At 37.7% G+C, this 246,779-nt stretch overlaps 3 protein-coding genes across 4 annotated transcripts in view; all 3 read left to right on the forward strand.

The window, feature by feature from the left end:
* The first annotated feature begins 10,588 nt into the window (after positions 1–10,588).
* On the forward strand, positions 10,589–204,837 carry PTPRA (protein tyrosine phosphatase receptor type A). 2 transcript variants are annotated; one of them, XM_031941764.1, is made up of 24 exons: positions 10,589–10,964; positions 83,753–83,903; positions 126,913–126,982; positions 160,205–160,283; positions 160,588–160,965; positions 171,936–171,959; positions 174,162–174,246; positions 175,944–176,017; positions 176,271–176,407; positions 179,114–179,204; positions 180,169–180,245; positions 189,610–189,646; positions 190,698–190,795; positions 192,757–192,876; positions 193,292–193,458; positions 193,760–193,895; positions 194,219–194,368; positions 195,123–195,216; positions 195,478–195,554; positions 196,047–196,181; positions 200,967–201,092; positions 201,180–201,331; positions 202,584–202,719; positions 203,766–204,837. In XM_031941764.1, the coding sequence occupies exons 3-24, from the start codon at positions 126,935–126,937 to the stop codon at positions 203,838–203,840; spliced, it is 2,496 nt and encodes an 831-aa protein (XP_031797624.1). In that variant the 5' UTR covers positions 10,589–10,964; positions 83,753–83,903; positions 126,913–126,934; the 3' UTR covers positions 203,841–204,837. The 2 variants fall into 2 exon arrangements, with proteins under 2 accessions (XP_031797624.1, XP_031797625.1); XM_031941765.1 differs by lacking the exon at positions 171,936–171,959.
* A 12,248-nt stretch (positions 204,838–217,085) lies between these two features.
* LOC100916503 (progonadoliberin-2) lies at positions 217,086–222,737 on the forward strand. Its single transcript, XM_003774501.3, has 4 exons — positions 217,086–217,169; positions 220,062–220,216; positions 220,543–220,602; positions 222,491–222,737. Exons 2-4 carry the CDS (start codon positions 220,085–220,087, stop codon positions 222,524–222,526), a joined length of 228 nt encoding a protein of 75 aa, XP_003774549.1. The 5' UTR covers positions 217,086–217,169; positions 220,062–220,084; the 3' UTR covers positions 222,527–222,737.
* Positions 222,738–227,565: 4,828 nt separating this feature from the next.
* Positions 227,566–246,779, forward strand: part of MRPS26 (mitochondrial ribosomal protein S26) — a 19,621-nt gene continuing 407 nt past the window's right edge. The window contains exons 1-2 of the mRNA XM_031943547.1: positions 227,566–227,891; positions 246,752–246,775. Of these exons, the coding sequence (XP_031799407.1) occupies positions 227,593–227,891; positions 246,752–246,775 (323 nt within the window). The 5' untranslated portion in view covers positions 227,566–227,592. The remainder of the gene's footprint in view (positions 227,892–246,751; positions 246,776–246,779) is intronic.

Below are 246,779 nucleotides of genomic sequence, written 5' to 3' on the forward strand. Positions count from 1 at the left end.
GTGTAAATGCATGGAGATGTGTGAGGAAGAAAGAAGGTCATTGGGGTTGCATTGTAGAATAGATGAAAGGAAGTAAGGTACATTGGGGCCAGGTTGTGAAGTAGTTTAAATGCCAAATAGAGATGTTAATATTTGAGATGTAAAGTTATAGGGAACCACTGGTATTTTATTCAGTAGGGGAATGATATAATCAGCCATGAGCTTTAGAAAAATCACTTTTACAGTAGCTAGCTGACGCAGTGGATAAAGCTCCAGCCCTAAAGTCAGGAGGACCTGAGTTCAAATCTCAGACACTTAACACTTCCTAGCTGTGTGACCCTGAGCAAGTAAGTCACTTGATCCCAATTGCCTTAGCAAAAAAAGAACAAAGAAAAATCACTTTGGTATAGCTATGTGAAGAATGGATTGAAGAGGAGAAAAATTCAAGGCAGTGAAACTAAAAAGGAGTTTATTGCAATAAATTGAGCAAGAGACAGATTGACTAGAGTGAGGAAATAGATGTAAGAAGTATCATGGTGATTTGATAAATGATTGGATTCAAAAAATGAATCAGGGTGAGGAGTTAAGGATGATACCAAGATTACGCATCTGGGTGACTGGAAAGTGATTGTACCCTTGACAGAACTAAAGAAATTTGGAAGAAGGGAAAGATAGTTATTATTGGTCATAATGCCAACAATAATTATAAGTAGCATTTATATAGTACTTTAAGGTTTACAAAGCAGATCATATAAACATTATCTCGTTTTACCCTTATAACCCTTGAAGTAGATGCTATTATTATAACTTCATTTTAAGGAGGAAATTCAGGTAGATAGAGATAAGTTACTTGCTGAGAGTCATACAGTTTATGTGTCTGAGGATGAATTTGAATTCAGGTGTTCCTGACATCTGGTGCATTTATTTTGCATGCATTTAGTGATTTAGGGCTAGAGCTCATGAAAAAGATTAATCTATTAATAAGGAAATATTGCTAGCTGTAGAGGTCTGAGTTACTATTATCATTCCATTTTCCTAAGGGGCCTCTCTGCTCTGGGCCTTGTATATTCCTACACTGGGAATCCTAACCTCTCATGTGAGAGGTTAAGCCCTTTTTCCCCCAACATGCTTTAACTTTTCAATCTTCCTGCCAACCCCCACTCCTCTGCACTGTGGGGATAAATTCTTTAAATCTTAGATTGTAGCTCATTCCTGAAGTCTTCTCAAAGTAGAAAATAAAAAATTACTCAGTGTACAATATAAATCAGATATAGGGATAGGTATTTATTTTATGCATACAGAAGAAATACTAAAAGTCACAAAAGGCAGAGAACATTGCAGAGCAAGTAAAAAAGAGTTCACTAACTTAATTTATAACTACTCTTATACTTCTTGGGAAGCTAATAGTTAAACCCCAACCCTAAAAAATCAGATCTCCTAAGGCAATCTTTGGGGTTGCTAATTAGACAGTTTACATTTTATCTCTACATTTAAACAACCCTCTCATTGGTGATCATCTTCTTTAGAGAGCATTTAGAAGAATAGTAGCCAGGTAATCTTTTCTAGGTTATAATCAGCTTTCCCCAGCCAGGTTTGACCCAAAGCATCTATGACCTCTGAACCTCTTGAGTTTACAGTCAGCTTCAAGTCTGGACACATCTATCTCCAGACAGATCTATAAATATACATATTACTTACATGTGGAAAAAAAAAATACAAATACAAAAAGCAGTATCCTACAACAGACTCAGACTTGTGGTAAGATGTGCTTTAGCTGCCATGTACTCGGGGCCACATGGTAGCTGGAGTAGGCAAAAGGGCAAGGACTCCCATCTGCCTATACTTGTAGGACAGCAACTCAAAACAATCCTGACAAGATACAAAACAGGGAGGAAAGAGCACCAAAGTTAAGGTCATTCCCCTTTGGTCATCTACTGAGTCATCAGCTTTTCCTATTCAGTGGCCAACAAAGGGACTGCCTTGTCAATTGAAAGTTCCAAGCTCCCTCAGTACCCAATCAGGCACATAGAAGCAAAAAGGGCACTTTTATACGTGCCTGTTCATTCCTAGCCACACCAGGACTGGATATATAGATATGACATTTACCTATATAAGGACAACAAGTTAACCCTGGAGAGTCAATGAGATTAAGTGAGAAAGTGTACAAAGAGAGCCTAGGACAGTTTTGGTGAATTCTGTCAATTATGGGACAGGATAACTAAGCAAAGAAGGTTTTTTTTTTTATTTTTTATTTTTTTTTATTTAATAGCCTTTTATTTACAGGATATATACATGGGTAACTTTACAGCATTAACAATTGCCAAACCTCTTGTTCCAATTTTTCACCTCTTACTCCCCCACCCCCTCCCCTAGATGGCAGGATGACCAGTAGATGTTAAATATATTAAAATATAAATTAGATACACAATAAGTATACATGACCAAAACGTTATTTTGCTGTCCAAAAAGAATCAGACTCTGAAATATTGTACAATTATAAGCAAAGAAGGTTAGGGAGAAACGATTAGGATTATAAGGAAGGGAACAAAAAGGAACTGTGTTACAGACTCCCAGAGAAGCAGGAAGGAGTATTACCTTGTTTATTTTAGGTATCAAGTTTCTATTTGTATATTTATTTTTTCTATCTTTTCCAATCCCCATGTTATTCTTCTTGGTAGAGTTTACTGTTATTTATTCATGTAGGACTCTCTATGACCTCATTTGGGGTTTTCTTGGCAAAAATACTGGAATGGTTTACCATTTCCTTCTCCAGCTCATTTTACAGATGTTGAAACTGAGGCAGGGTGAAGTGACTTGCCCAGGATCATACAGCTAAGTGTCTGAAACTACTCAAGATAAGTCTTCCTGATTCCGAGCCCACTCTGTCACCAATCTACCTGAGAATTTTTTTTAAAGGTCAGGAACTAAAAAATGGAATCTTTGCATCAGAAAAAATATATATGTGAACAATGATTCCTAAGACTCCTTTCAGAGGGCATTATTTGGGGAACCCTTTTCAAGTCTCCTTCCAGAAAAGCACCTATATTTACAAAAGAAATTACTATCTCTCCTAACTCTAAGTCAGAATTCTTAAGTACAAAATATAAAGAAGCATCTAATTATTCCTGATAATTAAATTCTAAGGATAATTTAACTTGAAAGCTATCTAATGGTCTTCTTTCACTGGGGTGAGGTGAGGAGTGAGGAGGGGAGAGACGGCTTTCCCTAGCTTTAATATTTTGTTATCTCTGTCTTCTCCCATAGAATGGGTATCTATCCCTCCCACCACCCCAACTGAAGTTGCTTTTGATGTCATGTGTCTTTGGTATGGTCTCATGCTTGTTTCAGATACAAAAATTCCCAGTTATGACTCTTTTCACCCAGGCAATGAGTTTCTCCATGCTGGCAAGAATCAGATCCTGAATAGACTAACCATCATTTTTTTTTTTTTTTAAATTAAAGCTTTTTATTTTCAAAAGATATAACACATGGATAATTTTCAATATTCACCCTTATAAAACCTTGTATTCTAATTATTTTCTCTCCTTGATGGCAAGCTATCCAATATATGTTAAACATGTGCAGTTCTTCTATACATATTCCACAATCTTGCTGTACAAGAAAAATCAGATCAAAAAGGAAAAACGATGAGAAAGAAAACAAAAATGCAAGCAAACTACAACAAAAAGAGTGAAAATGCTATGTTGTGATCCATACTCAGTTCCCACAATTCTCTTTTTGGGTGCAGATGGCTCTCTCCACAAAATCATTGGAACTGGCCTGAATCATCTCATTGTTGATGAGAACCATGACCATCAGAACTGCCCATCATTGTTTTCCTGACTTCTTGAAGGAAGAAACAACCGTCAAGTCAAGAAATTATTAGCTGCTCTGCTTTTTGGCAAGGAAGGGGCTCCAGCAGATTTTTTTCCAGAAAATCATGAACCTTCTTTTTCAAGAACAATTTCAAATTTCTTAGCTATGAATACTCAGTAGTCTTTTCCTTTTGCCTTTGTGGAAGTTGATTCTATACAACAATCACCTGTTTCTTTAGTTTCTTTTCTTGGTTTTCACAAAGAAGTTCTTCAGATTGTAAGGATGATATTGGTCTCTGACTACCCCAAGAGAGGAAAGACATAATCCCATGGTTTTAATTAACATCTCTAGCAAGATGAATCAAAAATCTACATCCATCTCTATTCTCTCTTTTAAGTTCCAGTCTTAAATATCTAACTGCCTGTGAGACATCTTCATCCGGCTACTCTGGAGACCTCTAATCTTAACATCCAGAACAGAATTCATCAGCTTCCTTTCCAAATTTGCCTCTATTCCCAACTTTCCCAATTCTGTTAATAGTGCTACCTACCATTTACACAGGTATCTTGGCTCAAAACTTGACATGACCTTTCACTGTTTCCTTTCCCCTCAATCAAATGCCAAATCTTATTCTATTTTCACAGTATCTCTTCTCTCTTCTCTACTTCAGCCTAGTTCAGGTCCTTATCACCTCTTGCTTATTCTATTCTAATAATCTTTGAACTGATTTCCCTGTCTCTTGTCCTGGTCCTTTCCAATCCACCTTTTTAATACCTGCCAAAATGATCTTTTCAATGCTCAGGTCAGAACATGTCATCCCCCTGTTCAAAAACAACACTTTATTGGCTCACTGCTATTTATAGGATAAACTACAAACCCTTGGGGCTGGCATCCACGGTCCTCCCTAACTTGGCTTTAACCTACCTTGCCAACATTATTTCATACTACATTCTTTTACCCACTGTATTTTCCAGTCAAACTGGACTGATCTTGTCCTACATGTTCCCGTCTCAATGTATGCATGTAGGCCATCCCCTCGACCATATATGGAGAGCATCTTTCATGCTATATATATTTATCTAGGGATTATCTTCTCTATTAAAATGTCAGCTCCTTGTGAGTAGTATTGTTTCATTCTTTGGATTTTTATCTTTAGTACTTAGCACGGTACTTAATAAAGGAGGCACTTTTAGGAATTAGGTAGCACTTAAATGTTTTTTAATTGACTGGTTGATTTATTCATCTTTACGCATAAAAATTCTCTTCTTGAAGGTCTAGTGACCAATCAATCAATAAACATTTAGTAAGTACCTACAATGTACCAGGCATTCTGAGTGTTGGGATGCAGAAAAATAGGCAAAATATAGTCCCTGCCCTCAAGGAGTTTACATGTAAAAAGCAAATACAAAGCAAGTTATGTACAGAATAAGTAGGAAATAATTAACAGAGAAAAGGCATCAGAAGGGATGGGAAAGGCTTCCTTTAGAAAGTGGGACTTAAAAGTAGCTAGTGGGGTCAGTAGTCAGAGTAGAAGAGGGAAAGTATTATAGGCATGGGGAGCAGCCAGAGAAAGTGCCCTGGAATTGAGAGATGGAGGGTCTTGTTCATGAGACAGCCTGGAGGCCAGTGTCCCTGAGTGGAAGAATGTTTGTCAGGAAGTAAGGTGAAAGAAGGCTGAAAAAGGAGGAAGGTCACCTTTTCCCCAAAATCTTCTCCAATTAGCAGCAAGGGCTAAGTCATCATTTTTAAAATTTTCTTGGAGCCCTTGGTCTATGTATCTCCTTTGCCTAGATTTTTTAAAACCCTTTGGCCTGATTTCTCATATTCTACCTTGTATCATAGTTATTCACATATACATTGTATCTTCTCTATTAAAATTTTGTTTTTCATTTTTGTACTGTGTGTTCTGTGCAAAAAGCACAGTGCTTTGAGGAATCAGCTGATTGACAATATGGAATGAATACACTAGCTGTAGCACACAAATATCACATGCTCTATGTACAATTTAAATCCATTTATCCATTCATTCATTCATTTAGTAGATACTGAGCACTCCAGGACACACAAAGAGAAATAATAATAATACAATCATGTGGAATTTGAAGGGTTACAAAACAGTTTCCTAAGATAATTTCCTCAGCTGAGGAAGCTCGCAGTCTTGTAAGGGGATAATACTATTATCTATCAGTCCCTGGTGATTTTTCCTCCTCAAGGAATTTAGTACCTGACCCACTTTCTGTTTTCCTTTCTACTTCAAACCCAGGCCTTCTATTTGGGAATCTCAATTTACACATTGAAGTCTTCTCAAAGACCTTTGCTTCCTGATTTAGTCACCTTTTTAACTCTTGTATTTTGCACCTTCACTTCAAATTGGCTATACACAAGGAAGGTCATATCTTTTATTGTGTCATCATCCCACAAGGTTTCCACTTCCACAATGCATAATTCTGTATCTGACCTTTGTGATCTTCCTGCTCTCTCTTGTGCTTCAGCTCTTCTAAACCCATTTTGTAGTCACTGCACTCCTCCCTACATTGCCCTGGGAATGGCAGGGACTACCTCTGCTCTGGCATTGCCTTCTTCCCAGGAAAATCTCAACTCTTTAGTTAACAGTTCAACTTAAAATCATTTATGATCTTTGAATTACTTGCCCTGTTGTTCTTCTCCCTTTCTAGACTCCAATCCTGGATTATTCACTTTTACCATCTGTTTTCTTAAAGAATCTCACAATTTGGCTTTGGTCTATTTTTCCAGGCCAGTTCCACATTTATTTCCCATTATGTAGTCTGGGCTATAGAAAAACTTGCCTACTTAACTTTTCTCCATATACAACATTCCATCTTTCACCTTGAGGCTTTTGCATAGGCTGCCTGGAATGCTCTCTCCCCGCCCTTACCTTTGCCTTTTGGAATCCCTAGTACCTTTCAGACATCTCAAACTAGATACCAGTAGACATATTAAACTCAAATGTTTAAAACAGAACTCATTATTTTTATTCCTAAACCTTCTTCATCTTAGACTTTCTGGACGTCTCCATCCTTCCCTCTCCCAGGCTTGAAACCTATAGGTCCTGCTGGGCTCCTCACTATCTCTCATCCAGAGATGTTTGCACAGCCTGCCAATCTCTCCAATACAATGGGAACATCCTGGTACAAGCCCTCATCATCTCACACTTGGATTATTGCAACAGCTTGCTTATGGATCTGCCTTTCCACAAGTTTCTCTCTCTACCGCAAACCCATTTTCTATTCGGCCCCATGAAATTCCTAAAATGCTACTTAAAAGAGTCCTATTTAATAAACTCTAGTGTTTATTGCCTCCAGGGAGCAAATACAAAATGCTTGCTTTGGCGTTCAAAGCCCTTCATTTCCTAGATCTCTCCTACCTTTTCAATCTTCTTATTTTATTCCTTAGCAAATATTCTTCCAATTAGTGATACTGGCCTCCAGCTTGTCTAATGAACAAGATAGCCCATCTCTTGGCTTCATAAATTTTCTCTGTCTCCCATGCCTGGAACACTTTCTCTCTTCTACTCTAATTAGTAATGTCCCTTGTTTTCTTCAAGTTCCAACTAAAATCCAACCTTTTATAAAAGTATTCCCTACTCCCTCTAGGTGCTTTCCCTTTTAAAATTATTTCCTATTTATCCTGTACATTTATCTTTGTTTCGTATATATTTGCATGTTGTCTCCCCCATTAGATTACAAGCTTCTTTGTCCCTTTTGTATCTCCAGCCCTTGAGATAGTGCCTGGTATATAGTAGATACATAATAAATGTTTATTGTTTGAGCTGAAGTGAAATTTCCTTTAAGATTTCTTTATTTATCTTCCCACTTATGTGTTCTCTGCCAACCCCCATTATATTTTATATATAATCTATAGTTACCCATGAATGTGTAATAGCCCTGTGGAATAATGTAAGCTCTTTGAGGACAAGAACTATTTCATTTTTGTTTTGGGAAATATTTTTGGTCTCCGCACCTAGCATTGTGATCAGGGGAATGGTATCAATCAATGAATCATTCAAGCAAGCAAGCATTTATTAAGTGCCAAGCATCGTAGATGTGTATTGGATTGCATGGATTGGATACAAATACAAAAGTGAGATATTTCCTCTCCTTAAGGAGCTCATATTCTATTAGTTCACAGAGAAATGAAATAGCACAGGGCCTTATATGTAATAGGCTTGTTGAGTTGGATTGAATTGAATAAGGGATTAAATTTTTTTGTATTAGATTATAGAATAAAACTAAAAACATAAAGTCTAGAGGGATAGATAGATTTTAGCTAATTCCAGGAAGTGGGTGGAGTATAGGAAGAAAAGATGGAAGATCAAGAGGGCTTTGTTAATAATGAAGCAGTTAAAATTGAAGTGGATAGGGACTGGTAAGAGTAGAAGCTGAGGTGAATTGAGGATCAGAGTATAGTGGGAAAAAATTGGAAGGAATTTGTGACTAAGGTGAGCGTGGAATATAGTGGACTGAATATTTGAAGGCAGCATGATTCAGGTTTAAATGCTTTCCCAGAAACACAATTGTGTGATCTTAGGCAAGGAACTAAAATTCAATATATTCAACTATAAAATGGAAAACACTATTACATCTACATCAAAACATTGTTGTGAGGATCAAGGGTATGTATTTATGCAAAAAACCTTAAAGCCTTTTATAAATGTCCATTGTTTTATTTTGCATATTCTTACACATGCTGTCTCCTCCAGGAGAATGCTCTTTGAGGGCAGAGATTATTTTATTTTTTATTTAAAGTATTCTCAGTGCTTGAATAAATACCAGTTGATACAGTGGAATGGGAGGCTGGGAGGTATTCTAGAGGGGAAGAGAAGTGTTGATTAGTTAGAGAAGGTTCATGGAAAGGCTCCCAGTTCCCTCTAAAATGTTGGTGCGGCAGCTTTTTTCAGAGCGCACACACTCTGTGTGTACATCACATACTCATGGCATATGCCATTATTTAGAGAGTAACGCACACTTGCAATTTGTAATCTTGGAGGGTTGTTGCCTAGATCTTGGAGAGGAAATGTGATCGCACCGTCAGTATGTCAGAGGTGGGATTTGTACTTAGGCCTTCCTGGCTGCCATTCCTCTTGGACAGAGAACATCCTGCATTTCTAGCGCATACCAGGCGCTGTTCAGAATAGACATGCTCCACATGTAACACAGACACCACACTCCCATTATTGTATACCACACATATAAGACCATCTTCCATGACGAGTACAGTTTCTGAGCTTTTTATTTTTTGCTCCCGTTTCTCTTATCTCGCATTTCTGAGTCTAATAGCTTGGGAGCCACAGACGCTAGACATGGGAGCCTGTGGGGGTGGTGTCAGTCCTCCCCCACTGTCTCCCTTCTGGGACCTGGGAACCACCTGCCTGATTATTACCCAGCGCGAATTTAGCATTATCAGACTCGCCTCAGGCCCTGGCCTCCGGCACTGCAACAACAGTTTTTGTTTCAGTAATTCTGGCCCCGGGAGAGAGCCTGATCCATGCTTGCTTTTACACCTCCCGTCGCTGGGAGCTTGAGGCCTGGGCTCTGCAGCCAACTCCAGAGACACACAGATCCTGCCCGTTCTAATTGGGGAACTTTCTTCCGCGTAAGGAGAAGCAGGACCGGGGCTGTTTGCCCTCTGCGGGATCGCGTCAGTAAGTGGCCTCCCCTCAGCCCGCCGTCTCACCCACAGGGTGACTCCATCTGCGGAGGAGAGGAGATTGCGGTGGCGGGCAGTACCACAGAGTTGTTCTTTCTCATGTCTCGGGTCCCGGCTTCCTCCTCCTTGCCTCCCCCTGCGAAAATGAGGTTACCGTCCCTGACCACTTCCCTCCTGGCCCCAGCTCGGCGGTATGTGGTCGGAGCCGGGCCCTGGGAGCGTCAGAGGAGAGGTGCCGGCCAAACTGCCGGGGATGCGGCTTGCTGGGACACCCCCCGTCTGTCAATAAGCGGGCTGCGGCAAACAGAACAGGGGGGGACTACGAGCAAGGGAGGCTGCCCCAGAAAGCACCGATTGATGTTTTTTCAGGGCCCGCGGGGCAGGACTTATCCATCACTTAGAACGTACTATTCAAGGGAACAAACATGAATCACGCTGTGTACGCTGGCGTGTGATGGGCTCTGAGCCCGCGGAGAATTTCCTTCTGTAACCCCCCCCCCCCCCCCCCCCCGTGCGGCGAGGCGGCCCGGGGCGGGCTTTCTGAGGGTCTCTGACACCGCGCCCAGAAAACCCGGCCGGGCGGCTGCTTGCGGAGCAGGTGCCGGTCCGCGTTAGCGGAGGAGCTTTCCTAGCTGGGCGTTCGTAAGCGCCAGGGAAGTCAGAGGTTGGGGAGAAGAGAAAGACGCTGTGGTCTTCGATTACTGCGATAGGAGTGTTTCTGTCTGGGGGCCGCTCCGCTTTGCGGGGGTCCCTCTGCAAAGCCCTAGCAGCCCCCCGATCTTTATGCAGACCCTTAAGCGCTTTACAAAGCGCTTTCGGATTGGGACCTTTTGAAGCGCTGTTTTATCCTCATTTGACGACTGCGGGACAGAGGCTCAGAGAGAGTCAGTGACTTGCCCCGGGACGCACGGCTGGAATGTGCCAGAGATGGGATTAGAACCAGATTTTTGTTTTTCCGACGCTTCAACTTGCGCCCGCGCCTAAACCCCTCCCATCAATGTCTGGGGCTTCGAGCGCCCCCCAGCGGCGGGGCCTGGGTTCTCCGGCGGTTCCCCCCAGGAACCTGGCGGGCGCCCCGGCCAACCAGCATCGGGCTCACAATGGGCCAATGAGGAGGCTCCTTACAGCTCCGGCGGCTGACGGAGCTTGGCGGCCCTGGCTGCGAGCGGCGCTGACTGACAGCCCAGAGCCCGGAGCAGGGAGCCTGAGTCGTGGCTGTGGCCGCCGCCGCCGCCGCCGCCGCCGCCTGCTTTTCTTTCTCTCCCTCAGATCCCCGGCCCCGGCCCCTTCCCCGGTCCCTTCCTGTCAGGGCCATGGCTGCGAGGCCGCTTCAGCGGGGCCGGGAGTCGCGGGAGGGGCGGCGGCACTGAGTGGCGGCCGGGCGGGCGGAGGGGAGGGAAGCCGCCCCCGGGAGCCCCGCCGAACCCCGCCGCCTCCCTCCGGGCCGGACCGGAGCAGAAGCGGGAGCACGAGCGCAAGTGGCCGCCCCGCCGCCCGACCCGGTGAGTCTGCTCGCAGCGCGCGGCGCCCCTTCTCCCCTAGCCTGAACGGCCCGGTGCGCCGAGGGTCGCCGGGGGCGGGAGGGGGGCAGCGGCCCAGGTGCGCGCGGGCCCGTCCGGGGGCGTGGCCTCGCTTCGGAGCCCACCCCCGGGGTGTCTGGGTCTCGGGGGCCGCATTGTGGCTTGGCCTCCTCACCCTCTTCTCTCGGGGGTGGGTGGAAGGAAGGCCTGCTCTGAGTCCCCCTAAAAGGGGGGCTCTCGCTGGAGGCTTAGCCTCGGGACCCCTCCTCCTCCCTCTCGTGGCTCTAGGGTGGGGGTCCCCCACGCGGGGAGGGGGGCAGGACTTCCTCTCCCCCGAAGACCCCAGCTGGGCGAGGGCGCGGGGCAGGGAGGCTCACCCCGGACCCCGGGGACGTTTCCTCTGAGCCCCCCCACCCCCCGCGGATTGGAGCTCATCTGATGGATTGTGTGTGATCACATCGGAGTCTGGGCGGGGGCTGCAGCAGCTGGATCCCTGAGGAAGTGGGAAGAGACGCCCTTTTTCCATCCTCCCAGCCCCCCCCCCACGCCCACGCCGTCCCCCCGCGAATCCCGTGGGTGCGCCCGCCAAGCCTGTGTGCGGGAGGCGCTCCCGGAGCCCTCTGGCCCCGAAACCGGGCCGCGCCTCCCAGGCCGCGCCGGCTTCCCCGAGAAAGGCAACGGTGCCGTGCCCGGGCCCTTTTGGCAGCGCTTCTCTTCCCCGAGATGGGAGTGAGCTTGTGCCGGGGGAAATGATCCGTCATCATCCGAAGCCGGAATGGGAGGGAGCCTCTGCCGCTTGCGGGCAGCGCCAGGCGGGCGAGCTGGGCCGAGAGATCGGCGGGGGGCTACAGGGCCCCGAGCCCACCCCGGAGAAAGCCGTTCTCACTCCGGCCGGGGCCCGACCATTTTGTGTCCGCTCTGAGTCCTGTGCTCGCAAGCCCAGAGGACGGATTCCTGGGCTCCTGCCAGGGGGGGAGATCTGGTGCCTCCCTTGGAAGTTTGTCTCAGGCAGGGTCGCTTCTGATTGAGTGTTCGCTCTGTAAGGTGACACTAGGCTCCTAGCTGAAAGGAAAAGAAAGAAAGCAAATTGGAGGGAAAAAAAAAGTGGTTTTTAGTTAGATTAGAACTTTGTATGTTCTACTTGAAATTCTCCCTGTCTTGCTCCATGTGAAATCCTTCTAGTTTTTTTTTTTTTTTTTTTTTTACTAAACTGTCCGGTTATTCTTAAACCAGAACCAGAGAACCAAACTCTTTCAAATAGGAGTTCAGTGATCGGGAGAAACCCACTCTAGTGGGGTGGAGACTGGTAGTAAAAGAACAAAACACTCGAGAATATAGTAACTTAATTTTCATTTGTCTCTAAATAAAGTAAATATCTCGGGGTGGAGGTTGATCTCTCCACTTTGGAGATTCTGAACTCAAAATTTACATTTAGAAGGAACCATAGAGGTCCTAATCTTCTGATTGATATAATAGACATTCCATATATAAGACCATCCTTTGGCCATTGTTCATTAAACTTCTCCAATTACTTAACCATTTATTGGTCACTTTGGTTGGGAAATTCCTGTGATTACCCGAAATTACAACCTGTAACATCTACATTTTAATCCTTGTTCTGCAGCGTAATCACACACTTTTTTTTTAAAAAAATCAGAACTTTGTCATACACGTTGAGGTGATATATTTAGTATGTTCCTATTTGTGTGTGTGTGTATAGATATAGATTAAACTGCACTGAGTTATTTTCAACCTTTTTTTTTTCCTGAGGCAATTGGGGTTAAGTGACTTGCCTTCGGTCCCACAGCAAGGAAGTGTTAAGTGTCTGAGGGCACATTTGAACTCAGATCTTCTTGACTTTAGGTCTGGTGCTCTATCCACTGCCATCTAGCTGCCCTATTTTCAACTTTCTCTAAAGCACTTTGTCAACTTCAAAATGCCACATAAATGCCAATTCTTTGTAGTGTTAGCAGTATGTCCTTTTGAATATCCTGGCCTTCCAGTTTATCAATATCTTCAATTTCTTTAGCATACCTTCACTATCTCTCAGCCAAAGAGTTGGTCATACATTAGATTTCATCTTTGTCCATGTTTTAACATCCAGAATCTTGAAATACTTCTATCTGATGATAACCTTTCATCCTTTAATTTCTTTTTCTCACTTCTGTACCTATTCTTTGACTTCACCATGGCCTTTACAAAGGTCCTTTGTTCTCTGAGTCTTATCACTCAAGTTCTGACTTTACTTCCTTTATGGCTTTAATTCTATTAATCAATTTTTTTTATTATTTCTTCTAACTGTATAATTATAACTTCTAATCTGGAATTCTTGATCTCTTTTCTTAACCCCATCCAAATGTCCAGTTTTCAACCTTTAATCACCTTCCTTTTAACTTTCTGCATTCCCCAATATACTTGCTCCCTGATGGTGTGGATTGCAAATTCATATTACCTAATCCAAACCCCTTCTTCATTTGATCCCTTAGCAAAATTCAGCAGAATATTACCTTATCTCTTAAGGTACTGAGAAAAATCATGGTTATCAGTGCCTTCTCTATATCCTATACCTCAAATACCTTCCTCACCCATTCTTTCTTTTCTCTAGACTCCATTCCTCTGATGAAGATGTGGGTCTTCTTGCCAAGGTCTAACTCCTCACCTGGTTTTTGTTTTTTTTTTTAATCTCTTCTCTCTAGCAGCTTGCCTCACTATTCATTCTTTTTCATCTTTATTTGCTCCTATCATCATCATTGGCTTTTGACTCTTTTCCCTTTCATTGTTCTGGAGCAACTGGAAGGAAAGTTATCTGCTATCATTCAGTGCTTCTACTTCCCCACTATCCATTTATTTCAACTCCTTGCAGTTAGCATCTATTAAATTCCTACCATATGAAAGGCATTGGTGATAAAAAGACAAAATTGAAAGTTCCTGTTATTAAGGAATTTTTCTTTTATTTTCAACTTAGCTTTTGATATTGTTGTCAGTTTACTAAGAACTTTTCTTTCCAGAATTATCAAAGATTTCTTAAATATTAGAAGATGACCTTGCCTTTTTTTTTTTTTTTTTAATTTTCATTCCCCTTAATTTTTTACTACTTATGGCACTATGGAACCATCTTCTCCTGGATATCTTGATTTCCCTTGACTTCTTTGGCTTGGCTCTGTTTTTGTTTAAATTTTCTTAAAAAGCTTTTTATTTTTTAAAACATATGCATGGACATTTCTTTAACATTAGCCCTTGCAAAATCTTGTGTCCCAATTTTCCCTCCCTTAGATGGCAAGTAGTCCAATATGTGTTAAACATGGTAGAAATATATGTTAAATCCAATATATGCATATATATTTATACAATTATTGTGCTGCACAAGAAAAACAAACCAGTAAAACAAACAAACAAAAAAAAGAAGCAGACTAAAATGCAAGCAAGCAACAACGAAAAGAGTGAAAATGCTGTGTTGTGAACCACATTCAGTTCCCATAGTCCTCTCTCTGGGTGTAGATGGCTTTCTTCATCACTGAACAATTGGAACTGGTTTGAATCATCTCATTGTTGAAGAGAGCCACATCCTTCAGAATTAATCATTGTGTAGTCTTGTTGTGGCCATGTATAATGATCTCCTGGTTCTGCTCATTTCACTTGGCATCAGTTTATGTAAATCTCTCCAGGCCTCTCTGAAATCATCCTGCTGGTTGTTTCTTTTTTTCTTTTTCTTTTTTTATTATAGCTTTTTATTTACAAATATATGCATAGGTAACTTTGCAGCATTGACAGTTGCAAATCCTTTGTGCCAACTTTTTCCCTCCTTCCCCCCCCCCCACCCTTTCCCTCAGATGGCAAGTTGATCAATACATGTTAAATATGTTAAAGTATAAGTTAAATAAAATATATGTATGCATGTCCAAACAGTTATTTTGCTGTACAAAAAGAATTGGACTTTAAAATAGTGTACAAGTAGCCTGTGATGGAAATCAAAAATGCAGGCGGACAAAAATATAGGGATTAGGAATTCTATGTAGTGGTTCATAGCCATCTCCCAGAATTCTTTCCCCTATGTAGTAGTTCATAGTCATCTCCCACAGTTCTTTCCCTGGGTGTAGCTGGTTCAGTTCGTTACTGCTGTATTGGAACTGATTTGGTTCATCTCATTGTTGAAGAGAGCCACGTCCATCAGAATTGATCATCGTATAGTATTGCTGTTGAAGTAAATAATGATCTTCTGGTCCTGCTAATTTCATTCACTCAGCACTTCTGGTCATTTCTTACAGAACAATAATATTCCATAACATTCATATACCATAATTTAATCAGCCATTCTCCAATTGATGGGCATCCATTCGGTTTCTAGTTTCTGGCCACTATAAGAAAGGTTGCTACAAATATTTTTATACACATGGGTCCCTTTCCCTCTTTTAAGATCTCTTTGGGATATAAGCCCAGTAGAAACACTGCTGGATCAAAGGGTATGCACAGTTTGATAACTTTTTGAGCATAGTTCTAAATTGCTCTTCAGAATGGTTGGATCCATTCACAGTTCCACCAATAATGTATTTTCCCACATCCTCTCCAATATTCATCATTATTTTTTCCTGTCATCTTAATAGCTCTGTCTTGATTCTTCTACTTATATGACCATTCCTCGGATTCTTGTTGCAGCCTAATCTACCATCCATATTGTAAACATATGTATTATCCAAGATTTGGTTCTAGATTTTCTTTTCTTTTTGTATAATTTCTTTAGTGATTCTCAAATATCAGATTAAATCTGAATTTTTCTCTTGAATATCAGTTTTGCATGGTTATCTGGATGTTTCATCAGTTTTTCCTAAAATAAATCTCATTATCTTCCATTATTAATCCTTCTAACTTTCTTATTATTCTTATTATTGAGGACACTACACTCCTCCCAGTCATTCAAGATCCTACCCTTGGTGTCATTTTTGACTTCTTTATTTTTCATGCAGTTTTAATCAGTTGCCAAGTTCTGTTGATCCTATCTTCATGGCATTGAATCTCCTCTTGGCCACAACACAGTATAGACCTACATTATCTCTCTAGGACTACTGTGACATCCTAATTATGATTTTTACTTCCAAGCTTTTTCTCTTCAGCTACAAAGCTGCTAAAGTAATCTTCCTAACGTTCTTATCCGAACCTATCATTCCAACATGCCCCAAAACTTTTGGTGTGACTCCCTGTTGCTTCTAAATTAGAATGCAAACTTCTTAATTTAGTTTTTAAGGCTTTCTACCGTGTGACTTTTACCTACCTTTTCAAACTTATTTCATATCACTTTACATCATTCACTTTATATTTCAGTCAAACCAGTCTATTCTTCAAACTTTCTCTTTTTTCTCTTGCTGGTCCTTTGTGCCTACAATTCATGCTTCATTCACACCTTCATTATCTTGCCAAGTCATATATACTACCAACTTTTGCTCTGAGCTTTGCCTTATCCTAACCCCCCTTAATATTCTCTTGTCCTCAAACTGCATTGAATTTGTTTGAATTTGTGTTTTAATCCTTTTATATAATAATATAGATTATTTTTTAGTTTGTATCCTATATTTTATATTTAGTACACACTTAATGACTGTTTGAATTGAATTGTCAGTGCTAAGTAGAGTAAGTCTAAATTCTTTTTCTATAGATAGGGTCCGAATTTTTGATTTCATTAGTAGGTTTATGCCTTTTCTGTCATTGATACAAACCTCCTTAAAACTGGAGGGTAAGTAGTTGCCCATTTTTATATATTCCCTTGCAGCTAAGAATGATTTTTACGTGTTTATTTTATTTTAAAGTGTAAAGACTTTTCTGAGCTCTGTGGGCTTCTACAAAAATACTGTAGGTTTACATGACCTTTGAGTCTTAAATCTTGATTTTCTAATCCCTAGGCTAGAACATTGATATGTTAGGTGACTTGTTCAGGATCACATAGCCAGTATATGTCAGAGGAGAGACTTGAACCTAAGTTCCTGGATAAAGAGTAGATCTTTATTCACTGACATGCTTCTTCTCTTCCACATGGTATCTCTTTAGATATATAAAAGCAGCTCTGATGTCTCTATAGCATCCTTTCTCCAGACCAAACAGTTTCTTTAATCTTCACTTATAACATGGTTTCTACATCCTTTAAAATTCTGGTTGACTTTTCTTTGGACATACTGTTGTTTGTTAATGTTCATCTTAAAATGTGATGACCAGAATCAGATTCTGTATTTCAGATGTGATCTACCCAAGGTGGACTAAATTGGAATTATTGTTTTTCTTGATATGGGAAGTTTAGTTCTATTAACACAGCTTCAGGTACCATTAGCTGTTCTTAATAAATGCTTGTTGACATCTCACTATTGATTCATGAATGAGTTAAATGTCAACAAAAATGTCTTTTAAAAATGAGTGTAAGCCGTGTCTCCACCATTCTGTATTCAGAATTGATTTTTAAAACCTGAGGCTAGGATTTTATACATATTTGTATTACATTTTATCTTGTTAGATTGAATTCACTGTTCTATCTTGGTTTAAGTTGACTCAGTTTATCTCCTGGTTTTTACCTTTGGGTATCTCTCTTTTTTTTCTTAATATACTCTCTTCCTTTGGTCCCTATGACTTCAATAATCTCCACATAGATGATTTCCAACTCTATATCTTTAATCCTTGATCTAACATTACTGGATATGCCATAAAAAATCTCAAACTAAAAAAAAATTCTCAAACTTAGCATGTCCAAAAATAGAACTCATAATAATTATCCAAACAGAATATGGTGACTGATTTTAAAGGGAAGACGGAAAAGTCAAAGATAATTTTAATGCTGTAAATCTGAGTTCTTGCAAGCTCCAGGGTTTCTTAAATGTGTCTATTTTAGAATGCTTTCCCCTTTTTCTGCAGAGAACCACCATTGTTGGAGTCACCCAGACTTTTAACTTTACAGTTACTTTTGATTCTCCTTTCTTACCTTCCATAATTATTTGCCAAGTTTTAACCCTTCCTACCTCAACAATATCTCATATACATATATATCTATATATCTATCTATAGTTATATCTGAATTTATCTGTCTCTTTCCTTCTATTCTGTCACATGACTTGGTAGTCATCCTAGTTCAGGTATTCATCATCTGTACTATTACATTACTCTTTAATTAATCTAACTGCTTGCTTTCAGTCTCTCCCTTTTCCAATCCATGGTTGACACAGCTGCCAAATAATCTTTTTAAAGCACATGTCTGACCATGGTACTTCTCTGCTCAAGAATTATCAATGATTCCCTATTGCCTCTAAGATAAAATATATAACCCTCAGTTTAGCATTTAAAGAGCTTTATTACTGGTTTCTAGGCTGTTTCTAGACATATCATAATTAATCTTCTTCTTGGACTCTGTTTCTGGCAAACTGAACAACACAAATTATTTTCTAAATATGGCACTGTCAACACCATGCTTTAGCACAGACTGACTTCTGGACCTGTAATGTGGTCTGAGACTAAGCTCAGGTGCCTTTCTACCCAGTCCTTCTCTGACCTTTGCTCTCTATTATATCTTGTTAGCTTGCATTTTCTTGTCTGTTCTATGTGTTGTGTGCTCTAGAGATCACAAATTCCTTGAGGATAGGGGCTTTTTTTTTTTTTTTTTTTGGTATTTGTATGGGTGGCCCCAGTGCTAGTCCATCAAGTATGCCCCTAGTGCTAGTCCCAGTGCCTTGTCCATAGGAAGCACTTTTGTTTGTTGAATTGAATTCCAGCTTATTGAGAATTTTTTTGTTTTTGTTTTTGAGTCTGACATGGTAGGTCATCCCTTCAGGATATGGATTCGTCTATTAATCCCACTCTTTGGTTAACAATTTCATCAGTTACAAGTTTACTGCATTATTTAGCTCGTATTTTCACATTTCATTCACAATGATGTCATGACAGATTTTGTGTGATTCACTAAAATCCAGGTTTTTCAAATTCATGAGTGTAATAACTGTCTAAAAAGAAACGATAGATCTGGTATAAAATGTTGTTAGTGAAGTCATTGATTATCACTTCTTTAAGTCATTCTCATAAAGTCCATTATAAACTTGTTCTAGATTTCTGCTGTGTTAACATTAAATCCATTGGTTTGAGGTTTCTACTTTTTAGAAAAGCAGAATATTGTTCATCATGCTCTGTTATAACATTTCCTGGTCTACTGATAGTCCTTGTCAGGTGACCATGAGCAATTCATTAATAGCATTTATTCTTAAAAATTTTTTTGTACTTGTCTAGAGTAATACGTACTTGAATTAGGCCCTTTTGGGGGGTTCGGAGGGATTCATTCAGCTTGGGCTTCAATTTCCTTTTTACCATGTATGTTTGTGTTTGAGGAATACTCCTTGGTAGTATTTGAGAATCGTATCATCTTTTACCATTATACCATCTGTCTTGCACAGTGGTTAGGTCATTCTGTGTTCTTGCCCTAAACATAACTAAAATTCTATTTGCTTTCCTAATCATTTTCCTCAATCCTTAGTTTACTCTAGACTTAAAGCCTTTTTGACAATATTCTTATAGGCTCATAACCCTCTTTATTCTTCCTGGATTATGTGTCCTTGATTGCACATTTTATAAATATCCTTTTAAAATATGAGTGCATGGGAGAGCTCTCTCTGCAGCTACATTGCCATCACTCTCTCTTTCTTACTCATTATTATTCAGTTTTATTGCAAAAATTTAGCATTTTATCCTTTGTATCTTTAGTTTTGCTTTGATAACTTCAAGCCATGAATCAGTAATTTCTCTGATTTTTTTAAATTTTCCTATGCTTTTCTAACGTAAAGGGTATCCATCTGAGCTAATCAATAATAATTATATCTCTAACTCACATTTCTATACCTCTATGTAGTTTACAAAATGGTTTCCTCCCAGAACACTTTATGAGATAGAAGGTACAAGTACTATAATATTAGCATTATTTTGCAGATGGAGAATCAGGCTCAGAGATACTGAATGATTTGCCTTCAGCAGATCAGAGATGAGACTTGAATCCAGTATTCCCAAATCCAGTATTCACGCCCCTTTTTCTAATATTTGTTGATCAGGGGATACACTATTTTTCTAAATCTCTCTCACCCATAATGAATAGTTAGAAGCCTTTGTCTCCTTGTCTGAACTTCCTGATAGGATCCTAGGATTTGGGGCGGAAGGGCCTTTAGAGATCATCTGGTCCAACTACCTTATTCTACACATGAGTAAACTGAGATCCATAGGAGTTAAATAATTTGCTCAAGGTCACACATATAGTCTCTAATAGATCCAAACATTTGAACTGAAGTTTTTAGACTTTGTCTACTGCTGTTTCCATTTTATCACACTCCTCTTTAACAGTAATGAAAGCTTGAGTTTTTCAGGAATTCTCTTCATTGATTATTTAATGATAAAATCTCAGGATGAAAGTTCTGTGTAGCCTAAACAAGGTTTGAAACTTAATCTTTCTCTTTTACTGTCCCCTGAGGCTTAGTGCCTTCATTGTAATTCAATAATTCAATTCAGTAAGTTAGACATCATGCTAGATGCTTTGGATTGAGAAAATGAAGCTAGTTCCTGTCCTAAAGGAGCTTACATATGTGATTTGACTTATCACAAAATAAAATCCTTATCTGCCATGGAAAGCAAATTTGCAAATAGGAACATTAAAGTTATATTAAAGAGTCTCCCTCATTGCTCCCATTATTCTCCTTACTGTTCCCCACACCAGACCTAAAGTTTTGGGAATGGAGGAGTAAAGATACAAAAAAAAGTAAAGGCCAACATTTTTTGTCTGCCTTTTGTCTACTCCCCACTATGCCTCCATTTATTTTATTCCTATCCAAGCTTCTCACCCAAGCCAAGAGGGCTGTAGTGCTCCCCTCCTCTGTCTTCTCCTATCCTACCTGCAAACTAAACCTCACACTAAGTGTAATGAGAGGAAAAGAGCAGTTCAGCAAAGCTTAATTAGTCAGTAAGCCTTTATTTTTTTTCCTGACCTTAACAAACACCAACTAAAATGAACATTTCCTTATAGTCAAAAAACTAGAAAGAATTGCATTTGAAAGAGTGAATCTCTATTATGTACAGCTTGCCTTTTTAAAAAATATATGGTAAATTCATCATGTAACTTTTAAAGCTGTCTTATTTGTCTGTGATTCCTTCTGGCCTTCCTTCTGTTCTCTTTTGTGTGTTAAATTGATTCAATGATGCTCTTTTCTTTATTTCCTTATTTTTTTGGTGAGGGAGATCCTATTCTTAGTGCATTCTTTCACTCTCCTCACTTCCCCCCCTCCCTTTTTATTCCCCTTTCTCTCTCTCAGTTCTATCTCCCCTCCCCACATAGTGAAAGCTTCATAACAAATATGCATAGCCAAGCAAAACAAATTCCCACATTGGCATCCAAAAATGTATTTTATTCCAGCAAGTCTTTTTAAAATACCTATTATTATGTACCGGGCATTGTACTAGACAATAGGGACAAAAGTAAGATAGTTTTTATAGTTCCCTTATATTTTGTGGGGAGGAAGACTATATATAAAAAAATACATCAAAGGTGATTTTTTTGGTGAGCACACTAGATATTAGGAAAGGCTTCATGAAAAAGATGTCACAAGCTGAGTCTTTTTTTTTTTTTTTTGGTTATTTTTTTATATTTTATTTTAAAAATATTTTATAAATTTAACAATTTTTTATTATTATTAATGCTTTTTATTTTCAAAATATATGCATGGGTAATTTTTCAACATTGATCCTTGAATAGCCAGCCTTGTGTTCTAAATTTTTCCTTCTTTTTCCCCCACCCTTCCCCTAGATGGCAAATAATCCAATATATGTTATATATGTTAAATCCAATATATGTAAACATATTTGTACAATTATCTTGATGTACAAGAAAGTTCAGATCAAAAAGGAAAGAAAATGAATAAGAAAACAAAATGTAAAGGAACAACAAAAAGAGAATATTAAGTTATGATCCACACTAAGTTCCTGCAGTCCTCTCTCTGTGTGATAGCTCTCTTCATTACAAGATCACTGAAACTGGCCTCAATCATCTCATTGTTGGAAAGAGTCACATTCCCCAGGACTGATGGTTGTTGAATATGGTTGTTGCCATGTACAATGATTTCCTGGTTCAGTTCATGTAAGTCTCTCCAGGCCTCTGTAAAATTATTTTGCTGATCATTTCTTATAGATATTTCATTTATATTCGTATACTATAACTTATTTAGCCATTCTCCAAATGATGGACATCTACTTGGTTTCCATTTTCTTGTCACTGTGAGAAGGGCTGCTACAAACATTTTTTCACATGTGGGTCCTTTTCCTTCCTTGAAGATCTCATTGGTACACAGACCCAGTAGAAACACTGCTGGATTGAAGGATATGCAGTCATGAGCTGAGTCTTAAAGCAAACTCAGGATTCCAGGTGGTAAAATTGAATTCGGGCATCACGGGCATGGGGAGCAATCAGTGCAAAGGCATGGAAATAGGAAATAGAATGCTATGTGTGAGGAATCAGTTTGGCTGGCCCATAGGGAGAGGGAAAAGGAGTAATAAGGCTGGAAAAGTAAATTAGTGCCAAGTTGGATTTCAAATATCATACAGAAGAGTTTATATTTGCTTCTAGGATAAGGATTATGTGTGTGTGTGTGTGTATCTTTTTATTTTAAAAATACATACATAGATAGCTTTCAACATTCCCTTGCAAAACTTTGTGTTCCAAAATTTTTTTTCTCCTTTCTTTCCTCCACCCCTTCCCCTTGATGGCAAGTTTTACAATATATGGCAAGATACAATATATATTAAACATGTGCAATTCTTCAAATAATTTCCCCAATTATTATGATGCACAAGGAATAAAAGATCAAAAAGGGGAAAAAATGAGAAAGAAAACAAAATGCAAGCAAACAACAACAGAAAAGTGAAAATACTGTATTGTGATCCACATTCAGTCCCTACATTCCTTTTTCTAGGTGCACATGGCTCTCTTTATCACATGGCCTGAATCACCTCGCTGTTGAAAAGAGCCATGTCCATAAGAACTGATCATCTTGTTGTTGATGTGCACAATGTTCCCTTGGTTCTTCTCACTTCATTAAGCATTAGTTCATGTGAGTCTTTCCAGGCCTTTCTGAAATCATCCTGCTGATCGTTTCTTATAGAACAGTAATGTTCCATAACGTTAATGTATTATAACTTGTTCAGCCATTCTCCAACTGATGGGTATCCATGCAGTTTCCAGGGCTGCTATAAACATTTTTGCACTTGTGGGTGCTTTTCTCTTTTTTATGATCTCTTTGGGATACCAGTCCAGTAAAGGCTAGGGTAAGGATTCTTAACTAAGGTCTACAGACAATATCATAGGTTCATAGATAAATATCAGGGTATCTCTGAACCCAGGGGGAAAATTACATCTTTATTTTCACTAACTCCTAAAAATTGACATTTTCTTGAATTGTGAATATGGGCAACAAATAATATTCTTAGAAAGAGTCCATAGATTTCACCACATTACCAAAGGGCACAATGATACAAAAAAGGCTAAGAATCCCTCTCCTTGAAATTATAAAGTCTGAGGGTTTGGTGAGTAGGGAACTAACATAGTCAAATCCATGCTTTAGGAAAATCTCTTTGGCAGATGTGGTGGATTGATTGGTGGGACAGTTAAATGGTCATTGGTTACTTTGCAGAGGGCAATTTCAGTTTGTTCAGAAGCCATATTTTACAGGATTAAGAAATAATGAGAAGAGATGGAAGTATTAGCAATAAGAATTGAAAACTTTTTCTAGGAGTTTGTGCAAGAAAAGAGAGAGAATGAATCCCCAAGGGGATTATAGGGTCCAGTAATGATTTTTTTAAGGATGGAGGAGACTTAGGCTTGTTTGCAGATTGTAGGAAATTAATTTTTAAAAAGAAAGATTGAAAATTTGAAAGGGATTGAATATTTGAGGAAATATCAGCTAGAGCAGATGGAAGGGGATAGGATTAACAATCTCTGTAGTAAGATTAACTTTGCTGAGGAGAGGGACTGCCTCAACATACTGGCTGGAATAAAGGAGGAGAAAATGAGGGATAATGAATGCCAGGGGATTGTGTGGTGTATAAAAGGGGGAAAAGAAGGCCTCTGTTTCCTCAGTAAATTAGGAGGGTGAGGTTTTTATCTGAGAGAGTGAGTTGGAGAATAGATGCTGGAATGAATGACTGATAGATTTAGAAGCAGAAGGAATTTGGGGTACTATCTAGTCCAGTGTGCTCATTTGTATATGAGGAACCTGGGGCCCAAAGAGGTAAAGTATCTTGTTCATGTTTTCATGGGTAGCAATGGTAGAGCTAGGATTCACAGCTAACTTTGATGAGGGCAAGGGTACCAAAGAAGAAGTTAGGCAGGAATGGGTGAGGTTTCCTTGTTCTCCAAGGAATTTTGCTAAACTCAAAGACTATGGTAAAAAGCTTTTATTGTTAAAGAGAACACCAAGAGATACTTCCTTGGTGGGCACATCATTCTCAAGAGAGAAGTGATCTGCAAAGAGACATTTTCTGAAAATCCATTTTATTTATGCGTCTGAGAATTAACATCCTGTCAGACTTTCTCCAAGTGCTTATGCAGGACCATTTGGGTTTGTATATCAAAGGAGACATTTTCTGAAAACTCATTTTATGCATGAGTCTAAGAGAATCCTGTCCCCAGAGAATGCAAGACTATTTGGGTTTGTATATACATTTTGTTGGTGATTTTACATAACTACAGGGCTGTCTCTGGTCAAACAGTTTTACTCTCTCATCAACTTCACTGACTTAAATCCTGTGCTTTTTCCACTGTGCCACATTTGTTGCTTTGGCGGTTTGGAGCAGTCATTGTGAGTAAAATGAGAGAAAATCAATTAAACCAATTAGAGGGCTACAAAATTTTCCTGTAGAGAAAGCCCATTCGAGATTAGATAACAAAAATTTATAGTGGACCTAGTCCATCCTGTTGTGTGTCTTCATCTTGCTCTGTTAAGCAGCTTTTGAATACGAGCGGAGGAAGCAGGTGTTTGGGATTTGGCCAGGCTTGGGCAGGGATAGGAGAAAGGATTCAAGGGTAATGTAGAGTTGAACTGGTTAAACTAAAGCGTCAAAGTTGCCAATGGAGAAAGGGGAGGTCAGAGCAAGAGTGATTATCTGAAAAAGTACTGAGGAGTCAAAGAAGTAGAGTCCACAAGAGAAAAAAATGGCTTTATAGGAGGCTATGACCGAAAGGAATTTCAGAATTGTTGATGGTGGAAATAGAACACTTGTGAGTGCTGGCAAGAAATGGGGTGTGGCTATCTCTTTGTGTAACAGGTTGTAGAGGAGGAGGTCATAGGAGTTGAATAAGATTGAGTAACTGGGAAGTTCAGGTATTTATAGGAACATAAACATGTTATAATGTCTCATAAAGTAAGAATAGTAAGTTTGGAAAGGAAAGTGAGCTAGGTATGAACCCTTGAGAAAAGAGAAAAATGACCTGGGACTTAATAGATAATAGCCATCAGCATCTGAATTGTTCAATATATTGGTTAGGAAGAACTTCAAAGGAAGAAAGGTTATTGAGTGATGGCAGTAGAGTGAAAAGCTAGGAATGGTAATGGGGTGTGAAAAGTATTCTAAGTGCTCCAAGACTTAGAATTTAATAATCACTTAACCTATGTTTGCCTCAGTTTCCACACAAAAGGAAGCTGAAAAATGTTGGGAGGAACCATCTGAAGGTAACCATTGTGAGATGACATAATGTTTTATGGAGTGTAAACTAAGCAGAGCTTCTGATGGAACATGGAGAATTACTTGGACAATTCTTAGTTCTCGGTAAAGGTAAGCATTGGGAAGAATTTATTGTTCTGTTCTCTGTATCTCTAAACTGAGAGCAGATAGCTGAGGGAGCTGAAAGAGTGTTTATAGTGTTTTTAAATTTTACTAACATATTTTGTTATATTCTTTTATTTCTTTTTACAGTTTTAATTTTTCAATTAACAAGCCTTTATTTTCTTTTATTCTCAACCCTCCCCCCCATATACACACAATTGAACAGAAAAAGAAAATCCCTGTAATAAATTCCTATAATTTAGCACATAAGCTCCTAGTTTATACATGTCCAAAGATGTGTGTCTCTTTTCTATAATTTGAACCCACCATTTTTCTATTAAGGGGAAAGTAGCATAACTAATAATCAGACTTCTAGAATCAGTGCTGGTCATTGCATTGATCAGAGTTCCTAAGTCTTTCAGAGTTATTTATCTTTACAGTATTGTTATGTATAAATTGTTCTCCTGATTTTGCTCATTTCACACTCTTTCCATTTATAAAAGTTTTCCAGATTTCTCTGACACCTCTTCCCCACTCCTTCATCATCCTCCCCCAAATCTTCTTACAGCATGATACTATTTTTTTTAGTCATTCCCCAGTTTATGGCCATCCCATCAGTTTTCAGGTCTTGCCATAACAAAAAGAACTGCTATAATTATTCTTGTACACATAATTCCTTTTTCTCTTCCTTTGAGCTCTTTGGAGATATTGGAAATTCTCAGCTCAGTGACTTTTGGAGATTTGTTTCAAATTACTTTCTAAAATGGTGGTACTAACACATAACAACAATGTATTAATATTTGTCTTTTCTTGCAGCTCCTCTTGTATTTGTTATGTGTAAGGTAGAACCTCAGTTACTTTAATTTACATTTCTCATAATTATTAGTGAATCAGATAATTTTTTCATATGGATTTTGATAACTTGGATGCCTTTCTTTGAGAACTGACCTATTAATATTCTTTGGTCGTTTATCAGTTGGGGAACGGCCCATATTTTTGGATCAATTATATCAATGTATATATTGGATTACTTGGCATCTAGGGGAGGGAGTGAGGGGAAGGGAGGAAATTGGAATATAATGTTTTGCAAGGGTTAATGTTGAAAAATTATCCATGCATATGTTTTGAAGACAAAAAGCTTTAATAAAAATATTGAGAATACAATACCAATCCCCCCAAAACATATCAATGTATCTTCCAAATGAGACCTTTACCAGAGAAACTTGCTGCAAAAGTTTTTCCAGTTAACAATTTCTCTCTTAATTTTTGCTGCATTTATTTTGTTTGTGTAGTACACTTCCATCCCCCCCTCCCCTTTCTGCTTCTCTAGGAAGTTATGCTTTATAACAAAAAATTATAAAGAAGAAAAATTCAGCAAAACGAATCAGTTTATCAGCTGAATTTGACTATCATGGTTCTACATTTGTAGCCCATCAGCCTTTGCAAAGGAGGGAGGGAGACACATTTTCTCTTTTCTTTGGAGCTATGCATAATTATTATAATTACCAGTGTTCAATTTCATTTTTCTGTTCCTTCCATTTACATTGTAGGCATTGTCTATATTTCTTTCCTGGTTCTGCTTTCTTGGCATCAGTTTTATATCATCTACTTCAATGTGTTTTTTATTTTCACCATTCTCTACAGTGAATGCCATTACGTTCATGGCCAACAGTTTATTTGGCTATTCTCCAATTGAAGGGCATATATTTTGTCTCCAGTTCTTTGCTATTATAAAAAGTGTTGCCTTGAATATTTTAGTATGTATGGAATTTTGAGGGGCATATTCTTAGTAGTCAGCCTAGTAGGGATCTTTGTGTCAAAGGATATGGACATGTTAATTACATTCTTTTTAAATTCCAAATTGTTTTTCAGAATGTTTGAAGTAATTCACAGGTCTACCAACCATATATTAATATAGTCACTAGGTTCTTGTATACAAGTTCTCAATAAATGAGAGAGGTTATGTAATTTTTTTTCTTGTAATGCATTGATAATACTTTGTATTTATCTAGTAACATTCATTAAACTGTCTCAAAATCAATTAGTAAACATTGTTGCAATCATTTCCAGCCAACTGCAGAGGAAAACTAGACAGATGAAGTAACTTCTTTGAGGACTGAATAATACATTTTAGAAAAAACCACATTTTTTAAAGTAACATTTTATTATCCAAGTAATCATCAATAAATACCTTCACATTGAAAAACTGATGGGATACTTTGATAGCATCTGATGATTGCCCTTATTACTTGGATAGCAAAAAAAAAAAAAAAAAATTGAAAACACTAAAACTGGATATATAATTCAGATGAAAAGCTATAAACAATCTAATAACAAACGTATACATAAAAACAAAACCAGTTTTGTGTTATTTCCATGTATCAGTTTAGCTAAAATTATATAGATTACAATCTGTGGCTTAAGTAGAGCAAATTGGTGAGTTAGAAATGTAATTGTGGCAATTTATTGTGATAAGAAATTATTTCAAGTACATAAGAAGGGGAAACCTAATGAAAAATAGCTAAAGAAGTTGCATGGTAAACATTACTATTAGGAGAATCGAACAGTTAATGGAAAAATGCCCCATTTTGACAGTGGTGAGTTTAATGAATGAGTAGACAGCATTGTGAGGTGGAGAGTGTAGTGAATTTATTGGCTACATGCCTTTGAGCAAGTCAGTTTGTTTACCTCTTGGAAGCACAGGTCGTTATCTATAAAACAGACATAACATATTTTCTCATAGTTATTAACATTTATTCAAGAATGATTTGTTAAGTACATACTATGTGTAAAAATCAACATAGTAATTTAACATTTGTAAATTGCTTTACATGTTATGTCACTGGGACCTCAAAATAATTCTGTGAAATAGGTGATATTATAATCCTTGTTTTACAGATTAGGAAACTGAGACAGAGACCAGATTAAGTGACTTGTTTAGGACCATTCAGCTAGTACTTATTCTGGGACAGGATTTAAATACAGGTCTTTCTGATTCCAAATCCATTACTCTTGTCTTTCAAGATACAGTTTTTGCCATCATGATGCTTACAATCTAGTAGAGTAGGTGAAGTGTTGCTAAAATCATATACTATCAGTTAACTTTCAAATGTTAACTGATAAAGGAATGGACAAAATAACAAATACATATATAGGTGCAGCTAGATTGTGCAACGGATAGAGCTGGGGTTAGGGGGACCTGAATTATAATCTGGCCTCAGATTTCCTAGCTGTGTGACCCTGGGCAAGTCATTTAACCCCAATTGCCTCACAAACAAACAAACAAAAACATATATAAAAACTTCATAATTAAGAGAATATATGCCAACTTTGTTGTCAAAAACATCTTTCTCAGAACCAATTTAAGGGCATGGAAATTGGTCTTAGAATATGAATTCTTTCATATCCTTATAGGACACAGTACAGTCAAGCTGTGACTACTCTGGTAGTAGTACCTTTTTCTTTTTGAATGCAGAGATGGAATTAGATTGGCGGGGCATGATTGGGAGTGAATGTGGGATTGGGAAAGAGGGTAGAAATATTGATTAGAAACCTGATGCAAGAGTCTAGTTAATCAGTAAAGTGGACCTGTACTAGGGTCGTTAAGAATGGGAATGGCGAAGAGCTTGCGGATATAAAAGATAAAGTGAGTTAATAGAACTCAGGGACTGATTAAATGTGACTGGTGTGAAGGAGAACACATTCCAGGATATGAGTTTAAGAGAATGGTGGTGACATTAATGCAAATAATAAGGAAGTTGGGAAGAAAGGGGTTGAGGTGATGAGTTTTTTTTTTTTTTTTTTTGATCATGTAGACATTTTTGGAAGAAAAGTAATGAATTCTGTTTTAGTCAGGTGGAGATTAAGGAGTCAATAGGACATTCAATTGGAAATGTCCAGTAGGCAGGTAGGAATTCCAGTTTAGAGCTCAGAAGAATTGGATTTGGAGATACACATCTGGGATCATCTGCATAGAGATTGTGAATGAACTCATCAAAGTGAAAATAAAGAGAGAAAAGAAGAGAGAATGGAGCACAGATCTTTGGGGACTCTTCCTTTATGTTAAAAGTTTGAAAGAAGTGGAGCCAGTGAACATAACCTAGTTAAAGCAGCCCATTATGGATGAAATGCTGAGAGATCTTAGAGATCATATAGCATGGACGCCTCCTGTTACACATCTGTGCAGTGAGGCTTAGTGACTTGATAAGTTGGAGGCTTAAATACAGATCTCTTACTCATAGGACAGTATTCTTTTTACTTGCTTCAGCTTAAAAAGATAACGATATTGAGTGACTGGACTTGGAATCAGGATGATCTAGGTTGAGATCTTGTCTCTAACATAATAAATATATAAATAATAACAATAACAAATAATAATAATAAACCAATATATAAATAATAACAATAATAAACCATGAGCAAATCATTTAAGCTCTCATTGATAATCTGTTCCACTGATAAAATCATAAGTCCTTATTGGGGGGTGGTGGGGAGAAGAGAGAGAGAGAGAGAAGAAAAAGGGAAGAGAGTAGAATAGAGGGGACTTAGAGGGAGGAAGAGAGGAGGGAGAAGAGGAAAAAAGGGTGAGAAGAGAAAGAATAATAATGTCACCTTGCATTTACATTATCCAGTAGAATTTGACTTCTTTGAGGGCAGTGACTGTCTAATTTTTTGTCTGTTTTCCTATCCTTGGGAGAGTACCTGGTACCTAGTAGGCACTTAGTATGTACTTGGTTGAATTGAGTTAAATTACTCAGTTTCAAATTTTTAAGTCTTTAAGTCTTTTAAGTCTCATGTTATGCTAAGAATGAACCTGAGTACCACATCATATTGTTTCCTTTAATATTTAACACTTAACTTTTAAACTTTATTGTGTAGTTATTGGTGGAAAGTTTTACCTTAGGTGAAAATCTGATTATTTATGATCATTTAGAGGGTACTCTCAAGAATAGACAAAGTATAAGAAATCTGATGTTTTCTCTCCTTTTTCTTTGATTAAATATGGAATTCAATACCTTAAGTAGGAGAATAGTTAATAGCATTGGGCAGATAGATATAGGTATGTTTCTACCTTTTTGGGGCCCACTTGATATTCTTAAAATGGGTTTCAGTAGGAACATGGATAAAAAAAGTAGAAACATTGTAGTTTGACTTGTGTACTATGAAGTAGTTGGAAAAGAATTTAGAAATTCACTTTTGCTTTGGAAAGGCTTTTATCCACACTTGAACAATTTTTCCACGTGTAGCATGATATATCTTTCCAACTTCTGCTTTTTTTGTGGGGGGGGGGGCAAGAATTTGCTAGGAGGTTTTCTAATAATCAAAATTTCTTAAAATGAAATTTGATAGGTTTTATTTGATTAAATGTGGTATCGTAAGCCCCAAAATAATAGTGTGGAAAACGTACTTATTAAATGAAAATTTGAAGAACTCTACCTTTTTTTGAAATGTTTACTATGTTAATAGAGACTTTAATAAATCCTTCTTGCTTGTTTGTAATAGTATATGTTTGAATTTGATCGTACTAATTTACCCCACCATTAATCACTGAAATAAAAGGAAAAGAGAGTTAGTGATGAAAGGTTAATATGACCTTTAATACTTCCTTGTTTTTGTTTGAAAGTTATCATGTAATTATATAAGGTAAGCAATTGTATTTGTACCATAGGTGAATATGTGAACAAAAAGCCCTGCTTGTACTATTGGTCAATCAGCAAAACATTTATTAAATACTTATTCTGTGTGAAGGTAGGCATTGGGAATACAAATACAAAAATAATACAGGCATACTACTTGTACTTTTATAAATGGCCAATGGCAATAACTATTCATGTAGGGTCAAAAAGATCCTGTTAGAAGTGTTTTATGGTAGTAGTTATTATTTTCTTTTAAGGTTTTGTATAAATCAAATTTTAAAAAATCTATGCATATGACAAGGGAGTTAAGTATTTTAAAGTATTGAATAGGGAAGAAAAGTTTGTAATGTAAACTAAAATGAACTTGTTTTGTGAAATAAGACAACTTATTTTTGTTTTTTTCCAGTGTTTTAAGTCAAATAGTTGTTAGGATTGGTTGTTTGGCATTTTATTTTTAAAGAGACATAATGAAGATAGGGGATATAAAAAGGGTGAACTGAATAACTGATATAAAATTAAAAAAACATTATTATAACAGCTCCATTATTATCACTGATTCTCTGTAGATTGTTTTTTGTTACCTGCATCTTAAAAAAATTCTTTCACAATCTAATTAACCTTAAATACTATAGTTATAAGGAGAAGGCTTCACCTTATTTGGTATATGTCTCCCGATATATTTCACTACATGTAGACTTGAATTGTTACTAGGCAACAGACATAGTTTTTGAATAGAACTAGTTTAGAAACTTATAATTCCCTGAAATTCATTAAATTTTTAAAAAAATTGTTTTATTTTTTCCTGGTTATACATGTATATTAACTTTTAAAAATATACATTTCTTTATGAATCATGTTGGGAGAAAAAAATCAGAACAAAAGGGAAAAACCATGAGAGAAGGGGGGAAAAAATGAACATAGTCTGTGTTGATTTACATTCAATCTCTACAGTTCTTTTTCTGGATGCAGATGGTTTTTTCTATCCAAAGTTTATTGGGATTGCCTTGGATCACTGAACCATTAAGAAGAAACAACTCTTTCATAGCTAGCTGATCATCAAACAAACTTGCTGTTACTGTGCACAATGTATTCCTGATATAATTGCTTGTTTAACTCAATATCAATTTGTATAAATTTTTCCAGGCCTTTCTATAATTATCTAGATCATTTTTTATAGAACAATAATGTTCCTTTACTTTCATATACCATACTTTATTCATCTATTCCCCAGTTGATGGACATCTACTCATTTTCCAATTCTTTGCCACCACAAAAAGAGCTGCTACAAACATTTTTGCACATATGAGTCTTTTCCCCTCCTTTATGATTTTCTTGGGATACAGACCCAGTAGTGACACTGCTGGGTCAAAGGGTGTGCACTCACTGTGGTATTCATATTATTATGGATATTATATGGCTGATCTAAAGTTGATATTTTCTGTTTGACAACAGAAAAATGGAAAAAATTTTCACAAAAAACATCTTAAACTTTTCTTTATTTTTTTATTAAAGCTTTATTTTTCAAAATATATGCATGGACAATTCTTCAACATTAGCCCATGCAAAACCCTGAGTTCCAATTTTCCCTCCTTTCCCCCATACTCTCCCCTAAATGGCAAGTAGTCTAATATATGTTAAACATGGTAGAAATATATGTTAAATATAATATGTGTATACATATTTATACAATTATTGTGCTGTACCAGAAAAAAAGAGAAAATAAAATGCAAGCAAGCAAGAAGAAAAGTGAAAATGCTTTATTGTGAACCACACTCAGTTCTCACTGTCCTCTCTCTGGGTATAGATGGCTCTCTTCATCACTGAACAATTGGAACTGGTTTGAATCATCTCATTGTTGAAGAGAGCTACATCCATCAGAATTGATTGTCGTATAGTCTTGTGGTCATGTATAATGATCTCCTGGTTCTGCTCATTTCACTTAGCATCAATTCATGTAGGTCTCTCCAGGTCTCTCTGAAATCATCCTGTTGGTCATTTCATACAGAACAATAATATTCCATAATATTCACATACCATAATTTACTCAGCCATTCTCTAATTGATGGGCATCCATTCAGTTTCCAGTTTCTTGCAATTACAAAAAGGGCTGCTACAAACATTTTTGCACATGTGGCTCCCTTTCCCTCCTTTAAGATCTCTTTGGGCTAGAATCCCAGTAGAAACACTGCTGGATCTCAAAGGGTATGTACAGTTGGATAACTTTTTGAGCATAGTTCTAAATTGCTCTCCAGAATGGTTGGATCCGTTCACACTTCCACCAACAATGTATTAGTGTCCCAGTTTTCCCATATCCCTTCCAACATTCATCATTATCTTTTTTTTTAACTTAATATAATCAAAATTATTTATTTGGTGATCAATAATGATCTCCAGTTCTTCTTTGGTTACAAATTTCTTCCTCCTGCACATCATATGTCCTATATTCTTCTAATCTTAAACTTTTCTTGATTGAAATAACAAACCATTGTACTTGGACCCTAACATCAGTGAATCCAGAGGAAGTTGAGATAGAATTAAAGATATAGAAAATAGGAAAAGTAGCTTAATCTGACTGAATATATGTATAGGAAATCTGGGCTAGGAGTGATATAATTGTGAAGGCATTGATGGACTGATCTGTAAGATGTCTAAAGGGAAAGGGAGATACCAAAGTTGTGAAAAATTGTTAATTATTAATACTTTAAAAAGTAGCAATATAAATAACTACTGAACCTTATGCCTACTTGCCCAGTCAAAATTATTGTTGGTCATCTGTATACAAACTGAAAGGTCAGTAAGGGTATTAGTAAAGAAAAAGGAAACTTTCACAAGTGTTATTTAGTAATGTACCACATCTTTACCATGTTATAATTAAACATGCTCTTTCACAATGAGTTCTCTTATCTATACATCAATATCATTCAAGATTCCTTGGAATATATAGCAACAGAAATAACATGTTCATTGATTCTGATAATAAATATCGTGTGAGACATAAAAAAGGGAGATTCAATCTTGAATTCCCAACTGTTGGAGTAGACCTAGTGTAGAGTCCAGGTCAAAGAGGAATTCTCTGGGGTTATTGAGGTCCTCCAGATGCTCTAGTTTACTGATGAAGTATTGATAGTATCGAGTTTTGTAATATTACGGAAGCTCCAGGAAGTGATCTGTAAAGACTCAAAGGAATTTATTTGGCCTGTATATTCACACAGGAAAGACCAAATGGATAAAGACTGTCTATTACCCAGATTTCAACATGTGTTTGGTTGTGTATCTTATAGAATTGTCTAACACAATGTGTATCTGGAACAGACTATTTAGTGGGACAGGGGGCTGGGTTCAAAATTGAACTGGAAGGAAAGTGTCCTCTGGTTGTTTCTTTTTTCTTTAATTGTTTTTTAACATTTGTTTTGTTGATTGTCTAAACTTAAGAAAGAAAAAATATTAATGATGCAAATTAAACTAATGTGTCTTACATTTTCAGAGAGCTGTAAAATATTTACCTGCATTCCACTACATTTATGGGACATATAGTTTGAGATGTACAATACACCATTAGAAATAAAAAAAAAAAAAGAGAGATACAGATGGAATGAGATATTCAAGAAGAAGGGAGCATCACTTCTAGTTGGATGCTTAGGAAAGAATGTTAACATGTGCAAATAAGAGATGATAAGACTATATCAGGGAACAATGAGATACAGTTTGGTTGCTATGTAAAGAGTATGAAGGAAATATTATCTGATAAGGCTAGAAAGGCAAATTGGAATAATATTATAATGCAAATAACTGTGATAAAAATAGATAATGTGAAGGTAAAATTAGTAAAACTGATTGCCTATGGGAGTAAGGAAGAAGGAAGAAACAAGGATAATTCTATTGTTTTGGATCTAGGTAATTGGGGCATTCAGCATGGTTCAGTGAAAAGAGAAATGGTTCTGGGACCAAATCTGTGATGAAATCCTGCCTCCTACATTTGCTATTTGTATAACTTTGGGAAATCACCAAACATTCCTGGACTAAAGTTTCTTCATTTGTAAAAACAGGAGTGATGAAGCGGATAGCTTTTGAGATCTCATTTGGTTTTAGATGGAAGATTAATGAGGAAGTTTGAAGGAAAAAGTCTTAGGGAGGAAGAGAAATGAATTCTGTTTTGTACATGTTGAATTTGAGATGCTGGACTAGGGTAGGGGTGTTTTGGGCCAGAGGGTCATTGGTGATGTACGACTAGAATTCAAGAGAAAATTTAGGGTTGGATATATAAATTTGGGAGTTATCTGTGCATGAAGATAATTGAACCTATAGGAACAGAAGATATTACTAAATGAGAGAATATAGAGAGATGAGATAAGGCTCAGAACAGAGGCTTTAGGAGATTTATTCATTTAGATCTGAGAATTAGATGGTAAGTTGGCAAAGCAAAAAATTAGTTTTACAAGTATAATAGGGGAGAAACAGCAATTCATCTGAAAAAAAAAGATTTAGGGATTTTTAATGAACTGCAATATATGTCAACTATGTATTATGACAATCAAAAAAGCTTAATGTGTTCTTAGGTTTCCTTAGGAAAATATATAGAACATAGAATTGCTAGAGATGTCAGAACTTCTGTTTCCTTCATAGGTCATTCTGCTTGACCAGTGGAGTTGGAGGATTTAAAGGAGGCTTTGGTGGAAATTGTGGAGATAGCTTCCTAATTGCAGAATCTGAAAGACTACTTGGCTTCTTAAAGGATATACACTCTCTGGGTGCATCTGATATAAAACGCAGAACTTACATCATGGAGTAGCATAAGAAGAATGAGCCTGACAAGAAGCAAGATTATTCTCAATATGAACAAAATTTCAGCAACCTGCAATTATAGGTTATGGATGCCAATTTGCCAATGTTAAGATAGTACTACATTTTGACAATAAGTAGATATAATATATACTTCACTGTCAAGTTTGAAAATGAACTATCAATAAAGAGGTGTATACTGAAGTGGAGGTGAAAGATATCAGATGTTTGGCAGTTGTCATGTCTCATTGGGAATGGAGTTGGAGGGCCTGAGGGAAGGACCTTATAAAGAAGCACTACAAAGAAAAAATGGGCTACTAATGGGCTACTAAACTACTAATGGAAGTGTTCCACATACAAATTAGAATTATTAATGTATTAATTTTTAAAATCTTTTTTCTCAGTAACATGCTTAATCTCTCACTGTATGTATCAAATTAATGTGTGAATTAATGAGAGTTAAAATAGCTGCCTCCTTAATGTTCCTTGTCATTTTGACTCTCCTGATTAGTTGCACACGCACACACACATACTATACAGCAGATATAGTATAAGTGAGGTGAATGATAGCCTTTCTGCATACCGGTTTGGGTTTTGACATGAGATTGGCAACCGATGATATCTGGCAACATTCAGCTATTTCCCTTCTGATTTGCTTTCCTTGAAAATGGAAAATACTGCTGGCTCTTAAACTTGGGGGCTCTGTTTGGGTTTCAAAGTAAATTTGTTGCACTTTACTTTGCTTAGCAAAGTTCTTAAAATATGAGGAGATTTAAATGTTATTGGATTCTTTTTAAACCTTATTTTTATTGATGGCTCTGGTTTTCATAGCACCTTCATTTGCATATATGTATATATCCCTGACCTGGTGAAATATCCTTTGGTTAAAAAAAAAAAAGCAGTTTAGCAAAATAAACCAGCTAATCAAATCTGACAATATACACAGTATTTCACCGCCATATTCTTCTTCCTTTAAAAGAGAGAAGAAAGGTGTGTTTTCTCATCTTTTCCCTAATGTTCAAGCTTGATCATTTGACATATTATCCTGTTTTGTTTTTATCATTCTTTCCATTTACATTGTTGTAGATGTTGTGTATGTTGTCTTACTGGTTCTGCTTCTTTCACTCTCCGGGAATTCTTCCCATTTATTTATTTTTTCTTGGTCTTGACCTGTAATTTCAACAGAATGTAAGAGTAAGGAAACCTTACTCTTTTAAATGCAGATCATAGTTGTGTTTTACTCTGAAGCTAAATGACTTGTCCAAGATCACACAACCCCATATGTTTTAGTTGTGAGATTTGAGTACAGGGGTCTTCCTGACTCTGAGACCAGCACTCTCCATCTTCTTCTTCTCTCCTCATCATTTCTTATGACAAAATAATAGGTATTCTTACATTTTTGTTTCGTTATTGTGCAATTGATAGATATGTACTTTTTTAGTTTTTTTTGATGCACCAGTGATTTCTTCAATGTAGGAAGGTGGAGGTGAGGAACTTGGTCTAATGTGTAAATGAATCCTCTCTGCAATTTACAGTCTTTAAGAGTTGCCTGAGGGTACTGAAAGATTAGGTGAGTTGCAAGAGTTATACAGCCAATATGTTTGAGATAGAATTTGACCCCAGGTCCTGGCTTTGAGACCAGTTTTTTATGCATTGTACTATATTACTTCTCTTCCAGAAAAGTGCTGTTTTGAATATTTTGGTGTACGTGAGACCTTTTGTCTTTGCTCTTCTTGGGTTTTACCTAGTGGTGGGATCTCTTGGTCAAAGGGGATGGGCATTTTAGTTTAATTTTTTCATAATTCTAAATTGCCTTTCAGAATTCACACCAATTCACAACTCTGGTGTTCTTGTTCTTTTCTGAGCCAGAGTTTGATGACCAATACCTAAATATCCAGTTGATTTATCACCCATCTTGAAACCTCTCAAATATATATGTATGTGTATATGTATATGTCTATATACATTCATTTTATTTAATATTTTTTCCCTGTTGCATTCAAAATTTTTGTTTTACATTTGTTTTTAAATTTTTTGAGTTCTAGGTTCTCTCCCTTATCCCCACTCACAATTAAGAAATCACATGTGTAGTTATGCAAAACATTTTCATAAAAGTTGTGAAAGAAAACACAAATCTCCTACCCTAATGAAAATAAAAACCCTCAAGAAAAATTAAATTAAAAAAAAAGAGAGACCAATAAAGAAATAGAGTATGCTTCAATCTGTATTCAGACATAATCAGTTCCTTCTCTGGGTATAGATTGAATTTTTCATTGCAGTTAGAGTAGTCATGGATGATTGCACCAAGAATTGCTGGTCATCCTAGAACATTGCTATTGTTTTGTATACAGTACATTTTACTTTGCTTGAGTTATGGAAGACTTTGTAGGTGTTGGTTTGTTTTTGTTTTTTTCTGAGAGCATCCTGCTCATGACTTCCCATACAATAATAATATTCCATCACAAACACATTCCACACTTGATTGAAAACATTCTCCAATTGATGGGTATTCCCTCAATTTCCAACTTTTTTCCTCAAATATATTTTATCAATCATTATCCTTAAATGAAAAGCTATTTGGCAGTGGCCACTATCTAATACTTTTCCATAGACAGGTTTAATTTAAACTCAATATGTCATTTGATTTAAGGGTAAAAGCTTGAAAGTAAGAAGAATTAGGGAAGGCCTCCTATAGAAGGTAGGATTTTAGTTGGGTATTAAAGGAAAGGTGGGGACTGAGGAAGAAGGGAGTCAATAGTCAGGGCAGTGAAGGGAGATTATTTCAGACATGAGGGATAACTGAAGAATATTCCCACTTGTTTGTGAAATAGTCAGGAGGCTATCATCACTGGATGGAAGAGTATCTGTGGGGAATTAAAGTGTAAAAAAGATAAGAAAAGCAGGAGGGGGCTTGAATGTTACATAGAACATTTTGTATTTGCTACTGCAGTGAATAAGAAGCCACTGGAGTTTATTAAGTAGAAGAGTTACATGACCAGATCTTCACTTTCAGAAAATCATTTAGTGGCACAATGGAGGATGAATTGGAGTGGGGAGAGATATGAGGCAGGCAGACCCACAAGCAAATTATTGCAACATTGGAGGAGTGAAATAATGAGAGCTTGCACTACAATGGTATCAGTGTCTGAGGAGAAAAGGGGACATATTTGAAAGATGTTGAAATGCTGAATTTGACTGGCCTTGTCAATACCTTGGATAAGAGAAGTGAGAGAGGTAGTGGGGACTCTAGGATAACTTCTAGATTATGAGCCTGAAAAGCTGGGAAGATGATATTGTCCTCTGTTCTAATAGGGAAGGTGTGGGTGAGTGGGTGGTAGGGAGGAGAGCTTATGGGGGAAAACAGAGTTCTGTTTTAGGCATAGTGATTTTATTATGTCTACTGGACAACAAATTTGAGGTGTCTGAAAAGTAGTTGGACACTCAAGATTAGAGGTCAGCAGAGAAATTGGGGCAGGATAGATAGATTTGAGAATCCTCAATATGGAGATAATATATAAATACATAGGAGATGATGAGACCACCAAATGAAGTAGTATAGAGGGAGAAAAATAGAAGGTCCAAGACACAATCCTGATGGACACCTTTGGTTAGAGAGTGTGATCTTGAGGATGATCCGCAAAGGAGACAGGAGTGATCAAATAGGAAGATGAGGAGAGAGGTGTCTTGAAAACCTAAAAAGAATCTTTGAAGGAGAGAGATATCAAGGAAGAGAGAGTGACCAACAGTGTCCAAGGTTGTAGAAAGATCAAGGAGAATGAACAATCAGAAAAGACCTTTGGATTTAGCAACTAAAAAATTACTAGTAATTTTGAAGAGAGCAGTTTCCAAGTTATTCACCTCTTTAGGTCTCACCTTCCTTTTGTAAAAGAGACCCTTGGACTAGATGATCTCCAATGTTCTTTCTTTCTATTAATGTTTTATAATTTTATGAATGGTAAGATTGCATAAGAAAATTCTGTTCTCATTAGGTGGCATAGGGCTTTACTTTGTTGTTTAATTACCTTTCCTATTTCTTGCCCATAGGACTAATCATCTCTTTAACTCTTCAAGCCTGAAGCAAGCCAGAGATGTGCTGGTTATGGGTATTTTCTTAGTGCTATAGTAGTAAGAAAATAAACAAATTGATACTTCCCTTGCAGTTATTTTTTTCTGATTGCCTCTTCCTTCTCCAGGTGCAGTCCCTTCATTGTAGTACTAACCCAATTTTTTAATGGAGTTCAATGGAACGGTCCATCCTTCTACTTCTGCAGTTACTGTGGCAGAATAGCAGAAAAGGCAGCAGTGCATGTTAAGACTCCAAGTATAATAGTAATTATACTATTCAAATAAGTATCATTCAGATAGTCCTCTAAAGATGAGATCTTTGTCAGTGTCTAATGTATTGACATTGGAGAAAGTAGACTACAATGATGCTGACAATTTTATAAAGTACAATTAAATGGAAAGATGGCTCACACAGGTTCTCTTTGATGAGGCAAATAAGGAAGTTAGTGGAATTGTTTTTGTTATGTGGAATTTTTCCTTGAAACTAACATGCTTAGAAGTATAGTATAAGAGAATTCTACCTTTAAGGAAATCAGATTTCCCCCTAAGGAGCAATGCTTTACTTACTGTAACTTACTCAAGATTTCATATAAAACTGTAAGCATAGCTGTAGTCTGGTTCCTCCAATGTCAATCAATACATTAGTCACTGGACAAAAATCTCACATTTAGAAGATCTACTTAAATGATTATTTATATACTATTGAGTCTTAATATTCGTTGCTGGCTTTTCTGTTATTCTGCCACAGTAACTGCAGAAGTAGAAGAATAAACAGGATCCAGCACTATCTTTAATTTTTCTTGGTTTGGTGGCTTGCCTTGTTAGTGGCCAGTTTACTGGGCAGTGAGATTATATGTACTTTAAGGCTGACAAAATATTTTCCTTATAGCAGATACCTTAAGGAAAGCTTCTTAAAACTTTTTTACTCGTGACCCCTTTTTGCATGAGGAACTTTTATATGACCTCAGATATATGGGTATATAAAATAGGTATACAAGTGAAACATTTACTGATAATAAGTCATAATTTCACAACTCCCACAGTTACGAGACCCCATATGGAGTACAAACCACAGTTTAAAAAGGTAGGTCTTAAGGAATTCAGAGTCATGCTCATGTCAGAGTTCCCCCATTAGAACTCAGCCTGCTTGAATATAGTGCTTCTTTCCTTTCTATCCTGTACCTCCAGAACTCAGCAAAGTGTCTTGCCTCTTGTAGGCATTTAACTATGTTTATTGAATTGAATGCCACTTTGACAAAATGCATCACAGTTGTGATTAGCTTCATGTATATTACTAATGATGCTTTGTATTTCAGAACATGTCATCAAAGATATATATATATATGGAAAAGAAGATGGGCCAGTCATGTAACTAGATGATTAGTGCCCCCAAGATACTAGAAGAACCAGAGGAAGGCTGCTAGTATGTTCAATGAATTTTCTATAGAGAATTTATAGAAAGATATTGATTTAAAATTGCATATAAGTTGTGGCTATGCTAAACCGTGGAGCTAGTGCCCACATTTAGGAGCTCTTGAATGCATTCTAATAATAATGCAGTGGATCTGTGATCTCACCAATGTGGGGATTCTCTTTAATTGTGCGTTTTAGCTTTCTCATCTTATGAATTCCTTGTTTATATCCTTTCATAAATTTCATCACTGATGTACAGGACTCTGCCCTACACACTGAGGTGGAAGAATATCTTCCAGTAGGTTTCCAGGAGTATGTTGAGTTATTCATAAGGCATATACCTCACATTTTGGAGTGGAAATAGTGAAATTAATATTTATGGGATTGTCTAAAAACTATAAGAGTGTTAGCGGGCTCTGCCCTCATTTTTACCAGTGCCATTATTTCTGTGGAAGCAGCATGCATAAGAGTGAGAGCCATTCGTATTTTTTGTTTGTTTATTGGGTTGTTCTAGCCAAATAATTCATTACTGTCTGGCCAGGCTGCTGTTGGTAGTGAACCTTCAGTACTGATCTACTATGGTCCTGGGATAGAAGCCAGGATTCAACTTGAAGCCTTTGATAGCACTTGCCAAAGCTTGTGGCCTGTTCTCCTGGCCTTTCAGAACTCATCTTCACCTCTACGCTACAAAGAAGCAGCAGAGAAGAATTTTTGTAATGAATCTACTTCAGTTTTGGAGCAAAAACCACCTTCCTTTCCTAATCTTTAAAAGAAGTGATAATGGATTCCCCAGAGGTGCTGCCAGGAATACTGAAGCCTTTAAAAAACCACAAAAGCTTGAAGTATGCTAAATAATAATAATCAAATACTCTCTTTGCAGAGAATTAGGAGAAATTGTTGATTCATTCTTAAGCATTATTACTAAATACTTTAAAACACTACCCTCTTCATCTCTCTCTGAATGGTCCTGAGGTTTCTAGGCAGGGAGTGGCTGGATTCTTTGTTCTTTGTTAGAGTTGGTGACATTTTGATGTCTGCAATACCTAGTTTATTTGCCAAACACATTTTCCCTTTCCAAGTTGGTCAGAACAGTGTTGGTCATTAGACATGCAATGGCTCCCTTTCTCTTATTTGGAGTTGGTACTTTGTTAAAGTATTTTCCTTAGTCAGTTTAAGGACCAGAATGAGATTTCATTCTACAATTTTCCCCAGGTTTTTGTCTACTTTTAAGATCTTTATATAGAAAAGTTTTTTGTTTTTTTTTAAATGGAAAAGCATTTATTCAATGCATACTATGGGTTAAGCATTTTGCTCAGTGCTGGGAATAGAAATAAAAAAGCAAGAAAACCTCACAGTGAAGTTAGTTCCTTAGGTAACTTTATCTGGTTATCACCATGCATATTAATTTTTTTGTGATTATACTCATTACCAGCTTCTGTTTTTTTTTTTTTTTTTTAATCACAAAAGTAAAAATTAAAAAAACATTCCTTGACTTCAAGAAATAAGAATTCTACTTCGTTGGAGTAATTGTGGCTGCCAAACTACACACTCTTCTTCCCCATATTCTTCTCCTTCTATGGTATACAGACAGGATAGTTTCTGATTTCACAGCTAACCCTTCAGGCTTTACAAATGTACTATCCCATCTTACAATAATTAATATACATCTATATCTTGCTAATTGTTAGTAGTATGTGTGTGTAGTCAAGCTTCAAAACCTTATCCAGGGATTCTACGGACTCAATACTGCCATTGGGGTTGCCAAATATGTTTTTGATCCCTGCAGTTGCCACACAGCACAGTGTAGTTTGGATATGTTGCACTCTTGTATAGTGCTTTCCCCTTCAAACTGGTGCCTCTTGGAGTTAACAGGGAAAACAGCAAATGTAGTATCTGTTATAAATGTCTCAAAGCCCTGCCATTGTGTCCCAGTCCACCCCAATTCTTTAGACTTTAGGGGTTCCAGGTTGTTCATGGATTGAGAGCTAGAAGAAGGATTTGACTCCCACTCTGTCTTCTTCTCAGCTGCCCCCAACAATGATGTTACTATGGGGTAGGAGGATGGGTTTGTACCAGGAGAGGTCTGGTAGAACTGCCAGTGATTGGGAAGGACTCCTTTGGCTAGTTCTTGATCGAAGTGAACTCTAAAACTGTGTCCCCTTTGATCTGTAAAAGAAGGGAGATTTGAGGTTTCAGACTCTAGCAGGGGTCCTCAAATTTTTTAAATAGGGGGCCAGTTCACTGTTCCTCAGACTGTTGGAGGGCCCGACTGTAGTTAAAAACAAAAACTTTGTTTTGTGGGCCTTTAAATAAAGAAACTTCATAGCCCTGGGTGAGGGGGATAATCGTCCTCAGCTGCTGCATTTGCCCCGTGGACCATAGTTTGAGGACCCCTGTGTCTAGAGAGTCTGGAAAGGGGCATATTTTCCAGATGGGCCTTTTTTTTTTTTTTAAAGGCCAATCACCCCCCATTGATCTTTTGGGGCAGGCAGATCCCCATTCAGGAAATTCCAAATTCTGGAAAAAAGCCTTCAAAGTGATTTCATTCCTTTGGAAGATCTTGATCTGATAATCAGCCCAAACTGTCCCAGCCTCCAAGATTTGGTCATAAAATAGGTTTCTCTTAACACATTCTTCGAAATTCTCCTCATTGTTGTGAACGAATCCAACCATTTTGGAGAGTAGTTTGGAACTATGCTCAAAAAGTTATCAAACTGTGCATACCCTTTGATCCAGCAGTGTTACTACTGGGATTATATCCCAAAGAGATAATAAAGAAGGGAAAGGGATCTGTATGTGCACGAATGTTTGTGGCAGCCCTTTTTGTAGTGGCTAAAAACTGGAAACTGAATGAATGTCCATCAGTTGGAGAATGGCTGAATAAATTGTGGTATATGAATATTATGGAATATTACTGTTCTGTAAGAAATGACCAACAGGATGATTTCAGAAAGGCCTGGAGAGACTTACACGAACTGATGCTGAGTGAAATGAGCAGGACCAGGAGATCATTATATACTTTAACAACAATACTATATGATAACCAATTCTGATGGACCAGGCCATCCTCAGCAACGAGATCAACCAAATCATTTCCAATGGAGCAGTAATGAACTGAACCAGCTATGCCCAGAAAAAGAACTCTGGGAGATGACTAAAAACCATTACATTGAATTCCCAATCCCTATATTTATGCACACATGCATTTTTGATTTCCTTCACAAGCTAATTGTACAATATTTCAGTCTGATTCTTTTTGTACAGCAAAATAACGTTTTGGTCATGTATACTTATTGTGTATCTAATTTATATTTTAATGTATTTAACATCTACTGGTCATCCTGTCATCTGGGGGAGGGGGTGGGGGGGTAAGAGGTGAAAAATTGGAACAAGAGGTTTGGCAATTGTTAATGCTGTAAAGTTACCCATGCATATAACCTGTAAATAAAAGGCTATTAAATAAAAACAAAAAAAAAATAAAAAAAATAAATTCTCCTCATTAAGAGATTGTTAAGAGAGAGCTTCTTAGTGAAAAATAAAACTTCATTTTTTCCCATTAAGATATTGGGTTCTTCATATTGGACCTGCACCTCTGGCCAAAGAGGGGATTCTCACATCAATTCTCTACCACTAGAACCACATCATTCTCAGTTGTTCTTCAGAGAGTGGGACTAGGTGGCCTGGTTCACTCTACCTTTGAATTTGTACTCTTCTCAGATAACAAACTTGCCCCATGACAGAATTTTTCTTCCCATCTACTACTATATTTGCCTGTTACCTCTGACTGATGATTGAATGGAGGAGAAGAGCTTATGAATTGAAGTTGAAAGGACTGGGTTTGTTCAGCCCTGAAAAAGAATACTTAATTCATTTGCTTGTTTGTTTTTAATGTCTAAAGGGCTGTGACTTAGAATATGAATTAGATTTCTTCTGCTTGGTGAGGAGGTGGAAGGGATGATTTAGGCCTAAGAGAAATGTTTTAATGTTTTGCTTCAGTGGGTAATAGTTCTTATTCACCAGAGATCTAGTAAAAGCTAAAATGGCTACTCTTAGACATGCTGTGCATAGGAAGCTCTTTTAAAGATATCATTTGGGCTAGATGACCTCTAAAGTCTTTCCAAAACTAAAATTTTGTGGTGTTGTAAAAGTAATTTGAAAAAATAAATAGTGCTGACAACAAATAGCTCTGAAAGGGCTTTCTTCAATAGCAATCCATGAGCTGAAAGAAACTGGGCATTCTAAGAGGTGGAAATTAGGAGATACATTTTAGACTTGGGGCAACTTGTATAAAAATGTGGAGGTAGGGAAGGATGACTGCAGAGTTTGGATGCAGCTGTCCTCTAATTTCAAAGTTTTTCTTGCTTTGTTTTGTTGCTCGTTCCTTGCTACACTTCAGCCTTGGATTGATTCCACTATTTTTACCTCAACTCCTACTTAATGTTTTGCTAAATGAAAGTGGAGGAAGTTATACAATCTTACTGATTGGGTACATTACAGATTGTCGCGCTATCCCACTTGAATTGGATCCTTGCTACAGCAATGCAATCTTCCTTGTTCCTGATCTCATTCCCAACAGATACTATCCCAGACCTAGTTTTTGATCTTATAAATCTTCCAGAGCTCCCTCTGTCTTCCTCTTTCAACTGAGGACTTCACTTTTTATTTTATTGAGAAAATTCAGGCCATATAAAGTGAATTAATTCTTTTCCTCTTGCCTTTTTTCCATGTGTTGGAAAATGATGTCCCTCTTTCTTCTTTCTACTGGTCTCTGACAATGAAATTTCCCTTCTTTCTAAAATGAACTCCTCAAAATGTATGCTTGATCCTTCTATCTCCTCTAAAAGATTGTAATCTCAGTCACTCTGACCAGGGAAGCCCTGAAACTCTTTCTCTTTCTCTCTCTCTGACTTCTGAGTGAATCATGAGGTGAAGCACTTGGGAAGCTCCTTGAAGAAGAGATTCTCCTTGAACCCTGCCTCTGTAAAAGACCCTACCCGAGAGAAACAGGATAAACAGCTTCATTCTGTTATCCTGAGAGACAGGCACCACCCCCATTGATAACACTCATGACTGATTAAGCTTCCCATTTAATTAAAGATCAGCCTAGAGACACTCATTCAATTCTAAGACTCTATTCTAATTCCAGCTCAAGCTGCACCCAGCTCTCAAGAGCAATCCTCAGCTTGTAGCCAAGGCCTCAATTATAAAATGAGCCAACTTGGGGCTCAATCCTTGCAGAGGACCTAACATGCCAAGGAACTTCTCTCTCCCTGGCATAGCAGCAACCTCTGCCCACTGAAATGATATTCTCTTTCAGTGTTACCCTCTCTTTATCTTTCTCACCTATTTCCTAACAAGACTTTATACTGTAAGGCTGGAGAAACTGAGCAAGATAAAAATTTAGAGTATTTTAAAAATAAAATAATAATAATATTATTATAATATTATAATATAATATAATATAATAATAATAAATAATGGATCCATGTTTGGTCCCAGGGCTGAATGAGACTATCATCTCCAAGAATCCAAGAAACAATCAGAGTTCTCAATGACATATATACATGTGGCTCAGACACAGAGGGTAGACTGAGGCAGGGGCAGAGTCAGGATACTGAGAGCAGAGAGCAGGACGGGATTCTGACACGGTGGGGTGAGCCTCTGGAGAGGGGATGACAATCAGGGGGAGGCATCTTGATAAGACATTATCTGATATTCTAATAGTCTGGGATGGGGAGAGGCATTCTGATGTTCTATATTTCTTTTTCCTTTCCCAACCAAATTCCTAGAGAAAAAAAAAGCTTCATTTCTTCCCCACAACTCAGCCCTTTGCAATCTAGCTTCTTATCTTATTTTTCAGCAAAATTCCTGGAAAAAGTGGTCTATATTCTTTGCCTCTACTTTCTCTTGTCTCATTCTTTAGTTCTTTGCAATCTCACTTTTGATGTTATTATTCAACTGGAACTACCTATTTCAGATTTACTGGTGATCTCTTTTATTGACAAATTGATATATATATATTTTTTCCCCTAAGTCCTCATTCTTCTAGATCTCTCTAATGTATTTGACACTGCTGACCACCCTCCACCTGGACCCTCCATGGATTTTATGATACTTCCTCTCTTAGTTTTCCTTTCATCTGCTTTCAAGAAACTTCTGGTCTCCTGCTAAAGTTATAATAATGAGGTTTAGGTTTTGGGATTCCCTCTTGTAGGGAACCAAATAATAAGGTCTAGATTTAGGGAACCAAAATGAGATTAGGAATTCTGGTGGTCAGGGAGTTAAATGATAAGGTCTAGTGGCAGGTTTGGGGTTCCGGGAACTAAATTGAGAGGTTTGGCTCCCCTACACCCTCTTGGGATTTGGCGCAAGGATAGGGAATTTTGGGTGTAATGCCAGAAAAACTGAGCAAGATAGAGATTTGAGAACAATTTAATAATTTATTTAATGGAGAGATTTACTGGGACCAAATGGATCCATAATTGGTCCCAGGGCTGAATGAGACTTCTTCTCAAAGAATCCAGCCGTGAATGTCAGCTACAAGATTCTTTTATAGGGTAACAAGAACAATGACATAATAGGGGAAGTACCTGGATGGGGATGACCTAATTGGGGGAGGCACCTAGGATGACATAATGGGAGGTACTTGAAAGGCTCCTGATATTTTAATGACGTCTAAAATGGATAAAAACCTTTATTCCATCAAACATTAAGAGGGAATAAGTATAGCCTAAGGTCTAAGATATAAGACCTTTATCCTATCAAACATTGAGAGGGAATGGTTATAACCTGAGGCAGAGTAAGTAAATAGGACAATTTGGGAAACTGGGTCAGGACATTAAAAGAGAACTGTGACACAACATGGGGAACTCCCTCCTGGTGGTGCAGAGATTCTCTGTAAAGGAATTTACAGACCTGAAGACCTAGATTGATAAAAGGTTTATTATAGGGATTGGGAAATAAGGTTAGAAATCCTGACAGAGAGGCATAAGGCCTCGTTAGGGAAATAGGTGAGTGTAAAGAGAGGATAACACTGGAAGAGAATATTATTCCAGTGGACAGAGGTTTCCTTGGCATAGCATGGCGTAGCATAGCATGGTTTTGTTTATTTTTCAAAATTTTATTTTCAGTTTCAATTATTTCCACACTAGCCAGCTTGTGGGCCAGAAAGCAAGAAAAATAAAGAGAATACACACCTACATACACACTCACACTTGATTCTACTTTGTGTCCATTAGTTCTTTATAGCATTTTTCATCACCAGTTTGTTAAAATTGTGGATCATTGTGTTGATCAAAGTAGCTAAGTGTTTCACAGTAGATTATCATTATATTACCTTTATTATGCACAATGTTCAGATTCTATTTACTTTGCATTGGTTCATATAAGTTTCCCAGGTTTTGTTGAAACTGTCTCCATCATTTCTTAAAACACAATACTATTCCATAATAATCATATATCATGATTTGTTCATCTGTGTGCTCATCCATTCAGTTTCTGATTCTTTGTCACTACAAAAAGAGCTGATATAAAAGTTTTTATATATATGGATCCTCTTCCTTTTTCTTTGATCTCTTTAGGGTACAGACTTGGCATGGTTGTGATAAAAGGGGGACAGTTTTATAACCCTTTGGGCATAATTCAAATTGTTGTAATGCATTAGTATACTTTTTTCTTACATTTCCTCCAGTATTTGTCATTTTTCTTTTCTGTCATATTAGCCAACCTGATAGGTGTTAGGTGGTACTTCAGAGTTGTTTTAGTTTGTATTTCTGTAATGATTAAAGATTTAGAACATTTTTTCATATGACTCAATGGCTTTGATTTATCTGAAAATTATCCATATCCTTTGACCATTTACCAATTTGGGAAATGGTTCTTATTTTTGTAAATTTGGCTCATTTCTTCATTTATTTTTTATAAAACTTTTAATTTTCAAAACACACGTATAGTTTTCAACATTCACCCTTGCAAAGCCTTGTATTCCGATTTTTTTTTCTCCCTTACTTTCCCCCAACCTTCCCCTAGATGGCAAGTTAATAATCCAATATATTTGAAATATGTGCAATTCTTCTATACATATTTTCACAATTATCATGCTGCACAAGAAAAATCACATCAAAAAAGAAACACTTGAGAGAGAAAAAAGAATACAAGCAAATAACAAAAAGGTGAAAAAAATTATGTTGTGATCCACACTCTGTCCCCACATGTAATGTTCATTTTGGTTTTCTGGAGGTCTTGGAGTAGCGTTCTTTTCAACAGAGTAATAACCACAAGAATAACCAAGTGTTAAAGTCCAAATCCTTTATTATCTCCTTACTTGGGGCTGAGTAGCTTTCTGGTGAGCTTTTCAGACCAACTTTGGTCTCAGTGGGGGAAGTAAAGAAGGAGAGCCTGCCACCAGGAGACTGAAGATGGAATGAATCTCTCTTCTTGGCTCTGAGTCCCAGCTTATATGCTCTACACTGATCACTTATATCACTAGGGACTCATTATTTGTTGTAAGATTAAATCAATCATACTGAATTTAGAGAACTATTAATCACTATGTTAAACTAGATAACCACTATATTATCTATCAATTCTACTGACTTAACATCTTGTAAGAATCCTTGTTTTAAGTACAGCATTCTGGCCATAACACCTATAGTCCTCTCTCTGGATGCAGATGGCTTTCTCCATCACAAGACCATTGGAACTGGTCTGAATCACTTTACTATGAAAAAGAGCTTCAGAATTGATCATCATATAATCTTTTTTGTTTGTTTAAAATTATTTATTTATTTTAATCTTTTTATTATTATTGTAGCTTTTTATTTACAAGATATATGCATGGGTAATTTTTCAGCATTGACCCTTGCAAAACCTTGTGTTCCAACTTTTCCTCCTCTCCCACCCCCTCCCCTAGGTGACAGGTAGACCAATACATTTTAAATATGTTAAAGTATATGTTAAATACAGTATATTTCATCATATAATATTGTTATGGTGTACAATGTTCTCCTGGTTCTATCTGTTCATGTAAGTTTCTCTAGGCATTTCTAAAATCATCCTTCTGATCCTTTCTTATAGAACAGTAGTGTTCCATAACATTCATATACCATAACTTATTCAGCCATTCTCCAACTGATGGGCATCTACTCACTTTCCAGTTTCTTGTCACTACAAAAAGGGCTGCCATAATCATTTTTGCACATGTGGATGCTTTTCTCTTTTTTATGATCTCTTTAGGCTAAAGGCCCAGTAGAGATACTGCTGGATCAAATGGTAAGCAGTTTGATAGCCCTTGGGGTATAGTTCCAAACTTCTCTCCAGAATGGTTGGATCAGTTCACAACTCCATCAACAATGTATTAGTGTCCCACTTTTCCTACATCCCCTCCAATAGTCATTATCTTTTCCGTCATCTTAGCCAATCTGAGAGGTGTGTAGTGGTATCTAAGAGTTATTTTAATTTGCATATCTCTGATGAATAGTAATTTAGAGCATTTTTTCATATGATTAAAAATGGTTTTAATTTATCTGAAAATTATCCATATTCTTTATCGATTTTTCAGTTGGGGAATGATTCTAATTTTTGCAGATTTGGTTCATTTCTTCATATATTTGAAAAATGAGACCCTTATCAGAGAAACTTCTTATAATAATCTTCTCCACTCCCCCCCACCCCCCCAGTTTTCTGCTTTACTTCAGTAAATGCTTGTTGACTAAATAAGTGTTATATGGAGTTTGGCTTTGGTTATTTGTATCCTTCAAATATTTTTGACTGCTTGTGTTACTACCCCTTTTCTGCTGTCATTCATCCAAGATTCTATCATAGACATTACAAATTTTATAATACCACTGGTTTATATAGAACACATTCATGAAACACTGCACTTTTGAATTTGGGTGTTTGTTATTTTCTTTGCCAGAGAAAACAGTACCATTAGTGTTAATAAGGAGATAAGGATGATTCTACAGTTTTTGCTGTAGTAAGCCTTGAGCCTATTTTCCCCCATTTGCTTTGTTTATTCTTACTAATTAGTCATTTTGAAAACCTTTAAATTGAATCTAGGAGAGTAATTCTAGGCCTCTGTTGGCAATTTTTATAAGCTTCCTGTGTTTAGAAATTATATGGCATCTGGAAACTTCTTCAGTTCAGTTTAAGAAATTATACTGTTTTACTTTTCTGTAACTATGGTGACAAGGAAAATGTATATATTTTTAATGTTGTAGATATGGTTGTAGATACTTAAAGGTGGAAGGAAATCTAGAGATCATTTATTGTAATTCTTTTATTTTATAGTTGAGGAAGTTGAGACCTAAAGAGAGCAAGTGATATGCCTAAAGCCTCCCAGTGAGTGACTTTCAGGACCAAGACTAGCCCATAGGTCTCCTGGCTTTAGGCCAGAACTTTGAAAGAGAGCCTTATATAGTAGAAATGTGTATTATGTATCTCTTTCCCTCTCTGTCTTTATCTCTATCCATCTGTCTGTCTCATACTTATTTAAAACTTGAATACAAAATAAGAAAATAACAAAATAGAAAAGGACAGAAAAAAGAAAAATACATTGTCATGTGTCCAGCAGAATATCTGAGAGGATTTGAAATATGTAACCAATTTCCATTTCAAGAAAGCAGACATAATAATAGAAGATATTATATTCATGAGTGTCCATCTTTTCTTTGCTTCCTTATAGGTTATTCTTTTGTTCTCTGCTGCACACTTTTTTTTTTTTTTTCCACCCTTTCACCTCTTTCCTCCCCCCAGAAAGGTTTATGGAGTTATAGAATTTGGGAGTTGGGAAGGACCTCAACAGAGTCTAGTCTAGTCTAACCCCAATCCAAAAAAGAATATTCATAGCAATATACTAGACAAAATTACACAGATAATTTGTATGGTAGTATGGTAGTACTACTGGTGTATGGTAGAACTGGAATTCAAACCCATGCCTTCTCAATTGAGATACACTTTGTCTTTAACAAAATGGGTGTGTGCACGTACATATATATATATATATATATATATATATATATACACAACACATTCACATACATACACACACACACACACACATATATATATACACACACACATACACATACATAGAAATGTATTTAAAACAATATTGTTTATGTCTCTATTAAGGCAGTTAGGATGTGCAGTAGATAGGTCTTCCTGACCACAGATCCTATGCTCTAAGTTCAAATTCTGTCCTAGATATTTACTAAATATATGACTTGGCCTTTTAATACTTATCTCATAAAGTTGTTATGAGGATCAAATGAGTTAACATAATGTAAAGAACTTTGCACAACTTAAAAGGCTATATACATGCCAGATATTATTAGCATATGTATCCTTTCTAGATTATCTGGATGTGCCTCTTATTGGAGGTTGAGTAATAGGAATAGGGGCTAATGATGCTGAGATCTGAACTAGGGTACCAGTTGTGGTAGGATTGGGATGATATAGGGAATGAAAAAGCAGTGCTAGTGAGGACTTACCTTTTATCCCCCTCTACATCCAGTCTTGCCATTTCTATTCAATATTCAGGAATTAAGAAAGGGTAGAGAGGGTCAATTTCAGGAAATAGTCTTTAGAATGGGAAAGAGTGGGAAGAAAATCCTAAGCTATGGCCCAGACTGGCTACTGTCAGTCTGCCACTGTATATTGTAAGGGAAGCAAATGCCTTTATAAAGAGGGAAAGGGAAAACAATGAGGAAAAGCCTAGGAAGAAATTTTTTTACTCTGTATCTTTGTAAACATCTGTTAAGTGCATGTGGTGCCAAGCACTGTAATAAACATTGGAGATACAAAGAAAAACAAGATACAATACTTGCCCTTAAAGAGCATGCAGTCTAGAGGGACAGCCTCTATTAATACAGAGGGGTTGGGCAGGACCTGGAAGTGTTGGTGACTGAAAGGGAGGAAGAAATCTGATCAGGAAAAGCCCAGTGTAGAAGGCGAGGCTCGAACTAAGTCTGTCAGGGAAACTAAAGATTCTGAGAGACTGAGGTAAGGGGAATTGGGTGGGGGGAGGGGAGGTGTATTCCAGACATGGAGGACAACTAGTGTAAAGGTGCTGCCATTTTTGAGGGATAGCCAAAAAACTAGCTCTCCTCCTTTGGGTGGAGTGAAATAGTGTATAATAGTACTGGAAAGTTAGCTTGGGATCAGGTTATAAAGGTATTTAAATTCCAAACAGTGGAATTTATAATTTATCCTTGAGATTATAGCTACTGGGAGGTGCAGTAGATAGAGCACTGGGCTTCCTGATTTTAATTAACTTTTTGATTTCAAATCTGGCCTCAGATACTAGCTGTATAGTCCTGGGCAAATCACTTAATTCTATTTGCCTCAGTTTCCTCTTCTGTAAAAAGAGCTAGAGAAAGAAATGGCAAACCACTTTAGTATCTTTGCCAAGAAAACCTCAAATGGGATCATGAAGAGGTGGACAACAATTAGGAAGATTGAAATATATTCAGATGGGGAATGGCTTGTTGGTTGTATATAGTTTGTATATGAACTTTAGGTAAATTAATTTTGGCAGCTGTGTGAAGGATGAAATGGAGAAGAGAAAGATTTTCAGCAGGAAGGCCAATTAATTAAGGCTATTATAATAGTCCCAGTGAGAAGGGATAAGGGCTCAATTAGGGTTGGTTTTGTGAGTAAAAAGAAGGGAGCAGTTGTGAGAAATATTGTGAAGGTAGAAATGATGAGATTTGGTAAGATAGTAAATTTTGGTTTTAAAGATGAAACAGAAGTTTAGAAAGGTTTATGGAGTCATAGAATTTGGGAATTGGGAAGGACCTCAACAGTCTAGTCTAGTCTAACCCCAACCCAAAAAAGAATATTCATAGCAATATACTAGACAAAATTACACAAATGGTAGAACTGGAATTCAGACCCATGGCTTCTCAATTGAGATACACTTTGTCTTTAACAAAGCTGCTAAGTTGAAGCTCCCCTTGCCCTAGTGGTGTCAAACTTAGATCCCTATGGGCTGCATATTGATTTAGATAATTACAAATTAATATTATCTATGTTTTGTTATGTTTATAATTTTTGTTGTTAAACATTTCCTAGTTACATTTTAGTCTCATTCTAGCTGCATTTACTCATGAGTTTTGTGGATGACTTCCAGTTGCTTATATGATAGTATACAAAATTCTTAGCCAGGTAGTTAATGTCCTCCACAACCTAGTTTCTGTCTTCTTTGCCAGTTTTGTTTCCTAATATTGCCTTTCATGTATTCTCCTTTATAGTCAATCTGGCTTATCGGTATTCTTAGTATATGACATTCAGTCTTTTACCTTTATGCTTCACACAAGTGGTTCTCCATGTCTGAAATGCACTTCTTCTTCACCTTCTTCTTGTGTAATCTACAGCTAAGATATTACTTCCTACAGGAAGATTTTCTTGATTCTCTCAGTTTTAGCACTCTCTCCATCTTGAATGTATCTTGTATTGTTTATCTAAGGAGAGAATTATATGTGTGTGTATATATTTGTATGTATGTGTACATATATTATTTACTTATGTGATTGTTCTAGTTAGTATCTATCCCCATTTTAAATTCTTCAAGAGCAACTGTTTTGCTTTTTATCTTTGTATCCCTAGTCAGCAATATTTGTTAAGAGTTTACTATGTGTCAGGAACTATGCTAGGTGTTGGGGATACAAAGCCAAGAACCAACCCCTGCTCTCAAGGAGCTCACGAACTAATGACAGAATTATGTATAAATATGTATATACTATGTACAAAGAAAAATTGAAGTTAATCAAAAAAGGGAAAGCACTAGCACTAAAGGGGAGATTTGGAGAGGCTCCTTATTGAAGATGGGATTTTATCTGGTTCTTGAAAGAAGTCAACAAGACCAGGAGTCAAATGGAGAGGGAAAAAATTTTAGGCATGGGGGCCAACTTGTCAGAATGCAGGCAGTTGGGAACTGGAATGTCTTTTAGGAGGAACTGGAAGGAGGCCAGTGTCACCTAATCTCAAAGTATGTAGGGGTGAGGAATAAGGTCTAAGAAGACATAAAAGGTGGGAGAGTGACAGATTATGAAGGGCTCTCTATGTTTTATCCTGATAGGGAGCCAGTGGAGTTTATCAACTAGGAGATGATATGATCAGACTTCATGTGAAAAATATCATTTTGACAGCTGAGTACATATTGAAGTGGAGTAGAATAATATGTAAGGCAGGAAGACCAATGAGCAGACTATTGCAATAATCTAGACAGGAGGAAATAGAAGTTACACCAAATGTCAGAGGAGAGGTATGTGGGAGTGATATTACAAGGTGGAATCAAAACAATAGTCCTTACAGATTAGATATGAAGAATTTTGATAAAGTGAGGAGTTGAGAATGAAACCTAGGAAGATGCTGCTATCCTCCATTATAACAGGAAAATTAAGAAGAAAGGGAGACTTAAGGGAAAAAGAGAAGATGAGTTAAATTTTGAACATCCTGAGTTTAAGATGTTTATAGGTGAGTCAGTTCAAGATGTCTAATAAAAAGCTGAAGATAAGACTGGAGGTCAGGAAAGGGTTGGATAAGTAGATCTGGAAATCATCTACAAAGATAATAATTGAATAATCAGGAGCTGTTGAGATCACTAAGGGAAATACTATAGTGGGGGGCATTTAGGTGGTGCAGTGGATAGCACCAGTCCTGAAGTTGGGAGGATCTGAGTTCAAATATAGTCTCAGACACTTAACACTTCCTAGCTGTGTGAGCCTGGGCAAGTCGCTTAACCACAATTGCCTCACCAAAAAGAAAAGAAATACTGTAATGGATATTGATTAGAAAAATGCCTCACACCTCTCAGATTGGCTAAGATGACAGGAAAAAATAATGATGAATGTTGGAGGGGATGTGGGAAAACTGGGACACTAATATGTTGTTGTTGGAGTTGTGAAATTATCTAACTAGTCTGGAGAACAATTTGGAAATATGCTCAAAGAGCTATCATCAAACTGCATACCCTTGGATCTAACAGTGTCTCTACTGGGTCTGTATCCCAAAGAAATCATAAAAAAGGGGAAAAGGACCCAAATGTGCAAAAATGTTTATAGCAGCCCTTTTTGTAGTGTCAAGGAGCTGGAAACTGAGTGGAGGGTAAACATCAGTTGGGGAATGGCTAAGTTATGGTATATGAATGTAATATATTATAGTTCTATAATAAATGTAATAGACGCTATGTAGAATGTTAATATAATCCATAAGAAATGATCTGCAGAATAATTTCAGAAAAGGCCTGGGGAGACTTGCATTAACTGATGCTAAGTGAAATGAGAAGAATCAGGAGAACATTGTACACAGCTCAAACAAGATCATGCGATGATCAACTGTGCTGGAGGTAGCTCTTTTCAACAATGAGGTGATTCAGGGCAATTCTAATAGACTTGTGACGGAGAGGGCCATCTGCATCCAGAAAGGACTATGGGGACTGAATATAGATGGCAACATAGTATTTTCACCTTTGTTGTTTTTGTTTCATTGCTTGTTTTGTTTTTTGTTTTTTTTCTCATTTTTCCCCCTTTGATTTGATATTTCTTGTGCAGAATGATAAATGTGTAGAAGAATTGCACATGTTTAAACTTCATTGAATTACTTGATTATTAAAAGAGGGAGGAGGCAAGTAGGGAGAGAAGGAGAAAAATTTGCCACACAAGATTTTGAAAGGATGAATGCTGAAAACTCTTTGCATGTATGTAGAAAAATAAAAAGCTATTATTATTTTAAAAATAAACAAACAAAGAAGAAATAGTATTGTAAGAAAAGAGAAGAGGACAAAAGACAGAGTCTAGGATAGGCTTGACCCCCGGTTGAAGTTCAAACAAAGAAGTTTTTAGACAAATAGGAGGAAAACTAGGAATGCAGTCAGGAAAATATAGAGAGAAGAAAGTATCAAAGAGAAAAAGGTGATCAATAATGTCAAAAGCTGAAAAAAGAGAAAAGGCTACCAGATTTGTTGAATAACTTTGGAGAGAGAAGTTTTGATTGAAAGCCAGAATGCCACCTTGTACATAAATGCTTAGTAAATGTTGAACTGAGATAGACTATTTCACTGTAACACCCCACCTCCCAGGCATAGTCTCCCCATAGACAACCAAAGGGGAACTTATGTAATATATCTTGATAATATAAGCATCCATTGTTCATTAATTTACTAGTTTCTTTTCTCTGCTATGAATGTCACCTAGCATTAGCCTATGAATGCAATATATGTTTGCAAATCACATAAAATCAAATCTATTTTGATCAGAAAGAGAATTTAAAGGCAATCTAATTCAACTGCTTTATTTTATTGATAAGGAAAGCAGTTAAAAAATATATAGCTTATTAAATTTCTGAGGCATGATTTGAATCCAAGTCCTTCTGACTTCAAGTTCAGCCTTCTATCCACCTCACTAAGCCTATTTAGGGGGGGGAAATATTATGTAGAAAATAATTATTTCCATATCGATAATAGCAGGATATACTATATGCCATAAAGTAAGAATATATTGATTATAAATATAGTAATTTCAACTTTGTCTTCAAGAGCCCAGTACTTAATTCTGTAAATTTTATTTCAAATAATTTTCAATTGGAATGCAGGAAGAAGTGGTTTCTGGCAATTTCTTTTCATTCTGTCATAGATTAGTAGAGCCTAAAATACATATATTATAGATTCTGAGGCTTGCTGTTGAAAAGATTTTAATAATGTACTTTGACAACTCCAAGCTGTAGGATTGCTTGTGTTTCCCTTGACTTGGCAATACTACAGTCAGTGTAGTAGGTCTTGTACTTTATAGTGATCTGGAAGGAATCTTCTAATATGTAAGGCTTCAGTGACATTCGGACAGCTCCTTCTGGATGACTGGGCAGTAGGAGAGCGGAAATGAATGATAATGTATTTTTAGTTCTGCTGAGTTAAGAGGGGATACTGCTACCTAAGAAGCAATGCCAGGAAGTATATTTTTATCCCTGGTAAGGGATTGCCATAGTGTGGGGAGTCCAGGGAAGTCAAACTGATTATATTTTATTAAAGTATATTTACAGAAAATTTTTCCATCAAAAATGGAGGTGTGACATCTCTGAAATAGACTTGTTGATTTTCCATCATGAATGAATGCTGAATTCATTCCCTAACTAAAAAATATTTTTTAGATTTGGAAGATTTTGGGAGGGTTATATGCATATAAAAATGAGGAATATATCTGGAGAATTTAGGGAGGCCAAATGTAATTGCAAAGATAACACAGACAGGATATAAATTTTTAAAAATTTGTACTTATTTAAAGAATTTAAATATCCTTCTTAGATTGAATCTTTAAAATTCCTGGTACAACTCTACATCTTTTTCAAAAGAAAGAATCAAAGTATTCTCTGAGGACCCAGTGGTTTTTACTTAAAGGATTTGTGAAAATTTCCATTGAGTACCAGGCAGTTAGAGATTGTATTTGAGCAAATTTGGCTCATTCAAACTTCTTGCCCATGCCACAAATGTCACGTGTAACTGGACCCATTCAAATAGATGTTTAGTATTCTGAAGCTGCTCTTTTTTCTTTTATTTGCCTCCCTCCTTTCCTGAAATAGATGAGAACAAAGAATTTGTTTCCAGGAGATCCATCTCCTTTTAACCTTCCCCTCATGCTTTAGGCAGATTGAGGCAGTCATTGGAACAAGGCTGTGAGCCCACACCTGGCAGCTGCCAGGGCCTGGGTATTTTTCTCTTTGAAAAGTGAGGGCTTTTTTAGTAGCTTAATGACTGGTGCTAGGCCAGTTAGGGTCATCTTGGAGAGGAATGGAAATGTTGTTGAAAAGGCTCAAGTAATTCCATTTTAAAGTCTCAACAGGTTGCTCAACAACGTTTCAGTGCCCTAATAACTTTTCATATTGAATTAGCAGAAAAAACCTTGTCTTTAATATTGATATAGTATAGTTGTTGAGACTTTTTCACAATCTTAACAAGTTTACTCATTAAAATCTAAGAATTTTTCCCATGTTAAATTTTTGTGTAAATCCAGAATTTTTGAGGCACAAATTGCTCTTATTTGATACATAGGATAATTTAGTTTGATTACTGAATTCACTAAACAAACATTGTTTTAATTGCATTATTTTTTCAATTAACAAAAAATCCAACAATCCATTTTTCTTTCTTCTACATTGACCCAATGGTGGTGGTGGTGGTGGTGGTGGTGGTGGTGGTGGTGGTGGTGGTGGGGAACAAAATATAGCAAATAGACTTAGTTAAGGAAAGCAACTTACCATATTGGCCATGTCTAAAAGTATGTCCTATTTCTGCACTTTGAATAATTTCTCCATTAGGAAAGCATTCTTTATCATTGATCCTCTGGAATCATGGTTGGTCATTTTGATTAGAGTTTTAAAGCCTTTCAAACTTTATATGTGTGTGTGTGTGTGTGTGTACATACACAAATATCTTTTATCATGCTAAATTGTTCTACTTTTATTCACTTTCCTCTGCATCATTTCATAGAAGCCTTCCTAGATTTCTTTCCCTTTCATTATTTCTTATGTACAATAGTATTTCATTATATTCACATACTATAATTTGTTTAGTCATTTCCCAATTGACATATACTTCCATAGTTTGCAGTTCTTCACCAACCACAATAGGATTGCTACAAGTATTTTTGTACATATTGATCCTTCTTCTCTTCTTTTGATATCTTGGGGTTAGCAAACATTTATTAAAGAATTTCTAATTCCTAATAACCCATGCTAGACACTGTGGCAAATGCTGAGATACAAATAAAGGAAAACAAAACATTGTCTCTACCCTCAAGAAGCTAACATTCTAATGGCTGAAACAACATGTAAAAACTATGTTCCAAATATATACAGATGGAAGGCAATCTCAGAGGGAAGACACTGAAGGGTAAGAGGAAGGACTAGCAAAGGCTTCCTGGAGAAAGTAGGATTTGAACTGAGAATTGAAAGAAACCAGACAAGGTAGGAAACAGAAGTGAGGAGAGTATTCCAGGCATGGAGAACAGCCAACAAAAGCCAGAGTTTGGAGATAGACCTGTGCAGCTGGGAAGGGAGTAAAATTTAACCTGGAAAGGGAGGAAGAGGCAAAGTTGTAAAAGGGTTTAATTGCTAAATTGAGTACTTGATATTTGATCCTAGAAGTGATAGGGAATGGCTGAAATTTATTGAGGAAAGTGTTTGGAGGTGGGGTGAGGAGTGATGTGATTGAGCTATACTTTAAGAAAGCTACTTTGGTAGCCAATTGGAAGATAAACTAAAGAGAGGCTTGGAACTTGAATTCATATCATCATTGAAATAAAAATAAATGAAATATCCCTTCAGATATATTTCTAATTTCTTATAAATTTGCATGTTGAGTTAAAACAATGCAGACATCAGAAAGGCAACAGAACTTTCACATATGATTGGATCATAGATCCATGATGAGGGATTAAAGAGAAGCTAGAAATTTTGGGGATGAATATTTAGTCTTTTGAAGTTATTTTCATATGAGCAAACATATTCTTCCACAACTGTGAACTGATAAGGCTGAATTTGGGGTGATTATAGTCTGATTTAATATATTTCATATGTTAATAAAGAAAGTGATACTTTATAAGGGAAGGAGTATTTAATGTTCAAAGACTTAATTACCTCCATCGTTCCTTTCCCCCCCTCTGTAGCTAGAAGAATCCTTTCCTATCTTTTAATTAACCCCTAAAATTGGTAATAAAATGGACAAATTCTTTTTTTTTTTTTTTGTAATTTAAATTTTGGAATTTAGGCACTTTCTTCCCAGTGTTTTTTAAGATTTGGAAATATAAATGCAAACAAACGGACAGTACCTACCCTCATGAACTTAGATTCTAAGGGGGAAGACAATATTCAAAAGGAAAAGTGCAGAAGGAAGGTATCTGATGGAACCATAATGGAGACGTCCAGAGGAATAGTCTAGTAGGAAATAAAGGGATGCTTGACTTGGATGTCCTCCTTAAATGAAGGCTCTGGGAGAGCCCTCCACCCTCCATCAGTGAGGTGCCCCTTGGGCAGAGGGTGCTTCCATTTTATGAGTTTGTGAGTTGGCAGGGCTAAAATGATTTTTGAGGGAGAAGAGGTTTCTGAGGCATGATGATGAAGTCCAGAGAAGTTAACTGATTGACTAATTAATTAGTATATTTCCAGTAATGGAAGGTAAAGGAAGAGAAGAAAGGATAGGAAATTTGTGTTAAATACATCTGGAAACATCACTATAGTTCCATTTGGATATATGGAGCAATTGAGAATTATTTAAAAAAAAAAAAAAACAACTTTTGAAATTAGAACTGATCTTCACCCTAACTCCTCTCCCGGCCTCCATCTTCCATAGGAATAGGTATCTCTCTCTTTTCTCTCTCTCTCTCTCTCTCTCTCTTTCTCTTTTCATTAAAACTTTTTATTTACAAAATATATATGCATGTGTAATTGTTCAACATTGACCCTTACAAAACTTTCTGTTCCCAAATTTTTCTCTCCTTTCCCCCACACCCTCCCCTAGATAGCAGATAGCCCAATACATGTTAAATATGTTAAAATATATATTAAATCCAATGCTGCACAAGAAAAATTGGATCAAGAAGGGAAAAAAAATCTGAGAAAGAAAACAAAATGCAAGCATCAACAACAAAAAGGGTGAAAATGCTATGTTGTGTTCCACACTCGGTTCCCACAACCCTTTCTCTGGGTGTAGATGGCTCTCTTCATCACTGAACAATTGGAACTGGTTTGAATCATCTCATTGTTGAAGAGAGACACGTCCATCAGAATTGATCATGATATAGTCTTGTTGCTGTGTACAATGATCTGGTTCTGCTCATTTCACTTAACATAAGTTCATGTTAGTCTCTCCAGACTTCTCTGAAATCATCCTTTTATTTTATAAGAAAAATAATATTCTATAACATTCATATACCATAATTTATTCAGCCATTCTCCGATTGATTGTTATCCACTCGGTTTCCAGTTTCTGGAAAGCCACTATAAAAAGGGCTGCCACAAACATTTTTGCCCATGTGGATCCCTTTCCCTCCTTTAAGATCTCCTTGGGATATAATCCCAGTAGTAACACTGCTGGATCAAAGGGTATGCACAGTGTGATAACTTTTTGAGTATAGTTCCATATTGCTCTCCAGAATGGTTGGATCCATTCACAGTTCCATTAAGAATGTGTCAGTGTCCTAGTTTTCCCACATCCCCTGCAACATTTGTCATTATCTTTTCCTGTCATTTTAGCCAATCTGAGAGATGTGTAGGTGTGTAATGATATCTCAAAGTAGTCTTAATTCACTGATCAATAGTGATTTAGAGCACCTTTTCATATGACTAGAAATAGTTTCAATTTCTTTTTTTGAAAATTGTCTGTTTCTATCCTTTGACCATTTATCAATTGGAGAATGGCTTGATTTCTTATAAATGAGCCAGTTTTCTATATATTTTAGAAATGAGGCCTTGGAATAGGTATCTCTTTCTTTTTTTTTTTTTTTTTTTTCCCCCTGAAGCAACTGGGATTAAGTGATTTGCCTGGGGTCACACAGCTAAGGAAGTGTTAAGCATCTGAGTGCAGATTTGAACTCGGGTCCTCTTGACTTCAGGGCTGGTACTCTATCCACCTCACCACCTAGCTGCCCCTGGAATAAGTATATCTCAAGGAGTTAATGGGTGAAACCAAAGAACTGGTTTATATTAGTTCATTTTCAGCTTTGGTTTGGTTAAAGCCTTAAGGAGACTTCAAAATTGGTCCTTCATCGATTTAGAGATATTAGTGGAGGATTTATAATCTCAAACAGCTGCAGAAGCTCATCTGTGGGAAAATCTTGGCAAATGACTTTCTCCATATGGTCTGTGGGTGTAAGGGATTTGTGGAAGGAAAAAAACCCACTTTTGTTCTATATGTAAATTCACATCTGAATTGCATAATCCTTTTGTTAATTAATAAAGAATCATCGAATTTTAAGGTTGAGAAAAATCTCAGAGATCATCTAAGCAAATTTCCTCTTTTTACGAGTTGGATCCTGAAGTCCAGACAGAAAATCACTTGAGTTGGTCAGTAACAGAGCAAGGGCTAGAATCCCATTTTTCTGACTTTTTTCTATTATATCACATTGCTCTATCTAAGGCCACAGAATGCATTACTAGATCCATTATGAATAGTTTTTAGTTGGAATTATACTACCTCTCCTCTCCACAAATAATCTAGAGCTAAGTGTGGATACATATGTTAATCATTTAGGGAATGCTGAGTAATAGCTGAGTAAGGATTGTGATGGAGTTTATTAGCCCATTTGGGAATTCTTCATAGAAGCTTTTGAATTCAATAAACTTTTATTAAGTATCTAATATATGCAAGGTACTGTGTTAGATGCCAAAGAATATTAAAAAAAAAAAAAAAAGGTGACATAGTCTCTTCTATCAAGGCATTTATATTCTTGGGGAGAAAAACATAGGTCTAATTAGAACACAGAGCCCAGAAATCTTATTAAAATGACATCATTCTGGACACAGGTTGACTTATCTTGTAGTTTTAATTGGGCCTTTCCTCTTTTTGTTCCTTACCTCAACTTTAATGATGTAGAGAAAGGAGGAAGAGCAAAGAACAGACTAACTTCTTCTAGTCCTAGTATTGCGGGTATTCTAGTATTCTAGTCTAGTATTGCGGGTCCTGAAAGAGGAAGCAATTAGTATTGGACTGCACAGTAGGGGAGCTTGATTTTCCCACCTCCCCCCGCCCCGCCCTCGGGAAAAAAAAAAAAAAAAGGTTTTTGTGAATACCAGAAGGGATCTAAGATGAAAAAGAATTTGTTAAGGGGTTAGGTGGAGGACCTGCTTTCTGGGAGTAGAACTGTGTTGGGAGATGGGACTGCAAGGGCTGAAAGGAGTTCAATGAGAGGGAGAGGAGAGGTATCATGGGAAAAGAGTTTTTACTTAATCAGACTGCAGTGCTAAATGATAGGCAGGGAGGTAGGAATTTGCTAATCATAGGCCTGGGGAACTACCTTTTGTGGGAAGTTAGTAGACACAATTTGCCCTAAAATTTAGATTAGAAATCCTGTATGAATATGCATTTGCTGATATTGTTTATTGGGTGGAACTGCTTGAGTAAATTAAAAGTACTATGAATGAATGTTAAATAACAGGCAGGTCTTCCTGGTGAAGAAAGCAGCTGTAATTCTGGGCAGTGTGTGATAGGGTTAACCACTACATTCACTACTTTGACTAAGGTTGAGCTGAGATGGCAAAAGCTAGTTGCTATACCTCCTAGCATTTATATGCTGTTTTAAAGTTTGCAAAAAAAAATTTTATAGATGTTATCCTATTGGATCCTCATTCCAATCCTGTGAGGTAAGTGCTCTTATTATTTCCATTTCACAGATAAAGAAACTGAGGCCAAGACAAATTGCCCAGGGTCACACATCTAGGAAGGGTCTGAGGTCAAATATGAACCCAGGTCTTCACTATATCCAATCTGTCACTTAGCAGCTGCCTGTATTGATGTTATGGAACATTTAGTTCCACTATCCTGGGGATGGTGGAAGGGAATTATAGAAAAAACTAAGCAAGTTCTTGCCTTCTTGAAAGTTAAGTAGTTGGGGTTGTCAGTCAGTAATCCTTTATTAAGTATTTACTATGTGCCAATCACAGATTATTGTACTAGATGAAGTGAAGAGTAATATGAACCTGAATTAGGGTTCAGAGAAAAGAAGAGGATGGATATATATGTATGCATGTAAAAATGGACATATACACATATGCATTTAGAATAGTCTTTAAAATTATTTTTATTACTGATTTAAGCATTACCTTCAATTTTTAAAAGAACAAAGGATTATATAGGAATTCACAATCTTCTGTATAAAAATGTTGTTTTTAAAAAGTGCATGTTAATTTTAACATAATAAAGTTGTCCTGCTCATTTGTACCTCCCTTCTGAACTTTTTCGCCTCCTTGGCAAAAGGAAGGAAGAATGTTTCATTATCAGTTTTCTGAAGTCAATGTTTATCACTGCATTGATCAGAATTCTGATGTTATCGGATATATTTTTTCCTTGCTTCAGCTCATTTCACTTTGCATTAGTTTATACAAGTTTTTTCTATTACTAACAAAATCCAGTGGGAGGAGGTTTAAAAAAAAAAAGGGTTCCATTCAAAACAACTAGAAAATGTGTAAAATTCTGGGATTTAACTGATGGAGACATGACGAGGATTTAAACAAATACAACTACAAACACTTTGTAGAGATAAATAAGACTTAAGTAATTGTAAAGATAAAAATTGTGCATTGTTCGACTAGATTAATAGAAGAAAAATGATGGTACCTAAATGAATTTATAGATTAAATTGAACTTCTTAAAGGCTACTTTATGTAATGAGTCTAAGTAATAAAGAAGTTTATCCAAGGGAACAAAAATATCGAGAACCTCAAAGGAATTTTTAAAAAAATAGGAATAAAGGGAAAAATATAGCATTACCAGATCCCAAACTATACCATAAAGCAATGATTACCAATGTTATTTACATTGGTTAAAAATTAGAAAAGTTAATTGATGGGACAGCAGTTAGGTAAAAACAAAGATCCAGAAACAATTCAATTTAATAGCATAAAGTACAGTGAACTCAAGGACCAATTATTAGAATAAGTACTCCTTTTTTGAGAATAATCACTGGGCACATTGGAAAGTAGCCTGATAAAAATTAGATTCATACTAGCATATTACATTATATACCACAATAAATTCAAAAGAGATACACAATCTAAATATAAAATGTCCTTTATGTAGTTAAAATATTAGAGGAAAATGGAAGAAAAATATTTTTTGCAACTATGGTTAGGATTATACCCATATATTTTCCTAAAGATGATCATAAAAGGGTAAAATTACAATTTTGTTTAGATTAAATTGAAAAAAAATTTGCACAATTAATGAAGGTAGAATTAGGCTAGCAATTAATTGGGGAAAAAATAATATCTCTGATAAAGATCTGATGTTCAGATATATGGGAAATTGATAGGTATGTTTCCAAAGAATATGAACAGTCAGTTAAAAAAAAAGATATTGAGAACTCTGGGAAAACATGCTCTAATTCAATTGTAAGGAAAACGCAAATCTCAGAATATAATCTTTGAGATTTTCACCTATGGCATTCAGATTGGCATAAAATGGATAAAAATAGGATAAAAATGTCAAATATTGGAGTGGTTATGGAAAGACAACTATATTCTTGGTAGAACTAAATTGTTCTAACCGTTGTGTGGAAAATAATTTGGAATTATCAAAAAGTCACTGAACTGAATAATACAACTTGTAGGAATATGCCCCACAAAGGTAGAGGGAAAGAAGCCATATATATGAAAGCATGATAAAAATTTTTGTGGTAGCAAAGACCTGGGAATGGGCATAGGGTGGAATACTTATCAATTGGAAAATAGAACAGATTTTGGCACATGAGAATAGAGTGTTATTTTTATGTAAGAAATTATAACTATGAAGACTTCACAGAAACTTGGAAAGATTTATATGAGTTGTTGCAGGGCAAAATAAACAGAACCCTAAGATATAAAATGGAGGAAAAATAGAGAAGAACTTGTAACTGATATAAATGAAAAATGTGGGAGAGGGAAGAATTGTGGATAACTTCAATGTGGCAAATTTAAATAATTGGAAATGATATCTTCAAAAGTTATAGATATTGTAGAAGGAAGGGTTTCAGAAGGAAGATATTGAGTTCAATTTTCAATATATGAGTTTGAGATATGTATTAGGCAGTTGGTGAAGCAAGATTGGAAATCAGGAAGAAAATTAGAGCTGAATAAATAGATCTCTGGGAATCATCTTCATAGAAGTGATACTTAAATCATTAGGAGCTAATGACTTTGCAGAGAGAGAAAGAGTGAGCTGTGTTCAGCTATGGTATATTAAGTAAGGATGGTGGAGGGAAAAAGAGTGGGGGGAGAATGATGGTGCTGCAAAGGCAATTGAGAAAGAGCAGCTGTACAGAAAAGAGAACCATGATAGAGCAGTATCAGGAAAATAAAGTGTCAAATTCTACAGAAGTCAAGAAAGATAAAAATTGAGAAAGAAGTGTTGGATTTGGCAATTAATACAACAACCTTGGAGGGAGTGGTTTGAGTTGTGAAGTCAAAAGACTGATTGTAAATATTTGAGAAATTGAGTATGAGGTAAGGAATGAAGGCAAATAGGTAAACAGCCTTTTCTAGAACTTTGGCTATAAAAAGGAGAGCTATAGGTTTATAGCTTGAGAAGATGGTAGAATCAAGTGATGATTTTTTAAAGATGGAAAGTACTGGAAATGTAAACAAATGAATAAGGTTCCATGAACTGCTGAAAAGAAGGTGTACTCCTTTCTGTTTCTATTCAATTTTCTCCAAAGATTTATATATTCTAGTATTCTATTTACCTCTTTAACTTCTTTCTTATTTATTTTGTGGTTTAATTTATCTAGTTCTGAGAGAGCAAGGTTGAGATCTCCCTCTATTATAGTTTTGCTGTCTATTTCTTCTTGCAACTCTTCTAACTTCTGCAAGAGTATGGGATTCTGTTGAAAGGGAGTACCGAGACCACCTTAACCTTTGATGCACAATAAGTTTTCTGTCATGTGTCAGAAACGCCCTTGTTGAGCAAGGAGCGTTGATTTGTGATCATGGGAACGAGTCTGAGTGCATAGTCACAGTCAGTGGCGACATGAACAGGGATGCCTGAACAGGGCCTCTTGCCTGTGAGTGAGCTGTTGACTTGCTGGATTGGCTCTCCTTCCATTTATAGATACCGTGCATGCACAATGCCTATGAACTGCTTCTCTGAATGGTGATTGGGTATTGCTTACTGTCCACCCACTGATCACACTTGCAAAAATGTATATCAGCAAGGCTTATGGCATAATAAACTGAAGATCTTTTCACACTTTATGAGTCTCCCACCTCATTCATCTCACCTCTGAAATGAAAAGGCTCATATCATGAGCTCTTAAAAGACAGCCGCAATAAACTTCTCCTTTAGGAATTTAGATGCTTGGTGCATCTTGTGTGCATATATGCTTAATACTGATATTACTTAATTATCTATGGTACCCTTTAGCAAGATATAGTTTCCCTCCCTTATCTCTCTTAGATTTTTGCTTTTGCTTGATCTGAGATCAGGATGACTACTCCTGCTTTTTTTTTTTTTTTTTTTTGCACCTGAAGCATAATAGATTCTGCTCTGCCTTTTACCTTTACTCTATATATATTGCTTTGCTTTAAATGTGTTTCTTGTAAACAACATATTGTAGGATTCTGGGTTTTAATATAGTCTGCTATCCGCTAATGTTTTATGGTAGTGTTCATCCCATTCACATTTACAGTTAAAACTACTAATTCTGTATTTCCTGCCATCTTATTAACCCCAAATTATACTTTTCTTTTTCCTTTTCCCCTTTCCCTCCTCCCCAGTATTATGGAGGCGGTAGCTTGTGTAAGGAAGTACTTTGTGGCTGCTTCTTATGAGCACTACTTGCCTCAAGCTATCCTCCCCCTTTCTTATACCTTTCCCCTACTATTTCTGTTTTCCTTTCTATTTAGCCTGCCTCTTTTTTTTTTCCCCTTTTCCCTCCCACTTTTCTATAAGATGAGAGAAGTTTCTCAGTGAAACCAAATATATCTAATATTCTTTCTTTGAGCCAAATCTGATGAGAGTAAGATTCACACAATATTCATCACCCTCTCTTCTTTTCCTCAATAATAATAGGTTTTCTTTGCTTCTTCCTGAGATGTAATTTCCCTTATTTTACTTCCACTATCCCCCTTTTTTTCTGTTACAATCCGCTTTCCATCTCTAGTTTTTTTTTTTAATATTATAACAGTAAAATCAGATTATACATGTATTCTCTATGTATACCCATTATAGAAATAGTTCTCAAGATTTTTTTTTCTTTTTACCTTTTTATGTTTCTCTTGAGTTCTATATTTGGAGATCAATTTTTTTTTTTTTTTTTTTGTTTAGTTCTGGTCTTTTCATCAAGAATAAATGGAATTCACCAGTTTTGTTGAATGTCTATCTTCTTCCCTGAAAGAATATGCTGAGTCTAGCAGGGTAATTTATTCTTGGCTGCATTCCAAGTTCCTGTACCTTTCTGAATATCAGATTCCAGGCCCTTTGATCCTTTAAAATGGAAGCTGGTAGGTCCTGAGTAATCCTTATTGTGGCTCCTCGGTATTTGAATTGTTTCTTTCTGGCTGCTTGTAATATATTTTCCTTGGTGATAATTCTGAAATTTAGCCACAATATTCCTTGAGATTTTAATTTTGGGGTCTCTTTCAGTGGTCATTTTACCTTCTGATTCTGTGACATCCAGACAGTTCTCTTTGATGATTTCCTGAAAAATAGTGTCTATTTTTTTCATCATGGATTTCAAGGAGTCCAACAATTCTTAGATTGTTTCTCCTAGATCTGTTTTCCTGGTTGGTTGTTTTCCCAATTAGGTATTTTACTTTTTTTGTTTCATTTTTTTCATTTTTTTGATTTTCTTGACTGATTCTTGTTATCTCATTGAGTCATTGATTTCTATTTATTCAGTTCAGAATTTTAGTGAAACTATTTTCTTTATTTACTTTTTTTTAAACTTCTTTTTGTATTTGTCCAATTGAATTTTAAAATGAGTTGTTTTGTTCGGTGGAATTTTTTTCCATTTCACAAATTCTGATTTTTACGGAGTTATTTTCTTTTTCTGTTTTTCTGGGAGTTGTTTTCTTTTTGTATTTTATCAAATTTATCTTTTAATGAGTTATATGCTTTTTCCTAACCCTCTTGCAAAAGTTTTCATTTCCTTTCCCCATTTTTCTTCTAGCTCTCTTTTAAGATCCTTTTTAATTTCTTCCTGGAGAGTCTTGTGTGGGGACCAGGTTCTATCACTTTTTGGGACTTCATCTGGAGACAATCTGCCTTTAGTCTCCTCAGGGTTTGAAATCTGTTCCTCTCTTTCATCATAAAAACTGTCTATGGTCAGAGTTCTCTTTACTTTTTTACTCATTAAAAAATAAAGTTAAGGTCTGCTTTTAGGGCAAGCTTCCTCTGCAAGCAGCAGCTTCCTCTATAAGTGGCCATGGCTACACTGGATCAGTGCTTATTCACTGCTGGTTCAAGGTGAGTGTGATCAAGTCCCATAAGATTCTGGCATTTTGGGGTTTACTTTTTGTGTTTGTGTTGGATGTTTTATAACTTCTCTGCTGATCTGTTGGTTTGCAACCAGGGCAGAGTGGCCAACACTGCTGTAGATTCCTTCCCATAAATTCTCTGCCACACAGAGTCCACACTGCCACAGACTCTGTGGTGTATGTGCTGGCATCTGTGCTCAGCTGCTTGTGCTTGCCTGCCTCCCTCCCACCATCAATTGAAATAGACCTTTTCTGGCAATCTTCAAAATTATTTTCTGTTGGTAATTTGTTGCACTCCCAATATTTGTAGGTTCTGCCAGTCCAGAGCTAATTTAGAGGCCGAATTTGCCAATTAATCTGAGGGTTGTAGGAGAGGGTCAGAAAGAAATGTGTGGTATCTCTGCCATCTTGGCTCCACCTCCGGAAGTCCCATTATTCATTTGTCTATCACAAACAAAATCCAGTAATAACAGATACAAAGAGAAATGCCATTTAAAATAACTGTCAATAATATAAAATGTTTGGGAATCTGTCTGCCAAGTCAGGAACTATATGAGCAAAACTACAAAACACTTTCCACACAAATAAAGTCAGATCTAAGCAACTGGGAAAATGTCAAATGCTTTTGGATAGGTTGAACGAATATAATAAAGATTACAATACTCCCTAAACTAACCAATTTATTTAGTGCTATACCAATCAAACTCCCAAGAAACTATTTTACTGACCTAGAAAAAATAACAAAATTCATCTGGAAGAACAAAAGATCAAGAATTTCAAAGGAATTAATAAAGAGAAAAGCAAATGAAGGTAGCCTAGGTGTACCAGATCTAAAACTATATTATAAAGCAGCAGTCATCAAAACCATTTAGTACTGGCTAAGAAATAGACTAGTTGAATTGGACTAGTGGAATTGGTTAGATTCACAGAATAAAATCGTCAATGACTATAGCAATCTAGTATTTGACAAACCCTAAGGCCCCAGCTTTTGGGATAAGAATTCACTATTTGACAAGAACTGCTGGGAAAATTGGAAACTAGTAGGCATAGAGCCACACCTAACACCTTATACCAAGATAGGTTGAAATGAGTTCATGATTTAGACATAAAGTGTGAAGTCTGAGTTTGCTCCCTGTTGACCTCAGGATCAGCCAGGGTCAGGATCAGCAAAAGTCCTTGGTCTGTAGGGGGAGAAATAAAGGAGACAGACAAATCTCCACGAGGCTCACCACCAACCTCCTCTCTCTTCCTGGGACTCATCCAAAGTGACTCTGGCTGGTCTTACTCCGCCCACTAATCCCTCCTACAATTATCTGTATACACCAAAAGATGAAGCCAACACAGAATGGTGAGAAGGGCCATTTTGCAAACATATGCTAATAGAGTACTGTCCAATAGATAATTAGCCTTAAGTGCTTGGTTGTCTGATTCCAGTGCATCTGTTCAGAGTTTCAGCCCTTTATATCTCCTGCTTTCTTTTGTTTTAGAACACAAGTGGTCATACCATCCCTGACTTCTCAGGGAGGTGAGAACCCCAAAAAGAAAGTGATCATGCCCTCCCTGACTTCTCGGGAAAGGAGGTGGAAACACCGAAAAGGAGGTGATTCCTCCTTCCCCCCAATTTCTCAGGAAGGGAGGTGAAAGCACTAAAAAGGAGATGATCACGCCCTCCCTGACTTCTCAGGAAAAGAGATGAAAAACACCAAAGGGAAGTGGGGAGTCAAGCGAGATATTGCTATCGGGTTTCTGGGCTGAAGGGTCTTAGTAGAAACAGGTATGCACAAACCCATCAGCATGGGAGGTATTACACAAGCACATAGCAATAAAGTACAGGATATTAGTGTACTCCCCACAGTCAGTGCAGGCTCAGTGTGGTGCAACAAACATGAATTGTATATACAAGTAGTGATATAACAAATAATATAAATCAACTTGGTGTTGTAAAAGATTTCCAGAAGTCCTAGAAGGAGAGTATATAAACAACAATCATACATACGCCTCCTTCAGCAGCCAAGAGATAGTCCAAAACCAATCTATTGTCCATTGCTTCATGTGTCAGGGAATCCAATGATCCCTGGAAGTTTTTGAAGTTCTGCAACAGTCTTTTTATGTGTTAGGGTATCCAATGATTCCTGCAGATTTTGAAGTCCTGCAACAGTCTTGAAAACCTTACAATAGTCTTATTATGTCTCAGAGAATCCAATGATTCCTGAGAGTTTTGAAGTCTTACAACAATCTTTTAATTTCTCAGGGACTCCAATGATTCCTGAGGGTTTTGAAGTCCAACTATTTTTAATGTCCATGAGTCAAATGCCATAACTGCCATGTTCTTTCAGTAGTGGGCACAGTCAGCAGTGGAACCATCTAATGTTTCTTGGTTCTTCTCCTTCGTTTCAAGGGTCTGCTCCATCTCTCTCTGATGGACAAGGCAAATATAGCTCATCGGCACCCATCTGATTCCTTCTCTATCTGTAGAGATACAAGCAAATCCTCTCCCCCAAGCAGTTAACCTTTCTGGTCCCTTCCATTCACCACTTTCTGAGTCTCTCCACATCACCTGGCAATTATCTAAAGATAGTGGAGTTGCTCACACTGGACACTGCACTTCTGATAGGTTATAAAACCTGTCTGCCGGAGCCAGTGCATCTTTGTCAAAAATCAAGAAGTTAATAGTATAAAGAGCTAGATTTAGAAGTTCTCTAGGGTTACCTGTGGTTCCCCCTTTCTTTTGTTTTTGGAGGAGCGTCTTAATGTCTCTGTTTCTCCTCTGTACTATTGCTTGCCCTTGAGGATTAAAGGGTATGCCAGTGGTGTGCAAAATCTTATACTGTGCTCAGAAGTGTGCAAAATGTTTAGAAATATATGCAGGTCCATTATCTGTTTTTATTGCTTGTAGCATACTCATGATTGCAAAAGCTTGTATAAGGAATTCAGTAATCCCTCGGGCTGTCTCTTTTGCTGCTGATATTGTAAAAGTGAATCCTGAAAAGGTGGCTACCACAACATGTATAAAAGACAGACGACCAAAAGATTTATAATGGGTCACATCCATTTGCCAAATTTCATTGGGTCTCAAACCATGAGGGTTCTTCGCTGGAGAGAATGTAGGAGCATGGAAAGGAAGGCAAACTGTACAGGCTTTTACTATGCTTCTTGCTTCCTCTTGTTATTCCAAATTGTAAATGTAAAGTTTGAGCAGTCTGATGATATTTAGAATGAGATTCTTGGGCTTCTTGAAATGAAGGAGTATTGGCTAACATAGTTAGAAGGCTATCTGCCTTTGAATTGCCATCAAAAATAGGACCTGGAAGTCCACTATGAGAGTGGACCTGCAAGATATAAATCTTACCTGGATGCTTTTCCATTTGCTCTTGAAGTTCCTTAAAGAGCTGATATATATTAGAGGCTACAAGTTTTATTTGGTCTGTGGCAATTCTTTGCACCACACCTACTGAATATGCCGAATCAGATATTATATTTATATCTCCTGGATAATAAGTAAGAGCTAGAATGATTGCATACAATTCATTCTGCTGAGTGGACTGAAAAGGAGTTCTGACTACTCTCTTTATAATTAAGTCACAAGAGTATACAGCACAAATATTATGTTTGGATGCATTTGTAAAGATAGTTGGTCTTTTAAGAGGAACTTTAGAAACCTTTTCTTCAAGAATCCATCACCAATCATGTAATAATCTGGTTATCTTTAATGGAGACCCATGTGTAAAATTTGGAGCCATGGCTAATAAAATTTGCCACTCTGTGATGGTTTCACAGCATACATTAATTTGTGCATTAGTATAAAAGGTGTATATCTTGTCAGGTCTTATTATCCCAGATAATTGTACTGCTTGCTTAATGGCCTTTAATAAAATTTTAGCCACAAGCACTGGGTAAGGAATAAGTCTTTGTTCTGGTTGTGCTGGGAGGTTCACCCACTCTATCACACTGTCTCCTTGATGAAGGACTGCTGTGGGTGCCTCTTATTGTGGCAAAAACTGATATTTCCAAGGGTTTTTGAGTGACTCTTTTAACCACATTGGATAACGTCTATTCAACTTCTCTCAAAGTCTCTTGAGCTTGTTTTGTAAACTGGTGTGGTGAGTTTAAAGCACTGTCTCCCCTTAAAATGTCATATAATGGTTGAGATTGATAGGTAGTCAAGCCTAACACTGGACACATCCATTGGATATCTTCTATCAATTTCTGAAAGTCATTTAAGGTGTTTAGTTCTCTGTTCTTAAGGAAAGTTTTTGTACTGTAAGCACCTTAGGGTATACTTCATATCCTAAATATTGAAATTTTGGATTATCTTTGAATCTATTATAATTTTTTGTAGCTCAAATCTAATGTTTACTCACTACTTTACCCTTAGTTTCTAATTTGGGGTTTTGTCTTCATAGTCTAGTTCTCCTTTTGCTATACTTTTGAGTGAAGTGACTGGCTTTATCTATTTTTGGTCTGGGTTTCTATACTGACTTCTACCTCCTGTGGGTAGGCCTCCTGGAGCTTAGAGGTTCAGAGTGCTAGATCTTTAGGGGCCTCTATAGAGTCTTATTTCACAGTGCTAGATACCTCAGGATCCATGACATTACTTTGTCCCAGTATAAGCACAACCAGCCCTGACTTGTTACTGCATCCCTTTAAAGGTTACCTTATAGGTTTCTAGGACAGCTAAATGGCTCAGTGGATAGCTCATCAGTCCTGGAGTTAGGAAGACCTGAGTTCAAATGTAACCTCAGGTATTTACTATGTGACCCCAGGCAAGTCACTTTACCCTTTTTGCCTCAGGTTCCCCACTTGTAAAATGAGCTGAAGAAGGAAGACCTGGGTTCAGATGTAATCTCAGGTATTTACTATGTGACCCCGGGCAAGTCACTTTACTCTACCCTTTTTGCCTCAGATTCCCCACTTGTAAAATGAGCTGAAGAAGGAAGAGACAAATCACTCCAATATCTTTGCCAATAAAGCTCCAAATGGAGGTTGCCCAGAGTGGTCCTTGCCTTTAGTTGCCACCAAGTACAGTGATCTGCTGGCTACATTGTCTCTTAACTGTTTCTGGTCTTGCTGGGAAGTTACCACCTTATTTGCCTAAGTTGGTCTTGTCTCCTCTGGTATTTTTCCTTCTTTTTCCTGTGGCCTTCTGGCTTATATTTCATTGAGTTCTAGGTTGGATGAAGTCATTATAGTTTTCCATTGGATTTTAAAAAAAATTTATTGACATCTTTTGTTGTCTCCACCAAAATTTTACCCAGTATTCCTCTTTTTTCCCCTTTCCAGAGAGGTATCTAACAATAATAGTATTAAAAATACTTTTTAAAAAGTAAAACAAGAAAATAACATTAAAAAATTAGCAAAATTTATTAATATATTAAAAAATGTACAATATTAATTTAATTTCTTGATTATTATTTGGTTTGGCATGAATTTTAGGTTTTTGCTGATTTGGTACAAGGAGCTGGGCCATCTATTACTGTTTAGGCAGTTGTCTTGGCTTCAACTTTAGGAATAGGGTTTCATTAGGCAAAGAGCACTGGACTTGGAAACACATTGGGGTTTGCCTCTCAGGTTCAATGCCTCATGATTATGGTCAAGTCATTTATTGAGTCTCAATTTTTTTCTTAGTGTAATGGGGGTAACAAGCGATATTTTTGTTACCTAATTCTTGAGTTTTTGTTGAGGTCAGTATTTGCAGACCTTTAAGTGTTATAGAAATGGGGACTGTTCTCAGTAGTCTTAATTGTGTACAGATGTGGGAAGAGTCTGTTATGATTCCTGACATATTGTTTCCATAACTGAGTCAAGAGAAGCGTAGTGGACAGAGGGGCTGACCTTAGAGTCTGGAAGATATGCTTTCCCATCCTCTGACACACACTAGCAATGTGACCATTCAACCTTTCACCATCACAGACAATTCTCCAATGCAGTAAATTGCATGAGTGCCTAATCAGTGAAGAGAGTTTTCATGATGAACCTTGTCCACACTGAAGCAATTACAGATTCTGATCTTAAAAAAATCAAAAAACCCAAACCTTCCAAACCCAAGAAGTCACAATATGACCTCTGAAATCATTCACAGAGTACACTTAGCCTTTGGGTGACTGTACTAAAATTAAATTGTTTTGGTGTTTCTGATCACCACAGAACATACTGACTGTATGGGAGAAATCCAGTCTGTCTCCCTCCTCCTTTCCCCCCTCCAATTCTCTTAATGACATCACAGAAGAAGCAGAGATAAGGAATGTGTTAAACTAAGTAGAAACAATGTTTTTTCCTTAGAAAGTGTGAACTTTTTCGTTTAGAGTTAAAGAGGCAGATTGCCTTTGGTTGAGAAAAAAACAAGAATCAGTTTTGTGGAGGCTGATCCCAGTACTTCTAGAAGTACAATATTTGGTTGGGGGTTTTTTGCTTCCTCTCACCATCTCTCCTTCCCTCCTCCCTCCTTCCTCCAAGAAGTGCAATTCCTGGCTACAGAGAGGAGAGGTAGCCATGCAAGAAGAGGAGAATTATATCTGGTAATTGTGAATTGAGGTTCTGAGAAGACTGATCAAGGAAGCCCAGTGGATCAACCTGGCCATTTGAGAACACCAAGGAGTATGTGGGGGGCAGGGTAGCAGAGGGAAGCAGAGGGGAGACAGCTGGAGAAAAGTCCTGTATTATTTGAAGCATTAGTTATTGCCCTAAATGTTCTTTATGGTATATTTCACTTCTAGCATATGGTAGTGGTGTCCTACTCTTCTCATTGATACCATGTGTACAGGAAAATAAATCCCTCAGGTTTTGCAGCTATCGTTTTTACTATGCCATATTGGTAAATGTCTTTGTTTTGGGCTGTATCTGCTGCTAACAAGTAAGCTTACCGTAAGTGCTTGTAAGACTATGAACCTATAGAGTTCTTGGAATCCAAGAGTAGTTTATAGTCCATTAGTGTGAATGTGAGCTAGAAGGAGTAGTCCTAACAAAATGTATGATCATAATGAATAAAAGATTAAACTAATAAATGAAGCTACATTTTACTAGATCTTAGTTTTTCATCTATAAAATTATAGAAGTAGGCAAAATATCTAGTATTTTAAAAATATTTAGTATCTCATTAAATTTTAAATCCCACTGTTCTATTTGAGTTATTTCACTTAAGGAACATATTGGTGATTCCATTTAAATTCAGGTTCATTTGACAAATATTTACTGAGGGTCAAGGCATTTTAGGATTGGGGATTAAAAAAAGACCGTCTTTGCCCTTCAGGAATTTGTAGTCTATATTTTGGACTATTGGTCTATTGTTTTCCTCACAAAGGTCACTTTTTGAAAACTGTGTAGAACTTGCCAGCTAGATTCACTATTCAGTCATACACCTAAATTTTGAATGCAATTTAATTTAACCTTATTGAATTTTAACTATTTTTTTTTTTTTACCCTTAAGAGATACTGTTGGAATTACATTGAATTACACATTCAGAATTGTTCCTGAAGCAGTAAGTGGAAATCTTTCTAAAAATGGAACTTTTTAAAAGAAGGGATTTTGATGTTCCAGCTGCAATCCAAATATTTCCCATTTCCCAGTAAATGATTGTTGTTAATTACCTGAACACATTTCCCTCGCAAATTAGCAGTAGTTATATCTGATGGTGAATTAGAAGTGTAGCACAACTGCTTTTTAATTTCTTTAAGAGTTGAATCAGAGATTACTTTTTGGTAAAGTAATAGCTAGACATCTTAGGTCTGGCTTGATATGCAAGTTGTATATACTTGTGACATTTTGCTTGCAGGGCTAAGGACTTTTTGTAGTTCAAATAAAATAGAAAACAAGAATATATCAGTTAAAACTCATGGAAAAAAAATAACAAAACTTTGCTTGTTTCCTCCCATAAGTAATCTCTTTGTGCTGTTGATTTGGTGTCATTAACCAATAGGAAGCATACTTTGTAAGAATAAGCTTTTAAAGATATCAGTGTTGTTTTCACAAGAAAAGTCTAATCATTGAACTATGTTCACATGTGGTTTGCTAAAGCACTTTAACTAGTTAAGCAGAACTGGTTTAGGAGGAAACTCCCTGACTGAAACCAGAAAGACCAGAGTGACAGTAAATTACTTCTGAGTTACGAAAGAAAATGTATTTGATGTCATCTTTTATCCATAATTAGATATAGTTTTTGTTAGGTTGTCAATACTTAATATTAAAAAGCTATAACTTTACTGAGAAATTCTAATCGTATGTTCTTTCAAAATATTTGCAGTTGTTAAATATAGTTGTCAACTTAGAATGGGACATAAGTGTGATTAGATAGAACCTGAAAATAATTTATTCATCACAACTTTCAAAACCCATTTCAAAATGATCCTGAGGAAGCCTTTGTTGACTCAGCTGAATAATGGTTCCTCTACTTGTGGCTCTATAGTGCTTTGGGCTCCTCAGAAACAAATAATTGAGTCTTTTGAGTGCTTATTTTTGTGGTATTCTTGCTCTGTGTGTACAAATTTTCTTCCCAATTAAAAAGTCCTTTAAGCTAGGATCAGTATTGCAAGTTTTCTCCCAGTTCAGTGCCCAGATACAGAGTATGATGATAAAGGAATAAATGAAAGAGGAAACCAACTGATACAAAAAGTGCTACGATGATGTTCCAGAAAATAAAACCTGTCAAAAAAGAAGAGAAAAGAAAACTTCACTGTGCTCAGAAATAAGACCAATGTCAGATGACTATTGCAAGAAAGATGCTTGCAGGATATTGGCAATCTGTCCAAGGATTCTTATAGAGGTGTTTAGTTGACAAAATATGTAGGTATTAATTTATTAGAACTGGTCTCTAGACTATAGATTGTTAGCGCTCGGAGCAAGAATCTAATCCAATCTCCTTTGCTGTTGAGATTTTGAGGCTTTGAAAGATAATATGACATCCCAAGTCACATGGCAGATTAGTAATTGAGCTAGGATTCAGATCTAGGCTCCCTGACTTCTAGTTCAATGATCTTATTATATTCTGGAATAATTTGATGATTTAAATGTAGCACTGCCTCTTTAAAGAAGGCCCCCTTTCACTTTCTTAAATAGTATGCTTTCCCTCTCTTCAATAGTATTTTTTCTAAATACATGTAAAGATAATTTTCAACATTTATTTTTGTAAGATTTTGTGTTCCAAATTTTTCCTCCCTTATCTTTCCCTTACCTCCTCCCTCTCCAAGTCAGTAAGCAATCTGATGATACATGAAAAATACATGAAAAGTCCTTTTAAATATTTCCATATTTGTCATATTGTGCAAGAAAAATCAGACCAAAAAGGAAAAAAACCACAAGAAAGAAAAGGCAAATGAACAAATAAACAGAGAAACAAACAGGTGAAAACACTATACTTTGGTCTATATTCAGTTGCTATTGTTCTCTTTCTAGATGGAGATAGCATTTTCTATCCCAAGTCTATTGGAAGTGTCTTGGACAAGGTGCTTTTAAAAAGAATTTGATACTTTAGGCTTTTAGATTCAGGAAGTGAATTGACTATGCCAGGACTTGGTTTTCTGTTTTATTTTGTTACAGAGGCAATTGTGGAGGGAGAAGGCGAGACTATTGGAAAGTAATACTATTGAAAAAACACAAAGTCAATAATACATTTTTGAAAGGAAAGAAAAGTGATGTGAAATGCAGACCTAGTTATGATTGACAGTACTAACCTATTATGATTACATGATCATTACTGTACCTGTACATTATTGCACATCCAACTAGATATATGACTCTGGGAAAGTAGTAATGTTACTTGGTAAAGAAAATGGTTTTTGATCCAATATTTAGTCATAAACTATTTCAAATAGGAAAGGAAAATGCCCTTTAGTTCTAATGTATATGAGCAGTTGTCATTTGATTTTTTTTTTTTTTTTGAAATACTGTATTCAGGCCTTTGGGGGGGCAGGGGAGAGAGAAAATCATGAATTTCTTATGGAGTCTACTAATTCTTTTTTTTATAGGTAGCTTTTTTTTTTATTATAGCTTTTTATTTACAAGATAAATACATGGGTGATTTTTCAGTATTGATCGTTGCAAAACCTTTTGTTCCAACTTTTCCCCTCTTTTCCCCACCCCCTCTCCTAGATGGCAGACAGACCTATACATGTTAAATATGTTAAAGTATATGTTAAATACAATATATGTTTACATATCCATATAGTTATTTTGCTGCACAAGAAAAATTGGACTAAGACATAAGGTAAAAATAACCTGAGAAGGAAATAAAAAATGTAAGTGGACAAAAACAGGGAGTAGAAATGCTATGTTGTGGTTCATACTTATTTCCCATAGTTCTTTCACTGGGTATAGCTGGTTCTCTTCATTGTTGAACAAATGGAACTCATTTGGTTCATCTCATTGTTGAAGAGGGCCACATCCATCAGAATTGATCATCATATAGTATTGTTGTTGAAGTATATAATGATCTCCTGGTCCTGCTCATTTCACTTAGCATCAGTTCATGTAAGTCTCTCCAGGCCTTTCTGAAATCATCCTGCTGGTCATTTCTTATAGAGAAATAATATTCCACAACATTCATATACCACAATTTATTCAGCCATTCTCCAATTGATGGGCATCCACTCAGTTTCCAGCTTCTGGCCACTACAAAGAGGGCTGCCACAAACATTCTTGCACATATAGGTTCCTTTTCATTCTTTAAGATCTCTTTGGGATATAAGTGAGTCTACTAATTCTTAAATTGTATTTCCTTATCCAGTTTTCCAGATCAGTTTTTTTTTTTTAATATCAGCTATTTTATACTTTCTTCTATGCCTCAGGTGTATTAATATTGTTGCCTAATTGAATTCTGATCACTCTATCCTAGTGTTCAGGGACGCCGTTTCTTCTTCTTTTTTTTCTTTCTTTTTTTTTTTTAAATAACTTTTTATTGACAGAACCCATGCCTGGGTAATTTTTTTGCAACATTATCCCTTGCACTCACTTCTGTTTCGATTTTTCCCCCCCCTCCCTCCACCCCCTCCCCCAGATGGCAAGCAGTCCTATACACGTTGACTATGTCACTGTATAGCCTAGTTACAATATTGCAGAACCAAACAGTTCTCTTGTTGCACAGAAAGAATTGGATTCAGAAGGCAAAAAATAACCTGGAAAGAAAAATAAAAATGCAAACAGTTTACACTCATTTCCCAGTGTTCTTTCTTTGGGTGTAGCTGCTTCTGTCCATTCTTGATCAATTGAAACTGAGTTAGATTTCTTTGTCGAAGAAATCCACTTCCATCAGAATACATCCTCATACAGTATCATTGAGGTATATAATGATCTCCTGGTTCTGCTCATTTCATTTAGCATCAGTTCATGTAAGTCTCGCCAATCTTCTCTGTATTCATCCTGCTAGTCATTTCTTACAGAACAATAATATTCCATAACATTCATATACCACAATTTACCCAACCATTCTCCAGTTGATGGGCATCCATTCATTTTCCAGTTTCTAGCCACTACAAACAGGGCTGCCACAAACATTTTGGTACATACAGGAAGGGATGCCATTTCTTCAGTGATGTTTACTACTTTCTTTTCTAAGCTACTTGTTCTCTTTATAACTTATCTATTTCTTCTTTATATTCATAGTCTTTGTGGAAGAATCTGTTGTTTTTTTTTCTCCCTTTGAATCTCCACTTACAGTTGTTGTGGAGTTTTGTAATAATTTTTAATATCAGATAACATTTTCTTTGACTTACTGATCTTACCAATTTTAATTTTTAAGTTAGATTTGTGTCAGGACTAAGCTTCCCTTCTGCTTTTTCAGAAGGTGGTCAGCCTTGATTGGTTTCTCTTATTCTCCCAAGTTCTTGCACTGACTTCCACATCTTTGAGTTTCAGAGTAATAGGTCTTCAGGGCTTTCTCTGGTATTTTAGGACTGAGTGTTAAGGCCCTCGGAGACCCTGAGCCTGGGCTGTCTTGTGGTACACAGTGGTTCACATTGCACTGCCTGCTGCTATTTCTTGATTTTCCATGGTCCCTACTCTTTAGCATTCTGACACTCTGATCTTGTCTCTAGCTAGAGCTTTGCAGCTACATTTGTCTTCTCTGTGAGTGTGCTGGTGCTATCTTCTTGATGTTTTTGTGCAGTTCTGGAATTAATGTTGTCATTCACTGTAGTTTCTCATTGGATTTCTCGAACATTATTCAGTTTGATATGAACTTCTGAACTGATAGAATAGATGTCGGGGATCTAGGCATCTTCCTTCTCTTTCAGCTAATTATCTAGTCATGAAGAGGGTTCTGAGATTAAGAGATTATACTCTTAATCCCTGAGCTGTTTTTTATTCTTGAGTGGAGCTATTTAGCTTTGATTACTATGATCTCTGAGATCCCTGCCACAGGTTATGACTAGAATGATGAGCAACAGGGAAGACCTGGAAAAGGGTTCAGAAAAGAGACCTTCTGTTCTAGAATGGAGTTGCAGAGAAGAGGATTAGCACCAGCTTTGATTTAGACTCAGAGGTGTAGAATCGTCCTTTGTTGGTGTGTGCTTTTTTCTTCCTTTGGTGCAGATCAACTCATTAAAGTTTCTGTTTGCCCATCTTGTTCATCTCCTGCTTATTGATCATATGCTTCATTTTGGTATTATTTTCCACTGGGATATTACTCCCACAGGAGTTTTTGAGGGACTTGGTCTTGGTTGGATCATTAAAGTTGTGTTGCTTTCCTTTTTGGGTAGGAGAAAGGAAAGGGGGAGGGAGGAAGGGAGAAATGACTTATTTCTGTCACTTGTATAACTGTATATTTATGTAAAAGAGGGAGAAGGGCTTATTGATAATCTCATCTCCCAGAGTTTGAGGAAGGTGCTTTGCATTTTATGACACTTATCATTTTCTCAGTTTTATTTACTATGTAAAGTGCTCATAAACAGAATATTTCTTATTTTTTGTTTGAATTCTTCATTTCACAGAATCACAGAAATCTCCAAATTTGAAGAGTCATCAGACAAGATCTAGGCCAACTCCTACCTGAACAAGAAACACTCTATAGTAGACCTGAAAAATAATTATCCAGACTTTGCTTGAAGAAGTCTCTCAAGAGGGAACCTACTTCCTTCCCAGGTAGCCCATCCTCCTTTGGGGTAACTCAGTTGTTAGGAAGTTTTTCTTTATGTGAATACTAAATATATCTCTTTGTAGCTCCTACCTATTGCTGTTAGTTCTTCCCTTAAGATGCAAGTAAAATAGATCTGATCTTTCTTCCACATGAAGTCCCTCATATGACTTGAAGACAACTATCTTCTGATTACTTTTTTTCTAGTCTAAACTTCAACTAATTCTCATGACATGCATTCTCAGCTCTTCTCTAGATGCTATCATCAGTGTTTTTCTTTAAATGTGACTGCTAGAGCTAAAATAAATAATGATACTCCAAATGTAGTCCAAGGAGAACAGAGTACAATGGGACTATCACTTTCCTAATCCTACAGCTATACTACGTTATTTTAAATTTGTACAAAGCTTTGCAGGTTATGTCATTGTACAAGACAAATATCACTGTCTATTTTTTAAGTAGATATCTTCTGCTTTTTACATCATCATTGTTATCTCTAGTATCCTTCTCCTTTCCAGAGAGTCAACTCATATAATATAGTATTTTTTAAATGCAAGGAAAAAAAAAAACCCAACACAACTGATCAGTACATTGAAAAAGTCTAAAAACATGTGCAATGTGTAACCCTCTGAACCACTTACTTTCACAAACAAATGGGTCATGGGTACCCTTTTTGAGCTCTTCATTTGAGTCATGTTTGAAGATCTTTATAATTTTATTTTACTTTTGATTTTTATATATGTGATTATTATTGCTATTTCTAATATTCTTGTTATTATTGTGTTTTTTTTTTTTTCCCTTGGCTGTGCTTACTTCATTTTGTATCAGTTCAAATAGATCTTTCCAGGCTTCTCTTCCATTTATCACACCCATCATTTCTTATAACACAGTAATATTCCATTACATTCATGTACCATAGTATGCCTTTTAAAAAAGATAGATGAATAAAAAGAGGCCAGGCTTCATTACTAATTTGCTTTGCTTCTCTTTAGACCCAATCATCTTCATGTATTAAAATAAGGTAGTTAGACTAGATCATTTGAAGCTTCTTAAAAACTCTGACATTCTGCAATTGATTTTGCCAAACTGAATACCTAAAGAATTGAGTATAAACTACACATTCTTTAAATAGTGTTCCTCAATCACCCTTGAAACATTTACCATTCCATCTTAAATTAATACTTTGTTCTTTAGTTTTTTCAGTCATATCTAGGTCTGTGACACATTTGAGATGTTCTTGGCAAAGTTATTTTGAGTTCCCATTAACTTCTCCAGCTCATTTTGCAGATGAGGAAACTGAGACAAGCAGGGATAAGTGACCTACCCAGCATCACACAGAGGCCAGTTTTGAGCTCAGGTCTTTCTGACTGTAGGCCTATAGCTTTATCCACTGTCCCACCTAGCCACTATGAAGTGGCTCATCTATATTTTATAACCAATTATTTCAGGACGGTGTTTTTAAAAATTATTTTATGTGTCTATGTGATGAACCAATCAACCAAGTCTCAGATTCTAATTCTAAAATGCCAAAGCAATTTACACAAGAGACTTGAGGGTTATATAGCTAAGGTCAGGTGGAAAATAGCAGTCCAATGATACATTTTCACTAACCCTGAAATTGTAGCCAAATTTAACTAGTTGTAAGCCTCACATTTCTTAACTTTTGAGGTATGCTGTGGGAAGCATTGATAAAAATTTCACATTGGAAATATGAAGGAAGGAAAAAAAAGCTTTTACCTACTGTGTGCCAGGCACTGTGCTAGATACTTTATAAATATTATATCTTTTGATCCTTGCAACAACCTTGTGAGGTAGGTGCTATTATTTATTCTCTCCCCTGCTCCTTGGTTTTTTGTTTTTTTTAACCAGTTGCAGAACATTGTCCCATTACTGAACCAGCCTATAGCTTCTCTTAATCAGAAGTTTTTATATGTTAAAGTTGTGCTGGATAGAAAATAACTAGCAGTGCTCTTATGATTTGTCTTTTATGCATGGCTTCTCAGGTGGATTTGTGGCTAAGAAGAATTCGTGATATAAAGTAATATGACTTATTTCTAAGAGGGAACTATAAGAGCTGAGGATAAATGATATATGTTTGCCATATTAGGGATTGTAGACTATGGCCTCTGAGCTACTTCACAGGGTTATCAAATCTTTTGTAATATATAGATAGTTTAATCTTTAGTAATATGGTACCTGCTATTACTTAGTTGTTGCTGTGACTTTCCTTTTTGAGATAAACTTCAATTTTGCATGACTTATCTTCCTTCAAACATATTTTGGAATTTAATGTAATTTGCATTAAGAAGAAATAACAGTAAGTCTCAGTTGTTGGTTTCAGGCCTTGACTACTTAGAAAGTGGCTTTGTTTTTCTTTCTGCATGTGTCTGTTTTCTCTACGAATGAAAAGCCTTCAGTTATATACAAATAATAAAGCATTGTCTTTCATGTTTGAAGATGAAGCTGCTATTGATATTGTAAACCATGAATGATGGGTGGTAGAAATGAAAAAAACCTTTATTGCCCTTCACTGACTACTCTCCTAGTACATCTGTTGCCAAAGAGGAAAAATACCACAACTATTAGAATACCATATGTTAATCTAACAATATAATTGTTAGATGTTTATCTATGGGGCCAGATCAAAATTTGGTTTATTTTTTAGATGGTTCTTTTATAAAATTTTATTTTTTTACCTTCATCATAGAAGTAAACTTTTAGAAAGTAGGAAGAAATGTGACATTGTTTTTTCTTTCCTTCCATATAATTTTTACAAAGTCAAGTGTATTTCAGGCACACACACATAGTCTTTGGGGACACATATCAAGAGGAAAATATAAAAAAATTATAATTTCATAACTCACTTATTGTTTAACTTTTTTTTTTTAAAGTTATCTATGTTTTACTCTTTTACTGGATTGTATATTCAATCAAGATAGGGATAGTATCTTACTTAGGTATTATACATTTCTCACTGTGTGTAGTAATGTATATACACAAGCATTTTATAAATGTTTCTTGAATAAGCAGGTAAAAGAATTATTGACATAGAGGTAATATAAGTCAAAGGGGATCTGATATCACCAAGGGATAAAAGTTAAAGATGATTGACGACAAAAGACTTGGTGGACAGAAGCACCTAGAGGGCAGGAGTAGGAACTGAACTATTCATAGGAACAAAGAAAAAAATGTCAGACATGTAGGAGACAAATGAGAAAAGACCACTGTCACAGGAATCAAGGAAGGAGAGATTGTCCAGGAGATTGTGGATGTAATGCTGAAGAGGTCAAGTAGGCTAAGGACTAGGAAAACGGCTTTGAATTTGGTAAATAAGATTTCCATTACTTCTACTTCAGGCATTTGGGGTATTAAACTATAATTTCCAAAAATCCAATGATCATTTGTATATAGATGAATCCAAAATCTATATACACAGCTCTAATTTCTTTCCTTCATGTGTCATGTATCTCCTCGTCTGCTGCACACCTCCATCTGAGTGACCTGTCAACATATCAGGAGCAATATGGCCAAAAGAGAACTCATCATCTTTGAACATTGTCTAAACATGGGTTTCCCCAGAAACTCTCGCTTGTAACTTTTTCTTTTCTTTTTATTCTTTTATTTTTCTTCTTAACTTTTTCTCCATTCCCTTCTATGGTGACTTCACCTGCTCTGGTCTTTGTCTTAAACCTACCTAAGTTGGAGTCCATGGTGCATTGTTGATAAATCTCTATCTGAATCTCCTTGCCAGTATCCCAACTGCACATTTCTAAAACAACTTATCTCCTTTAAATCTGTTTCTTCAAACTTCCCAGGTTCTGGGAACCGCCATCTTCTCTTTTTACCAAGTTTGTAACTTCTGAGTCATGTTTGACTCTTTTCTCCCTCTCATTTCCCATATCCAATCAGTTGTCAAGCCTCCTTGATTCTACCCCCACAGCTCTTGCTTCCATTGTCTTTGCTCACCTTACACACCCTTATCTCTATTCATTTGGGCTATTGCAACAGCTTCTTAATTGATCTGTCTGCCCCCATTCTCTTCCCTCTCAGTACATCTTTCCCATAGCTGTCAAAATAATCTTCCTAATGCCTTGGTATGTCCATGTCACTTTCCCACTCAAAAACCTTCAATGGCTTCCTTTGGCTTTTAAAATACGGAGTCTTTACTTAAGGTTTTACTTACATTTCTGGCCTTTCATATTACAAGTGCGTCTCATTTCAGCCAAACTATATTAGTTTCTTAAATCTTATAAAGAGGCAGCTAGATGTCTAGGGCACTGGACCTGTAGTCAGAAAAAAAAAATCTGAGTTCAAATTTGACCTCAGATACTTCCTAGGTTTGTGATCTTAGACAAGTTGTCTGCCTTAACTTCTTCAGTTATAAAATGGAGATAATAATAGATTAAAGGAGATATTTATAAAATGTTTAGTACAGCATATAGTGGGTACTTAATAAATGCTTTCCAGCTTCTTCTGCTCATACTTCATTTCTCATTTCTATATGTTCCTGTCATCCCTACTTCAATTCAATTCAGTAAACTCTAATTCTATGCCAGTTACTGAGCTAGGTGTTGGAGATGCAAAAAATGTCTCCGTTGATATTAATTGGGAATCTGAAGCTTCACTGCCTTTATTTCTGCCAAGAGTCGCCCCTTTTGGGCTCTCTGCTTTTAAAAAACAGTTATTACTGATGTGACTTACCTCTCTTCCCCTGTCAGGAAGAAGCTCTCATCAGATAGTCTGGGAATTATCTGATAATAGAATTATCTAGGTAGGACCTCTTTTAGCACCACCCATTGTCCATCCCCCAACCTCTAATTATCTTCAAACAACCTTTTGATACATTGATTAACATATCTGAAATCAGGTACATTCCATTTGACTCCTGACTCCTCCCTCTGGTCTGTCAGTTCTGGCTCCTGACTTTACTTCTCTGCTCTCACTGAAAGCCTTAAGGGTAAACTTCTCTTATAAAAAAATTGCTTATGACAAAAATTTTAGCTAAGTTCTCTTCAGGACTAAGCCCACTACAAAGTACTCTCTTTCTCTACCTCAAAGTGTCATCCTTCTAATGATGCCATTCTCTTTACTCTAACTCTCTTCAGTCTGCCAGATTATGCCTTTCTCCCACCTGTTGGAGTATTTGCTTTCTCTCCTTTGAGTATTTGTCTTTTCCCTATATGCTCTTCTAGCTCCATTTTATATTTACCATTCCTGGTGTCTGTTTTATCCCTTCTCTTTTTCTGTAACCTCTTTCCTTAAATAAATCTACCTTTTGTCAAAGAGGATGGCTAATGTGAATTTGTCACATGTTTATTTGGTATTGCTATCCCACCACATTACTACCATTATCCAGATTAAAGCCATAGATATTGCTCATCCCAGCAAACTCTGAAGATGATCTCATGATGGAATTCACTTTTCTTCTCCCTTTTCTAATCTCTTTCTTTTCTTGTTTTCCTGAGAGGCAAAGGACCCTTCCTGATTTGACATATCCTGTTTCCTTCCCTGCCTCTTTTTGCTTTAGTTGGCCTGGAATCTATGAGGTTGTTTGTTCATTGGTAAGAAACTGAGGCAGGAATAGGTGTAGGAGTGAAGATCTGTGGTCATGCTGTTTATATCTTCTCAAAGTTATATAATAACTTTAGCATAACTCAGGTGGAGCAGGGATTCTCTTAGACCTGAAGAGTTCAACTGGGGTGATGTATAAGTGAAGGAAGCCTCCCTTGCCCCATGGCCTGTACTAGAGAAGCTGTCTGTGGCTGCTTGGGGGGAGGGCTTGCCATCTAGGGCAACATAGGTAAGACTTGGCACTTGGCCAAGGAGTTGCTATCTCCTTTCTATTATATGGGCTGAAGTTTAGCACCCAACCCTCACGACCATCCCATTCTAGTTTTGGTTACACTTTGCTAAAGTTCGATCTTTTCTTACCCTAGTAATCCCCAGTGACTTGTCCTTCCTTCTTTTTCTTCTGTGGACCTTCCCTTTCCCCCATACTTATATGGTGGCATATTGATGCCTGCTTAACATAGATCATTACCTGCCTGACTGGATGAGTAATGGAAACTACTCTGCAACTACTAATTAAGTTGAAGTATTAAACAACTTATTTTGTATTATCATGTATTGCTAAATACCTATAGGATTCAGACCTATAAGATACAAATTGGCTTTGATTCTTACCTTAATGAGATCCTTAGTCTTTTTTTTTTTCTGAGGTAATTGGGGTTAAGTGACTTGCCCAGGGTCACACAGCTAGGAAGTGTTAAGTGTCTGAGACCAGATTTGAACTTAGGTCCCCCTGACTCTGGCGTGTCTGATCTATTCACTGTGCCATCTTACTGAACCTGGGGCCCATAGTCTTTTTTTTTTAATTAAAGCTTTTTATTCACAAAGCATATGCATGGATAATTTTTCCAACATTGACCCCTGCATAACCCCCTGCCAGGTTTTTCCTGGCAGCAAATTTTCCCCTTCTTCCCTCCCAATCCCCTCCCCCACCCAACAGGCAGTCCAACACATGCTAAATATGCTGAAATACATGCCAGATCCAATATGTGTATACATATTCACACAGCCATCCAGTTGCACAAGAAAAATCAGATCAAGAAGAAAGAAAGAGAAAAACTGAGAAAAAAGAAACCCAGGTCCTTTGCTTTTTAAATTTTTTATCAATGATTTGGATAAAAGCATGGATGGCATGTTTTTTTGGTTTATAGATAAATGAATTTGGAAGGATAGCTTACTTTTCATATGGCAAGGGTCAATATCTGAAAAGGTCTTAGCAGGATAGAATGGTAGTCTAGGTCTTAATTTAATTCAGTTAAATATATTTATTAAATCCTATCTTAGGTGCCTACCTCGGCCAGATATTGAAAGTACAAAGGTAAAAACAAAACTGAAAATGCCTTCATCCTATCAGCCAGTGAAGTATAGTAGAAGAAGAATTCAGAAGAGGAAGAACACAATCAGCTGAGAGATCATGGGAAATGTAACATGTGAACCAAGCCTCAAACTAAGATAGCAATTCTGAGCCGAGCAGAGGGTGTGCAAAGCATGGGAAGTGGCACATGAGAATGTCTGGAGGCAGAGGATGTAGTGTAGAGGTCAAGGAACAGCCAGCAGTCCAGTTTGCTGCAATGCAGAGCTTCTGAAGTAGAATAGTAGGCTATTAATGGGAAAAATAGATGGGAATCAAATTGTAAAGTCTAAAGGCATTGGGATAATATTGAAGATCATTGACTATGGCCAGATTTGAGAAGATCCTTTAACTGTAACTGTGTAAAGAATAGAAAAGAACTGAACAAGGGAAAGACTGGAAGCAAAAAGACCAATCATCCTATTGCTGTAGTCCAAGTGAATGGTGATAAGAACCTGAATTAGACTGGTAGTGCTAATAATATAAGTGGTCTTATATTATTATATAATATAAAGAGTCTGTGCAAGATTCATTGACAGCAGATTGATTGTAGATGGAGATTGATGAAGAGGAAAGATGACTCTAGGGTTATCAGCCCAGATGACTGCAAAGATAGTGCTACCTTCAACAGAAATTGGAGATTTGTGGGGAGAAGGGAGAGAAAATGAGTTCTGTTTTGGACATGTTGAATATTAGGTTCTGGGTGAGCTATCAAGGCAAAGATTTCTAGAAAATATAATTAAGATCAGGACTGAAGGTACAGAGTGGGGGTTATCTGCATAGTTTTGCTTACTAACCCCTTGAGAGCAGATCAAATTGCCAAACTGACAAAAAAGAAGAGAAAAGGACCCAGAAAAAAGTTGTGGGGAGAACTCGTGTTCAGGGGATAAAAGATTAATAATGACCAGCAAAGAAGACTTAAAGAGTGGTCAAAAAATAGGAGAACCAGAGAACATCATCATGGATGCCAAAGTAGGGCTAATAGCCTGGAAAGAAGGAGGTGATGACAGGAACAACAAGATTATATGATGATCAATTCTCATGGATGTGGCACTTTTCAACAGAGATGATTCAGACCAATTCTAGTGGCCCTGTGATAAGGAGAGCCATCTATACCCAGAGAGAAAGAACTGTGGAAACTGGGTGTGGATCAGAACATAGCATTTTCACTTTTTTTGTTATTATTTGCTTGCATTTCATTTTCTTTCTCTTTTTTTTTTTCACAGTTTGATTAGATTTTTCTTGTGCAGCATGATAATTGTATACGTATGTATGCATATATTGGATTTAATATATTTTTATGAGGATTTAATTTATATTGGACTACTTGCTATCTAGGGGAGGGAGTAGGGAAAGGGAGAGGAAATAGGAACCCAAGGTTTTTCAAGGGTTAATGTTGAAAAATTATCCATGCATGTCTTTGGAAAATTAAAAAGCTTTAATAAAATTTTTTTAAAAATTAATGAAAGGTTAGCTTGAATAGAGACTTTAAAAAGACCATTATATTTGCTATTGATGAGATCATTAATAACTTTGAAAAGAGCAGTTTCTAATAAGTTTGAAATTTAATAGTGAAAAAATGAAGTTTTATACTTAGGCTTGAAAAATCAGTTTCACTAATATAAGATAGGGGAGGCTTGGCTGGAAGACTGTTCATGCAAAAAAACTGTAATGAATTTTTGTAAATTTAATGTGAAGGCACAACTGTGTGATATGGCAACCAAGAGAGTAAATGGAATTTTAAGCTGTGTTAAGAGAGGTATGCTATCTAGATCTAGGAAAGTGAGAGCTTTATTGTACCCTGTCTCATTATCCCATGTTTGGAGTGTTCAGATGTGGGCTCCACATTTTAGGAAGCACAAATGCTACTTAATTGACTTATATTCATTATCTCTTGTGGGACAATAATAATACATTATATTCATGTACTCCATTTTGTTCACTTATTTACCAGTTGTTAAATATATAAATTGTTTCTAGATTTTTGTTTTTACTGTGGATACTTTTGGATATCTATGTGTTTTTTGTCTTCTCTTGCTATTATCATTTTCTTTAGCAAATAGTGGAATCTGAATCAAAGGACATAAGTAATTTAGTCATTTTTCTTACATAATTGCAATTTGTTTTTTCAGAAAAATGGGACCAATTCATAATTTCTTTATAAATGAGTTAGCTTTTCTGTCTTACCATAGTGTTTTTCCCTATTTTGACAATGGATGTGAAATAATGCCTTAGAGTTTTAATCTCCAGTTTCCTCTGATGTTCTTTCTCTTTATTTGAAAACTGTTCTCATTCTTTGACCTTTCTTATTTATTTGTGTGAAATTACTACAGATTATTTTAATTGAAGTTTTTTATTTTCAAAACATATGCAAGGATAATTTTTCAACATTGACCCTTGAAAAACTTTGTCTTCTGATTTTTCTCCTTTTCTTCCCTACTCCCTCCCCTAGATGGCATGTAATCCAATATTTGTTAAACATGGTAAAAATATATGTCAAATCCAATGTAGGCATACATAGTTATACAATTATCTTTCTGCATAAGAAAAATTAGATCAAAAAGTTTTTAAAAAATGAGAAAGAAAATAAAATTGCAAAATGCAAGCAAACAACAACCAGGAAGAGTAAGAATGGTATATTGTGGGCCACACTCAGTTCCCACAGTCCTCTCTCTGGGTGTAGATGGCTCTCTTCATCACTGAACAATTGGAACGGGTTTGAATCTTCTCAATGTTGAAGAGAGCCATGTCCACGAGAATTTATTATCATATAGTCTTCTTGTAACCAATACATACATATCTTTATCCAAATAAAAGCATTCTTTAATCTACCAATCTAGTAAGCCTTTCCAAAAAAAGGAAAATTAGATAATTTGAAAAGACGATCTTTATGTGTTAGCTTTTCCTAATCTTTGATTCTTTTTCTAGTGTTAACTATTTCTTAATATTACATTCTAGAATGTTGTCAATAATCAGTTATATTTATTGACCCAAATTGACCCAAATCTAGTTCTTTCAATATCTAACATATAGGTATATCTACTTAGTAAAATTATTTTAGCAAGGACAGTCAGGTATTTTTTAATCTCCCCAGTGTAAAGGACTAAAACTCTGAAAAAGGTGTGCTTGAGGCTAATTACTTATTTGATTCGAGACAATGACTCTATTAGCATGCATATTTTTTGGATAAATGGCTTTTCTCACTGTTTGGAGCTTACTGAATGTTTGGTGTTAAGATAATCTTAAGGAAGGATTTGAGGGTAGGGTGAGAGGAGAGTGTGACTTTGCACCTGGATGAGGAGGAGAAAACTGGAGATCTTTGGCAAGCCTGGTGGCAGTTTGCCTGCTTCTTTCACTTCTCCCCCTAAATATCAAGGACTTTTACTTATCTTGACTCTGGTTGACCCCAAGACCCTCCAAGGAACTAGCCTGTAGTCCACACCTCTGGTCTGATATAGATAGGTTTGGTGCATAAGATTTAAGATTAGAATGTAATGAGATTCTCAAACTATACAACAAATGGAATCTTATTAGCATTTAGCATGGCAAGGTTCTATTCTATAGTGATCTAGAACTTATTCAGATGTGAACTTCTTTTCTGCCTCAGAATTAACCATGGTTCTTTGGTAGTCATAAACTTATGTACAGTCTAAAGCAGGAACTGCTAACTTCTCATGGGCTGACTTTTTTTACTTAGGTCACCAAGAATCTATGTCAGAATCTTAAAAAAAAAAAAAAAAGCTTTTTTTTTTTTTTTTTTTTTTTTTTGAGCCTTAGTCTCTTGCACAAGTTAAGGGTACCTTAACTAGTGAAGTAAGGCCTAGGAAAAGCTAGTCTAGTCTATGTGACAGAGATCTCATTATTTCTCTACTACCTTCCTTCTTATTTTGAGTATCAATTCCATATTAATTTTAAGAGAAGAGTAGCTCTTTCTTTTTTCTGTCTTTATCACCCCATTCCACCTTGGCACAATTCCATCTTTTCCTTGAACCACTTTTTTCCCCAATGGCTAGTTTTAAAACTCCTTTTTATTTTTCATGACTTTCTTTGACTAAGCCCTAATTATTTTTTTGCACTCCAGCTGCTATTCTTTAAACACTTATTAATATCTTTTGTTTTTATATCACCTATATATCCGCACCCTTTCTCAGAGATCCATCTCTTAACAAAGGATTAAAAAAAGAGGGGAAAATGTTCAACAAAACTAGCAAACATCTTGGAAAAAAAGTCTGATGTTACCTGCAATATCCATATTCTCCCACCTCTGCAAAGAATGGTGATGAGAAAAGGACAAACCTTTTCATGTCTCTTTTTGGGGGTCAAGATTAACGTCACAGTATTCATTCAGTTATCTTGTTTTTTTTCTTCTTTTAGTCGTGTATGCATTGTTTTCTTTGCTGTTTACTCAGTGTCAGAGTGTATAAATCTTTCCTTGTTTCTCTCATCATTTCTTGCAGCACAACAATTCTCTTCCATTTATGTACTACAATTTATTGAGTTATTCTCCGATGAATGAGTGGGCATCTGTTTTGTTTCTAATTCTTTGCTACCACAAAAAGTGATGCTACAAATATTTTGGTGTGTGTATATACTATGTATGTGTGTGTGTGTATGTGTATATACACACATATATATGCATTTTCTTGTTGTTGACTTTTTTGGGTATATGCCTAGCTATGAAGTATCAAATATATTAGAAAAATTTGGACTTGATGAAGGCCAAAATGAGCAAAACCAAGAGATAATTTATATAACAATATTGTCAAGAAAATAACTTTGAAAGATTATTCTAATTAATTACTATTACTAATTAATATAGTGATCAATCATGATTCCAGTAAATTCATAAAAAGGCATACCTCTCCACTTCTTTATAAAGAATACAGATGGGGTAGCTAGTTGGTGCAGTGGATAGAGCACTAGCCCTGAAGTCAGGAGGACCTTAGTTCCAATGTAGCCTCAGACACTTAACACTTCCTTCTGTGTGACCCTGGGCAAGTCACTTAACCCCAATTGCCTCAACAAAAAAAAGAAAAAAAAATAAAGAATACAGATTGAAACACACACACACACACACACACACACACACACACACACCCCACACCATGGCTAATGTGGGAATTTGTTTTGCTTGCCTCTATGTGATTGTAGTGAGGGTTTTGTTTTTCCTTTCAAAGTAGGAGAGGGAGAAAAGACAGATCTTTGAAAATAAAAATAAAATCTAATTTTTTCTCTCCCTCTCTTTCTCTATCTCCCTTTTCTTTTTCTCTCTCCCCATAAACCCACATACACATACAATCTTCCTCTTCACTTTCTATCTATGACAATAGAAAATAAAATGGACAAAACAAAAGATATCCTGTTTCTGAACTGATATCAGTTCAGAAACACTAATAAATACATTAATTTAGTCTGATGTATATACATATATATGCAGTATTCGACATTCATAGTCCACCTTTTTCCTCTCATTAAAGAAGTGTGTGTATCTATCTATCTATTTATCTATATTTAAGTTAGTTGGTGAGTTCCTTGTCCATTCACATCAGTCATTTTAGACAACTTGTCCATTTCTCTCCATTAGAATTGTTTTATTGTGTGCCATTCAGCTTCCTGACTTGGGACAGAGTTTTCCTTTCCCTTTTCACATCATTCTTCTTTGTTTTCTTGTTGAAGTCCTCCTGTTTTTATTTTTGTTTTTTAGGGGACATTTCATTCTTTTAATAACTAGAAGAGTTTATAAATGTGGAATGGTTTTCATTTTATTTCATTTTTTTCATTTTTTTTTTTTGGCCGGGGGGGGGGATTTTCACCTTGCTTTTGTTCAAATTTCTTGTACATTGTTAAGTCAAATAATAGTGAAGCCAGTAAGCTTCTTGTTGCACTCCTGATCTTACTGGGAAACCAAGAATCTCTTTTATATTTGAGGTAGCTGAAGAGAGAGAAGGGGGAAGGACATACGTAAGGGAAAAGTGACTTCAATCTGATATCATAGGCATAATTCCAAATTTTTCTAGAGAACAGTTGAATCATTTCACAACTCCACTAAAGTGCATTAGTATTTCATTTTTCCCACATCCCCTCTATCATTTGTCATTTTATTTTTCCATCTTATTTACTGATCTAATACTTATGAGGTGTTACCTCAGAATTGTTTTAATTTGCATTTCTCCAATCAATAGTGACTTACACATATTTTCATATGGCAATTTTTTCATATGGCAATAGATAAGTTTGAATACTTCATCTAAAAACGGTTCATATCTTTTGATCATTTATCAATTGGGGAATGGCTTTTATTTTTTAAATAAATCTGACTCAGTTCTCTACTTGTTTGAAAAATGAGGCCTTTATCAGAGAAACTTGAGATATTTTTTCATAATTTTCCCTCCCTTCAATCATCCCCCACCTTCTCTTAGCCCCTTCCCCTCCTTTTCTGTAGGGTAGGATACATTTCTTTACTCATTTGTGAGTGTATATGTTATTCTGTCTTCGACAATTCTGATGAGAATAAAATTCTTCACTTCCCTCCTTTTTTCCTCCATTGTAAAAGCTCTTTCTTGTCTCTTTATCTCTCCTTTTCCCTTTCTTCCAATACATTCCTTTCTCACCCTTTTTTTAAAAAGATATTATCCCTTCATATTCAATTCCCAACTGTGTTCTCTGTTTATATATATTCCTAATTTCCTTAAAACTGAGAAAGCTTTTCTGAGTTAAAAGTATAATTTCCCCATATAGGAATGCAAACAGTTTATTTAACCTTATTAAATCCCTTATAATTTTCTTTTCCTATTTACTTTTTTTGTGCTTCTCTTGAGTCTTGTATTTTAAAGTCATTATTTTCTGTTCAGCTCTGGTCCTTTAAGAGTGCTTGTAAATCCTCTATTTCATTGAATAGCCTGAAGGATTATACTGAGTTTTGTTGAATATGTGATTCTTGGGGGGAACACAGTTGGGGATGGAATATGAAGGGATAATGGTAATCCTAGTGACTTTGCTCTCCAGAATATTGTTGATTACAAATCTTCCAATCCTTTAATGTAGAAGCTGCTAAATCTTGTGTTAATCCCAACTGTGGCTTCATATGACTTGAATTGGTTCTTGCAATATTTTCTCCTTGACCTGGGTTCTGGAATTTGATTATATTTCATTTTGGTTTCTGTGATGACCGCATATTTTAAAATCAGCCGGAGTCAGGAATTCAGGTTAGGGGAAAATCGTCAATCTTTATTCTTAGCAGAGATGAGGAAAGATCAGAGGTAGAAGGGAATCGGCAATAGCAATGTCAGCAGCTGAGTCAAGAAGCTAGCCAGACCAGAAGCCACGAGACCAGCAGCCACCAGAACCGAACCCAGCCAGCAATCTCTCCCAGCCTCTCTTTACCTCTCTGCCTCTACCCACCAAAATCGTCATTTCCTATACAACATATCAGGACTTGCACAGAGAATGGGCGGAGGCCATTCTTTATCCAAGCATATATATTAATAGAGTATAGTCCAATTACTATTTAGCCTCACGTGCTTGGGATCTCAGTGCATCAATTCAAGCCTCAGCCCATTACAGGTTTCCCTTTCAAGAGGTGAACAATAGATTCTTCCAATTTCTATTTTACTCTCTGGTTCTAGAATATCAGGGCAGTTTTCATCGATCATTTCTTGAAAGATGATGCCTAGGCTCTCTCTTTTTTTTTTAAATCATGGGTTTCAGGTAGTTTAGTAATTTTTAAATTCTCTCCCTTGAATCTGTTTTTCAGATTAGTTATTTTTCAAATGAGATACTTCACATTTCCTCCTATTTTTCATTCTTTTGGTTTTTGTTTTTATTGTTTCTTGATTTCTCAAAAAGCCATTATTTTCCATTTGCTCAAATTTAATTTTTAAGGAATTATTTTCTTCAGTGAGCTTTTGTACCTCCTTTTCCATTTGACCAATTTTACTGTTTGAGGAGATTTTTCTTTAGTGAATTTCTGTGCCTCTTTTTCCACTTGGAAAGGCAATTCTGCCTTTAAAAAAAAGACTTAATATTTTTATCCAGTTGTAAATGGATAATGTAAAGATAATTTTAAAAATGATAAGATTTTGTGTTCCAAATTTTTTCTTCCTTCTCTCAAAAGCAAAAAATCCAATATAAGTAATACATATACAATCATTTAAAAAATCAGAGCAGAAAAGAAAAACGACAAGAAAGAAAAAAATAACAACAAAAAAGTGAAAATAGTATGCTTTGATCATTATTCAGTCTCCATAGTTCTCTCTTTCTTTTTCTGGATGAAGATGGCATTTTCATTCCAAGTCTATTGGAATTGTCTTGAATCACTGTATTGTTGAGAAGAGCTGATTATATTATAGTTGATCATCACATAATCTTGCTATTTCTGTATACAATGTTCCCTTGTTTTTGCTTATTTCACTCAGCATCAATTCATGTAAGTCTTTTCAGATTTTTCTTTTTCTTTTATTCCTCCCAGGTTTTTCTGAAATCAGCTTATTCATTATTTCTTGTAGAACAATAAACAGTATTCCATTACATTCATATACCACAACAGCCATCCCCCAACTGATGGGCATCTCCTCACTATCCAATTCCTTGCTACCACAAAAAGAGTTTCTACAAACATTTTTGCACATGTGGGTTCTTCTCCCTTTTTTATGAACTCTTTGGAATACAGATCCTATAGTAGAATAACTGGATCAAAGGGTATGCAGTTTTATAGCCCTTTGAGCATAGTTCCAAATTGCTCTTCAGAATGGTTACATAAGTTCACAACTCCACCAACAATGTATTAGTGTCCTGTTTTCCTCACATGCCCTTCAACATTTATCATTTTCTTTTCCTGTCATCTTAGCCAATCTGATAGGTGTGAGGTGGTACTTTAGAGTTGTTTTAATTTGCATTTCTCTAATCAGTAGTGATTTAGAGCAATTTTTTCATAAATATAGATTTAATTTCTTCATCTGAAAATTATCTGTTCATATCCTTTCACCAATTATTAATTGGGGAATTACTTCTTATAAATATAATTTAATTCTCTGTATTTTAGAAATGAGTTCTTTATCAGAAACACCGACTGTAAAAAAATTGTTTCCCAGTTCTCTACTTTTCTTCTAATCTTGGCTGCATTGATTTTGTTTGTGTAAAATCTTTTTAATGTAATCAAAGTTATTCATTGCATTTCATAAATGCTCTCTCTTTCTTGTTTGGTCATGCCAATTCTGCATTTTAAGGTAATCACGCAATTGACTTTTTATACCTCCTTTACTCTTTAGTCTCATCTATTTTTTAAGGTGGTTTTTTTTTTCAGTATTTTTTGTGTGTTTCTCCTTTACTAAGCTATTGACTCATTTTTCACAGTTTTCTTCCATTACTCATTTCTCATTCTAATTTTTCCTCTATCTATCTTAACTTGGTTTTCAAATTCCTTTTTGAACTCTTCCATGTCCTGAGACCCATTTATATTTTTCTTGGAGGCTTTAGATATAAGAGCTTTGACTTTTGTCTTCTTCAGACTGTGTGTTTTGATTTTTCTTGTCACTATAGCAACTTTCTATAGTCAGGAGAGTGTGTGTGTTTTGGTCATTTCTTCAGCCTTTTACTTGACTTTTTGTTGAAGTAGAGCTCTGCTTCCAGGGTGAAGGGTGCACTGTCCCAAACTTCAGTGATTTTATGCAGCTGTTTCCAGAGATACTTCTAGGGACTAGTAAGTTTTTAGTTCTTCCAAAGTGGTGTGATTTAAGGAGAGGTATTTACTTATTCTCCTGAACTGTGCTCTAGTCTGTGAATGACTACATGCACTCTTTTCTGCACTGGAATTGTGAGAAGGATCCCTGCACCACAAGTTTTGGTGTGCCAGTGCTCCTTGCCTTGGCCACCCTGGACTGTGACCCAGATCTTACTATGGGCAAAGCAAGAGTCCAGCCTCAGTGCAAGCAAAGAGGCCTCTGTAATCTCCTTGTGACCAGCTGTCTGGGCTGAGCTCTGGAAACAACTGTTGCCTCTGCTGAGTCAGTGGCTCCCAAGGCCTGCTCCTGGTTTGCTGGGATTGGGCTGGCCCTTTATCGGCTGGACTGTGCTCTTATTCTGTGCTCACTGTCTGTGACAGACCTTTCCTGCTGACCTTTTAAGTTGTCTTTAGCCAGAAAATTATTTCATTCTATCCTTTTGTGGATTCTGTTGCTCTAGAAATTGGTTTATGACATTATATAAAGGTGTTCAGAAGAGTTTTGAGAATTCACTCAAATTGTTGTCTTTTCCTGCCATCATGACTTTGTCCCAGGACCATAAATTTTGGTTAGAAATCCTCTAAAAATTGTGGGTGCAAATCTTTAATTTTTTTATGGAGGATAGATTTTGAAATAGAGAAGCTCACTTTGTGACTTGTTTTGGGAACTTTGTATATCTCAAAGTACTGGTTTTTAGTTTTCTTGGTTGCTTAATTACTTCTAAAAAACAATTTTTCTTTGAGAATTCTTAGTTAAGCCTTTGAAGTACACTATCATTATAAAATTCCTTATGATTGTGTTGCCACTGATGTGATAGGACCTGACAGATTTTAGTCCAGATGGTGATGACTTTTTCCTAGTAACAGTCTTGGCAGTTTTAGGATGTTGCTAAGTAGTAAAAATGAATTATTGATGTTCATTTCCTTAGTTAAATCCTTTGGCCTTTCTGTCATGTCTTGAATTTTGGAGAGGGGAAAGAGGCCATTCTGATTTCTTTAGTATTCCCTGAAGCAGGGATTACAACGTCAGTTTTTTTCTTTGCCACGGAGCCTGGAAAATCTATGCTGCTTACTTTGCTGCTGGGTCTCGGTCTCCTTATTTGTCCTATGCCTTTGGAGAAGCCTTGATCAACAGGAAAGAAGTTCAGAATAAGCACTGAGAAGCCCTGTTGAGGAATGAGCTAACTAGAGTGAGCTGCAGGAAAGATTAGTTTATTCAAGGACTGTTTAAACAAGTCTTTAAAAATGTAGCCAAGTTAAGTCTGCAAATGAAACTTTCAGTATTTCTTTTCACTCTTTAACCAAGGTGCTTGTAGAGTATCTGCTGATGAGTTACTGGATGCTATAGAAACTTTTGAATACTGTTACTCATTCCCTCTTTGCATTGCTTTTACAAACTATTCACTCCAAATGCATGATGTCCTAACAGGGTTTTTAAGAAGGCTTTTGGGGTGAGCAAGATACCATGGGATCAAACCACTAGCACTATAATGTCTGAATGGTCCTAGATCTAAAATATAACTGTATCTTTGTGACTTCTTCATTTCTTTTTTTTTTTTTTTGACTTCTTCATTTCTTAGAGAGAAATAATTATTATATTGTTAGTGTACATTTGCTTTGTAAATAAAATATTAACATAGTCCAGATCTAAAGTAGCTATTAAAGAATCTTTATAAGGTATAAACAACTTTTTCTTATTGCCTTACTCCCCTACTCCCATTTTATTGAGTATTTAAATAATTTCCTTTGAATCAAATGTCAAGATTAGCAAGATGTTCAGAAAGATGAGCAGTAGGATTTCCTTTGCTTGAATGACTCTTTCCTGAAATCACTGACTCAGGAGTCTTGATTAAAACTTAGTGTTAGTTCTGGGCAAATGGTCTGAGTTTCTTAGGTATGACCTATAACCATTTGGTTTTCTATCCTGAATTTGATTTTCAAAGGGAAGTTTGAATTTAAGTATTATGTTATTAATTAAATATTATAAATTGCTTTGACAGTAGCACGTGTGTGGTTTTTGTTTTTAATTTAAAAATTTAGCTTTACATCTAACTAAAGGGTTTTAATTTTTAAAAATTCTTATAGAAATGCAAAGAGAGGGGGGAAAATCTCTAATGCATAACTTCTTTTGTATCTGAAAAGAGTTGTTTTTTTTCATATTAGAAGGGTACCTCTTTGGTTGAGGTACAAAGAAAGCTGTTTTCTTGCTGATTCTCCAGATTGACTAGATGTGTCAAAACAAATTAACATTTTTTTAGTCCCATTAGACTATGACTTTGACCTTATAAGAGATACATTCACATACAAATTTCTAAGACCCCTGAATTAGCATGGCAGGCAGGGTACTCCTCCGTGGTTGGCCTGAGACTTCAGCTGGTCTTGGTCTGAATCTTATTGTTTGGGACTTTTAGACTATCAGGAAGCAGAGTGTCTTCTTTGAAGGGAAAGCTTTGAGCAGTTGCAAAACTTGACTAATCTTCACTCAGAAATGCTGCATCTGTCTTCTTGAGCATTTAATTATCAAGGATTGGATTGTAATATTCCTTTTAAAAAACAATTAACAAAAGAAATTCTTTTAATACATTCTTTAATACATTAATACTCTTTTAATACATGGTTTTATATTATATAAAACTTTTTAAGGCAAGAGATATCTTAGTAATTATCAAGTCCAACCCTTCATTTTGTAGATGAGGAAATGGGCCCAGAGAAGTTTGCAAAATGGCTTTTGCAAAATCACACGAAGAGTGAGTGGCAGAGATCTCTCTGAGTCCATATTTTTAGAAATGCTAGCATATATTAGAAAAGACTTGATCAAGATCAAATAAATTTCTAAAGGAGAAATAAAATCTTGTAAACTTCTGACAAGTAAAAAAGAAAGGAATAAGAATAATTTTCAGCTATATAAAGTTTTTAGATTTGCAAAGGATTTCATGTAATTAATTATCTCATTTGATTCTTACCAAGCAAAGAAGCTATTAGTCACATCTTAGGAGAAGAATGAGGAAACAAATTTGAAGAGGTCAGTTAACTTTCCTAGAGAGATGCAACTAGGCAGGAAATATCAAAGATGTTAAAGTTTGCATTTAAATAGCAATACAAAAACCTAGAAATCATCTTGAGAAACAGTAAGGCAGTTAGAAAGTACTTAAGTTAATTGTTCATAAAAATATAACTTTTATTTAATTTTAGTAAATTGAGTCTAAACAAAATTTCTTCTCTCCCCCTTCCCCCAAATATATAATGTAAATTTTAATTTCAGAAAGCATTTCTTGGGAATTGATAGAGATATAGATTTGATGTAATTCTTTAAACTTCTCTGACCTACAGTGCCAGGGTGATGATATTTTTATTGTACCTGTTGGAAGGACAGGCAACTCTATGACTTTAGTGAAGTCTGAAGGCCTGAATTTTGGGTTGTATGTCTTTAGGTATTATTAATATTGTTGTCATTATCATCATCACTACCATCATCAGACTGGACATATAATTTTATTACTTTAAGGAATTCCCTGTTTAGCAAACTCCCTTTATTCAACATAGAGAAATAGCTCAATTTCTAGTATTAGAGTTGCTGGGGATACTGTAAAGTTAAGTAACTTACATAAAGCGTCATAACCAGAATTGTCAGAAGTAGGATTTATTTAAATCCATGTCTTCCTGGGGTGATATGGCTGAGGGTAGCAGAAGATTAACTGTACAGCTAGGGATACAAAGTTAAATCTGAAAGAATCTCACCCTCAATGAATTTTCCAAACTATACAACCTATATACATCAACCCATTCTATTTCATCTCATAGTTTCTATACCCTCTCCCTCTACCGCTCCTGCCTAACTCCCAACAACCCTAGACTTTGTATATGGATCTAGTATGGCTCTGATAGATGAACTTTTGCCTTAGTATGTCCAATGAGAAATCTACACACTTCTGAGGCACCATCTCTAATCCATGCAGCCTCTGCCTGTATAAAATTCTCCCTTTTTCTAGTTTTCCTAAATATATTGCTTTATCCTTATTAGAATCTTAAGTTCCTTTCGACAGGGACTGCCCTGCTTATATTTGTGTCTCTAGTGTTTAGGACAAGTGTTTGACACATAATAAAAATACATAATAAATGCTTTACCTGTTCTGTCCATAAGGTTTTTAACTTGGGGTCTGTGAACTTTTTTTTTTCTTTTGACAACTATATTTCTACTTTTTTTCAGTTACATATACATAACACTTAACATTTACTTTAAAAATTTGTTTCAAATTCTTTCCATTGCTCTTCTTGATCCTCTACTTGAGAAGACAAGCAATTTGATGTAGATCATACATGAGCAGTCATGCTAAACATTTCCATATTAGTTGTCTTGCAAAAGAAAATGCAGACCAACTCCCCCCCTCCCAACAACCCACTAATGAAGTTTTAAAAAATTATGCTTTGATATGCATTCAACCTCCATCAGTTCTTCATCTAAAAGAGGATAGCATTTTTCATAAGTCCATCAGAATTGTCTAGGATAATTGTAAGTAGCTAAATCATTCATAGTTGCATCATATCATATTGCTTTTACAGTGTATATACTGTTCTTCTGGTTTTGCTCATTTCACTTTGCTTCAATTCATGTTTTTCTGAAAGCATTCTACTCTTCTTATAGCACAAATATTCCATTACAATCATATACTATAACTTCATTCACCAATTAATGGGCATCCCTTCAGTTTCTAGTTCTTTGCTACCACAAAAAGAGCAGCATTAAATATTTTTGTCCTTTTCCTTTAAAAAAAAAACAAAAATCTTTTTGAGGTACAGATCTAGTAGTGGTATTGCCGGATCAAAGAGTGTACACAGTTTTATGGTTCTTTGAGCATAGTTCCAAACTACTTTCTAAAGTGGATGACATCAATTCTTAATACCCCACCAATAATGCATCAGTGCCCCTATTTTTTCACATGTCCTGTAACATTTGACATTTTCTTTTTCTGTCATATTTTCCAATCTGCTAGGCGGAAGATGATATTTCAGAGTTGTTTTAATTTACATTTCTCTAATTTATAGTGATTTAGAACTTTAAAAATATGATTATAGATAGCTTTGATTTCTTCTTCTGAAAGCTACTTGTTCATATCCTTTGTCCACTTATCAACTGGGGAATGACTTTATTCTTATGAATTCAGTTCTCTATATATTGGAGAAATGAAACCTTTAACAGAGAAACTTAAAATAATTTTTTCCCCACTTTCCTGATTCCTTTCTAATCTTGGCTGCATTGATTCTGTTTGTGCAACCCCTTTTTAATTTGAAGTAACTAACAGTGTCCATTTTACATCTTGTAATGCTCTCTATGTTTTGTTTGATCATAAAATCTTCCCTTAGCCATAAATATGACAGATAAAATTTTCTGTGTTCTTCTTATCTGTTTATGATATCATCCTTTATGTCTAAGTCATATACTCATTTTGTCTTTATGTTGACATATGATATGAGATGTTGCTCTGTATCTAGTTTGCGTGAAACTGCTTTGCTTTTTTTTCCAGAAGTTTTTGTGAAATAGTCCCAAAATATTGTATCTTTGAGTCAACATTAGATTAGTATGGTCATTTGCTATTGTATATTGTGTATCTAATCTATTCCACTGATCGACCACTCTATTTCTTAGCCAGTACCAGATTGTTCTAATGATTTCCACTTTGTAATATACCTTGAAATCTGGTATAGCTAAACCATCTTTCCTTCACATTTTTTAATTTATTCACTTTATATTCTTGACCTTTTGTTCTTCCAGATGGATTTAAAAATTTTTTTCTAACTCTGTAAAATAATTTTTGGGGATAATTTGATTTGAATGGCACTGAATAAATTAATTTAGATGGAATTATCATTTTTATTATATTGACTCAGCTTACATGAACAATTACTATTTCTCCAGCTATTTGAATCTGACTTTATTTGTGGGGAAAACATTTTGTAATTGTGTTCATATAGTTCCTGGGTTTGTCTGCAGGCAGGTAGACTCCCAAGCATTTTATGTTATCTGAAGTAATTTTAAATGGAATTTCCCTTTCCATTTCTTCCTGACAATGTATAGAAGTGCTAATGATATATATGGGTTAATTTTATTTTATATCCTACAACTTTGTTGAAGCTGATAATTGTTTCAATTGATTTTTAATAGATTCCCTAGAATTTTCTAAGTATACCATCATATTATCTGCAAAGAATGAGTTTCTTTTTTGCCTATTCTAATTCACTCAATTTTACTTTTCTTGTCTTATTGCTATAGCTATCATTTCTAGAACAATATTAAATAATAGTGGTGATAACAGATATCCTTGCTTAACTCTTGATCTTGTTGGAAACGCTTCTAGGTTATCCTCATTACGGATAATGCTTGCTGGTAGTTTTAGATACACTTTTTAGTGTTTTTAATAGGAATAAATGTTGTGTTTTGTAAAAAAAAATTTTTCTATATTTATTGAAATAATCACACAATTTTCTGTTGGTTTTATTATTGATATGATATGCTTTATTAATATGATAGTTTTCCTGATATTGAAGTTACCCTGCATTCTTGGTATAAATCCCTGATATAAATACTGTTCATAGTATATCATCATTGTGATATGTTGTAATTGCCTTGCTAGTCTTTTATTCAAAAAATATGTATCAATTTTCATTAGGGAAATTAGTCTATAGTTTTCTTTCTTTTGGCTCTTCCTAGTTTAGGTATCAATGCCTTATTAATGTCATGAAAGGAATTTGGTAGGACTTTTTTTTCTGTTTTTCCAAATAGATTATATAGTGTTGGAATTAATTGTTCTTTAACTGTTTGGTGGAATTCATTTATGAATTCATCTTGTCCTAGGGATTTTTTTTTTCCTTAAAGAGCTCAATTATGGCTTGTTCAATTTTTCTAAGATAGGGTTCTTTAAGTATTTCATTTCCTCTTCTATTAATCTGAACAGTTTATATTTTTGTAAATATTCCTCCATTTCACTTAGATTGTCAGACTTATTGGCATAAAACTGAGCAAAGCATCTCTTAATAATTGCTTTAATTTCGTCATCATTAGTGGCAAATTCACCCTTTTCATTTTGATATTGGTAATTCAGTTTTCTTCTTTCTTTAAATCAAATTAACTAGTGGGCTTATCTATTTTATTGGGTTTTCTCTATAAAACCAGCTCCTTTTATTTATTAGTTTAATGGTTTTCCCACTTTTAATTTTATTGTTTTTCTAGGTTTTTTTTTTTCACTTTCATGCCCATTGAAAGTGCCCATTTCAATGCCCATTCATGCCATGGACATTCATTGATCTACTCATTTATTTTATTGATATAAGTATTTAGAGACATAAAATTTCCCCTAAGTACTTCTTTGGCTGCATCCCATACATTTTTATACATTTTCTCATGATTGTCATTGTCTTTGATGAAATTATTGTTTCTGTAATTTAATCTTTGACCCACTCATTCTTTAGGATTAGATTGTTTAATTTCCAATTTTTCATTTATGCTTTTATGGCCATTTATTGAATGTGCTTTTATTGCATTGTGGTCTTACAAGGATGTACTTAATATTTCTGCTTTTCTGCATTTCTTTGCCCTAATATATGGTCAATTTTTGTGAAGTTCATGTATAGCTGAGAAAAAGATATACTATTCCTTTCACTTTTTCCCAGAAGTCTATCATATTTAACTTTTCTAGAATTCTATTCATCTTCTTAATGTCTTTATTGTTTATTTTATGGCCAGAAGAAAAAGTGCCCTTGTCCCCCTTGGTTTATTGTCTTTTTCATCTTTTAACTCATTTAATTTTCCTTTAAGAACTTGGATACTATGCATTTGGTACATATATGTTTAGTACTGATATTATTTCATTGTGAATGGTACCTTTTAGCTAAATGTAGTTTTAATTGCTTATCTCATTTAATTTGATCTATTTTTGCTTTTGCTTTGTCTGAAACCATAATTGCTATCCCTGCTTTTTTAAACTTCAGCTGAAACATAATAGATTATGCTCCAGCCCCTTATTTTCACTCTGCATGTGTCTTTCTGTTTCAAGTATGTTTCTTGTAAACAACATATTGTTAGATTCGGGGTTTTTAATCTGTTCTTCTATCTGCTTCTGTTTTATGAGGGAGCTGAGTCCATTCACATTCACAGTTATGATTATTAATGTATATTTCCCTCCATTCTATTTTTTCCCTGTTTATCCTTCTTTTTCTTTTTTCTTGGTCTCTCCTTTACCTGTCTCTATTTTGCTTCTGACCACTAACTCCTTTAATTCATTCTCCACTTCCTTCAATTCATTCCTCATTCAGTCAGCTTCTTTTCCCTTCTCTTATTTCTTTTCCCTCTTACTTCCCTGTAGATTAAGATAGATTTCTGTATTTAGCTGATACTGTATGTCTATATGTCAGTTGAGCCATTCTGCTGAGAGTAAGCTTTAAGCATTGCCTGCTACCTCTTTTTCCTTGCTTCCCCTTCACTTTATTTTGTTACATATATTTATTGGGGTGAGGGTAAGGGGACAAGGCAGTTGGGATTAAGTGATTTGCCCAGGGTTACACAGCTAGGAAGTGTTAAGTGTCTGAGGCTGGATTTAAACTCTGGTCCTCCTGACTCCAGGGCCAGTATCTATCCATTGTGCCATCTAACTGCCCCCTTTCCCTTCATTTTAAAAGTTTTCTCTTATGTTTCTCTTTTATATGAGATAAATTTCTCCATTTTGCTTTTCTCTTTTCCTCTCTCCTAATATATCCTCTTTTTACAACCTTTAATTTTATATTTTTAAAAAAATTATCATAATTATCTCATACCCATGATTTCTATTTGTATATACTCTTTCTACTATTCTTATAATGGTAAAATTTTGAGGAGTTAAAAGTATCATCTTCCCATGTAGGAATGTAAACATTTTAACATTATTGATTCCCTTATTTCTCTTTCGTGTTTGCTTTCTGATGCTTCTCTTGAATCAGGTATTTGGAAAATCAGGTTTTTTTTATTATAGCTTTTAATTGACAGAACATATGATGGCTAATTTTTTTACATTATCCCTGCACTCACTTCTATTCCGACTTTTCCCTTCCCTCCCTCCACCCCCTCTCCTAGATGGCAAGCAGTCTTATACATGTTAAATATGTTATAGCATCTCCTAGATACAATATATGTGTGCAGAACCGTACAGTTCTCTTGTTGCACAAGAAGAATTGGATTCAGACGGAAAAATAACCTGGGAAGAAAAGCAAAAATGCAAATAGTTCACATTCATTTCCCAGTGTTCCTTCTCTGGGTGAAGCTGATTCTGTCCATCATTAATCAATTGGAACTGAATTATATCTTCTCTTTGTCGAAGATATCCACTTCCATCAGAATACATCCCCATACAGTATTGTTGTTGAAGTGTATAATGATCTGGTTCTGCTCATTTCACTTAGCATCAGTTCATATAAGTCTCTCCAAACCTCTCTGTATTCATCCTGCTGGTCATTTCTTACAGAACAATAATATTCCATAACATTCATATACCACAATTTACCCAACCATTTTCCAATTGATGGGCATCCATGGAAAACCAAATTTTCTATTCAGCTGTAGTCTTTCACCTGAATGACATACTTTTTTGTAGGTAGATTGTTTTTGGTTGTAATCCCAGCAGTTCATCTGGAATAGCATATTCCAAGACCTCCAATCTTTTAATGTATGGGAGTTGCTAAATTTTGTGTGATCCTGATTATGGCTCCATAATATCTGAATTATTTCTTTCTGGCTGCTTACAAAATTTTTCTCCATGATTTGGGAGCTCTGGAATTTGACTATGATATTCTTAGTACTTTTCATTTTGGTATCTCTTTCAGGAAGTGATTGATAGATTCTTTCAGTTTTTATTTTATTCTCTAGTCCTAGAATTATCAGAGCAGTTTTCTTAGATAATTTACTGAAAGATGATGTTTAGGCCTTTTTTTGATCATGTGTTTCAGATTGCCCAATAATTCTTAAATTCTTTCTCTGTATTTTTCAGGGAATTTGTTTTTTGGATGAGCTATTTCACATTTCCTTCTATTTTCTCATTCTTTTGATTTTATTATTAGCCTCCACTTGTCTACTTCTAATTTTTAATGAATTATTTTCTTCAGTGAGTTTTTGTATCTCTTTTTTCCCATTTGATCAATTCTGCTTTTGCATGAGTGCTTTTCTTCATTGAATTTTTGTGCCTGCTTTTCCATTTGGCCTATTCTTCTTTTTAAGGGATTCTCTTCAGAGAATTTTTGTAACTCTTGCCACTTGGTTAATTCTGTTTTTTTAAGGTGTTATTTTTCTTCAGTATATTTTGTGCCTCTTTTGTTCAAGCTGTTGTATCTCTATTCATAGTTTTCTTATATCACTTTCATTTCTTTTCCTAATTGTCCCCCCTCTTTCTTATTTGATTTTTTTCTTTCTTTTTCATTAAAGCTTTTTATTTTCAAAACACATGCATAGATAATTTTCAATATTCACCCTTTCAAAACCTTGTGTTTCAAATTTTTTCCCTCCCCTAGACAGCAAGTGATCCTAAGTTGAAAATGTGCAATTCTTCTATACATATTTCCACAATTATCATGCTGAACAGGAAAAATCAGATCAAAAAGGCAAAAAAAGGAGAAAAAACAAAATGCAAGCAAACAACAAAAAAGGTGAAAAAATTGTGTAGTGATCCACACTCAGTCCCCACAGCCCTCTCTCTGAGTGCAGATGGCTCTTTCCTTCACAAGACTACTGGGAATGGTATGAACTCCCTCATTGTTGAAAAGAGCCATGTCCATCATAATTGATTATTGCATAATCTTGTTGTTGCCATGTACAATGATCTCCTGGTTCTATTTACTTCACTTAGCATCAATTCACATAAATCTCTCCAGGCCTCTCAGAAATCATTCTGCTGATCATTTCTTTTTTTTTTTTTTTGGCTGAGGCAATTGGGATTAAGTGACTTGCCCAGGGTCACACAGCTAGGAAGTGTGAAGTGTTAAGTGTCTGAGATCAGATTTGAACTCAAGTCCCCTGACTTCAGGGCTGGTACCCTATCCACTGTGCCACTTAGCTGCCCCCTGCTGATCATTTCTTATAGAACAATAACATTCCATGACATTCATATACCATAATCTATTCAGCCATTCTCCACCTGATGAGCATCCACTCAGTTTCCTTGCCACTACAAAAAGGACAGCCACAAACATTTTTACACATGGGGGTCCCTTTTCCTCCTTTATGATCTCTTTAAGATACAAGTCTAGTAGAAACACTGCTAGATCAAAGGGTATGCAGTTTGATAACTTTTTGAGCATAGTTCCAAATTGCTCTCCAGAATGGTTGAATCAATTCACAATTCCACCAACAATGTATTAGTGTCCCAATTTTCCCACATCACCTTCAATATTCATCATAATCTTTTCCTGTCATCTTAGCCAATCTGAGGTGTGTAGTGGTACTTCAGAATTGTCTTGATTTGCATTTCTATGATTTTTTAAAAATCCTTTTTGAGCTCTTCCAGGAATTCTTTTTGTGTGTGCTAGTGATCAATTAAAATTTTTCTTTGAAACTTTGCATGCAACTGTTCTGACTTTGTCTTCTGATCATAATAGCTTTTAATAACCAGGTTCTTTTTGTTGTTGTTTTTTGCTCATTTTTCTAGCCAATTTCTTGACTTTTAACACTATGGTAAAGTTGAGCTCCACTCCTAGGATAAAGGGTACCCTGTCCCAACCCTTAAGCCTTTTTCTCCTGCTATTTTTCAGAACTAGCTCTGGGATCTATAGAGTTTTGGTGTTTTCAAGGTTATATGTTTTAAGGAGAATTGTGATCACTGTTTTTCTGACTTTATTTTAATGATTTATTTATTCTGTAACACTATTTTACTTTTATAATTATATATTATATATTATAACATATTATTTTATATTATAATATATTATCATTATATATTATCATTATATAATAATTATAATATATTATATATAAATATATAATTATATATAATATAATAATAATAATATAATATATATTATAATTAATAATAATGTGGTGCAACAATGTGATAAGACTACTAAAAATGCCAAAGCTAACTTTAAAGTTTCAAGAATATATGTTGTCAGGATGTATATTCCCTTCACTGATCACAAGTACACTATGACCATTATAGTATGTGGTCTTGGAGGATTCAATCTGAATGAAAGATTCATCATCTTATTACCAATTTAACAATAATGAGCTTTCTTTGACTTAATTAAACTGGTCCTCAGAAGATGGATAGTCTATTTTGGGGACATTTTTTAAACTTTAGCAGCTAGTTAGGACCACCAGAGCTTATTCTGCTTGTATTGCCTTTTAAAACAGGGTCATATCTTTGTCACAATCAAGCATTGGATTGAGACTTTAACACAGGGAGTAATGTAAATTTATATTGCATTAGTGAAAATGTAGTGTAGAAAGACACAGGAGAGATAATTTTATTGTATTTTACCCTACTTCTAAGGACAATGGGAAAGGCTAAAGTACATCCAGATGTGGACAGTAGAATCAGGAGAGTCTTGAAAATAGGTCATCTTTCATTTCTGAGAAATTATTTTTTTTATTATAAGCTTAACAATCTTCAACTAACAATATTTCAGTAGACAAAGCAAGAGAGCATTATATATGAAATTGTAAATTTCTTTTGGTTACAGTTTGTTTTTAGTGTTTATGTTAAATTTTATGAGGTAGTAATAAAATTGCTCTGTGTTCCCTTTTTAGATTTTTTTGTCTATCTTTTAAAACATGTTTTATTGATTCCCTTTTCTTTAAAAATAGGATAAATATCTTTATCATTATCCATTATCCAGTATTTCACCTTACTCCCTTTCCCAACCAATACATGCTCTCTCTTGTTATTAAGTATTCACAAGTAAAACAAATAGACATATCAATCTGGTCTGAAATTGTATATTTCATACTGTACCTCCAATTTGATCAGCTCTTTTCCAAGAGATATGAGGCATGCTTCATCTTCACTATTTTTATTTTATGCTTCATTTAGAATTTCCTTAGTGCATTTAAGAAATATTTCATTTGCTTTCTTTTCTTTACTATTTTTAACCTGTTTCTCTCACCCTCCCTCCCTCCCTCTCTTTCCCTTCTTCCCTCCCTCTCTCTCTCTCTCTCTCTCTCTCTCTCTCTCTCTCTCTCTCTCAACAGTAAAATTTTAAAGAGGGTTTAAGAAAAATCCCTGTGGCAAATATACACTGCCAAGCAAGATAAAACTACTTTGGCCATTTAAACCTCTGTGTTGTTCACTTTTTCTATTGTCTTAACTTTTCATGATCCCATTTGGGATTTTTCTTGGCAAAGATATTGCAATAGTTCCCATTTCTTTCTCCAGCTCATTTTACAGATGTAAATTGAGCAAACAGAGTTAAGTGACTTGCTCAGGTACATAGCTATTAAATGTGTGTAGATAGATTTGGATTCATAAAATGAGCCTTCTTGACTTTCTGACTATCCATTGTACCACCTAGCTGCTTCTGTACCCCATGACCACCTTTCTGTCCAATGGAAGCATGATTGATCATTGCATTGATCAGGTATTTTTGGTTTTTTAAATAATTTGTTCCTCTGGTTCAGCCCATTTCACTCTGCCCATTATGGTCTGTAAATATGTATTTGCTACTTCTGCCTTTTTATATTATTTATAATATGTCTGTGCTCTAAGACATGGCCAAATTTTATAAAAATGCCATGGAGTGCTAAAAAATACCTACATTACTTAGCAGTTCCATTTAGAAGATTTTCATTTCTAGTTTCTCCAGCTGTTTCTTCAATTCTGTATTTTCTCTTTTTTGTCTTAGTTAGAAAATTGGTCCAAAACTGAAAGGAACATTCTTTTCTGATTGCCAGTATCTTGTACTTTGCTTAATTTTTCCTTTATGAATTTAGATGCTAAGGCATGTGGAATATGTAAGTTTAATATTGATATTTGTTTGTTGCCAATGATTCCTTTCAGTGTCTCTTGTGTAGACTACATGTTTCTTGTTTATCTCTTTGTTATGAATTTTTGTTTTTGCACTGTCTAATAACATTATTCCAACTTTTGCTTTTTGAGATTCACCTGATGCATAGTAAATTTTGTTCCAATTTCACATGTGTATTCTGCATTTGTCTTTGCTTTTTAGGTATTTTTTGATAAGCAACAGATTGCAGAAGTTTTGTTTTCTTATCCAATCTGTCACTTTTCTTTGTTTTCCTGATAGTTCAATCCATTCACATTTAAAGTTATGAGAGTTGATGTATATTTTCCTCCATTTTTCTCTTTTTTTTTTCTTAATTAAAAATTTAAAACTCTACTTCTCTGTATACAGTAGTTTGTCTCTAGCAAGTTTTTGTGGGTTTGTTTTATTTTATTTATTTTTTTAATTATATAATCTTTTCATGTTTTTCAGAAAGCATCCTGCTCACCTTTTTTTTTTTTTTGCTGAGGCAGTTGGAGTTAAGTGACTTGCCCAAGGTCACACAGCTAGGACGTGTTAAGTGTCTGAGGCCAGATTTGAACTTAGGTCCTCCTGACTTCAGGGCTGATGCTCTATCCACTACATCACCTAGCTACCCCTTGCTCATCATTTCTTATAACCTTATGTACTTTTAGGGGAAAAAATATCTTTACAGTCCCTCTGTTGTAATTTCATTGTTGTGTTCTTAACTCCGTGGATGTCCTTTTCTTTTTAGTTTTTAGTTTTTATTTTTGTTTTAGGAATGTTTCAAATACTTATATCTATTGAACATATATCTTTTTTGTTACTGATGATTAGGCTCAGGTTGATAGGGTATATATATAAACCATCTTGTATTGTACCTTGATCTTCTTTGCTCTTCTGAATATATTCCATTCATTTTTCTGGTTACTAGTGGGTACAAAATAAGCTGCCATTATTCAAATATCCTTTCCTTTGGAGATCTTTCTCTTGGTTGCTTTCAGAATTTGTTCTTTGTCTTTGGAATTGTAAATATTAATCATTTTGTCTTTTGGAGTTTGCAGTATAAGGTGTGTCTCCCATGATCTGTAGATTCTTTTGATTGGTGCTTGTTTTCTGTATTGAGAAGTTCTGGGCAGTTTTTCTTTCTTTCTTTAAAAAAAATATTGTTTGTTTGTTTGTTTATTTACAAAGCATATGCATGAGTAATTTTTCCAACATTGATTCTTGCAAAACTTTTTGTTCCAAAATTTGTTCTGAACTTTCCCCTCCTTCCCCCCACGCTCTCCCCTATCTGGCAAGTAGTCCAATATTTGTTAAATGTGTTGAAATACATGTTAAATCCAATGTATGTATACATTTTTATACAGTTATCTTGCTGCACAAGAAAAATCAGATCAAGAAGTATGGAAAAGAAAAACTGAGAAAGAAAACAAAATGCAAACAACAGAGGGTGAGAATGCCATGTTGTGTTCCACACTCAGTTCCCATGTTTCTCTCTCTGGGTGTAGATGGCTCTCTTCATCACTGAACAATTGGAATTTCTCTGAATCATCTCATTGTTGAAGAGAGTCATGTCCATCAGAATTGATTGTCATATAATCTTGTTGTTTCTGCTCATTTCAATTAGAATCAATTCATGTAGGCTTCTCCAGGCATCTCTGAAATCATCCTGCTGATCGTTTCTTACAGAACAATAGTATACCATAGCATTCATATGCCATAACTTATTCAGCCATTCTCCAATTGATGGGCATCCATTCAGTTTCTAATTTCTTGCCACTACAAAGAGGGCTGCCACAAACATTTTTGCACATGTGGGTCCCTTTCCCTCCTTTAGGATCTCTTTGGGATATAATCCCAGTAGTAACACTTCTGGATCAAAGGATATGCACAGTTTGATAACTTTTTGAGCATAGTTCCAAACTGCTCTCCAGAATGGTTGGATTTGTTCACAGTTCCACCAATAATGTATCAGCATACCAGTTTTTCCACATCCCCTCCAGCATTTGTTGTAATCTTTTCCTGTCATTTTAGCGAATCTGACAGGTGTGTAGTGGTATCTCAGAGTTGTCTTAATGTGCATTTCTTTGATCAGTAGTGATTTGGAGCACTTTTTCATGTGACTACATATAGTTTCAATTTCTTCATCTGAAAATTGTTAATATCTTTTGAGCATTTATCAATTGGAGAATGGCTTGAATTATTATAAATTTGAGTCAATTCTTACATATTTTAGAAATGAGGCCTTTATCAGATCTTTTGGATGTAAAAATGTTTTCCCAGTTTATTGCTTTCCTTCTGATCTTGTCTGCATTCGTTTTGTTTGTACAAAAACTTTTTAAGTTAATATAATTAAAAGTATCTATTTTGTGATCAATAATATTTCTTGTATTATTATTATTATTTGCATTATAGTGTTTTGATTTTTGACTTGTGCCCTTTGGGAGCACTAAAATCCTTACATTGTCTTTATGCATCCTTTTTTCAAATTCATTATGTTTTGCTTATATAGAGGTCATATTTTCTTTTTCATTATTGTTTTTTGCTTCTCTTCCAGGTGTATTTGCACCTGTATATTTGTATGTCACTTGGTAGGTGGTACAGTGGATAGAATACCAGATCTGGAATCAGGAAGACCCAAATTTAAATCCAACTTTAGATAATTGCTAGCTGTGTGATTCTGGGTAAGTCATTCAGTGGTTGTTTGCCTCAGTTTCCTCATCTGTAAAATGGAATAATAATAGCACCTTCCACCCAGAATTGTGTGAAGATCAAATAAGATAATAATTGTAAAGCACTTAATTTAGTACCTAGTACATAGTAGGTACTATGCAAATGTTAGTTATTATTTTTATTTAGAGATCTTTGGACTCATTTAGCCGATATGGAAGTCATATTCTTTCCTGTTTATCTGCTTGTACTCAAGGTTTTAAGATCTCAGATAAGGAAACTGAGACAGACATATAGAAATTAAGGTGCTTTGGGGCAGGTAGGTAGCGCAATGGATAGAGCACCAACCCTGAAGTCAGGAGGACCTGAGTTCAAATGTAGTCTCAGACACTTAACACTTCCTAGCTGTGTGACCCTGGGCAAGTCACTTAATCCCAATTGCCTCAGTTCTCCCCTCCCTCCCCCCAAAAGAAAAAAAAAAGAAATTAAGGTGCTTTGTCTCAGGTCACACAGAAGTGTCTAAGACCAGATTTGGACTGAGATCTTCCTAACTTCAAGTCTAGCACTCTACCTACTCTGCCACTTACATGTCTCTTTGTACAGATTATGCCATAAACAAATTAGAAGAGAATAAAAGAAAGTACTTTTTAGTTATGATCAGGGAGCATACTTCAAATATCTTTGATGACTTCAGTTATTTTGCCTTATATTCCCTCTTATCATTTACTCTCTGACACTTCCTCCTTTGCTAGCGCCCCCTTGTTCCCCAACACACATTCCTGACAGATCTCAAACTCTCTCAGCTTCTTTTCATGCTGAAAAATTGGCCTTAGTTTCTGTCCTCAGTTGTCTTATGATAGAACTTGCCTCTGCTAGATACTAGTCTCTTTTTCTTTAGTTTTTATGAAGTTCTTAAAGTTTCTCTGGAATCTTTCAGAGTTTTCTTTTATATATTGTGGATCATTATTTATATAAATTGTTCTCTTCTTTCTGCTCATTTCACTGTGCATTAGTTTACGTAAGTCTTCTGTGATGACCATGTATTTTAAAATCAGCCGGAGTCAGGAATTCAGGTTAAGGGAAAATCCTCGATCTTTATTCTTTGTGGAGATGAAGGGAGAATGGCAATAGGAAGTGAGAGCAGTCGTGACACGAACCCACCCAGCAGCCTCTCTGCCTCTCTCTCTGTCTCTGCCTCGCCACCCACCAAAATCATCTCTACATCATTTCCTATATGACACATCAAAACTTGCAGAGAGTGGGCGGGGCCATTCTTTCTCCAAGCATATATTAATAGAGTATCGTCCAATTGCTATTTAGCCTCATGTGCTTGGGACCTCAGTGCATCAACTCGAGCTTCAGCCCATTACAGTCTTCTCCATTTTTTTTCTGAATCTTTATCTTCATTTTTTTATGATGCATGAAAATACCATTATATTCACTTACTGTATTTTCTTCAATTTTTTCCCAGTTTAAATTATCCATTTTAAATCTATCCATTGTGATTTTGGGTTTTTGCTACAGCATGTTTCTATAAGTATTTTATTTTAGGAATCCTTTTTGTCTTTTTCTTTAGTAGCATCTGTGATATAACAATGGTTTCACCGTTCAAAGAATGTATATAGTTCATTGACCTTTTGGGCCCAAATTACTTTACAGCATGTGTTCCCAATAGTGTATTAGTCTGACCAATTTTCCATAACTCTTCCAAAATGGACTATTCTCATCTTTTGTTATCTTGGCTAGGTGTGAGATGAAATTTCAGAATTGTTTTAATTTGCATTTCCTATTATTAGTATTTTGGAACATTATTTCATATGATTGCTACTAATTTACAAATCTTTTGAGAATTGTTTGTTCTTATTCTTTAATCACTTATGCATTAGGGAATGGCTTTTTTTTTTTCATGTAAAATATATAAACAAAAGCCCTTATTTATGAATCTTGGATATTAAATCCTTTTTTAGTGATATTAATTATGAAGAGTTTTTCTAATTTGTTACTTCCCCTTTTATTTTTGCTGTATTAATTTTAATTTGCTAATTTTTTTCAGTTTCTTGTTATTTAATCTTTTGTGATTTCTTCTGTCCTTTATTTGGGAAGAATTTGCCCACTGAACATAGCTAAATAGTGCTTTATCTTATTTTTTTTTCTAATTTGTATATGGCATGATCTGTATGTAGAGGCAGGTAGGTGGCACAGTAGATAAAGAGCTGGACTTGAAGTTAAATTTTTTATTCTATATTTCCATTTGGTTGACTTTCTTTTCCTAATTGTCTTGGTTTTCTTGGATTGATTTTTTTTCCCCTAATTTTTCCTCTATCTCTCTTATTTAGTTTTTGATGTCCTTAATAAGTTCTTTCAAGAATTCTTTCTGTGCTTGGGACCATTTGACATTTTTCATTGAAAAAAAAGTCCCTTTTTTAAAGTTCCATTCTATCCCTCTGAATATGAACCCAGATCTTCTCTCTCCCCATAATAACCATCAATGGTTGAATTCCTCTGCTTATTCATTTTTATTTATTTTTTGTTTTATTTTGATTTTTTTTTTTTTATGTTTGTTTTAGTGTCATCAAATTGTAATCCAGAGGTATGGGAAATGATGTAGGTTCTTTTTACTGTTATTTTCTGAGATCCATCTCAGGGACCCAACTTTGAGGTCTTTTCTCCACTCCTAAGTGCTAGAGTCCCACAAATGATCTTGCTCCCTACTTTCTGTACCATAGCTGTCTTGTATGCCCTGGAGCTGAAACCTGGGACTCTGCTCTCCTGCAGATGCCCGCAGCATCCCTGCACCTTGTCCCTGCATACACCACGTATGCATACATACACCTCAGGATGCATCTGGTTACCACTGCTGGGGTTAGACCCCGACTGTCCCTCATCTCCTGCTCTGTACTCAGATCCTAAACTTTCTGTGAAATTAAATCTCTAGCTGTCTGATTAGCTGCCCCCAGAAGGGGGCATTTTGTTGTTTGTTGCTTCTACAGATTGGGCCTAGAGATTTTTTAACTTCACTGGGGCCGAATCCCTGTCCCTAGAGGTCTGGCTTTTCCTGAGGTCTTCTCACATAATCTTAGGACAACAGTTTATCCCTGCATTTATTTCTACTGCTCTGAGGAGATGTTCTGTGTGTATGTGTGTGTGTGTGTAGGAAATTTGGAGAGCCAAAAGTTTTCTGACCTACTCCAACATCTTCCCAAAATTCTCTCTCCAACACTCTTTCAACTTTAATATGATGCCTCAAAACTCAAGATTAGTGATATGAAAAACAACAATAATACCAGGTAGCATTTATAAAACACTTTAAGGTTAGCAAATCACTTGACATGTATTACCTCATTTTATCCTCAACTCTGGAAGATAGGTGCTACCATTATCCCTATTGTACAGATGAGAAAACTGAACAAAACAGGGTAAGTGACTTGCCCAGGGTTACAAGTTAGATTTAAACTCCCATCTTTTTGACTCAAGGTTCAGCACTCTATTATACCACCTCCCTACCTTTAAAGACCTCCAGCAAGACATTGAGGAGAGTACACAGAAGTTGATAGAGCTGTGTCACCAAAAACAATAACAACAACAACAACAACAAAACAAAAACCCTGGAGAGAAGTCAATGACTACAGTGTCAGAGGCTTCAGAGTTCTCATATCAGTAAAAAAATAGTGTCCTCTCCTGCTGAATTTTCATATTATGCTATGTGACACAAAACAAATCTGACACAAAATCCCTGCTAGGGATTTCACAGAAAGGTTGACCATGGAGAGTAGTTCAATCTCTCTTCACTTGAGAGGTGAGGGAATAAGGACCCAGAGGGGAAAAGAGGTCTGTCCCACAAATCTGATTTTTCCAGAATTCTACCCAGAACTCTTCCCATAGCTGTTTGGAAGATTTATGTTTTGTTTTCTGCTCCTCTGCCCATCCCAGTTGTCTCGCACATGGGTTCCACCTATTCTCCTCCTGCTTCAGTTGAGCAATTGCTACACATATGACCTGTAGGAGGACTTGGTTACAAAAAATGTGAAGCCAAGCAAAGTGGAATTTCTTGTATTCCTGGAGCTCTCATTAAATGCTTAATGATTTCCTGACATTTCTGCTTGACAAAGAAAGTACTATATATACTTTGCTCATTTGAGGTTTGCTTTTGTGTTAAGATTTGAGAAGTTATTGAAGGGAGAAAGGAGCCTCTCAAGAGAGAAAGGATGCTAGACATGCATGAACAGATCATGAGAAAGCCAGGAGATAGAAAGACTGGGTTCCAGGTTTTAAATAAAAGGAAAGAAAAGAAGAAAGAAAAGCAAGTGACAAAAAAAAAAAAAAAAAAGAACAATGGCTCCAGCAGAGGAAATGGGAAGTAAATGTCATGTTTCCCCAAACCATAAATGGTAACATTCTCTCAATTGTCAATATATTCTCTCAAATATGGGGAAAGTAATCAATTGTGGTTATTTCAGAAATCTACTGATCAATAAATTATAACCAAAGAGTTAATCTTAATCAGTTACTGAGGCACTAATGAGAAGCAAACAGTACATATTTCACAAACAGAAACCATAAGGAGAAGCAGCTGGCTATCTAGAACATGTCAGGATACACTCTGTTGCACCAAAATTAAGCTTTATAAACTATTTTCCTCTTAAAACAATTAAAGAGATATTGGTAATGTTATCCTATATACTCCCCACCTACCCTCATTCTATAATTAGCAAAATTCCTTCACCTAAGATTTCATCTTATATATCACTTTTCCCAGCTTCTTATATCCATAGAAAATTGCTACTCCCTGGAACACCCTACATCGCTGGCTGTTTTTCTAGGATACTCCACAAACATATAATGCCAGAAGAAAAAGAACTATTTGCTTCCCAAGGCTATTTCCAGACCCTTCTTCTATTGCCACCATTCAGTGAGCTTTCTTCCTATAAGGTTCACTTGATCTATCTTCATTACCCTTTTCAAAAGCTTCTCACTGTTGTCTCCCAAGCCCAAATCAGAATGAATTGAGCATGTGGTTCACAGTCTTCTTCCATATCCCCTGGCTCCTGTCAAGCTGGTGACAGACATATTCACATCTCCCAAATCCTATATTAAAGGTTTTCCACAACCTGGTGCCATGCTGTCTTTTCAGGCTTATCTCATGCTTCTCTTCTCATAACCTAAGTTTACTTCTAGTCACTTACACCAAAGAGGGACTAAATGGGCCTACATTCCAGATTAGCAAGCCATATAAATAAATGAATGACTTGAACAGGTAAAATCCAGAGCATGTACATTGGATGCTGAGACTCCTTTCACTTTTTGAATTCCTACCCATTCTTTAAGTTCCAAATTATATGCTACTTCTCTATGAAGCTTACTGATATTTCTACCAGGAACAAATTTCCCCTTTCTGCTACACAAAGGACCTTGTTTGTATCTCTTTAATGTAGTTAGTATGTCTAATTTTGTATAACAGTTATCTTTGATTTTTTCCTCTTTGAACTCAGTGAGAGTAAAGACTGTAGCATATATAAATTTTTTATTTCCCCCAGGACCTAAAAAAGGGATCCTATATAGTAGGTGCTTAATAAATGTTTAATTAATTTGAATTTTTCCTTTGATTCACATTTTAAATAGGTTCTGCCAGAGATTGCTTTTGTTCCAAAACAGGAATAGTTGGGTTCTGTCTGATTTGCTTATTTGGTTCTCATGTGAGAAAGCAGAGAGTTAATATTAATACTACAAAAGACTAGATCTATCTTCAGTTTTTAATTGTAAATTGAGGCGGGTCAAGGAAATGATTCCTTCTTGTAGTGAGTTTCTTTCTGTTGCCTCTGAACACCCCTGGGTGTGGCTGGTATTGTTTTACAAACAGAGAGCCCTCACTTTAAAAACAGGACTTTTTGGGGGGCCAAATTATTTTCATCTTATGCTTTTACCCTTCCTCATACTAAACTCAATAGACAATATCCTTTTTCTAATAGAGTGTCAGCTCCCTGAGGTGAGGAACTATTTCTGTTTTGTCTTAGCTCCATTATTTAACATAGTTACCTACCACTTTTTTTCTTTCTTTCTTTCTTTCTCTCTCTCTTTCTTTCTTTCTTTCTTTCTCTCTTTCTTTCTTTCTTTCTCTCTTTCTTTCTCTTTCTTTCTCTCTTTCTCTCTTTCTCTCTCTCTTTCTTTCTTTCTCTCTTTCTTTCTCTCTCTTTCTTTCTTTCTTTCTTTCTTTCTTTCTTTCTTTCTTTCTTTCTTTCTTTCTTTCTTTCTTTCTTTCCTTCCTTCCTTCCTTCCTTCCTTCCTTCCTTCCTTCCTTCCTTCCTTCCTTCCTTCCTTCCCTCCTTCCTTCCTTCCTTCCTTCCCTCCCTTTCCCTTTCCCTTTCCCTTTCCCTTTCCCTTTCCCTTTCCCTTTCCCTTTCCCTTTCCCTTTCCCTTTCCCTTTCCCTCCTTCCCTCCTTCCCTCCTTCTTTCCTTCCCTCCTTCCCTCCTTCCCTCCTTCCCTCCTTCCCTCCCTGTAATTTTATTACTCAAGGAAACTCAGTCAGAAAGATTTGTTTGGCATACAAATCAAGATAGAAACATAATCCTTGCCCTCCAGGAGTTCAAATTCTATTGAGAGATAGCTTGGTATTATACTAAGTACCAGAAAGGTAATCTAGGAGAGAAGGAACTGGCTTTTGAGATTGGGAAGAAGGAAAGACAAAGAAGGTGAGATTTAAATCAAGTCTTGAAGGATTGGCAGTAAGGAAGCTCTATTAATGCAGCTTGATACCTTCTGTGCCTCTTAGTTTGAGAGAGTTGCCTAAGACACTGAGAGAGTTAATTGACTTTTCCAGGGTCCAGCTGGTCAGTGTCAGAGATGGGACTAGAGCCCAGGTCTTTGGAACTCCAAGCCAACCTTCTGTCCTTTATAGCATGCTGTCCTTTAGTTGGCACATGGCATAATAAATTCTTTTTGAATGAAATTGAACTGAATTGAATTGGTTGAAGTCAAAATTTGGGAAGAAAGAACCTAGCTGCAAACTCCTTTGTTGCAAATTGCTTTCTGGTTTTCTTTGTTGTGGGTGATTTGGTATGTTAGTTGGCTGCATTATGGGTGGGCATTATGGTACATCAGTTGGAGTGACTCTTCATCCTCTCATCATCTACTGTTCTGATGCGGGAAAGATTCCAATCTTTGATTCCCAACCCCCCTAGCTAATGTAAATTACCCTTTGACTCACAAATCCTGGTCCCTTTGAATTCCAATAGAAGGTCCGGACCTGTCCCAGCCCACCCGGATCTGAGCCAACTCTGGGGCTACACCCCAAAGCCCCTCGAGCTAAGTCTCCGACTTAAAAGGACCACACTGGGAACCCCTCTTTGCAGAGATTCCAAACATGGTTGCCATGTGAGGACCCTCTGTCCACTGGACCCTCTGTCCAGTGCCCTCCTTATCTCTACCTTCACCTGTCTCCTACTTCTAAACTCAATAATAAACCTCTTTTATTAATCTAGCTCTCTGGGCCAATAAATGCTTTTATTGGGAATTCGTGCCGCTTCTAGACCTCATATACCGCTGTATCCTTGCGCCAAATCTAAGGGGGTTGCAGGGGAACTCTGTTTGACTCCCTGTACCCCAAACCTGCCACTAGACCTTAACTAAACCCTAATTTCATTTAGGTACCCCAAATGTAGACCTCAACATGTGGTCTACACCTCAACATTTGGTTCCTGACCTCAACAGTTCCATTCTCAAACTAATCAGAGCTCAGAGAGGGAAAGAGTTGGTAATCTCTGAATCATTAATTATCATTCAGCTGCCATAGTGAGACAGAAGCTTCTGGGGAGTAGATTTTGGTTAGTTCTTAGAGTTTTATTAATATAAAATTTCAGGGATTGGACTGTATTTCCTTTGCTTAGAAGTAGTGAAAGGAACTATACCGAGAGACTCTGCTCTCTAGTCCAGCTCTTCCACTAGGGCAATGACCAGAGGCAACTGCTGGTACAGTGGATATAAAGTGATGAACCTGAACTCAGGAAGTCCTGAATTCAAATCCACTTCAGACACTTATCTAGCCTGTGACTGGGAAATTCACTTAACCTCTGATTGCCTCAGTTTCCTCAATTATAAAATGAAGCTAATAATGACATTCCCTATTCCCAGGTTTTTGTGAGGATCAATGAGGTAATATTTGTAAAAGTATAATTCCTGTTTCATAGGAGGTATTTAGAAATGCTTATTCCTTCCCTTCCTTCTCTGTAACCTTAATTTCCTCATTCTAAAATGAAGGGATCGTACTAGATGATGTCTAAGGTTTCTTCTAAAATGTCTTGATTTTTCCATAAAGCCATGTTATGAGTTCATAAAGCATGTACATAGAACCTCAGAATTTCATTGTTGGAAAGGACTCCTCAGTCTATGTTGTCTGGCCTATCCATAAAAAATAATTTCCTCAGTAACATATCCAACAATTTGTCATCTAGTCTTTCTTTGAAGGCTTCCAGTGAGTAAGAATCTGCTTCTTCTGAGGGAGCCCATTTCCCTTTTGGGCAACTCTAATTTTTAAGAAGGATTTCCTTTCATTGAACTACTAAATCTGCCTCTGCAGCTTAAAGCATCACAGGATTTTAGAATTGTGAGGGACCTTGGAGATGATCTCATTTAATTCCCCTTCCATGTTACAATTGAGGAAACTGAGACCCCAAACTGTTAACTGATTTGTCTGAGATTATGCAGAGAGTAAACAGCTGACTCATAACTCAAATTCAGATGCTCCTGATTCCAGCTGACAACTCCACAGATTGCTCTGCCTTTTGAGGAAAGCTAGACAGCTCTGATCCTTGAAATTTTTTATTATAAAAAAAAAAAAAAGGAAAAACTGTCCTTAAAACTTAATACTTTTTTTTTTTTTTTTTTTTTTTTTTTTTTTTTTTAGGTCATGGATATATGTGCTTGTGTTTTTCTTGCATAACTGAGCTACTTCTTTCTACAGGCCAACCACTTGGTCTCACTGTCTATCCTCAGACAAGATCCATTCTGTACATGGGATTCATTAAACCTACTGAGAAGACATTTTTAGGGGCAGAACCTAGATATTTAGCAGTATAAAAATATAGATTCATAGGATTTTGAACTGGAAGGAAATGTAGAGGTTCTCTATTCTACCCCCTTGAGAAAACTGAGGTCAAGAGAGAAAAAAATGACAGAGATGGTATTCTAATCTAGGCCCTACAACTCCGAATTCATTGTTTTCCTCCACTGTATTTGCCAGGAACAATGAATGAAAAAGAGAATATTGTTGGCTTAATTTTAAAATCTTTTTAAAAATTGAAGCCAATCAGAAGTGAAATGAGTAGATAGCCTCAGTAGATCATCTTTTTCTTAAATTTTAAGTTGAGAATGAATGAATGCTTGTTGTAGAGGAGATTGCTGATCAGATACAAATGGACTAGAGGTTTCTGCTAGATAAATCTGTGATCCTGTGATATAATGGTTCTTACTGGAGTAACCATACTGGAGAATAGTTCACAAATGATGTAAAAGAGTACTTTATGATGTTAATTCTCCAAAAGAAATTTTAGAAGAAAGATTAAGTATTCATTGTGTGCCAAAAGGTCTGAAGATCTCTCAGAAAGTAAAAGTGGTTTGTTCTAAGTCTCTGAATGTTCTCTGAATGCCTAAGAAAGACCATGATAGCAGACTACATTACAAAGAATTTAATTGTGCTTTTAACTCACATTGTTTTGTATCTCTAAAAGCATGTTTTATTGATTGCAGGTGGTACAGCTAAAAAACCTTTATGGAAGCCCAATGGGTAATAATGGAAGATGCTGTTCTAATAACTAAGGTAAGGAAAATGTATTTTCTATTTTGAAAATGGAATTTGAAAAAGCAGTTTAGTCAGTCAAGTTAATGTCATTACAAGCAAAGCTAAAACCTAGACCCTCAATTTTATTTCTATTTCTGATAGCTAAAACATACAAAAGACTCTTTATGAAATTAGAATAAAATACAGGTAGCACCAGTGCATTATAAAGCCTAGGGGACTTGGAATCACACCAAATCCTAAGAGGTTGTTGTGAGAATCATATGAAATAACAAATGTAAATTATTTTGTAAACTTAAAATGCAATTTAAATGTCATTTTAACCAGCATAACTTTAAGATTAAGTGAGATTGTCCAGCTAGTAACTATATGGATAGAAACCTAAAAGGACATTGAAGCTGTGGCAGAACTTTTTATTATTAGCTTTATAGTACTAGGTTTTTAAGTATTATAAAACTTAAAGGTTTTTAAAAATTTTCCCAGAACAAGGTATTTTGTCAGGAAAATATAACATTTGAATATGTTTTACAGCATGAAAGATAATAAAAAAATAAGTTTCTCCTTCCTCAGTTACTAAGGCATTTAAAAAATATATTGCCATAGCTAGAGGGATTTCAAAATGCTGTGAGTATGCCAAGTAATGAAGAACTACAGAATTCAGTATCTAATTTTTCATGTTTCTGTGTTCTTAAAACATTTTCAAATATTGGTGAATCATAATTTACATGAACTTTGCTAACCTAGCTAATCTGGAGTGTAGGATTCAGTAAAAATTCTGTCCTGTGCTGTTTGTAAATGCCAGAACAAGTAAGGCTTCATGTACCAGGATGGCATGTTGCAGACATCTGAAAAAACAGAAACGATGTTCAAAGAGAGAAAAGCTTTGCTGCGCCAGATTTTTCATAGCATTAACTTTTCCAGTTCCTGGTTAGTTGGCTGCTTCAGAGAATAGCTATCTGTCTGTTAGATACCATTTAGTAAATGACTTTCACAATAGACTATTCTTAAGAGACACTTCAGGTGGTGTTTTATTTATAACTTTTTATTTCTCAGAAATCTGCTGTGGCTCCTGTTGCAGTTAAATGATATTAGAAAGAAATAGTTAACAATGGATTAACTCATTTTGTAGCTCCTCTCCCAAGAGCATTGTCCAGAGAGAGACTGACTGGCTGCCTAAAGCTCTCATGGAATCTTTGTACTTTGGGATTGCCATAGATTCTGAATAGGACTGATTGAGTAAGACTAGGCCTAAGCCACATGATCTCTATTCCCAGAGACAGAAGATTAGGCCCCAAGTCAGTGAAGTTACAGGAAGTGATGTAACCCACAGGAAGCAGACAACATTGGTGACCATTGGTCAAGGATGGTTATGTCCTTTTAGTCTATCCAATGGGTCTTTGGCTTTTTAAATACGCCTGAAACTGGTCAGGTTCCATGAGTTCATGTTGGGAGGTGGGATGACTCCCAGATGTCTGGGCCTCTCCTTGCAGGAACTAAATAAATGCTTTCTCTTTGTACCTGAAGGTGTCTCTGATTAGTTAATTTGAGTCTAGCACTCATCCTACACAATCCCAACTCTTGTCTGCGGACTGTTGATACAAATAAGTAGCAGTTCTTGAAGCCGGGTATAGTGAATATGATGCTGAAGTAAGATTAGGGTGGGACCACAGCCTTGCCTCTGACTGTTATTAGCCATGTGACCATGGACAGTTCACCTATCATCTCTGTACCCCACTTTCTTCATTTGTAAAACATGGATAACCCTGGGACTTGAGGCCAGATCCTTACATAGTGAGGATATATGATATAGTGCATGTAAAATATTCTATTAGCCTTAAAGCACTATATAAATGTTAGCTATCTTCATCATCATTATCTTAATAAGGGTTACCTTTTCTGAATTTGCCCCTATATTTTAGGGGTAATCTTCTTTGGAGTTTATAGATTTCTATGTGCTAACTCCAGCTTTCCTACAACCACTTTTCCATGATTCTTAACTTTTTGCTTTAGTTTATCCATAGAGCCTCTCCTTTCTAACTAGTCATCAGGTTATATTGATTCTACTTTGACATCTTTTACATCCCTTTCCTTTTTTCCATTCATATTTTCAGCCTATGTCACTTCTCTCCTGGACTATTGCAATAGTTTCCTAAATTATTTTCCTATCTCAAATTTTTCATCTCTCTGATAATGTCTTTTACCTAGCTGGTAAAGTGATATTTTTAAAAGGCAAGTCAGATTGTGTGACTCCCCTGCTTAATAAACTTCAATGGGTCTCTTACTTGTAATGAACAGTCAAGTACAAAGCTTTCTGATAGATTAGATAAAATGATTGCTAGTTCCAATAGTTGGTTGTTTGTCCTTCTTCCTGGAAGAGGACCAAGCAAGCTGTATGTCATCACTATCTAATTTAAGGGGGTATATCGCCTTCAGGGAGCTTACATTTTGATGGGATTAAGACTTCCCATAAGTTGGAGCTGGAACTAAGAATGAGATACATTTCTGGTGGCTGAGGTGTGCAGAGGACCAGGAAGTAGCAGAAAGGCCTGATTCCTGACAAGATGATGTAACAAAGCTCACCTTGTCTTTCTTTAGCATTTAAATCTTTTCATAGGCAGCTGATAGTACTCTTTTCTACCTCAAGAATTCCTAGAGCTGCTTTGTTATTTTTCTTTTTTATTCTTAGCATTTCCTACTTCATATCAAACTTGATCAGTATACATGTTGTGCTCTTCTCAACTGTGCCACCTAGTTTCCACTCATCTCTTATTTCTGAAAATGTCATAAGATTATAACTCTAGAGTTGGAAGGAACCATGAAGGTCACTTGTTCAACCCTTTCATTTTACTGACAAGGAAATTGAGGCCCAAAGAAGACCCATTCCCTATTCGATGAGCTTTCGCTTACACCAAAAAATTTTAGAAATAGAATAAAGAAGTTCAGCAAAATCGTTCCAAACATCAGTTGGAGTTGAGTACATGCAGTCAACCATACCCATAGACCCCACTTTTGCAAAGGTCCATTTTCTCAATTCTTTTCTGAAGCAAGACCTGGAGAGAGATTTATTTTCAAAATACTTTATATTTACTTTGCCAGATCATCATAAATGGTCTATTTTATGATCATAATCTAAAGACCAACAATGTCATGTACCCAGCTTTATTAGGGAAATTGAATTTTCCCTGTAAAACAGTATCCGATGTTATATTTACTAATAAGAGAGTAGAAACCTCAAGTGAGACCATTTCTTCTTTAGTGTAATGAAAGTTGAGGGTGTGTCCCACACATAGCTGTAAAATACAGATAGATACCCAGGTAGAATAGATGGAATAGCAACTGATTTTTTATGTTACTGTCAGTTTGGGGCCTGTATGAGATTGCATTTTCCATAACTTTTCCTATGTAAATAAGCAGTTTCTGGTTATTCCTATCCTTCTACTTCAAGTGTTTAAAAACAGCCTGAATAGGAGCAAGACTAATATTGTAGTCAACTAGATTGTGCTCTGTCTGCTACTGAGCCCCACTTAAAACCAGGCTTACATTGACTTTCAGGCAGCATTGTATAGTGGACAGAGTACTTAGTTTGGAGTAAAAGAACCTGGTCTTGGTTCCTCATCTATAAAACGAGAAGACTTGACTAGATAACTTCTGAAATCCTTACAAACTATAAAAAGCTATGATCCTAAGCAGAGATCCACAGTGGTATGCTACAGAAATATCACTAGCTTCCAGTACTGAAGCGTAATTTATTATAATACACCTCTCTTTTGGAGGAGAGTGAATAGTGAAGTTCAGAATTAGCTGGGCAGTGGTAAGTAACCTCAAGTAGAAGAAATGTGCTAAGAACAAACTTGGAGTATTGCAGTGGCTTGCTGGGCTTCCAGTCTGGCAACCAGACTGATTTATCCATATGAATTAGAGATGATTAATCCAGAAATTTCCTTTCCTTTTGGTTTAAAATATATATATATATATATTTGTACTTTTCTTTCTCAATAGCATTTTATTTTTCCAATTATATGTAAAGATAGTTTTCAATATTCATTTTTGTAAGATTTTGAGTTCCAAATTTTTTCTCCCTTCTTCCCTTTCTTCCCCAAGATAGCAACATGATATATTGTACATGTACAATAATTTTAAACATATTTCCATATTTGTCATGTGAAAGAAAATCAGGACAAAAGGAAAAAAAGCCATGAAAAAGAAAAATCAAACCAAAAGAAAGGGTGAAAATATTCTATTTGCATTCAATCTTCATAGTTCTCTCTCTGGGTACAGATGGCATTTTCCATCCCAAATTTATTGGAATTGTCTTTAGCCAGCCATTTTCAAGCAGATTTTTAGGGATATTTTAAATAATACTAGATCTTAAGAACAGCAGCTGGCTTGGCAAACCAAAGGCTTTTTTTTTTTCTTCTTTTTTTTTTTTTTTTTTGCTCAGTGTGGTCATTGTTGGTTTTGTTGCATATTTAAGGTTGAGTTGATTTTATGGTTAAAACATATGACAAAATAGTAAGACAATTAAGGGTAAAATAATAGAGATTACCTGAAGGTAGCAGATGAAATAAATACCATATACCTGAAGTAAATTAACATATTACTATAAGGAGGTACTGCATTTCATTCAATTCTCTTGAAGCTAAAGTTTAAAAAGTGAAACATTGTACAAGTTAGCTTTAATTTTCTTAAAAGGCCCATGAAATTCATTTGGAGCAATTTTATCTGTTACTAAACCCAAACAAGAGTTTGTATAGGACATAAAGACAAACTCCAAGGTACAATATCTTCAGCTTTGGGTTTATAAAATCAAGACCAACCTAACTTTATGCCATCCCTTCCTTGAATCTCTTGCCTTATTCTCTTTTTTATGCTCATTCCTTTCTCTCTCTGCCTTTCCTCCCCACTGCTTTGCTCTTGCAACTTGGGTTATACCTGTTATCTACCGTTTCTTACAATATTACTGAATGTCCCTGGATAAAGTTGCATAACTATGCTGACCAGGTACACTACCAACTGAACCTTGTATTCTGTAAGCCAATCCTTTTACTTTTCAATGGTTCATGTGATAGCAGAGTTCTGATAGCAACCATTCCAAATTTTAAAAGCTCTTCTGAAGTCACCTCTTCCACTCCCTTCCTTATTCTTCTTACAGGAGGACATCTCATGCTTTTTGTATCATGTATCTTTGGCAGGTGAAGACTCTCTTCTCAGAATAATGTTTTTAAAGCCATAAAATAGAATACATAGGTTTACAAAGAAAACTAATTATATCTAATACAATTATAATTTTTTTTAAAGCTTATTGACCCTTGATTAAAAATCTCAAGCCTAAAGATTCCAGGGTCCATTTCCTTCATTGTACCAACCAGGAGCTTGAGACCCAGAGAAGTAGAGCAACTTGGCTTGGATCACATAGTTAACAAATGACAGAGTCAGGATTTGAATACAGGTCTGTTGGCTCCAGATTCAAAATGTTTTCCACTGTACTACCATTTACTTTACCCAAAAGGAATTAGTTTATTCTATCAATCAGCTTACAGTTAATGCTTAGCTACCAATTGACTGGTTGCTTCTAGGGACACAGCTAGTCTTTGAAAGTTTATCAAAACACTAACCTTAGTTAGTCCCTGGGAAAATTGTGCATGCAGGTCTTCAGGTAAAAGCATAGTTAGAAAACTAGCCAGCTACTACCTCACAATCTCCTCTGTGTGATATCTTCAGTTGCTAATGGATAGAGGAATGCTCTCTTCTCTCAGAGCCTCATCTTTTTCAAACTTTGGTTTGGTATCAGTTAGTTAGTCAATTTATTATTATGTGCCAGAAAGTGTGCTAAGCACTGGTATCTTAGACATATCCCTCATCCTCTGGGCAGTTCTAGGGCTTAGCTACTTGTGGTAACCTGGGAGGATTGGAGTGAGAGGAAGAAATTGTTACTTGGAGGGAACAATCAAGTTGTCGAGATCCAAGGTCTTTAACGGTGATTTTTAAAGCTTTCACTCTTATCAGAGTTAACAGTAGGCCCTCATGAATGCAACAGATTGAGTCCCTGTTACTTCAAGGCTTCAAATAGTCTGACTGGCTCATTTGTTCCCATTTTACTTGTAAATCTCTCCTTTCTCTTAGATTTCATTTGTTCACAAGTACTTTGACCTCTTTTAGTAATGAGAGTAAAATAGTTTAATTTGTAAATATGTGATAATAGCAAAGAGGTAAATCATCAACACTACTCAAGCAATCTGTCTAATCTCCCACTCCTGCTACCACATGGACTGAAAATTGTGAGTCTGGTCCTTTCTCTCTTTTCTGTAGTTTCTGTATTCTACTTGTAGTCCATATCTTTTTGTCATAATGAATCTAAGAAAGAAAGGAAAGAAAAACTGTACTGAAATGTAACTGTACAGAAATGCCTCAAATACTTTTGGCAAGGTACAGAAGTACATTCAATACAATGAAGATTTTAAGTAACTAAGTCAGTGATGTCATTACTAAGCATATACCTCGTGGAGGTAGAAAACAGAGGGAAATTCTGCATATAAAAACTATGGCAACATTTTTTTGGTAGTAACAAAAAACTCGGGGGAAAGTACATGCCTATAAAATGGGTAATAACCGAACAAACTGTGGTGAATAGAGATAAAAACAGCAGTAGGGCTAGACACATGATTTCATTGGTATAGAGCAAAGCTTCTTAAAGTCCTACTGTAAAGGACTGAAACTCTGAGTAAGTGCACTGGAATCAGACAATTGAGCACTTAAGGCTAATTACTTATTGGACAATACTCTATTAACATATGCTTGGAAGATGGGCCTTCCCACTATTCTGTGCTGGCTCCATCTTTTGGTGTATAGAGAATTGTAGGAGGGATTAGGGGGTGGAGTAAAACAAGCCAGAGTCACTTTTGCAGTGGAAAAGGGAGGTTGTGGAGAACTTGTGTCTATTCCCTTCACTTTTCCCCCTAAAGACCAGAATAAAGACCAAGGACTTTTGCTTATCCTGACTTGGCTGATTCTAAAGCATCCAGGGTGCTAACCCGGACTTCACAGGTTATAACTCCATATGGGGTTGCGTCACTGAATATGAGTGTAGCAAAAAAAACAAAAACAAAAACAAAAAAAAACCTGGCAGCAATGAAAGGTATCACATATTTCACCAAGATTTAATTCTTTATATAAAAACAAATACATCCATCTCATTAGTATGCAAATTTTATTTCCTCTTTAAGAAATGATAAAATTATATGTATGCCAAAGAATTGTTTTAAAATAAATTCCTTTTTGATTTATTATCAATAAATGTTTGATTTGTATATCTATTTTATATACCTCTATACCTGGGGTCATGTAAACATTTCTTGGGCAAAAAGGGGTCTTGAATGGAAAAAAGTTTGAGAAGCCCTGGCATAGAGAAATCTCAAATGATGCAGTTCAGACCCAGAGATATTTAAATGACTTATCTAGGAATACCTAGGGAGTAAATATCAGAGCTGGGATTAAGACCTAGATGCTAATATTAAAATTCCTATACTTTTTTCCTCTGCATATAGCCCTGTGTCCTTTCTTATTTTGTGCTCCTGAAATTTGATTTGTTCCCATAGGCCAGAAGTTGACTTGAAGATAGATTTCCATGTAGATTCCTACTGTCAAGTTCTTTCTCTAATTTACTGTGATTCTCTGGGGATGTACTAGATATAAGTCAGATACTTAATTGTTGGAAACCTCTCTTTCCATTTATTGCATGAGACTTTCATTTTTCATGTTTGTATTGCTTAAATGCTTGTTATATTGACTTGAATTTAGGGAAAGAAAAAGAAAAGCATCATTTTTTGGCCATATTGTGGAGGTCTATCACAAGTAATTAGCCATTATAGGTTACTTATTTGAAGAAAAAAATACAGTCTTTTATTTTTTGTTTTCTATGATTTGATGTGAGTAGATCACAGTACTTTCATACAGAATTATGCCTTTTTGCATTTGATTCATGTTCATGTTTTATCTGAAATCCATATTGATATGAATTTGATTATTGATATGAACTGGAATGAAACTTTGCCCAGTATGCTAGAGACTCTCCCTTTTCTTTCTTTTTCTCAGTGGTACTAGTGTGCCAGTCACACTGTCCATCTGTTATCTTTGATTTTTATTATGTGACTGGCATATCTGCTTTTTTCAGTCATTATATATATGCATGTGAGTATATATACAGACATCCACATTGAGAGCTTTTATTCCATTTCCTTTAAAAAAATGTATTTTGTTACAAAATTGACTATCAACAAAAATAATTCACTTTGTCAGTATTCAAATGGATCTGTACTCTCAGGCTTGTGGGTATCCCCTCCACAAGTACAATTCATAACTTATTTAAACCTTCCCACTCTGTTTCATTCTTGTCATATCTTTCCATAAATTTGCTGCAGGGGGTCCAATCAATATAGGCTATTAGTTACTCTTTTCATTTATTGAAGCCTGTGCATTTTTTCATATTTTTATTCTTTGTTCTTGTTATAGGATTATTTTACATCTCTATGATAAACTTTTTTTTATTAAAGCTTTTTATTTTCAAAACATACACATAGATATTTTTCAACATCTACCCTTGCAAAATCTTGTGTTCCAAAATTTTTTCCCTCCCTTCCCTCCACCCTCTTCCCTAGACAAGTAATTCAATACATGTTAAACTTGTGCAATTCTTCTATACATATTTCTACAATTACTTGATAAACTTTTAAAATCATTTCTGTGGCATATTTTTCATTCGTAATATGATACAACTTCCTTATGCTTATCATGTGGCTTTACATTGACCTCTGGATGACTTGTATTTTCAATTCTTTGATGAATAGAAATATGTAATTTGTAGCCATTTGCTAACACCAGAAGAATATTTGTGTTGAAAAGATAAGTCTTTGTTTCATTAAAAGCCTTGCATTTCACCTATTTAATTTTTTCCTGGAACCAGTTCATTGTCCATTTCCAGTGTCTGTTTATGATACGTGCACTAATAGACCAAATTTGTGAGCACCGCAAAAGTGAAAGTAGGCCAAATAAGACTCAGACCCATTTTGTATCTGTTTCAAATAATTCCTGTTGTTCTTGTTGAATTATTTTGGTCATATCTAACTCTTTATGACCCCATTTGGGGATTTCTTGCAGAGATACTAAAGTGGTTTGCCATTTCCTTCTCCAGTTCATTTTACAAATGAGGAAACTGAGGAAACAGGATGAAGTGACTTCCTTCGGGTCACCAGCTAGTGTGTAAAATCAGATTTGAACTCAGGAAGAGGAATCTTTATAACTCCAAGCCTCTATCCACTATCCAGGTTCCCCACTCTATTCCCTGCACCACCTAACTGCCATTAATTGTTTAAACAACAATAAAATATACAAAATTCACCTGCATAATATAACCTGGGTAGTAGGCATCCATCATCCATCTGATTTCCTCTTTGTGGTTAGTTGACATCAAACTTATGATTATGGATCTTATTTAGGAGACTCTGCAGTATTTCAAAGTTTGATGTAATTAGTAAAATATGATTCCAAGTCAGAATTATCTCTATTTAGAGGATCTTACTATCTACTTGAAATGCTTTTTTTTCCATTTGGACTCTAGGTTGGACTTTGCCCGTTATAGTAGCTAAAACCTTTGGTGAGTGTGTATCTTCCTATTTGGTGCCGAGCCTGACTTTAATAATGAGAGAATCACTGGATATTCTGATGTGATTTTTATTATATGCATAGGAGACATCTTATTGGAGAAGGGTCTTCAAGATGTCATTTTTGTTCTGTTGAATCAAATGCATTATATAGGTAACAAACAATAAGCACAATACAATATACTGTTTTTACTCTCAATTATCTAATGATAAAGATATGATCTGCTATAGAATATCTTTTGTGAAAGTCTTTCTGTTCCTCTTCTTGTTCTTTCATCCTCATTATATACGTAGATTATTCTCATAAAGAGTTTGGAGAGTTAGAAAGCAATGGTAGTTGTGGTGGAGGTTGTCTTTGGTGCTCAAAGAGAATCAAAATAATACCACTTACCTCAGAGGCAAGGTAGTGTGTCTAACTGGGGCTGATCAGACCGCAGATCAAGCAGAATCTTCCATATGAACAGGTGGAGTGGAAAGGTCTCTAAATTTGTTCATTTTATGTTTCTTTTGAGCTATTGCATCTCTGTTTTACTCATAGAACATAACATCTTCTGGGATGTAGACACACTGTGTTGGACAGTTCTGTATCTGGGAGTCTCCCATGTCTCACAGTTGATTTCAGAGTTCTTTAGAGAGACCTCAAGAGTGTCCTTGTGCCTGTCACTTCTTTTGACTTTTTGTGAGTTCTCCTTAAAATAATCTTTTAGACAAATATATATTTAGAATTTGAACAACATGGCCAGCCCATCGAAGCTGTGTTCTCTGCTGTAGAATTTGAATACCTGGCAAATCAACTTGAGAAAGACTCTTAGAGAATAGGCATAAGTCAATAGTTATTGGTATATTCTTTGTGACCTTTTTTCAGTTGTAATAAGGACAGTGATTAGTATTATTTTTTCAATAATTTTTGGTCAAGAAAAAGTTTTATAGCATTCTTCTTTTAATGAGATACAAACTTTTCTTAACTTGATATGTCCTACAGAAACCTGTGAATTTATGAATACATTAAATATATATGCATACACATATTACTGATTCAATGCTGACAAGTTACATTTCAGAGTCATAATTAGCCCCCCATGGAATTTTATTTTTTATTGTCATTTGTTTTGATGTTGATCTTTGGGTTAACAAATTGATTGTCTTAACTGTAGTCAGACATGTAATTTGGAAATGACTGCCATATCAGTAACCAATTGATTCCGGGTCATTAAAATATAATTGGTTTAGTTGTTTGTAATACCGTTAAGATCTCATCATTTTCAGCACTGTATTCCCTTAATTCTTCTCGAGGAAATAATTCTCTGTGTGTGTGTGTGTGTGTGTGTGTGTGCGTGTGTGTGTATGTGTGTGTGTGTTTATGTGTGTCTTAGACTTCTGTATATCTTCAAACCTTTAACCTCCTTTGGTTGTCTGAGGACAACATGGAAGGATATATCACCAAAAAAGATTGGGCACCAGTTAATGAATTCTTCAACTTCAAAAATTGGTGATATAAATAAAAAATATATGATATCCTTTTGTCCTGTGTGACCTTGTACACTTTTTTCTAGAGATTTTAGAGAAAGGGATAAATGGTACAAAGAATCACACAGTAGCCAAGTTCTATTTTAGGGAGGTTAAGTTAGCAGATTCACATAGGATATGCCGAATTTGGAAGAGCCTAACCAGAGAGATAAGAGGCCAGATAAAATATTAATGTGATGTTTCAGGTAGTATTAGAGCAATGGCTATGGAAATGTTGGAGGAGGGGCAATCCTAAAAGGAATGCAGAGGATGAATCAGATAACTTTTGATGATTAAATAAATCAATAATTCTTAACTTGGGGTTTGTGTAATTAAAAAGAAAAAATTTCTGTGTGTTTTGATACAACTGGTTTCCTTTACAATCCTATGTATTTTACTTTATGCTTTTAAAAACATTTTGAGAAAAGGTCCATAGCCTTCATCAGACTTCCAAAGGAGTTTGTGATCTCTCCCCCTTCCCCCTGCCCCAATTTTTTGTTAACCTCCAAGATTAGATGAAGAGTTGGGTATAAGTAGAGAAATCTAGAATGTTGATCATTGAGAAAGGGGTATTAGGTTTGGAATGAAGGAAGTCATATTTCATCTTAGAGGCCAGTGGTGATGGAAGTAAAAGTCAAATCACAGAAACTAAGGAAGTGATATAAAGAAATATAACTGGGGCAGGTAGGTGATACAGTGGATAGAACACCAGCCCTGAAGTCAGAAGGATCTGAGTTCAAATTTGGCCTCAAGACACTTTACATTTCCTAGCTGTGTGACCCTGGGCAAGTCACTCAACCTCAATTGCCTCAACAACCAAAAAAAAAAAAAAAGAAGAAGAAGAAAAGAAAGAAATATATGGTAACATTATAGCTCACTTATTTGAAGAATTTTGTTTACATAGGACAATTTAAAATGTTTTAGGTTTTTTATGGGGTGGGGAGGCCAGTACAGTTAACAGGACTAAGTGAATGAATTCTTTAGAGATAATCTGGTTCCTTTTTCTGCCTGATGATTGATTTTTCTTTCAGCTTTTGTTTGTTCTTTTTAGAACTACAGAAGTTGTAGGAATTGTGTCTTGGACCTAACATCTTAGCAGTGAAGTAGAGTCACTAAACTGAACCCAGTTTAGGAGATATAATCTAGTTAGCATATAGCAATAGAAAATGGTTCCCAGACCTAATGTTCAAAAGATTGTTCTATGGAACAGTGTGCTCTCAGAGTCCAAAGAAAATCTGTTAGTGGTCTCCTTTATGCCAAGAGAAGCTTTTCCAAGTTATTGTTGTAACCTATGGATAGACTTTGTGTGATCCTGGGAAGAGAGAATATAGCTAGTTATAACTAGATCTATTTCTTTTGATTTCACCTTATCTTGAAGCATCTGTTCTACCATGTCCCACTGATAATGCTGAATTTCCAATTAAAGAATCCAATTATGACTCAATCATAATGATATTTTGTGGATATACTTTACATCATTTTCCTAATTCTGAATGCTGAATTTTCTTTCCTTCTCCTCCAGTTCCTTCTTCCTTCCAGAATTTCTAAGGATGTTCCCTTATCTCGGCATTGCTTGGATTAAATTAGCTGTTCCATTGGTATTTAATAAATGCTTAATAGTGGTGGATTGTTCTGATTATGAAGGACCCTGCAACTTTGCTTTAAACAGCTTTAAAGAAAAGACAGCTTTTCCTGCTGTACTTTCCTTCTGTTTGGCAGCTTCTTTTGCCAAGTTTATTCAATAGAAAAACTACCAAGTCTACATACAGATCAGCACCCTCATTGAGGGAAATATAGAAAAGCCCATTCAGTAAAATTGGGTGAGTAGGAGGATGGGATAGAAGTTTTGACAAGTCTTTTCCCCTTTCTTTGTTCTGCCTTTTGTGCTGCTGCTGCTTTTATAAATTACATGCCTTTGTTGAATTTGCTTGCATAATTCTTATTACATAATTTTAATACCTAGAATCTCTGAGTTAAAAGGAATCTTATTGGATATATCTAGCTTCACCTAAAGCATGAATCTCCTTTACATCATTGTCATCCAATTTTACTTAATTGGACTTAAATAAATTTATTAATGATCTTCTAAAATGTATTGCCTAAAACTCAGCATAATTCTACAGATATGATCTACTAGGACAAAGAATAGAACTATCTTCTCCCTTCTGAGACTTTGTTTATATTGATATATATATATTAGAGGACTGTGTATTGTAAAAAAAAAATATATATATTGACCCTAGACCCAAGGCCTAGATATGAATTCAGCTCTTCACACTCAGCTGTCAAATCCTGTTTCAATCTCCACAATAACTCTCCCATGTGTCTACTCTCCACTCAACCCCTTCATTCATATCCTAATTCATCCCCTCATTACCTCTAGCCTGGATTATTACAATTGCCCCCATTTGGGTTTTCCTGCCTCAAGTGTCTCCCTATTCCAATCTGTTCTCTACATAGCTGCCCAGATTTTTTCCCCCTAAAGCTTAGGACTGACCATGTTACCCCCAACTCCCTAACTTCAATAAACTCCAGAGGCCTGCCCATTCAGTTCCACCTTCTTAGCTTCCTTGGCTTCTTTTACAATTCTACTCAAAACCCACCCTCCACAGGAAACCTTTACCCATCTGCTCTTTGCCCCACTGTCCCTCCTTCCCTCCCCCAAGTCCTCTTGCTTTCTTTTATTAGGTTACCTTATATGTATAGTTATTTTTATGTTGTTTCTCCCATTAGAATATAAGCTCTGGGAATGAATAAAGGAAAGAAGCATTTATTAAGCTTTTATTATATGCAAAGCACAGTGCCAAATATTGCAATTACAAATTTAAAAGACAATCCCTGCTTGCAAGGAGCTTTACATTCTAACATACCAAAAAATGTAGAATGTTTATCTGCAAATCAGATGGAAGTTCCCATGATCTTTAGGGATCACTGGCAAAGCAGATGGTAATTTTAATATTATTCTCATTTGAGGAAGTGATGTCCATTTCCAATGGTGAATGATTTGGTGGTGTAAGGAGTTTGGTAGCAAGAATGTTTTCTTTCCTGGGTCTTTAATAGCTGTGGCTGTTGCCTCTACAGAGGCAGTTGCCAAGCTACATCTTTACAAGAGTTGCTTTCTTGAATGATGGCTCAGTTCATTAGATTGGAAGTATTTCTATTCCCAGGGTTCTTGGATTCAGGGTCTTAGATCATCTAAGGAGCGGAAGAGGATGATGGTGGTCAGGATGATGATGGTTGTATGACTTTTCTGGCACTTAGTACCTCCTGTCTGTGTCCAGATGGAGAGTACCTTGTTACTTCATTTAGATTGGCTTGTTCTCCCTTTATGTGGGTTTTGGAGATGACTGGCCCCTTCTCCATAGAAGTTATCTCTCCAGATGATTTGAGAAATAAGCTGGAAGCAAGACCTGGGAGATCTGCCATTCTCAGCATGTTTTAAGTCGTTTTACTATTTTTGCTTTTAGTGTTCAACACAGTTCCTGACACATAGTAAATGCTTAATAAATGTTTGTTGACTGGCTGTCATTTAGTACTTAAAAAATCCAAAGTACCAAAGGTTCTGGGAGTTGATTCTCATTTGTAATCCACCCTTTTGTCCTTGTTTATGATTTGTAGACATTTTTCAGGGTAAGATGCTATCATTCATCCCTTGAAGAGTTGATGCTTTGTCATCTTTTATTTTTAAAAACTCCAGGCTTCATGAAACCTTCTTCTCAGAGTGCAACTGAGTTTCTTTTTCTAAGTTTCTTTTTTTTTTATTTTTATTTTCCCCAATTACATGTGGAAACAATTTTTTTTTTTTTGGTCAAACATGTACATTCATTTTTTAAAAAAACATATTTCCTTATGAATCATATTGAGAGAGAACAGAACAAAAGGGAAAAATCATGAGAAAAAAATGGAAAAAAATATAAATTTTAAATCAAAAGTGGCCAATTTGCATTTTATAATGTTCTCTGGTTCTTCTTTGGCCATAAATTCTTCCCTTCTCCAACGATGTGACAGGTAAACTATCCTTTGCTTTCCTATATAGTATCACCCTTTACACCTAAATCATATACTCATTTTAACCTTATTTTGTTAAGGGAGCTTTTGCTAAGGTTCAAGTGTTTTTTCCATTTGTGAGCTTCATAATTTCCTCCATTTCACTCCTTTTGTCTTTTGAGATTTCATATTTCCAGATTGGAAATGCCTGTTTTTTTTTAGTTTATTCTCTTTCTAAAGTCCTTCCATACAGAAAAATAACTTTCTGAAAATAGCTGAATAATAAAACACCTATCTACAACAGATAATTTTCATGTAGAGTTTTATTTTCATTGTGGTTTTAGATGCTTTCCTAATCAAGGTACAAAATATCACCTTCACTGAGGAAATGGTACATTTTGGCTTTTTCATTTGTCTGAATTTAGATCGTTTGAATCAAACAAGTATTTTTCTATATGTGCTGTTTGACTCAATATATAACAAAATCAGCTTTGTTCCCTTTGTTTCTTCGGGAAACATGATCTTACATGGAAGATCAATTAGGAAAATCATTTATTAATGCTTGATTTACATTCCTGCTTATACTTATATTAGTGATTGAGAGGAAATAAAATAAAATAGAAACAGACAAGGAAGAGAAATGAAGAAAGAGTGAAAAGAGAAACAAAGTCAGGGTTTATATCTTCTATGCTTGCCTTATGCCTAGGATAAGATTTAGAAAGAATAAGGATATTCTAAAGAACAGATAAAAAGCTGTCTAAAAAGTTAAAAATGAACTACAAGAGAGAAAAGATCTTTTTTTTAAGTTAACAAAGAGAAAAGAAGAAAATAGGTATAGTTGTAAAGATGAAGAAAAGTTACCTTGATTCAAATTGTGGCAGAACAGTGGGGAGGAGTTTACTAAGTTGTCCTAACAGGGCTTTAATCTTAATTAAATTGACTCTTGTGGGATGAGAAGTGTGGGACCCAAGGCCTATGAGTGAGTTATTAGGGAGCGTAAGTTTACACCTGCTTTCATTTGTTGGTTTGGTTGTGTTTTAGATGGTATTACAAAGGCTGTAAGGGCAGGTAGGTGGCACAGTACATAAAATGCCAGGCTGCAAGTCAGGAACTTAATCTGGTCTCAAACTCTTAGTTGATGTATGACCTTGAAATCATTTAACCCTGTTTGCCTCAGTTCCTTCATCTATAAAATGAGCTGGAGAAGGAAATAGCAAACCACTCTACTATCTTTGCTAAGAAAACCCCACATGGAGTCATGAAGAGTCAGACATGACTGAAAAATAACTGAACAACAGAAGCAGAGAATCTAGAAAGAAATAATTGACTAAGTACTGGTATTTGCCATTGGTCCATTAGCTAAAGAGCGCTCAGGTTACCCTGAGACAACTAATGAAGGAAGGAAATAAAGGATATAGACCCACTGCCAAGGAGCAATGGAGCTGTTTCCAGGGGGTCTTGGGATTAGAGTAGTCATTTATAAGAAAAGAATAAACCCCAGGCAGGGATGTAGTTACAACCAAGGCCCCAATAGGCAAATGGAAGTCTTTTTCCCACCAATTAATTCATTCTCTTTCCATCAGGAATGATAATCTGGACTAAGAGTTTGTTCCCATCAGGAATAGCTGTATTTTAAGTAGATCATCTGATTTTCTTTTTGTATTGCGTATTCACCCTGATCATAAAAGGGCCTTTTATTTTTTGGGGGTAGTATTGTTTTATTTTGTTTTTGTTTTTGTTTCTCGTGACTGCTAGACTTGTCACTGGCTTTATGGAGAACAAAGCATTCCTATGTCCTTTCCTCCTACCACCCCCCAACCTCCAGGCCCAACCTCCCATGTCTGTATATTCCCATCTTGTCTCTTGGCTTCATAGCCTTCTGCTTACTGCTAATGGCTTCATTCAGGTTAGTCGAACTTCCCTCTAGACCAGGAATTTGTGAGCAGCTTTCCCTCCATATTCTGAATAATATAAGCATTTATAAAATCTCAGCAGAGAGTACTTGTCAGAGCCTGACAAAGGTAAGAGGCAGCTTACCTAGAGTGGTGGGCCTGGAGTTAGGAAGAGCTAAATTTAAATCGCATTTCAGGGGATTTAAATATACCAGCTCTATGATTCTGGATACATCACTTAACTTCTGTCATCAACTGAAAAGTAAAGATGATATAATAACACCAGCATTATTGTTGTGAAGAGCAAATGGAAGCTTGTAGAACAATATCTAGTACTTAGTAGATTCTATATAAAACCTTAATGTTATTGGTATTATTATGTAGACTTTTTTTTTTTTTTTTTTTTTTTTTGCTAAATAATTAGATTACATTCAAAGAAACATAAATAATTTAGGATTAATAGCGATATCCTAAGCAAGATAGTACTGTTTGGATGGTTCCTGTCTAGATTAAAAGCCTGATTACATATTGATGAAGCCTACAAATGTCCTTGAATCACTAATAGCTTTACTCAACAGAGCATAATATAGTGAACATACATGAAATAATTGTATTCTCTTTTCTGTTGTTTTTTGAGAAAGCTGGGCAAGAGCTTTGAAGGGATATCTCAAAAGTTTGTTAATTTATTTGAGAGTAATTAAGGATGTTTCTTCATAAAGATGGTAGTTTGGGTAGACCCAGAACTCCTACCACTAATGACTCTATCCCTCAGGAAACTGATAGCAAGTAAAGATCCATTTGTTCAAAAATATTCATAGCATTAGCTATTCTAATAAAGAGAAATAAAATATTTTCCATTGCCTGGAGAATAAGTGAAGAATTCTGGTTTGAAAGATAGGTAGATAGGTAGGCACGTACATAGGTAGGTACGTAGATTTGGAGAGAGAGAGAGAGAGAGAGAGAGAGAGATGGATGTGTGTGTATGGATGTTTATGATGTGGTTAATGGCAGTGTAGAGAGTTGTGGGAGCCCCTCTTTGGTCAGCACAGGTCCAACATGAAAGAATTCACAAAGTCAGAATATTACACTGGCAAAAGGAAGTTTATTGTTGGCACTGCAGAAGTCATCTTTTGCTAGGAAGACTGACTTCTGAGTGACAAAGTCCTGGCAGAGAGATAAAGGTCCTAGAAGAGAAATCCTGGCAGAGATAAACAGAGGCGTTAACACTGAGAAGAGAATATCTTCACAGTGGGCAGGGGTCCTGACAGGCAGCTGTGCCAAGGAGAGAGAGATTCTTTGACAAGACATTGTCTTGCTTTGCATCTCTGCAAAGAAATGAGCCCAAAATTGCCCTTTAATAGGAAATCTGAGACTCAGGTTTCAGGTTAAAAAGAAAGCCAATACCCCCTCCACCTCACCCCTTCCACCTCCCACCCAGCCCCAGGCCTAGATACTTGGAGTTTCAGTCACTCAATATCAGGTGATTTGCCTTAAAAAGGCCCAGCCTGAGAAATATGTTCTCTCATAGACTCTATGGAGCCTAGGAGACCAGGAATCTCCCTTCTTTAACAGATCAAAAGGGGACACAATTTCAGAGTGATAATTTTACAGATTAAAGGGCATAGAGTTTCACACCCCCGGCATTTATATGGATATGGTTATTACTGTACCATCAAGAGTTACAAATATGAAAGAATTCATAGAAACATGGTAAGACATATGAAGTAATGCACAGAGCATAAAAAGAAAAACACAACCAGAATATATACAATGAATTACAGTATAAATAAATTTATAGCCAACATAAAATTTATAAATGAATTACCATTTATAAATGGTATAGTTAAAAGTACCAATCATTTTTAGTACTATATATCCAAACTGGGAAGACATATCCTTCCTTTCTATATATAATTTAATTTTGGGCAAAGAAATTATCATTAATTTAACCAAAAGAAAATTTAAAGCTAAAAAAGATGGGGTCTGTGGCACTTTACTCATTGAGGATAGTACATCTTTAATTAATTGTGATAAACACTGAAAAGAAGATAAAATAAGTGATTAGACTCAAATGTTCCCCAGGTCTCTTCCAGCTCTAAAACTGATCTTTTGAACTAGAACTAATGAGATCATCAAGTTAAATAGTGTGGAGGCAGAAGAAAATAGAGAACAGGACAGAGCACTATAGTATAGTTAGCATCCAGGAGCTGAATGATTAACCAAAGGATCGTCAGATGGGTAGGAAAAGAACCAGGAAAGAATATTTTCTGGAAAATCTAAGGAGAAAAGTGTGTTCAGTTAAGAAGCCAGGGGAGCCTGTGGAAGGTTTGAGGAGGGATAAAAAGGTTTGGAAAGGCTGCTCTCATGAGTGGAATCATGGGAGAAAGATGTGTAAAAGGAATGCCTTGCAACTGTGAGGGCCTGGTTAGGGTTTTACAAATTTGTAGTGACAAGGGCAGTGTGGCCTCTTGATTTTCTTCAGCTTCATTTAGCAGCATTTACCTAGGAGGGAAGGTAGCAGATGGTAGAAGTGACCAAGACTGAGGTTTGGCAGGGCCCCATTGGCAATATGATAAGAGGACAAGGGTTTCAAGAGAAGAGGACAGATTAGAATCGAATTGGATCGCCAGGAGGTCAAGATGGGGAACGAGGAGAGTGTAGCTGTCATAGAGGTGATAGCCTGGGAAAGAATTGAGGCATTGAGGGGTTTAGAGGTCATTGTATGGAGATCAGATAGAATTCATGAACGAGGAAGTGATGAGTCAAAGTCATGACCATCTTTGTGTTTGAGGTGGGGTAGAGAGGATAGATCATAAGAGATGAATAAATTGAAGGATTTATTCCTTCATCATTAGGATTATTATTATGAATATGTATGTTGAAGTCTCCTAGTTTGGGGGCAGGAATTAGAGAGAGAAAGACTGGGAGTCATGTTTAGAACTCTGAGAAAAAAAAAGTGGAATATTCTAGCAGCTTCTAGAAAGTGGCAGGTATAAATGGAATGAATCTTACTGGAGGAGAGATTAAAGTAATGGTGGTAAAAGGAAAACCTATAAGTTTATAGATTGATGGACCAATAACCTTTCTCATTTTCTTTTTCTGTAAAATGATGATAATAGCTCAAAGTTATTAGGATGAACACACACACATTCCATCTATCTATCTATCTATCTATATGTATAGCACTTTGCAAACCTTAATATTGTATACATATTGATATTATTATTAACCAACTATTATGAACTCCTTTAGGACTGAAATTTTAGCACTTTTGTCTTTGTAACTCAACTAATTTGCATAGTATCTAACCTGACAGGCAGATGTTGGTTGAACTAAATCAACCTTTATAGAAAAAAAAATTTCATAAACTCTTAAGATTTGGATCTCTGAAGAACCTTAGAAATCATTTCACCCAACCCTTCATTTACAGGTAAGTTCTCTTGATCCTATTTAGTAGTAGGACATCTAGAATTAGAGGCTCAGAATAAATCTTTACATTTGAGTGTTCATTAGACAACAGGCCAGCATCTCTCTTTGGGAACTACAAAACTTCCAGGGATTTTTCTCAAAGGGAGGCCTAGGGAAGATTTGACATACTTGGCTTATAATGATATGGGTTTTTTATCTTGATATGTTACCAGATATTCTAGTTTTAGCACTTGAGTTTTCTAGACTTTGAGAGTATAAGGAGTTCAGCTTTAAAGTGGACTCTAATGAATAGTGCAAATGACAAGCATTTTCTTGGAACCATAGGCAGAGGTGTGTTTCCCTTTTGTGTTGCTAATTCCATATTTCCTGGTAAATGAAAGGGATTAGGAGGCTGTCACTGACAGAATAACACAACAGGTTATTTTCTGGCATGCTGTGTCTTGTACTTGCAATTGAAATATAATTAATGAGAAGCTTTGAAAAAAGCAAAATAGTCTTAATTACCAAATGAGTCCATCAACAGTGTTGTCATGACATTAAAGTTTTCTTGTGTCCTTGTTGGGGGGCTACAATATTCCTGATGTATGCTATCTTTTCTTAAAATAATTAATTGTGAGTCACGGCCTCAAAACTATTGAGTTTTCAGACTTTTCTTTCATAAAATTCATTTTGAAATTCCCTAGGGGAAAGGCTAAAAATTAATATGTCAAATCAAATCAATTTTCCCTAGTAAATCTAGTGGGTACCCTTCACAGTTTCCACAATTATTTTTTTTTTTCAGACCATAAGGTCATCTTGTATTGGTCTAATATTTGAATATTGCTTTTCCATCCATTTCTATAATCACAATTCTATTCTAGCTTTTTGTCACTTTTATTCCTTGAATAATTGAACTTCTACCTAGTATTATACCTATATTACCTAGTAAAGATGGAGGAAGGTGAGTTAGAAGAGAAATATAAGACATGGTCTCTGTCTTCAAGGAATTTATCATCTTGTTTGGGAGACATGACAAGCACATATAAAAGAGTTAGGAACAATGTAAGACAATATACAGTTGAAGTTTCAAAATGAAAAGTTTAGCCAAATAAGTGCTTTACAGATTTATTCAAAGAAGGGCGAGGCATCAATACAGTCAGGAAGGATGTCATGGAAGATATAAGGATTTGAACTGGATCACAAGAACAAAGACTTAGAACTGGAAGAAATCTTTGAGTCTTCATTTTCCTCTGCTGCCTCAACTGAATCTTAAAGCACAGTTAGGTTATGAATAGACAAGAAAGAAGAGTAACATCAGTTGGAGAATAGTTGAATAAGTTATGGTGTATGAATGTTATGAAATAATATTGTTCTTTAAGAAACAATCAGCAGTATGATTTCAGAAAAGCTTGGAAAGCTTTACATGAACTGATGCTAAGTGAAATGAGCAGAACCAGGAGAACATTGTATACAGCAACAAGATTGTGTGATGATCAATTCTGATGGACATGGCTCTTTTTAACAATGAGATGATTCAGGTCAATTCTAGTGGTCTTATGATGGAGAGAGCCATCTGTACCCAGAGAGAGGACTATGGGGACTGAATGTGGATCACAACATAGCATTTGCACTTTTTTTGTTGTTGTTTGCTTGCATTTTATTTTCTTTCTCATTTTTTTCCTTTTTGATCTGATTTTTTTTTGGTGTAGCATGATAATTGTAGAAATATGTATAGAAGAATTGCACATGTTTAACATATTAGATTACTTGCCAACTAGGGGAAGGGATGGGAGAAAAGGGGGGCAAAAAATTTTGGAACACAAGGTTTTGCAAGGGTAAATGTTGAAAATTATCTATGCATATGTTTTGAAAATATAAAGCTAGAGAGAGAGGGAGGGAGGGAGGGAAGGAGGAAGGAAAAGAAGGGAGAGAGGGGTTTTATTTTTTACTTTTTATTTTATTTTTGTAATATGGCCAATATGGAAATATATTTTGCATGGCTGTGCAAGTATAATTTATATCAAATTGCTTTCTCAGGGAAGAAATGAGAGGGAAGGACAGAGAGAATTTAGAACTCAGAATTTTAAAAAATATTTTAAAATGTTTTTACATGTAAATGAGAAAAAATAAATTAAGTGAAAGAAAAAAAGGGCACTGCATTTGTTCAGTCTTTGGGTTTCAGTTCTCTGTTCCTTTCTTATTGCCACCAGCTTACATCTATGTAAGGCCACACTATCTTCTGTTTTTCTGAAGGTAGATAATATCATCTTCCACAAATCCAAGTCTTTCCATATTTTCGTAAATTCACCACCTCAAGATTTCCTACACAATAGCACTATTCCAGCTTTATGCTATCTAGTTATTTTAAATAGTCTAAAACAATATTGATTAATATGGCTGACATACAGTGTCGTTTCTATCTTTTTCTTTTGATTAAATCTGCTTTAGCTGAGATCAATGATTGCTACCCTTCCTTTTTTCTAATAAATTCTACTCCTAATCATTATTATTATATTTATATAAATCTCTTATTTCCCATCCCAGCTGACTCTGCTTTACTTCTATCTCTGCCTTTCCTTTTTTTTTATTTGACCTACCCTTGTCTCCAAAGATTCCTCCTTTATCCTTTCCCCTCACTTTTTGCCCTCCTTCTTTGTCCCATTCCTCTTAATCTGCGTAACTTATCCCATTCCCTTTAATCTATATACCCTTCTATAAACCCCTTTATCCTAATTCCCCACCCTTTTTATTTCTTTATAAGTTTACAAAACTTTTATATATAACTATACATGTATGTATTGTTCCTTCTTTAACCCATTCACAATGAGTAGTTCCCAGAACTACCAGCTTTCTGCTCCCCCATCTAATTCCTTTGTATCAGTTCTTGGCTCTTGTACCTCATTTATATAACATAATTACTCTTTTTACATTTTCTTAGTGGTTTTGAAAGACTTTCTACCTGCCTCTGGGTTCCATATTGCCTCCTTTCTATCTTATGGGTTTAAATTTGCCAAAGTTTTGCTGTCCTCATTGTTGACGTTGGTTCCAGAATGTATAAGTTGGTTTTGTAGGAGATGAATGGGGGTCTGCCTGCCTTAAGTCTCTCCCCATACCAGCCTAAACTCTATTCAGCCACTAAAGTGAATTTCCTAAAGTGCAAGTCCTATCATATCACTTCCCTTATGCAGAAAATTCCAGTAGCTTCCTGTTACCACCAAAAGCAAACACAAAATGCCATTTGGCATTCAGAGCCCTTCATAACTTAGCCCCCTCTTAGTTTTCCTTACTTCTTTTACCTTACTCCCAAACATATAGTCTTCCCAGACACAATGGTTTTCTGACACATAGTAGGCACTCAAATAGTTATTGATTGATTAATATTCCTTCAGCTGTCTTCCCCTCCATTTCTGGGTATCCCAGACATTTCTTTTTAACCATCAGAGCTATAATGACCTCCTTCTTTCCATTCCTGCTCTAAATGAAAGCTTTTTAAATATAAAAATCCCTGAATTTCAGCGAGACTGATGTCAGTACCTGAGAATGGAAAAGAGATTTGCTCTGTTACTTAAGATTATTCCAGATAAAAGTTTATATGTTAAAGAAGTGAAAAAAAAGAAAATATAAATGGACTATCTTGGGAGGGGGTAGAGTCTCTGTAATTTTAGGTCCTCATATAGAAGCTAGGTCATGATTTGTTAAGAGATGTATTCAGTCACTGGCTGAGCTAGATGACCTCGGAGGTTCTTTCCAACTGAGATTCCATTTTGTCCTTGAGAGAAAAATTAGAAGTAATGAATAAAGAATGTAGAGAGACATATTTAGGTATAATGCAAGGTGATTGACCAAAAATAGAATGGGTAGTAACAAAAAGTAAATTTTGCATCACTGGAGGTCTGCAAGTGGGAGGTAGGATGTTATAGCGGAGATTCCTCTTCAAGTGTATGTTGGAATAGATAATTTCTAAAATCAGATCAAAGTTTTTATGATTATTTGCTTCTAGAATTTCTTCATGAATTGTAGAGTATAGTATGATACATACTGGTAGAGTAGTAATGGGATTGCAGGACCAGAAGCAGGGGCTTTGAGGTAGTGCTCTATGTTCCTGATGGAGCAGGCCAGGACAGGTCTCAAACACAAAGCACACTGAATTCTCATCCTTCAGATGAGCAATTTTCTAGTAATTTAGTATGATACTAAATGTTATCAAAGCTATTTCTTAAAATTCCCAGTGAATTAGGAATGTGACCTTTTTTTTCTACCTAGAAGATGTTTTTAGACTTCAGTCTATTAGCTGATTCAGATTTGACTTTAAATCTCTTAGTTGTGATTCTTGTTTCAACTGCAGTCTAGAACTTGTGCTTGGTTACTATAAAGACATGATATGGGGTTTTTCAGCTCATTGGTTTTTTTGTAGGTTCTTTTTCTGTTACTTGTATTTTTAAAAATTATTATAGCTTTTTATTGACAGAACATATGCTTGGTAATTTTTCAACAATGACCCTTGGAAACACTTCTGTCCCAACTTTTCCCTTCCTTCCCTCCACCCCCTCCCCTAGATGGCAGTGTTCTTTCATTGGATGTAGCTGGTTCTTTTCAGTTCATTGTTAATCCCATATTGTTGCCAATAACTTTAGGAGTGTTTACTTCTAAGGAAGGGGAGATGAATGACAGGTCATGCTAGATTTGTATGCTGTGGACAAAGGATAACTTACTGTATGAAGTTAGGGCTAAGTATCTATTTGCTTTGGGAAATGTGGTGAACCAAATAAAAATAGGGAAGCTGGTAATACTATCAGATTAACAAAAGCCTCTTATCACACTGGATTTTCTGTCTCCCCCATTCCCAACCCTTTTTCCTGACTTTCTGCTTTGACACACTGTCTTTTAGAAGGTGATGGAATCACAAGTGACCTATTATTCTATTGATATCTAGCAATGTGCTTACAGTAGTGTGACAAAAGCTCTATTAATGTCAGTACATGAGCATCCTTTTAAATAATACCTGATGTTTTGTTTAAAAAAAGAAAAAAAAAGACTAATCTCTGAAGAACTATCATGGGGAAAAAGCATTAATTTTTTTTTCTGCTTGGCCCAAAAGATCAGAACTAAGAGCAATGATTGGACGTTATAAACAGCAAATTTAGGTTTGGCATTGGGGTTACTCCCCACCCCCCCAAAAAAAAACCTTCCTCACAATTAGAACAAAATCCAAAAAGAGAGACTGCTCAAAGGGTAGTAGTTTTTCCTTTTCTAGAAATCTTTAAGAAAACTCTTGATGGTTACTTGTCTTCTGTATTGTAGAATTTTATTCCTGTATGTGTTGGATTAGATGGCCTCTGTGTGCATTTTCCAGTCTGAGATTCTGTGACCTTTGTTCACTGTTGGTGATATAAAGATCTAAAACAGATTTTTTTTTTTAACTTCAAGGACTTTATTGTTTAATAAGTTGGACATTGCATGTATACATAAGTATGATTGAAGTTGAAATGTGATGATATGGACAGGAAGGAGAGAAATACCTCACTGTCTATTTGTGTGTGTGTGTTTTGCTAATTTTTTATAACAACAATCACTTCTCAATAGCCTCTTTATGGTATTATTTATAAAAACTAAAACCGTACTTAAACAAAATGCTTACTTCAACACAGCTGATTGATAGGATATCTGATACTTATAGCCAACCACTTGCCAATAAAAATTAAGGAAGGTTGTTTCAATATTAGTCATGTGGAAATAGAATTAACAACTTGCCACAAGAGGTATAAAATCTTGCTCAAACAGCAAACTCCCTGAAAATTAGAGTGGACCATGTAGAAATCAATGATACAATAGGCTAACAAGAATTATTAAAACAAAGACAGAAGACAAAAAAAAAAAAAAAAACAATGTAAAAGTATATCTTATAGCAGAAACAACTGACTTGGAAAATAGATCTTAATAAAATTGAATCTCATAACTAAGAAATATCTAAGATAAGATTGAATCATACCACACTGCTCAGTAAATGCTTATTGAGTTTTCTCTTCAAGATAAAATATGTTTATTGAATGTCATAACTACTGTTATGCCAAAATACTGTAGCAATAGTAAAAACTACCCAGATCTCTTAGAATCAGAGGGCAAAGTAGAAATAGAAAGAATTCACCTTTGACTTCCTGAAAGAAACCACAAAACAAAATCTACATCCACCCCCAATAGCATTATAGCCAAAATTGAGAACTTCCAGGTCAAAGAACAATACTAAACATGGCCAGAAAGAAAGCTATTGAATAACAATAGTTAGGATCACATATAATTTAGCAGCCACCACATAAAGGAATGAGAAACTTTCCTAGAAGGGAAAGAATAGAGGCTTACAGCCAAGAATAAAAACTGAATATAATACTACCAAGGAAAAAATGGATCCTAAATGAGACAGAAGACTTCCAAATATTCTTGATTAAAAGACCAAAGTTAAATAGAAACTTTAAAGTTCAAACACGAGGATTAAGAGAAACATAACATAGAAACCATGAATGAATAGTGATAATTGACAAACAAGAATAAACTGTGAGAAGATAATATATGTGGCCTCTCTGAACCCTATTAGGAGTCATGGAGAGAGTCTATTTAGATAAGACCTGTGAGTGATTGCATTATATGTTGATGAGAAGAATGAAAAGAGTCGGGGAGACTAATCTACCAGATGAGAGAGGTGGTGAGGGAAGTAAAAGGAACTGGAAATGGGCAAGATGTGAATTGAGAAATGGCTAAATAAGTTGTTGCATACAGGATCATAGAATCACAAATGACGAGCTGGAAGGAAAATTAGAGGCCATCTATCCCAATTCCCTGAAGAAAGTGAGAACCAACAAGGGATCCGTTGCCAGTTATTTAGAAGTAGCTCCTTCAGAACTCTCTTGGTAAAAGCAATCCTCATCATCCTTAAGAAGATCTGATGCTAAGAAAATGGAAGTACCCAGTTGCTCCCCTTCTCTACTTGTACTGGATGACTTCTCTCTCAATCCATGAACCATTTGTAATCATAATGTTATTTCTGAAAAGATAGGATAGACTATGACATGATTCTGGGCAGAACCTTGAGATATTTCTTTTATAACAGGAGCTATTATGTCTAGGTGTTTAACCATTACCCCTAATGTTCACTCCCAGAGCTGACTAGCAGTTTTAAGGGGACAACAGCATCCAGGAATATAACACAAGTATATTAACCTAATTATAATGGCATATTACTGTGCTGTAAGAAACAATTAATACTGAGAAGCATAGGAAAAATAATAAGGACTGATGCAAACCCAGGAAAATGCTGAATCAAACTCGGGAAAAATGTATACAGAACAGTATAGATGGTAGAAAAAGGAAATGTTGTGTCTGAGTATGTAGTGACTAAGTATGAGTCCAAAAAAAGAGATGAAAAGGCATTTCTCTCCCTTTGTGGAGGTGAAAGAATTTTCATATGTTTTGCTGAACTGTTGTTTTCTTTTCTTTTTTTCCCTTTTATTATAACGAATGGCTCATTCTGAGCAACTTGACAAAGATGACAAAAGTTGAGAATATTCTGTGCTGGAGATTGTAGAAAGACAGGCATTCTAATACATTATTGGGGGAGCTGTTAATTAGTATAATAATAATGGAAAGCATTTTGGAGTTAGGCAAATAAAATGATTAGAGATTCCATTGCTAGGTATGTAACTTGCACCAGGAGGTCACTGACAAAAAGAAAGTTTTCACTTAAATCAAAATCAAAATATTTATATGTATGTAAATTAATTTATATATTTATATTTATATTTTCATATATACCAAAACCGTTATAGTAGCATTTTTAGTGATAACAAGGAATTAGAAACAAAGTAGATGTCTTTTGAGAAGTGCTTCAAAAAATTGTAATAGAAAAATATAATGTAATATTATTGTGCAGTAGGAAGCAGCAAATATGATAAATGCACGTAGAAAGACATGAACAACCACAGAAAAATTTAAAATGAGTCAGACATGGTGACACATAAGCTCTAGTTAAGGCTACTTGAGAGACTGAGCCATTCTTTTGAAGAGGTGGGGAAAGGGGATGCATGGATGTGCACACTTGTAAATATTAGATTTTTTTGATGTATCACTGGATTTTAAAAAATTGTTTTGCTAGATTTTTTCTCTTCCTGTTTATAGTTCTTCTTTTAAAAAAATACATTATGTGTAATGATTCTGTGGGAAGGGGGAAGGAAAAAATTGAGGTAATATAAAAACCAAAAAATCTTTGAAAAATCTGTATTTGTATAAATGTAATTTGTATAAATTATAAATAAAAATTTAATAAATCTCCATCCAAAATATACACTATCTCCATCCACTTTCTGGAAGGAGGTGGTAGAAGGCTGCACTAGGAAATATAGGTGATATAAAACAGAGTATCAATATAAACTTATTTTTAAAGAAATAAATGTGACAAGAACCTTAAAAAGAAATTTAGAAACCACTGTGGAAAATGTGATAGATGAGCTTTGTTGAATAGAGGAATTCTCATATCAGTGAGAGTACAACTGGAATTATGTTGCATAAAACTTATGAGTGAAATCAGTACGATTTCATTATTCCCTTCATTGATGTTCAGGAGTCCAGAGATCTGAGTAGGTAAATTAGAATTAGAGATTGCCCAGATTCGAAGATTATTAAGTGACAGAAAGTTAAGCAATGGTGTGATTGAGCGCTACCCTGGAGACATTTATATGGTGGAAAGAAGGCAACAGATGCAAGAAATGTAATGGTGGTAGAAAAATTTGGCATCTGATTAAATATATAGGGTGAGTGAAGGCTCTGTTCCATGTTTTTTTTTTTAAACTATGCAAATAATTTTCTTAGCCTACATTATATGCAAATAAAATTAAGAATTTATTATAATGGTATAACAACATAAATTTAAACATATAATAGAAATATGCATAGCTATTTGCTGACTTAAAATGCTTTATGATTTTCATATTTACAACTTGTAAAAATAGTAACCATAATAATATTGTTAATATAATTGAAGGGATAGACTTTTTTTCTCTCCACATGCAGAGTTTTTCAAAACATGATATCATTAATAATAGCACTACTTTTATACAATTTTTTTTCATTTGTTAAGTCATTTCAGTCATAGCCAACTTTGTGACCCTATTTAAGGTTTTCTTGGCAAAGATACTGGAGTGGTATGCTATTTCTTTCTCATTTTATAGATGAGGAGACTGAGGCAAACAGAGTTGAGTGACATGCCCAAGGTCATATAGGTCGAATTTGAACTCAAGTCTTCCCAACTCCAGGTCAAATGCTCTTTTCACCTAGCTGCTCCTCTTTTTCAATAACTAATCCAGTATTTTTTCTTTAAAAGAATCACAGAAAATTTTGTTTTGCACAAATAAAATATTACAAATAAGTAGTAAAATTTTTATCCCTTTTTTTGAAAAATCAGAATTTTTTATTCATCGACAGCCATATTATATTCTTATAATACCATTTTTAGGATTAAACATCGTATTAAACAATCTCTATACTAGATTTCCCTGTTAGTTGGAATGCTTTCTCCATATTGGTCCTGATTTAGACATTGATTTTTAACTTTGTTTTCACAATTAAAAATCAAATGAGTATATTTATTGTATTTGTATGAGAAATATCCTGTAATTTTGGCTTTTGCTTCACGTGCCTCCACTTCTTTTTTCCTCTTAACAGCGAGGGGTAGAGGGCAGAGGAGGACACCCTATAGTTTGGAAAAGTTTGCCATACTGAGACGTAATCTGTGGAGGTAGGGTGGGGTACAATATGTGATTTCCATTGTGTCACACAAAGCAGGGAACTTCCCACATTGCATGACTCATCTCCCATTTCTTGCCGGAGATGTACTCTTCTACAGCCAATATTGCCATACATTTGTGAATTGCAAAATTTTTTTTTTCCCTAAATGAAAAGTTGGTATCCTTGGACATCTATCTTCACTTAGGTTCTTCTGAAATATAGAATTACATCAGTCATTAATCAGTCTGTTGTTGCTTAAAGAAGCAACAGAATGAGTACAGAGGCAACTCTCAATCCTTAGTACAGGAGGAAAGAGGTACATACGATCCAGAAAAATTTTAAAGCAATGCCTTTAATAACCTCTAGCATCTAGTGCCCAGAACATTGGGAGCTGAAGGGAGGGTGGGACTCATGGGAACAGAAAATGAAGAGCAAAGAAAAAGGATCTTTTGAGGTTTAAACAGAAACAAAAATGAGCTTACAATTAGACCCAAATGTTATAATCACAGAACATCACATTGGAGAGAGGACAGAAAAATCATTGTTATTTAACTAATCTCCATATTCCCTAGAAGACCAATATTTTGTTTCAAGTGAATGCCTACAACATTTAACAAACCTTTAATGAAATAATGATTAAAGTACCTGTGTGTCAGGCTACAAATTGTAGCTACTGCAGGGTTCCTGCCTGCGTGGAGTTTATAGAGTTGAAAACTGAGCAAATCCACAAACAGCCATGGTACAAGAGGCCTTTCTTCCCTGACCAAACCCAGTGGAAGTTTTCTTCACCAATGCAAACTTTCTATGTTTCTTTAACTTGTGGCCCTGTACAATTGCTTGGGGCACTGCCCCAAGTCTCACAGATCAGGTGTCAGAGGTAGTACTTGAACACATATGTCTGATTCCAAATCCCATACTCTAACTGCTTATTTCTTAATACAAGACAATACCTCCTAACTCATATATTAGAATACAGTAGCATAGATGTCATTTGTCCCTCAGAGCTCATCTCTTGCTGCCTCTGATCCTGAAGGAAATTGAGAGTGGAGATAAACTCATAGTTATGACTGGCTTCCAATTTATCATATTGAAAATTCATCCTGTGCCACTAAGTGGGTGTTAAAAATGCAATAGATATAGGCCTTATTCCCCCAGGAGGAAGAAATGAAGAGCTCTTCATTCTGATAGAGGAGCTTATAGAGAGAACTTAACGATGCAGAGAGTACTTTTCGTGCATTATCTCATTTGATCCTCACAACCACATAGCTCTAGTGTGTGGTCTGCACATCAGACATGTAAGTGGCTTGCCCCTGTTTGGGAGCATTTGAGTGCAGCCTTTCTAAGGCCAAATCTGAAATTCTTTTTTTTTTTTTTTTTTTTTTTTTATTTAATAGCCTTTAATTTACAGGATATATACATGGGTAACTTTACAGCATTAACAATTGCCAACTCTTGTTCCAATTTTTCACCTCTTACCCCCCCCACCCCCTCCCCTAAATGGCAGGATGACCAGTAGATGTTAAATATATTAAAATATAACTTAGATACACAATAAGTATACATGACCAAAACATTATTTTGCTGTACAAAAAGAATCAGACTCTGAATTATTGTACAATTAGCTTGTGAAGGAAATCAAAGATGCAGGTGTGCATAAATATAGGGACTGGGAATTCAATGTAATGGTTTTTAGTCATCTCCCAGAGTTCTTTTTCTGGGTATAGTTAGTTCAGTTCATTACTGCTCCATTAGAAATGCAAATCTGAAATTCTTTGCACTGTGCCAGATCAGAACACTGTCAGTCTCTTCCCTTGTACTATATTATGGATAGAGAGATAGTGGATGGAGAGTGAAGCCTGGGAGACTCACTGATATATACTGACTGTAGGATTGGTACTTTGGCTTCTTGGTACTCTAGTCTACTCCTTTACACTATAAATTCCAGAAAAGGCATCAATCTGCAGATTGATGTAGTAGTAGAAATGAGCTTTCCTTAAGGTTCTCTGCACCAGTGAAATCATAGGTACTGTCTCTATCCCTTTGTTATTGTCATTCAATCATTTTCAGTTGTATCTGATTCTTCATGATCCCATTTGGGATTTTCTTGGCAGAGATACTAGGATGGTTTGCCATTTTCTTCTCTAGCTTATTCTACACATGAGGAAACTGAGGCAAATGGGGTTAAATGACTTGACCAGAGTCACACAGCTAGTAAGTATCTGTTGGATCAAACATTAAACATTTATTAACTGCCTTCTATTTGCCAGAAAGATAAAAGACATTCCCTGCTCTCAAAGAGCCCACAGTCTAATGGAAATATGCAACAACATGTAGACAGCTTCATACAAACAAGCTACTAGGAAAGCTAGCAAGAGCAGATGACTTTGGTGGGAGATAAATGAATTGAATTTCGGACATGTTTGAACATCTGAGGGATATCTTATATGACATGTCCAGTGGGCAGTTGGAGATGTATAATTGAAGAGCAATAGAAAGGTTAGTGGGTTTGAGTCCTTAGCATAGAAATGATCATTGAATTAAAGATGTAAAATGGTTAGGGTCACAGCTGGTTTCTAAGATGAGATTTAAACCCAAATCTTCCTGGACTCCAGCTTCTATATTCTAGCAAACACTGTTGTTCTTAGTTTTTGCTTCTTTTCCTACTCTTAATGCAAATTCCTAAAATGACATCATTTGGAAAAGGTTGCAGTTAATTAGATCATACCTTATCTCACATCACTTAACTTTTTAGCTCCTGGCTGAAATTTGGGAAGTGCCACAGAATCATTAGCAACACATACACTCTTTCCATTGGAAAAACAGCTTCTAAAATGATTTTACCCATTCCATAATCATCTTATTGGCTCTGTTTCAGATCTTGCCTCTAAGGTTCTGAAGCTTCCATTTATTTGAGGATTTGTAGCCTCCAGTTTATAAATGTCAAGTTCACCTTGTGGAAGGTTAATTTGGCTACAGAGACATTAATCTGAGACATCTAATAAGATGGCTTATTGTTTTTTCAGATCAACATGGATTCCTGGTTCTTTCTTATTCTGCTCAGCAGTGGCCTGACATGCCTCAGTGCTAGCAATGCCTCAACAGGTAAGGCTTCCCTTATTTCTGAGTCAATCTCCAACATTCTTGCTGTCATCTTTTAAGTAAAGGTGTAGTTAAGATTCCTACCCCAAAAACATTTGTTTTAGGGGTTAAATGAAAAATATATTTCCTACTTTCTTCAGCTAATGGTCCCTTATAGGAAAACCCATCTCAATTAAAGAATAGACAGCTGCACAGCTGGTAGCAGGGCTACAACAATTTTTGAGGATAGGCCATAGCAACCCCTCCTTCTTGCCTTGCTTTTGGTGACTGTATTGGGAGCCTGATGTGATATTTCCTTGTGCTTTAGTGTTTGCAGTGTCACCTTCAATAGGAGTTACCTCAACCACATCTGTCAGGTCAGCTAAAGCGCCCACCGTAGAGCCTGATAAAGAGGAGGCCATGAGCTCCAAGGACTTCAGTCCAAACTCTTCGCTGACTCCTCTTCCCACCACACCAACACTCAGCCCACCTGTGATTCTGGAGCCCACTTACCTAACAACTGCCAACTCCTCAGACTCTGTTACCAATGTGACCACAAGGACAGAGGTAGCCGAGCCCAACGCCACCTCACTTGCTGCAAATGGAACTTGGCTTCTTGATCCAGGCTTTAGAGACACCAAGACAGAGCCGTGGGAGCAGAATTTCAGCACTGCAGGAACACCACCAGATGCTTTCACCCCTTCAGGTACTGGAAAAGATCTTTGTTCTCTTTCTTGTTTGGGACTTATTTTTACTTACTGCCTAAGACATTTTAATGGAGGCCCAATTAGGAAATATTCAGAATGTCTGCTCAGCATGGTCACAAATGAGAGGAGTAAAGAAAGAAGATACTGAAGGTCATCTCGTTCATCCTTCCACTTTGGGCAGGACTTCACTTTAGCCAGGCCCAATGCCCCTCCGCCCCCCGCTTCCCCCCCCCCCCCCCCCCCCCCCCCCCCCCCCCCCCAAAAAAAAAAAAAAAGATTCCTAGAAACAATTTTACATTTACTTTGGTCACCTATTCTGTATAGTGCTTAACATCTCTCCCAATACTCTGAATACTTCAAGTTTGTATTTTCAGTCCACCAAGGATGTGCCTAATATTTCTTAGGAATGTTTTTTTAAGGAGCAGCTAGGTGGCACAGTGGATAGGGCACCAGCCCTGAAGTCAGGAGGATCTGAGTTCAAATCTGGTCTCAGACACTTAACATTTCCTGCCTGTGTGACCCTGAGCAAGTCATTTAACCCCAATTGGCTTGGGGGAAGGGAGGAGGGAAGGAATGATTTTTATGTTCCCTAGGCCAAGGACCCCAAAGACACCATCATTTCTTCTCCCTGAGGTCTTAGAGCACTGCCATCTTGAGAAAGCAGTTTGCATTTCCTTTGCGAGATCTTAGTTCCCTAAAAAGAGACAGAAAACTCTGGCCCTGGAGTCTAGACAGAGCTGAGTTCAAATTCTCCCTCAGATGCCTACTATCTATATGACCCTTGACAACTCACTGAAGCGTTATCTGCCTCAGTTTCCTCATCTATAAAATAGGGATAATAATAGCATCCACCTGCCAAGGTTGTTTTGGAGATCAAATGAGATACTATTTGTAAAGTGCTTAGCACAAAGCCTGGATCATTGTAGGTGCTTAATACATATTTGCTCCCTTCACTTTTCCACTCTTCCTAACATCTTCTGCCCCTTGAGCTCAGCGTGGGATCTGCTCTATTCCCTCTGCAGCTATGGCCTTTGCTTCTCTTTGGTTTCCTTCAAAATTCTGTTCTAGCACACACCACATCAGTGGCTAGACCCCCCAATTGAGAGTAGGGTCAAGAAATAGTTCTTGTAGAAAGGATTCTAAGAGGTGGTTGTAAAGAGAAATGAATTCTAGATGTAGAGATCAGCAATAGAATATTCATCTCCTAGAGTATCTATCATATATCAGGAACAACAAGAGTTGGTTGGTTAGACAGGAAAGTAGAATGGAGTTATGAATGATAAAGTAGGAAAGGTAGGATGAGGCTAACTTGCAAGAGCCTTAGAGACAAATAGAACATATTTTAAATCCTAGAGACACAAAAGGGAGTTAAGTAGGGAAGCATCATGGTCAGACTTGTGCTTTAAGAAAATCACTCATCTTCAAAGTGATATGTACAAAGTGATATATATATACAAGTGGAAGAGGAAAGATACTTAAGGCAGAGAAATTAATTTGCATGAAAATCTGAATTAGGGTGGTAGGCAGAGAGAAGGAGATAGTTGTGAAAGATGTTGCAAAGAAATAGCAAAGTTTAGCAACTAGTTTGATATTTAAGATGAAGGAGAGTAAGAAGTCAAGTATAATACTAAGACTGCTACATAGATGACTAGAAAAAAGGCAATACTCTTGACAGGAATAAAGTTGTGAAAAAGTGAGTTTGGAGTGAAAGGACAAAAAGATTATCAGTTCTGTTTTGGGCATGTTGAGTGTAAAATACCTATCAGATGTACAATTTTAAATATCCAATAGGCAGCTATAGGTATACTACAGGCTCTTAGGAATGAATCTAGATTTTAGATTTTTAGATTTGGAAGTCATCTGTATACAGGTGATAATTAAAATCATAGGAGCTAGTGAAGTCATTAAATGAATAAGGGAGAATAGGAGAAAGTCCATATGAAAAACTTAATAATACCCACTGTTAGGAATTGTGAGAGGGATGGTGAGCTAACAAAGGAGACAAAGAAGCCATCAAACATATAGGAAAAAAAATCATGAGAGAATAGTGGTGTGCCCAAGGGGAGTATCTGAAAGGAGAAGTAAGCAGCAATATCAAATGCTGCAGAGAGGTTAAGAAAAATCAGAATTGGGGAAATACCGTTACATTTGACAATTAATTGATCACTAGCAACTCTGGAGAGAGTAATTTCAGTTAAGTATAATGTTGGAAGCCAGAAGTCTTCCTCACCCTAAAATTGTTATATAGTGCTTAAAGAACAGGGTCTGTTATGCCTATTTTTGTATTTCCAGTGCTGATCACATAGTAAGTGCTTAGTAAAATTCTGAGGAATTCATTGGGAAAGAGTTGTTTGTTAGAATTTGTCCCTACAGACCTCTTCTGAAATAAGTGAGGGAATTCTTGAGGCTCTCTGGGAGAAAGTTAGCATATGGAGCAGCTAGGTCTTGCAGAGGATAGAACACTGGCGTCAGGAGAACCTAAATTCAAATCCGACCTCAGAAACTTGACATTTTCTAGCTGTGTGATTCTGGGCAAGTCACTTAACCTCAATTGCCTAAAAAATTAGCACATACTCTGAACGTCAGGTCTAGAATAATGTCACTTCCTCTTCCTTTAAAAGAATATAATTATAATTAAAGCAAGTCAAAAAATCAACTACTCTCCTTTTGGCAAAAAAGAGAGTTCCAGTCATTCAGATAATTGAAGTTTCCCTATCATCTAGGTAATCAACTCTTGCTAAGATATGACCTGGCTACTATTTTTAAAAAAAAAAAACTTTTAAAAAATTATTAATTTTTTAAAACATCATTTTCTTTTCAAATTTTGTGTTCCAAATTTTCTCTCTTCCTTCCATGCTCTCCCCCACTACTGAGAAGGCAAATAATATGATATCAATTGCATGCAAAATCATGCAAAATATATTTGCACATTACCCATACTGCAAAAAATAAAGAAAGAAAGAAATGAAAAAAAAAAAAAGAGTATATATACTCAAGAGTTCATCAGTTCTCTGGAGGTGAGTCGCATTTTTTCATCCTATGTCATTTGTAATTGTCTTATATTATTGTATTGATCAGAGTAGCCAAGACTTTCATAGTTGATCATCACTACAACATTGTTGTTGATGTGCATAGTAATTTCCCACTTCTTATTTATTTTCAATTCATATAGTTTCTGAAACTACTCACCTTATTTCTTAAAATAATACTCCATCATAATCATATGCCACAACTTGTTCAGCCATTCTCCAATTGATGAGCACTTCTTGATTTCCAATTCTTTCTCGTCAGAAAAAGAGCTGCTAAAAATATATTTGAACACATTGATTCTTTTCCTTCTTCTTTGATCTCTTTGGAATACAGACCCAGTAGTGGTACTGCTGGGTTAAAGGGTATGTACAGTTTTATAGTCCTTTGGGCTTAATTCCAAATTGTTCTCCAGAATGGTTGGTCCAGTTCATTACTTCACTAACAGTTCATTAGTTTCTTCATCCCCTCCAGCATTTGTAATTTCTGATAGGTATGAGTAGAGTTTCTAAATCTGCATTTCTATCATCAATAGTGACTTAGAGTGATTTTTAAATATGACTATAGATAGATTTGATTTCTTCTGAACACTGTTCATATCCTTTGGCCATTTATTAGTTGGAAAAATGGTTCTTGTTTTTATAAATTTTATTGTGTCCTATATAGAAGTCTTTATCAAATTAAAACTTTTTAATATTACTTCATCGTATATAGTATCATTTAGCAAAATGAAGTTTTAATTAAGTCTATTTTAGCTGTTGCTTTGTCTGAGATCATGATTGCTAACGCTGATTTTTTTTTTTTTTATTTCAGCTGAAGCATATTAGATTCTTCTCTAGTTCTTTATTTTAACTCTTTGTGTGCCTCTTTCTGTTTCAAATGTGTCTCTTGTAAATAGCATAGTATTGGATTCTACTTCCTAATCCATTCTGCTATCTGCTTACATTTTATGAGTAAGCTCATTCTATTCACATTCACAGTTAATGATTACTAATTATATATTTCCTTCTATCATTTCTTTTTAGGTTTATCCTTCTCTCTCTCTCTTCATCCTTTCCCTTCTCAGAAGTCTCTTTTGCTTCTGATCACTGCCTCTCTTAATCTCGCTCTCTTTTATCATTCTCCCTTCCATTTCTCATATTCCTTTCCCCACTTCTATTTCCCTGTTGGATTGGGTAAGATAGATTTCTAAATCCAACTGAGTGTGTACATATATTCTTCCCTCTTTGAATCAATTCAGATTTGAATTGAATTCAGAATTGAATTGAATCAATGAGACTGAGGTTCAAGCATTATTTGCTACCTTCATTGTAAAAGCTATTCCTTGAATGGTTCTTTTATTTGAGAGAACTGTCCCCATTCTACCTCTTCTTTCTTTCTCCTCCCAGTGCGTCCAACTTTCTTATCTTGCTCATGCTCTCTGCCTATGTAGATACTATAAAGTTTTTAGTAGTTACAAGTATCATCTCCTCACATAAGAATATGAGCAGTTTAATCATATGAAGGCTTTGAATCTTGTGTTTGAATATCAGATTTTCTGTTTGGTTTTGGTCTTTTCATCAAAAATGTTTGGAAATCCTCTATTACATTAAATGTCAATTTTTTTCCCCCTGAATGATTATACTCCATTTTGCAAGATAGGTATTCTTGAGTGTAATGCTAGCTCTTTTGCCTTCTAGCGTATATCATATTCTAAGCTCTCCTGTCCTTTACTATGAAAGCTGCTAAAACTTAAGTCATTGTAATCCTGGCTGTGCCTCCATAATATTTGAAGTTTCTTTCTGACTGCTTGCTATATTTTCTCTTTAGCCTGGGAATTTGGCTATAAAATTCCTGGGAGTTATAAATCTTGGGATTTCTTTCAGGAGGGTGGATTCTTTTGATTTCCATTTTACTCTCTGGAATTAAAATATTAGGGCAGTTTTCCTTGACTATTTCTTGAAATATGATACATAAGCTTTTTTTTGATCATGACTTTCAGGAAGCCCCAAAATTGTTATACTGTCTTTCCTTGATCTAGTTTCCAGATCAGTTGTTTTCGTGATGAGGTATTTCACATTTTTTTTTTTATTTTTTCATCCTTTCGACTTTGTTTTGTTTCTTAGTGTTTCGTGTAATCATTAGATTCCACTTGCTTAATTGTAATATTTTAGATTAATTTATTTTATTCTGAACTTAAGAAATAAAACAAACATTTCCATAACTAAGTGGAATAGAAAAACTGACGATTGCTTCTGAAATTGCAGCTTCATTATATACAACTTGCTATTTCTTTTAAATATAGAACAGTTATCATGTGCCTTTCTTTTTTTTCCTTTCCCCTATCCCAAACTTTAAGATGCCTACCATTAGAAACAAATATATGTGTGTGCATGCATATATATATATGTATATATACACACATGTATGTGAATGAGTTTTTTCCTGCATTCAAATAACATCTTTCATAGGATCTTTGCAGTTAATTTGGGTACTTATAATAGAATGACTTGGTTGCTCAAAATTGTTTTAAAAATAATACTATTGTTACTCTATACAGTGTTCTCTTGGTCCTGTTCATTTTCCTCTTATTTTGTGGAGTCATATCCATACTTTTCTAAAATTATTGAACTCATAATTTTTTATAGTAAAATAATATTCCATCATTAGCATATTGTAATTTGGTTAGTTCATTTCTCAATTAATGGGCATCCCTGTAATTTCCAATTCTTTGCCACCACAAAGAAAGCTGATTACTTGGTCAAAAGGTATAGGCATTTTGATAACTCTTTGGGCATAATTCCAAATCTGTCTCCAGAATGGTTGGAGCAGCTCATAGATCCAACAACAATGAATTAAAATTCCAATTTTTCCATATCACAGTTGTAAATTCTTTTTTTCAGTGAGCTTTTCCATTTAGCCTGTACTGCTTTTAAAGGAGATCTTTTTGTAATGATTGTACCCTTCTCCCCTCCATTTTTAACCATTAGGTCGATTCTGTTTTTTAAGGTGTTAGTCTCTTTAGTATTTCTTTGTGCCTCTTTTTCCAAGCTGTTAAATTCTCTTTTCATAATTTAATTGTGTCCTTATTTCTTTTTTTGTTTTTCCATTTCACTCTTATTGCTTTCTTTAATGCTTCCAGGAATTCGTGTTGGACTTGTTTCCAGTTAGCATTTTTCTTTAAAGCTTTGCCTGTAGCTTTTTAAAATTTTGTTGTCCTCTGAGTTTTTCTTGGGCTTCTCTGCCACCATAATAACTTTTTTTGATCATTTGCTCATTTCCCCAGCCTATTTCTTGACTTTTAATTCTTGTTAAACTTGGATTCTACTCTCAGAGCAGAGGGATCATTGTCCTAAGTTTCAGATTTTTGATGAGGCTGTTGTCAATTCTAGTTCTGTGTGTCTGTAAATTTGGAGCTTCCAAGATGGTGTGATCTTGAGAAAGGTATGATCACTGCTCTCCTGTTCTACACTCTAGTCTTTACCCAGGAAGGGCTCCTGCTCTAGTGCTTACAACCCCAAGCTCTAGTGCTCCTTTCTGAACTGTGACCCAGAACTACATTTGGACAATAGAGTTGCCAATCAGCATCACTGCATCTAGTTCCAGCAAAGAATGCCCTGTAATCTCTGTCTGACCAATTGTCTAATCCTTTTATCACGTCTGGACTGAAAGATCCCAAAGCTGCTGTCACTGCCATTGCTACTGTTGTAGCTATTTCCAAAGCCCATTCCTTGGTGCTGTTATTGTACTCTGGATAAGTTCACCTTGTGTCATATATTGTTTCTGCTAACCTCTTAAGTTGTTTTAGGCTGGAAAAGTTTTTCACTTTGACTTTTTGTTGACTCTGCTACTCCAAAAATTTGATTTGAGGGGTTATTTTAAAGTTGTTTAGAGGAGAATGTCAGGAGAGTCTAGCTGACTGGCTATACTTTGTTATCCTCACTTCATGCCCTCAGCCACTACTTCTACAATTATTGTAGCCTCTTGTCCCAGCAGCCACAGCTATGGGACGTCTAGAAGACACAGTTCTTGCCACAAAGCCCTTGTCACTGTCACATGATTGTGTTTCATAAATGCATATGATTTTATCATCAAAAATAACATCTAAGAAGGTACTTGGGGAGCAGCTGGGTGGCACAGTGGATAAAACACTAGTCCTAGAGTCAGGAGGAAATTTAGATTCAGACACTTGACACTTGCTAGCTCTGTGATCCTGGGCAAGTCACACAACTTTTGATTGCTCTGCAAAAGAAAAAAAGAAAGAGACAGAGAGGGAAAGAAGAGGGAAGAAAAGAGAAGGAAAGAAGGAAGAAAGCAAAAAGGAGAGGGAGGGAAGAAGAGAAAGAAAAGAAGGAAAGAAAAAAGAGGAAGGAAGGAAGGAAGAAGAAAGAAGGAAAGAAGACAGATAAACAAACTTAACTATATGTTTTTTATCTGAACTTTAAAGACTATGAAACTTTCTACCTGATTTGCAACTGAAATCTCCAATATATGTTGTCTCTTCTTTTAAAAAAAAAAATTAATAGCTTTTGATTTTTCAAAATAAGTGCAAAGATAGTTTTCAGCATTCACCCTTGCAAAATCTTATGTTCCCTCCTCTCTCCCCTAGACAGCAAATAATCAATATAGCTTAAACATGTGCAATTTTTCTAAACATATTTTCACATTTATCATGCTGCACAAGAAAAATCAGACTAAAAAGGGAAAAAAAAAAAAGAAAAAAATGAAAATATTTTTTATGTTGTGATCCACATTCAGTCCCCATAATCTGCTCTCGGGATGCAGATAGCTCTCTCCATCACAAATCTATTGGAATTGGCCTAAAACACCTCATTGTTGCAAAGAGCCACGTCCATCACAGTTGCTCATCTTGTTGCCATGTACAATGTTCTCCTGATTCTATTCACTACACATTCATTTAAGTCTCTCCAGATCTTTCTGAAATGAGCCACCTGATCATTTCTTATAAAACCATAATATTCCATTCCATTCATATACCGTTACTTATTCAGCTATTTGTTGTCTCATCTTATTAAAATGTGGGCTTCTTTAAAGCAGGTACTGTTTGGCTTCTGTTGTGTGCATAGTGCTTTGTACATGGTAAATATTTGGCAAATTTTTTTTCATTCATTCATCAATGCTAGAGCCATGCCTTTGTGCCAGGCCTGTTACCTCTTTTCTGAATTCTTCATCTATTTCTTCATTCTGTCAAGGATAGTCTGTATTATATCCTAACTACAGTATTTCTTCTGTTTCTGTCTCCAGTGATGTTAACCCTAATGATCTCCACTAAGATTTTTCTAGTTTCTAGATTGACTCATTAATATATCTTCTTATACAGTGCCAATTCACCATCTTTTTAATCTATTCTATTCCTTTTGACAAACACTGCTAATTCTAAAGTATATCATGGGCATCATCCCACAAATTCCTCAATGATTGTATTTCCCTAGAAAATTTTAACTAGTCAGTAGGTGGGTGCAGCCTCAGTCAAACTGAGACTTGTTGAAGACCTCAGTTTAAAAAGGCCAAGATCTCTCATTGCATCCAGAGTCATCTTTAGTCATCCTTATCTGGATCTTGTCACTGGACCCATATGCTCTAGAGGAAAAAGTGAGGCAGGTGACTTTGCCCAGCCCTCCCTCACTTCAGTCCAATTCATGTGCATGTCATGGCATCTCCTCCCTGATGTCATGGTACTCTTCCAGATTGAAGGACAAAACAACAACAACAACAACAATAGTAAGTAGGTATTTATTCTGAATAATCCTGAGACATCACAGAATTAGATTTTTGACCTAGTCAAATTCAAGTCCAAAAGGATTGCCTACTGTAGCGTACTTAACAAATGCACATCCAGCTTCTGCTTAAAGGCTTCCCAAAAGAGGGAAATTACCAAGTCTCAAAAAAGTCCATTCTACTTTGAGACATCTCTTAAGTGTTAGAAACATTTTCCTTTTAGCAAGCCTGGATTTACCTTTGCAAATTCCTCCTAGTCCTTCCCTCTAGAATCAAACAGAACAAGTTTAATCCTTCTTCAATATGGCAGCTTGGATAGAAAGTTCTATCATATTCTCCCTGGCTTTTTATTTTTTCAGTAATAGAAATCATGGCTTATACTAAAATTTTCCATCCTCCTTTACTATCTTTCTACTTTGGCTTGTATTCTTCCTCTGCATTCGGAAACATCTGCTTTAATACTTGATTCCCAAGTTATTATTCACTGGAAGCCATATTGTTTGACTTTATAACTCACTTCTAAAAACAGAGTATCCAGTATGTATTTGGTCTTAAATGAGTTTTATTTTGAGACTATTTCATGAATTTGACACTATCCCATGAGATAGAGGCAATCTGTGTGACTATTGATTGTTGAGACGAAGGAGGAGAGGTGAGTTTTTTCTGTCTTAGTCAGCAAGCATTTTATTAAGTGCCTACTATGTTAGGAGAAAGCTACATGGCACAATAGATAGAGTATCGGGAAGACTCATCTTCCTGAGTGCAAATCTGACTTCACTTACTATGTGGCACTGGGCAAATGACTTAATCCTGATTTAGGGTTTGCCCCAATTTCTTCATCTATAAAATAAGCTGGAGAAAGAAATGACAAACTACTCGAGTATCTGCCAAGCAAACTCCAAATGGGGTTGCAAAAATTGGATACAATTGAAGAAAAATGACTGAATAACAGCATATATCAAGAACCATGTTGGGGATACCAAAAAAAAAGCAAAAACAGTCTTTAACAGGCTCACACAAAAAAAAATAGGAAAACTTCATTTATAGTCATTTTTAGAAGAGTAAGGACAAGAACTTTTTCTTAGATGAGTTCTACTCAAGCTTGTAGCAAAGAAGGTTTCTAGGAGAGTACGAGGAATTCATCTTCTCCTTATGCCTGGCTTTGGTGGGATTCTTCCTGGAATATTTGTTTTATAGGACCAAGTGGAAAGACGAAAGGAGCTCTGGGGAAAACTACAAAAAATGATTCAGGGGTCCCCAAGGGCGATTCAGAGGATGACATTCCATTGCCCTTTATTTCCTTTCAAATCAGAATGAACAGAAGCCTAGTCTAGTGGAAAGAGAGCAAGTAGATTTGGAGACCCAAGATCTGGTTTCAAGAGACTCAGCTATGCAACTAACCTCTTGTGTCTAAGATAAGCCAGTGCCCTCTTCTGAGTCTTAATCTTTTCATTTGCCCGATGAGTATAGTCATACTCCATCCCAGTAGAAATAACTGTGCTTCTCCTTGTTATAAATGCCTGCTAAAATTTGGAATTGGGGATAGATGATCTGATGAGGATTTATCAGCAATTTCATAGAGGTTTATCAAGGACCAGCACCAAATTAGAAGTCATTAAAAAAAACGGAAGATGAAGAAAATTCTAATAAATTATCAGCAGGTACAAGATTGTTATTGTTATATTAACTGGATCTTGTTAGAGGAGAGCCATCTTTCCGCTTTCCCTATCTCCTAGGTGCAGTGGTCCTCAAACTTTTGTTCTCAATATCTTTATCCTATTAAAAATGGTTGAGGATCTGTCCAAAGAGTTTTTGTTTATGTGGTTTATAGTTATAGATATTGATCACATTAAAAATAAAAACTAATTATGAATTTGTAGACTCTCTGAAAGGATTTCAGAGATTCCCAGGATGCTCTGGACCAGACTTTGAGAACCACTGTCCTAGGGCCTATATATGAATCAAAGGAGATAATGCATGTGAAAGGATTTTGTAACTTGAAAAGCTTCATGCACATGTAAGGGATTATTGGTAATGAGACAAAGGGGTGGGGGAGAAGGTACCAAAAAAAACCAAAACAAAACAAGGGCAGCTTTCTTCAGCACTAGTTTTGCTATGGCTGGTTCTTTGAGAATATTAAATTGTTAGAGAGACTATTGAAGTACTATTAGTTACTGTGAGCTTTCATCTTAATAAATGTTTCTATTTTTCACTTATTATACAGGTAATTCTGACTCGGAGAGAAGAGGTGAGAAATCACCTTGTTTACTGTCACCTCATTTAAGAAGCCAATTCGTTGTGCAGTGATATTTTGTGTTCCTTTCCTATCCCCTCCTCTCACTTCCTGCCAATCTGTGGTGATCATATATACATGTGTGGTTGTAAGATTTTGAACTTTTAATTTATATTTTCATGTTAGGAATAGAAACAAAATGTATTATTACAAAAGACTACTTTTTATAACTTAGAGATTCTAGTAGCGATTATAACTCACAAATCAAGTACAGAAGACTACTTTTTATATCTTAGAAATTCTAATAGCTATTGTATAGCATAACATATTTACTGAAATGAATATTTACAAGTAATTACAACTTATTTATGTCATCATTGTGTTTGCACTGATAGCTACTATAATGATTTATTAATTACAAATTAGATCCAATCCTATAGATCCTATAATTACCCCCCATTTTATTTACAGTTGAGAAAACTGAAACTCATAATGAAGAAGCAACTTGTCTCTAGTCGCCCAACTAGTAAATTAAAACCCAAACTCAGAACCACTCTTCTCAAGCTACTTGGCCTATAGTTTTATCCCTTTCAGTGATTTGGCACTAGGAAGCATTTTTTCTTTCTTCATTAAATTTCCATTTTATTTTGAGGGGGACAGATGTCTAATAATGCTTAATATGTGATGATAATTTTACCTTTATGCCATAATCTTCTATATCTCATTTAATCGTGCATTAGATGTTATGGATGGATTCTTCTATTTCCATTGTTCAGTTCTGCAGAAATTTGCAGCTATTTAGAGAAAAGTATTGTTTAAATAGGGTCCTAAAATAATGCTAGTTCAAGAAAGGGATGTCATAGGCTAATGTTCTCTGTCGAAAAGTGTCATTATTTAAGATCCTAACCTCCAAATAGAGGAAAAGGACTATTTTAACTTCTTCAGGTGAGGCCTTATCTTGATATGTATGATGGGACTAGCAATATAAAAATGAGTGCTTTATGTTCAAAGACAAGAGTAGGAAATCAAACAAATGTAAGCAGTCTTCTTCACCCATTATCTCATCAGTGTCTTGCTCCTTGTTTCTGATACATCTTTGTTAAACTTCCTCTATTTTCATGAATTCCAAGCAATCAATTAATCTAGACAGAAGTCTTTTGGATCATAAACTCCCAATTTCTTAAATTCCAAGATAGTTTTTGGTGGCTTTGAAATTCTGATCTTCCCATAAATGTCAAATTTGTAAACATTCAAATTACAGTACTAAACATTTCCCTCCTTCCTTATTTCCCTTTTAGTTCTTTACCAGAGAGTACTGTCACATTTTGAATTATTTGATTAGGCCTACAAAGTGAATTTAACCTCTGCATTGTGGAAGTTTGTAGATTTATGCCTAGATGGAAGCATTTCTGTCAACTGTCAAGGCCAGTGGCCTTTCTGATATTATTTTGTTTTTCTCTCTTTTCCATGTATCATATATAGCAAAATATTGATAGCAGCACTTTTTTGTAGCAACAAAGTACTAGAAACAAAGTCTGATTGAGGACTGGTTGTATGAGTTGTGATACTTGAATGTAATAGAATATTATTGTGCTATAAAAAACAAATATTTTAAATACAGAGTGAAAAAGGGTAAGGAACACTCCTATCAGACTCTTTAACCTACTTATAGAATATTAGAGCTATAAAAGAATCATAGAGATCATCAGGGACAATCCCCTGATATTTTACATAAAAAGAAACTAAAACCTCAAGAGGTTAAGTGAATTGCTTAGATTTACATTAAGTTATTGGCAGAATCAGGACTGGAAGCTTGGTCTCTTGGTTTCTCCTTATCTCCTTTTACCTTTTTTCTCCTCCTTCCCCTCCTACATCTTCCTTCCCCTTCTTTCTTTTCTCTTCTCCATTCCTTGTCTCCCTTCTTTCTTCTCTCTTCTCTTTTCCTTGTCTCCTTCTCCTTCCCCTTCTTTCTTCTCTCTCCTCCATTCCTTATCTTCCCTCTCTCCTACCTTCCCCTTTTCCTTCCTCCCTTCCCCTCTCCTTCTTCTTCCCTTTTTTTCCCCTTTTCTCTCTTCTCTTCTCCCCTCCTCTTTTCCTTCCCTATTTTCTCTCTCACCAGTAGAAGCATTGGAGTGAGAAGCTATCATTAGCTTATAAACCCACCCTTATAAGTGATGCTGATCCTCTGATTGTGGATGTGTATGTTCTTGGTTTCAGATGAGACACCTATCATTGCAGTGATGGTGGCCCTGTCCTCTCTGCTAGTAATAGTGTTTATTATCATTGTTCTGTACATGTTAAGGTAAGAAACTCAGTCTCTCCATTCTGGCTTAGTCCAGTTCACTTCACCACACATCTTCATTGTCCACAGTGTATAATTATGATCATGCGTCCTCAGCCCTTGGGAGTGGGGAGTGTGAGGATACTGAGATGGAGAGCAAAATTCCCTGTGTTCCTGCCCTCACAGTCCACTAGGAGGGTAAAGGACGTAGGTGTGTCATGTGTCATGATAATACGAGTTAGAATGTAGTAGGTGTGTAGGAGTGATCAGGCAAGCCTGAAGGATTGTGAAAGACAGATTACTTCATTTCATCTGTTTTATTCTTAAGGAAGGCCTCTTGGTCTGATGTAATAGAAGGGGGTACTATTTGCTCCCCAGAACTTGAATGGGGAAAAGAGTAATGTGATGACGGATAAGCTACTTGGGCTTCAATAGTAAAAGTGCTCTTTAGCAACTGATTTTGGAGAAGCAAAGCAACCCTCACCAAGATGCTGAATATAGTCACTACTGTGGTGACACTGGTGGGAGGAGACAGATCCAGTGCCCTTCTGTGGTTCAGGCTTCCTGGGGAGGGGAGTACACATGTCTGATGAAGTGGAATTCAACCTGCAAGTATAGACTTAATCTAAAAGTGGTAGATATTTTTATTATTGAATTATCCTCTGAGTTTAAAAAAAAAAAACAACCAAAAAAATCAAAATTAAATATGTTGTCCCTTTGCTAAAGAAATAAAAATGGCCCTTTCCTGAGCATCTGAATATTGGGGGAAATTTGAGGTGTTAACATTGGTAAACTTTAAGCAGTATTATGGCCCAATAAGTGGGTTAGAAAGCTGGAATAGGAGTTAGTCCTGCCTTTCTGTCCAACTTCTGGATGTCACCAGGCCAGTGATGGAACTAACCCCCTCACCTATTTCTCTAAGATGCCAAAGGTTTTGTACCTTTGAAGTATTAAGAATCTTAAAGAGCACCATTCCAAGAAAGGACTGCATGGGATTGTTTATAGTATCATGATTACCAGGGACATTAGAGCTAGGCATGGGAACCCGGAATGTTTAACTCTTGGGTTATGGGTGAAACAATAACCAACATTCAGCTTTGCATCCTTCCTCTCCTCAAAGCACTAGCTTTGACTCGGATACAGTGCTAGAGATTCCCAGCCCTATATGGTGAGTCTGTGTGAAGAAATCTTGCTGGGGAGATCCTTTGGTTAGGCTAGTTTGGAACCCTCTAGGAGTACAAAGAAGTAGGTCTATCTTGGCACTAGGGCATGCTCCTCTCCTGGTAGCTACAGGCCTTTGGAGGGATCCTGGCGTCAAATAGCCTAACACAGCTCACCTGTGAGATCCAAAAGCCAGAGTAAGTCTCCTGTCTCTGACCCAGGACAGAGCTCTCTCTCTTTCTTTCCTTTACCCCAAGATGCAATGAAGGGAATAAATGGACAGTTTGGGCACAGGAGCTTTCAGTAGGAGCCATGTGTCCCAGTGGCCCTGCAGTCTGGTACAGGGTCCTACAGTTTTATCTCCAAAGAACATGGTGTTGTGATGACCGGAGGGGTGGGTGGTGGCCAGAAAGGGAACTGGCTCCCTCTTCTCACTGAGCAGGGGCTCTTCTCTCTTCTGTTCTAGAAAGGTTGAAATGAGCCCAATTCATAGTGACATCTTGGGCCTGCTTGTACTCTTGGGCTCAGGCGCCCATTTTTATATGCTTTCCCATTAGGTTCAAGAAGTACAAGCAGGCTGGCAGCCATTCCAATTCCTTCCGCTTGTCCAACGGACGCACTGATGACATGGGTAAGGCTGTTGGCAGTGACCTGTCCCTGCATGAGATTCGGTGGGTAAGGAGAACCGGGCCTGGTAACCCCCTGTGGGCAGGTGGCAGCATCAGGACGCCCCCACCAGCCTAGGATCCGAGGCTGGCCCAGGCAGCAGCCCTGCCTTTTATGTGGCTCTTGGGGCTGTCTTGGCCAGTGGCAGCGAGTTCCCAGGCAGGGGCCGGCCTGGCTGGCCTTGAGTGACTGACCACTTCCCCCTTGTGCTGCTGCAGAACCTCAAAGCATGCCACTTCTGGCCAGGTCTCCCAGCACCAACAGGAAGTACCCTCCGCTGCCAGTGGACAAGCTGGAAGAGGAGATCAACCGGCGCATGGCTGACGACAACAAGCTCTTCCGGGAAGAATTTAACGTGAGCCGCTTGTTTCCCTTGTGTGGGGTGGGCAGGGCCCAGCAGCCTGGGGAACCAGGTTCTCGCCCAAGGAGGGAGGACCAGTTCCTGGCCGCCTGGGCCGGAGCCTCCGCGGTTCTCCTGGGCAGAGAGAGTGGCTCCTTGCCCTTCTCGCCTTAAACCACCTGTAGGCCCGTAATTCAGGAGCTCCCCAACTAAGGCAGGAACCGTTAGTGAATGCAGAGAGCCAAGCTGGGGCAGGCCCAGAACAGTAAGGGAGCTCCTAGTCAAAGTTAAATACCAAGGCAGCCTCCAGAGCAGGTCTGAGGGTGGAGCTGGGCCTGGGCGGAGAGGAACGTTGCTGCCATCTTGTGTCTATGGCTGGCTTAGAAGTCTTTGGCCCTTTATCTTTGGCCCTGAGCTATCTCAGCCACAACCATGCTTGGGATCACAGAATACCAAACTGGAAAGGGGCTTAGAAATAAGTCATTTAGCTTATGCCCAAACACAACACTCCTAGGAATTAATACAGCTTCCATTCCCCCTCTCTAGCAGCAGAGGCTCTGCTGTTTTCCAAGGCAATCCACTCTACTTTTGGACAATTTTCATTGTTAGAAAATTTCCCAAACCGGAATCTGCTTTCCCACATACCCAGCTTCCCATATTTGTTGTTCTGCTTTCTATGGAAATAAAGAGCAGATTTGACTATTTCTATTATACATGGTAATCCTTTAAATACCCAAAATAGGTCATGCATCTATTTTGCTATTGGTCAATGAGGGAGGTTTTCATGTTAAACTCTATAGGATGAAAAGAGAAGAGTCTCCTTTAGCTCCTTTCCTATTGGCCTGTGGCTATTAAATCTGACCCTTCCTATCCAAGGCCTCATTTTTAAGGACCAGTTCCACAAATTTTGTGGGAACAAAGGTATCCCATTTTCCCTGGCACTGGTTACCTCTTTCCCCCCCAATTTTCCTATTTTACATATTCAGGCCTTCATGAAGACAGTTTGGATTCAGTGCAAGAAATCAATTCAGAAATCAATAAGCATTTATTAAATGTTTGCCCTGTATCAGACATTGTGCTAAGTCCCCTTACTGCTAAGGGAATGCAAATATAAGCAGAAACATAGTTCCTGCTTTCAAATAGCTTCCATTGTAAAGGGGTAAGAAAACATTTAAAAGAAAGCTTGAGAGAAGGTGAAAGGAGAACCTGGGAGCTGAAAAGTCAGGAATAGCAGCCTGCAGGGAAATGAAGACTTGGAGGGAGGGTCTGGGAGAAACCAGCCAATCAGGAGGCCCAGAGCCAGAGGTTCTAGTGTGAGAAAGTCCAGGGGTGGAGTAAACTTCTAAGCAATTGTGGTTTCTTAAGTACCTGCTTTGTGCCAGGTGAGGGTCAGGTGCTGGTGATACAAATATTAAGGAAACAGGTCCTGTCTTCAGGGAGCTGACATTCTACTACAGGGACACTGTCCTGTATACACACAAGTCTAGTACAAGATAGAATTGGGGCAGGAGGGAACATTGACAATGGGGGCACAGGAGTTGAATGAGAAGGGGCCTTGAGGAGGACTTCAGTGGAAGAAGTTCCTATTCCCTACAGCCCAAATATTAGCATTTTTCTAAATGCTATTTCCCTTTCAATCAGATAGGACTGTGATAAAGAAACTACAGAGCTAGGTGGCAAAGGGAAGAGTCCTGGTGTTTCGCTGACAAAGCATCTGCCCCTTTGCTGTGTTCACTTTGAAGCCTATCTCTTCATATAATAAACCGAGAAAGACCTTTCTCCCCATAATGACAGCACAGATGTTGCAATGTTCTAGGCGTTTAGAAATCACCTGGAAGTGTTGTTGTTTTTTTTAATAGCCTTTTAAGTTATATGCATGGGTAATTTTATAGCATTGACAATTGCCAAACCTTTTGTTCCAATTTTTCCCCTCCTTCCCCTAGATGACAGGATGACCAATACATGTTAAATATGTTAAAGTATAAATTAAATACAATATAAGTACACATGTCCAAACCATTATTTTGCTGTACAAAAAGAATCGGACTTTGAAATAGTGTACAATTAGCCTGTGAAGGAAATAAAAAATGCAGGCAGACAAAAATATATTAGGAATTCTATGTAATGGTTCTTAGTCATCTCCCAGAGTTCTTTTGCTGGGCATAGCTGGTTCAGTTCACTGCTGCTCTATTGGAACTGATTTGGTTCATTTCATTGTTGAAGATGGCCAGGTCCATCAGAATTGATCATCATATAGTATTGTTGTTGAAGTATATAATGATCTCCTGGTCCTGCTTATTTCATTCAGCATCAGTTCATGTAAGTCTCTCCAGGACCTTCTGAAATCATCCTGCTGGTCATTTCTTACTGAACAATAATATTCCATAATATTTATATACCACAATTTATTCAGCCATTCTCCCATTGATGAGCATCCACTCAGTTTCCAGTTTCTGGCTACTACAAAGAGGGCTGCCACAAACATTCTTGCATGTACAGGCACTTGGAAGTTTTTTTAGGGAGGAGAAGGGAGAGAGAAATGCTCTCTCCTTGTGCTAGACAATGAGGTTGCCCTGGTCATGGACCTGTCCAACTTCTCTCACAAGAAAGGAAAGTACCCATTTACCATCCAGCATAGACAACAGAAGTTTGCATTGCAGGGATGCTTGCTGATTGTCAGTTATATTTTTAGTAACATCTTATTTTTCTTATGTCCTCTAGGCTCTCCCAGCCTGTCCTATCCAGGCTACCTGTGAAGCTGCTTCCAAGGAAGAAAACAAAGAGAAAAACAGATATGTGAACATCTTACCTTGTACGTGCTTCTGGGATTTCTCATGAAACTTTCTAGTTAGTCTAGTCACTGAATACATGGGTCTTCTGAGCCAATATTTTAAAGGTTAAAAAGAGAACAAACAGTATTGAGTCTTAAGGGTAGAGTTACATCGTAGAGTTAGAGACCTTATGGCTTCCAGACCCTTCTTAGACCCATTACCTCTCATTGCCTGCTTCCATCAGTCAGGATTCATTCTAACAAACATTTCCTGAACTACTTCTTCTGTGTAAGAACCTATGCTTGGCTCTGCTGAGTAGATAGAGCAAATGATTCCAAAATGAACTCAGCCCGGGCAGAGCTTACAATAAAAGTAAATGGCAGTCATCATACATTCCGGTGCTCATGTGCTAACCTGTAATGGGTGATAAACCTCCTAATAGGATTCAGAAGATTTCTAGGGAGAGAATGCTCCCTTGTTTGTTTTTCCTAACTCTGCCTATGCTTTGTTACAAGCAGATTCCCCAGAGCCAAGCATAAAGAGGTAGAGAGAGGCACGCTGCAGTTCTAATGCAAGGAAAGAAGCTCACAAGGCCAGGAGACGGTATTCCCAGGGGCTAAAGACAGAAAGAACTGTAGCTTAACCGACTTAATGACTCCTCTGGGCTCAGCAGAGTGGTTGGTAACAATATTGTGACATTTTTTGGTGTCCTGTTATATTGCCCTCCTCCCAGGTCCAAAGATTCATAGACTCCTGGGCCAGAGGAAAGGATTCTTACTTTGTTAATCTGTTCACCTCTTGGTCCATTACAGGCTATTGTCTTTTACTGATAAATCAGGAAGGAGAAGTCTAGGAAAGTGGAAAACAGGGACCGAGGGAGTAGGTGAACCTGGACCCAGGGTAGTAGTAGAAAAATGTCCTTTAAGAATATGAAGGGGACAGGGGACAGAGGACACTGACTTGGGTTTCAAAGGGAAGAGTCATGGCTGTTGCTCTCTCTTCTAGATGACCATTCCAGGGTACACCTGACACCGGTTGAAGGGGTTCCGGATTCTGACTATATCAATGCCTCATTCATTAATGTAAGAGCTTCAGCTTCTCTCATCACTCATCTGAATGATGCACGTCACTGCAGCCTGCCTGCCTGCTCCTGCCCAGCTTGCTGGGCATGATGTGTGTCCATCTGTCTGTCTTGTCTCTTATTTGTGATCCCTTTGCAATGCACTGTGACCAGTAGGGAAGTCACTGTTTTTCTGTAAACATGGTATTGTTTACAATTGGAGACTATAGACAAGGTTTGGCATCTAAAAAGACCTCAATAAGTTGAAATGGTGGCAAAAAACAACCTAAGGTATGAATTCATTGATGGAGGGAGGGCTTCTGAGTAACAGGGCTATAATTCCTAATCTTTCTAGTTACTCCCTACAACTCTAAAGAGAGAAGCATTCAGCCACTCTCACAGCTAAAAAATATGAGAGAGAGAAAATTTGGAATAAAGCTCTTCTGATGCTTAGCCAAGGGCTTTTTTTCATATGCCTCACATGTCACTGTGAATAGCAGATTCTTTTAAATTTTACTTTTATCCCAAGATTATGTACTTTGCAAATTTGATAAGTGCATTTATGCAAGTTATCACAGTAGGAAAAGGCACAGCTCGAACTCAGAGCAAATTTACCAAATCACACTTTTTTTGCTGTGCAGACAGAGTGGGCACTGAAGTTCCAGCATCTTTGGTCACTTTTTGCTGGGTCAGTTTGAGTCAAATCTAGGAGACTACAGACTGATCTTCTCATCACTGGGGCTGTCACAGTTTTACCCTTTGGAATAATAAACAAGAGAAACTGCTCTACTTTAAATGCAAATGTTTATAAACAAATCTAGGCATCCTTATACCATTCATGAGAGGGACAAAGAAGAATGTGCACAGAAGATGTATGCATGGTGTAATCACCTATGGATTCAACAGTGACTGCTCCTGTCTGTGTCCCCTCTTTCCTTTCTAAAGGAAGGGGTCTAATCTGACCAATCTACCTCTCACTGATAAAAAATGTTGAATAGAACAGAGCAAAAGATAGAACTTTGCTGATGCTATCAGAGCCCCCGTTCAGGTTGATATCAACTCATTATTCTTCAAATCTAGTCATTGAACCAGTTTGGAATCTATTTAATGTTTCTTGTCTCCAAGGAAATTATGATAGACTTAATGTGCTTGGATTTCCATGGAAGATTTGATAGTGTCTGCTGTATTCCCCTGCTCTGTAACTATCCTGTAGATAGTTATCCTAACACCAGAAGTTTTCTCATCTATAAAATGAGGGCATGCTGTATTCAAAGGGATTAGAGACAATCTTCATTTTTCTTGTGATCAATGCTATCCAAAGGTAAGGAACTTCCCTCTTCCCCCCACCCTGGCTCTTAAAAGCTTAAATTGTTGAAGATCAGTCAGAGTTTACTATCAATAAACCAGCAAAACCAGATTTCATTTTTCCCACTATTAATGGTGAAGTCATTAGGAAGACCAGATCTGGCCTTATTACTTCCTCACTTATTTGATTAAACAATAACTACACATGAAAATACATAGGCACCCACATATATGTACTTAATCTGAAGGAAGAAGCTCAATCCCAGTTTTCCTGGACCACCTTCAACCTCTGCCCTTGAGGAATGGTCTGAAAAGTAGTGTTTCAGTGGCCTTATCTACAAAGTAACAGCAGCTCAAATTCACTGTTGTTTACCTGTAGACTTTCCCTTTCTTGTTGTTTGTAGAAAAAGCTAAATAATGACTTTGTTGGGCTGATTCTTGAAGTTGGAAGGGCTTGTGTTATTCTATCCAATTCTTCTACAACTTATCTAACAAGTAGTCATCAGCCTTTGCTTGAAGATTTCTAGGGGGGAGGAAATCCACTCCTTTCCTAGGCAGCCCATTCTGTTTTTGAATATTTTGTGAGGAAGTTTTTCTTTGTATTGAGCCTAAATTTCCCTATATAGCTTCCATCCTCTGCTTCTACTTATGCCTTCTGAGGTCAATCACAAGAGAAAAAAGCCCAATGTCTTTTATGTGAAAGCCTCTCAGATACTCGAAGACTATTCCTCTCTGAAGGAGGCTCTGTAAACTTCCCTGTAGGCTAAACATTCCTATTTCCTTTAAAACTGATCCTCAGAATAGCATAAATTTGAGGTCCATCACCACCCCAGATGCCCTTCCCAGAAATTATAGTTTATTCATATCTTTCCCACTTCTAATACTTAATACTTATGTGACCATGGACAAGTCATTTGAACACTCTGGGTCTCAATTTCCTCGTTTATAAAATGAGGCAATTGAACTAAGTGGCCTCTGAAATCCCTCTTAGCTATAAATCTGTGATCTTCCAAATGGTATCCAGAATTAAACCTGATATCCCAGCTGTGGTGTAACCAAGATAGAGTATAGTGAGACTATCACTTTGCTAGACCTGGATACTGCCTTTCCTCAAAGCCTAACATTGCATTAGCTTTCTTGGCTGTCCTAGCATACTATTGACTCATGTTGCAACACCATAATTAAACCCCTAAATCTTTTTCAAACAATGCTCTCTAGATGTCTCTCTTCTTGTATTTGTGAAGTTGACTTTTCTTAACCCAAAGGAAGACTTTGCCTTTATCCCTACTCAGTTTAATTTAATTAGATTCAGTTTAATATTCCAACTTAACATGATTTTGAAACATGGCATCCATTGTGTTAGCTGATTCCCCTCCCACCTCACCTCCAGCTTTGTTTCATCTGTAAATTTGTTAAGTGTAACATCTATTTATTCAAGTCATTAAAATATGTGTTTAGGAGCATGCTGCCAAGGACAGATCCCTGGTATGCTCCATTGGAAACAACCTGCTTTCTGATATTTCCTACCCCAGTAATCTCCACCCATCTATCCTGAAACTTAGTCAAACAAATTTATATCACACCCAAAGAAGCAACAGACTCTCCTAGTAGGAAGGTGGTAGATGGTGCAGACAGCCAACTTCTGTATAGGACAAGAAGAATAGAGTGTTTAAGAAAACAAACTTCTCTTAGGAAAGGCAACCTGAAATAGGAATCTTGGGAATTGCAATTTAGACTTCCCATGGCAGCTGTATATCAAACCACACAGGAGGTGGTGCTCTGTCTTACAGCTCGTGAACAATTTTATCTCTACATCCCTTGAGTTATGTCTGCTCAGGGAGCCATAATAGATGCTAATGCCTGAGAAATTACAGGCATAGAACTGCCTTAGGAGAAAGCTGTACTGAATTTCATTCCCAGGTCTTGATTTCTTACTCTGGGTGTTGGCTCAGCCATAGAAGCTCGCTTGGCAGGACCTTTTTCCCGAACCTTTTAGAGCTTTTAGGGAAGTTGCGTCCACAAACAGTGGGTGCTTCCTGCTATCACCCCTTCCTTCATGTTACCAGGCTAGGCAGCAGAAGAGCCAAGGATGAATTTCTGTTGATATTGTTTCTGTCGTAGACAGCATCATACAAACAAACAAACAAAACCCTCTTGGCAATCATCTAGTGCAGCCCCTTCAATTTACAGATTAGGCAGCTGACATAGAGGTGGCTCTACTAGACCTTCCCTGGTTGAGGTAATCTTCACACCTATTCAGAAGGTCATTGTTCATGTCCCTTCGGGTGAAAGCAGAAGTATCTATCTCACATGTTCTGGAGGACATCTCCAGTCTCTCAATCCATGAACTGCTGGGAATAAAAGTATGAAGGCTGTAATCTTAAGAAGCAGGCCAGAGTGGGGCATGATTCTGAGGCATATCTCAATATGGTTTTTGGTTGTTTTTTTTTTTTTTTTTTCCCAAATTTATTTTAAGAAACAGAACAAGAAAAAAGAAAAACAGAAGAGCAATACAAAACAAAACAAAAGAGAACATTGTCATGTGCCAGCATGACATTAGGGAGAACATTAGGGAGGATTCAAAATATGTAACAACAAATTATCAGATCAAGAAAGTATATATTAGTAGAAGAAATTATATTTATTTATTAATTATATTAAATGTTCATCTTTACTTCCTTGTAAATTGTTCTTTTGTTCTATGCTACACACATTTTTTACCTTTATTCCTTTTTCCCCCCCTTTCATTCCTCCCCCCCTCCAAGCAGGCTATAGTTAAGATAGGATATATTTATATATACTATGTAGATATGTGTGTGTATACACACACACACACACACACACTCCCACCACATAGACATCTACATATTTTTCCTATCCCTGCTGACCCTTTGCTTTAATTCTGCTCCTAACTTTCCTTGGTATTATTCAAACTTCATGGATCCTTCCCTTGTTTTCTTTCCTCACTCTTTGCTTTCCCATCTGCCCATCTCTCCCCCTTTATTTCTTTGTAGATTTTGGAGGGTGCTATATATGTATATATATATGTAGTATATATGTAGTATTGCCTATTGAACCCATTCCCGACGTGAGTTGATATGTTTTAAGGAGAGTTACTACATGCCCTGCTGTTTGCCTGCAATGATGCCCCTGGCTCTAAAGCCAGAACCACCAAATTTAAAGGAGGAGGAGACCCCTAAAATGCAGCAGCTCTAAGGTAAAAAGTGCTTCCAAGGTGGAGGCACTCTGTTCTCTTTCAGGGAAAAGAGCAGAAATGGGTCCGGTATATGACAAATGGTCCCAGGCAGTGGAACCAAGTAACTGTAATTCAATGAGAAGAGTTCTGACCCTGAGGTCAGAGGAGCTAAGTTCATATTTCCCTTGTAATGCTTACAACTGTGCAGTCTTGAAAGTCATTCAACCTCTTTTCATCTCAGTTTTCTTACTTAGAAATCAAGGGCATTAGATGAAACAGGCTCAGAATTTCTTTCCAGCTCCAAATCCTTTATCTGTAAAGTCTGAAGAATGGAGTTGGTTTAGTAGAGTTCCATTTTGGATCTGTTGAGTGCAAGATGCTTATGGCATGATTCACTTGAAGATGTCTAATAGATAAAGAATTGATATGAGTAGTGTTGTTTCTGAGACATTAAGGTTGTATATCTAATTTTAGATACTATCTGCAAAAACAGAATTGAACCATTGGAAGTCTGTAAAGAGAAATGGTCATAGGAACAAAAATTTGGATTTGGAAAAGGCCTTAAAAGCATCCAGTACAGCTCCCTCATTTTATAGATAATGAAACAGGCTCAGAGGTAAAGTGATTTGCCCAGTACTGCATAGCTAATGAATAGATGATGTAGAGTTTGAGCTCGGGTTTTTCTGACTCCAAATCCAGAATACTAGCTACTATTGCCTTACCCTCTCTCTCCCAAACTCAACTTGCACTGGCAGGTTGAGTAGATAACTATTTCTTCCCTCCGAGTTCTAAGGGTAACTCCAGGGTATTGAGAATTCCAGTAATATCACTGATGTTTACTCCCGCAATATAGATCAATCATTTGATAGCTCTATAATATCAAATAATCAATTTTGCACTAATTAGCCTTTATGAAGGGTTATTTACTGAGAAATTGTAGCAATGATGCCAAAAGAAAACCCTTAATCTATAAATCTCCCCCCTGGGTATAATTGAGCATTGGGGTCCAATGAAGCCTCAATTATCCATTACTCTGTTTATCCAGGAACTCGTTATAACAGGACTTTCCACTGGTGTAGAAGAGGCTCCACCTCTTTGTAGCAATTTACTGAGAAATGTAGCAACATTTCCCCTAGCAAAAGATATACATACATACCCACTTAGTTCCTGAGAAGAGTAGAATAAAATTTAAAGTAGTTGCTTTAGGAGGGGAAGGTTATTTTCTTCTTTCTTGAAGCACTCAACAAGTTCAATTCTGAGTGTAGTGTCACATCTTTAGATGTATTCATTGCAATGGATAAGATATTGCCTTGTTTATTTGGGCTGGTTTAACCAAATCATTCTTCTTGGTATAGAAAGAAAAAAGAAGCCAGAACAGAACCTTGGAGGCATGAACAATGATCCAATAAATGAGATTGTGAAGGAAGAAAACCAGAGGATAGTGGTATGAGTGGGAAGAGAAGAGGATGCAGGGAATATAGATGGTCTTTTCCTAACAGTTTGACTGTGAAAGGGAGGGAGAAAGCAGCCTTCTGTTTTAGATAATCATTCTTACTAAGTGCAAGTTTATGAAATGTGCTAATGCGCCAGAATAGCAGATCTAGGAGGAGGGAAGATAACTCCTCTACCTCTTCCCTCCAGCACTACTATCCTCTGCATGCAGACAAAGCCCAGGTATCCATTTCACCTTATTTGAACTGCTAGTGAGTCCTGGCCTTAAGTAGCAGGTAATAAAAGGGCTAACTCCATTTACACTCAAAAATTTCAAGAAGTTACTTAGTGTCCTGACCCAGGGGAAATGAATGCCAAAGGGCATTGTCTTCACTACCACATGGCAGAAGGAAGTGCACTGTATGGAATCTCGTTCCACCTCCCTCCTGCCTCCCCACCATCCTGTATCTTTACCATCCTGAACCCTGTCCTTTTTTTTTTTTTTTTTTTGAGGAGCCATGACAAAAAAGGTACTATTTATCCAGGCAGGAGGGTGTGGAAGTTGTTGGCAGGTGCTCTTGCCTCTGATAAGATACCACCTTCTCAGTAGTCAATGAATCACTAAGCATTTATTGAGTTCCTACTATGTGCTGGGCACTCTACTAAGTTTTAGGGATACAGAGAATAACAAAAACCAGTGCCTGCTTTAAAAAAGACTCATAGTCCAATGAAGAAAACATCATGCAAACAACTATGTGTAAACAAGATACATAGCTACATAAGCCATATATACATTTATATGTCACTGATATATAGATATATAGATTTACATATCATATATAAAGACATATGATAATTTAGAGATAATCTCAGGGAAAACACTGTAATTAAGTATATCTGGAAAAGGCTTCTTGCTGAAGTTGGGACTTAAAGGAAGCCTGGAAAGCCACAATGTGGAGTGAGAGAGATAGCCAGTGAAAATGCCTAGAGTTGGAAGATGGAGTGTGGTATGTATGGAGCATATGTGGAGCTTTGAAAGGCAAACAGAAGAGTTTATATTTGATCCTGCAGATGAAAGGAAGTCACTGAGGTTTATTGAATGACTGGGGTGGAGTTGGGTTTGGAATGCTCCTCCAAACTCTAACATATAACTATGCTTTAGAAAGAGAAGTTTGACAATAATGAAATATCAATAATGAAATATCAGTGAAATATTGACTGGAGTCTTAGAGGCCTAAGCTATCTGTTTCTGTTGTGGTCAGGTGTGGGGTACCATTGATCCCTAATGTTCCATTGGTTATCTGGTCCTGGTTCTCCTGGGCCTCTGCCATGTCTGAACCTCTTCTCCACCAGTGGAAAGTCCTGTTATAACAAGTTCCTGGATAAACAGAGTAATGGATAATTGAGGCTTCATTGGACCCCAATGCTCAATTATACCCAGGGAGAAGATTTATAGATTAAGGGTTTTCTTTTGGCATTCTAGCTCCCCACCCCCCTTTTCCTTAAGTAAGAAGAACCCAGAGTATTTTTTTGTTTCCTTTTTTTTAAATAGTATTTTATTTTTCCAAATACATGCAAAGATAGTTTTTAGTATTCATCTCTACAAAACCTTGTGTTTCAATTTTTTTCCTCCCCTCCCTTCCCTCCCCTCCCCAAGACAGCAAGCAATCTTATGTAGGTCAAACATATGCAGTCCTTCTAAACATATTTCCATATTTGTCCTGCTGCATAAGAAAAATTAGATCAAAAGGGAAAAAAAAAACCATGAGAAAGAAAAAAAAAAAAAAAAAGCTTCCACAGCAAAGATAAAAATACTGTGCTTTGATCCACATTCAGTCTCCACAATTTTCTCTCTGTGTCCAGATGGGCACTTTCTATCCCAAGTCTTTTAGATTGCCTTGAATCACCTCAATGTTAAAAAGTGCTAAGTCCATCAGAATTGATCTTCATATAATCTTCTTGTTGTTGTTGTATACAATGGTTCTCCTGGTTCTACTCATTTCATTTAGCATCAGTTCATGTAAGTCTCTCCAGGCCTTTCTGAAGTCATCCTGCTAATCATTTCTTATAGAACAATAATATTCTGTTACATTCATATACCATAACTTATTCAGCCTTTCCCCAACTCGGTTTTCTCCAACTCAGTTTCTAGTTCCTTGCCACTACAAAAAGGGCTGTTACAAACATTTTTGCACATGTGAACCCTTTTCCCTTTATTATGATCTCTTTGGGATACAGGCCTAGTAGAGACACTGCTAGATCAAAGAATATACACAGTTTGGTAGCCCTTTGGGCATGGTTCCAAATTAGCATCTCAGAGTATTAGAACCACATTAAGAAAAGATGTTTGGCTTTGATTTTCCCAGAGCTCCAAACCACTTTGGTACCCTCCAAATTTCTTCCACTTCTGGGAAAAGCCCCACTTGCCCCACCCTGGTTATGTTTCTTTTGGTATCTGTTTTGAGAATGGGTCCTTCAAGTCTCCATCTTTTAGTTTACAATTGATTTGTCTTGGTTTAGTTGTTTTTTTTTCCCCTGAGAATTTGAGCTGACTGTAATTTTCCTAATGAGAGTGATTGTGCTGCCAATCATTATTGCTCTGATTCCAGAGCGCCTCTGTGGGGACCTAAACAAATGGCTCCAAAGTCAAGATCTAACCTGTGTCAACTCAAGAATTATTTCATTATTTCAGTTCTTGTTGTTTTCATCTAGCAAGGTTCAGATTTGACCATTTAATTTTCCCTCAGATGAATGGAGCAGGAAGTTTCTATTTCATACCCATTCCCTCTAACCTAGAGCTATTGTTTTCAATAGTTTACACATAGGCACTTAACTACTCAGTAGATGTGTAAAAAGAGAGTGCCTTTTAGTCCTCCTGTGCACATTCAGATGGCTGTCTGCTGGACATAGTGTAGTCCAAAGGAAAAATTGTACCTGGGATAAGAAATCATGTTAAAGTTTCCAGGAGAACTATACCTTAATAGTTTCACAAATCCATATTCTTGGATGAAGATGGCTACCCAACTAGATAGATCCTTTGGAAACATGAAGGTCTATCCTCCTGTCTTCCACTGAGGCTTCAATTCTCATTGTCAGTTGCTAGTAGAGTATCAATTGGGTACCTAATTTGCACTGGCAAAATAGTGCCCTCATTTGGTTGTTATTATTTCTCATCAATATTCATAAAGTAATTATGTGGCTGAGGAAACTGATCCCAATCTGAGTTCTTTATTTTCCCCACATTTTAGACCAACCCAGCCTTGAGGACTCTCTAGGCTGGAACCCCAAGAATCAGGTTCTGGAAAACAGGACTTTTTCCAGATAACAAATGTAGATCTTAGTACCAGAATCAATACTGTTTAGAGACTCCCAAACTAAAAAAGGAAAAATTTCCTTTTTTCTCCTTTGCTTATTGTCATTTCCTTGTCCTCTCCCCTTGTTTTTTCCTCTTCAGGGCTACCAAGAGAAGAACAAGTTTATTGCTGCACAAGGTAAATTCATGTTCACTTTATGCTTTTGGGCTTATCCTCAGATCATTGGGCCTCAGAACCCCTAATGGGAAGGGTCAACCAGCTTTTTGGCTTTCAAGCTGGTCATGGTAGACTCATTCTGCCTAGTTCTTTTTTGTCACTTCATCATTTAGGAAGATTTTTAAATGACTGAAATTTGCCTTCTATTTTACTGAGAAGGATAATTTGTTCATTTGTTGTTCCTACCAAAATTTGCAAAGTCCTTTGATAGATTGTGTAAGGGACTCAAAGTATCTCTCATGCTATCAGACATATAAAAATAACCAAAATTAATATTAGAGAAAGTCACATGCAGAAGAGGGCTTATAAAATGCTATGAGATTCAAGAGGAGAGAGAGTACTGATGACATAGTGTCCAGATAGCCAATGTATATTGGAAATAAGGCACCTGGTCCACTCAGTTTGAATACCTTGAAGACTAAGCCCATGATAGGAGAAGTTAGCTACATTTGTTTATGGTCAACTCTCAGAAATCTTCAGAGTTCAGGGCTGCATAGCCCAATCCGAGTTCCTAAAGTGGCTCAGCTCTATACCAAACCATTCATACTCCACCATATTCTCCAATTCATACTCACAAACATTTAAGAGTCATAAAATTTCTAAAGCACTTGGGCTCTGCCCCAGAACTCACTTATATTTTGGGCTTTGTCTTTGTCCTAGTAGGATCGTAGCAACCGTAATAATGAAGGTCAAGAAGGGATAGAGAAATTCAACAAATTGTGACCTCTGACTAAAGTTGTCATAGCAAACCTGTGCACAGCCTAGTGCAGACAATAAGCCACTGAAAAGAAGAGAAATTGGCTCTAGCCACCAGATTGGGCCCTTGGGATTTTCTCTGGATAAGCACCCTCTGCTACTTTCTGTAAGAGGGAATTTTAGACCTCCCTGGGACATGGAGGCAGATTTTTAAACAGTCCAAAGCAAGATCTGAAACTCCTTTTGGTTTTCTTATTATCAAATGGACACACGTGATATCTGCCTCTTATTCCTCTTTGGTGCTGGCTGCTTTTAGGACCAAAAGAAGAAACAGTGAATGATTTCTGGAGGATGATCTGGGAACAAAATACAGCCACCATTGTCATGGTGACCAACTTGAAGGAGAGGAAGGAGGTGGGTACAGAAGAGTAATGAGCTTACTTCCTTCCCTGAGCCATAGTTGCAGCAATGACTAGAGCTGGGAGCCTTGGGGTAGGGGGATGTGAATATGAATATGGGCATGTGTGTGAGGGAGCCTGACTCTCATCCCAGTTCCTGAGAGCCCAGACTTTCTTCAGGCTGTGGGAGCTCTTCCAGATTTGGCACAGAGTTAAACAATTTGTTCAGAAGGTAAAGCTCACTTCCCAATTGAAAAGGAAGTCAGAACTTGCTTTCCTAGGTTCTGGCTTCTGGTACTGTCCAACAGCTGGGCCTGGGGCCACGTTCCTGGGCTCAGGCCTCTTCCAAGCAGGGCAGGGCCTACTTGGGCTCTGGTACCAGGTCATCAGGCCTTTTGCCCCCAGCACGAGGCATGTGGAGAAATCACAAATCACACATTCGTGCTGCACAACTACCCTGTGAGAGGAGTGTAGGTATTATCTCCATCTCATAGATGAACAAACTGAAGCTCAAAGAAACCAAACTATTCCTCCAGGGTCACAGCATCTGAACTGAGACTTCTCCATATATCTGACTCAGGTCTGACTCTTCAGTCTTCCCATCGGGTTACTCCCTCCAAGTCTGTGCCTTTCACAAACCATCCAGTAGAGGGTTCTTTGGGTCCAATGAGCCTAGGAAATAAAGAGCTCACTGCCTCTAGCCAGCTCACGCCATTGAATGGGAGGAACTGAATAATCTCATTTCCTATTTCAGAGCCATTTAAAGGTTAGGATTAGGAATTAAGGAAAGGGAACAAGTGCCCTAGAAATCTACCAACAGCCTCCAGCCTGGCAACAAAGTGACAAAAATTGGGTCTAGAGCCCCTGAGGTAGGTGCCCAAGATCCAACATGCCACAGTTGGCAGGGTGAGGCCATTAGCTTGGTACCTAGATCTCTCTTACATTGTTAAATTTGTGGAGAGTCAAAAATCCTACTTTGGCCAAAATGTAGCCAGGAGTGAGACTGGCCTGGTCATCTCCTCAGACCATTCCCAGTGTTCTTCTGTAGGCAGATGAGAACACCTGCAGGATTGTTTTCACTGAGCATATTTGGACTATGGGTGGGTAAGACTTCAGTGTTTTAGAGCCAGTACAGAATACCTGAACTCCTCAGAAAATCCACCCATCCAGAGACTCCTGGGTTGAGCCTGGAGTTAGAAAATGAGCCTGAGAGAAGAGAGGAGATTGCAATTAATTGTGAAGGCTAATTTAGACACTAATTCTTTTTCTCTTTTGGTCACTCACAGTTTTGCTGTGTTTTGTTTTTACATCCCAAATATTTACAATTATTCCCACTTCATGAGAGATCCAAAGTAAAACATTTAAGTAATACTAGTCATACAGTAACCTGATCTGAAAGTAAGATATCTGTTGATAGTAGCTAATATCTTGAACTTAAAGATGAGTTGAAAGAACACATTCACCTAATGCCTATAAAAACCATCAGTCTTAATGTATATTTGTGGAGTTGCCAAATAGGCAGTATAACTTATTTGGGAAACAGCTTCACCCAGACCTATATAAAACTAATGGGACATAGGCTCCATCACTCTAAGGCACTCCCACACAGGAGAAACACACAAAAATGTGGAAGATGAAGACATTACATCACCGTATGTTAATAAAAACTAATGTTGGGATTGTTGAATGTTGCTGGAAGCAGTTTGCACACTTAGCATGTTTGGTGTATGGGAAATAGAAGTACCACAGCAAAGTGCCAAGGAGCACACTCGGACTGGTCAGAGGAAAGCGAGCAATAGCCATACGAGGAACCCCAAAGAAACAGTGTCGAGGAGGAAACCATTGACAGGCAGAGGTTAACCCTTAATTTGAAAGTGCTGCTGGGTGGTGTGGGAGAAGGGCCCCTTTCCTCTGTCCTTTCTTGTATCTGTGAGGAGGTATCCCTGTTACCTGGGCTATGTGGGTCTCCCCCTCTAGTGTAAGTGTGCCCAGTACTGGCCGGACCAGGGCTGCTGGACATATGGGAATATCCGCGTGTCTGTGGAAGACGTCACTGTTTTGGTGGATTACACAGTCCGGAAATTCTGCATTCAGCAGGTACAGACTCCTTTCCCTTCTCTGGTTTTGTCAGTGGTTCACTAATGCCCAGAAGGAAAGCATCGTTTCATAGAACTTCCCCAAGGGGCTCATCTGTTTGAAAAGGCTTGAACTGATGACTGTGACACCCTTCTGGGTCTCCGTATGTCCAGCATGAGTGTGCTAGGCTGGACGTTAAAGCCAATCCTTTCTCCCCTCCCCCCCCCAAAGGGTGATCAGAATCCATCAACCATTTGCCTTAAGTAACCCTGACTTTATGAGGTTCTTTGGGTGGGCTATAGTGTTTGGGGCCACTTCCTGGCCCCCCATGTCCATCCTCTTTTTCTAATTGTTGCTGGGATCTTGCTAAGAGTCCACAGTTCTCCCTCCTCCTGGCCTCAGAGGGACCAAGGTGCATTACCTTCTCCATCCTCAGGTCGGAGATGTGACCAACAAAAAGCCCCAGCGCCTTGTCACTCAGTTTCACTTCACCAGTTGGCCAGACTTTGGGGTCCCTTTCACCCCCATCGGAATGCTCAAGTTCTTGAAGAAGGTGAAGACATGTAACCCTCAGTATTCAGGAGCCATTGTGGTGCACTGCAGGTGAGTCCTGGCCTCTCTTAGTCCGGTCTGCCTCTCGTCTAGCCCCGTTCTGCCCCGTGGAGGGGTGGCTGGGTAGGAGGCCATCCTGGGGAATTGTGGGGTGAGGGGTAGAGGAGAGGGCCCCTGACTGCATTTAGGTGGCCACAGACCCCTCCTGGTCTTGGCCAAATCTTTGTAGCCCACGACCTTTCTCGGAGTTGGGAGTGCAGGGTGGGCTGTGGCTGAAAGCCTCGGGCTTGGGCCGCCCCAAGTTAGCGTTTGGCCGTCTCACCTGACTCATAACACCCCTGTCTGACCTCAGCGCGGGCGTGGGGCGCACGGGCACCTTTGTTGTCATCGATGCCATGCTGGACATGATGCATGCCGAGAGGAAGGTGGATGTCTATGGCTTCGTGAGCCGGATCCGCGCTCAGCGCTGCCAGATGGTGCAGACCGATGTAAGGCACTTCTCCTGCGGGTAAAGGGACAGTAAGGCTGGACCCCGACCCAGAGCCAGCTCTAGGCTGCGGGCCCGTCACCTCCCCCTGCGTGTAATCGAGATCTCCTTCTCAGAGCTCTATTTGCCCACACTTAGGGGTATTTGTTGTTGGACTCACGAGTCTCCCTCTGGAACTACACCATCAGGAGCTAGTCTGTGTGGGAGAGCACAGAGTCACAGATTGGGAAAAGCTCTGGTCTAAGTCAAAGTCTGGGCAATGGGCACCCCCCACGAGGGACCTATGAAGTCAGTCCATGAGGGGTGCCTCCTTTGCTCCTTTAGATGCAGTATGTCTTCATTTATCAAGCATTGCTAGAACACTATCTCTATGGAGACACGGAGCTAGAAGTGACCTCTCTGGAAACACACCTGCAGAAAATCTACAACAGAATTCCAGGAAGTACCAGCAATGGGCTCGAGGAAGAGTTTAAAGTGAGTATGGACTGGCCCTTGCAACCAGGCTCTCCTAGGTCTAGAGAGCTCTGCACTGGGGAATAGAGGAGAGGGCAGCCATGTGAGACACCAGGACAAAGAACTACACATTCAGCCTCTTGAAAATCAGAGAAAGGTGTGTTGGGGCCCAGAAACCCTGCCCTGAGCCCCTGGAGCCTAGCACCCACACTAGAGGTACCCTCTGATGAAGAAACCAAGATCTCTTCAAACCTTTGATGTGAAGCTGAAAGGGGGTTTAGAAATCATCTAGGCCAATCCCTTTGTTGTTTCTTTAAGTTAAGGCCCATGATCCACAGGGAGGATCAGAGCCAAGAATCAAACCACAAGAATAAAGTTTAGAGCTGGGAACTCCCTAACTCCTTTTTTCTTGGGCTTGCCTCCAGACTCCTGCTCAACACCCTTTGCTGGTCTCACAGTTTCCTTTTTCTGTGTCTGTTTATCTCTCTTTCATACACACACACACACACACACACACACACACACACACACACAATTTGCTTCTGTCTTTTTTTCTATATCTAGGCCTAAGGAAGTTGCCTAGAGAAGTCAGGGGAGAATTGAGGAAAGGCATTATTTCCCATCAATTTTTTTGACCAGGGGTGAGGGAAAGGGGCTGAAAGGAGATATAGCAGAACCCAAACAAGTAAGCAGAAATACTGGCTTCTGGTGGAGATTCTGGGTGACCTATGAACTACCTGACCCAAAGACTTTCCCCATCCTCCATTCAATATAGAAGTTAACATCAATCAAAATCCAAAATGACAAGATGAGGACGGGAAACCTGCCTGCCAATATGAAGAAGAACCGAGTCCTGCAGATCATTCCATGTAAGAGAGCACTGTCCCTCTCCCAGAATCCTCCCTAACTCAGACTTTGACTGATGGGAAATTATATAGACTCACTTCAAGACCAGATGGCCTTGTGTTCATCTCCCTACCCCAATTTGGTAAATTAAAAGCTCCAAAACATCTTCCTCTCCCCTCATCCCTTCTAGAGCCCCAAAGCCAGTGGGGGTTGGGGGGAAGCCCTAAGTAGGAAAGTCAGGGCCAGCTTCCAATTAGCAGCAAACTCTTTATTCTCTGTTATAGATGAATTCAACAGAGTCATCATCCCAGTCAAGAGGGGCGAGGAAAACACTGATTATGTGAATGCTTCCTTCATTGATGTAAGCAGTGCGGCTTTATCTTCTCTGGGCTGCAGAGTGACCTGACCTCTGTGCTCCAACTTTAGACCCTTCTGTGGATGCAGCCTCAGGCATCCTCCTCAGACCTCAGACCCTGGAGTGAGAGACATCCTGCCTTAGCCTCACTCCCAGGCCCCTCCAGAAAGAAAAAAAAATAGAAGCACATCCCAGCTTGGGGGTCAGGAAATATTGGCTCAGGTCAGCCAACTAAAAAGGTAAAGAAGGAAGTGCCTACCCCCAAAGCCTCCCACCTATTCGGCTGTGGGCTGTGTGTTTCCCCAGACCCTACTTGCCAGGTTGTTATCTGGATCAGAGTCTTGTAGGGTCATCTGGGGAGAAACTGCAGAAAATGTCAGTGTACACACTCACCATCACCACCTCCTCCACCACTACCCTGTATCTGTTACTGCCAGGTAGATTCATATTTTCTACCCTTAACTAGCCCATCTCCTCTCTTTTACCTGATCCTCACAGGGCTACAGACAAAAGGATTCTTACATCGCCAGCCAAGGGCCTCTCCTACACACCATCGAAGATTTCTGGCGGATGATCTGGGAGTGGAAATCTTGTTCTATTGTAATGTTGACTGAGCTGGAGGAGAGGGGCCAGGTAAGTTGGAGGAGGGAGGGCAGCAGAGCACCCTAGAGATGGAGGAATAAAGGCAGCCTAGAAAAATGTCTATATATCTCCTCTAAATAACTTCAGCCAATTCAGTAATACGCACCTTTTAATCTATACAGCCGACCATGCTAAGACCTGGGAAAGTAGCAGCATTTCCCAGAGGGGAACAGAGGATCCCCAAATCCCAGGACAGGGTTTGCTTTGGCATTAGTCCCACCTGACCACCAGACACATTCTGAGATAACATGAAGTTACTAACCTGGCCTCCACCGCTCACTCAGTCCTGACTTACTCCGAGCCCATCTACAGCCCACCATTATATGGGGACAAGTAACAACGGGACACATCACCTCTGTCCCAGAGGCTCTCTCCCAATCCAAGAGTCTGGGTCACTGGAGACCTGTTCAGTTTCATCTGCCCCTATTACATACCATGGAACTGCAGGATCTGCCACTTTCCCCAAGAAAGACCCTCAGCTTTCCTTAGGCATTCAACACAGGTCAGGTTTTACTAATGCAGTGAAGAATACAGACAGAAGGAGCAGCTAGTTGGTGCAGTGGATAGAGCACCAACCCTGAAGTCAGGAGGACCTGAGGCTCAGACACTTAACTTCAGACACTTAACACTTACTACCTGTGTGACCCTGGGCAAGTTACTTAACCCCAATTGCCTCAGAAAAAAAAAAAAAAAAAAAAAAAAAAAAGGAATACAGATAGAACACTCAACAAAGCTCACTGGAAATCCCCAAAAGTCCCTTTCTGGTAGGCTCTCTTCTACCCCTTATCTCCACCCCATTCCAAGGGAGATTACATCTTTTTTTGTGAGACTTTAGGCCTGATGAGGTCAGGGGGAGTCATCCCTACTTCCATTGAATATTGCTATTCCCCATTGGACTCCACCTTTATTGTTTTCCAGCTCTGTTTACAAGGCAGTTACTTTTCTTCCAGGAGAAAGTAGCAGCAGGATTAGGAGGCTGACAGTGTTGCAGCTTCTTTATCTTCAGGGCCAGGATATTTCTAGACTAGTTGCTCTCACTTCTCCCCAGAAAATGAAGCTCCAGCTGCCCTAGGAGCTGAGCCTGCAAGAGGCTAAAGACAGGTGTCTTTAGCTTCAGGATCAAATGGGCTTGTGATTTTTAGTTCCTTCTGGTTTTAATACTGCACTGGGTCCCAAGAATCTCTAAAAACAAAAGTGTTCTTCTGGGGCCACATGAGCTCCATTCTACTTAGTCCTCCTCAGTTGAATCTCCATTTTGCCTCCCTGGCTGAGTTAGGATGAATTTTCCAATGTGCCCCTTCTTTCCTAGCTCTCAGGTGGGGTCTTCCCATTGTTCAGCTTCTCCCATTTCTTTCCTCTTTTTTCTTCCTATTCAGTCTTTTTCCTTGTCATACAAATGAGCTACTTTAGAACTGTTCTCTGCAGACCATTCTCTAAACCCTGAAAGGAATGTGAAGTTTAAAAAAGACTTTCCTTCCTTCATGAACCTCATAGTTTAGTAGGTGGATAAGCCATAAGCACAGATTATGGCAATGGTGTCCCATGATCCCATGAGGAGTGCTTCAGAAAGAGGCACACGCCCAGGACCCTGTGGGCAGCCCTCTGACCTTGCTGAGGATTTGGCCATTGCAGGAGCAGAATCAGAGAGGGCTTCGTGGTGTGTGGCTCAGAAATGGTGAGGGGTCACCGTTTAATAAAAAAAAGCTGGAGAGATCTCTAGAAGCAAAGCAAAGTTTATTATACGTTCTCTGGAGAAGGGTGTCCCACCTGTTGAGCAGGCAATTGAAGGGAGGAGGCACCTTCTGGGGGCAGGGTTAACACTTAAATCCTTAAGGCAAATACCCCCTCCCACCACTGACCCTCATCCTCATTGGCTAAGGGTCTTACATTCTAGACGTGGAACTACCCAAGAAATTGAACTTAACTAATAAGTACATAGTTGCCCGTATTTGATTGAAATAGGGAGAAAATGATGTCATGGGAGGATAGCAGGAAGGGGACTTAGGTATGCCCTTAGATCAATGCTCAAAGACCTTTAGGCCTACTTCAGCTCTGAAGTAGATGAAGCCTTACTGGGTTTTCACAATTGTGTTGAGAGAGCGCACCTCATCTCGTTCAGTGGGGAGTAGTATTGGGCTTTTTAAAGATGAAAGGGGGTGTTCATCAGGCAGGGAAGTAAAGGAGACAGAGGAGTGAAGATGACCCTGATGACCAAAGGCCAGGCAGGAGTCAGACTGGACCCCCATAAATAAAGGGATCCTGAGTTAACTAGCACAAGAGCTTCCTCAAGTCTTTCTCCACTCTAATCTGTTCTCCACTGAGTGACTAAAACGATTTCCCTAAAGTACAGGCCTCTTCTGACCGTGTCTTTTCTCCACTCAATAATTCCACTGGCTCTTCTATAATACAAGATATTACCAAATACAAGTTATCCCAAAAGTCTTTAAGCTTAAAATCACCTTTAGACTGAGGACACCCTGAATGGGGACATGGTGTCCCTTTACCCACTCTGCCTACTGGCTGTTCGAGGTCACTTAGTCAACAAGCACTTAGCACAGGGCTAGGCACATGGTAGATAATGGTCTACTTTGTGTGTCTAGCTCTGTGCTAAGCCCTGGGGACAACTGTCCTTGCTCTCAAGGAGTTCAATATCTAATGTCCGTGTGTATGAGAGCGTGGCTTCTTTGTATATTTCTTGTACACTCTTGTTAGTATGTGTTTGTTTTCCCTATTAGAATATAAGTTCATTGAGGCAGGGATGGTTTTGTTTTTGTCTTTCTGGCACCTAGCATATAAATACCTGGCACATAAGTGTATGTTGATTGATTTGATTCAGGACATAATAAACATAGTAGAGAGACTACTGAGCTTGAAATCAGGAAGATTGTTCAAACCCCAGCTCTGAAGCTGCAAGCTACTTGGGACTTGTCTCCTTATTTGGAGAATGAGAGTGAAGATACCCACAACATATATCCCAGGGTTATTATAAGGCTTAAATGAGATATATACAAAGCACTTTGCAAAATTTTAAGTTCTTTGTATAAATGTCAGCTATTACCAAGTTAGTATTATTAGGCAGAGGGAAAAGATAAATTAGGAGAATGAGTAGTAACAAAAAAGATATGCTTAGTAAAAAGTGTAGGGGACAGAACCTGGGGAAACTCCATCCTACAGGGTCAGGAATAGGACAAGGAGACAGAAAGGAGCAATCTGAGAAATCAGAGGAGGGGCAGGAATGTGATATCCCTAAAGGTAGGACAAGCCAAATCATCCAATGAGAGAGAAGTGATCAGTAATCAAAGGTCTGAGATTAAAGAATTTTCAGAGGCCACTGAATTGGGCAATTAGGAAGTCATTAGAAATCTTGGAGAGAAAGGCAGAAAACAGATTTCAAGAGGTTGAAGAGAGTAGGTAAAAAGGCAGTGCACACATTAGGTATGGAATTTCTTTCTCAAGAAGGTTAATAGTAAAAGAGGAGGAGGGAAGATAGGAGACCATAACTACATGGGTTAGCAGGATTAAAGAGAAAGCTTTTTAGAGTAAGTAGAAAGCAGATAGTAGAAAGGAAGAAACTGTAGAAGGCACAAGAAAAAGTCAGGCTATTGTTGAATACAAATTCTATAAGACAAAGGTAGGAAATAGGATCAAAGGTATTAGTTTGGGGTTAACCTTAAACAGGAGAAGGAAACCAGGAGAAAGGGGGGAAAATTTTGACTATGTTGAGATTGAAGAATAGAGAATGGACAGGAAAATGCCACACAATAAAAACACTAATATATATCCCAAATGTTGTTCAATGCTCATGACTGATCTTGGTCCGAGAAAAGCGATAAAATGTTCCTTCTTTCCTTGGGTAATGAGGGATCATCGTGCAAGATGCTGGGAAGTGTCAGACACAGTCACAGTGTGGAGTTTGTCTGATCATTTTTCTTTGTTACCACGGAAAACTCATTAGGAAGAGGAAAGGATGGACAGTGTGTCAGAAAATGACCATGTTTTTAAAAAATAATAATAATAAAAAGATATCAATAAAATCTTAATTTAAAAAAAAAGAGAAAGAAAAGAGAAGAATTACTGAGAAGGGGTAAAGGAAAAATATGCTGCTGTGCGTACTTGAGAACACATTATACACATACACACATGTACACAAATACCAATCCAAGCTTGCTTGTCATATTTATAGAATTCCTATTAGTCCAATTCCTTAATTGGCCCACTCCAATTTCCAGCTCTAGCTGTATCTGGATGATTGGGTGTTTTACAGGATGTCTTTTCACCTTCAGAGGAGAAACTTTGCTAGAACAGTTTTAAAGTAACAAGTTTGTCTTGCTGTAACATTGTAAGGTTTGCCAAGAACTTTTCTCATAATAGTCCCGTGACTCACGTAGTAAACTGTATATTCAGATAAGAAAACTGTAGCTACAAGTTTAAATGGCTTGTTGCCCAGGGTCCTGCAACTAACTTCCAAGTCTATATCCACATTCTGATTTCTGCCACTTTTCCTACTACATCACACTACCTCTAGTCCTCCAACTTTAAATAAAGTCATAACCATATTGAGTTTCCACTACAATAAGAAGGAAACTGAAAGATTATTTATCATGATTTAATTATTTGGCTGAGGAGGAAACTAAGATGGAGCAGGGAGAAGAGCCTAGTCCAGCATCACAGAGGAAGCTGGTGGTCAAGCCGGGCCAAAAGCCCAGCTCTCAGAAATGCCAGTGCGGGCTGCCAGGCTGCCTGCTTTATCTGGGCCAATGGCCTTTGTGTCCCCAGGAAAAGTGTGCCCAGTATTGGCCGTCCGATGGCTCTGTGTCCTACGGGGACATCACCGTGGAACTCAAGAAGGAGGAGGAGTGTGAGAGCTACACTGTCCGAGACCTGCTCGTGGCCAACACCAGGGTAAGGACACTGGGAGAGCAGCAGCTGCGGCAGCAGGGCGGCCTCCGCCTCCAGCCTTCCCTCTGACCCAGTGTGCTTTTCCTCAAGGAAAACAAGACCCGGCAGATTCGACAGTTCCACTTCCACGGCTGGCCTGAGGTGGGGATTCCCAGCGACGGCAAAGGCATGATCAACATCATCGCAGCTGTGCAGAAGCAGCAGCAGCAGTCAGGGAACCACCCCATCACAGTCCACTGCAGGTACCACCAGTGTCCTCTTCCCCCTCCCCCTCACCCCTCCGTGCCCGTGAGTTCCCCCATCCCAGGGAAGGGAGGAGAGGCTGCAGATGGCAGGCAGGAGCAGTCAGAGGAAGGGGGCTTTACCGTGTCATCTCTTGGGAGCCTCAAGGTAACCCCAAGCAGGGTTTCATCTCATTTTACAGAGGGGAGGCTTGAGCCTCGGAGATGGGTCTGAGTGGGTGGAGCCTCAAGTCTTCCTGAGTTTCAGTCCCCTTCATTGCACCACACATCTCTGGTGAGGTGACAGCAGGCCCAGACTGGGAACCTTCAGTATGTTGCACTGGGGAGGTTGTACAATGGAATCAGTGTGGCTGGAGACTGGGAAGGGAGAAAGCCCACTTGAGACTCTCACAAGAACCAGAGATAGGGAAAACAGGGAGCAAAATCAAAATAAATTTTTCCCCCTGGGGCAATTGGAGTTAAGTGACTTGCCCAGGGTCACACAGCCAGGAAGTGTTAAGTGTCAGAGGTCAAATTTAAACTCAGATCCTCCTGACTTCAGGGCTGGTGGTCTATCCACTGTGCCACCTAACTACCCCTGAAATAGATTTTGAAGGGAAAAATGAAGAGGACTTGGTGAGAAAAAGAAGTTCCTATTAATGGTGACTTCAAGGTTTTGAGCCTGAATAACGGGAGGGGCACTGGCATGGGACAGATGATAAATGAAGTTCTGTATATGTTCAATTTAAGGGGTTATGGTACATTGATAATATCACTAATGTCTCCCAGGTACCTCCTACTCAATGATTGTCTCATGTGGGATGAGAAATAAATAAATGGGTGGGTAAGGTAGACATAATTAAGTTCAGCAAGTCACATGATCCATTTTGGGGAAGGTCTCACCAGCCTTCCAGTACAACCTCTGCTTAAACAGGAACCCCCTCTTCTGAGAACATGGCCATCTATCCTCAATTTGAAGACCATGTCCATCACCACTCTCCTGCACAGGTGGCCCCTTGTACTCCCTTCACTTTTCCTAGCCCTGGTTCCTATCATCAGCACAGCCAGTGCCCAGAGAGCCCAGGGATTCCTTCCCCAAGGGGAAAGATGATCTAGGCCTGGAGGGTCTGTAAGCAAGGTCTGCAGCAGTTAGAAATGTATCATTGTTGAGCTGGGGATAGAAATACTCACCAGAATGTCTGCTTCTAGCCAGGGGTGTTGTGGGAATCTCAATCATTGCTCAGGCAAGTCTGTCTCTCTCTGTCCCTTCTAGTGCTGGTGCAGGAAGAACAGGCACATTCTGTGCTTTGAGCACAGTCCTGGAGAGGGTGAAAGCTGAGGGGATCTTGGATGTCTTCCAGACAGTGAAGAGCCTGAGGTTACAGAGGCCACACATGGTCCAGACACTGGTATGTCCACACCGTATCTCTGCCCCTAGCATCACTACAACAGGCTTGGGGAACAATCGCTGACCACCTCAGGCATGAGACCAGGGAAATAACATGGTCAGTGAGAAACACCGATTAGCAATTTGTCTGTTCAAACCATATATTTCTCTATCCCTATCCTCCAGGCCTTAGGCCAGGCTCTGGCAACAGACTGGTTTGGTCAACAGCAAAAGAATCCACTATTTTTAGGAAGCGATTATATTGTTTCTCTCTTTGCTTTTTTAAAAATATATTTATTTTAGGCATGTTGCTTTTTGAATCGTGTTGGGAAAGAGAATCAGAACAAAAAGGGAAAACTATGGGAAAGAGAAAAAAAAAGCAGAAAAAAGAAGTAAACATAGCATATGTTGATTTACATTCAATCTCCATAGTTCTTTTTCTGGATCCAGATGGCATTTTCTATCCAAAGTCTATTGTTTGAAATTTGAAAGTCACACTAGAAATCTAGCAGACCTGGGCTGGCCCAGAGGAGTTAAAAATGGATTCCCTTGGCTCTGATTCTTCCTCCTCAGAAACCTTAGATTCTTTGCCCAGCCAACCTGATCACCTTATAAAGAGTGTTTTCTGATCTCAAAATCTAGACCCTCCAAGAGTTCTGGGGGAGAAGAGCCTGATGTAGAAAACATAGGAAAATGCTAAATCTGGTGAATCTGGAAACAAGAAATTGAGATTTTAAAAAAACAAAACAAACCGTTCAAGCCCCAGCGGCCCATAGGAACTAAAGCTGTGAGCTCTGGGTCCATGTGCCAACTGCTCATTATTCTAATCAAACTGACTCATCTCCACTTGTCTCCTGTTCGGTCCCCAGTCTACACATGGCTTTGCCATCTGACCTTTGAAAGGGCCCGGCCAGCGTTTCTCTTTCCTCCTGGCTGTTTGCCTTTGAAGATTGCATCTGCTTGATGGGGAGAGATGAGCAGAGAGTCGGGTTGTGTAAGCCAAGAGGGGAATCTGACCCCTTCACTTCCTCTGAGGTGATTTTCATGTTTGCTTCTCCTCCTCCGCAGGAACAGTACGAGTTCTGCTACAAGGTGGTGCAGGAATACATCGACGCCTTCTCAGATTATGCCAACTTCAAATGAGAGACGCCGAGGGCCTGTGCTCAGAAGAGTTGCCTTCTTTAATATTTTGTACCATTCTATTTGTTAATACACCCAGCTCTGTGTATATATCTTACCTGTTTGAGAGGTTGGTACATAGGCTTCCCGTTAGCTGGAGATTTTATATGTAGCTGTGTTAGCGCTGATAGTCTTTTTTCCAATGTTTGATTGGGGAATTAAATAGCGTGCTGTTTGGATTCATATCGTGACACCCTTTGCTGGAGAGTGGGCCCAGCTGGTGTTTGTTTTGTAAATCTTTTCCTGAGGAAGAAAAGCCTTTTTAACAATATTCATTCCAAGCAAATTCATACAAGATGAAGCACAAAATTCTTATTTCACATGGAAAATGGTTGCACATTTTCCCCTCCAAGGCCCCTCCTACACACTGATTCACCCTTGCCATTGTAAATAACCCCCACCTTTTTTTACCAGAGAAAATTCTCCCCTGGGGAACAAAGGGACCAGGACTGCAGCTGAAGGGTCCTTGCTGCCATCCCACCAGGGCCCACTAGATAATAAAAAGGCTTTGTCTTCCTGCAGACCCATGACATGTCTGTCCCTCTGTCCTATCTGGGGGGGAGGGCCAGATGCAGGTGGGTGGGGAAGAGGGAATCAAGAATTTTGTGCTGAGAAAGATGGATGCTAGTGTGCCTCTTGTCTTGGGGAGAGGGACCGAGACTTCCCATAACAAGTCCTACCAGCCACACCCCCCAAAATTCTACCAGCCACTTCCGTCTCTGTGACCCTGACATTTCCAAAGTGTCAGCATCTCCTTTAGCCCTGGTCCTTGAGGAGAAAGAGGATTCAGCTGCAAGATCTCCGACCACTGAAGACAAGGGGGCCTCAGGAGGACCTTTTGCCAGTAGGGATCATGTGGACCTTGAGCACATCCTAGTCCTCCAAGGGCCATTGAAGGAGTCATTGTTCTTTATCTAAAATCAGCTTGTGTGTGGCCATTTCAATGATGCTGTGGATTCCACTAAGGTGTAAAATGGTCTCTTTTATGTCTGTTGCATGTATGTGGTATGATGAAGGGGGTTGGTTTGGGGGAGGGGAGAGAAGATGAAGCATGTGATTCCCAACTCGAGGAAGACCTGGACTTGCACTCCCGGAGCAGAACAAACAGCCCGCTCCCAGTTCTCTGGATGTCTATAAAGGAGTGCCTGACCTCCCACCTGCTTCACTCCTCTATCTCCTCATTTTTCTCTTCCTCTTCCTATTCCCTCCCTACTGTCTCTGTCTCAGCTCTCTCTACACTCCTCCCCCCATCCCTCTCCTTTCTCTGCCCTTCCCTCTTTCTGTCTCTGTCCCTCTCCGTGGCTAACTGACACACACACACACACACACACTCTCTCACTCTCTCTCTCTCTCTCTCTCTCTCTTTTCCCTCTCTCCCACTCTCTTTTTTTCCCCCCTCTTTCTCTCTCTCCCCTTTCTCCCTTCCTCTTTTTTTTTTCCCTCCTCTTCTCTTCAATAATCATCACTTTGTTCTCTCTTCCTCCTTTTTCCCTTTCTCTTATTCCTCTCTCCCTTTCCCCTCATTGAATCGAGAATTTATACTTGTGAGCCCCATTTTTCCTCATGACCACTAGGCAGAACAATGGCCAAAGGGTCTGTTGGATTGCTTCAGGATACCTGCTGCCATCTACAAGGGTCAAGCCTTTTTTGTTCCCTTTCCTTCTCAGTCTGGCTTGAGTGCAAACAAATCTTCCCCCAAATCCTCATATACTCAAGTCTTTGCTGGCTCCATACACTGAGGATTGAAGGAGAATCTCCTCAAAGAGACTCAAAAGACACATGAAAGTTCCAGGAGAAAACAACCAGAGTGTGTTAAATCCTCAAACTAGACATCCTGCATAAATAATGACCGCTAGAGATGCTGGTGGCCTACAGAGGTACATCTAAACAGCTCCCAGTGCATCTAGACAAGGGAGAATTAGAGTTTGTGAGCTGGGAAGGGCATGTGGTCAGACTAATGCTTAAAATAATTTTGGTTATGTAGCCAAGATGGGTTGGCAGACCAGACTGAAACATGGAAGTCAGTAAGGAGACTGTTTAAATGACCAAGAGTGAAGTGACAAATGAGGGTGTGACAAGGAGGAAGGAGAAGGTGGAGGTCAAACTTCAAAAGAACATTAAGACATGGAAATTGGGGTGTTTTTTTGGAGGGGGTAGAGGACTTGGGATAGACGATGACTAATATTCTAAGTCAAGAAAAACAAGGAAGTAGAGGAAGATCCAGTTTGTAAAAGAAAATTGAATTCAATTTTTAAACATTGCAAGTATAAGGTGATGGTGGGACATCCAAGTAAAAATAATTTAAAAATATTTGGGGAAATGTAGGGTCTGGAGCTCAATGGAAATGTCAGGACTGACATTTTTCCAAGGAAGAGTTGGAAGAGGATAAGAAGCCAGCTAAGAAAGGATAGGATGCAGTCTCAGAAATTTTAATGGAATAAAAGCATCTGAAAAAAGCCAGAGTGGAGCCAAAGGGCTCCAGAAAAGACAGCTCCAATAGTCAAAGATATAATGGCTGGAGAAAGATTCAAAAGTCCATGAAGACATGCTGAGGAAGAGCAAGAGAGTGATGGTGGCCTTGTCTTCCAAATTAGAGTGTACCTTAGAAAGGGCATCTCTCCAAGCTTGAAAGAATTTAAGACCAGTTGAGGAAGTTGTATCCTTTTTGCCCTGTCTTTAAACATAGTTCCCTTTTCCTTACACAGAACTGAAATCTGCCTTTGTAAAGCTTCCCCCTTTCCTGCTAGTTCGCTCTCTGAAGCCAGACCAAATTACTTTGTCAACACTCATGCAATTACTTAAAAGAGAGCCTTCACCTACCCCCTGAATCACCTACTCTGTAAACTAAACATTCCTAGTTCCTCTATTGATCCTGGTAGAAGTTTTCACTTCCTCCTTTTCTTCCGAGCACTTGTCAACATCCTTACTTGTGTGATGGTCAAAATAGAATATAGTATAGCAGATGTGCTTAAACTAGGGTGGGGGCCTGGAGGTGATCATGAGACCTCAATTACTTTGCAGGTACAGAAGAGTAAGATAATTTTACCCCAAAAGTGGCAACAGTTGTAGAGATGGAGAGATAACAGGATGTCAAGTGAATTAGAGGAGGGGACAAAATGGAGCTGTCATTAAGAGTAGGTCAGTAAGCATTAGGGTAGCCAAGTAGGAGAGTTGGGAATATTTAAGTTCAAATCTGGTCTCAGATATTAGCAAGTCACTTGGCCCTATTTGCCTTAATTTCCTGAGGAGGAAATGGCAGTACCTTAGCCCAAAAAACCCTCAACGGGGCTATGAAATCAGACATGCACTGTACTAAGGGCTGGGACACAAAGAGAGGCAAAAGACATCTCACAGTTTCACAGGGGAGACGAGATGAACATATCACGTGGTGTTTATGAGATAAAAACAGAAGAAAGGCACCAGAATTAAGAGGGACTGGGAAGCCAGGAGGTGGAGATGAGGAGAGAGAGCCTTCCGGGCACGGGAGACAAAATGGACAATGCAATGCCTTATCCTAGTTAACTGCCAAGAGATGGATCACTGGATCAGAGAGAACATGGCAGCATGTAAGGGCTAAGAAGACTAGAAGCGTTGGCAGTGAAGGGCTTTGAACACCCAACAGAAGGCTTGATCTTTCGTTCTGGAGCTTATTGAGCAGGAGATGAGCAGGATGGGCCTGTGGTTTTAGAAAAATCACTTTGGTGAGTGGGTGGGAGCAAGGAGAATAAGGGCAGGCAGACCCAGCAGCAGATATGACAATAATGCAGGTGTGGCATGAGGGTGTCAGGAAGGAAGGGGGCTTCTTGGAGAAGTGCTGCAAGGTGAAATCCACAGCTCCCAGCAAGGGCTTGGATATGGCGGGCTGAGCCATAACCAAAAGTCGGGGGTGACCCCTGGGTTGTGAGACAGCTGAGAAAGGCAGTTTGGGCACAGACAGGGCTAGACACACTCTGAAGTCTCTTCTACTTCTGATTTTGTGACTCTCCTCTCTTGTTCTGGACACTGCCCATTTAAATTATTTTCTTGGGATGCCCTGTCTCACTGTTAACTGAAGTTTTGTAGTTGATTTTTTGAGCCCAAATAGAAAGGTTTTTGATCTAAGTAATAAACTAAAGCCGGGGTGGGGGTGAGGGGGGAAGAGAATAAATAAAAACTAAAGCAGGGCTTCTTAAGCTCTTTCCACTTGCAACTCCTTTTTGCCCTGGAAATTTTTACATGATCCAAGGTATATAGGTATATAAAATAAATATACAAATAAAACATTTACTAATAATTAATCATAATTTCATCACTCCCACATTCAGTTATTCAGCCTCATATGGGATCGCAAACTACAGTTTTAGAAGCTTTGAACTAAAGGAAGCTAGGATGGATGGCATATAGGCTATTTCTCTGTGTGTATGTACCCTATGCCTATTAAGGCTTAATACTTCACTAAATCTTTTGAGACACCCTCTTTAAATATATTCCCCAAAAAGGCTTAAGAAAATTCACATTGCAACAGCCAGTTACAATAGTGGATAGAATTTTATACTTAGATCAAAAAGACCTGAGTTCAAATCCTCATTCAAACATTAGCTGTTACCTGATCGAGTCACTTAGCCTCTCTGTGTCTCAGTTTCCTCATCTGTAAAATGAAAGAGTTTTCTCAATCATTAGTGATCTTTAGGGTAAAAAAAAATAGCCCAAAGGAGTTAAAACACAAGAGGGATGAGATAATATGAGATCACTTCTTTACCCTTGAATTCAAGTCATCAGGCACAGATAAACCATCCTAAGATACTGAAAGGGGTGTCAGGGATAATTGCTAAGCCACTTGTAATATTTGAATGCTCTTAGCAGATAGGAAAGGCTATTAAAGTCTAGAAGGGTAAATAAAACTTCATTTAAAAAAAGGAAAAAAAGGAGTCTGCCAGCAGTATATAGCAGATTTAAGTTTCCAACAAAATTCTGAAGTATTTTATTAGGAAAGGAATGATTACCAAACATCTGGGAAAGGGAGCAATGTTCACAAAGCATGACTTCATCAAGAACAGATGAAATTCATTTCCCCCTTTAACCAAGTTCCTATCAGATCAGGAAAAAGTTATAGGGCTTAGATTTTAACAAAGCATTAACAAAGCCTCACATTATACCTACAGATAAGATAAAGATGTGCATAAAAGTGTAATTAGGCAGATTCTGGGCTGGCTGTCAGCTTGGAAGGCCATCTTTAGTAAAATGTCCTGGTTTTAGCCTTGTGCTCTTTAAATTACATTGTTATTGATGACTTGGGTAAAGTCAGAGAGAGCATGCTTAACAGATTTGTAGATGATACAAAACTGAGAGGGATAGCTTACACACTAGATGACAAAACTAGGATCCAAAAAGATCTTAGGCTAGAATGTCAAACAAAACCTAATTTGAAATGAAATTGAATAAAGATTAAAATAAAATTCACAAGTACAAGATTAAGGAGTTTTTACTAAACCGGTTTTTTTGGAAACTGATCTGAGAGTTAGTGTACTTCAGGCTTATCTATCAGTCAACCGTGTGAATGGCATCCAAAAAGAAAGAGAGGAGGGGGAGGGAGAGAGAAAGGAAGGAAGGAAGGAAGAAAGAAAAAGAATGTGACCTGGACTTTAAAAGAGGCATAATTTCCTGGAATAAGGAGCTGATAGTCTATATACTCTTCCCTAATCCAATCATATCTGAAGTATTGGGGTTAGTTCTTGGTATCACGTTTTAGGAGGAATCTTGAGAGTTGGAGGATAAATAGATGTTGACAAATCATTCCATGCAAAAACCTGGTGAAGAATTTAGGGTATTTAATCTGGAAAAAGAAAGTCTTAGAGAATGACACGATAGCTTCTGTTATAGACTATCATATGAAAGAGAACTTATATTTTTAGCAGAACTAAGAGCATATGTAGAAGGTTTAGGAGTTCAAATCTCAGTTCAATATAAGGAAACACTTCTTAACTGAGCTATCTTTTAAAAAATCGAATAAGCACTTGGAATGATAATGGGTTCCTTCTTAAGAGAAGTCTCTATATGTGGGTATTATAGAAGGGATCCCTGTTCAGGCAGAGGTTGGAATATATGGCCATTAAGATCAATCAACAGTATTTTTTAAGCACCTTCTATGTTCCAGGCCCAATAGTAAACCCTGGGAGTACAAGTACAAAAGATGAAACAATACCTATTCACAAGAAGCTTATATTCTAATAGAGGAGACAACTATATAAAAATACAGGATAAATATGAAGTGAATAAATACATACAAAATTCAATACAGGGAAGATTGGGAGAGGGAAAACTAGCATTGGATCCAGGAAAGACTTCATACAGAGGATAAGATGAGCTGCATCTTAAAGAAAAAAGACTTTAAGAAGCAAAGGTTAAGGAGGAAGTACATGGGATGATGGCCAGTAGTACCAAAGATACCAAAATAGGAAATGGCCAGCTTGTCTAGATCAGAGTGTGAAGAGTAATATCCAGTGGGATGGATATGTTGGGACCAGATCGTCTAGAGCTTTAAAGGCTAAATAGGTTATATTTCATTCTAAAAATAGCAGGAAAGCAACATAATTGAGTAAAGGTCAGAACCACATTTAAAATAATTATGTGCCTTATGTAGGACAGCGTGGAATAGGGATTTGAGATAGGCCAACTAGAAGGTTGTGACAATGAGTAGTGAGAACTTGAATGAAAGTGAGTGGAGAGATAGGGTCAGGTGGAAGAAGTGTTATGAATGTAGAAATGACAAGATTCGGCATCTAACTAGATATATAGGGTGAGGGAGACTAAGGATTCAGGATAGTGCTGAAATCATGAACCTGAGACACTGGAAGGATGTTGCTTCCTTCTGAGGAAATAAGGAAAAGAGAGAGCTTAAGAGAAAACACAGTGGTTTCCATTTTAGATATATTGGGTTATGATAGCTCTGAAAAAGGTAGTTTGTTGGGGCAACTAGGTGGCCCAGTGGATAGAGCACCATCCCTGAAAGCAAGAGGACCTGAGTTCAAATCTGGTCTCAGACATTTAACACTTCCTACCTGTGTGACCCTGGGCAAGTCACTTAACCCTAATTGCCTCAGCAAAAAAAAAGAAAAGAAAAAAAAAGGAAATGTAGTTTGTCTACTACATTTGTCTACTGTTTGTCTACTACATTGTCTAATGATGATATGCAATTCTGGCTCAGGAGGGAGACTGGGGCTAAATATATTGATCTTTCAGTCATTTTCATAGACATAATCGTTAAATTCCTAATAGCTAGCGAGCTTACCAAGGGCAAGTATAGACAGAAAAGAGAAAAGAGCCCAAAATGGAACCTTGGCAAACACCCCAGTTCAATGGCATGATGTGGATGATGAACCAGCAAAAAAATATCCCTCACAACACCAGAAATTCTTTATAATTCTATGATTCTATAGCAATAAAGTGTTATATGTAAGAGACTTTCACATTATCCAAATATTTATTCAAATGATTTCAGATCAAAACATTGTAACCATACTGATGGATCCTTATCCTGACTTTCATAGTTGTAACCCATGGTTCAAAACCTCAGTCTTGAGGATCCCATGAATAGGATCTCATCTTAAGGCTTCCTCAAAAATCTCTCTTTGACCCATACCCCTACCTAGTGTTTTTTTCTCCTGGGAATATTTTAATATTGCTTGTTTGAGATTCTATTAATATGGGTAAAATCAGATACAGAACAGCTTTTATTCCAGGCAATAGAAAGTACAAAATATAAAATGCATTCCCAAGACCTAGAGCCTTAACAGTCTAGACTTCTCTCCAATGGAAAGTCAGAGTTACCCTATAGTTGACACGGTGCCTGTACATAGTAAGTGCTTAATAAATGCTAGTTGACTGACTCTCCAAGAAAGAAAAGAAGGCTGATAGAGGATTCCTTAACTTTGGGGGAGAGCTGTCCACTTTTTAGGAACCTTTGTGGATCTCCTCATTACTGCAGACGCGATATCTCCCCCACCAAAATGTTTTCTATCATTGAGATAGATCTGGACTTCTCTGGGAAAACCCTGGGAAAAGACCCTTACTACAAGATATGGTCTCCATACTACTCTCAATACCAAAGACCTCCCTTCCAAACACACAGGCCTGTATTTCATCTCCTTTGCATCTCCCCCCAACTACACCTTCCCCTTTTCCTCTCCTCCCTCCCACCCCCGCACGAAATATCTTACCCCTTTCAAATATTGTCCTTAAAAACACTGCAAACCTGGGCTTCTGGACCTCCTTCTTCAAACACTTGGACTTCCCCCTCCTCTCTCCACCCTTCAGCTCCACATAGGCTTCTCAGGAGTCATCAGATCAACAGATGAAGATTGTTTCCTGAGCTAGCAAATCAAGACCAACTTTCCTTATCTGCTCGCTTCCTCTCTGGTCACAGGGGAACATTTTGTTTCCTGGGACATTGAAAAGCTAATTCCCCATCCCCTTCAGTTCTACAAACACAGTCTGGGCCATGGTTATTAACCTTTTAAACAGCTACTTAACTCCCACTGGGAGAAGGGGAGACAGTCTCCATTTAACATTTAATGAATGTCGTGTTTTCAGGCAGAGCCAAAATAGGAGGTCTCCAGGGTTGTCCTATTTCCATAGATTGCCTCTACAGAGGGCTGATCTTTAATGTGACCGTCTTCTCAGAGTCCTAACTCTTCCTTTTGATTTGAATCCTCACCCCACCTGATATATTGGTAGAGAGAGATGGAGAAGAGAAATGCAAAGACTGACTTGTTCTAAATCTTTCATTAATCCTCACTTCTGAATAGGACCCCAGGAAAAGAAATGTTATCAGAGCTAAAAGGATTCTCAGAGTCCATCTAGTCTTAACTCTCACTTTACAGACAAGGGAACTGAGCCCAGAAATGGAAGGGATTTGCTCTAACCCTTAGCCGGATTCTTCTAACCATTGTCACAATTTTGATCTTTTCTGCATCATCATCTATATCCTATTTCCTAATAGTGAATTCCTCTCCAAACTCAAGGTTCTATAACAGGCCTTTTTTTTAATGTCTAAAAAGAGGGTACTATGGTACCCTCTTTAGTTCACTTCTCTTGGGATCACATATAACTCAAGACACTAATTCACCTGTATCAAAATGGGCAATGTCTCCAACAAAGGAGGGGACAATCACAGAATCAGAGGTGGAAGGAACCTCAGAATATATTCGGTCCAGCTGGTGCTGGAACGAATGCCCTCTAAGATGTCCCTGACAAATGGTCATCCAGCTTCCACTAGAAAATTTTCTTTGACTCCACTCCTGAATTCTTGGCCTAAACAACTTCAGTAGGTGCCCTTGGGTATCTCTGACATATCTCTAAAGCAGAACTCATTTTCTTTCTTTCTAAACCCATCTCTCCTTTAATCTCGATTTCCTTTGAGAACATCACTATCCTTCCAGTCTCTCAGATTCATATTCATGGAGTCACCTTCAACTCTTCACTCAACCTCTCCATCTCCAATTGGTTGCCAAGTATTGTTGACCCTATGTCTATTCTCATATCCATTCCATGTTCTCCATTCACAGCTACCATCTTAGTTCTCTTCATTTCTTCTTGGACTACTGCTATAGCCTCCTGATTGGTTTCTTTGCTTCAAGTCTCCCCTGTCCATCCTACCCTAAATTGCCAAAATAATATTCCTAAAGTATAAATCTTACCATAATGCTCCCCTACTTAAGAATCTTGGTTGATTCTGTTGCCTCCCAAAATGAAATACAAACTCCCAAAGTGTGATAAAGTATAGCTCCACCCTACTTTTCTAAACTTGTTTTATATTATTCCCTCTCACGAACTCTATAGTCGAGCTGAACTGACCCATTTTCTGTTCCCTCAATTCCACCTCCATGTCTTTATCCATGCTGGAATTCTGGAACTTCAGCTTATCAGAATCTTTTTGCATGTTTTAAGGTTCAACTAAGGTCTGCCTACAGGGAAGAGCCTTTCCTCATTCTCTAGTATTAGGACTCATTCCTCCAATTATCTTGTATTCATTTATGTGGCTTATATCTCACCCCAGAATACAAACTTTATACTCCCAATGTCTCACCCATCGTGTCTTCCACATTTTCCAATCAGGCCTATGATTTTCTTGTATAAAGTATTCTCAGTGGGTAAAGTCCCTCCTTCAGTGCTTCTCAGCACCCCCTTCTTCAATTTGTCTTCTTTCCCTGAGTGACATAGCCATTATGTGTTACAGACAAGACTTGAATGCAGGTCTCCCTGAATCCAGGTTGACTTTCTCTCAACTAAGTCTTCCTGCTTCTCTACCTTTCATATAGTAGATAACTTAATAAATCCTCATTAAATTGAATTATCAATAATACCACCGTTTACTAATCTTTCATGTTCAAATCTTGGCCTGAAAAATGGTGGTGAGAATTGGTATAGGGTTGAGATCACTGAACCTAAAGTAAGAGGAGACCTGGATTCAAATTTTCTCTTTGAAGTTTATTAGTTGTATGACCAACAGTGAGTCATTTAATCTTACTGAGTTTCCTTTTCTATAAAATAAGGACAATGTAGCAGTTTCTCCAAGAGTTGGAAGAATCAAATGAGATTTAAAAAAAACAAACTTTGAAAATCAATTACCAAACCTACTCAGAGTCTATGTTTCTAAAATCTCCAAGCCTTTCCCCTCCTCTTTATTAATTATCAGTAATCTCTGCATTGGTACAAATTCCCCTTCTTAAACCCTTATGTCATTGTCATACCCTGGCAACTGATCTTCTCAACTCCATCCTTTGTCCAGCTTTCAAATATTCTGCCCAAAGCAGAGATCAGGCCTGCATCCCTGTCCTGCTCAACAATGTTCAGTGGCTCTCATCGGCTCAAGGATAAATGACAAATTTCTTGTTTTAGCCCTTGGAGCCTTCTACAGTCAGGCTCTACCTTACAATTTGCTTCTATTCCCATTCAAAAATTGCAAGTCAACCAAATAGGACCACTAGCTATTTCCTCATCTTATCCTGCCTGCCTTGGTGTATTGGTGCCCCTTCTACATATTGAAGTCTCTCCCTGCCTTTAAGGCCCAATTTCCCCATGGAACTTTCCCTGATCCTCCTAGCTAAAAGGGACCTCTCCCTCCACAAATTTTTACCTTAAAACCATACTTAGTTGTGGACATTCTGTCCATAATGTAGCATCAGTTTTTTGAGAAGGATTGCATTGCATTTTCCCTTGTTTTTTCCCCGGATTCCAACACTGGATTCCAATTTATATTAAATTAATATATCTTATATATCATATATTAATATAATCATTAATATAATTAATTATTAATATATTAAATTATATTGACTAATTAAATTTATATTAAATAAATAAATGTTTGTTTAATTGAAGTCTTGATGGGCTTGGGGAATTGCCCACAGAAGTACCCCAGGGACAGAAATAGAAATCTCCTTTTGTTCATGGGCTCTGGTTCCCTATCCTGGAAAAGAGAAAACCAGGGGCTAATCTAGCCAAGGGGCCCTAAATTCATAATCTTCCCCCAAATGCTGGCTTTCTCTAAGGATGAGTGGAGAAGGAAATGTCTGTGGAGGGGTTCTGACTATGGCATAAACTGCTTCATGCTGATTCTCTGCCCATTTTACAGATAAGAAACTACCTACCAAGATAAAAAGGCTGAAACCCATTCTCACAATGAGGATAGTTATCCACTGAGGAACTATTTTAAAAAGGGATAATCAAGTAGGAATGATTTGAATTCAACTTAAGCATTTATTATAAATCTATTATTTGAAGAGCTCTATGCTTAATCCTGGGGAAAACACAGCTTAGTAATAAGAGTTTTGCCCCTTCTCTCATTTACCATTTGGAGGAAAGCTGAATGAGAGGGAGAGGGAAGCAGTTTCTTCAGAGACAAAAAGATGAGAAACTAGTACTTTCTCGTCTCTTAATTATAGGTTCTCCCTCCCTGCTCCCTTTATCCTCTTTGTGTCCTCCACAAATTTGCCCTGGAAGTCAAGGCATCTCAGTTGAAGTTCCAGTGCCAATACTGATGAAGCTGTGTGATTTTGGATAGGTCATTATCCCACTCACTGATCCTCTGCTTCTTCATTTATAAAATAAAAAAGGTAATACTTAAACTACCTACCTCATTGCATTGTTATGAGGAAAGCACAATGTTTTAACCTTAACATGTCATAGAAATAAGAATTATATAATAATATGTAACTCTTTCATAGAACTTATAGTCTAGTAAGGAAATAAGACATAAATATAGATAATGTGTGATAATATGTGGTAAATACATTCAATATTAGAGAATAAAATGTTATTTCAGGGAAAAGGGTTAGAGAAGAAGGGCAAGGAGATAAAATTCAAAGAATACATCATATAGGAGGTAATTGTTGATAGGAAGGAAAACAATGCAAGAAGAAAAATGGAAGGGAAAATCATCCGTGCTCAAGGAATGTCATAGGTGCTAAGAGAATGCAGGTTGTGTAAAGGGGAGAAGCACACTCTAAAGAGTGCTGTAATATGAGATAAGACTGAAATGTTTGGGCAGTGTCATAGTCTGGATACTGGGTCAAAGAGTCTGAGCTTTATGGCTGAAAGGGAGCCACTGAAGAATTTTGAGCAGAAAAAATGACATAAATACCCAAGAAAGATTGTTCTGAGAATGTTTACAAGGGATAGCTTAGCAGGGTGGGAAGAATGAATACAGAAAGGCCCATTGGGAGGCTATTTCAATTGTCCAGATGGTGTAACAAAGAATAGTAGCATAGGGAGGAGGGAAGCATCAGGACCCAGGTTTCAAACATGGGGAACTAGATTTTCCCATTGACAACAGAAATCAAATCCGAGAAGCAGGCACAGGATTAACATATCTCGTTTCCCTTCTCTGATCCTCAGTTTCCCCATCTGTACAATGACAGTGCAGAGCATATAGTAGGCACATTTGATAAATTCTTGTTGGTGATTAATTCATAGTGTTAGCCCAGATAAGGACCTTTCCAGCTCTGACAATTTATGACTAAGTTACCTGACTCCCATGACCCATGGCTCATGTTCTCTACTCTGTCCCTCTCTCCATCCCTCCCCCTAGCTATTTGAGTGAGCCTGCCCCTCCAAAGTCTAGATCCAGACCAGACTGTCCGCCTGTCCTGCCCTCTCTTCACCTTCTCTGTTTCAGCCCAGCAAATGGAGTGGGGAGGGAGAGGGAGAAGGGAAATTAGGGTGGAGCCAGTCCTGGATAAATACTCCCAGTGGCCAGTCTTGGAGTCTGAGTCTCTGCTGCTATTACCAAAGCCACCAATCTAAACCCACTCTCCGGTAAGTAAATTTGCTGCCTTCCTCTTCTTGCCCAGGTCCTTGGGATGCTTGATTTTTCTATTTCTTCCTAATGAGGGGAAAACTCAGTCCCTCACCCACAGCTCTTCCCTCTTCTTTCCAAGTTTGGTTTTCCTCTATACTTTTCCCATTTACCCCAATCTTCTTTTCCCTTGCCCCACAGGGCTTCTCCTCTTGCCTGTCCCTTCTCCCCTTGATGTAGGAATTCCCCTTCCTCATTCACTTTTCCCCTTTTCCCCTGATCTCTCCTTTCCTTGGGATTCCTCTGTCTATCCCCTTTCTCCTTGCTCCAAAGCTTTCCGTGTCTCCTCTCATTCCCCCAAAACATCCTCCCTTTCTATCCAGTGCTTCTGATGACAAGTCTTTTCTCTAGATTTTAAAGTTTTAGCTCTTGTCTGGTTTACCAATTGGAGGAAAGCTGAATGAGAGGGAGAGGGAAGCAGTTTCTTCAGAGACAGAAAGATGAGAAACTAGTACTTTCTCATCCTCCCAGTTGTAGGTTCTCCCTCCCTGATACCTTTATCCTCTTTGTGTCTCCCACAAATTTGCCCTGGAAAAATAGCCAAGCAACTGCTTTTCATCATGACTGCTTACCCTGATGCATCTCTTTGCATGCTCTCTTCTGGGCTGAGCAACAGAACTTTCTTTGGCAATATTTCTGTTCCTCACTCCTGAGCCCCTCTAACAGGGAATGAATAGTTGACTGGTGGAAGGAACTCCTTGCTCTCCTGCTTCCAGAGTAAAAGACAATGGGGTTGAGATCCTCAGCCTCAACATTCTGGATTTTAATTTCACTTTATGATTTGAGAAGATGCATCAAGGATACAACAGTCAAAAATACTAATGCAATCTTAGACTGAATTGAGACTTCTAACATCTAGAAGCCAAATAGCCTTTACTCTGCCATTGGGAGACCACATCTGGTATGTACTGGGTTCAGTTTGGTGTTACTCTACCCTTGGGAGACCATATCTAGTATGTATTGGGCTCAGTTTGGGGTCCTACTTTGAAAATCACTGATAAATAAACCAGAGAATATTCAGAAGAGGGTCAGGAGAATAGGAAAGGACTCAAGACATGACATTTAAAGCCTCGGGGAGGAGGAAATTTAGGAATAAACCATAACTTTCTTAATGTATTCGAAGAGCTATTGTGTGAAGGATTGGACTTATTCAGGTTAGCCCCTGAAGGCAGAACTATAAACTAAGGAAATTTGGAAATCAAGGTGGGTATGGGGAGGGGAAGCAGACTGGCAAATGCAGGGTTGATATAAAGAAGAATTCCCTAAGAAATCAGAGATCTTCAAAAGGAGAATGGACTTCGGTGGAGTGAGTTAGTGACCTCCTTCCATGGAGGTCAGACAGGCATCTATTAACTTTATCATATGGCAGGCACTGTACTAAGTATTGGGATCCAAAGGAAGCCAAAAAAAAAAAAAAAAAAAAAAAGTCCCTGACCTCCAAGACCTTACATTCTAAAAGAGCAGATATGTAAATAGTTATATACAGAGAAGATATTGAGACAGTAATTGAAAACATACTTTCAGAGGGGAAAGAGAGCTGGGAAAGATTCCCTTCTGAAGATGAGATTAGATTGCTGAGAGGGAGTCAAATATAAAAAGAGTGAAAAGATTCTGACTTTGGATATATTAATTTCTTATGTTAGTTTTTCCTTCTTTTTCAATTTTTGTCTTAAAAAATACTACTTGCTTTATGGGATGATTCTTTAGGCAAAGGAAGAAAGGGCAAAGAATACTTGGGAAAACTGTAGTGATGTAAAAAAAAATTAAATCAGCAAAAACTTATTTTAAAAAAGAAAAAGACTGAAAAAGTAAAAGGAGCCATGTTATGAAGATCTTTAAAAGCCAAACAGAAGATTTTATATGTGATCCAAGAATTAATAAGGAGCCACTGGAGCTTACTAAGCAAGGGCAGGACATGGTCAAACCTATGCTTTAGGAAAAAAATCACTTTGATTACTGCTAGGTGGATGGACTGGAGACTTGAGAAAGAAGACTAACAGAAATCTAATTCAGTCTCCCTTCATTTACTCCCAGATCCCCAACTCTGCAATGAATCCACTACTTTCTTCCACCTTCCCTTATAAAAGCAAGATAAACTCACTCCCTTCACCTCTAGAAGGAATTTTGTAAAATCATATACCTAGAGCTGGAAGAGATCTCCTAAGCTATCCAGTCTGACTCCCCCATTTAAGGAATAAAAGAGAAATTTAATAATAATAACAAATAGCTAATATTTACACAGTGTCTATCATGTCAGGTATTGTGCTAAATGCTTTAGATTTATCTCATTTCCCCCCCACAACAATCCTTGAAGATAGGTGCTATTATCATCCTCCTCATTTTACAGATGAGGAAACAAAGGCAAACGGGTTAAATGACTTTCCTGGAGCCATACAGCTAGCAAAGTCTGAATTAAGATTTGCATCCATGACTTCCTGACTCCAAGACCAATATTCTATTCACTACTCTGTATTGTTCTAGTTCTTTAGGCTTTCCCAAGAGGGAGAGGGAGGGACTGGGACAGTAAGCAGATTTTAAAGCGAGGGGGGATAATAAAGTAGGGTCTGAGTTGGCTTCCCTGGGGATGGAAGGCTGACTAGAAGAAAGGTACATGTAAATATTCCTGCAGAGAGATTATATTATTAATAGTGCTTCGAGGTAGGCAAATTGCTCTTGCCACAAAATCCTGTGATAGAGAGAATGAAGTGTATTATTTACCCAGTTTTACAAATGAGAAAGCAACAGCTGCTAGTCATCAACAAGAACTTGATTCCAAGTCCATTCAGCAACAAGTTCTAGTCTGCTGAAGCAAGCCTGGTGACTGTCTTCTGTCCCTCCGTCCCATCCTCCAGGCCACCCGGATAACATCTCTGCCATGTCTTATCTTCGACCCCTCCTGCTCTTAGCACTACTGGTTCTGGGGACCCAGATTTCTTATGCTCAACATTGGTCCCATGGCTGGTATCCTGGGGGGAAGAGAGCATTAGAGGGAAACCCAAGCCTAGAGGTAAGTGAAATGCATCCCTCCTTCTTCATTCTTTCTCCTTCATTATTTCTGCTTCCTCTCCCTTGAAGATCCCACAGGGTCCCTCTCCACTGGGTCTGGGGTTAGAGATGATATCCCAAGGCCATCTTGGCCCAAAGCTCACTTATGGGAGCCTGGGCCCCAGAACCACCTTTATCTCCCTGGGGAGGTCAGAACTATGGATGAGGGCAGCCCTTCTCCTACTCCCTCTATCTCTAAAGCTTTCGTGGGACCTAGGATCCTCTCCCTGTCATTGAGAAAAAAGGAAAAACAGCCTCATTTATTTCTGTTTTCCATTCCCTGCTCAGGCCTCAGAAGAAGCGAAGTCGTGGGATGGTGGTGAGAGGTCCCTGCTGAAGACGCTGCTGGTGAGAGCAAGCCCTGAGTCCTCCCAGGCCTATCCTGACCACCATTGCTCTCCCAAGGCCCTTGGAGACAAAGGAAATAGATTTCTACTGCGTCATCCATCCCTTATCTAGCCCCATCCTCCTAATCTTTTTTTCCAAGTGAGGAAATAGAATCTCCCCGCTCAGATGAGAGAAAGCTCAGACCAAGCAAAGAGGATTTGGGTTCAGAAGTCCCCTGTGTGACTTCAGACAACTTCTTTGACTTCTCTGAGTGTTTCCTCATGTAAAAATTAGGAGGTTGGGATCTCTCACACATATTATCTCATTGGGTCCTCTGCACACTTCATGAAGCAGGTGCTATTTTTACAATTTAAATTAATTTATTTTTGTTACATTGAAAATCTCCATCCCACACTAAAGAAAGCACCCATTTAATGTGTGTGTGTGTGTGTGTGTGTGTGTGAAACTATGCTATATGTATTTCTATTTCTTAGTTCTTTCTCTGGAAGTGGATAACATCTTCCCATATAACTCCTTTGTAGTTGATTATGTAATGATAGAAAAGTGAGACAAGATAAAGATTGGAGAGTTTTTAATATTTTATTTGGATTTCTGAGAGGGAGATAGTCTGGAGGCAGAGCAAAATCCATTCTGTCTTCAGGGCTAAATTAGACTTTCGTCTCAAAGAATCCAGCCTCGAATGTAAGATTCCAATGGATTTTATACGCGGCTCCAACATCAGGCAGAGAAAGGGTTGGAGTCCGAACACTGGTAAACTCGGGAATATCCAGGGATGAACCATCAATCAGGTTCTGAGAGGGTTGGGGGTGAGGACTATAAATTTTTGATAACTTAGGAGGATTTAGGAGCCAGGATGCCTGAACTTCCCTTTATCTGGGATTATACATTTACAGTTTATGACTATTTTAGAATGCCAGAGTGGCCAGATTTCCACAGTCCTAATTATCTCAGTCCTAATAAACAGTAAAGGGGGTTGCAACCAGGAGGATTGAGGCAGAACAATTCAAGGAACTGAGGCAGAACAATTTAGGGAAACTGAGGCAGGACAATTAGGAAAACTGAGGCAGAACAATTAGGAAAACTGAGGCAGAACAATAAAAGGAAACTGTGGCACAACAATTAGACAATTAGAGTATGTATAATACTTCAGAATAACTTAGTTGGTGACATTTATTTTTGGAATAGTATTGCTGTCACTATATAGAACATTCTATTTAATGGTTGTCCTCATTTCACTCTATTATTTTATGCATAATCATGTTTTTCTAAAATCAGCCTGTTCATCATTTCTCATAACAGAATAATATTCCTTCACAATCATAAACCACAATTTGTTCAGCCATTACCCAATTGATGGGCATCCCCACAATTTCCAGTTCTTTGCCACTGCAAAAAGAGCTGCTATAAATATTTTAGAACATATAAGTTCTTTTCCATTTTTCTGCAGGTGCCATTGTTACTACCATTTTACAGATAAGGAAACTGAGGCTAAAAGTGATTAAATGACTTGCCTGGGGTAGAAGAATTTGCTCATCTAGAATGCCTATACTAATAACAACCCCTAAAAATTATGATTATTGTACATGTGAAAGTATTTTGAAAACAGTAAAGCCCTTTCCAAATTGAAAAACTCCCCAAGGAACAAAATTTGCCATGTTTTTATTATTTGAGTGAACTTCTGAGTAAGGAAACTCCTTCTACCCAATGTACCTCCTCAGAAGAAGCTTGGGGACAGTGGAAGGTTGGGACATGCTTAGGGTCAAGCAGCTGATAAGTGTCAGAGACAGCACTTGAATCCAGCACCAATGAGGCTAGTTTTCCATCCACACAACACATCAACACCTTGCTTCATTAATATCATTAGTGTTATTCTCTTCCTTCTCTGCAGGCTGATATTCTGGCCCAGCAAAAACAGAAGAAGTGACCCAACCCATCACCCTTCCCCCAGCATGTCAGCACATATCTCACCCTCAGCTTCTGGGGGTTCCCAAAATCCTTTCCTTGTTTGTTATCATTATTAATGTCTATACTCTCTTCCTATAAGTCCCTAAGGACAGGGGGTTTGCCAGGTCAAACTTTGTAACCCCAGAGTATTGCTCAAAGTAGTTAATTAATAAATGTCTTAATATTCTGTACTGTTTCATTTGGTGATCTTGTCATTTCCCATCATTTCAATGATCTCTATAAAAGAGGCCTTCTTTATCTTCTCAGGAGGTAACCCACCACATTAGCTTTCACCAGGTAATCAGTCACTGTAGATGGAGTCAGATTTACTTGCCCAACCCTAATGTGTCTCTCAACCTTCATTCTCCCTTTTCCACTTACCTATTAGTTTTCATACTGGATGTCCTCTGGATGTTTCAAATTCAACATGCCCAGAAATGAATTCATTATCTTTCTCCCAAAACTCTCCTCTTTCCCTAACTTCCGTATTACCATTGAGGGTACCACTATTATTCCAGTCTCCCAAGCTCAAAACTTAGATGTCTTCCTCAGCTTCTCACTCTCTTACCCCATCCCTCCTCTCACCCCCACCCCAGCCACAGCCTCATATCCAGTCAACCTCTTTTTTCTATCTTTGCAACATTTCTCTTACCAACCCCCTTCTCTCCTTTGTCAGATTGTGCTGGTTCATATTATTACAATAGCATCTGCTTGGTCTTCCCCACTCTAGTCTGTCTCCCACTAGGCTCCCAAAATGATTTTTCTAAAGCACAGACCAGACCATGGCACCTTCCTATTCACTCCAGTGGCTCTCTATACTTCCAGGATCAAATAGCAAATTTTCTCATTGGCTCTTAAAACACTTCATAAATTGGTGCTTTTTTTCCTCATTGTCTTTCTATGCCTTACATCCTGCAGTGTTCACGATCTGCCATCTAGTGACAGACCTCCTCCCTGTTTCTCCAACAAGACATGCCATCTCCTAACCTTAAATGTGTTCTCTCACTGACTGCTCTACCCATCATTCTCTCCTGCTTCATCTGCCTCCTGGCTTTCTTCAAGTCCCAGCTAAAATCCTACATTCTGTAGACTAGGGCTTCTGAAATTTTTTCCACTAGTAACCCCTTTTTCCTCTGAGAAATTTTCATGAGGCATATAAAATGCTATTTAAATCAAACATTTATTAATAATAAATCATAATTTTCCCACCCCACATCCAGTTATATGACCTTTAAGAAAGTGGGCTATAGAAAACCTTTTCCAAAACCTACTTAATACAAGTGCCTTCCTTCTGTGATTATTTCTAATCACACTTCATAGTTTACATTTTGTACCCCCCATAGACTGAGAACTCCTAGAGAAATGGAACAATTGTTTGCCTTTCTTTGGATCCCCAATGCTTAGCCCAGTACCTGACACATAGCAGGTACTTGATAAATGCTAATTGGCTGGCTGATGAATTAAATTGAATGAGGGGCTCTTCCTCCTCAACCACCTCCACTATTGCTCTCTCCTGGTAAAAAGGCCTTCTTTATCTTCTCAGGGGGTAATCCACCACACTAGCTTTCACCAGGCAATCAATCATTGTGGATGGAGTGACTCATGAGTGACTCATACAGAGGTAGTCATGGCTCAGCAGCCCCCTCAGATGATTTCTGTGGAGCTTTCCCTTATATTGACAGAAAATCTGCTTCTCTGGAACTTCCACCTATTTTTCCCATTTAAATTATGTTATTGCTCCCTCTGTGGCATCCAGTGCTTCCTGGACTCCAGGCTTCTGAGTTATAGGCTTATAAATTAGAGCTGGAAGTAGCCAACCCCTTCATTTTGCAGACAAAGAAACAGACCCATAGGAGTTAAATGACTCCCGCCCTGAGGCCACAAAGGTAGGACTTGAACCCAAGTCTCCCAACTCCAGAGCAGTGCTCTTTCCATTGTTCCACACTGCCTAAGTAGATTCACCGGCCAGCTGATCCACTGGGAGCAATTACTGCTGGAGCCAAGTTAAGGATCACTATGTGGTGAAGAGCTGTGATTTCTACCCAATTCCCAGGGCAGTTGTTTGGGAGACTTGTTTCATCAAGCTAAAAGGGATGATACACACAGTATATACATGAATGAATGAATGAATCCTCAATGCTTTTAGCACTCTCCATGGTCCTTAAGGATTCCCAGGCAGTAGCTGTTTGCTGATTATAAAAAAGCACTTGGCTGAATAGAGAAAAACAGTCTTGACAGAACCTAAGATTTGGAAGGGACCTCAACAAACATTCAGTCCAACCCTAATCCTCAAAGGCTGTCTCTCTCAACAATATTCCACAAAATTCCTTGATGAATGCAACCAACTCTAGGAATATTTTTATTCAAAGAATCTTTAGACTGTTAGTTTCAAGGGAAGCTTACAACAGGGAACTGTATGCCTTGACATATGTATTCTGAATTGTAATGGAGAATTTGTTGTGGAGAGAGTGTGCCTGTTGTGGTGAGGTCCTCCAGATTCTCTTGTTTGTGGCTGGCATTTCATTGATTGTACCAAGTTCTTGAAAACTCCTAAATCTTTTCAGTGAGATCTGTGAACACTGAAGAGATGGGCCTGACAGTTTAAAAGGGTAAAATAAAAAAAGTAAGCATGTCTAGACTTGTGTCCAGCTGTGTAATTCCAGCATAAGTATATAGATGGATATAGATATAGATATAGAGCTTGCACAGGCAATAAAGTGAGCCCAGTATAGGAGAAAAAAAACTAGTTAGGTTGTATTTGACAAACTGGGCAGTGCTTCCAGTGACTCTGACATCTGTCACAAAGCTCTTTTTTCAAACTCTATAATTCTTCTAATAATATATATAACTGCAAATAAGAAATAACAAATAAGAAAATAATAGAAAATAAAAAATTGCCCATGACCCAAAGTGCACTGGAGAGCTGTGTGGTGGCCATAAACAGAACGGGACATGTTGCCAACAATGACTGTGTACAAAATACTATGTAAGAAATGTGTGATCAAAGTGTGCAAGGAAAAAAAAAAAACCCTAAAAAGTCAAGACCTAAAACAGGGATTCTTAAGCTTTTTTCCCTCCACAGGCCCCTTTTGGTAGTGTGGTGACATCTATGGCCCCATTTCTCAGAATGCTTTTAAAGGCATAAAGCAGAATACATATAATTATAACAGACATCCTTTGCCTCCTGTTCTTACTTGTTGATTTATTAATTCTCCAATATCCCACTGGAAGCTTACTCCTTTTTATTTATTTATTTATTTTTTACATGACCAAACTGTTATTTTGCTGTACAAAAAGAATCAGACTCTGAAATATTGTACAATTAGCTTGTGAAGGAAATCAAAAATGCAGGTGGGCAAAAATATAGGGATTGGGAATTCAATGTAATGGTTTTTAGTCATCTCCCAGTGTTCTTTCTCTGGGCGTAGCTGGTTCAGTTCATTACTGCTCCATTAGAAATGATTTGGTTGATCTCCTTGCTGAGGATGGCCAGGTCCATCAGAACTGGTCATCATACAGTATTGTTGTTGAAGTATATAATGATCTCCTGGTCCTGCTCATTTCACTCAACATCAGTTCGTGTAAGTCTCTCCAGGCCTTTCTGAAATCATCCTGTTGGTCATTTCTTACAGAACAATAATATGGAAGCTTACTCCTTAGGGTTTTTTGGTGGTTGTTGTTTTTTTTTTGGACACTCCCTTTTAAAAAAATGAGCACATTGCTGGTGATGAGATTTAAGGCTTTAATTGCTTAAAAATGCACGAAGTCTTTTGATTAGCTACAACAGCAGCCCCACACTGTACGCTTAGCATAGTGCCTGATAATAATAAGTGTTCACTCTGACTGAAACATAGGACATCGTAACTCTAAATCAGGGAAGGGCTCTTAGAGACCCAATCCAAATCCTTCTCTGTGTGGATAAGGAAACAGAGCCAGGAAGATTAAGTCTTTTTACTAGTAAGTAGAAGATCTGTAATTTGAACCCAGGACTGGAAACTGGAAACAGCAGGGCTGCCCTATGGCATCAGTTGTGTCCCAGGAACTATGACTGCCTCTCGCCTTCTCTCGGCAGTGGCTGTCAATCAGTTTGACTGATTAAGCATTTACTATTATTTCTCTAAACACAGGCAAAGATAGTTTTCAATATTCAGCTTCAAAAAACCTTGTGTTCCATAGTTTTCTCTCTCCTCCTCCTCCTCCCCAAGACAGCAAACAATCTGATGCAGGTTAAACATGTGCAGTTCTTATAAACATATTTCCACATCCCTCACGCTGAGCAAATCCATATACATACGTACACATACATATGTCTCAGATGAAACAAACAAACAAACAAACACAACAACAACAACAACAACAACAACAACAAATAGGTTTCATCTACATTCATAAAAAAAAATACTATGATTAAGCGTTTCGTCAGGCGCTGGGCTGAGATATTAGGGGAAAACGAGAAAAGGAGGGGGGGACGCAAGCCCGCGTCCCTCCACGAGTTCCCGCCCCAGTGGGGAAGAGAACGTGGGTACGAGGTAGGAAGGGCATCCCAGTCTTCCTGCACTTCTCAGCGATTAAAGCCACACGTCTAAGTCTAACTGGGAAGGACTCTCGGAGGAAAGGCTTCCCGCAGCAGGGGGTTTTAGCGGAGACTGAAAGGGAGCCGGGAGGGGGAGACGAGCGTGCAGCGCGTCCCAGGCGTGGGACAGAAAGGACTTCATAGAGGATGTTATACGAGGTCCTAGAAGGGAGAGGGAGCCCCAGAGTCAAACGGGTGCGGGGCTTGACAGAGGTCGGGAACAGCCACAGTTTGTCCTCCGCCCACGTGACCCGCAGACTCGCAAACTACGGCGGGACGCCTAGTCAGAAGGCACAGGCGAGAGGAGGCGGAGCCTCTGCACGGACAGGGCAATGATTGGCGAAGGGCAGAGGAGAGTGATTGGGGAGGTCGCAGAGGCACCCCGAAGCTGACGATTGGTGAATGGAGACAGGATCCTGATTGGCGGAAGATGAGACGCTGGGCCGTACGGAAAGCGATGATTGGTCGGCAGGATGAGTCTGGAGCATGCGCAGGGACAAGAGACAAACGTCAGACTCGCTGTCCCAGAATGTCTCGCGGTTGGGGCCATGCTCGCTGCTGTGGGCCGCTTGGGCCGCTCGGTCAGGCCTCCGGCCCCGGCTCCTTCTTTGCCGCTATTGCTACCGCCCGCACGAGGCCGTAAGAGCCGCCATGACCCGCCCGCCAAGTCCAAGATCGGGCGCTTGCGAACTCCGACCCCCGTAGATCCCGTCGAGATGTATATAGTAACGGAGCGCTACAAGAGTTACCGACAGATTGTGCGCGCGCTCAGGTATGGGGGAGGGGCCGCGCGCGCGCCGGCATTGGGGGCGGGGCCACGGGTGAGCCCGAGAGGGGCGGGGCCTGCAGCTGGGAGAAGGCGGGGCCTCGGCTTCCCGGTCCAACCTGGGGAAGTTCCCCAAACTTTTCCTTTTTACTGGGAAGATATTTTGCCCAGTCCCGGAGATACAAAGATAGGAGCTTTTAATAACAGCGATTCAGAATTATAAGTACAACGTGCGTGTATATCCCTTTTAAGGTTTGCATTAACTTATTATGCGCGCCACAGCCCTTTGAGGTAAGTGGGTGATGTTTTTGTCCCCATTTTACAGATGAAACTGGCTGCCGGTGTTTTTGTCCCCATTTTACAGATGAAACTGGCTGCCGGTGTTTTTGTCCCCATTTTACAGATGAAACTGGCTGCCGGTGTTTTTGTCCCCATTTTACAGATGAAACTGGCTGCCGGTGTTTTTGTCCCCATTTTACAGATGAAACTGGCTGCCGGTGTTTTTGTCCCCATTTTACAGATGAAACTGGCTGCCGGTGTTTTTGTCCCCATTTTACAGATGAAACTGGCAGCTAAGAGTGCATAACTTTCCCTATTAGGCTTTGAATTCCTTGAGAGCAAAGACGAATTTGATTTTTCTGTGTAGCTCCAGCATTTAAGCGTAGGGCTTGGCACATAATAAGCATTTAATAAAAAATTTTTTTAAATCCACTTACTTAAGTGACTTGCTCAGAATCATATACCTGATGATCGTCTGAGATAACGTGAAAATATAAGTCTTCCTGACTTCCAGACAGCGCTGCTGCAAGGACAGGGAGGGAAAGAAGGCTTCATGGGAAAGAGGGTACCTGAATTTTAAGAAGTAGATAATGGAAAATCCAGAGAGGAACTATGAATGTAGATCAAAGAGTTTCACCTATTTGTTGTTTACTGTTGTGTTTGTTTGTTTTTTTTCTTTTCATCTGAGATATATGTATGTGTATGTATGTATATGGATTTGCTCAGCATGAGGGATATGGAAATATGTTTATAAGAATTGCACATGTTTAACCTGTATCAGATTGTTTGCTGTCTTGGGGAGGAGGAGGAGAGAGAAAAATATGGAACACAAGGTTTTTTGAAGATGAATATTGAAAACTATCTTTGCATGTGTTTACAAAAATAAAATACCACCAAAATGTTATTTTTTTAAAAAGAATTTTAGCAAAACTAAGATAAATCGTCCAAAAAAAAAAAATCCTAGAACAGTTTCAATTATTCTTCCTCTTTGTTCATCAGTCAGGATGAAAACAGAAAGTGTGTGTGTGTGTAAGGGAGGGAGGTTACAGAGTCACTTCTTTTACCTATAAACTTAATACTATCATAATTTCTTTGAAATGAGATCTCAAAACCCCTGGGAAAAACCGGGAAATTGGGCTTTTCCCCAAACCGGAAATTTTTTTTCCCAAGGGAGTTTTTTTCCAAAAAATTTTTTTGGAAAAAAAATTTTTTTAAAATTTTTAAAAAATTTTAAAGAGGAAGGGGAAATGGGGAATTTTTGGAAAAAAGGGTTTGGGGGGGCAAAAAACCCCCAAAATAAAACCAAAAAAAAAAACAAAGGAAACTGGGCCCAAAACCCAGAAGTTTAAAAGGGAAACTTTTAAAATTTTCCAAAAAAAAGGGGAAAAAGAAACCCCAAAAGTAAAAATTCCCCCCCTAAAATTACCGAAAAAAGGGAAAAATGGGAAAAAGAAAAGTTCCCCGCCCTTTATTTTTTTTTCAGGAGAAAACCAAATTTTTTTCCTAATTTAAAAAAATTTTTAAAATCCCTTTTTTTTTTGTTTTTGGGGAAAAATTTGGGGGGAAAAAGGAATGAAAATTTTTTTAAAAAAAAAAAAAAAAATTTGGGGGTTTTTTCTGGAAAAAAAACCCCATTTTTTTTGGGCTTTTTCCAAAGAATAAACAGTTTCTTTGCACCCCCCCAAACAGGGTTTCCCTTGGGGGGTTTCTTTCGATTAGGGTTTTTGGGGTCTTGGGCTTCCCCCCGTGAACCCTTTTTTTTAAAGAGGGTTTTCCCCCCAACCCCCTTTTCCCCCAAAAAGGGGAGGGCCCACAAAAAAAATTCCCCCCTTTTTTTAAAAAGGGGGGGGGGGAGGGAGAAGGATAAAGGGAAAAAACGGGGAAAAAATTTAAAATTTCCTCTTTCTTTAAAAAGGGTCTTTTTTAAGAAAACAATTTACAAGATCCCTTCCCCCCTTAAAAGGGAAAACCTTAATTTTTTCCCCCCTTTCCCGGAAACCCCTCGCCCCTTCTCCCAAGCCCCGGGTTTTAACCCTATTTAAAAGTTCCCCGGGGGGAAAAAAAGGGGGAAGAAAGGGTTGGTTTTTGGTTTTGGTTGAAAGTTCCCCCCATTTTGGGGAAGGGTTTGTTTTTCCTTTTTGGGGGAAGGGGCCCAAAAAAAACAAGAAAAATTTTAAAGGGGAAAAAAACCCCCCCAACTTTTAACAAATTTTGGTTTAACGTTTATTTTGCCCCCCCGGGTTTACAAGGGTTTTTAAAAAGGGGCTTTAAAGAAAAATTTCAACCCCCAAACTTAAATTCCCGCCGGTGGGGGTTTTTTGATTTTTAAAAGGGGGAAATTTCCTTTATAAAACCTTTTGGGGGAAGGAACTAAAAAATTTGGGGCCCCCAAAAAAGGGCCCAAAAAAAGTTCTTTAAAATTCATTAAACTTTTTTAAAAAAAAGGGGAAAAATTTAATAAAACTTAATTTGAAACCCCTTTTTTTAAATTTTAAATTTTCCTTTTTTCAAAAAAAGGGGCTTTTTTTAAAAAAACTTTTTTTTTTTAAAAAAAAAGGGGTTTAAAAAGGGTTAAAATTTTAATTCCCAAATTTTGGGTTAAAAAATTTTTAAAAAAGGGGTTTTGGGGTTAAAAACTTAAAAAAAGATAAGGGAACATTTTCTTTCCCTTTCCCCTTAATGTTTGGGTTCAACCAAAAACCCCCAAAGCCACTTAAAAAAAACCAAAAAACTTTGTTAATTTTTATTTTTTAAAGGCTTTTAAATTTTCAAATTTACAAACCCAATCCTAAAAAGTAACCACCCCTTTGTTTTTAAAATTTAATTAAATTTTTTAGTCAAAATTAAAAAAAGGGAAAAGGGGGAAATTCAAAAAAAAAAAAAAAAGAACCCTAAAAAAAATTTTTCCCGCCTTAAATTCTTGCTTTAAAAAACCCTTCCCCAAAAAACCCTGGGGCCCGTTAAAATACCTAAATTTTTTCCTTCAAACCCCCTTTGGGGAAAAAAATTTTAAAACAAAATTTTTTGCCCCCTTGGGTTTAAGGGTTGGGGCCCCAGGGAAAGAAAAAAGAAAAGGGGGAAAGGGGCCAATTACTTTTCCCCCCGGAATTTAAATTTTCCCTGTAAGTTTTTTTTTTTTTTTTAAAAATTTAAAAATTTTTCCCAAACCCCAAAACCCCCCAAAAAAACCTTGAAAATTTTGTTTTCCCAAATTTTTTTTTTTTGGCTTTGGGTCCCGGGAATTTTCCCCTTTTTTTTCACATTTCCCCGACAAACAACCCCTTGGGAAAAGGGGAAAATTTTAACCCCCTTTGGGCCCAAAAAACCCCTTTGGGTTTTACCCTTTTTTTGGGTCCTTTTTCCCCGCCCTTTTTTTCCCCCTGGGCCCAATTTCAAGCCCTCCCCTTCCCCCCAAAAAAAAAAGGGGTCCCTTTTTCTTGGGGGGCCCTTTCTTTGGGTTTTGAAAAAGAAATTTAAAGGGGGTCTTTTAAAAGCGTTTTTGGGATTTTTGGGCCCCTGAAAAAGGCATTTTCACTAAATTTTAAATTTTCAGGGGGTTTAAAAAACCCCAAAAATTTTTCCCGGTTAGCCCTTCTTTTGGTTTTTGCAAAAGCCCGGGTTTTTCATAAACCTTTTGGAGGGGGTTTTGGGTAAAACCCCATGGGGGGTTTTTCAAAAGCTGTTGGGAAAAATTAAATGAACCCAACAACATGGGGGGAAAATTTCATAAATTGGGCTAATTTTTAGAAAGGGCTTCCAAAAGGATTGGCCCCTTAACCCCCCCCAAAAAAACCCTTTGCCCAAAAAAACCCTTTTTTTTTTTTAAAAAATTTTTTAAAAAAAGGCCCCCGGGGGTCCCCCCCCAAAAAAGCACCTTTTCCCCTAACCCGGTTTTTCCCCGGGGGGTTAAAAACCAAGGGTGGGAAATAAAATTCCTTTGTTTAACTTTTGTTTTTTAAAAAAAAAAAAAATTTTTTTTTTAAAAATTTTTTTTTTAAAAATTAAATTTAAAAATTTTTTTTCTTTTTGCAAAAACCCTAAAGATTCCCAATTTTTCTCCACCGGGTACAACCCCAAAACTCCGGCTTTTCCCTTTTTCCCTTCCCATTTTGAGTTTCCCCAAAGGGAAAATTTTTAACCCCTAAATTTTCCTTTCCCTTTTTGGGGGCCCTAAATTTATTGGGGGAAACCCAAAGCCCCCCTAAAAAAAATTTAAAAAGGAGTTTAAAATTTTATTTTCAAAAAAAAAAAAAGGACCCTTAGCTTTGGGTTTTTTAAAAAAGGGAGAGGAAATTTTACCGGGGAATGGGAAATTTTTTTTTAAAATTTTTTAAAGGGAAAAAAAATAAATATTTTTTTAATAGGGGAAGAAAAGGGGGCCCGGGTAAAGGGCCCTTTAACTTTTTTTCCCCACAACCCCCAAACAAAAAAGTTTAAAAACCCCTAACCCGGAAAAGGCTTTTAACAGAATTTTTGTTTGTTGAAAGTAATTTTAAAAAAAAAAAGGGGGATTATTTTCCCCCAAAAAAAAAAAAAAATTTTTTTTGGGTTTCCCCTCCCCTTTTATTTTCCCCAAAGAAAAATTTTCAGCCCCTTTCCCTTTTTAACAAAATTGTAAATTATGGCAAACCCAAAAAAGGGGCCCTGTTTCCCAAAACCCCTCGGGGGGATTTTTTAAAAAAAAATTTTTAAAAAAAGGGTTTTTCCCCCCGGGGAAAATTTAAATTTTGAAATTTAAAGCCCAAAAAAAAAGAAAAGAAAAAATTTGGGAAAAAAGGGGGAAAAAAAAAAAAAAAAAAAGGAGGGGAAAGAAAGGGGAAAAGGGGAAAGGAAAAGAGTAGAAAAGGGGGGGGGAAAGGGGGGGGGGGAAAAAAAAGGGAAAGGGAAAAAAAAGGGTTTTTAAAAAAGGGGGGAAAAAAAAGGGAAAAAAAAAAAAAAAAAAGGGAAAAGAAAAAAAAAAAAGGGGAAAAAAAAAAAAAAGAAGGGGGAAAAAAAGGAAAAGACCTTCCAAATTTTTTTCCCGGGGTATTACCTTGGGAAATGGGAAATTGGGGGGGGAAACCCCAAAACAAATTTACAAAAAAAAAAAAAAAAGGGGATTATTTAAAAATTTTTAAAATTAAAGGTAAAGGAAAGAAATTGATCCCCAAAGGGGAAAAAATTTGGGAAAGAATTTGGGATTTTTTTAAAAATTACCCTTTTTCCCTTTTTTGGGGAAATTTAAAAGGGCCAAATTTTTAACCCCTTTAAAGGAACTTAAAGGAGGGGTTTTTTCAAACCCCAAAAAAATTTTGTAAAAAAAAACCCGAAAATTTTGGGAAATTTGGGCCCCCTTTTTCCCCAAAAAAGGGTGCAAATTTTTTTTGGGTTTTAAACTTTTTAAAGTTTTTAAAAAATTTTTTTAAAATTTATTTTAAACCAAAATTTCTTGGGAAAATGTAAAAAAAAAAATTTCAGGAAAAAAATTTATTTGTGGGGGGGAAAAAGGGGGAAAAGGGGGGAAAAAGGGGGAAGGGAGAAAAAAAAGGGAAAAGGGGAAAAGGGGGAAAAAAAGGGGGGTTTAAAAGAAAAAAGGGGGGGGAAGGGGGCCCCGGGGGGAAAGGGGGGGGGGAAGAAAAAGGGGGGGAAAAAGGGGGGAAAAAAAAAAAGGGGGAAAAAAAGGGGAAGAGGGGGAAAAAGGGGAGAAAAAAAAAAGGGAAAGAAGGGAAAGGGAAAAAGAGAAGGGGAAAAAAAAAAAAAGAAAAAGAAGGGGAAAAAGGGTTTTCCCCACTTTTCGTTTTGTTCAATTGGTTGAAATTAATTTTAAAAAGGGGTTTAAAACCAGCCCAAAATTTTAAAATTTTTCCCAAAAGGCCCGGGATGGGGTTTAAACCCAAAAATGGGGAAAATTTTTTTTTAAAATTTTTTTTAAAAGGATTTTTCACAAAAAATTTATAAAATTTTTAAAAAAAAAATTTAAAAAAAAAAAACCAAAAGGGGGGTTTTTTAAAAAAAGGGAAATTTTAATTTAAGAAAAATTAAAAAGGGAAAATTTTTGAAAATTTTGGAAAAAAATTTTTTAAAATAAAAATAGAAAAAAAAAAATTTTTAATAAAAAAATTTTAAACAGGGGGTTTTTTAAAAGGAAAAACCCCAATTTCCCTTTTGGTGGGCCCCAAAAAGGGGTTTGCTTTAAAATTTCCCCTTTTTTTTCCGTTTTTTTATTTTAAAATCTTAATAAACCTTTTTTAAAAAATTTTTTTTGGGAAAAAAAATTTTTTTTTAAATTTAAAACCTTAAAAGAAGTTTGGAAAAGGGTTAAAAATTTTCCCAGGGAAAAGCGAAAAACAACAAAATAAAAAAAATTTTTAAAAAAAAAAAAAAAAAGGGGGAAAAAAAAAAGAAAAAAAAGAAAAAAAAAAAAAAAAAGGGGAAAAAGGGGGAAGGAAAAAAAGAAAAGGGGGGGGGAAAAAAAAAAAAAAAGGGGGATAAAAAAAGAAAGAAAGAAAAAGGGGGGGAAAAAAAAAAAAGGGAGGAAAAAGGAAAAAAAGGAAGGGGAAAAGGGGAAAATTTTTAATAGGGGTAAAAAGCAAAAAAAAATTTAAAAAAAAACCCCTATTAAAACCTAAAAAGAAAAGGAGAAGAAAAGTATTTAAAAATTTTTTTAAAATTCCCTGGGGAGAAATTTTAATTTTCCATTTAAAAATCTTTTAAAAAGCTAAAAACTTCCCTTGGGAAAGTTTTAAAATTTTTCAAAAAAAAGGGGGAAAAAAAAGGGGTTTAATTTAAAGGGAAATCCCCAGGACAAAGAAATTTTCCCGAAAATTTTTAGTCCTAAAAAAAAAAATTTGGGAAATATTAGACAAACAAACCCTAGTTTCGTAAAAGGAAAAAAGGGGGGGGAAAAAATTAAGGGGTCCCCAACAAATTCAAAATTGGCCCTTTTCCTAAAAATTTCGGGTTTCTTTAAAATTTTTCGAAAGGGAGGGAAATTTAAAATTTTGAGCCCCGGGGAAACAAAAAATGTTGGAGCCCAAAAATTTTTTAAAAGGGTTTTAAAAAAAAAAATAAAACCTTCCCCCTTTCCCTTTTCCCCTTTTCCCTGGATCCCCTCAAAAACCTAAATGCCCTGGGACCCTAACCCCCCAAATGGGGGGATTTCCGGAAGGGGAGGGAAAGGGTTTCCCCTTTGGCCCAAATTTTTTTTTTTGGGGTTTTAGGGGAAAATCCCAAAAGGGTGGGGGCCCCAAACCCGCCCAGGCGGGGGGAAAGAGGGAGAAAAAAGGGGGCGTTGGAAAAAGTTTTTAAAAGTGGGAAAAACCCAAAAATTTTCCCAAGAAACCTTTAAAGGGGCCCTCCTGGGCCCGGGGGTCATTGCGAGCCCCCGGGCCCCCACCCCCCAAACCCCCTTTTTTCCCCACCCCCTTTTTTTCCAAAAAGGAAAGGTTTGGACTGAAAAAATTTGGGGTTCAAAAAAGGGTCAAAACCCCAAAAAGAAGGGGGGGGGAAAAAAAATTTTGAAAAATGGGAAAAAGGGTTCCCCACCCAAAGGGGAAACTAAATTTGGGAAAATAACCCCAATTCCCCTTCTCCCCATCAGGAAAGGTTTAAACCCTTTTCCCAATTTTTTGGCCCCCTTTTGACCCGGGAAAAACCCGTTTCCCCAGAAAAACCCCGGGAGGGGGAAAAAAAACCCTTTTAGGCCCCCTCCTTTTAAAGGGGAAAAAGAGGGAGAAACCACCGGGAAAAAAGCCCAGTCTTTTTCGAGGGAAATTTAATTCTTTCCAAGGTTTGGGCCTTTTCCCAAGGGGGGGGCCCCAATTTTTGGGGGGGAGGGAGGGAAAAGGGACCCCCAAGGGTTTCCCAGCCTTCGGAGAATGGAAGGGCCATGGGGTTTCCGGGGAAAAAGTGGGGGGTGGGAGGAAAAGGGACCTTTCCGGCCCCCAAAGAAGAAACCCGGGGAATTACCCCCGGGGGGAAACCCCAAACCCTTCTTTCATTTCCCCGGGAAAAGGGAAAAGGGTCCCCCCACCCAAAGAAACCCCTTTCAAACCGGGGCCCTTTAAAAATTTTGGGGGCCCTTAACCCTTTCCCGGGGTTTCCCTTTTGGGTTGGGGGGGCCCGGGGAAGCCCGGCTCAAAAATAAAGTCCAGGGGGACCAAGGGGGGGGGGGCCCCCGGAAAGGCCATTCTTCCCCCCCCCAAGGGAAAGGGGTTTTAAAAAAAACCCCCTTAAAGGAAAGCCCCTTTTAAGCCCCCCCATGCCCAGGGGGCTTTGGGCCCAAACCCCCCCCCAGCTGGGGATTTAAAATCCTCCCCCCAAACTTTAAAGGGCCCTAAAGGGGGAAAAGGTTTGGGGAAGGGGAACCCTTTCCGGTTTTCCCCCGGGGTTTGCCCCAGTTTTTTTCCCCCCTTTCCTGGCCCTTTTTCCCCCCTTTCCCAGGGCCCTTTCCCCCTTTTAAAGGGGAACGGGAAAAGGGAGCCTTTTAAACCCCCCCGGGGGGGGAGAAAAGGTTCCCCTTGGCAAAATCCCTTTCCCAAGCCCGGGCGTTGGGGGGAAGGGCTTTTCCCAGGGGGAAATGGGGGGGCCCAAGGGGAAAAAGAGCCTCCTGGGGCCCTCCCACCAGTTGGGATTAAAGGCCCCAATGGCCCCGGGGTTTTGCAAAAAAAAAAAAGGGGGCCTGGCCTTTCCCTTTTGGGGGGAAAAAGAAAGGGGGTTCCCTTTAAATTAGGGGTGGAAAACCGAAAAGGGGTATTCAAAAGGGGTTAAAGGGCGGGACGGGGGCCACCAAAGCCCCAGGGAGGGGAGCGGGTTTTCCTCTTCCCCCCCCCCAAATTTAAAAAAAGAGGGAAAAGGCCTTCCCTCCTTTTTCGGGGCCCCCCCCTTTTTTCCCCCTTCCTCCCCTCCCAAAGTTTCCCCTTCCCCCCAAACCCTTTTAGGGGGAAGAAAAACCCCCCTTTAAAAGGGCCAAAAAGGGGGAAAAATGGGGCCCCCTTCCCCCACGGGGAGGCCCCCCAAAAAGGCCCCCCCCCAAAAAGGGGAGTTTTTTTGGGGGAAACCCCAAAGAAGGGGAAGGGGAAAGGGGGAAACTTGGGAGGGGGACGCCCAAACCCCTGGGGGATTCCATTTCCCCCCTTTGGGTCCCAGGTGGCCCAGGGCAAAAAGGGGAAGGCCCGGGCCCCCGTTTTGGGGGTTGGGGGGACCTCCGGGGCCCGGCCCCTTTTGGGGGCCCCCAAAAATTCCCCGGGGGGGGCCGGCGCCCGCCCCGGGGGGGGAAACACGCGGGGCTTTTGGGGGGCCCCGGGCCTCCCCCGAAAGGGGAGACGCCCGGTGAGGGTCCCCCGGGACCCGGCCCAAAAGCCCCCCGGGGAGCCCCTCCCTTTTTCCCCCTCTCCCAAGGGGACTACCAGGGGGAGGGCAAAAGGGGGGGGGCCCCGGGGCCGCCCATTCGGGAAAGTGGGGCCCGGGGGGGGCCGGGGTTCCGAAAAACCCGGGCTCGGGCCCCCCCGGGCCCCGGGGGGAGGGGTTTTGCCCCCGCCCCGGGGCCCCCGGAGGGGAGGGGTTCCCCGGAGCCAGCCCGGGGGCCGGGGGCCCCGCGGGTTTGGGGGCGGGAGGGGAGGGAGAATTTGGGGAAAAGGGGGGTAGGGGGTTAGGTTTCTGCCCTCCCAATGGTCAGGGGGTTTGGGAAAAAAGGCTTAAAGAGAGGGAATCGGGATTAATTTATGATCTCAGGGGAAAACCCGGGAAGGGGAAGGAAGGGTGGGGAAAGGAAACCCCCAGGGGCCGGGCCAAGACGGTTCCCGGAAGTGGGGGGTGCCCGCCTGGAAGACTAGGAATGAGGTTTTATCCCCCCAAGGTTTTAAAAGGGCAAGTGGTTGAGGTGCGGGGGGAAGGGGGCCTTTCCCCGGGGGTTTTTGGGGGCCCCGGGTTTAAGGCAGTTTCAACCCTGGGGAGTCATTTCCCCTTAAACCCCTCGGGGATCCCAATTTTCTAAGAACCCCAAAACCCCGGAACTTTGGTAGGGGGGTGAGGGGATAAAACCCTAGCCCAGAACAGGGGTCTTTTTTAAAATTTTTGGGGTGTCCGCAGGCAATTTGTTTCCGAAATGGAAAGAGGGAAACTTATCAAAAAAATTTGTTTGGGGTAAAGATGGGTTTGGATTTGGGTTGGTTAATAATTTATAACATTGCATTCATTGTTTTCCGGAGATTTTTTGGGAAAAAGGGAGAATTTTTTTAAAGAGAAATAGGAGTTGTTAAAGGGCTTTTTAAATTGACCCCCCCTGGGCTGGGGACTGGGGCCGGGCATTACCCAAGATGGCTTTTAGCGGTTTCAGGGGAATGGCCGGGGGGGGCCCCCCCCCCCCCCCCTGAATCCCTTCCTGTTCAGAAAAAAATTGGAGGGGACGCCCAGAAGGGCAAAACTCGAGTTCCTCCTCCCCAAGGCCCCCTACAAATGGGAAGTGAGTGGGGGGAAAAGAGGAGGAACCTTCCCTTTAAGATTAATGGGATTGGGGCTATTACCCAGATTTCGGCTTAAATGCAAACCCTTTTCCCCTTCGGGGTCAAAGTTTTCCCCAACCCCTTTAAGAAGTCCCGTCCCCTTCCACCTAAAAGGGGGGCCCACCCGCTATGAGACAGAAATGGGTGGAAGGGTTTGACCCCATTGCCCTTTCCCACTGGATTTGGGAAGGTTTGAGCAAAATAGTTTGGGGGGGAATTGGGCCGGGGAAAAGGGATGGGAATCTATGGGTTTCCTGAGGTCTTTTTTGGAAAAAGGAGTAATTTTTTTCAAAAAATAAGGGAAGGGAAAAGTTAATGGGGGCTGTCTGCCTTTAAGGGGAGGGGGGGCCCCTCCCGGGCAAGAAACAAGGGGGGAAAAGAATGGAGGGCCGGGGACCCCACTTGGCCCGGTTTTTTCTAGCTTTGCAGATTAGTCCTGGCCTGCTTTAAAGGAAAAATCAGCCCTAGCCCCCCGGGTTTTGGAAGGGGGGAAGTAGAGGGAGGAAGGAAATAAGCCATTAAACGCCCGGAAAAGGGGGTGAAATGCCCAGAACTCGGTGGACCCAGGACTATTTTTATGGGTAAAAGGAGGGATTCAAAATAAAAAGGTTCCGGGCATACCCAAAAAACATTTAAAAGGGAAAGGGCCCAATGTAAAAATTTTGGGCCCTTTTGGGGGGCCCAAAACTGCTTAATGCCAAATTGGGAATGGTGGTTTAAATTAAGGAGTTTTGGGAAAATTTTTTGAAAAATGAAATGGGGAAATGATGGCTTCTAGCTTCCCAATTCCTGTTTTGCCTAATTTTCTTTCCCACATGTTAGAAGAAAAATTTGTTAATTCTTCTTGGAGTAAAAACTTTGGCAGAACAAAAAATTTAATTTAACAATTTTAAAATGTTAAACCCTTTAAGGGGGGAAAAAGGAGGGGTTGTGGTTTGAATTAATAAGAAAAATTCCAAATTTCTTTTAAAAGGGAAAAATTAATAAAAAGAAACGAAAGAAGATTTCAGAAAGCCTAAGATCCATGAACTGAGGAGGAAAGAAAGGCTGGAAATAATTTCCAACAAAATAGTTAAGGATGTATTTTGATGGATGGGAAAAAAAAATAATAAAACGTTCCATTTCTTTAAAAGAAAGAACCAGTAAAGGGAAAATCTGGGAAAAAAAAAATTTAAATTCCCAATCTTTTTTGGTTTTTATTTTTTTTTGGTTAATTGACATTTTCAAAGAAATTTCCACAGAAAATAATGATACATGATCAATTTGTTTTTTAACTTTAAAATTTATTTTTACTTTTATGCATTAAAGATAAAGGAGGGAAAAAACGGAAAAAATTTTTTAATTTAAAAAAAAAAAAGAAAGAAAAAAAATAGGGGGAAGAAAGGAAAAAAAAAAAAATTTTTTTGCCCCTCCCAATTCTTTTCTTGAAAATAACCAATTTAAAAGCCCCAGGAAGATCAAGTCCCCTTGGGTGGATCCCAGCTGTTTTTCCTTGGCCCCTTTTCCTTTCCCCCGATTTTTTTGGGAAATGGGAACCCAATCCCTCCTTCCCGGCCCATTTTGAACTGGGCCCCCAAAAAAATCGGCCAGTTAATTCCAGGGGATACTTGGGTCAGCAATATCTAAGGAAAGGAAGGGGAAAGCAAACCTTTGAGCAAAAAAGGGAGGCCCAAACATTTTTATTTTACTTTTTTCATGGGCTACATTGAAAGGAAACAGGAAGAACAAGGTTCTTGCCCAAGAGGGAACCCACAGGCCCTCCTTTCTTCCTTTTCCAAAAAATTTTTTGAATCCCCTGCCCTCTTTTCTTTTCCCTTAAGATTAAAGGCCTGGATCCCAACCCAAACCAACTTCCCACCCCTGGCTAAAATGAATTTTGCCCTAAAGGATTTGCTTTTTCTGTTGAACCAACCCCCATTGTCCTTTCTAGGAGAGTTTTGCCCGGTCCTTCTTCCCGACCTCCCACCCCTCCGGTGGGCCAGAACCAGATAACATTAACGTTTAAAGCGAAAGGCCTTGTCACCCTTACCACCCTGTTTTGCAACAAAATTCCTAGAAAAAGATTTCAAATTTTTCTTTATCCCAGCCCATTACCCCTTCACTTTCTGCCCTTCTTTAAATTTCCATGGGTTTAATGTCAACCCTGGTCCTCCCACTTCCCCCTTAAAGGCTTGACATTAAAAGTCCCTTGGATTTATGATTTGTTTTTTTCCCTTTCCTGCTTTGGTCTTTGAAAGCTTTAGGGAAATGGAGGGAGTGGGGTGTCTTAAAAAGATCAAACCTTCCTGGTGTTAACTATAGGGTTAAAAAAAGGTTGAATAAATTCCCCAAAAACCCCTTGGAAAACTAAAAATAACAGGGGGTTTAATCCAGGCCCTTTCCCTATTGAAGGGAACCTTTTTAAAAAGTTGCCTTAATTTATTTGTCTCCTTTTTCACCCTTTGCCCATCCTTCCTTTGGGAAGACCTGTTGGGCTGTTTTTTTTCCGACCTTGTGTTGTTTATGGGGTGGACAAAGCCTGAAAAAGTTCGATATTTGACAGCCCCCCGGGCTGGCCCCAACCCAGGTCCCAAAAGCCAGCCAGGTGCTTTGGGAAAACCTGAGGTGGGCTTGGGAAGAAAGGGAACGGAAAACAGTGGGGCCCTTCCACCTATGGGAGGTTTTTCTCCGACCCAATTCCCGCCCAAAAGGGCTCTCCCTGGGGAAAAAAGGCTGGGGTTTTAAACCACTCCCTTGGTCAAAACAGGACCTGATGGGGGTTTACCCTTCCAGGCCCTTCCTCCCCAATCCGGGCAAGGGCCCGCCCTTTTTAAGGGCCTTCGTGTTTTACGAAACTTCCCTTAAAATCCAAAGGGTGGGAAAAGGGAGTTTTGAGTTAACGACCAAATAAAAAAACAAAAAGGGTCAACCAGAAGAACAGCTTAAATTTTGCTGCCAAAAAAGACCCAGTGCCTTTTTCGAAAAAAAACGGGGCTTTGTTTGGCTTTACAAAAATCCCAAATTTCTTAAGGAGAATTGGAACCTCAGCCCTCCTTACCCATCAGGAAAAAACCAAAACTCTTTTTGGTTTTTCCTGGGTTGAATTTTCCGGGGGGTTCAAAAAAAAATTTCCAATTAAATCCCAGGGTAACCTTTTTTATATTTCCCCGGTTCTTTTTTAAACCCTTTTGTTTCTAGAAGAAATTTCCTTGGTTGATTTCTTTTTTTTTGGAAAACAAAATTAATTTGGAAATTTTAAATTCCCAACTTTTTCAAAAAAAGGGGAAAACAAATTTTTTAATAATTCTTTTGCCCTCAGTTTTTTGGGGAAATTTTGGATGAAATACCAATGAATTACAGGGATCCTTTTTAACAAATTTCCATTTTTCTAAGCTTGCAACCTTTCCTTCAAAAGAGGATATTTTGGGGGGCAAATAAAGTGCAAATTCTTACCCTTTGGAAAACAAATTAAATAAGAGTCTTCATCTCCACATCCCTTTTCTAAAGGGGCCCTGTCTTGGCCTCGTTTCACAAATTTTTGGTGGCCCCCAATTAAAGCTGAAAAGCCAAATGGTAAATCAAAATTCTTTTGGTTTAGGAAAAAATTCATTAGCTTGAAACCCCTGAAAGCACATTTAAGGTTTAAGGTTGACAAAGTATTTTCAATTTTTAAAGAAAAACAATTTGAAAAGAGCTTTTAACCCACGTTCAATGAAAAAGGGGCTAAATTTTTGCCCAGGGCCCCCAAAAAAATTTGGGGAAATCAAATTTTATCCATTCCGAGAAAACGCCGGGTTTCTTTAGGGATTTATAAGCACCTTTGCATTTCACCCTTATTTATCTAGTTTGCCGGGAATTAGTTTAACCGGGAAAACAACCAAACAACAAGACTTTAAAACACCATTGGTTGATTGAAAGATTTGTTAAATTTTTTAAAACATTTAACTATTTTGAAAATTAATTCTAACCCAATTTTCAGGCATTAATTTTTTATATAAAAGCTTCCTAAATTGATTCCTTTTTGCCCCAAAAAAGGCAAAATTTCCGACAAGAAAAAATGTTTTTCCCTTTTTGGTTTTGTTTGGGTGTTTTTTAAATAATTTTATTTTAAAAATTTTTTGATTTTCCGGGGATTTTTTTTTTTTCCCATTAAAAGTTTTTAAATTGCCGCATGCCCTTTTAGCCAATTCCCAAAACATTAAGTTCATATATTTTTTTGGTTTGATTTTTGTTGGTTTTTAAAAATTTAACAAATTAAATAACCTAGCGATCCTTTCTATTTCCTCCCCCTTGGTTCCAATTATCAATGACAATTTTTTTGAACACATTTAATGCTCAACATTGGCCAGACCACCCGGTGATTTTCCCCTCCTCCTTATCTTTATAACCCCCAAATGATCCATAGCCAAACCTAACTTTTCCATTATAATACTTATTTTTAAAAGGTCTAGTCCACCAGAATTTTAAAAGCAGCCTAAGACACCTACCTTCAAATCCTTTCAGGGGTTCAAATGGGAACAAAGGGAAAACCCATCACCAAGCGTATTTCAAAATAGGTGAAAAAAGGGAGAAAGAGGAGGAAGATTCAATAAATTTCAACAACTCCAGGAACCTTAGCTTCAAGTTGTTTAAATGGAAAAGGGGGAAAGGAGGCCCAATCACCCCAGAGATAACAAAAGGCAGGGCAAGGGAAAAAAGAAATTTTTTCCTTCCCCAATTTCGGGCTTTAAAAATTCTAATTAAGGATTTTTCCCCCCCCAGCCAAACAAGGGGCGTGGCGAATGAAAACCCGTCTACACTTTTTCCTGTCTCCCCCAAAACAGGGCCCTTTGCGAAACCTTCTTTTTGGCCCCGATCCCTGCTGGACCCCCTGGCCCAACCCCTTTTATTGGAAGAATCAAATCATCCCCTTTCTTTCTTAGGGGTCCCAAGTTTACTTTGGGGCCCCTTTTCCAATATTTTTGCCCTTTTAAAACTTTTTAGGGCCTTTTTAGGGCGGGAAAGATCCCGGCTTTTTACCCCACCCCTTTTATTTTAAGGGGGGAAACTCCCAAGGTTTTTTCTGGCCCTTTTCTTCTGGTTTCAGGGCCTTTTATTTCTGGAAGAGCCTTAAAAAACAAACCTTAATTGGGAAAAGCCCCGGGGGGTGGTCGCCCTTTTTCCCGCCCTGAACCCATGGAGACGCCCTAAGGCGGGTGGGCCCCGGGGTGGGCAACTTTGGGGCCCGGGTTGACCAAGCTTTTTTTCCCCCCTTTAAGTACCAGATTGTTTCTTTGCCTCCAAAAGGGTTTTGTTCTCGTAAACCTAATCCCCACCTGGTTTAACCAGTTGTCCAAGGGTCCACAAAGGGGAAAAAAGGGGTTTCAAAAGACCTCAAACCACTGTTACCAATTTGGGCTGAACACCCCAACACCCGGGGTCGAGGTGAAACCCAAAGAAGCCGAAACCAAAAGGGTGGGTTTGAAACCAAGATTTTCCCAAACCCTCTAAAAAGAATTGTTTTTCCAATGAAAAACCAACCAATCCTCTAATTATTTTCCCCATCCGCTTTTAAAATTTCTTTTTCCAAGCTTTCCCAGGGCTTAATTTCCAACCGGCCTAAACCCCTCAATACCTTTGTTCCTTTGGGGGCCTTCTCAGGGCTTTAGAATCTTCCCCATCCAAAAAAAACCTCCTTTAAGGTAACTTATGGGCCAATCCCAAGGTTTAAAAAAGGGAAACCTAAACTTTGTTTTGGGAGGCTTTGGTCTAAAAGGAAATAGGAGCCCATCCAGGAAAAGGCGTTTTTGTAATTGTAATGAAATTGTTCTTGGGAAAATAATGAGGATATTTGGAAAGGCCTGAAGAAATTACGAATGATTTAAAGGGAAGGCCGGAGACTTTTATATTAAAAATTATAGAAAGTTCATTTTTCCCAAAAAAAATAAATTTCCAATTGTTTTTTTCCAAATTTAAAAAAAAAATTGGGAAATGATGGGACCAAAAAAATTTAAATATTTTTGTGCTCAATTTTTATTTCCCACTTAATTTTTTTTTCAAATAAATTTCCAGAAAATAACTTATTAATTTTTTTTACAATACTTTAAATAGTTTGTTTTTAACCCCAAATTAGGGGTTTAAGGGGAAAAAACAGGGGTTTGGGGAAAAAAAATAAAATTTTAAAAAACCCTATAAAAAGGGAAAAAAAAGAAGAAGAAGAAGAAGAAGAAGAAGAAGAAGAAGAAGAAGAAGAAGAAGGAAGAAGAAGAAGAAGAAGAAGAAGAAGAGGAGGAGGGAGGGGGAGGGAGGGGAGGAGGAGGAGGAGGAGGAGGAGGAGGAGGAGGAGGGAGGAGGAGGAGGAGGAGGAGGAGGAGGAGGGGGAGGAGAGGAGAGAGAGAGGAGGTTGGAAAGGAGGAAGATGAAATGGCTGCCGAAGTGTTTTTGTCCCCATTACAGATGAAATGGTGCCGGTGTTTTGTCCCCATTTTACAAGATGAAGACGGCGAGAGTGTTTTATGTCCATTTAGCAGATGAAATGGCTGCGAGTGTTTGTCCATTTAAGATGAAAAGGCTGCAAGGGTGTTTATCCATGTACAAGATGAAGATGAGCAGAAGAAGTAAACTTTCCCATTAGAGCTTTAGAATTCCTTGAGAAGAAAAGACAATCTTGCATCTTTTCTGTGGGGCTAGCTCCAGCATTTAAAGCGTGAGACTTGGCAATAATAAGATTAATAAAATTTTTCAAACCACTTAAACTTAAGTGAGCTGAATGCTCAGAATCAATATACCTGATGATGTCTGAGATAACATTGAAAATATAAGTCTTCCTGACTTCCAGACAGCTGCTGCAGAGGACAGGGAGGAAAAGAATAGGATTCATGTGGAAAGAAAGGTCATCTTGATATTTGTTAAAAGCTGAAACAATAATGGAAAATCAGAGAGGGAAACATAATGGAATGTTAATCAAAGGTTTCAAAGCCTTTTTCTTACATGTTGTGTTGCATTTGTATTGTTCTTTTCATCTGATATATATGTAGTAGATAATGTATGATGAAATGGAATTTTGCTCAGCATAGGATATGGTAAATATATTTATAAGAATTGCACATGTTTAACCTGTACTCAGATTGTTTGCTGTCTTAGGGAGGAGGAGGAGAGAGAAAATATGGAATGAAAGGTTTTTGGAAATGAGATATTGCAAACATCTTTGTGGAACTGTGTTACACAAATAAAAATACGACATCCAAAAGTTATTTTAAACAGAACTTTTACAATAACTAAGATAAATCGTCCAAAAAAATCTCTAAGAGACAGGCTTTCAGAATGTTTGTGCCTCTTTGTTCATCAGTCAGGATGAAAACAGAAAGTGTGTGTGTGTGTAAGGGAGGGAGGTTACAGAGTCACTTCTTTTACCTATAAACTTAATACTATCATAATTTCTTTGAAATGAGATCTCAAAGGAATAAATTTTCAAGCATCTGAAAACTGGAGGGAAAAAATGGAATAGAGATGGAAGAGACCATTCTAGACATGGAGAAAAGCTGAAACTATAAAATGCAGTGGAGACTAAAGATAATGGTCAATCATGCTTTAGTTGCAAAAGTTCTTTTTCAAGGAGTCTAGTGGCCCTATTTCAATTCAGGTTTGATATTTGATTTTTCTGTGTATGTTTAGAAAATCTTAGAAAATCTAAGCATTTTCAGTGCTTTGCTTTGCGTTAAGCTACACAAACAATAAATAAAAATTTGATAAAATTTTTATCCTCCTCTGGAGGATCAGGAAGGAAAGGGATGGTTCCCAGATGAGGCTTTAGTCATGTTAGAAAATTTATTGAATCAGGCTTTGAATTCAAGTAGGATTTGAGAAAAACATTTTAAAATATGGGACTAAAAGCTTACAGATGTGAGAACCAAGAACTCATGGCCTGGAACCAAAAGAGGAGACATGATCGACTGCAGGCACCTGGGTGTTAGTGCAGCACTATGCTGCCCATTCTGTAGTCCAGGGTTCCCTTAGCTACAGGGTGGGAGGAAGTCTTCTTAGAGACAAGGACCTCTGGCCCTGAGCTGTGTTTAAGACATGTCATGCAAACAGGGCCTCTGTTTTAGGATTAAAACCCTCATGCTATTATGGACCCCTTCATTATAGGATCTCCAGGTTTCAGCGGCAAGAGCAG

This window comes from Sarcophilus harrisii, chromosome 6 (genome assembly GCF_902635505.1).
Source record: "Sarcophilus harrisii chromosome 6, mSarHar1.11, whole genome shotgun sequence".
NCBI classification, from domain to species: domain Eukaryota; kingdom Metazoa; phylum Chordata; class Mammalia; order Dasyuromorphia; family Dasyuridae; genus Sarcophilus; species Sarcophilus harrisii.

Excerpts from the sequence above, each read along its gene's own strand:
- PTPRA (XM_031941764.1), top strand. The coding sequence starts at position 126,935 with ATGGAAGCCCAATGGGTAATAATGGAAGATGCTGTTCTAATAACTAAG. Across the intron at positions 190,796-192,756 it reads ACTTGAAGGAGAGGAAGGAG|TGTAAGTGTGCCCAGTACTG; the intron begins GTGGGTACAGAA and ends CTCCCCCTCTAG. Across the intron at positions 193,459-193,759 it reads GCCATTGTGGTGCACTGCAG|CGCGGGCGTGGGGCGCACGG; the intron begins GTGAGTCCTGGC and ends GTCTGACCTCAG.
- LOC100916503 (XM_003774501.3), top strand. The coding sequence starts at position 220,085 with ATGTCTTATCTTCGACCCCTCCTGCTCTTAGCACTACTGGTTCTGGGG. Across the intron at positions 220,217-220,542 it reads AGGGAAACCCAAGCCTAGAG|GCCTCAGAAGAAGCGAAGTC; the intron begins GTAAGTGAAATG and ends TTCCCTGCTCAG. Across the intron at positions 220,603-222,490 it reads CCCTGCTGAAGACGCTGCTG|GCTGATATTCTGGCCCAGCA; the intron begins GTGAGAGCAAGC and ends CCTTCTCTGCAG.